The following is a 281,385-nucleotide window of genomic DNA, read 5'->3' as shown; positions in this document are numbered from 1 at the left end:
TCTCTCTTTGGGAGGAAGCCTTGGTCCTCTTGGCATGCGCTGTAGAGGAGCCCCAGAGGTAGGGCTGCCAGCTCTGGGTTGGGAAATACCTGGAGATTTTGGGGACGGAGACTGAGGAGGGTGAGATTTGGGGAAGGGCTTCCATGCCATAGAGTCCGATTGCCAAAGCGGCCATTTTTCTCCAGGGGAACCGATCTCTATCGGCTGCAGATCAGTTGTAATAGCAGGAGGTCTCCCGCTAGTACCTGGAAGTTGGCAACCCAACCCAGAGGTCTATTTCCTCTGAAGGAATGGGGTGGATGATCTTCTTTGGCTGAAAATTGTGGGTGTCCCACTTAACTTTTCACCTGGGTTTGGCCTCTGTTCCATTATGGGGTCCCTTCCCGAGCCCTGGTGTGTTATGCAGAACTGGGAATTCATACCCTGTCCAAAGGTAGGGTTCCCTGGTCCCTCTTCTCCACCAATGGGAGGTTTTTGGGGCAGAGCCTGAGGAGGGCGGGGTTTGGGGAGGGGAGGGACTTCAATGCCATAGAGTCCAATGGCCAAAGCGGCCCTTTTCTCCAGGGAAACTGATCTCTGTCGGCTGGAGATCAGTCGGAATAGCAGGAGATCTCCAGCTAATACCTGGAGGTTGGCAACCCTATCCAGAGAGCCGCTGGAGCGTCAGCCATAGAAGGATTCAAATTGCAGTCACACCAGGTGGCGTCCACGATTCCTGTTTTTTGATTTCTCAGGGGAACTGTTATGTCTCGTGGTGTCAGGACCTTGGCTGGTTCTGTGCCTTGTTTATGTCGGGTCGCCAGTCTTCCTGTCCTCATAGGAACTTCCCCTTCCGGTTAATCCCCGTCATTTTTCATCACTTCGGCCTGGCCTTGGCTTCGCCTTCTGATGCTTCCCCTGCGGCCCGCTTCTCTTCTTCCACCTGCTTGGACTGCAGCCAGGTTGAGGTCTTTTTTTTCTCCCCTGGGCTAACGGTAGGTTTGGCAAGCCTTCTGGTTAGGGCCCTTGCTGGGAGGCCGGGAATGACCGATGACCAAGGTTGCTAACGCCAGCTCCAGGTTGAGAAATACCTGGAGATTTTGGAGGTGGAGTCTGAGGAGGGCGGGGTTTGGAGAAGGGAAGGACTTCAATGCCATAGAGTCTAATTGCCAAAGTGGCCATTTTTCTCCAGGGGAACTGATTTCTATCACCTGGAGATCAGTTGTAATAGCGGGAGACCTCCAGCCACCACCTTAGGGTTGCCAGGTCCCTCTTCGCCACCGCCAGGAGGTTTTTGGGGTGGAGCCTGAGGAGGGCGGGGTTTGGGGAGGGGAGGGACTTCAGTGCCATAGTGTCCAATGGCCAGAGCAGCCCTTTTCTCCAGGGGAACTGATCTCTATCGGCAGGAGATCAGTTGGAATAGCAGGAGAGCTCCAGCTAATACCTGGAGGTTTGTGGGGAAAAGGCACCTCTGTGCTAGTACCTGAGTTTGGAAATGAGCATAGATGTGAAAAGATTAAACAAAGTGCAAAAAACGTTATGGTGCTACACACTTATACAAACCACAAAGGTGATAACAATGGATGAAAACATGATAAACATGAACAACAACAATGTAACTGAACAAAGAAGAACATACAAAGGGTTTGCCTTTGGATTGTGTATGAACTGCTTTTGTGTGTTCTGCTTTTGTATGTTCTTCTTTGTTCAGTTACATTCTTGTTGTTCACGTTTATCATGTTTTCATCCATTGTATCACCTTTGTGGTTTTCCCCTTCAGTTTATATCTTCCCTACTTGGCAACCTTCGAGGGACCATTAGGAAACACGAGCACTCACCTTATTAAGGATTGTTGACTTTTTCTTCTCAAAAGGCTTCTGCCTTTGGATTGTACATGTTATGAATTACTTACCTTACTAAGGACTGTTGACTTCCATTTTTCAAAAGGCATTTGCCTTTGGATTGTGTATGAACTGCTTTTGTATGTTCTGCTGTTGTACGTTCTGCTTTGTTCAATACCTGGAGGTTGGCAACCCTAGCGACGACCTCAGTGTGGAAGCAGAGGTGTGGGCTGAGCACAGAGCGGATTCTTCAGATTTCCTCATAGGACAGTTTTGTCTTGCTCTTCAGCGGGACGTATTGGCCCCCAACTATTGTGGTGTTCAGGAAGACCAAGCTCTTGGGGAAGATCCTGGCTCTTCTCTGGACCAGACAGGAGCGATCCAGGAAGTCTGCAATGTATGCCCTATTGAACAAGATGGGGATTGCAGAAGGAAGGAGAGAGGTAAGGGGATTCGCAAATGAAGGACCGGCGGTGGGGTGGGGGGAGCGGGAGACGCTTAGGTCTGTTTAGCTTGGAAAGAAGGCGGTTAAGGGGAGACATGATAGAGGTCTATAAAAGTATGCATGATATGGAGAGAGTGGACAGGGAGAAGTTTTTCTCCCTCTCCCATAATACTAGAACTTGGGGGGGGGGGTCATCTGCTGAAGCTGGAGGGTGAGAGATTCAAAACTGATAAAAGGAAGTATTTCTTCACACGACACATAGTTACATTGTGGAACTCCCTGCCCCAGGATGTGGCGTTGGATGCCAACTTGGAAGGGTTTAAGAGGGGAGTGGGCATGTTCATGGAGGAGAGGGCTATCCATGGCTACTAGTCCAAATGGATACTAGTCATGATGCATACCTATTATCTCCAGGATCAGAGGAGCATGCCTATTGTATTAGGTGCGGTGGAACCCAGGCAGGATAAATGCTGCTGCAGCCGTCTTGTTTGGGGGCTTCCTAGAGGCACCTGGTTGACCACTGTGTGAACAGACTGCTGGACTTGATGGGCCTGGTTCTCTGATCCAGCAGGGCCTTTCTTATGTTCTTATGTTCAGGCAGCAACGTGAGGCTGGGGTAATCTTGAAAGGGTGAGGTGGTTCCAGGCATAGCGGGCGTTGCAGGGGGATAGAATTGGAGTTTGGCAGTAGCTGAGTTTATATTCTCACTGGAGCACATGATTAATAATAATAAAAAAAGACATTCCGTTGAAGTGGAAAACAAGTTCCGGTTGTTCTTCGGCGGGAGCAGCAGGCAGCCCCAAAGCTACTGAAAGAACCAGGTTCGGATAGAACATGAGCATGCATGTCGTGCTCATGTTAAAATGATGCGGTGGAAACTGGTTGGGAGTCCACCTCGAATCCCCTCTTTTCTTTTTTTAAAGAGAAGGGCTCCTAATTTCTTGCTTCCAGAAAGTCCGCGGAGTGCGGTGTTTATGAATGGTAGGCTTGGAATGCCAAAGGGGTGATGCAGAAGTTTTGGAGCGCTGCAAGGGGCGGAAGATCGGTCTGCCGTGGAGGCCTGGCAGGGGGGTGGGGGTGGATTCTTACGGGGAAACGGACGCCCATTAGGGCTTATCTCAGCTGGGAAATTTTGTTCTCTCCCTCCGCTCAGGCTCTGGCTGCCCCCGGGATTCATAAAGCTGCCACCGATGGGTCTTCGGAAGTTTCTGTGTTCGACTCCCTACGCTGCTGAAACTTGATCTCAGGGTTGGATCCCCCCCCCCACTTCTAGGGAGGAGTGAACATCTGTAACGGGGCCCACCTTCTGTCCCAAGTACTTCCCCCCACCTCTGTTGTTCACATCCACCATGGTGTGGTGTTCCTGCTTCCTATCAGAAGAAGAGAAAACCGCCATCGCCATCGATAAAGAGATCAACCGGCTTCTTCAAGAGCAAAAGAAGCGTGAGCGATGGGAGCTGAAGTTACTTTTGTTGGGTGAGTATTTTTACTCCTGAGTATTTTACTCCCCGTTCCTGAAGAGGAGAAGACTGAGAGGTGGTATGAGGACCATCTTCAAGTACTTGAAGGGCTGTCACATAGAGGAAGGTGCCGAGTTGTTTTCTGTTGCCCCAGAAGGTCGGACCAGAACCAACGGGTTGAAATTAAATCAAAAGAGTTTCCGTCTAGACATTAGGAAGAATTTTCTAACAGTTAAAGCGGTTCCTCAGTGGAACAGGCTTCCTCGGGAGGTGGTAAGTGCTCCTTCCCTGGAGGTTTTGAAGCAGAGGCTAGATGGCCATCTGTCAGCAATGCTTTCTATGACCTTAGGCAGATCATGAGAGGGAGGGCATCTTGACCACCTTCTGGGCATGGAGTAGGGGTCATTGGGGGTGTGGGGGGTTAGGTAGTTGTGAATTTCCTGCATTGTGCAGGGGGTTGGACTAGATGACCCTTCCAACTCTATGATTCTATGATTCCTGAGCAAGACGAGGAGGTCGCAGCTGAGTGGTAGAGTCCAGGTTCGATCCCCGCCATCTCCAGTTAAAACTCTCTCAAGCAGTGGATGTTGGGAAGGGACTTTGCCTCAGACAGCCGTTGCCAGTCAGAGTAGACAACGTTAACTGGATGGACTGGAGGCAGCGCCGCATCTTCATAAGAGAGAAAATCCTGGCAAAGAGACACGAAGACATGAAGCTGCGTTATACTGAATCAGACCCTCGGTCCATCAAAGTCAGTATTGTCTACTCAGACTGGCAGCAGCTCTCCCGGATCTCAGGCTGAGATCTTTCCCATCACCTACCGCCTGGTCCTTTTTAATTGGAGATGCCGTGGATTGAACCTGGGACCTCCTGCGCGCAAAGCAGAGGCTCTTCCACTGAGCCACAGCCCCTGCCACCCAAGAGTGATGTGGTAGTTGTCATAGTCACCAAGAATTAGGGATGCCAGCCTCCAGGTGGGACCTGGGGATGCCCTGGGATTACAGCTCATCTCCAGACTACAGAGATCAGTTCCCCTTAGGAAAATGGATGCATTGGAGGGTGGACTTTATGGCATTGTGCTCCACTGAGGTCCCCGCCCTCCCCAGGCTCCATCCCCAAATCCACAGGTGTTTCCCAACCTTGATCTGGTAACGCTACCCCTCATCCCCCGCTGGTGGCCAGGGGAGACCTGGCAACCCTACCGAGAATACCTGGCTAAATCGATGTCTCCTGTTGCCTGTCAGGTCCCCCTGGTTTCTGTTGGCTGTGTCGTGTGGTTAACCTCTGGATAGTCCCCGTATCGTTACAGAAATCGGTTAAGTGCTCTTTCAAAATCTTAAACAAGGGCAGACCTGTGTAATTGGGTTGATACGATTTAAAAAAAAACCCAAAACACCTGTGTAATCCCGGCCTGCCAGCATGGTGTAGTGGTTAAGAGCGGTGGACTGATCTGGAGAACCGGGTTTGATTCCCTGCTCCTCCACATGAGCGGCGGCGGCTAATCTGGTGAACCGGGTTGGTTTCCCCAGTCCTCCATACAAAGCCAGCTGGGTGACCTTGGGCTAGTCACAGCTCTCTCAGCCCCACCTCCCTCCCAGGGTGTCTGTTGTGGGGAGGGGGAGGGAAGGTGATTGTAAGCCGGTTTGATTCTTCCTTAAGTGGTAGAGAAAGTCAGCATATAAAAACCAACTCTCTTCTTCTCCTTCTTCTTTTTCTCCTTCCCCTTGCTTCTAGTCTGTCCAGTAAAAGAGGGCAAAACTTCTCCTGTTCCAGGGGGAAAGGCCACATTTAATGGGGCTTGAAATTCCAGGAGGGCGGGTTTCTTGCCAACATCAGGGGAAACCACCTAATGAGGAGAGCAGTTTGACAAGGGGACCCGTTCCCTAGTGGCTGGCGGGCTTTCCTCTGCTTAGAGGCCTTCACGGAGAGCCTTTGCTGCACTGACTGGTGGTTTGGTTCATAAGAAGAAGAAGAGTTGGTTTTTATCTGCCGACTTTCTCTACCACTTAAGGGAGACTCAAACCGGCTTACAATCACCTTCCCTCTCCCTCCCCACAACAGACACCCTGTGAGGTAGGTGGGGCTGAGAGAGCTCTAAGAGGGCTGTGACTAGCCCAAGGTCACCCAGCTGGCTTCGTGTGCAGGAGTGGGGAAACCAACCCAGTTCATCAGATTAGCCTCCGCCGCTCATGTAGAGGAGTGGGGAATTGAACCCAGATTCTCCAGATCAGAGTCCACCGCTCCAAACCACCGCTTAAAAAAATAATAATCAATTTTTGGGGATACAGAAGGAAAAAAGGGAGAAAGGAGAAAAAGGTATTCAGGAAAAATACATCATTTTTTGTGTCCCATGCAACCCACCACCCTCTTATACAACTCAATAATCTGAACTAAATATTAAATTTAACGTACTAATTCTTCTTTCTTGCAAATTTTACTAAAGCACTAAGTCATAATACCAAACCTGATTACCCTTTGGCCTATATATTTTCTAAATATGCTAATATGCAAATATACTATTCAGTCCTCAACATGCTGATTCTCTTTAATTAATCATCTATTTAATAAGCAATCATGTTTATTCAATCTTTTTAGATTTAGGAGCCAACCTCTCATGTATATCTGTCATAAAATGGTTGCCATCTTTGTTACGTTCATCTACAGATGATAGACAAACCACCGCTCTTAACCGCTACACAAGCCACCTTCTAATACTGGGACTCTCTAACTTTCCACCAATTTACCAGGAACAGGCATTTAGCTAACCAGCCTGTAATTTCTTGGTTCTCCCAGGATCCCCTTTTTAAAAAATCAGTGGTGGTGTTCCTATATTCAGTCTTACTCCTGAAGTGGCTGAGTTAGTATAGTTCCACACCTAGGTTTGGTCAAACCCCCCCCCCCACTTTGACTATTCTTTTTTTTTAAAGCAGTGTTTAATTTCTCAAGGACCGTAACTCAAAACACATCTAGCTATGTTTATTCTGTGGATGGGTGGTGAAGGGGCAGAGGGTGGAGCAGGGAGCCGTGGGTTTTGTGTTTAGACAGCCAAGGAATCAACTTGGCCGCCGTCCAGAACTGGGCACGTGATTTGGTAGGGGGGAGGATTTGGCCATCCTGGCTGACTCAGTTGGCCAATTATGTTTTTTTTTGCCTTGGATTTGCCGCTCTCTAGATGCACATTTTCCCCATCCGAATTCTCAAAACTCTGCATGGGGGCTTATTGTTGAGTTTTGAGAATTCAGATGGGGAAAATGTGCATCTAGAGAGTGGCAAATCCAAGGCAAAACCCCCCATGCATAATTGGCCAGTAAGGTTTCTGTACTAAAGCCAGATTCGGGGCTGGATTTAGGGATCGACGACTGAGGAAATCACTTGGGCACAAGATAGGAAGGCAGTGTTGTGTAGCAGTGAGTGTAGGAGGGCTTGGGTTCCAATCCCCACACTGCCATTAAGTTCACTGTTTATTAAGTACCTTCATCAATTAAAAGCACCTTCATCAATTGGGCTAAAACTAATAAAATGCATTTCAACAGAGATAAATGTAAAGTTCTGCACTTAGGTAGGAAAAATCAAATGCATAATTATAGGATGGGGAGACTTGTCTGAGCAGTAGTGTGTGCGAAAAGGATCTTGGGGTCTTAGTAGACCAAACACTGAACATGAGTCAGCAGTGTGATGCGGTAGCTAAAAAGTCTTGGGCTGCATCAACAGAAGTATAGTGTCCAGATCACGTGAAGTGATGGTATCGCTTTGCTCTGGTTAGAGCTCACCTGGAGTACTCTGTTCAGTTTCGGGCACCGCAATTTAAGAAAGATGTAAACAAGACAAGCTGGACCGTGTCCAGAGGAGGACAATGAAGATGGTGATGGGTCTGGAGACCAAGTCCTATGAGGAAAGGTTGAAGGAGCTGGGTACGTTTAGCCTGAAGAGGAGAAGATTGAGAGGGGATATGATAACCATCTTCAAGCACTTGAAGGGCTGTCACATAGAGGAGGGTGCCGAGTTATTTTCTGTTGCCCCAGAAGGTCGGACCAGAACCAACAGGTTGAAACTGAATCAAAAGGGTTTCTGTCTAGACATTAGGAAGAATTTTCTAACAGTTGGAGCGGTTCCTCAGTGGAACAGGCTTCCTCAGGAGGTGGTGAGCTCTCCTTCCCTGGAGGTTTTTAAGAAGAGGCTTGATGGCCATCTGTCAGCAATGCTGTTTCTATGACCTTAGGCAGATGATGAGAGGGAGGGTATCTTGGCCATCTTCTGGGCATGGAGTAGGGGTTTTAATCCATTGTTTTAATAGAAAAAATTAAATATTTCAAATTCAATTCAAGACCTTTATTGGCAAGCGTGTGTGGGTGAAGCATACAATACAATAAATGATCCATACAAATGATGAATAGCTATAGGGAAATAAGGAATATTGGACACCACCAGTCATTAACCTTATCCAATCTGTTTTTGATTACTGAACTTAAAAAAACAGCTACTTTTTTCAGTTATTTCGCTTGACAAGTCATTAAGAAGACAATAAACTTTCAGGGCCTCCGAGTGTCCTGACATATTAGTTAAAATAGGATCGAGTAGATTGTAACTAATGACATCAAACTGAGGACAATAAAGAAGGATATGGGAAACCGACTCAATTGAATTCGAGTTGCAGGGACATGGCCTCACCGAATGTCTGGTTTGGTTATATCTTCCAAAGGTAACAGCTGACGGGAAAGCATTGCACCTAGCAAGTGCAAATGCTCTACGCATTTGCGGGGCATGTAGGGCAGACAAATAAGGAGCCAGTCGACCGGTAGTTAGGGGAATTTCAAAACTCAAAGGGGAGCAAAATTTTTTGGCAAGACTATCAAGGGTTTGTAATTTGATGTCCAGAATTCTACGTTTAACCATTTGATATGCATTTAAGAAGGGAAGTGTAAACAGAGAATCAATGGAAAGACCCATTCGATTTATTTTACTCATTATACTAATGTACCAATTAGAGATGTTGAATTCAGACAGCATATGATGTAAAAAGCTCCTGGGATCGGCTTGGAAGTGTATCCGCAGCCAATACTTGATTGACATAAGCCAGTCTCTTGTTTCTACCATGGCAAGGCCAGTTTCTAATCATAGGGCTGCATGAGGGACACAACATGGGAAACCCATGATTTTCCAGACAAACTTGGATTGTACCCTTTCAACAGAAATATCAAAGGCATTAATCCATACTGGAATGGCATACAGTAATTGTGGAATTACTTTGGCCATAAAAACTTTCAACGCAGTTGGAACAAATTGGTTGCCCCTGCTGGAAAAAAAAGCGTGACATAGCCAGTGCACCAGTGGTGGCAATATTAACTGCTGATTTACGTTGACTTGACCAAGACATATTATAGGCAAAATAGAGACCTAGTTATTTGAATTGCTTTACCTGCTCAATTTCTTTTCCCGCAAATATCCACTTTGGGATTTTGCAGGACTTGGCAAATACTAGTATTTTGGATTTCTCTTAATTCAGTTGTAGTTTATTAGTAGAGAAATAATTTAGGCATCTATTCATCAAACGTCTGAGGCCCACCCTTGTGCGAGAAAGTAACACTGCATCATCCGCGTAAAGTAAAATGGATACATGGGTGGTGCCAAGTTTAGGGGATTGACAGTCTTCTAATGCTAAGAAAGGAGCTAAATCGTTAAGAAAGAGATTAAATAAAAAAGGGGCAAGAATACATCCTTGCTTGACTCCTCTGGTAAAGGGGATTTTAGGTGTTATTTCTCCTGAGATTGGACATTTGATTTGGCAGGTAGTAAAAGAGTATAGTGAGACAATTAATTTAAGTAACCTCTTGTCCATACCCAACTGACGCAGTTTTGCCCACAATAGTTCTCTGTCAATTGAGTCAAATGCACCTTTGAGATCAAGAAAGGCTGCGTAAAGTTTAGATTTCCCAGATTTAGTATACTTTTCAGCCAAGTGCGCTAAGGTAATGCAATGATCTAAAGTGGATTTGCCCTTACAGAACCCAAGTTGTTCAGGGCCTAGGATATTTTTTCCTGACATCCACAGAGTTAATTTAAGGAGTAGGTGTTTGGCATATAATTTGCCTAAGATAGATAGGAGGCTGATTGGCTGGTAATTGTTAGAGTGATCGCCCTTCTTATAAATCGGGACCATAACTCTATTCCGCCAGGCGTCTGGAATAAGTCCCGTTCGATCAATCATAGTAAAAAAAGGAAGCAAGAGGGGCTGCCCAACCTTCCTTATCCAACTTTAAGAGCTCAGCAGGGATCAAATCAGGACCAGGGGCTTTTCCAGACTTTATTTGGCCAATTAGATCCATTATTTCATCAGGGGTTACTGGGGGCCATTCGGACAGGCCGTCTTCATCAAAGTCGATTGAATTAACAGGATTATCTCGGTTCTGCTGGAATAAGGTGAAAAAGTAATGAAACCAGTCCTGGGGGGAGATAGTAACCGTGGAAAAAAACTCCTCCTGGAAGAAACCTGAAACTATGCCCCAAAATTTCTTTGAGTAGGGGTCACTGGGGGTGGGGGGTGGGTGGGCGGTAGTTGTGAATTTCCTGCATTGTGCAGGGGGTTGGACTAGATGACTCTGGGGGTCCCTTCCAACTCTGTGATTCTATGAAGTTTACCTAGGACCTGGCCCACTCTTCACCCACTCTTCCTGCTCTAGACACTACTGGCCAAAGATCTCAGCGATAAGTATGGGGACTCCAGCGCACAGCGCACGAAAGGCAGAAAAAGCAGCAGTAGATGCCAGGAAATGGGGACTGCCCCTGGCAAATAGGGCTTCCCTGGAGCCCGCTTGTGTATATTTTCCTATGTGATTTCCACTAGGCACCGGAGAGAGTGGGAAAAGCACCTTCATCAAGCAGATGCGGATAATCCACGGCGTGGGCTTTTCGGAAGAGGACCGAAAAGGTTTTGCCAAGGTCGTCTATCAGAACATCTTCTCGTCCGTCCAGGCTATGATCCAGGCTATGGAGACCCTCCAGATCTCTTACGCTCAGTCGGAGAATGTGGTAAGTCAGGGCGGCTGTGCTGGAACCTGACCAAAAGGTAGGGTCATCCCCTGAAGCCGGAGGGCGAGAGATTCAAAACAGACAAAAGGAAGTCTTTCTTCACACAACGCATAGTTAAATTGTGGGTCTCCCCCAGGATGTGGTGGTGGCTGCCGACTTGGAAGGCTTGAAGAGGGGAGTGGACATGTTCACGGAGGAGAGGGCTATTCATGGCTACTAGCCAAAATGGATACTAGTCATGATGCATACACCTATTCTCTCCAGAAGAGCAGTCCTGTTATTATAATAGGCTGAGGAACGCAGGCAGGATGGTGCTGCTGCAGCCGTCTTTCTTGTGGGCTTCCTAGAGGCACCTGGTTGGCCATTGTGTGAACAGACTGCTGGACTTGATGGGCCTGGGTCTGATCCAGCAGGACTTTCCTTAAGTCCTTCTATCAGGATGTGACGTCACCCCATGGGTCAGTAATGACCTGGTGCTTGCACAGGGGACTACCAACCTTTGAAGCAAGGCAGTGATAGACCCTGAGCTAGAGGGAACTTCCAACTCTGGACTTCCAGGCACCCTCCAACTAGCCTCAATAACCCGATGCTTATTTCTATCATCATGGGGACTAGGATCTTGGGGAGCTAACTACTTCTGAAAGAACTGGCAGTCGAGCAAATGGGAAGTTTCTTGAGCCCTTGGAGGGATCTGTTCTGATTGGGTCGTGGACAGGCCTTCCTTCTCCACACAAAGTCTCTGAGATCTGTCTCTCTACCCACACACCCTTGCTTCTAGCGCAACGCTCAGCTGCTCATGGAGGTGGATGCCTACAAAGTGACCACTCTGGGGGCGCACCACGCAAGGATGCTCGAAAGCCTGTGGAGGGACTCCGGGATCCGAACCTGCTACCAGAGGCGTAGGGAATACCACTTGCTGGATTCTACTTTTTAGTAAGCGTGCTGCTCTCTCGTCTCCAGGGCTGGCCTGCTGCACTTCCCCAGAGAAACCGATCTAGCGTCGCGTAGTAGCTAAGGAGCTGAGGAAGTCGCAGATTCAAATCTTGCCTCAGCCCCAAACACCCAAGGTTATCATAGCAGCAAATTATTTTCCTCTAAGGCTGAATCCTCCACCTGCAGAGGACGGTTATTACTTCTTGCCTATCTTACAGAGCATTCTCTGCCTTTGCTGAACAGCTTATGGGTGTGTATGCAACTTCAATAATTCTGTGGCGAAGTAAAGGTCAGGGGTCCCCAACTTTATCAAGCCTCCGGGCATGTTTGGAATTATGACACAGGGTTGTGGGTGCAACCACAACACTGGCTGCTGCAGGAGGCAGCTCCGAACATAAAATGTCAGGGAGTGAGGTTAAGCATAACTCTAAGGTCATTTATGCATGGGGGGTTTTACCTGAGGTTCGTTGCTGGCTGGACCCACACTATTCTGTTGGGAAACTCTGCACCAGCAATCTCCCAGCTCAAATTAAGTCCCCTTTAAATGCTGCTTTGTAATTGGCTTACTTCGCAGTGGTCACTTTGAGAGAAAATTCGCCCCTCAAAAAACCCTATTGACACATAAAAAAGCATTTTAAGAACAAAAAGACAAAAACCAGAGCAATTTGAAAGGGGGGGGGAAGGAGAAATCCAAGCCTCAGTTTTAAAAAGTCTTTCTTTTGCCCAGAAAAAGCCCCCAGGAAGCAGAAAGCATTTGAATCCCCGCCTCTTTACACGCTGCTTTGTGATTGGCTGTGAGAGAAACCAAGCTTCCGTGTCCCGTGCTTTGCCTTATGCACAGGGATTTCACCCGGGCTGAGCTCAGGGGAGAAAGAAGAATCGAGTTAACAGAGGAATGGGAAGACCCGGACATTGCGAGGGCTGGCAGGAAGGTCATTTTTAATGGACGGAAAACTCATGCAGAATTCCAAGGAACAACTGAGTCAAACGGGGCGAATGTGAGTCCAAGTACCCATGCATAAATGACCTAAGTAACTCTCCAACATTTCAGGCAGGAGCTCTATTTAGCAGGATGCCCTTTAAAGTGAACATATTTTGGGGGGGAAATGATTTGGAGCATACACAGAGTAACGCAGTAAAGATCCTTGTGTTGTGGTGGCAGCTATAGTGGAAGCAACTTTTAAAAACACTGTACAGCCTGTAAGTTGTCCAATGGCCCCTTCTGGGCAAAAGTCCCACCTGGCCCCACCCTACCTTCTAGAAACACTTGGGCCATTAATGCAGGGTCGATTTTGATGCTCGCTCAAAACTCCTTTTTTAAATTCGACCTTCAAAATGACTATTCATGGTCCCGATGCAAGAGGAGAAAGTCAAACAAATTCCATCGCCCCCCCCACTCGCCTGCTCCTTCATTCCTTCGTTTGCATAGCCATTACCAATTGTCGTTTGCATAGCTAAACCTTGGCTGGGATTTTTCTTGGTTCCTTCAGTAAATGCTTCCATGCGGGGGCGGACCAAATACAAAAGGTCATGTTAAAGGGGCTCTTAAGAAATGCGAAGCAGATACGTGCCCGGCTTCGCAGTGACAGCTGGACCCCCATTCTAGGAGGTAGGGCAATGATTAAACATTTTATTTGTGGCTTTGCTGTGTTTTCCAGTTTCCTGTCCAATCTGGACCGGATTGCAGCAGCAGGGTATGTTCCCAGCGCTCAGGACATTCTGCGGACCCGCGTGCCAACTACTGGTATTAATGAGTACTGCTTTTTGGTGCAAAAGGTAACATTACGGTGAGTGCCATTTACAAAAAGGCCAGCATCCAGTCTGTCCAGACCTGTCTCAAGGTTGAGCGGAACATGGTCAGCAACAGCCCTGAACATATTTGTCTGTTTAGTGCTTTGCCTTCTTGCCTTTTTAAAGAGAACACCTTACATGCTGAAAACTAGCTCTTCTCCCTGGTGTGCTAGTTTTCTGCATGCGTGACATTTTCTTAAAAGGATCAGAGTATTCATAGACTCGTAGAATCGGAAGGGGCCAGACAGGGCATCTAGTCCAACCCCCTGCACAATGCAGGATCAGCCTAGAGCTTCCCTGACAGGTGCTTCTCCAGCCTCTGCTTGAAGACTGCCAGTGAGGGGGAGCCTCACCAACACCCGAGGCAGCCGATTCCAATGTCAAACAACTCTTACTGTAAAAAACTTTTTCTTAATATCTAGCTGTTATCTCTCTGCCTGCAATTTAAACCCATTCTTGCTAGTCCTCGGCTGCCAACAGGAACAGCTCCCTGCCCTCCTCTAAGTGACAGCCCTTCAAATGCTTCAAGAGAGCGATCCTCAACCTCCTCTTCTCCAGAATGTGCATTCCCAACTTCTTCTGCCTTTGCTCATAGGGTTCGGGCTCCAGGCCCCTGATCCTCCTTGTCTCTCTCCTCTGCACCCGCTCGATTCTGTCCCCATCCTTTTTGAAGCGAGGCCTCCAGAACTGCACACAATACTCCAGGTGCGGCCTGACTAATGCCATGTACAACGGGACTATGACATCTTGCGATTTGGATGTTATGCAGACTCTGTTGATGCACTCCAAGATCACATTAGCTTTTTTTTTTTTTTGCCACTTCCAACATGCTGTCTTTCCCCACAACAGCTATCTGTGGCAAAGTTACAGAAAGCCTGTCTCACGTGATTTTCTCAAATCATGATTTTCTCAAACCCCTAACCTCCCCGCTGTGGTTATATCTTTCCATTTTTTTATTCAATCTGTATTTATTCCATCCGCTCACCATAATGAAGTTTGTGTTTTGTGCTACACCTTAGAGGCGCCCTTAGGTAAATTAGGATGATATTTATATGGCTTTATAGGGCTATTTTAAAATGTTTTAAAGTTTTCACTGATCTAATGGGATATTTATTTTCGTAAGACGCTCTGAGCCCGGTTTTGGCCGCGGAGAACGGGATAATAAGTGGAAATAATCAATCAATCAATCAATAAATGTGAACTTTCAGATTCATCCACACAGAAGGTTTTCACTACGCTCTGGTTCTAAAGGTGGGCAAAAGACAGGTGGAACAAAGGTATTGTGGCAGATCAATACTGGCTGGGAGATTCCCTGCATGAATAGTGTCGGCACACTGATGTGATCTCATACCTTTTCTGTGCAGGATAGTGGATGTTGGTGGGCAGAAGTCGGAGCGCCGGAAGTGGATCCACTGTTTCGAAAATGTGATGGCCTTGATCTACCTGGCATCCCTGAGCGAATACGACCAGTGTCTGGAGGAGAATGCCCGTGAGGTGAGGAGGCAGCCATGCGGGACTTCCAGGCCTTGCACAAAACCCTGGTTGGTTTTGACCGCGGTCAATTTGTGGTCCTGGGATTTCGCTCACTGATGATCATTCCAACCCTGGTTGGCCTCCACAAATGCCTGTTTGTCTCCTCCTCCACTGAGAACATAAGAACGCCCTGCTGGATCAGACCCAGGCCCATCAGGCCCAGTAGTCTGTTCACACAGCGGCCAACCAGGTGCCTCTAGGAAGCCCACAAACAAGACGACTGCAGCAGCACCATCCTGCCTGTGTTCCACAGCATCTCAAATATTTGGCATGCTCCTCTGAGACTGGAGAGAATGGGGATGCATCATGACTAGCATCCATTTTTACTAGTAACCATGAATGCCCCTCTCCTCCATGAACATATCCACTTCCTTCTTAAGGACTTTCCAGTGGACAGCCATCACCACCACATCCTGGGGCAGGGAGTTCCACAATTTAACTATGCGTGGTGTGAAGAAATACTTCCTTTTATCCATACCATGCATAATTTTATAGACCTCTGTCATGTCTTCCCTTAACCGCCTTCTTTCTAAGCTAAACAGCCCTTAGTGTTTTAACCGCTCCTCATAGGGCAGTTGCTGTAGCCCCCCTGATTATTTTGGTTGCTCTTTTCTGTTGTAGCCGAAAAGTGCTTGGCTTTCCCTACCCCCCCAAAGTCCTGCCTCAGCTCCAGCGTGTTCTTAACTGTTTCCTAAAGCGTTCTGTTCCTCATGACTCCCTTTCCTGTGTAGAACCGAATGAGAGAGAGCCTCGACCTCTTCCGGACGATCCTGGAGCTCCCTTGGTTCCAGGGCACCTCCATCATCCTCTTCCTCAACAAAGTGGACATCTTGGAGGAGAAGATCACAAGCTCTGATCTGGCCAATTATTTCCCCAGTTTCCCAGGTAATGCAAACCAGCATGTGTGCCGACTGGCAAGTCCTGGCCTTGATTCAAGACGCAAACAATCACACCCATTGTTGTGTTGTTGATGGGTTGTGGCACACCCATTTGTTTTAAAACCACCCACAGCTTTTCATGATATTAATATGGGATCCTACGCTACAGGTGGAGGGCACGGCGGGTAAAGGTATGGCTTGCACCAGGATGGGGAGTCCTACAAGGAAACCTCTTAGCCTGAAGAGGAGAAGACTGAGAGGGGACGTGATCACCATCTTCAAGTGCCTGAAGGGCTGTCATAGAGAGGAGGGTGCTGAGTTGTTTTCTGTTGCCCGAGAAGGTCGGACCAGAACCAACGGGTTGAAATTAAATCAAAAGAGTATTCATCTAGACATTAGGAAGGATTTTCTTACAGTCAGAGTGGTTCCTCAGTGGAACAGGCTTCCTCGGGAGGTGGTGGGCTTTCCTTCCCTGGAGGTTTTTAAGAAGAGGCTAGATGGCCATCTGTCAGCAATGCTGATTCTATGACTTTAGGCAGCTGATGAGAGGGAGGGCACCTTGGCCATCTTCTGGGCATGGAGTAGGGGCCACTGGGGGTGTCAGGGGGAGGTAGTTGTGAATTTCCTGCATTGTGCAGGGGGTCGGACTAGATGATCCTGGTGGTGCTTTCCAACTCCATGGTGCCTTGAGTTCCATGTTGGACAAGAGGCAGGAATATAAATATACTAAATAAAATGAATAATGCTAAGGTTTGTTTACCCTACTGTGCAGTTTTAAGGATTACAGCGAGATAAGGCCCACTTCACATTTCTATATGAATGCCAGGTATTAAGAAGAACCTGAAATGTACATCTCTCTATTAGTGCAGAAGAAGAAGAGTTGGTTATTATTTGCCGACTTTCTCTGCCACTTAAGGGAGACTCAAACTGGCATACAATCACCTTCCCTTCCCCTCCCCACCACAGACACCCTGTGGGGTGGGTGAGGCTGAGAGAGCTGTGACTTGCCCAAGGTCACCCATCTGGGTTCGTGTGGAGGAGCGGGGAAACAAATCCAGTTCACCAGATTAGCCTCCGCTGCTCACGTGGAGGAGTGGGGAATCGAGCCCGGTTCCCCAGATCAGAGTCCGCCACTCCAAACCACCGCTCTTAACCACTGCACCACGCTGGAACACACGGGTCGTAACTTGCAATGTGCTTTCTTTGTTTCCAGGCCCTAAGCAAGATGCTCATGCAGCCAAGGAGTTCATCCAAGGAATGTACATGGATGCCTACCTACGTTTCTCGACCCCTGACCCCAGCTCCGGTGTGCCGCTTTCCAAAGGCGTCAGCCGGCCCAGGATCCTGTACCCTCACTATACCTGCGCCACAGACACCCAGAACATCTGCACGGTTTTTGAGGACATCCAGGACGTGGTCTTGGCTACCTACCTGGATGAATTCAACTTGTCCTAAAGGATCCGTGGCCAGAGGTGTGTGGGGCAGAGGAGGATAAACTGGTGGCGCTGAACTCCTTATCGAATTGTTTCTAGTGCCCCTGTTTGCCCCCACTGCTGCTCCCCTTGAGAAGCCTAGTGGTGGGGTGGAGACCTGTGGACAGAGGAAGACCCCAAGGGCTGAGATCCTCTTAACCCCAGAGCCTATTTCCTTCATTCCAGCGTCCCTGAATGTCCAGAGACCTGTGCCGCTCTGTCTCTTGGCCACAACTGCCTTGATGTGAAATGAGAAACTGTGAAATGGCAGACTGCATCCGGTGTCACCTGCATGAACACATGAAGCTGCCTTATACTGAATCAGACTCTTGGTCCATCAAAGTCAGTCTAGTCTACTCAGACCGGCAGCGGCTCTCCAGGGTCTCAGGCAGGGGTCTTTCACAGCACCTACTTGCCTAGTCCCTTTAACTGGAGATGCTGGAGATGGAACCTGGGACCTTCTGCAGGCCAAGCAGATGCTCCACCACTGAGCCACAGCCTGAAGAAGAAGAAGAGTAGTTCATTTTTATAGGCCGACTTTCTCTGCCACTTAAGGGAGAATCCAACCGGCTTACAATCACCTTCCCTTCCCCTCCCCACAACAGACACCCTGTGAGGTAGGCGGGGCTGAGAGAGTTCTAAGAGAGCTGTGACTAGCCCAAGGTCACCCAGCAGGCTTCATGTGTAGAAGGGGGGAAACAAATCCAGTTCACCAGATTAGCCTCCGCTGCTCATGTGGGGGAATCAAATCCGGCTCTCCAGATCAGAGTCCACTGCTCCAAACTACCGCTCTTAACCACTACACCACGCTGGCTCTGCTTTGTGGCTCCTTTCTGTGTTGTATCTGGCCGGAGGCGGCGACCAGAAGAATGGGCTTCAGGCTCCCTGTGTCACCTACGGCTTCCTTTCCCTCTGAACCGGACCGCCTCTGCTGGGAGCCGAGCCCTCCAGCAACCGGTACTCGAGAGGCCAAATTTCTTGGGCGCACCTCCACGGCGGCCAGTTACTTTGTCAAAGGAAGCTGGGGCAGAAAAAAGCACACGTCCCACTTAGGCAAGGGAGAAGTTGATATATATATTTGTATGGTGCTAATTTTTGTCTTGTGTAGGAGTTTTTGGCTTCTAGGTTAATTCTTGGGTGTCAGAATTGTAGGCCTGCAGCAGTGATAACTAGTGGCTGGAGGATTTTGTGTGTGGGTGTGTAGGGGGGTGGGAATTTGGCTTGTGCACCACATCCCCAGCTGTGCTTAAGAGAGCTTGACCAAGACCAGCCCAGGCAGAGCCTCTTTGCATCAATAAATTCGAGCACTGCAGCCAAGAGTGCATTATACCAGGGGTCTCCAATCTTTCTGAGCCTGCGGGCACCTTTGGAATTTTAACACAGGGTGGTAGGCATTACCTAGGGTTGCCAGGTCCCTCTTCGCCACCAGCGGGAGGTTTTTGGGGCAGAGCCTGAGGAGGGAGGGGTTTGGGGAGTGGAGGGACTTCAATGCCATAGAGTCCATTTGCAAAAGCGGCCGTTTTCTCCAGGTGAACTGATCTCTATTGGCCGGAGATCAGTTTTAGTAGCAGGAGATCTCCAGCCGGTACCTGGGGGTTGGCAACCCTATCACAACCACAAAATGGCCACTGCAGGAGGTGGAGCCAACAGCAAAATTTCAGGGAGTGAGGCCATGCATAAACTATTAAGCCGACGACATTTCTGGCAGAAGCTCCGGGTAACAGGGTGCCTTTTCAGATGAACACTTGGTTGAAAAAATATTTTCTTGTGCACACCTAAAGTAAATACGTATATATTGAGTGAGTTAGAAACTGTCATCCTCCAACGTGACCCATGGATTGTGTGTGTGTGTAAAGTGCCATCACGTCGCAGCCGGCTTATGGCGACCCCTTTTTGGGGTTTTCATGGCAAGAGACTAACAGAGGTGGTTTGCCAGTGCCTTCCTCTGCACAGCAACCCAGGACTTCCTTGGTGGTCTCCCATCCAAATACTAACCAGGGCTGACCCTGCTTAGCTTCTGAGATCTGAACTCCTGTTTTAATTAAACTACCTGCCACCGCAACAGGTGATAAAATAGTCCCCTTTTTGCTGGTGGATAGAGATCCAAGTATAACGTTGGCAGCGGCCAAGTATTCCTCCACCATATTTTCCTTAAAGAAATAGAAAACAAACCTCCCCATTAAATGCTCAAGACCTGTGGGTCCTGGGCGGGGTTGCCAATCTCCAGAAGGTTATCCAGATAGAGCCAGCGTGCCGTTGTTCCCTGTAGTCTATCTAGATCAGCATAGGTTTTTTGTTTTCTTCTAACCTCCAGGTACTAGCTGGAGATTTCCTGCTATTACAACTGATCTCCAGCCGATAGAGATCAGTTCACCTGGAGAAAACGTCCTCTTGGGCAATGGGACTCTATGGCATTGAAGCCCCTCCCCTCCCCAAACCCCGCCCTCCTCAGGCTCCGCCCCAAAAACCTCCCACCGGTGGCAAAGAGGGACCTGGCAACCCTAGTCATGGGAGCTTGGAAGGAAAGGAAGAAACTGTCATCTGGCAGTATCTGACTTCATTTTTCAGGTGTCTGACCTGGCTATCCTCTGCACATGAGCTGGGCAAAAGCCACGCCTGCCCCCCCTCCCACTTTCTAAAAAGGCTTGGTGGACACCAGGAAAGGTGGTGGTGGGTGGCGTGGCACCCACAGGCACCACGTGGGGGACCCTTTCCACATACGTTTCTATGGTTGGGATTCCTTTCTTGCCTTGGCAAGCAGGAACCCTGCCTTTTCTAGATGCGTTCTGTGCCGCCTTTCCCCCTCTCTCCCCTCTCAGTGTGTAAGAGCAGAATCTGAACGAGATGAAGAGGTAACGAGGCCCCGAAAAGCTGCATCCTGGAAGCTCTAGATGTTGTCAGAACAGTGCTGGTTCCTAATAAAAGTGGGCTTTAATCGCATGGGTGGATTTTGTCCTAATGGACTGATCCTGCTATTTCATTAAGTCATAGAGTTGGAAGGGACCACCAGAGTCATCTAGTCCAACCCCCTGCACAATGCAGGAAATTCACAACTACCTCCCCCGCCCACATCCCCAGTGACCCCTACTCCGTGCCCAGAAGATGGCCAAGGCGCCCCCCCTCTCATCATCTTCCTAAAGTCACAGAATCAAGCATTGCTGACAGATGGCCATCTAGCCTCTTCTTAAAAACCTCCAGGGAAGGAGAGCTCACCACCTCCCGAGGAAGCCTGTTCCGCTGGGGAACAGCTCTAACTGTCAGGAAGTTCTTCCTAATGTCTAGATGGACATTGATTTTGCTTGGATTGCTACGCCTTCACTCCCATAGTTCTTAAAATCTGGCAAAATTAATGCCCTGTGTGGGACCCTAACATGGTTGGCAAAGTGACCAGGTACCACTGTGAAGCCCACAAGTGAGTCACGATGGCAACCTGGTTATGCTGACATTCCAGGATACTGTGTCTGAACATGGAGGTACCATTTGACTTAACAACCATTGATGATGGGGTTCCCCCACAGACGTGTCCAATTCCTTTTCAAAGCCCTATAAGCTTCTGCCTGCTGCTACAGCCTGTGGCAGTGAGTCCCACAAGTTAACTGGGCATCATGTGAAGGAAGTTCTTCTGTGCTAGAATTTGAGGAAGGGGGAGGAAGTTCTTTTTTGCTTTATGGCAGGTATAAGGGGCAGCAAGTGAAAGTGCAGGAGAAGAAGACTTCTGAGTTCCTGTAGTGAACATTCAGGACAGGAGAAATACATTCTCCCTCTCTCCTAATACCAGGACGCGGGGTCATCTGCTGAAGCTAGAGGGTGAGAGATTCAAAACTGATAAAAGGAAGTATTTCTTCACACAGTGCATAGTTAAATTGTGGAACTCCCTGCCCCAGGATATGGGGATGGCTGCCAACCTGGAAGGCTTTAAGAGGGGAGTGGACATGTTCATGGAGGAGAGGGCTATCCATGGCTACTAGTCGAAATGGATGCTAGTCATGATGCAGACCTATTCTCTATAGGATCAGAGGAGCATGCCGAATATATTACGTGCTGTGGAGCACAGGCAGGATGGTGCTGCTGCAGTCGTCTTGTATGGGGGCTTCCTAGAGGCACCTGGTTGGCCACTGTGTGAACAGACTGCTGGACTTGATGGGCCCTGGGTCTGATCCAGCAGGGCCTTTCTTATGTTCTTAAGGATGGGAAATTTGCTCATAATGCAGAAGGGGGTGTGGTTACTCAAGAAAATGACTACAAATCCCAAAGATTCTTTTAATTTCTGTAATTTTGGCTGCATCAGTTGGGGAAGAAGAGGCGAAGAACGCAAGCCATACATGCTGCTAAGGGAAGAGGAGGTCTAGAAAAGGAGGGGAGGGAACAGCAGAGAGGAGGTTTCTTCTCACAGGTTGGATTCCATGGTTTCCTTGATCCAGGGAAGGTAGTTGGCAATTCGGGTATACACCCCAGGAGGGAAATGATTGCCGAAGGACACGATTCCTTGCACCACGCCCTGGCATACCATGGGCCCGCCAGAATCTCCCTGCGGAAGGAGAGAGGACAGAAATGGCATTGCAGAGAATGTCTGGAACCCCCCCGGGTTGGGAACTTGTGAGCTCAAGTCAGCAAATCTGGATGATTTTGAATTTCTCTTGCCTGCTGGGACCTGCAAGATTCTACTTTTGATTTATCCTTCTCCCTTGAAGAAGAAGAAGAGTTCGTTTTTATATGCCAACTTTCTCTACCACTTAAGGGAGACTCAAACCGGCTCACAACCATCTTCCCCTCCCCACAACAGACACCCTGTGAGGTAGGTGGGGCTGAGAAAGAGTGACTAGCCCAAGGTCACCCAGCTGGCTTTGTGTGGAGGAGTGGGGAAACCAACCCGGTTCACCAGATTAGCCTCCGCCACTCATGTGGAGGAGTGGGGAATCGAACCCGGTTCTCCAGATCGGAGTCCACTGCTCCAAACCACCACTCTTAACCACTACACCACACCGGCTCTCATACCCAAGATGAATCTTGCACTTTCCTGTTTCTTCTCGCCAAGCTGTACCCATAAAAGGTATGCATTTTGCGACATATTTTTTGTCAATATGCATCATTATGCACACCAGTTATGTTCCTTGTACATGTTAAGTTCATACAAAATATGTGCATGAGGCAAAGGAATGGACAAAGCCAGAAGAAGAAAGTGAAGAGCCAAGACCCTAGAAAAAGAAAGGAATTCCTGTTTTCTTTGGCATGAAGGATGTGGTTTGTGTCTCCTATGGCTGCCAAAGAAACATTTTAAAAATCTGCACAGCCAATCAACTCTCCAGTGGTCAATCAGACATTAGGAAGAATTTTCTAATAGTTAGAGCGGTTCCTTGGTGGAACAGGCTTCCTCGGGAGGTGGTGGGCTCTCCTTTCCTGGAAGTTTTGAAGCTGAGGCTAGATGGCCATCTGTCAGCAATGCTGATTCTGCGACCTTAAGCAGATGATGAGAGGGCGGGCATCTTGGCCATCGTGTGGGCATGGAGTAGGGGTCACTGGGGTGTGTGGGGGGAGGAGGTAGTTGTGAATTTCCTGCATTGTGCAGGGGGTTGGACTAGATGACCCTGGTGGCCCCTTCCAAGTCTATGATTCTATGATTCTAAGCCTTGCTGGGAAAAAGCCCCACCTGACCCTGTCCACTTTCTAAAAACACCTTGTGGGTGCCAGGAAAGGTGCCAGCAGGTGCCTTGGCACCCATGGGCACCACATTGGCTATTCCGTCCACAGTTGTCTTGTTGATGGAAATGATTTTAATCATCTCCGTTTCCACATCAAATCCCTGGCTTTCTTTAATGCCAAGATCTGCCCTTCCCACCACCAACCTGACTTGTATCCCGCATCTGATTGTGGCTGCCAGCGCAAATCATCCCGTCGTTGAGTTCTGGGTAAAACCGCATGCATTTCTTGCGGCTGACGATGGTGATGTTGGTCTCGAAGAGTTTTTCGGTGAGCTGATCTTTGTCAATCAGGCCCCACCCCGCCAAGCTGCATGGCGTCCCAGCGGGGAGGTCACTGGGGGACTTCGGCATGGGCACTGGTTGGACGTACTTGTTGAGGATGGCTTTGGACGTCAGCTGGGGAAAGAAGCAAGGAGGCGTTAACGGTCTACTCGTGGTAAAGCCCATGAGAGATCTGGAAACGCGTGCAAAAATGTGGGTTTGGGTAGAACCCAGGTTTGATTTTTAGAAAGAAGGTCTCTAGTCCTCAAGGTAGTAGGAAGGTTTGTGCCTGTCTGCAGAGCGATGGGTGTACCATAGGGCTGCCAATCTCTAGGTTGTCAACAACAAAAAAATACATGTAGTCACTCAACAACCAGCACAGAGGCCAAGGAAAAACCCAGAGAAATGAAGTCAAGTGAATTAAAAAGGTAAAGGTCCCCTGTGCAAGCACCAGGTCATTCCTGACCCATGGGGTGACATCACATCCCGACGTTTCCTAGTAAGACTTGTGTTTACGGGGTGGTTTGCCAGTGCCTTCCCCAGTCATCTTCCCTTTACCCCCAGCAAGCCGGGTACGCATTTGACCAACCTCGGAAGGACGGGAGGCTGAGTCAACCTTGAGCCGGCTACCTGAAACCGACTTCCGTCGGGATCGAACTCAGGTCGTGAGCAGAGCTTGGACTGCAGTACTGCAGCTGACCACTCTGCGCCACGGGGCAACAACAAATATAATAGAGTCAATCGGCCTCTCATAAGACTAATCGCAAGTGTTGTACTGTGATAACCATTACACAGTGAAATATGGTCAGTCCTCAAGGCAGTAGAAAGATGTGTCTGCCTGCAGAGCCCATAGGGTTGCCAACCTCCAGATGGCGGCTAGGGTGACAACTGACCTCCAGGCAACAGAGATGAGTTCCCCTGGAGAAAATGGCTCTGTGGCATTATACCCCATTGAAGTCCCTCCCCTTCCCAAACCGCGTCCTCCCCAGGTTCCACCTGCAAAATCTCCTACATTTCCCAGCCCCAGAGCCGGCAACCCTACCCACCGGGGGTCACTCAGGAAGCCACGTCTGTTTGGGAAAGGTGAGATTGCGCGCCAGGCTTTATATCTGGGGACAGCCTTCGGCTTTGGGATCGTCAAGCAACAGAAGATTTGGAAGACTCTACCTTCAGGAGAAGGATATCGTTCGAAACGCTGAACGGATCATATTCTGGGTGCATGTGGTAAGATTCGACCCCGAGCACCTGCTGAGACTTTTCCATGTCATAAAGACTGTGTGCTCCCAAGATAACCGTCATATCGCTAGAATGGAAGACCGGTACATAGCTGTTAGAATCCAGTGGTAAATCTGCCCATTTCCTCCCTCCTCTCTGTGTGTGGATTAAGTGGATCGTTCCCATGGGTGCAGAGAAGTGTGAAAACGACTTCTTCCTGGAACCACGTGTACTTTTGTTAGTGGCTCCTACTTTGGAGCCTGGGGATTGGTCTACAGGTGGCAGCCAAGTCTGCCATGATTATTTTCAACCAGGTGGGAGGAAAAAAATAGCTTTTAAAAGCCCTGTGGATCACGTTCTATTAGGGTTGCCAACTGCCAGGTAGTTGCAGAAGGTCTCCTGCTTATTCAACTGATCTCCAGCCGATAGAGATCACCTGGAGAAAATGGCCGCTTAGGCCATTGGACTCTATGGCATTGAAGTCCCTCCCCTCCCCAAACCCCGCCCTCCTCAGGCTCTGCCCCCCAAAACCTCTTGCCGATAGCGAAGAGGGACCTGGCAACCCTACGCTATATGCCCTTTGGATGAAGGGCATAGTCTTGAAGGAATATAACTGCATTTGAAGAATGCATTTGAAGAATGCATTTGAAGAATGCATAACTGCATTCCTTCAAGACTGAAGAGTCTTGAAGGAATACAACTGCATTTCATTTGATGAAAGTTTTTTCCCCTCCATTTCAGAATCCTTCACTTCATCTGGAACCGTTCTTAATTTGCCACCTGTATATATTTATCTGGGTGTGTTAAGTGCTGTTAAGTTGCTTCTGACTTATGGTGACCCTATAAATGATAAATGTCTTACGCTTTAGTTTTATGGTAGCAGTTCTGACTTTGACTTGGGGGAGGGGGGAGAGAAAATTTAGAAAGAAAAACCCACTGACAACATTCCCAGAGCCAGAGATGCTAATCTGGAGGCAAAAGTCATAGAATCATAGAGTTGGAGGGGACCACCAGGCTCATCTAGTCCAACCCCCTGCACAGTGCAGGAAATCCACAACTACCTCCCTCCCCACACCCCCAGTGACCCCCTACTCCATGCCCAGAAGATGGCCAAGGTGCCCTCCCTCTCATGATCTGCCCAAAGTCGTAGAATCAGCATTGCTGACAGATGGCCATCTAGCCTCTGCTTCAAAACCTCCAGGGAAGAAGAGCGTCCCTGCGTACCCCAAAACTACCGCTCAACAATGACATTCCCCCAATTTATTACTTTATTGAAACCTATTTGTCTCCCCTCACCCAACTTTCCATCCCCTACGGAAATCACCAGGAAATCACCATATAAACAAAACATCAAGATGGAAATTTAAAACTGCAAATATTATCAGCAAAATGATACTGAACAGAGTTGCCAAGACTGGATTGGGAAGATCTTGGAAATTTGTGAGGGGAGCCTGGCGAGAGAATTTTTTTTTTTTTTAGGGGGGGGAAGACTTCAGGGGGCAACACACCATATAGTCCATCTCCAGTGCAACCACTCTCTCCAGGGGAAGTGGTCTCTGGAGTCTTGAGAGAAGTTGTAATTCTGCATTCGTCAGGCTGCACCTGGAGTATTGTGTGCAGTTCTGGAGGCCTCAATTCAAAAAGGATGTGGACAGAAGGGAGCTGGTGCAGAGGAGAGCGATGAGGATGATCGGGGGCCTGGAGACCTATTCTCTCTAGTATCAGAGGAGCATGCCTATTATTTTGGGTGCTGTGGAACACAGGCAGGATAATGCTGCTGCAGCCGTCTTGTTTGTGGGCTTCCTAGAGGCACCTGGTTGGCCACTGTGTGAACAGACTGCTGGACTTGATGGGCCTGGGTCTGATCCAGCAGGGCCGTTCTTATGTTCTTATGAGACCAAGCCCTACGAGGAAAGGCTGAGGGAGTTGGGAACGTTCAGTCTGGAGAAGAGGAGGTTGAGGGGGGACAGGATTGCTTTCTTGAAGTCTTTGAAGGGCTGTCACTTAGAGGAGGGCAGGGAGCTGTTCCTGTTGGCAGCAGAGGACAGGACTCGCAATACTGGGTTTCAATTGCGGGCGGAGAGGTACCGGCTGGATATTAGGGGGGAAATATTTACAGTAAGAGTTGTTTGACAGTGGAATCAGTTACCTAGGGAGGTGGTGAGCTCCCCCTCCCTGGCAGTCTTTAAGCAGAGGCTGCACCTGTCAGGGATGCTCTAGGCTGATCCTGCATTGAGCAGGGGGTTGGACTAGATGGCCTCTATGACCTTTCCAACTCTATGATTCTATAGGCTATCCTGGAGATTGGTAACGCCAGCTTGAAATAAGGCTCACATACCCTGATAGGAGAACAGCACAAAGCTGGCTTGAAAGGGTTTTCTGTTCCAGGAGACACTACCGGGGGGAACAACTGGAAAGGCGGCCTCCCTCAGTGGGGTGCCCCCCACTCCGGAGCTCTGCAGCTTTCCTTGAGTGGCACAGGACACCCTGGGAGGAATGGACAGGACTTACCCCATGCAGTGCGCTGCAGTCATGACCCATTGGGGCGCCACCAGAAACCCACCGCAGCCAAACCGAGCTCCCACTTTCAAGGCAGCTATGTAAGGCCTGGAGTGTGGCTTGGCTTCCTGGCCACCGATGATCAGGCTTCGCAAAGGACCTGCGGGAATCGCAAGAAGAATTACTGGCTCTCTCTTCGCTCCAGAATCATAGGGTTGGGACCTCCAGGGTCATCTAGTCCAACCCCCTGCACAATGCAAGACATTCACAACTACCTCCCCACACACACACCCAGTGACCCCTATTCCATGCCCAGAAGATGGCCAAGGTGCCCTCCCTCTCATCATCTGCCCAAGCATTGCTGACAGGTGGCCATCTCTCTCAGCCTAACCTACTTCATTGCTTTGGGCCAGTCATATACTTTCAGCCTAGCCTACCTCGCAGGGTTCTTGTGAGGATAAAATGGAGGAGAGGAAATGGATGTAAACCACTTTGGATCTCCACTGGGGAGAAAGGTGGGCTATAGAATAGAATCATAGAGTTGGGAGGGACCACCAGGGTCATCTAGTCCAACCGCCTGCACAAGGCAGGAAATTCACAACTACCTCCTCCCCCACACCCCTACTGACCCCTACTCCATGCCCAGAGGATGGGAAAAGAAACCCTCCAGGATCCCTGGCCAATCTGGACTGGAGGGAAATTACCACTCTGGGGTCAGGAAACAATCAGCTTTACCCAGAGTATGTAAGAAAGAGCCACAAGGGCCAAACAGTGATGCAACCCTTCCTGTCCTCCCTCTCATGATCTGCCTAAGGTCATAGAATCACCATTGCTGACAGGTGGCCACCTAGCCTCTGCTCCAAAACCTCCAGGGAAGGAGAGCCCACCACCTCCCGAGGAAGCCTCTGTTCCACTGAGGAACCGCTCTAACTGTTAGAAAGTTCTTCCTAGTGTCTAGACAGAAACTCTTTTGATTTCATTTCAACCCGCTGGTTCTGGTCCGACCTTCTGGGGCAACAGAAAACAACTCGGCACCCTCCTCTCTATGACAGCCTTTCAGGCACTTGAAGATGGTTATCAGATCCCCTCTCAGTCTTCTCCTCTTCGGGTTAAACATACCCTAAACATCTCCACTCCTCTCTTGATGTACAGGTAGAACCGGGCGCCCACTTTCCCATTCCTTACCAGGTTTGACTAAGCCGCAGCAGAGCAGAAGCAGGAGAAGATGCCGGTGGAAGTTCTTCATCTTGGCGTCCAGCTTTCCCGGGTGAACTGCCAACTTCAGATGGCAGCTGCTCGGTCGAGCTGGTTTTATAGCTGCCCGCTGGGTTGGTTCCTCTAGGAAGGAAGCGACCACAGCTCGGTTTGTGATCAAAGCAGGAGATTCCAGCCCACCTCCTGGCTCTCATCTCTAACGTCCATCTTTTCCACGTTGGTGAAACGGCCATCTGATAGCATCAGGCTGCGGGAGATCTGGCTGGAGAACAGCGGCGGTGTTCTCACCAGGGATTGTCACGGGTGCCGTTCCTTGAGGCTGTAGAATTTAGCACAGTGCCAGAGCACCTGTGTCGAATGCAAAAGGTCCCAGGTTCAATCCCAGCCAGGTCCAGTTGAAGGATCTTCGGGAGCGCAAGGGGACACCCCCCCCCCAAAAGAGCGGCAGCCAAAAGTGAGGCAGATGGACAAATGGCTTGTCTCTGCATAAGGCAGTGGATTGTGAATGGCCAGAGCTTGGTATACAATGGAAGTCCAGTGGCACATTACATAAGAACATAGGGACATAAGACTAGTAGCCATTGATAGCCCTCTCCTCCATAAGAACATAAGAAAGGCCCTGCTGGATCAGACCCAGGCCCATCAAGTCCAGCAGTCTGCTCACACAGTGGCCGACCAGGTGTCTCTAGGAAGGCCACAAACAAGACGGCTGCAGCAGCGCCATCCTGCCTGTGCTCCACAGCACCTAATATAATAGTCCTGCTCCCCTGATCCTGGAGAGAATAGGTGTGCATCATGACTGGTATCCATTTGGACTAGTAGCCATGAATAGCTTTTTCCTCCGCTCCCCTCTTCAAGCCTTCCAAATTGGCAGCCATCACGACATCCTGAGGCAGGGATAGGGTTGCCAACCTCCAGGTACTAGCTGAAGATCTCCTGCTATTATAGCTGATCTCCAGCCAATAGAGATCAGCTCACCTGGAGAAAATGGCCGTTTTGCCAATTGGACTCTACAGCCTTGAAGTCCCTCCCCTCTCCAAACCCCGCCTTCCTCAGGCTCCTCAGGCTCCATCCCCAAAAACCTCCCGCTGGTGGTGAAGAGGGACCTGGCAACCCTAGAGGTAGGTGAGGCTGAGCGAGTTCAGAGAAAACTGCGACTGGCCCGAGGTCGCCCAGCAGACTTCATGCGGAGGAGTGGGGAATCAAACCCGGTCCACCAGATTAGACTCCGCCGCTCTTAACCACTACACCATGCTGACTGAAGGTAAGCTCCTTATGTTGTTCTGGCAGCTGATGCCAAAACAAATTTTTTAAAAATCTGCACAGCCGATTAGATTTCCAATGGCCAGTCACGAACGCTACTGGGCAAAAGCCCCATCTACTTTCTCCAAAACATTTGATCAGTTAGCGGGCACCACACTGGGGTAAAAGTAAAGGTAAAGGTCCCCTGTGCAAGCACCGGGTCATTCCTGACCTATGGGGTGACGTCACATCCCAACGTTTACTAGGCAGACTTGATTTTACGGGGTGGTTTGCCAGGGCCTTCCCCAGTCGTCTCCCCTTTACCCCCTGCAAGCTGGGTACTCGTTTCACCGACCTCGGAAGGATGGGAGGCTGAGTCGACCTTGAGCCGGCTACCCGAAACGACTTCCGTCGGGATCGAACTCAGGTCGTGAGCAGAGCTTGGACTGCAGGACTGCAGCTGACCACTCTGCGCCACGGGGCTCCTAACCACACCGGGGAGCCCTGCCTTCAAGACTAACATTTATTTCAATGGGAGCTTTCATGAGTCACAGCCTGCTTCTTGGGATATGTGGAGATCAGGCAGGGAAGCTTACTTAAGGGAGAAGATTATGGGGTGGAGGGGACAGAGGAATTAAGGCAAAGAATTAATTCTGTCGTGAACCTTTCAAGTGTAAATCCTCGGGAAGGAGACAAAAGGTAGATTTGCGCTTAAAAGATTCACGATGGAAATTCACTCTGTGCCTTAATCCCCCTCCGATAATCTCCCCCTTAAATAAGATTCCTGGTGCGATTTCCACATATCTGAAGAAGTGAGCTATGACTCATGAAAGCTCATATTGGAATCAGTTCTGTTAGCATTTACTGGACTCCTCTTATTTTGCTAAAACAGACTAGCACATTTGCCATAATTAGAAGTTGATGTCCAAGTGCTGATTTTGCATGCCCAAAGGGTGGCCAATTCTAGTTTGGTAAATTCCTGGAAATTTTGGGGGCAGTGTCTGGAGAAGGTAGAGTTTAGCATGGGGAGTAGGTTTGCCAGGTCCCTCTTCGCTACTGGCGGGAGGTTTTTGGGGCAGAGCCTGAGGAGGGCAGGGTTTGGGGAGGGGAGGGACTCCAATGCCATAGAGCCCAATGGTCAAAGTGGCCATTTTCTCCAGGGGAACTGATCTCTATCAGCTGGAGATCAGTCGTAATAGCAGGAGATCTCCAGCTAGTACCTGGAGGTTGGCAACCCTAGTTGATTCCCACATTCCCCCGCTGTAGCCCCGATCAACTATTTATTTGTTTGCTTCGTTTATATCCCACCTTTCTCCCCAGTGGAGATCCCAAGTGGCTTACATCCATCCCCTCTCCTCCATTTTATCCTCACAAGAACCCTTGTGAGGTAGGCCAGGCTGAAAGTGTATGATTGGCCCAAAGCAATGAAGTAGGTTAGGCTGAGAGTGTGTGATTGGTCCAAGGTCACCCAGCAAGATTCCATAAGATTCCATAAGCTGGATCAGACCCAGGCCCATCAAGTCCAGCAGTCTCTTCACACAGCGGCCAACCAGGTGCCTCTAGGAAGCCCCGAAACAAGACGACTGCAGCAGCATTGCCCTGCCTGTGTTCCATGGGACCTGATATATTCAGCATGCTCCTCTGATCCTGGAGAGAACAGGTATGCATCATGACTAGTATCCATTTTGACTAGTAGCCATGAATACCTCTCTCCTCCATGAACATGTGCACTCCCCTCTTCAAGCCTTCCAAGTTGGCAGCCATCACCACATCCTGCGGCAGGGAGTTCTACAACTTAACTACGTGTTGTGTGAAGCAATACTTCCTTTTATCAGTTTTGAATCTCTCACCCTCCAGCTTCGGCAGATGACCCCACCTTCTAGTATTATGAGAGAGGGAGAAAAGCTTCTCCCCATCCACTCTCTCCACACCATGCATAATTTTATGGACCTCTATTACGTCTCCCCTTAACCGCCTTCTTTCCAAGCTAAACATCCCTAAGTGTTTTAACTGCTCCTCCAGCCCCCTGATCATTTTGGTTGCTCTTTTCTGCACCTTCTCAAGCTCTGCAATATCCTTTTTTTGGTGTGGCCAGAATTGTACATGGTATTCCAAAAGTGGTCTCACCATAGTATGTACAAGGGCAGTATGATAGCAGCCGTTTTATTCTCTATTCTTCGTCTAATTATGGCCAGCATGGAATTTGCCTTTTTTTTACAGCAGCTGCACACTGGGTTGACATCTTCATCGAGCGACCCACTACCACCCCAAGATCCCTTTCTAGAGTGGAAGGGCTGTGGCTCAGTTTATAGAGCCTCTGGTTGGCATGCAGAAGGTCCCAGGTTCAATCCCCAGGGGCATCTCCAGTTAAAGGGACTGGGCAAGGAGGTGATGTGAAAGACCTCCACCTGAGACCTTGGAGAGTCGCTGCCGGTCTGAGTAGACAATACTGACTGATGGACTGAGGGTCTGATTCAGTATAAGGCAGCTTCATGTGTTCATGTGTAGAGTGGTGATTTGAACCTGGGTATCCAGATCCTAGTGTGACATTTTAACCTCTGCACCATGCTGGCTCTCTACTTATCAGTTTATTTGCAGCCATCAGTTCATTTAAAAGATTTGCAAGATCTCCTTTCTCTCCAAATTAGGGTCTGATTTAAAAAAGAAAATGTGCTAGAGATCCATTCATAGCCTTTCCTGGACCTTGTCCAGTTGGAAGGAATTGATTTAAAAAAAAAACTTTGTTCCAGTTGAATTTTGTGTCTAACGGCTGCCGAGCTGACTCGAGCCACGTGCCATCCGGAGAACAATTCTGCGCAGCGCTGATAAGGGGGCTGGAGCGATGACCTTAACTGTTCTGGAGGAAAAGCAGCCCCTTGTCGGAACTGAGTTCAGAAGATAATGACTTGTTACAGATAACCTTTCGCAAATATTTTCCCGTTGATCGTTGCTGCCTCCCTCGTATCAGATCCCCTCTCCTCCCAAAAACCAGACGCACTAGATATCGGGCCCCTTAACGGTTGACTTAGCCCCGATTGTTGAAAGTCACAAGGAAAGCTTCTGCTTTGTTTGGGGGCCCAGATTCAAAGATTCAGGGGTGGTGGTGGGGGTCCTGTGTCGAACCGATAATTCTTAAGCTCAGAAGAGGCAGGCAGGAGGAGTGGGCCAGGCTCGGGTTTGGAAGGACCAGCTTGAAATTCCTGCTCAGCTTTTCAGCTTGGGGGAACTCGGGCTCACACAAACAGTGCAGAGGGGGCAGCGGCCGTGGGTTGGTGGAAGAGCCCCTGTTGGGCTTGCAGAAGGTCCCCGGTTAAATCCCCAGTGGCATCTCCAGTTAAAGGGACCGGGCAAGTAGGTGATGGGAAAGACCTCTGCCTGAGACCCTGGAGAGCCATGGAGATAGGCTGTGGCTCAGTGGTAGAGCCTCTGCTTGGCATGCAGAAGGTCCCAGGTTCAATCCCCAGCATCTCCAGTTAAAGGGACTGGGCAAGTAGGGGATGTGAAAGACCTCCACCTGAGACCTTGGAGAGCTGCTGGACCAAGGGTCTCGTGTGGATAGGGTTGCCAGTTCCGGATTGGGAAGTACCTGGAGATTTTGAGGGTGGAGCCTGAAGAGTTTCGGAAGGACTTCAGTGGGGTAAAGTGCCATAGACTCCACCTTCCAAGATGGCCATTTTCTCCAGGGGAACTGATCTCTGCTGCTTGGAGATCAGCTGTAATAGCGAGAGATCTCCAGCCACCGCCTGGAGGTTGGCAGCCCTACGTGTGGATAGGCCTTCAGTTGCGCTGGTGAGAGCGATCCACCTTCACGTAGATGGGGCAATGCTTCTCTGTCAGCCCATCAGGACACACACAGCTCCCCCCCCCCTTCGTGTGACAAATAAGGCCCCCAGGCCATTTGGAACTGAGAGAGGGTTGCCAGGTCCCCCCCCCTGCCCACAAGCGAGGGATGGGGGGGGAGTAGGGTTGCCAGATCCAGGTTGCAAAACTCCTGGAGATTTGGGGCTGGAGCCTGGGGTGGACAGGGACCTCAGTGGGGCCCAATGCCCCATATATAGTCCGCCCCCCCCCCAAAGCATCCATTTTCTCCAGGGGAGCGGATCTCTGTAGTCTGGAGATGAGCTGTAATCCTGGGGGATTACATCCTGGAGGCTGGCATCCCTAAACGGAGAAGATGGTGCAGGGAGAAAGCTGAATCCTTTTCTCCCCACCCGTGCTGTGGTTCTGATCCAAATTGGGACTCTTTGCACATAAGAGATTACCTGCTCCTGACATCAAGTTGCAATCTGTAGTTCAGGCCTCTTCCAAGATCCTGGGCGTTCGGTTGGATCTAACCCTTCTGCTCAAAAAGAGGTAAACCAAAAGTGCCTTAGACTCTACTATCTTGGCTGTGCTAGTCGGCGCTACACTAACCTTGAGACGGGACTACTGTAACATGCTGTACATGGAGCTGCCCTTGAAGACAACACAAAAGCTATGGTAGTTGGTGCAGAATGTAGTAAGACAGTTACACCGGCTGCCAGTTTGCTCCCTGCTCAGTTAAAGCTGCTGGTGTTTAACCTTTAAAGTCCGTCGTGACCTCCTCTCTGTAGGACCGCTTCCATCTATATGTGGCCACAAGCTAGTTGTGATCACATGACCATAGATTTCTTAATCACTCAGATCAGCGGGAGCTAGGGTTGCCAACCTCCAGGTACTAGCTGGAGATCTCCTGCTATTACAACTGACCTCCAGCCGATAGAGATCAGTTCCCCTGGAGAAAAATGGCCGCGTTGGCAATTGGACTCTATGGCATTGAAGTCCCTCCCCGAATCCTGCCCTCCTCTGGCTCCGCCCCAAAAACCTCCCACTGGTGGCGAAGAGGGACCTGGCAACCTTAGATCTCCTGGAGTCACAACCATCTCCTGAGTACAGAAGTCGGTTCCCCTGGAGAAAACGGGTGCATTGGAGGGTGGACTTTATGCCCTTATGCCCTACTGAGGTCCCTCTCTGCCTCAAATCCCACCATCCCCAAACCCCACAACCAAATCTCCAGGAATTTCCCAACCCAGAGTAGGTGACCCTATTTGGGGGCCTTGCATGCGACGTGTGTGTGTTTTGCTTTACGTGTTCACCTTTTGAGAGCCAGCGTTGTGTAGTGGTTAAGAGCGTGTGGTTTGGAGCAGTGGACTTTAATCTGGAGAACTAAGTTTGATTCCCCTCTCCTCCACATGAACGGCAGACGGTAATCTGGTGAACCGGAATGGTTTCCCCACTCCTCCCCATGAAGCCAGCTGGGCCAGTCACACTCTCTCAGCCCCACCTACCTCACAGGGTGTCTGCTGTGGGAAGATGTAAGCCGGGAAGGGAAGGTGTAAGCCGGTTTGATTGCGAGCCGGTTTGATTCTCCCTTAAGTGGTGGAGAAAGTCGGCATATGTGCATGTGAAACTGATTTCTACAGGAACAGGGAAGTTAAAACAAACAAACAGCTAAAAGGAAGATTTATTATATTTTAGACTCCCCCAAAATGTTGTATAATACATTTTCCTTAGGCCCCCATCAAACTACCACAAAATAACGAGCTTCTGAGTTTCACAGAACTCTTCACGGGGCTGGATGTTTAGTACAAAACCACAAAGGAAGGGCGAGGAGAGAATAGGCAAGACGTTTTGGGCACAGCGGCTGCACTGTTAACGTAAAATACAGGATGTGTTGCAGACGAAATTCAGTCATGCCGTGAAAAACAAGTTACAAAACAAGTTTCACGGACCAGTGGGACAGAGACACAAAAACAGCAAAAGGCTTTGCTCCCATTGAGAACGTAAAAGGTTTTCACTGTCGCCTCACTCCGTGAGTTAGCTGACGAAGGGAGCTGTGATTTCTTCACACAACGCATAGTCAAATGGTGGGACTCCCTGCCCCAGGGTGTGGCGATGGCTGCCAACTTGGAAGGCTTGAAGAGGGGAGTGGACATGTTCATGGAGGGCTATCCATGGCTACTAGTCCAAATGGATACTAGTCAAGATGCATCCTTATTCTCTCCAGTCTCAGAGGAGCAGGCCTATTATCTTTGGTGCTGTGGAACGCAGGCAGGATGGTGCTGCTGCAGCCGCCTTGCTTGTGGGCTTCCTAGAGGACTCAAACCAGCTTCCCTTCCTCTCCCCACAACAGATACCTTGGGAGGTAGGTGGAGCTGAGAGAGTTTGAAGAGAACTGTGACTAGCCCAAGGTCAACCAACAGGCTTCATGTGGAGGAGTGGGGAATCGAATCCGGTTCTCCAGATTAGAGCCCACCGCTCATGTGAAGGAGTGGGGAATTGAACCCGGTTGTCCAGATTAGAGCCCGCTGCTCATGTGGAGGAGTGGGGAACCGAACCCAGTTCTCCAGATTAGAGTCCGCTGCTTTTAACCCCACACAATCTAGATTCCACCCATCCCCAGTGGAACCTGGAACCAAATACCCCAATTCACTTGTCCCTGTGGCAAAATGCTCTTAAATCACCTGCCCTGAGTCTAACACTTATTCATCAAAAGACTCTTTTTCGGGTATATGGGTATCCTGCTAAATTCAGCTACCTTGGTCTTTCTGAGAGTGACGTCTCTTGGTGCTGCCAAATACAAAGAGCCAGTGTGGTCCACTTGTTCTGGGGTGTGTGTGTGTGCACCAAAATTGCACACTTCTGGTAACATGATCTATCTCGGATTAATCTTAACATTCTCGACCAAACTGTGCCTCACAGCCAGTAATCAAATCCTAGGTTATATACGATCTCTGTGGGCACTTCCCAAACATTACATGTTATGCCTTGGTTGCCGAGTGACTTCTTGAACTGCACTGGGAATCTCATATTCCTTCTTTGGTAGATGATTAGGTCAATGGCAGATCAGGAGAGGGAGGGCAGGAAGGGTTGCGTCGGTGCTTGGCTCTTTCTTGCATGCCCAGGGTAAAGTCAATTGCTACTTTGGGGGTTAGGAAGCAACTTTCCTCCAGCCCAGATTGGCCAGGGATCCTGGAGGGTCCCCCCCCCATCTTCTGGGCATGGAGCAGGGGTCACTGGGGGTGTGGGGAGGTAGGGTGTTGTGAATTTCCTGCATTGTGTAGGGGGTTGGACTAGATGACCCTGGTGGTCCCTTCCAACTCTATTATTCTACCGTTCTATGTTAGATCTCTGCACCAGGGAGAAAGTCTCATACAACAGCTGAGAAGCTGGCAAGGTTTCCTGTATTTCCTTGAGGGGTGATGCCTCACCTTCTCCACTTCTTGTTTCGCTGGATCCACATTGCTGCCTCTCACATCCTCCTCCTTCTCACTCTCCCTTTAAAAAAATGTCAACTCTTAGCTGCCTCTGTGTGTGTGTGCATGTAGCCTTTTCTTCTCTTGTGAATGGGCTATGTTGGGAAAGAGGGTTGGGGTCGAGTTACATGGAGTTTGTTATTAAAAAAAATTAAATCATAAGAAAAAAATGGGAAAAGGCCAGCCATGGACACTGTTTGGTGGAAGGAGCATGGTGCAGTGATTAATCTGGAGAACCGGGTTTTATTCCCCACACCTCCGCATGAGTGTTGAACTTTAGTCTGAAGAACCGGACTTGATTCCCCACACCTCCGCATGAGTGGCGGACTCTAATCTGGAGAACCGGGTTCATTCCCCCACTCCTCCACATGAAGCCTGCTTGGTGACCTTGGGCCAGTCACAGTTTTCTCCGAACTCTCTCATCCCCACCTACCTCACAGGGTGCCTGCTGTGGGGAGGGGAAAGGAAGCAGATTGTAAGCCGCGTTGAGACTCCTTAAAGGTAGAGAAAAGTGGGGTATGAAAACCAACTCTTCTTCTGTCTCTGACCTTTGGAAAACATCAGGCTAGTAGGATCAGTGGGGCAGCGGGGACACCATAACAAAGATGCAGGTTTGAAATGCAAGGGTGGTTTATTTCATGAATTGTTCAGCAAAAGGGACGCAAAGCCAGTTCACTCCGGCCAGAGGAGCGCATAGTGTACATGCACAAAGGTACGGGGGTGGGGGGAGAAAGTGACCTCTGATTACCCCTCCACACACACACACACTTTATATCTGGTGCAACCTGGGTCGTTTGCACTCTGGTGGGCATCACTGATCAAAGGGCATGTTAAAGAAACTGGCCCAGAGGAAAAGACAAGCTGGGGCAAAGTGAAGACAGACATAATAGTTGTAGGGCAGTGCAGGGCTACTTTGGAGGTGCTCCCATGCCATTCGTACAAATGCGGTTTTCTCTAGGATGGCGCTACTGGGAGAGGGGGATTCTGAAAACTGGTACCCAAAGCCAGTTGTGGAAGGTACTGATTAGCTAGCATCTGGATGTCAACAAGGTAGTCCTGACCCCCCCAACCCCACAATCCCCAGAATAAGAACTGGCCCTGTCTCTTGCTCAGATATCATGTCTGTCTGGCTGAATCAGGCTGGCCTAACTCTCTCCAACGGGGGACACGAAGCAGGTCTGCAGAAGCTGGGAATGGCGTGAAGGCGGTTCAGAAGGCGGGTGGTTCTGGCCTTTCCTGGCCTTGCCCCATGACCTTTCTGATCCAAGGAAGGTACTCAGCGACACGGACGTAAACTGACGGTGGCACTTGGAAGCTGAAGGAGGCAATCCCATGGGCGGCTCCATTGCACACCAGGGCGCTTCCGGAATCCCCCTGAGAAAATATCAGGCAAACAAAAACACCTTAGTTTGACGGAAGAAGAAATTTCGCAAGTTGCGGTCCCTAAATCTAGACACTTGCAAAATTTTGTCTATGCTGTTTGTGTGCCACAAACGTAAGATTATGTAATCAGTGGCTCATGCGACCCCAAGGGATCTGCCTCGATAGGAGGCTTTCCTTGAGGGGTGATGCCTCACCTTCTCCATTTCTTGTTTAGCTGGATCCACATTTCTGCCTCTCACATCCTCCCCCTTCTCACTCTCCCTTAAAAAAAAATGTCAACTCTTCGCTGCCACTGTGTGTGTGTGCATGTAGACTTTTCTTCTTTTGTGGATGGGCTATGTTGGGAAAGAGGGTTGGGGTCAAGTTACATTGAGAAAATTAAAAGTATCAGGCAAGCAAAAACGTCTTAGTTTGACAGAAGAAGAAATTTCGGAAGCTAAAGTCCCAATGTCCAAAGCATACATTTCCTCCACGGGAACTGATCTCCATTGGCTGCAGCTCAGTTCTAATAGCAGGAGATCTCCAGCCACCACCTGGGGATTGGTGACCCTAGTTAAGAAGAGGCCAAAGGGCCGATTTAACTAACCAGCACATCTTGAAATCTCCCAAGGACTTGGGAAGCTTGACATTTGGGGGGGGGAACCAAGATGGTGGCACTCACGTTGCTGACATCACAGAGCTTGGAGCGGCTCCCTGCGCAAACCATCCCGTCGGTGAGTTCTGGGAAGAACTGCAGGCACTTCCTGCGGCCAGGGAAGGTGACGTTGGTCATAAAAAGCTTGGACGAAGCTTCATACCGGTCGTCGATGCGTCCCCAGCCCGCGACGACACATTCTGTGTTTTTGGGGAGATCGTTTTCGGTCTGTGGTAAAGGAATGACTTGGACGTATTTGTTGAGCTTGGCTTCGCGATCCAGCTGTCGGCAAGGAAACAGAAGGGAGAACGTTTGTGCTGAAAAATTACCTGCCCTCAGTAGCCCACCTTCTTAGGAGCCGCTGACAGAGTGGTCTTTTTGAGCTAAACAATGGAAAAGAGCTGAGATATGAGGGTTGCCAACGTCCAGGTAGGTCCTGGAGCTCTCCCGGAATTACAGCGGATCTCCAGAAATCAGTTTCCCAGGAGAAAACAGCAGCTTTGGCAATTGGACTCTATGGCATTATGCCCCGCGCAGGCCTGTCCCCGAGCTCCACCCCCAAATCTCCAGGAAATTTCCATGCCATAATTGGTAACCCTATGTGACATGCAGGAAACAACAGGTGACCTAATGACAGGAACATGAGTTGTGATTCTGTAATGGGAATAACTGGAAGACAAAACCACGGCTGAAGTTGAGAAGCAGGAGAAACAGAAGCTGGTTGGAAAGAAATTTCAGCAAAGTGTCTCAGTCAGGGAGATGGTGAGCAACCTCCTTTTGGTGTTGCTACTAGGGCTCTGCATATCGATAAACCCGAACCAAAAAAATACTGAAAAAATGCCATGTCAGTAAATTTCCCCCTAAAACTGGGGAAGATGGCAAAGTTGGATTTGCAAACCCCGAAAAAGCAGGATAAATATCTGCCTTTTTCAGGAACGGCTCTCCTCAGCTCCTGGGGTGGCATTTTTGCAGGTAGAGTCCCCATCTTTTCAGCGTGGCTCCAAGGGGCTCTCCCTGCAAGAACCCCCAAGTTTGGTTAAGATTGTGTCAGGGGGTCCGGAGTTATGGGGTCTGGAAGGGGTCGCCCCCATCCTCCTCCATAGAAAGAAATAGCAAAGTGGCTGTATTCAGATTCTTTAGTGGGAACTTCGCTATGTATCTCTATGGAGGAGCCGGGCGAACTTTCCCATGGTTTAAAGCCCGGCTCCTCCATAGAGATACACAGCGAAGTTCCCACTAAAGAATCTGAATACAGCCACTTCGCTATTTCTTTTCTATGGAGGAGGATGGGGGCAACCCCTTCCAGACCCCATAACTCCGGACCCCCTGACCCAATCTTCACCAAACTTGGGGGTTCTTGCAAGGAGAGTCCCTTGGAGCCACGCTGAATATTTGGGGGCGCTACCTGCAAAAATGCTCCCCAGGAACCGCAGAAAGCCCCATAGGCTTCATTGGAACCGAATTTTTCGGGAAAACTTGGGGAAAAGCTGAACTCCTATATTTACTGGTATGGGAATTTGGCTTATTTCAGGTTCCCTCCCCTAAAAAAAAACAAATCGGGTCCGATAAGCCCAAATCCTAAATTTACTGGATTATTATTATTTTTTTGCACAGCCCTAGTTGGTACTTAAGACAAGCACTTCTCCTGGCAAGCTGCCAGTTCCTTTGTGATGCCCCAGATGATGACCAGAGTCAATGATTTCTTCAGCAGTCTCTCCTTGCAAGAGAACTGGGCTGGCCCTGCAAAGGATCCCTGGCGCTCCTGGCCACTGAGGGAGGAGGAAGAAGAAGAAGAAGAGAATGGGGATTTTGTACCCCAATTTTCTCCATCTTTAAGGAGTCTCAAACCAACTAAAAATCACCTTCCTCTCCCCACAACAGACACCTTGCAAGGTAGGTGGGGCTGAAAGAGTTCAGAGAGAGCTGTGACTGGCCCACAGTCATCCAGCTGGCTTCATGAGGAAGAGTGGGGAATCCAACCCGTTCCCCAGATTAGAGTCTGCCACTCCTAACCACTACACCACGCTGAAGAATGCTGTGTGTGTGTGCGTGTGTGAGTGCCACCTGAAGACCTTTCCTCTTACCTTCAGGAGAAGAATGTCATTGTACGGCGTTCCACCATATATCTTGTAGTCGGGATGTTCATGAGTACTTTCCACACCAAACACTTGCTGGGTGTCTTCTACAGCGTCCAGATCGTGAGCTCCCAGAATGACAAGGATGTCTCTTGGGAAAAGAAAAGGAAGACAAAAAGCCAATTGGGGTCAAATGTACCAGCTGTGGCTCACGACCTGCTGATGCCTGAGACACAACCCCTACGCATCCTGGAACTCAGAGCCATCCCCACACAGCCTCTCCCGGCCCCTTCCCCTCCACCGGCTACCGCCTGATGGACCTCCTGGACTCCACCAGAGGACTCACCCGTTGCAGTGGGCTGCAGACATCACCCACTGAGGGGCCACCAGGAAGCCCCCGCAGCCAAAATATCCGTTTCTTTTTAGAGCTGCTGCATAAGGTCGAGAGTGTGGGGGGGCTTCGTGCCCTCCGACGATCTGGCTGCGTAGAGTGCCTGAAATACACCAAAACTGGATGTGAGTTTGCCTTGCTTGGAAACAGATGGAGTTTTGGTCGGAGTGAGACCCGTTGGTTAGGAACACAGGACTTCTTGTGCTGGATCAGACTAAAGCCATTCAAATCTATCTAATGCCTTTTTAATCCTACCCTTCCTTCAAGAAACTCAGAGTAACATACATGGTTCTCTGCTCCTCTTAGTTTTATCCTCCAAACAACCCTGTGAGGGAGCTGAGGCCAAGACTTGCTGAAGATCATCCAGTGAACTTCATAGCAGAGTGGGATTTTGAACCCGGTTCTCCCAAATCTTTGTCCAGTAATCTAACCCCACTACTCCAGCGTTCAACCATGGCCAGACAAAAGCCTTGGAAAATTCCCAGCCAAGGCATTTGGTTCCGGCAACTGGAGGCAGACTGCTTCCAACAAATGAGGCTCCATTTGGCGTTTCTTCAATTTGTCTTCTGAAAATAGCTTGCATGAATGCATTTTAACTCCAGATGAGTTAAAGAATTCCATAAATAAAATTTGCATTGTGTCTTAAAAAATCTGGCTCCAAAAATGTGTGGGGTTTATCCCTGTGTGAAATGGTTTGGCTCGTCCCAGTGTGGTGTAGTGGTTAAGAGCAGTGGATTCTAATCTGGAGAACGGGGTTTGATTCCCCACTCCTCCACATGAGCGGCAAACGCTAATCTGGCGAACCGGGTTGGTTTCCCCGCTCCTCCACATGAAGCCAGCTGGGTGACCTTGGGCTAGTCACAGTTCTCTCTGAACTCTCTCAGCCTCACCTACCTCACAAAGTGTCTATTGTGAGAGAGGAAGCCAGTAGGTTGTGTCTGCCCACTGAGATACTTTTGCGTAGTTTCTATGAATTGGCCCTTACACAGATAAATAATGCTGTTTGGAAATCAGTGTACCTTGTGATAAATAATTCCCCCAAATAAACAATGTGCTGTACATAGAACAACACAGGGTCAAAATGGGAGACAGTTCGGATTCTCCCCAATAAGCAGATTAACCACAGCCCAGGAATGTGCTACTCACCACCAAAGGCCACATGGGCAGCTAAGGAGGCCAGGAGGAAGAAGCCCAGACTCGGGGAGCGCTCCATTTCGGACTCCTTCCCTGGGGTGTTCTTCTAACACTGTGGCAACTTGATCTGTCTGGCTCTTATCGTATTTTATCGACCGGCTAGTGACGGTTGAAGCCACGAGGGGATACCATCAGATCTTTCCGCCTGTTGTATCTGTCATCTCTGCAGTTACAAACAAAGTTGATCAGTTTGAGGTCTGGTCTTTGGGGAGGAGACAAGAGAAATAATGTGGATGAGAGATTGTTGCAAAGAAAGCTGTTTATATTGTGCATTCGGGATGATTGGTACCCTCTTGAGTCCTCTTTGGGATGATAAGAACATAAGCATGTAAGAAAAGCCCTGCTGGATCAGACCCGTCAAGTCCAGCAGTCTGTTCACACAGCGGCCAACCAGATGCCTCTAAGAATCCCACAAGCAAGACGGCTGCAGCAGCATTATCCTGCCTGCGTTCCACAGCACCTAATAGAATAGGCCTGCTCCTCTGATACTGGAGAGAGTAGGTATGCATCATGACTAGTTTCTGTTTTGACTAGTAGCCATGGATAGCCCTCTCCTCCATGAACATGTCCACTCCCCTCTTAAAGCCTTCCAAGTTGGCAGCCAACTGCACATCCTGGGGCAGGGAGTTCCACATTTTAACTATGCGTTGTGTGAAGAAATAGTTCCTTTTGTCTGTTTTGAATCGCTCACCCTCCATCTTCAGCAGATGACCCCGCATTATGGTATTATGAGAGAGGGAGAAACCTGGTGGAACCATTGCTGCCCATTGGGTCCTTCATCTGACCCTGAACCATCTCCTCACCTTTGCACATCAGGGAGTCATTTGGAGAAGCAGATTAGATGGGTGTCTCGATTCTTCAGCTGTACTACTGGGCTAAATTCCATCCTGAAAGTCACACCAAACTAAATAGCTGTTGATACTAACAAGGGGTTACAGAGCAGTAGGACTTTTATGGGGCACGATCCAAACAGCATCTCGGCCGGGTATTCGCACTGCCAGCTTCTGATATCTACCCATCCTCTAGTTTGCAAACCCTTCTTATGTAACAGCTGAGATACCAAGGCATTGGGGGAGGGGGGTTAATATAGGTGCAGGCTGAATTCCTACATGCTACTTGGTAATATTCCTCCTTCTTTTGTAGATGATTAGGTCAATGGCAGGTCATGAGAGAGAGGGCAGGAAGGGTTGGGTCAGGGATTGGCTCTCGTGGCCCTTTCTTGCATGCCCAGGGGAATGCCGATCGCCACTTGGGGGTCAGGAAGCAACTTTCCTCTAGGCCAGATTGGCCAGGGTTCTTGGAGGGTTTTTGTTGCCATCTTCTGGACACTACTGCCATCTTCAAGTACTTGAAGAGCTGTCATATAGAGGATGGTGCCGAGTTGTTTTCTGTTGCCTCAGAAGGTCAGACCAGAACCAACGGGTTGAAATTAAATCAAAAGAGTTTCCGTCTAGACGTTAGGAAGAATTTTCTAACAGTTACAGTGGTTCCTCAATAGAACAGGCTTCCTCGGGAGGTGGTAAGCACTCCTTCCCTGGAGGTTTCTAAGCAGAGGCTAGATGGCCATCTGTCAGCGATGCTGATTCTATGATCTTAGGCAGATCATGAGAGGGAGGGCACCTTGGCCATCTTCTGGGCATGGAGTATGGGGTCATTGGGTGTGTGTGGGGGGAGGTAGTTGTGAATGTCCTGCGTTGTGCAGGGGGTTGGACTAGATGACCCTGGAGGTCCCTTCCAGTTCTATGAGTCTACGGTCATTTATGCTTAGCGAGACTTGCAGGATTGCCCTGCAGCTAATTTTGAATTTTACATGATTTTCCTGTCCTTCAGCACTCAATTCGCACCCGATGTGCATTTTCTGTGCATTTCTAGGAACCTGTTTTATACCAAATCTGTGGTTTGCTTTCATCTCATTCGAAGTTACTGGAGCAGTAAATCATTAATAACTCTTAATTCAGACCTACGACTTCCTTCCCTTCCTGCCCACTGTTGTCTCTCCTCCCGCTGTCCACCGTTTCTCCTATCCATCACTCTCACCCCACGAATGCCATTTTTTTAAAAAATGCCCCAACTCCATTCTGTGCCGTTCCCCCCCCTTCCAGAAATGATATTATATCATTAAATCGCTAATGAAATGTTTCAGGGCTAGGCATTGTGAGAATTGACAAACAGATCGGGGGGTCATGGCGAGTCCTCATAATTCCTCAACGCGCGGCTCTTCTTGCTCCCCCCTTTCCAAGCAAATTTCCTTTTTCCAAAAAATGGGGATAAATGCGGCACGGATACTTCCGAAACTGGTGGAATGGGAACAAAGTGGCAGATTCGGCTGTGGTTCGCATTTCATTTACTTACTTTAATGATATTGTTCACATGGCCAATTCGGCCCTGAACAATACACATTTCATTTAATCGTTATTTTGCAGAAAAGACAAACTGCTAAGTAAAATAAATAAGGGGAGGGGGTCTTTTGGATTGCAGTATAAGTGGCCAACTGTGTTTATGCCCAGACATTTCCTTTTGTAGAGTGTCCAAAACATCCGGGATAGAAAATTAAAAAGCAGAAATGTGTGAGAAATCAGGGAAGGACGCACAGCAAGACGGCGGCCACAGAGAGAAAAGAATAGCCTTTGTTTTTGCTGAAGTAATCTTTCATAAAAGCACGCTCCCCCGATCAATGATGATCTTCCGGCATTATCTTATTGCTATAGCGATATCTCACTGAATTTATATTAAAATTAAGGAGGAGGGGGAGCTTCTTGCCTATTGCACGGCTTGAAGTGACGAGGAGCACTATAAAGACCACAAATTATGAAATATCTGCTGGGTCAAGCGTTGAAAGGCTCCTGCCAGGGAGCGGGTGGTCCCCGTGACTTCATGTTTTGATTTTTCAAAATTTCGCTGAATTAGAACCTTTAATTTAGAAGAAAGAAAAAAAGGGGGGGCTCATTTCGCCTGATGCCAGAACTGCTCGGGCAGGTCGGAATAGTGACGTTTTTATCCTGTGTTCTAACCAGCCGATGAAATGCTTGGGGCTTCCATGGGGGAGGGACCGCGACGCTCCACGTTTTCTCTTTGGGCTTCTTCATTGTGGGGAAATACTCCTGAATGCCGTCAGGTATGGTGGGGCAAAGCCCCCCCATGCATAGTGATTGGAAACCTCTCAGAAGACAACTGTGCACCAAGAGAGCGGCAAACCAAGAGAAAATTTCCCCTGCATGCAAGGCCTATGAGTAGGGGCCACGGTGTGTGTGTGTGTGTGTGTGTGTGTGTGTGTGTGTGTGTGTGTGTGTGTGTGTGTGTGTGTGTGTGTGGATAGTTGTGAATTTCCTGCATTGTACAGGGGGGTGTTGAACTATATGACCCTTGGGGTCCCTTCCAGATCCATGAGTCTATGTTAGATCTCTACACTAGGGAGAAAGTCTCATACAACAGCTGGAAAGCGGGCAAGATTTCCTGTATTTCTTTGAGGGGTGATTCTTCACCTTCTCCATTTCTTGTTTAGCTGGATTCATATGGCTGCCTCTCCCACCCTCTGCCTTCTCGCTCTCTCTTTCAAACTCCTAGATGCCTCTGTTTGTGTGTGCATGCAGCCTTTTCTTCTCTTGTTGACAGGGTACGTTGGGGGAGAGGGCGTGGGGGCTTGAGTTACATTCAGTTTGTTGCTATTTTAAAAAATTAAATTTTAAGGGAAAAAATGGGGAAGGGCCAGCCGTATGCTCTGCTCTGTGATCCTTGGGGGAAGGGCATACTTTAAGTGTCTGACCTTTGAAAAACATTAGGCTAGTAGGATCAGCTGGGCGGCGGGGACACCATAACAAAGACGCAGGTTTGAAATGCAAGGGTGGTTTATTTCATGAATCGTTCAGCAAAAGGGACGCAAAGCCAGTTCACTCCGGCCAGAGGAGCTCATAGTGTACATGCACAAAGGTACGGGGGGTGGGGGGAGAAAGTGACCTCTGATTACCCCTCCACACACACACACACACACACTTTATATCTGGTGCAACCTGGGTCATTTGCACTCTGGTGGGCATCACTGATCAAAGGGCATGTTAAAGAAACTGGCCCAGAGGAAAACACAAGCTGGCGCAAAGTGAAGACAGACATAATAGTTGTAGGGCAGTGCAGGGCTACTTCGGAGGTGCTCCTGTGCCATTCGTACAAATGCGGTTTTCTCTAGCACGGGCTACTGGGAGAGGGGGATTCTGAAAACTGGTACCGAAAGCCAGTTGTGGAAGGTACTGATTGGCTAGCATCTGGATGTCAACAAGGTAGTCCTGACCCCCCACCCCCACAATCCCCAGAATAAGAACTGGCCCTGTCTCTTGCTCAGACATCATGTCTGTCTTGCTGAATCAGGCTGGCCTAACTCTCCCCAACGGGGGACACGAAGCAGGTCTGCAGAAGCTGGGAATGGCGTGAAGGCGGTTCAGAAGGCGGGTGGTTCTGGCCTTTCCTGGCCTTGCCCCATGACCTTTCTGATCCAAGGAAGGTACTCAGCGACACGGGTGTAAACTGACGGTGGCACATGGAAGCCGAAGGAGACAACCCCGTGAGCGGCTCCGTTGCACACCAGAGCGCTTCCGGAATCCCCCTGAGAAAATTAAACATATCAGGCAAACAAAAACACCTTAGTTTGATGGAAGAAGAAATTTCCCAAGTTGCGGTCCCTAAATCTAGACACTTGCAAAATTTTGTCTATGCTGTTTGTGTGCCACAAACGTAAGATTATGTAATCAGTGGCTCATGCGACCCCAAGGGATCTGCCTCGATAGGAGGCTTTCCTTGAGGGGTGATGCTTCACCTTCTCCACTTCTTGTTTAGCTGGATCCACATTACTGCCTCTCACATCCTCCCCCTTCTCACTCTCCCTTTAAAAAAAATGTCAACTCTTCGCTGCCTCTCTGTGTGTGTGCATGTAGACTTTTCTTCTCTTGTGGATGGGCTATGTTGGGAAAGAGGGCTGGGGTCGAGTTACATTGAGAAAATTAAAAATATCAGACAAGCAAAAACATCATAGTTTGACAGAAGAAGAAATTTCAGAAGCTAAAGTGCCAGTGTCCAAAGCAGCCATTTCCTCCACGGGAACTGATCTCTATTGGCTGCAGATCAGTTCTAATAGCAGAAGATCTCCAGCCACCACCTAGGGATTGGTGACCCTAGTTAAGAAGAGGCCAAAGGGCCGATTAACTAACCAGCACATCTTGAAATCTCCCAAGGACTTGGAAAGCTTGACATTTTTTGGGGGGGGGGGGGAACCAAGATGGCGGCACTCACGTTGCTGACATCACAGAGCTTGGAGCGGCTCCCTGCGCAAACCATCCCGTCGGTGAGTTCTGGGAAGAACTGCAGGCACTTCCTGCGGCCAGGGAAGGTGACGTTGGTCATAAAAAGCTTGGACGTGCCTCCATACCGGTCGTCGATGCGTCCCCAGCCCGCGACGACACATTCTGTGTTTTTGGGGAGATCGCTTTCGGTCTGTGGTAAAGGAATGACTTGGATGTATTTGTTGAGCTTGGCTTCGCGATCCAGCTGTTGGCAAGGAAACAGAAGGGAGAACGTTTGTGCTGAAAAATTACCTGCCCTCAGTAGCCCACCTTCTTAGGAGCCGCAGACAGAGTGGTCTTTTTGAGCTAAACAAGGGAAAAGAGCTGAGATATGAGGGTTGCCAACGTCCAGGTAGGTCCTGGAGCTCTCCCGGAATTACAGCGGATCTCCAGAAATCAGTTCCCCAGGAGAAAACAGCAGCTTTGGCAATTGGACTCTATGGCATTATGCCCCGCGCAGGCCTGTCCCCGAGCTCCACCCCCAAATCTCCAGGAAATTTCCATGCCATAATTGGTAACCCTATGTGACATGCAGGAAACAACAGGTGACCTAATGACAGGAACATGTGTTGTGATTCTGTAATGGGAATAACTGGAAGACAAAACCACGGCTGAAGTTGAGAAGCAGGAGAAACAGAAGCTGGTTGGAAAGAAATTTCAGCAAAGTGTCTCAGTCAGGGAGATGGTGAGCAACCTCCTTTTGGTGTTGCTACTAGGGCTCTGCATATCGATAAACGCGAACCCAAAAAATACTGAAAAAATGCCATGTCAGTAAATTTCCCCCTAAAACTGGGGAAGATGGCAAAGTTGAATTTGCAAACCCCGAAAAAGCAGGATAAATATCTGCCTTTTTCAGGAACGGCTCTCCTCAGCTCCTGGGGTGGCATTTGTGCAGGTAGAGTCCCCATCTTTTCAGCGTGGCTCCAAGGGGCTCTCCCTGCAAGAACCCCCAAGTTTGGTTAAGATTGTGTCAGGGGGTCCGGAGTTATGGGGTCTGGAAGGGGTCGCCCCCATCCTCCTCCATAGAAAGTAATAGCAAAGTGGCTGTATTCAGATTCTTTAGTGGGAACTTTGCTATGTATCTCTATGGAGGAGCCGGGCGAACTTTCCCATGGTTTAAAGCCCGGCTCCTCCATAGAGATACACAGTGAAGTTCCCACTAAAGAATCTGAATACAGCCACTTCGCTATTTCTTTTCTATGGAGGAGGATGGGGGCGACCCCTTCCAGACCCCATAACTCCGGACCCCCTGACCCAATCTTCACCAAACTTGGGGGTTCTTGCAAGGAGAGTCCCTTGGAGCCACGCTGAATATTTGGGGGCGCTACCTGCAAAAATGCTCCCCAGGAGCCGCCGAAAGCCCCATAGGCTTCATTGGAACCGAATTTTTCAGGAAAACTTGGGGAAAAGCTGAACTCCTATATTTACTGGTATGGGAATTTGGCTTATTTCAGGTTCCCTCCCCTAAAAAAAACAAATCGGGTCCGATAAGCCCAAATCCTAAATTTACCGGATTATTATTATTTTTTTGCACAGCCCTAGTTGGTACTTAAGACAAGCACTTCTCCTGGCAAGCTGCCAGTTCTTTTGTGATGCCCCAGATGATGACCAGAGTCAATGATTTCTTCAGCAGTTTCTCCTTGTAAGAGAACTGGGCTGGCCCTGCAAAGGATCCCTGGCGTTCCTGGCCACTGAGGGAGGAGGAAGAAGAAGAAGAAGAGAAGGGGGATTTTGTACCCCAATTTTCTCCATCTTTAAGGAGTCTCAAACCAACTAAAAATCACCTTCCTCTCCCCACAACAGACACCTTGCAAGGTAGGTGGGGCTGAAAGAGTTCAGAGAGAGCTGTGACTGGCTCACAGTCATCCAGCTGGCTTCATGAGGAGGAGTGGGGAATCCAACCCGTTCCCCAGATTAGAGTCTGCCACTCCTAACCACTACACCACGCTGAAGAATGCTGCGTGTGTGCGTGTGTGAGTGCCACCTGAAGACCTTTCCTCTTACCTTCAGGAGAAGAATGTCATTGTACGGCGTTCCACCATATAGCTTGTAGTCGGGATGTTCATGAGCACTTTCCACACTGAACACTTGCTGGGTGTCTTCTACAGCATCCAGATCGTGAGCTCCCAGAATGACAAGGATGTCTCTTGGGAAAAGAAAAGGAAGACAAAAAGCCGATTGGGGTCAAATGTACCAGCTGTGGCTCACGACCTGCTGATGCCTGAGACACAACCCCTACACATCCTGGAACTCAGACCCGTCCCCACACAGCCTCTCCCGGCCCCTTCCCCTCCACCGGCTACCGCCTGATGGACCTCCTGGACTCCACCAGAGGACTCACCCGTTGCAGTGGGCTGCAGACATCACCCACTGAGGGGCCACCAGGAAGCCCCCGCAGCCAAAATATCCGTTTCTTTTTAGAGCTGCTGCATAAGGTCGAGAGTGTGGGGGGGCTTCGTGCCCTCCGACGATCTGGCTGCGTAGAGTGCCTGAAATACACCAAAACTGGATGTGAGTTTGCCTTGCTTGGAAACAGATGGAGTTTTGGTCGGAGTGAGACCCGTTGGTTAGGAACACAGGACTTCTTGTGCTGGATCAGACTAAAGCCATTCAAATCTATCTAATGCCTTTTTAATCCTACCCTTCCTTCAAGAAACTCAGAGTAACATACATGGTTCTCTGCTCCTCTTAGTTTTATCCTCCAAACAACCCTGTGAGGGAGCTGAGGCCAAGACTTGCTGAAGATCATCCAGTGAACTTCATAGCAGAGTGGGATTTTGAACCCGGTTCTCCCAAATCTTTGTCCAGTAATCTAACCCCACTACTCCAGCGTTCAACCATGGCCAGACAAAAGCCTTGGAAAATTCCCAGCCAAGGCATTTGGTTCCGGCAACTGGAGGCAGACTGCTTCCAACAAATGAGGCTCCATTTGGCGTTTCTTCAATTTGTCTTCTGAAAATAGCTTGCATGAATGCATTTTAACTCCAGATGAGTTAAAGAATTCCATAAATAAAATTTGCATTGTGTCTCAAAAAATCTGGCTCCAAAAATGTGTGGGGTTTATCCCTGTGTGAAATGGTTTGGCTCGTCCCAGTGTGGTGTAGTGGTTAAGAGCAGTGGATTCTAATCTGGAGAACGGGGTTTGATTCCCCACTCCTCCACATGAGTGGCAAACGCTAATCTGGCAAACCGGGTTGGTTTCCCCGCTCCTCCACATGAAGCCAGCTGGGTGACCGTGGGCTAGTCACAGTTCTCTCTGAACTCTCTCAGCCCCACCTACCTCACAAGGTGTCTATTGTGAGAGAGGAAGCCAGTAGGTTGTGTCTGCCCACTGAGATACTTTTGCGTAGTTTCTATGAATTGGCCCTTACACAGATAAATAATGCTGTTTGGAAATCAGTGTACCTTGTGATAAATAATTCCCCCAAATAAACAATGTGCTGTACGTAGAACAACACAGGGTCAAAATGGGAGACAGTTCGGATTCTCCCCAATAACCAGATTAACCACAGCCCAGGAATGTGCTACTCACCACCAAAGGCCACATGGGCAGCTAAGTAGGCCAGGAGGAAGAAGCCCAGACTCGGGGAGCTCTCCATTTCGGACTCCTTCCCTGGGGTGTTCTTCTAACACTGTGGCAACTTGATCTGTCTGGCTCTTATCGTATTTTATCGACCGGCTAGTGACGGTTGAAGCCACGAGGGGATACCATCAGATCTTTCCGCCTGTTGTATCTGTCATCTCTGCAGTTACAAACAAAGTTGATCAGTTTGAGGTCTGGTCTTTGGGGAGGAGACAAGAGAAATAATGTGGATGAGAGATTGTTTCAAAGAAAGTTGTTTATATTGTGCATTCGGGATGATTGGTACCCTCCTGAGTCCTCTTTGGAATGATAAGAACATAAGCATGTAAGAAAAGCCCTGCTGGATCAGACCCGTCAAGTCCAGCAGTCTGTTCACACAGCGGCCAACCAGATGCCTCTAAGAATCCCACAAGCAAGACGGCTGCAGCAGCATTATCCTGCCTGCGTTCCACAGCACCTAATAGAATAGGCCTGCTCCTCTGATACTGGAGAGAGTAGGTATGCATCATGACTAGTTTCTGTTTTGACTAGTAGCCATGGATAGCCCTCTCCTCCATGAACATGTCCACTCCCCTCTTAAAGCCTTCCAAGTTGGCAGCCAACTGCACATCCTGGGGCAGGGAGTTCCACATTTTAACTATGCGTTGTGTGAAGAAATAGTTCCTTTTGTCTGTTTTGAATCACTCACCCTCCATCTTCAGCAGATGACCCCGCATTATGGTATTATGAGAGAGGGAGAAATCTCGTGGAACCATTGCTGCCCATTGGGTCCTTCATCTGACCCTGAACCATCTCCTCACCTTTGCACATCAGGGAGTCATTTGGAGAAGCAGATTAGATGGGTGTCTCGATTCTTCAGCTGTACTACTGGGCTAAATTCCATCCTGAAAGTCACACCAAACTAAATAGCTGTTGATACTAACAAGGGGTTACAGAGCAGTAGGACTTTTATGGGGCACGATCCAAACAGCATCCCGGCCGGGTATTCGCACTGCCAGCTTCTGATATCTACCCATCCACTAGTTTGCAAACCCTTCTTATGTAACAGCTGAGATACCAAGGCATTGGGGGAGGGGGGTTAATATAGGTGCAGGCTGAATTCCTACATGCTACTTGGTAATATTCCTCCTTCTTTTGTAGATGATTAGGTCAATGGCAGGTCATGAGAGAGAGGGCAGGAAGGTTTGGTCAGGTATTGGCTCTCGTGGCCCTTTCTTGCATGCCCAGGGGAATGCCGATCGCCACTTGGGGGTCAGGAAGCAACTTTCCTCTAGGCCAGATTGGCCAGGGTTCCTGGAGGGTTTTTGTTGCCATCTTCTGGACACTACTGCCATCTTCAAGTACTTGAAGAGCTGTCATATAGAGGATGGTGCCGAGTTGTTTTCTGTTGCCTCAGAAGGTCAGACCAGAACCAACGGGTTGAAATTAAATCAAAAGAGTTTCCATCTAGACGTTAGGAAGAATTTTCTAACAGTTACAGTGGTTCCTCAATGGAACAGGCTTCCTCGGGAGGTGGTAAGCACTCCTTCCCTGGAGGTTTCTAAGCAGAGGCTAGATGGCCATCTGTCAGCGATGCTGATTCTATGATCTTAAGCAGAAGATGAGAGGGGAGGGCATCTTGGCCATCTTCTGGGCATGGAGTATGGGGCCATTGGGTGTGTGTGGGGGGCGGTAGTTGTGAATGTCCTGCGTTGTGCAGGGGGTTGGACTAGATGACCCTGTAGGTCCCTTCCAGTTCTATGAGTCTACGGTCATTTATGCTTAGCGAGACTTGCAGGATTGCCCTGCAGCTAATTTTGAATTTTACATGATTTTCCTGTCCTTCAGCACTCAGTTCGCACCTGATGTGCATTTTCTGTGCATTTCTAGGAACCTGTTTTATACCAAATCTGTGGTTTGCTTTCATCTCATTCGAAGTTACTGGAGCAGTAAATCATTAATAACTCTTAATTCAGACCTACGACTTCCTTCCCTTCCTGCCCACCGTTGTCTCTCCTCCCGCTGTCCACCGTTTCTCCTATCCATCACTCTCACCCCGCGAATGCCATTTTTTAAAAAAATGCCCCAACTCCATTCTGTGCCGTTTCCCCCCCCCCCACCCCGTCCAGAAATGATATTATATCACTAAATCGCTAATGAAATGTTTCAGGGCTAGGCATTGTGAGAATTGACGAACAGATCGGGGGGTCATGGCGAGTCCTCATAATTCCTCAACGCGCGACGCTTCTTGCTCCCCCCTTTCCAAGCAAATTTCCTTTTTCCAAAAAATGGGGATAAATGCGGCACGGATACTTCCGAAACTGGTGGAATGGGAACAAAGTGGCAGATTCTTTAATCGGCTGTGGTTCGCATTTCATTTACTTACTTTAATGATATTGTTCACATGGCCAATTCGGCCCTGAACAATACACATTTCATTTAATCGTTATTTTGCAGAAAAGACAAACTGCTAAGTAAAATAAATAAGGGGAGGGGGTCTTTTGGATTGCAGTGTAAGTGGCCAACTGTGTTTATGCCCAGACATTTCCTTTTGTAGAGTGTCCAAAACATCCGGGATAGAAAATTAAAAAGCAGAAATGTGTGAGAAATCAGGGAAGGACGCACAGCAAGACGGCGGCCACAGAGAGAAAAGAATAGCCTTTGTTTTTGCTGAAGTAATCTTTCATAAAAGCACGCTCCCCCGATCAATGATGATCTTCCGGCATTATCTTATTGCTATAGCGATATCTCACTGAATTTATATTAAAATTAAAGAGGAGGGGGAGCTTCTTGCCTATTGCACGGCGGGAAGTGACGAGGAGCACTATAAAGACCACAAATTATGAAATATCTGCTGGGTCAAGCGTTGAAAGGCTCCTGCCAGGGAGCGGGTGGTCCCCGTGACTTCATGTTTTGATTTTTCAAAATTTCGCTGAATTAGAACCTTTAATTTAGAAGAAAGAAAAAAGGGGGGGGCTCATTTCGCCTGATGCCAGAACTGCTCGGGCAGGTCGGAATAGTGACGTTTTTATCCTGTGTTCTAACCAGCCGATGAAATGCTTGGGGCTTCCATGGGGGAGGGACCGCGACGCTCCACGTTTTCTCTTTGGGCTTCTTCATTGTGGGGAAATACTCCTGAATGCCGTCAGGTATGGTGGGGCAAAGCCCCCCCATGCATAGTGATTGGAAACCTCTCAGAAGACAACTGTGCACCAAGAGAGCGGCAAACCAAGAGAAAATTTCCCCTGCATGCAAGGCCTATGAGTAGGGGCCACGGTGTGTGTGTGTGTGTGTGTGTGTGTGTGTGTGGATAGTTGTGAATTTCCTGCATTGTACAGGGGGGTGTTGAACTATATGACCCTTGGGGTCCCTTCCAGATCCATGAGTCTATGTTAGATCTCTACACTAGGGAGAAAGTCTCATACAACAGCTGGAAAGCGGGCAAGATTTCCTGTATTTCTTTGAGGGGTGATTCTTCACCTTCTCCATTTCTTGTTTAGCTGGATTCATATGGCTGCCTCTCCCACCCTCTGCCTTCTCGCTCTCCCTTTCAAACTCCTAGATGCCTCTGTTTGTGTGTGCATGCAGCCTTTTCTTCTCTTGTTGACAGGGTACGTTGGGGGAGAGGGCGTGGGGGCTTGAGTTACATTCAGTTTATTGCTATTTTAAAAAATTAAATTTTAAGGGAAAAAATGGGGAAGGGCCAGCCGTATGCTCTGCTCTGTGATCCTTGGGGGAAGGGCATACTTTAAGTGTCTGACCTTTGAAAAACATTAGGCTAGTAGGATCAGCTGGGCGGCAGGGACACCATAACAAAGACGGAGATTTGAAATGCAAGGGTGGTTTATTTCATGAATCGTTCAGCAAAAGGGACGCAAAGCCAGTTCACTCCAGCCAGAGGAGCGCATAGTGTACATGCACAAAGGTACGGGGGGTGGGGGGAGAAAGTGACCTCTGATTACCCCTCCACACACACACACACACACACACACACACTTTATATCTGGTGCAACCTGGGTCGTTTGCACTCTGGTGGGCCTCACTGATCAAAGGGCATGTTAAAGAAACTGGCCCAGAGGAAAACACAAGTTGGCGCAAAGTGAAGACAGACATAATAGTTGTAGGGCAGTGCAGGGCTACTTCGGAGGTGCTCCTGTGCCATTCGTACAAATGCGGTTTTCTCTAGCACGGCGCTACTGGGAGAGGGGGATTCTGAAAACTGGTACCAAAAGCCGGTTGTGGAAGGTACTGATTGGCTAGCATCTGGATGTCAACAAGGTTGTCCTGACCCCCCCACCCCTATCCCCAGAATAAGAACTGGCCCTGTCTCTTGCTCAGATATCGTGTCTGTCTTGCTGAATCAGGCTGGCCTAACTCTCTCCAACGGGGGACACGAAGCAGGTCTGCAGAAGCTGGGAATGGCGTGAAGGCGGTTCAGAAGGCGGGTGGTTCTGGCCTTTCCTGGCCTTGCCCCATGACCTTTCTGATCCAAGGAAGGTACTCAGCGACACGGGTGTAAACTGACGGTGGCACATGGAAGCCGAAGGAGACAACCCCGTGGGCGGCTCCATTGCACACCAGAGCGCTTCCGGAATCCCCCTGAGAAAATTAAACATATCAGGCAAACAAAAACACCTTAGTTTGACGGAAGAAGAAATTTCCCAAGTTGCGGTCCCTAAATCTAGACACTTGCAAAATTCTGTCTATGCTGTTTGTGTGCCACAAAAGTAAGATTATGTAATCAGTGGCTCTTGCGACCCCAAGGGATCTGCCTCGAGAGGAGGCTTTCCTTGAGGGGTGATGCCTCACCTTCTCCACTTCTTGTTTAGCTGGATCCACATTACTGCCTCTCACATCCTCCCCCTTCCCACTCTCCCTTTAAACAAAATGTCAACTCTTTGATGCCTCTGTGTGTGTGTGCATGTAGACTTTTCTTCTTTTGTGGATGGGCTATGTTGGGAAAGAGGGTTGGGGTCGAGTTACATTGAGAAAATTAAAAATATCAAACAAGCAAAAACATCATAGTTTGACAGAAGAAGAAATTTCAGAAGCTAAAGTCCCAGTGTCCAAAGCAGCCATTTCCTCCACGGGAACTGATCTATATTGGCTGCAGATCAGTTCTAATAGCAGAAGATCTCCAGCCACCACCTGGGGATTGGTGACCCTAGTTAAGAAGAGGCCAAAGGGCCGATTAACTAACCAGCACATCTTGAAATCTCCCAAGGACTTGGGAAGCTTGACATTTTTTGGGGGGGGGGAACCAAGATGGCGGCACTCACGTTGCTGACATCACAGAGCTTGGAGCGGCTCCCTGCGCAAACCATCCCGTCGGTGAGTTCTGGGAAGAACTGCAGGCACTTCCTGCGGCCAGGGAAGGTGACGTTGGTCATAAAAAGCTTGGACGTGCCTCCATACCGGTCGTCGATGCGTCCCCAGCCTGCGACAACACATTCTGTGTTTTTGGGGAGATCGCTTTCGGTCTGTGGTAAAGGAATGACTTGGACGTATTTGTTGAGCTTGGCTTCGCGATCCAGCTGTCGGCAAGGAAACAGAAGGGAGAATGTTTGTGCCAAAAAATTACCTGCCCTCAGTAGCCCACCTTCTTAGGAGCCGCTGACAGAGTGGTCTTTTTGAGCTAAACAAGGGGAAAGAGCTGAGATATGAGGGTTGCCAATGTCCAGGTAGGTCCTGGAGCTCTCCTGGAATTACAGCGGATCTCCAGACTACAGAAATCAGTTCCCCAGGAGAAAACGGCAGCTTTGGCAATTGGACTCTATGGCATTATGCCCCGTGCAGGTCCGTCCCCGAGCGCCACCCCCAACTCTCCAGGAAATTTCCATGCCATAATTGGTAACCTTATGTGACAAGCAGGAAACAACAGGTGACCTAATGACAGGAACATGAGTTGTGATTCTGTAATGGGAATAACTGGAAGACAAAACCACGGCTGAAGTTGAGAAGCAGGAGAAACAGAAGCTGGTTGGAAAGAAATTTCAGCAAAGTGTCTCAGTCAGGGAGACGGTGAGCAACCTCCTCTTGGTGTTGCTACTAGGGCTCTGCATATCGATAAACGCGAACCCAAAAAATACTGAAAAAATGCCATGTCAGTAAATTTCGGGTTTGGGGAAGATGGCGAAGCCGAATTTGCAAACCCCGAAAAAGCAGGATAAATATCTGCCTTTTTCAGGAACGGCTCTCCTCAGCTCCTGGGGTGGCATTTTTGCAGGTAGAGTCCCCATCTTTTCAGCATGGTTCCAAGGGGCTCTCCTTGCATGATTCCCAAGTTTGGTGAAGATTAGGTCAGGGGGTCTGGAGTTATGGGGTCTGGAAGGGGTTGCCCCCATCCTCCTCCATAGAAAAGAAATAGCGAAGTGGCTGTATTCCGATTCTTTAGTGGGAACTTCGCTATGTATCTCTATGGAGGAGCCGGGCGAACTTTCCCATGGTTTAAAGCCCGGCTCCTCCATAGAGATACACAGCGAAGTTCCCACTAAAGAATCGGAATACAGCCACTTCGCTATTTCTTTTCTATGGAGGAGGATGGGGGCGACCCCTTCCAGACCCCATAACTCCGGACCCCCTGACCCAATCTTCACCAAACTTGGGGGTTCTTGCAAGGAGAGTCCCTTGGAGCCACGCTGAATATTTGGGGGCTCTACCTGCAAAAATGCTCCCCAGGAACCGCGGAAAGCCCCATAGGCTTCATTGGACCCGAATTTTTCGGGAAAACTTGGGGAAAAGCTGAACTCCTATATTTACTGGTATGGGAATTTGGCTTATTTCAGGTTCCCCCCCTATAAAAAACAAATCTGGTCCAATAAGCCCAAATCCTAAATTTACCGGATTATTATTATTTTTTTGCACAGCCCTAGTTGGTACTTCAGACAAGCACTTCTCCTGGCAAGCTGCCAGTTCCTTTGTGATGCCCCAGACGGTGACCAGAGTGAAGAACAGAAAAGATGATGGATCATTTCTGGAATTCATAAAGGGCTTCATGAATCCCCTGAGAATATCTAGCCTATTGTGTGGCTACATTTCCACCCTTGCGTTTTCCAGTTGAAGCTGACAAGGTTTACCCCCACCCCAATCCTTTTCACAAATAAAATTAATTTCTCTTGAACTCTAATACTCTGCTCCCCCAATCTGAGTTTTTGCAAGTAAACCAGTATTGTATGAAGTTATGATTTCTTCAGCAGTCTCTCCTTGCAAGAGAACTGGCGCTCCCGGCCACTGAGGGAGGAGGAAGAAGAAGAAGAGAAGGGGGATTTTGTACCCCAATTTTCTCCATCTTTAAGGAGTCCCAAACCAACTAAAAATCACCTTCCTCTCCCCACAACAGACACCTTGCAAGGTAGGTGGGGCTGAAAGTGTTCAGAGAGAGCTGTGACTGGCCCAAGGTCATCCAGCTGGCTTCATGAGGAGGAGTGGGGAATCCAACCTGTTCCCCAGATTACAGTCCGCCACTCCTAACCACTACACCATGCTGAAGAATGCTGTGTGTGTGAGTGCCACCTGAAAACCTTTCCTCTTACCTTCAGGAGAAGAATGTCATTGTATGGCATTCCACCATATGGCTTGTAGTCTGGATGTTCATGAGCACTTTCCACACCGAACACTTGCTGGGTGTCTTCTACAGCGTTCAGATCGTGAGCTCCCAGAATGACAAGGATGTCTCTTGGGAAAACAAAAGGAAGACAAAAAGCCAATTTGGATCAAATGTACCAGCTGTGGCTCATGACCTGCTGACGCCTGAGACACAACCCTTACACATCCTGGAACTCAGACCCGTCCCCACACAGCCTCTCCCGGCCCCTTCCCCTCCACCAGCTACCGCCTGATGGACCTTCTGGACTCCACCAGAGGACTCACCCGTTGCAGTGGGCTGCAGACATCACCCACTGAGGGGCCACCAGGAAGCCCCCGCAGCCAAAATTTCCACCTATTTTCAGAGCTGCTACATAAGGTCGAGAGTGTGGGGGGGCTTCGTGCCCTCCGACGATCTGGCTGCGTAGAGTGCCTGAAATACACCAAAACTGGATGTGGGTTTGCCTTGCTTGGAAACAGATGGAGTTTCGGTCGGAGTGAGACCCGTTGATTAGGAACACAGGACTTCTTGTGCTGGATCAGACTAAAGCCATTCAATTCTATCTAATGCCTTTTTAATCCTACCCTTCCTTCAAGAAACTCAGAGTAGCATACATGGTTCTCTGCTCCTCTTAATTTTACCCTCTAAACAACCCTGTGAGGGAGTTGAGGCCAAGACTTGCTGAAGATCATCCAGTGAACTTCATAGCAGAGTGGGATTTTTAACCCGGTTCTCCCAAATCTTTGTCCAGTAATCTAACCCCACTACTCCAGCATTCAACCATGGCCAGACAAAAGCCTTGGAAAACTCCCAGCCAAGGCATTTGGTTCCGGCAACTGGAGGCAGACTGCTTCCAACAAATGAGGCTCCATTTGGCGTTTCTTCAATTTGTCTTCTGAAAATAGCTTGCATGAATGCAATTTAACTCCAGATGAGTTAAAGAATTCCATAAATAAAATTTGCATTGTGTCTCAAAATATCTGGCTCCAAAAATGTGTGGGGTTTATCCCTGTGCAAAATGGTTTGGCTCGTCCCAGTGTGGTATAGTGGTTAAGAGCAGTGGATTCTAATCTGGAGAAAGGGGTTTGATTCCCCTTTCCTCCACATGAGCGGTGAACGCTAATCTGGCGAACCGGGTTGGTTTCCCCATTCCTCCACATGAAGCCAGCTGGGTGACCGTGGGCTAGTCACAGTTCTCTCTGAACTCTCTCAGCCCCACCTACCTCACAAGGTGTCTATTGTGAGAGAGGAAGCCAGTAGGTTGTCTCTGCCCACTGAGATACTTTTGTGTAGTTTTTATGAATTGGCCCTTACACAGATAAATAATGCTGTTTGGAAATCAGTGTACCTTGTGATAAATAATTCCCCCAAATAAACAATGTGCTGTACATAGAACAACACAGGGTCAAAATGGGAGACAGTTCGGATTCTCCCCAATAACCAGATTAACCACAGCCCAGGAATGTGCTACTCACCACCAAAGGCCACATGGGCAGCTAAGGAGGCCAGGAGGAAGAAGCCCAGACTCGGGGAGCGCTCCATTTCGGACTCCTTCCCTGGGGTGTTTTTCTAACACTGTGGCAACATGATCTGTCTGGCTCTCATCTTCGTATTTTATCGACTGGCTAGTGACGGTTGAAGCCACGAGGGGATACCATCAGATCTTTCCGCCTGTTGTATCTGCCATCTCTGCAGTTACAGACAAAGATTATCAGTTTGAGGTCTGGCCTTTTGGGAGGGGACAAGAGAAATAATGTGGATGAGAGATTGTTGCAAAGAAAGCTGTTTATAGTGTGCATTCGGGATGATTGGTACCCTCTTGAGTCCTCTTTGGGATGATAAGAATATAAGCATGTAATAAAAGCCCTGCTGGATCAGACCCAGGCCCGTCAAGTCCAGCAGTCTGTTCACACAGCGGCCAACCAGATGCCTCTAAGAATCCCACAAGCAAGACGGCTGCAGCAGCATTATCCTGCCTGCGTTCCACAGCACCTAATAGAAAGGCCTGCTCCTCTGATACTGGAGAGAGTAGGTTTGCATCATGACTAGTTTCCGTTTTGACTAGTAGCCATGGATAGCCCTCTCCTCCATGAATATGTCTTTCCCCCTCTTAAAGCCTTCCAACGTGGCAGCCATCACCACATCCTGGGACAAGGAGTTCCACAATTTAACTATGTGTTGTGTGAAGAAATAGTTCCTTTTGTCTGTTTTGAATCGCTCACCCTCCAGCTTCAGCAGATGACCCCGCATTATGGTATTATGAGAGAGGGAGAAACCTGGTGGAACCATTGCTGCCCATTGGGTCCTTCATCTGACCCTGAACCATCTCCTCACCTTTGCACATCAGGGAGTCATTTGGAGAAGCAGATTAGATGGGTGTCTCGATTCTTCAGCTGTACTACTGGGCTAAATTCCATCCTGAAAGTCACACCAAACTAAATAGCTGTTGATACTAACTAAATAGCTGTTGATACAGAGTGGTAGGACTTTTATGGGGCACAATCCAAACAGCACCCCTTTCCAAGCAAATTTCCTTTTTGAAAAAATGGGGATAAATGTGGCACGGATACTTCCGAAACTGGTGGAATGGGAACAGAGTGGCAGATTCTTTAATTGGCTGTGGTTTGCATTTCATTTACTTACTTTAATGATATTGTTCACATGGCCAATTCGGCCCTGTACAATACACATTTCATTTAATCGTTATTTTGCAGAAAAGACAAACTGCTAAGTAAAATAAATAAGGGGAGGGGGTCTTTTGGATTGCAGTATAAGTGGCCAACTGTGTTTATGCCCAGACATTTCCTTTTGTAGAGTGTCCAAAACATCCGGGATAGAAAATTAAAAAGCAGAAATGTGTGAGAAATCAGGGAAGGACGCACAGCAAGACAGCGGCCACAGAGAGAAAAGAATAGCCTTTGTTTTTGCTGAAGTAATCTTTCATAAAAGCACGCTCCCCCGATCAATGATGATCTTCCGGCATTATCTTATTGCTATAGCGATATCTCACTGAATTTATATTAAAATTAAAGAGGAGGGGGAGCTTCTTGCCTATTGCACGGCTGGAAGTGACGAGGAGCACTATAAAGACCACAAATTATGAAATATCTGCTGGGTCAAGCGTTGAAAGGCTCCTGCCAGGGAGCGGGTGGTCCCCGTGCCTTCATGTTTTGATTTTTCAAAATTTCGCTGAATTAGAACCTTTAATTTAGAAGAAGAAAAAAAAAGGGGGGGGCTCATTTCGCCTGCTCGGGCAGGTCGGAATAGTGACGTTTTTTATCCTGTGTTCTAACCAGCCGATGAAATACTTGGGGCTTCCGTGGGGGAGGGACCGCGACGCTCCACATTTTCTCTTTGGACTTCTTCATTGTGGGGAAATACTCCTGAATGCCGTCAGGTATGGTGGGGCAAAGCCCCCCCCTGCATAGTGATTGGAAACCTCGCAGAAGACAACTGTGCACCAAGAGAGCGGCAAACCAAGAGAAAATTTCCCCTGCATGCAAGGCCTATGAGTAGGGGCCACGGTGTGTGTGTGTGTGGGGGGGGATAGTTGTGAATTTCCTGCATTGTACAGGGGGGTGTTGAACTATATGACCCTTGGGGTCCCTTCCAGCTCTATGAGTCTATGTTAGATCTCTACACTAGGGAGAAAGTCTCATACAACAGCTGGAAAGCGGGCAAGATTTCCTGTATTTCCTTGAGGGGTGATGCCTCACCTTCTCCATTTCTTGTTTAGCTGGATTCATATGGCTGCCTCTCCCACCCTCTGCCTTCTCGCTCTCCCTTTCAAACTCCTAGATGCCTCTGTTTGTGTGTGCATGCAGCCTTTTCTTCTCTTGTTGACAGGGTACGTTGGGGGAGAGGGCGTGGGGGCTTGAGTTACATTCAATTTGTTGCTTTTTTAAAAAAATTAAATTTTAAGGGAAAAAATGGGGAAGGGCCAGCCGTTTGCTCTGCTCTGTGATCCTTGGGGGAAGGGCATACTTTAAGTGTCTGACCTTTGAAAAACATTAGGCTACACTTCCAGGTCGGACGGCCCCCCCGCCACAAGCGCGGAGCCGCGCTCTTGCTGCCTCGCTGTCGCGGGGCGATTATCTCGCCACTTGAAGATCCGGCAAGCGGCTCCCCTCGGAGTAAGAGGGGATGCAGAATCGGGTGCCGGTGGCTGACCTGTCATTGGAGCGATAGCCGCCACGAAATCGGCGGCAGTCGCTCAGACGGGACTCCGCTGTATGGCCGGCGTCATCTTAAAGGCACAGCAAGAATAAGCGAGGTGGGATTCGATTTACTTTTAAACTTGGAACAAAGAATTTTTTCTTATATTTAAAATATCAACTTGGGGTGTGTGGCAGTATTGTTTATAAAAGACTCAACTTAGAACCATCTATTTTGTGACTTTTGGCTGTTTGCCAGCTGTGTGACGCACTGCAAAAAGTTTCTTATTAAGCAAGAACTTGGAAATAAAAGAAAGGAGTTGGAGAACAATCAAGTGACATGGAATAAAATCATTTGAGATGTCATAGTGATTGCTTTCTTTGAACTGGATTCTTTCATCTGAAATAACTTTTGTGTAAGGATCTAAAAGAAAGTTTTGCCCCCCCCATTTCCCTCTTTTTTCTGGATTACAATTGCCAGCTGTTTTGTCTTCAGCTTGTACAGCTTACAAATGGGAGAAAAAGAGAAACACACCAAGGATATTCTTAAGGATACAAAGTTGGTGGTACAGCTTCCTCAGAGAAGGCCCTCTGTGACTCAAATTGCAACTAAACAGACAACTTCTCCAGGTGCACCAACATCTGTTACTACCAAGATGACCCCAAAAGCAAAGCCTGAAGTAACATTGACCTCTGTATTTGAACTTTTAACCAAGACTCATCAAGATGTTGCTGAAATGAAGCAGGAGTTATCCCAGAATACAGCTACTACATCCCAAAATTCTGCTGCAATAGCTACTCTGCAAGATACAATCTCATCTCTGACTATCAGGCAAGATAGGGTTGAAACCAAGTTAAAGAAAAATACACAGGAAATCAAAGAAACTAAGAAGAAGGTGGACACCCTTGAGATGGCAATAGCATCCTCATCTGATAGAGACGAGAAACAACAAGACCAGATGGCGATGATGGAGCTTAAGATAAAGGAATCTTCGTTACGTATACGTGGATTGAAAGAAAAAGTTGAAAATCGGGATTTACGTGGATATTTGGCAGTTCTTTTGGCAGACTTTTTACAAGAATCTGAAGAAGTTATTGCAGGGATGATTGTGACAGCTTACAGAATGAATTCTGCATATGCAACCAGAAACAAAGTACCTAGGGATTGCCTGCTTCAATTATTTTCGAGGAGTCACTGGGACTTGATACTTAACACTCATTACAAGACACCACTAAAAGTTGAAGATGAGTATTTGAGATTGATGAAGGAAATACCGGCAAGATTGCTGAGGAAAAGGAAAGATTTTATGGAGATTGTTCAATGTTTAAGGCTCAATGGAATCCAATATAGATGGGAATATCCTCAGGGCATCTCCTTCACTTTTAAAGCAAAAAGGTTCAAGTATACAGAAGTGGACAAGGCCGAGCAGTTCTTAAGAAGATATGATGCAGAATTGGTGAAACCTACTAAATCAACTAAGCAAGTTCCAACCAGAGAATCTAGGGAAGAAGAAAAGGCATCTGAGGCATCTGGAGGGGGAGATTTGCCAATAGACTCTCCAGAGGACTCTCCAATTGATGAAGCTGAAGACTAAAGAATGGGGGGAAGGGGGGCAATAAGAAATACGGTTGTTAATGTTGTGTGTGGAAGAGTATGGGATCTAACTGATTTTTGATATGTTACAGGTTCTATCTTGGAACATTAACGGACTGAACTCTCCTAATAAAAGGAGGAAAATATTCCACCAGCTACATAAAAGTAATGCTAATATTATTTGTTTACAGGAAACTCATATACTCCCAAAGGACATATTTAGGTTGGAACATTCAAGGTTGGGTACACTTTTCATGGCATGTAATAATGGTAGAAAAATTAATGGAATAGCTATGTATATACCTATTTCATTGGAACCAAAAGTTGTTTTCCAAGATATGGAGGGAAGAGTTTTGTTAGTTGAAATAACATGTGGTTTTCAGAAGATAATGCTTGTGGGAATATATGCGCCTAACATAAATCAAAAAGTTTTTTATGATAAATTAGCAATATTACTAGCTGAATATGCCACAGAAAAAATGATATGGATGGGGGATTTTAATGGTGTTAAAGTACCTTAGATAGACAGATCTGGGAAAAAGAAGAAAGCAACTAATGAAGGAAAATTACCAGGGGTCTTTGATGCTCTTACTGATCAATAGAATATGTTTGATGTCTGGAGATTGGCACATGGTAATAAGAAAGGATATACTTTTTTCCCCCAAAGACACCTTACATATTCCAGGATAGATATGTTGTGGTTATCGAAGGGCCTAATAGAGAAATCAGAAGACTCAGAGATTTTACCTAGGGTTCTGTCAGACCATAATGCAGTTTCAGTTAAAATCCAAATGGGAGACAGAGGATACAAACCCTGGAGAATTAATGATTTCCTCTTAAAAAATACTAAAATAGTCATCAAATTGAAGATGGATATACAGAATTATTTTAAAGAAAATACAGATAAGGGTACCCGTGAAGATATAGTTTGGGATGCTGGTAAGGCAGTAATTAGAGGATTGTTAATCCAACAAAATACAAGGTGGTACAGGGAAAGGGAGAAAAAGAGAAAACATATATTAGATGAAATAAGACAAGGTGAAAGATATTTAAGTAGGTTGCCAGATAAAGCAGCTAAGCAGGAACAGCAGGTTAAGATTAGAAATTGGCAACAACAATATGAATTTTTAATTGCAGAAGAAATTGAAAGTAATCTTATGTATAACAAACAAAGATTTTTTGAACATGCAAATAAGCCGGGTAAAATGTTAGCTTGGCAACTCAAGCAGAAAGAAGAAGAAAAAACCAATAACCCAAATGGCAAGATTACAAGAATAAAAGAGGAGATATTAGAAATATTTGTAGAATTTTATACAAATTTGTACAGAAAAAATGTAGTCTCAGAGGTAGAAATGGATAAGTATCTTATTAAAGGGGACTGGGGGAAAATAACACAGGAAAATAAAGATTTTTTGTATTCTTTAATAACTAAAGAGGAGTTGGAAGAAGCAATAAAGAAAAGTAAATTAAATAAATCTCCCGGCCCAGATGGATTTAATGTATCTTATTATAAAACATTTAAAGATCAGTTAATTCCTTATTTATTGGAAGTAATGAATTTAGCATTGAAAGAAGGAATTATTCCTCAAACTTGGAAACAAGCAAATATAACATTAATACCAAAGGTAAATTCTGACATATTGGAAGTTAAAATTTTTAGGCCAATTTCATTGTTAAATGCCGATTACAAATTATTTGTAGCAATTTTAGCTACTAGATTAAAAAGAGTATTAAATCAAGTAATACATGAAGATCAAGCTGGTTTTTTACCTGGAAGGTTGATGAGTCAGTCTGTGAGGGTGGTAATTGATCTTTTAGAATATGCAGAACAAGATACAACACCAATAGCTTTGATATTTTTGGATGCTGAAAAAGCTTTTGACAATGTCAATTGGCAGTTTATGTTTAAGATATTAGATTTTATGGATTTTGGTGTGAATTTTAAAACAGCTATAAAAGGAATATATACACAACAAACTGCCAATTTGATTATAAATGGGTCACTATCACCAAATATTGAAATACAAAGGGGAACGAGACAGGGATGTCCTCTTTCCCCTTTACTGTTTATTTTAGTATTAGAACTTTTACAGTATAATTTTAGAATAAATGATGATGTAGTTGGTGTACGAATAGGTAGAAATCATTATAAACTTAAAGCATATGCGGATGATTTAGTTTGTTTTTTGATTGATCCGATTGAACAAATTGACAGATGGAATAAAATTTTGGAGGTTTATGGAAAGCTTTCAGGTTTTAAAATTAATAAAACTAAAACCAAGATTTTAACTAAGAATATGACTCTTTCACAACAACAAATATTAACAAAAAAGACGGGGTTTATTATTGAAAATAAAGTTAAATATTTAGGTATATGGATATCAAATAATAATCTTAATTTATTTCAAGATAATTATGTGAATCAATGGCAACAGATAAAAAAGGATTTGATAAGCTGGGAAAAACTGCCATTATCATTGTGGGGAAGAATTTCGGTAGTTAAAATGATGATATTACCTAAAATGCTTTTTTTGTTTCAAAACCTCCCAATAGTTAAGGGTGTACAGATATTTGATGTCTGGAAAAAATATATTATGAGATTTCTCTGGGGTAAAGAAAGACACAGGATTGCATATAATAATTTAATTGAACTGAAGGATACGGGAGGATTTGGTCTACCAGATTTGAAAATGTATTATCAAGCAGCATGTTTCACCTGGATCAAACATTGGATTCTCTTAGAGAACCCGAAATTATTAGAATTAGAAGGATTTAAGTTGAGATTTGGGTGGCATGCTTACTTGTGGTATGAAAAGGAGAAAGTAAATAAAGAATTTAATTCTCATATTATTAGGAAAAATCTATTAAAAATATGGAATAAATATAAGGATGTTTTTGAAAGCAAAACTCCCGGCTGGATTAATCCTGTAGAAGCATTTTTGAGAAGGGGTATACATTTAAATTTGGATGGTAATAATTATAGAGAAATGATAGAATATAAAGATGGTACATGGGTATTGAAATTAAAAGAAGAACTTCAGATTAAAGACTGGTTTATGTATTATAAATTAAGAGATGTTTTTAATAAAGATAACAAGTTGGGTTTTAATCAAACCAAATCGAAATTTGAGATTATACTATCTAAGGGCAATAAAGGATTGATGGGGAGGGTATATAAATTACTTATAGAAATAAATTTAGAACAAGAAAAGATTAAGCCGGTGATGTTGAAATGGATGAGAGATTTAGGTTATAATATAGATTTGGAAATATGGGAAAATTTATGGAAAAAGGAATTTAAGTTTACCATTTCAAATGAAATAAGAGAGAATTTGTATAAAATGTTTTATAGATGGCATATAACCCCAGTATTGTTAGGTAAAATGAAGAAAGAAGATGAAGCTTTATGTTGGAAATGTGGTATGGAAATAGGTACATTTATGCATGTTTGGTGGTTTTGTAAAAAAATAAGGAGGTTTTGGAGATTAGTTTTGAATGAAACTAATAATCTGATTAAATTAATAATCAAGAGCGATCCCGCCTTTTGCTTATTGGGTATTTCAAAAAAAGATTTAGATAAAGGTGATAGAGTCATATCTCAATATAGTTTTGCAGCAGCAAGAATTATAATTGCAAAAAAATGGCAGCAAACAAATAAACCTTCAATTAAAGAGTGGAGAGAAAAATTATGGATGTATATGCGGATGGCCAAAATTACAGCTTCTTTACATGGTAAAGATATGGAGGAATTTAAATCTACATGGTCAAAGGCCACCGCATATTGGGATAAAGTGGCAAAAACGGATTTTAAAAGTATAGTTAACGAACTATAGTATAATATGATTTTAAATATGATATAATTATAGATATTTTATTTTGTAATGTCATAACACTCCATCGGAAGTCCAATGGTGAAGGGCACTGTGGTGGGGGGGTGGGATTTGGATTCAGGGCACGATGGAATTTAGTGAATTGAATATTGTATTAGTGGATAAGTAGTGCGCTGAACATGTGTTTTTCTTTTCTTTTTATATGTATTATTTTTTTGTTTTTTTAATTTTTTTATTTTTTTTGTTTGTTTTATTATAAAAATAATAAAAAATATATATATATATAAAAAGAAAAACATTAGGCTAGTAGGATCAGCTGGGCTGCGGGGACACCATAACAAAGACGCAGGTTTGAAATGCAAGGGTGGTTTATTTCATGAATCGTTCAGCAAAAGGGACGCAAAGCCAGTTCACTCCAGCCAGAGGAGCGCATAGTGTACATGCACAAAGGTACAGGGGGTGGGGGGAGAAAGTTACCTCTGATTACCCCTCCACACACACACACACTTTATATCTGGTGCAACCTGGGTCGTTTGCACTCTGGTGGGCCTCACTGATCAAAGGGCATGTTAAAGAAACTGGCCCAGAGGAAAAGACAAGCTGGGGCAAAGTGAAGACAGACATAATAGTTGTAGGGCAGTGCAGGGCTACTTTGGAGGTGCTCCCATGCCATTTGTGCAAATGCGGTTTTCTCTAGGATGGCGCTACTGGGAGAGGGGGATTCTGAAAACTGGTACCGAAAGCCAGTTGTGGAAGGTACTGATTGGCTAGCATCTGGAGGTCAACCAGGTAGTCCTGACCCCCCCACCCCCACAATCCCCAGAATAAGAACTGGCCCTGTCTCTTGCTCAGAGATCATGTCTGTCTTGCTGAATCAGGCTGGCCTAACTCTCCCCAACGGGGGACACGAAGCAGGTCTGCTGAAGCTGGGAATGGCGTGAAGGCGGTTCAGAAGGCGGGTGGTTCTGGCCTTTCCTGGCCTTGCCCCATGACCTTTCTGATCCAAGGAAGGTAGTCAGCGACACGGGTGTAAACTGACGGTGGCACTTGGAAGCCGAAGGAGACAACCCCGTGAGCGGCTCCATTGCACACCAGAGCGCTTCCGGAATCCCCCTGAGAAAATTAAACATATCAGGCAAACAAAAACACCTTAGTTTGACGGAAGAAGAAATTTCCCAAGTTGCGGTCCCTAAATCTAGACACTTGCAAAATTCTGTCTATGCTGTTTGTGTGCCACAAACATAAGATTATGTAATCAGTGGCTCTTGCGACCCCAAGGGATCTGCCTCGATAGGAGGCTTTCCTTGAGGGGTGATGCCTCACCTTCTCCATTTCTTGTTTAGCTGGATCCACATTACTGCCTCTCACATCCTCCCCCTTCTCACTCTCCCTTTAAAAAAAATGTCAACTCTTTGCTGCCTCTGTGTGTGTGTGCATGTAGACTTTTCTTCTTTTGTGGATGGGCTATGTTGGGAAAGAGGGTTGGGGTCGAGTTACATTGAGAAAATTAAAAATATCAAACAAGCAAAAACGTCTTAGTTTGACAGAAGAAGAAATTTCGGAAGCTAAAGTCCCAATGTCCAAAGCAGCCATTTCCTCCACAGGAACTGATCTCCATTGGCTGCAGATCAGTTCTAATAGAAGGAGATCTCCAGCCACCACGTGGGGATTGGTGACCCTAGTTAAGAGGAGGCCAAAGGGCCGATTTAACTAACCAGCACATCTTGAAACCTCCCAAGGACTTGGGAAGCTTGACATTTTTTTGGGGGGGGGGAAACCAAGATGGCGGCACTCACGTTGCTGACATCACAGAGCTTGGAGCGGCCCCCTGCGCAAACCATGCCGTCGGTGAGTTCTGGGAAGAACTGCAGGCACTTCCTGCGGCCAGGGAAGGTGACGTTGGTCATAAAAAGCTTGGATGTGCCTTCATACCGGTCGTCGATGCGTCCCCAGCCCGCGACAACACATTCTGTGTTTTTGGGGAGATCGTTTTCGGTCTGTGGTAAAGGAATGACTTGGACGTATTTGTTGAGCTTGGCTTCGCGATCCAGCTGTCGGCAAGGAAACAGAAGGGAGAACGTTAGTGCTGAAAAATTACCTGCCCTCAGTAGCCCACCTTCTTAGGAGCCGCTGACAGAGTGGTCTTTTTGAGCTAAACAAGGGAAAAGAGCTGAGATATGAGGGTTGCCAAGTCCAGGTAGGTCCTGGAGCTCTCCCGGAATTACAGCGGATCTCCAGACTACAGAAATCAGTTCCCCAGGAGAAAACAGCAGCTTTGGCAATTGGACTCTATGGCATTATGCCCCGTGCAGGTCCGTCCCCGAGCTCCACCCCCCAAATCTCCAGGAAATTTCCATGCCATAATTGGTAACCTTATGTGACATGCAGGAAACAACAGGTGACCTAATGACAGGAACATGAGTTGTGATTCTGTAATGGGAATAACTGGAAGACAAAACCACAGCTGAAGTTGAGAAGCAGGAGAAACAGAAGCTGGTTGGAAAGAAATTTCAGCAAAGTGTCTCAGTCAGGGAGACGGTGAGCAACCTCCTCTTGGTGTTGCTACTAGGGCTCTGCATATCGATAAACGCGAACCCAAAAAATACTGAAAAAATGCCATGTCAGTAAATTTCGGGTTTGGGGAAGATGGCGAAGCCGAATTTGCAAACCCCGAAAAAGCAGGATAAATATCTGCCTTTTTCAGGAACGGCTCTCCACAGCTCCTGGGGTGGCATTTTTGCAGGTAGAGTCCCCATCTTTTCAGCATGGTTCCAAGGGGCTCTCCTTGCATGATTCCCAAGTTTGGTGAAGATTAGGTCAGGGGGTCTGGAGTTATGGGGTCTGGAAGGGGTCGCCCCTATCCTCCTCCATAGAAAAGAAATAGCGAAGTGGCTGTATTCCGATTCTTTAGTGGGAACTTCGCTATGTATCTCTATGGAGGAGCCGGGCAAACTTTCCCATGGTTTAAAGCCCGGCTCCTCCATAGAGATACACAGCGAAGTTCCCACTAAAGAATCTGAATACAGCCACTTCGCTATTTCTTTTCTATGGAGGAGGATGGGGGCGACCCCTTCCAGACCCCATAACTCCGGACCCCCTGACCCAATCTTCACCAAACTTGGGGGTTCTTGCAAGGAGAGTCCCTTGGAGCCATGCTGAATATTTGGGGGCTCTACCTGCAAAAATGCTCCCCAGGAACCGCGGAAAGCCCCATAGGCTTCATTGGACCCGAATTTTTCGGGAAAACTTGGGGAAAAGCTGAACTCCTATATTTACTGGTATGGGAATTTGGCTTATTTCAGGTTCCCCCCCTAAAAAAAACGAATCTGGTCCAATAAACCCAAATCCTAAATTTACCGGATTATTATTATTTTTTTGCACAGCCCTAGTTGGTACTTCAGACAAGCACTTCTCCTGGCAAGCTGCCAGTTCCTTTGTGATGCCCCAGACGGTGACCAGAGTGAAGAACAGAAAAGATGATGGATCATTTCTGGAATTCATAAATGGCTTCATGAATCCCCTGAGAATATCTAGCCTGTTGTGTGGCTACATTTCCACCCTTGTGTTTTCCAGTTGAAGCTGACAAGGTTTACCCCCCCCCAAATCCTTTTCACAAATAAAATTAATTTCTCTTGAACTCTAATACTCTGCTCCCCCAATCTGAGTTTTTGCAAGTAAACCAGTATTGTATGAAGTTATGATTTCTTCAGCAGTCTCTACTTGCAAGAGAACTGGGCTGGCCCTGCAAAGTATCCCTGGCGCTCCCGGCCACTAAGGGAGGAGGAAGAAGAAGAAGAGAAGGGGGATTTTGTACCCCAATTTTCTCCATCTTTAAGGAGTCTCAAACCAACTAAAAATCACCTTCCTCTCCCCACAACAGACACCTTGCAAGGTAGGTGGGGCTGAAAGTGTTCAGAGAGAGCTGTGACTGGCCCAAGGTCATCCAACTGGCTTCATGAGGAGGAGTGGGGAATCCAACCTGTTCCCCAGATTACAGTCCGCCACTCCTAACCACTGTGTGTGTGTGTGTGTGTGAGTGCCACCTGAAGACCTTTCCTCTTACCTTCAGGAGAAGAATGTCATTGTATGGCGTTCCACCATATAGCTTGTAGTCTGGATGTTCATGAGCACTTTCCACACCGAACACTTGCTGGGTGTCTTCTACAGCGTTCAGATCATGAGCTCCCAGAATGACAAGGATGTCTCTTGGGAAAAGAAAAGGAAGACAAAAAGCCAATTTGGATCAAATGTACCAGCTGTGGTTCACGACCTGTTGACGCCTGGGACACAACCCCTACACATCCTGGAACTCAGACCCGTCCCCACACAGCCTCTCCCGGCCCCTTCCCCTCCACCGGCTACCGCCTGATGGACCTTCTGGACTCCACCAGAGGACTCACCCGTTGCAGTGGGCTGCAGACATCACCCACTGAGGGGCCACCAGGAAGCCCCCGCAGCCAAAATTTCCACCTATTTTCAGAGCTGCTACATAAGGTCGAGAGTGTGGGGGGGCTTCGTGCCCTCCGACGATCTGGCTGCGTAGAGTGCCTGAAATACACCAAAACTGGATGTGGGTTTGCCTTGCTTGGAAACAGATGGAGTTTCGGTCGGAGTGAGACCCGTTGATTAGGAACACAGGACTTCTTGTGCTGGATCAGACTAAAGCCATTCAAATCTATCTAATGCCTTTTTAATCCTACCCTTCCTTCAAGAAACTCAAAGTAACATACATGGTTCTCTGCTCCTCTTAGTTTCATCCTCCAAACAACCCTGTGAGGGAGCTGAGGCTAAGACTTGCTGAAGATCATCCAGTGAACTTCATAGCAGAGTGGGATTTTGAACCCGGTTCTCCCAAATCTTTGTCCAGTAATCTAACCCCACTACTCCAGCGTTCAACCATGGCCAGACAAAAGCCTTGGGAAATTCCCAGGCAAGTCATTTGGTTCCGGCAACTGGAGGCAGACTGCTTCCAACAAATGAGGCTCCATTTGGCGTTTCTTCAATTTGTCTTCTGAAAATAGCTTGCATGAATGCATTTTAACTCCAGATGAGTTAAAGAATTCCATAAATAAAATTTGCATTGTGTCTCAAAATATCTGGCTCCAAAAATGTGTGGGGTTTATCCCTGTGCAAAATGGTTTGGCTCGTCCCAGTGTGGTGTAGTGGTTAAGAGCAGTGGATTCTAATCTGGAGAACGGGGTTTGATTCCCCTTTCCTCCACATGAGCAGCGAACGCTAATCTGGCGAACCGGGTTGGTTTCTCCATTCCTCCACATGAAGCCAGCTGGGTGACCTTGGGCTAGTCACAGTTCTCTCTGAACTCTCTCAGCCCCACCTACCTCACAAGGTGTCTATTGTGAGAGAGGAAGCCAGTAGGTTGTCTCTGCCCACTGAGATACTTTTGCGTAGTTTACACAGATAAATAATGCTGTTGGGAAATCAGTGTACCTTGTGATAAATAATTCCCCCAAATAAACAATGTGCTGTACGTAGAACAACACAGGGTCAAAATGGGAGACAGTTGGGATTCTCCCCAATAAGCAGATTAACCACAGAGCAGGAATGTGCTACTTACCACCAAAGGCCACATGGGCAGCTAAGGAGGCCAGAAGGAAGAAACCCAGACTCGGGTAGTGCTCCATTTCGGACTCCTTCCCTGGGGTGTTCTTCTAACACTGTGGCAACTTGATCTGTCTGGCTCTCATCTTCGTATTTTATCGACCGGCTAGTGACGGTTGAAGCCACGAGGGGATACCATCAGATCTTTCCGCCTGTTGTATCTGCCATCTCTGCAGTTACAGACAAAGATGATCAGTTTGAGGTCTGGTCTTTGGGGAGGGGACAAGAGAAATAATGTGGATGAGAGATTGTTGCAAAGAAAGCTGTTTATATTGTGCATTCGGGATGATTGGTACCCTCTTGAGTCCTCTTTGGGATGATAAGAACATACGCATGTAAGAAGAGCCCTGCTGGATCAGACCCAGGCCCATCAAGTCCAGCAGTCTGTTCACACAGTGGCCAACGAGGTGCCTCCAGGAAGCCCCGAAGCAAGACGGCTGCAGCAGCATTATCCTGCCTGCGTTCCACAGCACCTAATAGAATAGGCCTGCTCCTCTAATACTGGAGAGAATAGGTATGCATCATGACTAGTATCCATTTGGATCACTAACCATGGATAGCCCTCTCCTCCATAAACATGTCCACTCCCCTCTTCAAGCCTTCCAAGTTGGCAGCCAACAGCACATCCTGGGGCAGGGAGTTCCACAATTTAACTATGTGTTGTGTGATGAAATATTTCCTTTTGTCTGTTTTGAATCGCTCACCCTCCAGCTTCAGCAGATGACCCCACGTTCTGGCATTATGAGAGGGAAAAATCTGGTGGAACCATTCCTGCCCTTTAGGTCCTTCATATGGTCCTGATCCATCTCCTCACACTTGCACATTTGAAGAAGCAGTAGACAGGTGTTTCAGTTCTTCTGTTCCATCCTGAACATCACACCAAACTAAATAGCTGTCGATACTAACAAGGGCTTACAGAGCTGTAGGACTTTTATGGGGAATGATCCAAACAGCGTCCTGGGTATTCGCACTGCCAGCTTCTAATCTCTAACCATGCACTCCTCTAACTAATTTGCAAACCCTTCTTATGTGACAGATGAGATACCAAGGCAATGGGGGAGGGGAGGGTAAGATGGACAGAGGCAGAATTTCTACCCACTGCCAGACCAGAACACACAGTTTACCAGTCAGCAAAACACAGTGCGGTTGTCAAAGCATGAATAGGTCAGAGCATGACCTATAGGTCAAAGCATGAATAGGTCAGCATGGCAAAGGGATGGCTCAGAACATAGACAACATCCTGCTGGATCACACCGAACGTCCAGCATCCCGCTTCATCCAGGGGCCAACCGTATGCCTATGGAAAGACAAAAAGGAAGGCATGGAGCCCACAGTCTCCCCAATTTTGCTGCCTCCATCAAGGGGTATTCAGAGGTACAATGCCCCTGGACATGGAGGTTACATCATGGCTAAGATCCACTAATTGATCTTTCTTCCATGAATCAGTCTGATTCCCCTTGAGAACTATCTCAGGGTTTTTCCACACGCTCGACTTACTCCTGCCTTGATTGGCAGTCAATCCGCAAGCATTGGAATCGGTTTGGGCATGATTCTTCCACGTGTCGGGCCCCCCTCTGCATTTTCACACTTGTGGAATCAATTTATGTCCTTCTGCGTGTGCCTTTGATAACCAGGATCTTCAAGGGAGGGTGCTGTCAACATTGTTGGCAATCACAGCAACCCTCCCCACGTTTATTTTCTTGTGCATGCTTATATTGATATCATGGCTGTATTTTTTAAAAGGCACTAAAATAACGAAATACCAGTATACCATTGTAAAGATAGGTTAAACAGGTTCTCTGAATTCCCAGCTTTCATTTAAAAAATTAAGTCTCTGTCCCCTCCCTTTGCAGAGATATAAGGGGCAAGGCATACCTCCTCAAGGGAAGAGGCTAGAGATTTACTTAAAAAAAAAAGAAAGCTGGGAATTCAGAAGACTTTCTCGACCTATTAGTACAACGGCTATATTGATATATAGATATTTCAGAGACGTTTTTTGAACAAAATCAAAAACTAAGCCACTCATCTTCAGAGCCGGTGGGGGGGAAGTGCGCGTGGTTTGACTAGGGTGACAATCTTAATAATTGAGAAGTGGGTCAGAGGTGGGTGAGGGTGGGTGGAACAAAGAAAACCGACGGAAACATTGCTCACAAGGAAAGAGGCAACTCAAAAGCAGCTTCCAGAAAAAGATTGTGGTATAAGTGGTCTCAAAAGAACCGGGAAAATCCAGGAAACAAAAACCTCAAGAAAACCGAAGTGAAAACTAAAGGCACAAAAATGTGTGCAGAAATCAGGGGATGAACAGAAGCAGTCTGGGGCCAGAAGTGACAAAAAATGCAATTCTCCTCTCCTCCATTTTATGCAGATTAAAAGTGGACAGGAGTCTAAAATAGTCCCAGAAAAGGCCCTCCTCTTGCCTTTTACTGACAGAAAAAAAGTTTGAAGACTGGCAATATTTTTGTGATTGCCTAGCAGTTCTCACAATGCCAATGAAATCTTTTTCTTAAATATACAAGTGCAGCTTCTGTTATTTTGGGGGTATTTTTACCCCCTTCCCCATTGTATTTTATTAAATTTCAGCTGTTTCTGCAAACCTGGGGCTTTCCTCGGGTTTGTAGAAAGATCTGTTTTGTCGGTTTGTGGTCTCAGTCTCCAGATTTAAGTATCCACAGATGGAGCTGTGTTGAGAATTTTTATATCTATACACACACACACAATATTATATTCCCAATTCTCCCTTTAGTATCTGTGGGAAGAGAGTGTAAGATGACGTGAGTGGAAATCTAAAGATACCCTCAGATAAAATAGAAACAGATTCGTGATGTAGAAATTATGCATTTTACTTCATTTATTTTCATTTCATTTATTTCACTTACTTGATTTCCCCCCAGTGGGGACCCAAAGTCACCATTCTCCTCTCCTCTATTTTATCCTCACAATAACCCTGTGAGGTAGGTAAGGCTGAGAGTGTGCGGCTGGCCCAAGGTCATCCAACGAGCTTCCATGGAAGAGTGGGGATTCAAACCGGGGTTGATCCAGATGGAATCCAACACTCCTGACCACTGCACCACACTTGCTCTGAGGAGAAAGAAAATGCATGGTAACTATAGAGAGGTGACCTGGCCATAGGCTAGGAAGGCAGAAGCTGAAAGCTGGATGATCCTTGTAAAGGATCCTTGTAAAGGGGAAGAACACACTGTCCCACTAGGGTTGCCAACCTCCAGGTAATAGCTGAAGATCTCCCGCTATTACAACTGACCTCCAGCGGATAGAGATCTGTTCCCCTGGAGAAAATGGCCACTTTGGCAACTGGACTCCATGGCGTAGAAGTCCCTCCCCAAACCCTGCCCTCCTCAGGTTCCTCCCCCCAAAATCTCCAGGTATGTCCCAACCCGGAGCTGGCAACCCTACGCAGCACCCATTTGAAGGCCTATGAGATGGTACAGATAGCAGCAAAGATGAAGGGGTCTGGAGACCAAGTCCTATGAGGAAAGGCTGAAGGAGCTGGGTGTGTTTAGCCTGAAGAGGAGAAGACTGAGAGGGATAGGAGAACCATCTTCAAGTACTTGAGGGACTGTCACATAGAGAGGATGGTGCCAAGTTGTTCTCTGTTGCCCCAGAAGGTCGGACCAGAACCAACGGGTTGAAGTTAAATCAAAAGAGTTTCCGTCTAGACATTAGGAATAACTTCCTGACAGTGAGAGCGGTTCCTCAGTGGAACAGCTCCTTTCCTGGAGGTTAGTGGAGCTCTCCTTCCCTGGAGGTTAGATGGCCATCTGCCAGCAATGCTGTTTCTATGACCTTAGGCAGATCAAGAGAAGGAGGGCATCTTGGCCATCTTCTGGGCATGGAGTAGGGGTCACTGGGGTATGTTGGGGAGGTAGTTGTGAATTTCCTGCATTGTGCAGGGGGTTGGACTAGATGACCCTGGTGATCCCGTCCAACTCTATGATCCTATGATTTACTCCTCAGGTTTTTAAAAGATAAGGTGAATGAATAGGGTTGCCAGCTCCAGGTTGGAAAATTCCTGGAGATTCTGGGGGTGGAGTCTGGGGAGGGAAGGGACTTCAGCATGGTATAATGCCATAGAGCCCAATTGCCAAAGCAGCCATTTTCTCCAGGAGAACTGATCTCTGTCATCTGGAGATCAGTTGTAATTCCAGGAGATCTCCAGCCACCACCTGGGTGAATTATACAAATGTAGCCTTCAGTAATTAAAATAATTAAGCTAAATAGTGTAGGGTAGGATCAAGACCGATCGCTGACTTGGCGCTGCTGACGATAGAGTTGTCATCCGTTGCGCAACTTGCGAGGCTAAGAGGAAGCCCGATTCAAACATCCAACGAAGAAGCTACCATGTTTTCAAACTTAAACCTCATGCGTCTCCACCCTTCCTGGTCTACAAACCACACTTTATCAAAAATCAGGTAAGCAGGAAACTGAAGATGGTTCAAGTCCTAGCTCAGCATTCTCTACTTTCTGCCCTCTTCATGTAGTTTTGTTGATCCAATGGAGGAAGTTTGCAATGTGGCATAAGCTGATGGTGGAATCTGGAAGATGTGAGAGTCTATCCCACGGGCACACCAGAGTGCTTCACCAATCCCTAAGAGAAATTTAAAAAAAAGAAAAGAAAACTTGGGTTTGGGGATGATGGAAATTTCTCAAGCGAAGGGAACCCGTTTCTCCCCAAAAGTTCTGCCTTTGGTGTCTGCCACAAAATATAAACGGAATATACAACTTCACGTATGCACTGATGGGATCTGTGCTGATAGTGACAGATCAAGAAAGGGATCTTGGGGCAGTAGTGGATAGCTCGATGAAGATGTCAACCCAGTGTGCGGCTGCTGTGAAAACAGCAAATTCCATGCTGGCCACAATTAGACGAGGAATAGACAATAAAACTGCTGGTATCATACTTCCTTTGTACAAATCTATGGTGAGACCACTCTTGGAATACCATGTACAGTTCTGGCCACCACACCTAAAAAAGGATATTGAAGAGCTTGAGAAGGTGCAGAAAAGAGCAACCAAAATGATTATGTTGCCAGCTCTGGGTTGTGAAATTCCTGGAGGTTTGGGGTTGGGGGAAGGTGGGATTTGGGGATGGGAGGGGACCCTTCACAGTGTAATAATGCCACAGAGTTCACTCTTCAAAGCAGCCATTTTCTCAAGGGGGATTAGTTGCTGTAGTGTGGAGATTAGTCTGGAAGAACTCCAAAAGCCTCACCTGGAGGTTGGGAGCCATAATATACACTCGCTGAATAATTAAAGGCTCCTGTGAGCACCGAAGCACTAACCCAGAGAAGAGGCTACCTACAGTGTCTCTGCATGAATCAGTGCTGTTGGCTTGAGACCATTACCTTTTTTTTTTGTGGTCATAATGTTTATTCACTGGTGAATGTTTTTACATCCTCAAGGGAGACACTTTGCACATGGAAAGTGTAAGTTATGCAAGGAGAAAGCCAGTCGGCAGGTATACTACTTGCCCACGATTTTACAATTACGGTCTTATGCTTAACCCACAAATACAAAGAGGATATTGGCCTAAGTCCTGCCACTTCACTCAACCAAGCCTGAAGACTTCCCCCGGCCTAAAGAGCTTTCCTCTGATGGAAGCAGCTCTTCATCTAACAGACGTTTCCCCCTTCAGATTTCGCTGAGTCAAGTGGTGAGATACAGGCCATTCATTTCTGTTAAAGAATATGGCTCCCGGGTGGACTGCATGAGAAGCAGGTTATCAGCATTTAAAGTGTCTAATAGTTTAAAATATTTCAGCAGCAGTGCTTGGTAATAGTTTGCAAAATAAGGTACAATAGGCTCAAAAAGATCTCAGCAAGAATGTATACTATTGCTCTGTCATCTTCAAAAGACTTGTGTGTGCGCGCGCCATCAATACGGTTGCCAGCTCTGGGTGGGGAAATACCTGGAGATTTTGGGGGCAGAGCCTGAGGAGGGTCGGGGTTTGGGGAGGGGAGGGACTTCAGTGCCATAGAGTCCAATTGCCAAAGCGGCCATTTTCTCCAGGGGAACTGATTACTACTGCCTGGAGATCAGTTGTAATAGCGAGAGATCTCCAGCCACCACCTGGAGGTGGGCTACCCTAGCCATCAAGTTGCAGGTGATTGGCGACCCCAGCAAGAGGCTTTCAAGGCAAATGAGGCAGAGGCAAGGCTGACGGTAATGGACTGAGGGTCTCATTCAGTATAAGTAGGGTTGCCAACCTCCAGGTACTAGCTGGAGATCTCCTGTTATTACAACTGATCTCCAGCCGATAGAGATCAGTTCCCCTGGAGAAAAGGACCGCTTTGGCAACTGGACTCTATGGCACTGAAGTCCCTCCCCTCCCCAAACCCCTCCCTCCTCAGTCTTTGCCCCAAAAACCTCCCACCGGTGGCAAAAAGGGACCTGGCAACCTTTAAGGGAGCTTTGTGTGTGCTCCTCTGTGATTGCTCGGCACAAGCTCTCTCGTGAAGCAGCATGCAGTCTGCCATGGCAAAGGAGATAATGAGGTCATGATAATGATTAGAAATCCATCAAGAACAGAAGAGTAAAGGTCATGGCAGTAGGGCTGTTGATTCGGTTCGGCCCTAACTGAAAATCAGCGAATTTCCCCTGATTCGGTGGTTTTTAGTTCGGGAGGAACCGAACTCAAAACTGGCGGGCAACCGGGGGGGGGCCGAATTCAGCGAGTTCGGGAGTTCGCGAATAAATCCGGCAAATTCAGGGCCATCAGTAAGCAGCATAACCGTCAGTAAGCAGCATTCTTCTCCCCCGGCCAATCGGTGGCCAAGCTGGGTCTTCTTCTGGCCAATCAGTCAGGATTGAGTACTGGAGGAATCAGCTGATGTGCGCCCGGCCAGGGAGAGAGAGAGAGAGAGCGAAATCCTCGTGTGTGTGGGGTGGTGGTGCTTGTGCACATTTGCTCCTTTCTGTGGCTGCAGGGGGCGTATTTTTTGGGGTACAGACACAAAACTTTCAGTGGAGCTTCAGATGAAGCTTCTTAAGATACACCACAAGTTTTGTAAACATTGGGTCAGGGGGTCTCGAGATATGGGCTCTCCCCCTTTTCCCTCCCCCCCTTTTCCATTTATGTGGCTGCAGGGGGCGCTTTTTTGGGGATATAGCCCCCAAATTTTCAGCATAGCTTCAGACAATTATTCTTAAGATACCACCCAAGTTTTGTAAAGATGGGTTCAGTGGGGGCAGAAATATTGCCTCCCCTCTTTTCTCTTTCCGTGGCTGCAGGGGGCGCATTTTTGGGGGTGCAGATCCCAAACTTTGAGCGGAGTTTCAGACAAGTGTTCTTAAGAGACCACCCAAGTTTTGTGAACATTGGGTCGGGGGGTCTCGAGATATGGGCTTTCCCCTTTCCCCTATTGGGATGAATGGATCAGCCGATCCTGTGTGTGCATCTCCAGAGCAAAATGTCCCGTGCCTAATTGGAATCATCTTGGATTACAAGTCCTCCCCAGCCCCTCCTGATGGAACAGAAGACAGCCACAGTAAGACCCCTTTGGGGGCTTTAATCTATAATTTTTCTCCTGTGTATGTGTGTGTGTGGGGGGGGGGGGAAGCAGAGTCTGTGTGTGTGTGGGGAGGGAGCAGTTTCTGTGGGTGGGGGGGAAGCCAAAGGGGGCTTTTGTCGGTTCTGCCTGGGGTGTGTGTTCCCCCTCGAGTCTCTCGCTCCCTGGTTTGAGGGGGGAGGTTTCAGTTGTGTGTCTTCTGGTTTTCCCTGTTGCAAAGGTGTTGTTTTACAAGGTTGTGTTGCTTTGCAGTTGCTTTGCAAACTGTTGTCAGGGCTGGGAGCTTTGTGCGTGGGCGGCAAGCTCTGCTGAGAGATGCACATTAAGGGTGGGGGGAACCCCTTTCAGGGCCCATATCTCAGCCCCCCCTGACCCAATCTTTACAAAACTTGGGAAGTCTTTCAATAAACGTCCTTTGAAGCTCTGCTGAAAGTTTGGGACCTCTAACCCCAAAAATGCCCCCCCCAGAGCCGCGGAAAGGCGCGATTGTGTTTTTAATGGCTTTATTCGGCCGAATTTTTTCCCCGAACTTTGAATTCCCGCCGAATTGAACGGACCCGAAGTGGGGGAGTTCGGACTTCGGCATATCCCGAATCTAAACGGGCCGAATTCTGCCGAATCCGAACTATACCGAATTTTTTTTAATTCAACAGCCCTACATGGCAGGTCAGTCCTGGAGGTCACAATCATGTCACAATCTCAAAAGTGGTTTCATAGGCCTAAATGTGCATTTTCTATACCTGAGCAAGCTACAGCCCAAACCGTTTACATTCACATCTTCGGTTACCTCTAAAGGGCTGCACCACACAATATGTTCAGAACAATGTAGCTTTAGATACTAGTCTTCCCTGCTTACTCAGGTGTGTATTGCTAAATAAGTCAATATTGCAAGACTCCTAGCAAGACAACTGACTCACTAATAACCCCCCCGATGCTGTTTCTGCACAGGAAAATGGCTGGGGAGGAGACAGGAATGCTCCCACCCTGTGGAAGCATTCCAAGTCTGTTTGGGCTCCCTTTAAGAAATCATTCCCTGCAGCTTTTGCACAGCTGTGGGGAACCCAAATTGGGTCCGGACCTGAAGTACAAACGGGTTGGCCTGGACCCAGCTCATTAAAAACCTGAACATGGAGCTTGGCCATCAAGCATTCTGTATTCAGGATGCCGGCGGCAGCATTGAGCCTCCATCGTTTTCTAGGTGCATTCTGCAGCTTCCAGATCATAGAACAAGCGGTCCCTTTGAGCCACGAAAACACACACACACACAAAAGGAACAACCGGCTTGGATCGTCTCTGGCTTAGAACAAAGGCAAGGGGCCGAGGCTCAATGGTAGAGCCTCTGCTTGGCATGCAGAAGGTCCCAGGTTCAATCCTCGGCATCTCCAGTTAAAGGGACTAGGCAAGTAGGTGGTGTGAAAGACCCCTGCCTGAGACCCTGGAGAGCTACTGCCGGTCTGAGTAGACAATACTGACTTTGATGGACCAAAGATCTGATTCAGTATAAGGCAGCTTCATGTGTTCATGTGACCATGGGGGGGGGGCTGTGCCTCAGTGGCAGAGCATCTGCTTGGCATGCAGAAGGTCCCAGGTTCAATCCCTGGCATCTCCAGTTAAAGGGACTAGGCAGGTAGGTGATGGGAAAGACCTCAGTCTGAGACCCTGGAGAGCTGCTGCCGATCTGAGTAGACAATACTGACTTTGATGGACCAAAGGTCTGATTCAGTATAAGGCAGTTTCATGTGTTCATGTGTTCAAGCGTGTGCACCAAACGGCAGGACTGTGATGCACATTCAACCTGAGCAACGTTCTCCACGATCCTGAGTATTACTCAGTAAAACTGAAAGGCCTCTTTACTAGCTGCAGGTTTGATACGGCTTGAGAAGCATGGGGTTACCGCTTTTCTTCATCATATCGTTCTTCCTTTTAGGATCCTAACTGCACAATAACCAAATCATAAGGAGCTAGGGGTCTGGCTGAAAAGAGAAAAGCAGTCACTAACGCCTTCCCTGAGCACAGGGAAAGGAAACCAATTAAGTATCTCATTCAGGAATGAGTACAAGTAAACAAGCGGACAGGAAGTAGTGAATTAAGCAAAGACTAGGAAGTTATTAGTCAAGCATGCAGATGCAGCAGCATCTGTGGACCAAAAGAGAGAGAGAGGAAATTAACAGCTTAAATGAGATGATTGCAGAGTGAAGTAGAATGGGACGTTTGGGGATGGGCCTCGATGGTTATTTACAGCCATGTGAGGGGTTGTATGGACCCCCCCTGCTGCAATTCTGCTTGCAGCTGGCTATGGATTCTTCAACAGTAGGAGAAAGGTGACCACGTGGAATCAACTTGGGGCTTTTCCTTTGGAGAGTGAGCCCTTCAACAATGAAGGGGGTGGTGGTTAGAACTGTGCCTGCCGGATGCAAATGTTAGAGACGCGCTTGATCACAAGAGAAATTTGGGGAAATCTCTGGCCCCACGCATGTGATCCAGCTCTTCTCTGCATTTTCAACAACAACAACAACATAATGTACCACTTGCCCTCTGTGTATTGCAAAACAATTTCTAATATCCATTGGCTCAGGGAAGCGTGTTTCCCCTCGCCCAATTTGAGAAGGAACCCACAGGATTTGGGGGGAAAGGGGAGTCCGAGGGGGGCCCCTCTCCCTCCCCGAAGACTTGAGCGGCTCTAGCCAGCGGTGCTGGCCGTTTCCTTCCCCCTCCCCTTACCCGTTTGGGTGGGGTCCATCCTGTAAAATGTGGTTTTACAGCTCACTGTGTGTGTAGCAACGGCTCCTTCCTCTTGTCTGCTAGGTAGGGGAAACGCCGCTGACAAAACCAGGCAGCCACATGGGCACTTGGCCAGTCAATCACTGTTTGGAGCAGAGAGCAGGAGTGGCATCCGTCTGAGCAGGTGAGTCAAGATGGGATGAGGAGGAGGATGCGGGCCTTAATCCAGCAGCTCCATCCGTTCCTAGATACATCCACCTGTCCCCCTTTCAATCCAGCTTTTCCCCTTTACTGTCAATCTCCGTAATCCCCCCTTTCACATCTTCTACTGAACCATCTTCAGCCTTTCACCTCAGCCTGGAGCATGGAACCATTTCACTTGTCCCTCATTCCCCTTTGCTCTCTTTGCGTCATGGAGGGGCCTACAGTTTAGACCCTTCCCAATATGTAATTCAGGCACAAAATGCAGACTGAAAAGGTGGGTCTTATCTCTTCCCCCCTTATTCTGTTTTCCAGATTGAAAATCCCTCCTCCTGTAGCTGCTTTAAGCCCTGCTTGGGGGAAAAAGACAGGCACTGATTTCAGGCCTGTCTTTTTTTATTTTTTCCTGCCAGCGCAGCCCAAAGCAGCTGCAAGAGGGACGGGAAACTGTGCCAGAGTTAAACCTCTTCCCCAGAACTGGGTCCCTGATCCATACCAGTCGCAAACACCCCACACCCAGCTTTTTGCAACTACATCAGATGCCAGGGCTTCATTGATCCTTGATGCCACATGCAGCTTTTCATGGAGAGATTCCTGCATAGTTTTTATCTTTCTTTAACCACCCCACATGATTTTTTTCACCTTAATATATATATTTGAAAGGAATATGGCAATACCACTCCAGTGCGCTCAGAGCATGCCCTGTTTATGCCTCCCACACTGGGGTCATACAGCATTTATCTCTAACCTTCTCAAGTTCAACCTTTAACCCTACAGCGGTATCTGTTTGTCTCCTTCTTGTGGTACTTCAAACTTTTGATCTTCCCACATTGAGCGCTCTGCCAGGATCCTCTGCACACTTGCTGCAGAATTATGCTTTGCCAAGAATTATGGGCTGTGCTCTAGGGTGCATCCATCTTGCATAGGGTCCTGGGGGAGGGGGCTGCCTTGAGAGTGCCCCAAAGCTCACCCCCCTCCCCAGCCATGTAGTGCAGGGGGAAATCAGCAGCTACCTTGCAGGGGACTATGACTGCCGTTACTGGGGAATCCCCAATAAGCTTTGGAGGAACGGCAGAGCAGTTTGGAAATGATTGCTCTCGAGTGACAAGCAGCAGCCGCATCTCTGACGGTTGTGTTGAAGGGGGGAGTTTGATCAATGCACCTTGTCCCACAAGGAAGGGAAAAGCTGCACCAGCCAAATCCCCTCTTCTGCATGCAAACTATATGAGGCCTTTCTTGCTCTGCATCTGTGCCCCTGCCCTTTTTCTCCTCTTTCACACAGGGTGCTTTCACACATGCCGAACAATGCACTTCAATCCGCTTTCAGTGCACTTTGCAGCTGGATTTTGCTGTGTGAAAGGGCAAAACCCCCTTGCAAACAATCATTAAAGTGCATTGAAAGTGGATTGAAAGTGGATTATTCAGTGTGCTTGAAAGCGCAGACTGTCTTTTGCTTTCTCTTAAACCTCCTACCTGAAAGGGGGGGGGGGTGTTGCCAGTGGCGCAAACCCCCTAGAGTGGGGTTGTGTGCCACCCATTCGTTGGTCACAACCCCCCCCCCCACAGTGGAAGAGCAACGCTCTGAAGATAAAGTTTGTGAGTTGTTCAGGATGAAGTGGAGTGGCAAAATTGAGGCTGTGTTGCTGGTCGCCTCTGGGGGGAGGGGGTTAAAAGGACCCCCTTTGCCTGTGTTTCAGAGGAAATGACTATACTATCAAAATTTGGTTTCTGCAAGAGCACATCTTGCTGGTCACGTGATGAGAGAGGCTCGCCAGAAGGTCCTTGGGATCTTATAATCCTGTTTTTGGAGAAAGGGGTTAATCTAGAAGGTCTCGGGGGTGGGGGAATCCTTCACGAGTTTGTTATTTTACAAAATGCTCTGTATTTTAAACCAACATGTCCCGAATCAGGAAGGCAACTAGTTTCTATGTGCAAATAATAATAATAAGTTTTAAATTTACCCTGAGGGGTATGCTTATAGAAGCATAGAATCATAGAGTTGGGACTACCAGGGTCATCTAGTCCAACCCCCTGCACAATGCAGGAAATTCACAACTACCTCCCCTTACACACATCCAGTGACCCCTACTCCATGTCCAGAAGATGGCCAAGATGCCCTCCCCTCTCATCATCTGCTTAAGGTCATAGAATCAGCATTGCTGACAGATGGCCATGTAGCCTCTGCTTAAAAACCTCCAGGGAAGGAGAGCTCACCACCTCCCAAGGAAGCCTGTTCCACTGAGGAACCTCTCTCACTGTTAGAAAATTCTTCCTAACGTCTAGACAGAAACTCTTTTGATTTAATTTCAACCCGTTGGTTCTGGTCCAACTTAAGATAATGTGTTGGAACCAGCAATGCACAAGAGGAAAGGGGAATATACTTAGTGCAGTACAGAAATCGTGCAGCGGATAAGTAAACGACAGGTTGCAAACAACTCAATCCAGACAGATTTCCAGTGTCCCGACAGGGATGTGTGGGGGCTAAACGGCCCTTTAAACAGCCAGTTCCCAAGTCACCTAAGTGGTTGGAATGTGCTCAAGCCCATTTCCAGATGAGTGAAACAACCCGGAATCTCAAAATGTGTTGGGCGTATGAAAGAGCAGGTTCTGCAGAACCTGGTGCCTATCTGTTACCTTGCAGAAAATTACTCTCCCCCCACCCTCGTCCTTGCTGTTGAGGGCAAATAGCCCTCCCACCTGAGGGGCCGTGGCTCAGTGGTAGAGCATCTGCTTGGCATGCAGAAGGTCTCAGGTTCAATCCCCAGGGGCATCTCCAGTTAAAGGGACCAGGCAGGTAGGTGATGTGAAAAGACCCCTGCCTGAGACCCTGGAGAGCTGCTGCCGGTCTGAGCAGACAATACCGACTTTGATGGATCGAGGGGGGTCTGATTCAGTAGAAGGCAGCTTCATGTGTTCATGTGTGTTCACCTCCCCCCATGCACTGATTTGGAGAAGACTCAGAACCGTAAATCAGCTGCATTTTACTACGAATTTCTGGCACCCACCTTAAAAAACAACACACACACACACACACACACAGAGGCATTGGTAGAGGTGATGTCACTAGCTGGAGGAAATCTTCAACAACAGGAAACCGTGCCCTCCGGTAACCTCTTATCATTTTGAGAACCTCCCTTGTTTACCTGTTTTCTTCACTATCTTTTGTAGAACTGTGAGCGACTGCGGGAGAGCTTCGTGCCACCGTCTTTCCAGGGGGGCTGTGACCTGCTTGACACTGATTCTGCTGCAAATGGTGCAAGGAATTCTGGTCTTCACCCCGCTGGTTCTCTTTCTCCAGGTGCACATCCATTAACCTCTGGTCCTTACACCATCTCCCTCATCACCCACGACGATTGCCTCCTCTACTGCAAGCTCGAATGCCATTTTGCATCCGCTGCTGTAACACTTACGGCAGTGGGCGCTGGATTTCTTTGGTCGGAGGCTGAGGCAGTCACTGCCCTGACCTTCACTTTTGCTCAGACATCTGCCCTTCATGCAATAATAAATTGATTCCATTCGGATCCCTCGGACGGTTTAGTTTTCAGGGAGATGCCTGGCGGGGGGCGTATCTGGGAGTCTTCCTCCTCCCCGCCTTCGACACTTCCCACAGAGCTCCTGGAGGCCCAGCTCGGTTTGGTCCGTGGCACGGACCTCTGCCTTCACTATGCCACCGCAGATAACAGCAAACTCATCCTGCACCACTACAACCTCACCGGGAGAATGGATGGGCGGCGACCCCGGCAAGACAACATGGGTACTCTTAAGGTGGTCTTTCTCACTGCCGGCTGCCTCATCATCCTGGTGAACTTGCTGGTGCTCACGGCCCTCGTTCGAAAATTGCGAGCCCGCCGGTGGGTCTACTCGTGCATCGCCAGCATCACGCTCAGTGACCTCTTGACTGGGGTGGCCTATATGGCCAATCTCTGCCTGTCCGGCAGCAGGACCTTCCACCTGTCACCCACGATGTGGTTCCTCCGGGAGGGGGTCCTCTTTGTCGCCCTGGCAGCCTCCACCTTCAGCCTGTTAGTGACCGCGATCGAGCGCTACAGCACCATGGTGAGGTCCATTGCCGAGAACGAGGCCAGCAAGAAGGCCCGCCTGAGAGGTCTCTTATGCTTCTGCTGGGTCCTGGCTGTCATCATTGGCTTGCTCCCTTTATTAGGCTGGAACTGCGTTTGCGATTTGCCCAGCTGCTCCACGCTGCTGCCCCTCTACTCCAAGAACTACATTAACTTCTCGGTGGTCATGTTCATGATTATCTTGGCAAGCATAGTGGTACTGTATGTCTCCATCTATCGCCAGGTCCAAAGAAGCACCTGGCAAGTGACATCGAAGTCTGGCCGCAAGAGGTCGCTACGGCTGCTGACGACAGTGTTGATAATCCTTTTTGCTTTTATTTGTTGCTGGTTCCCCCTCTTCATCCTCCTACTGATGGACATCTTTCCTGAGACGAGGAGCTGGAAGCTTCACAAACACTTGGACTGGGCTTTGACCTTGGCGGTGGCCAACTCATTCATCAATCCCATCATCTACTCCTTCAGAAGCAAGGAAGTGAGGAGAGCGGTCGTGAGCTTACTCTGCTGCTGCTGCCCTGGAAAATGCCGTACTGTCACTGATATCCCGTCAGGCTCTTCCACAGGCACGGAAAGCTCCTTGAAACCCCAAGACAGTTTCCGAAATTCCAAGGGGCTCAATGCGAGGAAGGCCAGAGAGACTCTTTCCAGTAATTCCAGTGCAATGACCTCCATGCCAACAGAAGACATGTCAGAGTGGCAGCTGGATAGAGGAGAGGAAAGCTGCATAAGTTGTGCTGGATTCCTAGAAGGAGGGCTGGATAAAAACCTGATAGGCACTGTGAACTGGAATCTTGACTCTCCTGGACATGAGGAGCAAGATTCGCAATTCAGCTTAAAAAGCTATTAGTCTAGGAATGTGTGTTCCAACAGGTGACTGAGAAGACAACTAGGAGATTCAGCCAATAGCAGGGACATTCCCATTCTTGTGGCATCTTCCTTGGACTTGCTTGTGTGTGTCGCTTTCATGTATTCAATCAGTTTTCAAATTCAGTACATACAATCCTGAACAACAGGATATTCCAGTTTTCACTGATACATCATGCTAAACCAGGGTCAAGGAACCTTGAACTAAGGTTAGTGAGACCTCCAGATTGAGAGACATCGGCGAGTTACGCTTGGCTGGCTAATCAGAATCATAGACCAAACCGTGGGCTTGTAAACCATGGTCTGTGCTAACTAAGGTTTGGTGCAACGTGCACATCAACAAGCTGCTGTGACAGCTACTGTGCCATCTCCCGAGGTCTCTGGAGAGCTGAAGAGACGGGAATTGACAGCAGCTCTTAACCATGGCTTGCCTAACCATACAAAACCTCAAACTGGGAGATGGATTTTCCAACTGTAATTAGCATAAAAGCATGGCATAACTCAGTATCTAATTTGAGCCATAAATTTGGTTCAGAGGCCGCACCAAACCAGGGTTAGTAGGACCATCCAAATCAGACCACTCCACTGACTATGGCCAGGGAGGATACATCAAGCAAGAAACTGAAACCACGGTTTGAAGTCGGCTGGTTAAATACAGTCGATCTTAACTGTAGCTCCACACGACATGCAAATTCTGGTTCAATCCCAGCTTGTTCCCTGCCTGGTAACAACGGCAATCACGGGTGGGGCGTGGGAGGCAACAATGGTGATGAAACCAGCACTTGTCAAGGATCTGCAAGATGAATTCTGGTTTTAAAAACTGACTATAGTTAAACGAGGGCTGCCCGGTTGCCAGGACCAAGCCACTGAGTTTGGGACGTTGGGTTTTTAAAAATTAGGATACACTCATGATAACAATTGAATGTGTTCTATATTGCAATGCCCTTTCAGCGAGGGGTGGGGGGAAAGGCCTGCTCTGTTACCGACCCATGTTAATGGTCCACTAAAACAGAATGGTTCCAGTTTTATTACCACTTGGGTCACAGCTGGTCGCCTGCTGATCATGATCAGTGAGAGAGAAACTGGCACAGATATTGCTAAGCTTGGCCACTCGATTACTCTGAGCGGTTTCACCCAACAGTATTTAATCCAAGCATGTTACTTTTTTTAAAAAAATGACTGAATATTTTCCTGAGTAGACATTTTACATAGACACTGTGAGAGTTCTGCAGGCACAAGTAACAACAGACTCTTTAGAACTGGAAAAGAGAGAGCTGGAACCAAAAATTCTTCTCTCAGGAATCAGGATAGGACATTCCATTGGGAGATGTGCTGCCTGCTTGAAGGAGTGCCTATGTCCTACTTGTATGCTTGTAAATAAAGCAAAGATTACAAATTGTCTCCAGGGCTCACTGTCTCTCTCCTGCCTTGGTCACCCAACTACTTCGGGGCTTCGTTTTGATTATGCTTGCATTTTCTGACCTTCAAAAGTCACCTCACGCTCCCCGTGCATTTTTCAGGACGCTGTTTTACCCCGAGTTTAAGGACTGCGTCGAGCCCGATTCAACGGCTAATCCTGTGCATAGGCTTGCTTTGGGGTTTAGCTCCCCATGCCCATCCTCACTTCAACCCCTCCCCCTATAAGCCATCTTTTTTGTTTGTTTGTTTGTTATCGCAGGAGAGGATTCTGAAACAGTCACAAAAACCATCTAGGAGGCTGCATATTTAGTCAAGTTCACAGTGAGTGTTGGTCAGTTTCAGATTTAGACCGATCCAACAGTTTTTGTTTTTTTGTTTTGTTTGCGAGTGCAGGATTATCAAGAGGATGCTGAAATAGTCACAAATGATCTATGAGGCTGCTCATTTGTCAGTTCCACAACGAATGATAGTCAGTTTCAGGCCTTGGCAGGATCGAACAGAGCCGGGCTGATTTGCTGCCCTCCCCTTTTAAGTGTGGAAGACCCCTGCATTGAGATAGCCAGAAACAAATGGGTCGGGGGGCGGGTTTGTCCAGACCCTTCTCTGCTTTGGCTGTAAAATGGCCACTCGGTTCAGATCAAATGAAAGAATCCTGCTGTGAGGCTGGTGGGGGCTGGTGAAGTATTTTTTAAAAATACATTACAGCAAATTACAAAGCAGCGTTTATTGGGGGAGTAACTCCCGCGTGGCTCAGAAGCTCTGCATTTTCCCTGGGGTTGCATAATTGATCACGAGGTACTCCTGGAATTTTGCCGGGGGGAAAGGTTTCTGTGCATAGTGTTTTCAGGATTCGACTGCATATAGTGCAGTTAGAGAGTAGCAGATCCAATGGAAACACACCATGCCTAAAAGGCCTCTGTCTCTGACTATTTGGACATTAAAACTGCAGCATCTCAGCTCAATAAAGTTGGCAGCTCTGTAATTTTTCTCCTCCAAGTTTTTCACCCAGGCGAAAAGGCTGTGTGATATAGGCCAAACGTGTCAGATCTCGGAAGCTATCCATGGTAGGTACTTGGAAGGGAGACCACTAAGGAAAACTCTGCAGAGAAAGGCAATGGCAAACCACCGCTGCTTCTCACTTACCTTGAAAGCCCCTTGCTGGGGTTGCCATAAGTCGGCTGCAACTTGATGGCAGTTATGTACATAAGGTTCTCCCCAGTTTCCAGAGTTTCATTTCCTTGGTCTTTTTTCTTTCTTTTCGAAAGCAGAAAAAATATATTAGAAATCCTTAGAATCATAGAGTTGGAAGGGGCCACCAGGGTCATCTAGTCCAACCCCTGCACAAGACAGGAAATTCACAACTACCTCCCCCCTCACACACACCCAGTGACCCCCCTACTCCATGCCCAGAAGATGGCCAAGGTGCCCTCCCTCTCACGATCTGCCTAAGGTCATAGATTCAGCCTTGCTGACAGATGGCCATCTAGCCTCTGCTTAAATACCTCCAGGGAAGGAGAGCTCACCACCTCCCGAGGAAGCCTGTTTGATAAAAGGTAAAGGTAAAGGTCCCCTGTGCAAGCACCGGGTCATTCCTGACCCATGGGGTGACGTCACATCCCGACGTTTACAAGGCAGACTTTGTTTGCCAGTGCCTTCCCCTGTCATCTTCCCTTTACCCCCAGCAAGCTGGGTACTCATTTAACTGACCTCGGAAGGATGGAAGGCTTGGAAGGCTGAGTCAACCTTGAGCCGGCTACCTGAAACCAACTTCTGTCAGGATCGAACTCAGGTTCGAGCTTTTGACTGCAGAGCTTTTGACTGCAGTACTGCAGCTTAACACTCTGCGCCACGGGGCTCCTGTATGTTTGATGGTAGTGCTCTATACACATGCCCGTTAGTACGGGGAGGGGAGAGAAAGATGCAAATGAATCAAAACCCATGGCCGAATTTGGAAGAAACAAGGGAACGGAATTGGGGATTGGTGTGTGTGTGTGTGGCCCTGCAATTAATAGATTTGTGGTTCTATATGTTGTGCACTGGAATGCGATTCAGGAGGGCCAGGCCTTTCCGTAATTGGCAGGTTTGGTTTTCTTCTCACCTCGAGCGTGGAGAACGTAGAGTACCGGCTGTTGCAAAACTGCCTACCGGGCAATCCTTGTACTGATTGGGCAATGCTTTGCTGCCTGTGCAGAGGTCGAACTGCTCCAGTATGCAAACAGAGAGAAAAGGGGAGGGGAAGAATTGCTCCACTGATGTCACAACAGCCTTTTTCATTCTACTTTTTGGAAGGTGATGGAACAAATACAGCCCCGATTGCTACATCTATTAGGTTTCTTAAAAAAGGAAGGAGGGGAGCACACGTTTCCAGAGAAATCTTGATATGTAAAAAAAACTCCAGAAAAATCCAGATATGTAAAAAAACCCTCCAAAAAGTCAATAACGATATTATACATGCAAAGTACATGCAAAGACACATACCCTTGCCACATATCATGGAGTTCAGGTGATATTTTCAGTTGCTGTAGCAGCTTACAATGGCATCTGAAGGATGACGAGGCAGCAACGGGGGGGGGGGGTGGGGGACAAGCCAGAACTGGGGGGGGGGGGAATGAGAGCCAGTGTGGTGTAGCGGTTAAGAGCAGTGGTTTAGAGCAGTGGACTTTAATCAGAAGAACCAGGTTTGATTCCCCACCCCTCCACATGTGTGGCTGACGCTAATCTGGTGAACTGGGTTGGTTTCCCCACATGAAGCCAGCTGGGTGACCTTGGGCTAGTCACACTCTCTCAGCCCCACCTACCTCACAGGGTGTCTGTTGTGGGGAGGGGAAAGGTGATTGTAAGCCGGTTTGATTCTTCCTTAAGTGGTAGAGAAAATCGGAATATAAAAATCAACACTTCTCCTCCTCCTCCTCCATGAATCCTCATGGGTCCCCTTCTTGTACAATTCTTACTATTTAATCCATATCAATCTAGCACATTTTTTTTACCTCGCCCTTCCTAAAAGGAGTTCAGTGTGGTTCATGGTTCCTTCCCCCTCCTTCATTTTGTCCTTGTCTCTATCCCCATTTTGGAGAACTCTTGGGTATCTAGAAGTTAATCTCTGAGTGACGGACAGATGGGAGCACGCGCATTTTGAATGCAGCGCACATACCTTCGTGCATATTGGACTGCAATGCCATACCACCTCTCCAGCTCTTCCCCCCATGGCTATTTATTTAGAATCTTGTTAAACCCATGGGTGCTTGTGGACTCTTGAGAACGTGTAGTGGGGTCCCACCACCAAACGGCTGCCATGCACCGTCGAGCTCAGTCCCCAAATAGCTGTTGCAGGGACTCAGTCCAATCGCACAATGTGGGGAGGTTCTGAGCCAACCATACTCCCACGATGGAGGTATCGTATTGGCTTACCACTTGCCTGCCTGCGGCATAGGGCTGCCAGTTCCGGGTTAGGAATCACCCGGGGTGGCGCTTGAGGAGGGCAGGATTTGGGGAGGGGGACTTCAATGGAGGAAGAAGCAGAAGAGTTAGTTTTTTATGTGCCGACTTTCTCTACCACTTAAAATCATAGAGTTGGAAGGGACCACCAGAGGTCATCTAGTCCAACCCCCTGCACAATGCAGGAAACGCACAACTACCTCCCCCCCTCCCACACCCCTAGTGACCAGAAGATGGCTAATCAACCCGGCTTCCAATCTCCTTCTCTTCTCCTCCCCACTACAGGCACCCTGTGAGGTCGGTGGGGCTGAGAGAGCTGTGACTAGCCCAAGGTCACCCAGCTGGCTTCACGTGGAGGAGCGGGGAATCGAACCCGGTTCTCCAGATCACTGCTCCAAAGCGCCAGCTGCTCCAAAGTGGGGTGCCCCCCAAGACAAATGCACAGACAAACACTAGGGGTCCAGCTGCACCTCCAAACCAATCCTTGGGCTGTGGGAGCAGGGGGGCGGACTTCATTTCCCGGCGTGCCTGGCGTCTACCTCCACTTCCCAGCGTCCCTTGGGGCAGGGCAGCCTCGCCGAGGCGGAGCTGACCGTTTGACAGTTTCTCAAGCACCGCCCCCCCTCTTTCCCCCGTCGTCCATTGCGGGAAGGGGGAGGAAAACCGCCTCCAAGTCCCAACATGCCTTGCGCGCCAGGTCTGTGGGAGCAGGGGCGGACTCCATTTCCCGGCGTCCCTTGAGACAGGACAGCCGAGGTGGGGCTGACCGTTTGACAGTTCCTAAGGCACCGCCTCCTTCCCCCCCCCCTCTTCCACCTCCCAGCATGCCTTGCGCGCCAGGGCTGTGGGAGTAGGGGCAGACTCCACTTCCCAGCGTCTCTTGGGGCAGGGCAGCCTCGCCGAGGCGGGGCTGACCGTTTGGCAGTCGTCCCTTGCGGGAAGGGGAGCGCAGGACCGCCTCCAACTCCCGACATGCCCTTCGCGCTGTGGGAGCGGGAGGCGGGCTGCATTTCCCAGCGTCCCTAGCGGCAGGGGGAGCCTCGCCGAGGCGGGGCTGGCCGTTTGGCAGTTTCCGTTTCCCCCGTCGTCCCTTGCGGGGAGGGGGAGGGGAAGCAGCCTCCAACTCCCAAGATGCCTCGCGCGCCAGGGCCGTGGGAGCGGGAGGCGGACTCCATTTCCCGGCGTGCCTGGCGGGCGGGCGGGCAGCCTGGCGCTGGCTGAGGCGACGGCGTGAGGGGAGCGAGGGTTGCCCCGCCGCGGCCTTCCCCTTCCCCCGGTGCCGCCGCCGCCGCCATGCTGGAGGAGGCGGGCGAGGAGGTGCTGGGCTCGGTGCTGCTGAAGGCCTCGTGCCTGCCGCTCAGCTTCCTGCTGGTGCTGCCCGCCGTGCTGCTGCTGCTGCTGGGCCCGCCGCCCGCCTCGGCCGCCCACGAGTTCACCGTCTACCGCATGCAGCAGTACGAGCTGGGCGGGCAGCCCTACGGTGAGGCCGGCCGCGGGGTGGTGATGGTGGGGGTGGGTGCAGCGAAGCGGGCCGGTCAAAGGGGAGCGCCCATTTGCATGCATGAATAAATGAGGCGAGTGACTTTGTTCGCCCCTCCCCCCCGGCCCGGACAGGGTGGGTTGGGTGGGCGAGCAGGGGCATCAGCTTGGAAACTGAGGCAGATCACGAGAGGGAAGAAGGGTTGCATCAGTGCTTGGCTCTCGTGGCCCTTTCTTGCCCCCCCCCACCGCCACTGTTGGGGTCAGGAAGGGGTTTCCCTCCAGCCCAGATTGGGCCTGGAGTCCTGGGGGGACTTTCTCCCCCCCCCATATCTTCTGGGCCTGGAGTCAGTGGGGCTTAGAGGCGGTTGTGAATTTCCTGCATTGTGCAGGGGGGTTGGACTAGATGACCCTGGGTGTCCCTTCCAGCTCTGTGAGATCTGGGGGTGGAGTAGGGCTGCCAGCCAGGTAGTAGCTGGAGGATCTCCTGCTGTTACAACTGATCTCCAGCCGGTAGAGATCAGTTCCCCTGGAGAAAAGGGCCGTTTTGGCCATTGGACTCTATGGCATTCAAGTCCCTCCCCAAACCCTGCCCTCCTCAGGCTCCGCCCCAAATACCTCCAGGTATTTCCCAAACCGGAGCTGGCAACCTCGTGCATGGTGCCTTTTGCGTCCTGACTCTTTTCTTTGCAGCACCCCTCCCACCTTCAGATTGGGGGATAAGGACTCGGAGATCTCCATTGCGACTTGTATCTGACGAAGGGAGCTTCGACTCTCCAAAACCCATACCCCGAAAATTGTGCTGGTCTCGAAGGTGCTTAGGACTGCCAACCTTCAGGTGGTGGTTGGAGATCTCTTGCTGTTACAACTTCTCTCCAGCCGATAGAGATCAGTCCACCTGGAGAAAATGGCCGCTTTGGCAATTGGACTCTATGGCATTGAAGTCCCTCCCCAAACCCCGCCCTCCTCAGGCTCCGCCTCCAAAACCTCCCGCCAATGGCGAAGAGGGACCTGGCAACCATAGCCTTTGGCCCTTTTGCTGCGTCTGTCGACGCGTCTGGCAATTTCTCGGTAGCAGAGTTCAAGGTGCTGTACTCAAGCATACCCTCCACCCCCTTTTTTGTCTTTGCAACAGCCCTGTGAGGTAGGCTAGGCTGAGCGTCAGTGCCTGGCCTCAAAGTCAGGCAGTGAGTTTTGTGGCAGGGGTTGGATTTGAATTCTTGACAATCTGCACCTCCCTCCCCCAGCTTGAGGGCAAGAATAAATCATGTTACCGTAATTTGCTGAACTCTTGTTTAAATGCTTGCTTGCATCGTCCCCAGTTGATGGTTCCAGAAGAGTCAGGTTTTTGCAGGTTTTTTTTTCTTTTTCTAACTTTTTTTGGTGTTCTTTTTAATTGTGAACCGCAAAATGTTTATTGGCAAAAAGAAAATGGCATTGTGAATGTACTTGATAAAGAAAGGAATGGGGAGCTCCTAGTGCAATCCTAAATACAGTTATGCCCTTCTAAGCCCGTCAAGCAGGTTCAATTCCCCACTCCTCCACATGTACAGCAGACTCTAACCTGGAGAACGGGGTTCAATTCCCCACTTCTCTTCATGCAGCCTGCTGGTTGACCCTGGGCCAATCACAGTTCTCTCCAAACTCTCTTAGTCCATGCAGAGGAAGGCAATGGCAAACAACCTCACAATGCCTCTTGCCTTGAAAACACTATGGGGTTGCCATAAGTCAGCTGTGATTTGACAGCGCTTTACACCACCAAGCCTGTTTGAGCCCTGACCTGGCTGGCCCGGGCTAGCCTGATCTCATTAGATCTCAGAAGCTAAGCAGGGTCGGTCCAGGCTAGTACTTGGCTGGGAGACCACCAAGGAAGTCCATGTTTACTGCGCAGAGGCAAGGAATGGCAAACCACCTCTGTAAGTCTCTTGCCTTTGAAAACCCCACGGGGTTGCCGTAAGTCAGCTGTGACCAGACAGCACTTTTGACGCACTTGTTGAAGTCAGTGGGCTTAGAAGGGTGTAACTTTGCTTAAGGTTGGAATGCCAGTGTAGTTACTACTGTTAACATGACTGTGCATTAGCAGCTGCCCGGTTAACTAAAGAGAGCTTGCCGTGCAGTTCTCTGTGTGTTTACTTGGAAGTAAATCACCCGGAGTGTAACAGCTAGCTCCCAACCAAACATGCCGAGGGCTGCCGTCTTAGTCAGTTATGATCTAATCAATCAAAGCTTGCAAATAAAACATAAAAAGCAAAGCATGCTTTATGATTTTTTAAAAAATGTGTGCATGCTATGGCAGGCCCCATCTTGGAAGAGGCATTTCCAGGGCTGAGAGTGAGGAATGGTGTTTCTAAGATGGTGCCTAGCTGCCCACACTCTTTGTAAGCGAGCATATGCAAAATAATATAGGAAAGGAATCTGCTGATTGACAGATCGGAGGCATCTTTTCAAATGCCTTTTAATCATTCGATCTACCTGGTTAGCAAACTAAACGCTGCAACATTTCTGTGTAGCAATAAATGACTCGCGTCAGTCTCCCACGAGTTGTGTTTCTCTCCCTCCCCGCAAGAGGTGACGGTTATGCACCCTATCTAAATGGCTTTTAACTACCTATTTGTAACCCCGAAGGGGGTGTGTGGAGGATATGCAGGAGCTGCTCTGCCGGTCTTACCAGTTCCTTGCTTAAGAGGCTGGGGAGGGGTGTGTGGCAAGTGAAACGTGCGTCGTGTTGCAACTTCGTGGGGATATTTCCAGGAACTCCTCTGCAGCCCACATCCTTTGGGGTAAGAAGAGGACAAGCAGTGTATGGAAGTGAGCAAGAGAGGCTGACTGATTGAAAACTCTAGGCTTGGGAACAGTCATAGAATCACAGCGTTGGAAGGGACCACCAGGGTCATCTAGTCCAACCCCCTGCACAATGCAGGAAATTCACAACTACCTCCCCCCACCCTCCAGTGACCCCTACTTCATGCCCAGAAGATGCCCAAGATGCCCTCCCTCTCATGAACTGCCTAAGGTCATAGAATCAGCATTGCTGAAAGATGGCCATCTAGCCTCTGCTTAGAAACCTCCAGGGAAGGAGAGCTTACCACCTCCCGAGGAAGCCTGTTCCACTGGGGAACTGCTCTAACTGTTAGAAAGTTCTTCCTAATGTCTAGATGGAAACTCTTTTGATTGAGTATGAAGGCCCACCTGCCCCCACCCACTCAGAACTTCTGTATCTATTGCATTTTTATTTTGCCCTTCTTCCACGTGGTTCTCTCTGCCTCCACTTTATCCTCGCTACGGCCTTGTGAAGGATGTTCAGCAGAGAGTGTATGACTGGTCCCGGGTCAAACAGTGAGCTTCCCAGCTGAGTGGGAATATGAGCCTGGGTCTTCCAAATCCTAGACTAACACCCTAGCCTAGGGGTCCCTGACCTTTTTGAGCCTGTGGGCACCTTTGGAATTCTGGCACTGTGTGGTGGGCGCAGCCACAAAATATCTGCTGCTGCTTAGCTTCAGTCACAGCAAAGATCCTTGTGCTGTGGTGGCAGCTACTGCCAAAGCGACATTTTAAAAAAATCCGCACAGGCTATCAAATGTCCACTGGCCCATCAGAAGCCTTTCTGGAGAGAACCCCAACTGGCCCTACCATGTTGGGCATTCATGCTCGAGCCCTTTTCCATCCCATCTTTCACCTCCTTTTGAGAAGGGAAGCAAGTATAAAAAGTCCTCTGGCAGTCAGAGGTCCTGCCCATATCGGTTATGCCTTTTTGTACTCTGCACCATATCAGCTTGATTCAGACCAAAGTCCTCGTTCGAGAGCCCCGTACCTGGGAATACTGGTGGAACTAAGACGAACATAAGAAAGGCTCTGCTGGATCAGACCAAGGTCCATCAAGTCCAGCAGTCTGTTCACACAGTGGCCAAGCAGGTGCCTCTAGGAAGCCCACAAACAAGACGACTGCAGTATTGTCCTGCCTGTGTTCCACAGCACCTAATATGATAGGCCTGCTCCTCTGATCCTGGAGAGAATAGGTACGCATCATGACTAGTGTCCATTTTGACTAGTAGCCCTGAATAGCCCTCCTCCACGAACATGTCCACTCCCCTCTTAAAGCCTTCCGAGTTGGCAGTCATCACCACATCCTAGGGCAGGGAGTTCCACAATTTAATTATGCTTTGTGTGAAGAAATACTTTTATCTGTTTCGATAATGAACGAGGCTCTGTGAGGGGGGAGACTTCTCTGGCGTCTGGAAGGTGGGGGGCTGCCTGTGGCTTCTGAGCATCGTCGGGGCTGCTTAAGAGGTCCTTTCCTCTGCTCCCACCAGGCACAAGGAACGCTGTGCTGAACACCGAGGCGCGCACGGTGGAAGCGGATGTGCTGAGTCGGCGCTGCGTGATGATGAGGCTAATGGACTTCTCCTACGAGCAATACCAGAAGGCCCTCCGCCAGTCAGCCGGCGCCGTGGTGATCATCCTGCCGCAGAGCATGTCATCGGTGCCTCAGGATGTTATCCGGGTAAGTGGGTTGTCTTACCGGTAGGCATCTGGCCCGCCTGCCGCCTTCTGAGTCTGGCAGAGTAGATCTGGGACGAGGAGCGTTTGCATCAGCAGGGTTCTTGGCGAGAAGTTGGGTATTCTGTTACTCAAAACCCTGATTCCTAATGGAAAGGAGTCCTACAATATCTGCATGAAGTTTGAGCTGTTTTTTTGTTGAGTCATTTATTTCAAACAGTAAACATCTTTACAAACCATACTTCAAGCTTCCAAGTTTTCTACCTTTTTATAAACAACTTTACTTAACATTATTTCAACTTAATTGATATTTACCTTATTGTATTGATGTTTTGAAGCTGCCTGTTATATGCTGTTTTGTTCTTGATAAAACGCTCTATTAATGTGTTATGTCTAGGAGCTTCTCATAATGTCCTGTTATTAATTAGGTATCCAGCTGCTTGGTAGTGTTTAAGAGTGTCTTTGGGCTCAACGGTTTCTCTCGGTTTGACACTTTTTGGGGAGGGGCATCTACCAGGTTCAATCCCCGGCAGCATCTCCAGTTAAAGGGACTCGGCAGGTAGGTGGTGGGAAAGACCCCTGCCTGAGACCCTGGAGAGCCGTTGCCGGTCTGAGCAGACAATACTGACCCTGATGGACCAAGGGTCTGATTCAGTATAAAGCAGCATCATGTGTTCATGGCTTTACTTATAGGGAGGGGCTGTGGCTCAGTGGTCAAGCAGCTGCTTGGCATGCGGAAGGTCCCAGGTTCAATCCCTGGCATCTCCAGTTAAAGGGGCTAGGCAAGTAGGTGATGTGAAAGAGCTCAGCCTGAGACCCTGGAGAACCGCTACCAGTCTGAGTAGACAATACTGACTTTGATGGATCAAGGGTTTGATTCAGTATAAGGCAGCTTCATGTTTTCATGTGACATGTCTTGTTTGCATCATACAGTGCTTCCAATGTATTATTTAGTATTAGCCATTGTGCTGATTATTTGGTTTAAATGTGAAGTTTGAGCTGACCAGTTAGCTAGCTGAATCAAGTGGTTGCACTTGTGGGGAGCCATAAGGTCCCACAGGAAAAAGGTCTGTATGGGCTGGCCATACTGTTCCCTGAAAGATAGCCGAGTCACCATTTTCCATCTCCTGCAGTGCTTAGCTACAAGGGAGAATAGAACGGGCTCTACTCTTGGGCCCTGCGCTCCAGTTGTGACTCAGTATGGCCTGACTGATTCTGGGTTTCCAGAATACTCCTGAGAAGCTTCTTGGCTGACCAGCGAATATGGAAAGAGTTTGCTGAGAGTATAAAGTTTGAAATCTGCTGGGTTAGAAGCCGACTGTTTGTGCTGGTGGTTGGCCCAAGTAGCACCAGTTCTGCAGGTGACCAGTGTTCTCAGGCAGGTGAGGTTAGTGCTGGAAGATCCTGCTCCGTTTTACTCCTGTTCTGGGATGCTTTGGAAAGGCAGTGAGAATGCTGGAGCTCTTTCTGTCTTGTAATTGGCCTGTAAAGGTACAGATGCTTGCCTTTAAATCGTGCTTCGGAGTGTTCAGGCTGCTTCACATAAACATCCTGCAAGCAAGACTCCCTGTTTCGGAGAGTCGGTGTCTTGTCTGTTTGCCATCTGCTGAGTCTGGCAGAGGGAAGATCTAGAACCGATCTAAGGGAGGGGCTGTGGCTCAGTGGTAGAGCCTCTGCTTGGCATGCAGAAGGTCCCAGGTTCAATCCCCGGCATCTCCAGTTAAAGGGGCCAGGCAAGTAGGTGACGTGAAAGATCTCTGCCTGAGACCCTGGGGAGCCGCTGCCAATCTGAGTAGACAATACTGACTTTGATGGACCAAGGCTCTGATTCGGTATGAGGCAGCTTCATGTATTCTGGGGAAGGGCCGTAGCTCAGTGGTAGAGCATCTGCTTGGCATGCAGAAGGTCTCAGGTTCAATCCCTGGCATCTCCAGTTAAAGCGACTAAGCAAGTAGGTGATGAGAAAGACCCTTCTCTACCTGAGACCCTGGAGAGCTGCTGCCAATCGGAGTAGACAATACTCTGATCAATGGACCAAGGGTCTGATTCAGTAGAAGACAGCTTCATGTATTCAACAGGGACAGCAAGTTTGTAGGGCTTAGCCACCATACTGCGGAGCATCCTTTCTAAGGCGGCACCTCCCATTCCTCGAGGCACAGAAGAATAGCACAGGTGCTGTTTGTCAGCCTGGCAGTAAAGCAGAGGGGAACGACGACAGAAGCAGAAGAGGCTGTGCAAATGTCATGCAAGCGTTTTGTTGCTTCAGTTGAATGCAAAGTGGTTTTGCAAAGGCGCGAGCTGTGACACAGCCAGTGCATCTGTTGGCTTTTCGTCGGAGCAGTCTGTTTTTTTTCCCCTCTGACCCCCGGCACATCTTACTGTGTCCTCAGCAATTCATGGAGACAGAGCCTGAAATGCTGGCCATGGAGACCATCGTGCCGGTCTACTTCGCCGAGGAAGACGACGAGCTGCTCTCCATCTACGACCAAACACAGGCGGCTTCTGCATCGCAAGGCTTGGCCTCTGCTGCTGAAGGTAGGCACCTTGGAGACGTGTGGGTTTCCTCAGGAACGTATGCGCCTGAGTGCTTTGCGTGCCTGTTACCACCTGTGTGTTTTTAATATAAAGGAACTTAGCGTAACAAAGGCTAAAACACTGCCGTTTAAAATGCACACCTAACTGGCTCGGATTCTGCGTCCCAACTCATTGTCAAAGGGGCCTTGAGCACTTGGATTGTCCCATAGAATCACAGAATCATAGAGCTGGAAGGGGCCAGAGTGTCCAACCCCCTCCTTAATGCAGGATCAGCCTAGAGCAGTGGTTCCCAAACTTTTCGGGCCACCACCCTCTTGGTCCCACAGACTCACCCCCAGCACCCCCTTACCCTAGCCTATAAAAAGCATTTCAAAATAGGGATTGGCATGTCGCACTAAAGAAGATAATAACAATAAAATTTCAAAACAGTAAAGTCTGGAAAAAAATCTGATAGTTTCCACCAAATTTGCCAGCAGGGTGCCATAGCTTGATCTATTATAAATTAGTGAACAACACAGTTGAAGGGGCCCCACCTCTGGCGCCCCCTGCTGCCCCCTTGCCTCTTATTGCCCCCCTAGGTAATCCCACCGCCCTCAGGGGGTGGTAATGCCCACTTTGGGAACCACTGGCCTAGAGCATCCCTGACAAGTGTTTGTCCAGCCTCTGCTTGAAGACTGCCAGTGAGGGGGAGTTCACCACCTCCCTGGGTAGCTGATTTCAACTGTTGAACAACTCTTACTGTACAATAATTTTCCTGATATCCAACTGGTACCTTTTCACCTGCAATTTCAACCCATTATTGCGAGTCCAATCATCTGCTGCCAACAGGAACAGCTCCCTGCCGTCCTCTAAGTGACAGCCCTTCAAATACTTAAAGAGAGCAATCATGCCCCCCCTCAACGTCCTCTTCTCTAGACTGAACATTCCCAGGTCCCTCAGCCTTTCATAGAATCATAGAACCACAGAGTTGGAAGGGGCCATACAGGCCACCTAGTCCAACCCCCTGCTCAATGCAGGATCAGCCTAGAGCATCCCTGACAAGTGCTTGTCCAGCCTCTGTTTAAAGACTGCCAGTGAGGGGGAGCTCAACATCTCCCTAGGTAGCCGATTCCACTGCCAAATAACTCTTACTGTAAAATAATTTTCCCAATATCCAGCCGGTACCTTTCCACCTACAATTTCAACCCATTCTTGCGAGTCCTACGATCCTCTGCTGCCGACAGGAACAGCTCCCTGCCCTCCTCTAAGTGACAGCCCTTCAAATACTTAAAGAGAGCAGCCATGTCCCCGCTCAACCTCCTCTTCTCCAGACTGAACATTCCCAGGTCCCTCAGTCTCTTCCTTCTGTGCTCCGGTGCCTTTGCGCTGACTGCACAGGAGGAAGGCCACGTGGGGCTGTGTGATGAACAGGCCTGCCAGGCACCTGCATGCTCTTGGCCTCGGAGCAGGACTGCTGTCTCGCTGAGAACGTGGCGGGGGACAAACGTCTGTTATATCAGCCGAACAGTAGAATGTTGGATTCAGATTGGGGAAGGCTCGTATTCAGAATCCCTGCTCAGCTGTGAAGCTCACTGGGTGACCTTGGGCTCGTCCCTCCATCAACCTGACCTCCCTCACAGGGTTGCTGTGAGGATGAGATGCAGAAGGGGAGAACCTTGCGCAGGGCCTTGGGAGAGGGAGTGCGGAATAAAAAATGTGATAGAGATGTTGTCTCCGTCATACTAAACGAACAGTTAACCAGAAGAAATAAAACCAGAAGAAATAAAACCAGACAACCAGTTCACTGTCCCTCTTGGCTCCCCCACCTGCCGGCTTTGTCCCTGGCCTTAATTTAATTATGTTCTCCCTGACGATTATCTATCAAGCGAAGTGATGGTATCGCTTTACTCTGCACTGGTTAGACCTCATCTAGAGTACTGTGTTCAGTTTTGGGCACCGCAATTTAAGAAAGATGTAGACAAGCTGGAATGTGTCCAGAGGAGGGCAACAGAGATGTTGAGGGGTCGAGACCAAGTCCAATGAGGAATGGCTGAAGGAGCTAGGTATGTTTAGCCTGAAGAGGAGAAGACTGAGAGGGGATACGATAACCATCTTCAAGTACTTGAAGGGCTGTCACATAGAGGATGGTGCCGAGTTGTTTTCTTTCGCCCCAGAAGGTCGGACCAGAACCAACGGGTTGAAGTTAAATCCAAAGAGTTTCCGTCTAGACATTGGGAAGGATTTTCTAACAGTCAGAGCGGTTCCTCAGTGGGCTTCCTCAGGAGGTGGTGAGCTCTCCTTCCCTGGAGGTTTTCAAGAAGAGGCTAGAGGGCCATCTGTCAGCAATGCTGATTCTATGACCTTAGGCAGTTCATGAGAAGGAGGGCACCTTCGTCATTTTTTGGGCATGGAGTAGGGGGTCACTGGGGAGGGCTAGGGGGGAGGTAGTTGTGAATTTTCTGCATTGTGCAGGGGGTTGGACTAGATGACCCTGGTGGTCCCTTCCAACTCTGATTCTATTATTCTAATTACATTTTAAACCCACCCTTCCTGCAGGGAGCTTGGGGGGCTTCTCCTTTCCTCTTTCTTGCCCCCACAGGGAGGTAGGGGAGGGTCTGCCCACCATGTTGCTTCTTGGATGACTCAAACCATGATGCCCCACCGGCACTTTTACTGGGGACTTCAGTTTCTTTCTCCTGACCCTTTGGGACTATGGGTATTCATTGTAGGACTGAACACCAACTGTGTGTGTCTCTCTCCCCGCCCCACCTCAGTCCTCTTGCACACAGCCACTGCCAACGGCTTCCAGATGGTGACCAGCGGTGCCCAGAGCAAAGCCATCAGTGACTGGCAGATCACCAGCGTGGAGGTGAGTTCGAGAGAGTCTGTGTGGTGTGGCCCGCTCCGCATGGGTGTTCTCTTTAATATTTCCTTATTATAAAAGCATATCCCCCCCACCTTTCATAAAAAATGGCAGCTATACAAATGCACAAAACCCATACGCTGCAAACGCTACAACAAGTCAGGGCCAGGCATCCTTAGCAACTGAACCGACCGTGCGTGTAGAAATCAGAAGGGAGACGGAGTGTTCCTCTGTTACCAGCTGTGCCCAGGTGCCTCATGAAAGTGGGTGTTTTTGTCCGGGCCTTGTGAAACTTGGAAGCAAAGGAGCCCAGGCAGACATCCTGGGTGGAAGAGTTCCTGAGGCCTGGTGCTGCCCCCCAAAAAGGCCCTGCCAGATGTGCCCATCTGCCAAACATCATGGGGTGGGTGGGAGGCTGGGCAGGGGCACTCCTGAGCAGGCGGGTGGATTTCACGGTGGAGGAACCGGGCCCTGCCAGCCTAATGAAAGCCAGGGGCTCCTGGGGTCTGCATGGCCCTGTTGCTCATGAGCTGGACTGTCTCTCAGGGAAAGGATGCGCTGGGCTGGTTTTGCTTTATAGCGATGTGCATGTTCCTTGATCGCCCTTCTGTTGCTTTCATTAGGGGCGGTTGACCGGCCTGGGAGGAGAGGACCTGCCTACGATCGTGATAGTGGCCCATTACGATTCTTTCGGTGTTGCCCCGGTACGTCGGCCTTGGCAAGTTCCCCTGGTCTGTTGGCGTTTTCCCCAAAAGTCCCTTCCGCCCACTTTCCTGAAATCACCTGGATTGCACGTGATGTTTGGACAGGCCAACGAGTTTTGTGAGAAGTTCTCTGTGGGAGTCCTTCCTGGGCTGCAGAGCCCCCCGGGCCGGTTGGCGGTAGTTTAATCTTGGGGAGTTTGGAAGACGCCAAGCAAGCGGCACTTTTTAAACTTCTAAACGCATCCTGCAGGGGAGGAACCCATTAATTAAGATGGTTGTTTCTCCTCTTCCTCCCTGTGGCTTAGAGTGGTAAGCTGCAGTCCAAGCTCTGCTCACGACCTGAGTTCCTCACGACCTGAGTTCGATCCCGACGGGAGTCGGTTTCAGGTAGCCTGCTCAAGGTTGACTCAGCCTTCCATCATAAGAACATAAGAAAAGCCCTGCTGGATCAGACCAAGGCCCATCAAGTCCAGCAATTTGTTCACACACTGGCCATCCTTTCGAGGTTGTTAAAATGAGTACCCAGCTTGCTGGGGGTAAAGGGAAGACGACTGGGGAAGGCACTGGCAAACCACCCCGTAAAAACAAAGTCTTCCTCGTAAACGTCGGGATGTCACCCCATGGGTCAGGAATGACACGGTGCTTGCACAGGGGACCTTTACCTTTCCTCCTCTTCTCTCTCTGTGTTCCTTTGGGTGTCTTCCTGCTCTCCCTTTTCCACATCTTTCACCTCCTTTTGAGAAGGGAAGCGAGTATAAGAAGTCCTCTAGCAGGCAGAGGTCCTGCTGGTGCAGCCAGCTGGAGGTCCCGGGCTGCATGAGCCGCCTGGCATGCCTCTGATCCTTTGGGAGTCTGGGCGTGTGTTTGCCATTCTGCCCTAATGGACTTTGAGGGTCAGCCCCCCTCGGTCCATTTAACAAACATGAAACTGGCTCTCTGGGTGCCTCTGAGAAGCTCACCAGGCAGGGCATAAAGGCATAATGATGTTTGTGTCCGGCATCTGAGACTGCCTCTGATGCGACTCCTGCTAATCATGGCTGACAGCCATCTTCTGTTGATGTGTAAAAGAGGCCTTCTTCTGATTGTGTTGCTTGGCTGCTCCTGTCTGCTGTGGCTAGGATTCTGGCTGGCAGCCAGGGGGGACCTTTTGCGCAGGGAGATACACATGGACACACATGCAGCCGCCTTATACTGAATCATACCCTTGGTACATCAAAGTCAGTATTGTCTACTCAGACTGGCAGCAACTCTCCAGGGTCCTAGATGGAGATCTTTCACATCACCTCCTGCCGGATATTTTAACTGGAGATGCCAGGGATTGAACCTGGGACCTTTTGCATGCTAAGCAAAGGCTTTTCCACTGATACAGCTTGGCCCATGTTGAGTCCCCGCCCTGCCCTTCAGCGCCTTTCACTCCCAAGTCTGACCCTGTGAGCCTTACGTTCCGCTTTCTTCCCCCCCAGTGGCTCTCCCATGGCGCCGACTCCAACGGCAGTGGAGTCGCGATGCTCTTAGAACTGGCCAGGCTGTTTTCTCGCCTCTACACCTACAAACGGACCCATGCCGGGTAAGAAAGGGCCCGCTTTTCTCATTCTGGAGGCCGGCAGGGGCATGCATTTGCCAGTCTGACCCTCCAGCGTGGTGTAGTGGTTAAGAGCAGTAGTTTGGAGTGGTGGACTCTGATCTAGAGAACCAGGTTTGATTCCCCACCCCTCCACATGAGCGGTGGGGGCTAATCTGGTGAACTGGATTTGTTTTCCCACTCCTCCACACGAAGCCAGCTGGGTGACCTTGGGCTAGTCACAGCTCTCTTCAAGCTCTCTCAGCCCCACCTACCTCACAATGTGTCTGTTGTGGGGAAGGGAAGGGGATTGTAAGCCAGTTTGATACTTCCTTAAGTGGTAGAGAAAGTCGTCCTATAAAAACCAACTCTTCTTCTCCCGCACGCATGCAGGTATAATTTGCTGTTCTTTGCATCCGGAGGTGGCAAGTTCAACTACCAAGGGACAAAGAGGTGGTTGGAAGACAACTTGGATCACACAGGTGCAGCAGGCTTGGTTTTATGCCCTCTCCGTTGGGGAGGGGATGCCAGGTGGGGAGAAGGAGCGCAGCAGGAGGGGCTGGCAGGCGAGCTGCCGCAAGAGCCCGTAACGGCTGCTGCTCTGCCAGCTGGTATGGGCCACCAGGAGCCTCGCTGCCAGACCCAGGGAAACAGCTGGCTGCTTGAACTTGGCCGTAGCTCCCAGGTGTGTTCCAGGGGCTGCTCTTCTCCATGCCTCCTCTTGGGCCCCCGGGGCCGTGGTAGTTTCACGTCTCTGGCTGCTTCTGTTTTCAGATTCCAGCTTGCTGCAGGACAACGTGGCTTTTGTCCTCTGCTTGGACACTTTGGGCCGAGGGAACAGTCTCCACCTGCACGTCTCAAAACCTCCTAAGGAGGGGACCCTTCAGCATGCTTTCCTGAAGGAGCTGGAACTGGTAAGGACATAAGAAAGGCCCTGCTGGATCAGACCAAGGCCTGTCAAGTCCAGCAGTCTGTCCACCCAGTGGCCATCCAGGTGCCTTTAGGAAGCCCACAAACAAGACGACTGCAGCAGCACCATCCTGCCTGTGCTCCACAGCATCTAAGATAATAGGCATGTTCCTCTGATCCCGGATGCATCGTGACTAGTATCCATTTTGACTAGTAGCTATGGATAGCCCTCTCCTTAAGAATATACGAAAAGCCCTGCTGGATCAGACACAGGCCCATCAAGTCCAGTAGTCTGTTCACACAGTGGCCAACCGGGTGCCTCCGGGAAGCCCACAAAGAAGGCGACTGCAGCAGCATTGTCCTGCCTGTGTTCTACCTAATATAATAAGCATGCTCCTCTGGTCCTGGTGAGGATAGGTACGCATCATGACTAGTATCCATTTTGACTAGTAGCCATGGATAGCCTTCTCCTCCATGGACATGTCCACTACCCTCTTCAAGCCTTCCAAGTTGGCAGCCAACACCACATCCTGGGGCAGGGAGTTCCACAATTTAACTATGTGTAAGGGGAGTTTGGCGCCAGCTTTCTGTTTCGAAGCTGTCAGTGGGCGGCTCGGCTCTTGCACGCAAAGCAGCCGGACTCTTGTCTGGCGCTGCATTCTGGGACACAGGGGTGGGGGGCGGGGGGACCGAAGGACGGTGCCTTTTTGTAAGCAGTTAGGCAAAGCGGTGGTGCCACCTGCTGGTGGTTCAGTCGCCACAAGAGTACTGGTGCATCAGTGCATGAACGCTTCGATACCCTGACCCGGAGGGCCCAGGCCAATCACCGTTTCATCAGATCTCAGAAGTGAAGCAGGGCTGGCCCGGGCTAGTATTTGGATGGAAGCCCTCTGAGGAATACCAGAGTTGCTACACCGAGGCAGGCAAAGGCAAACCACCTCTGAACGTCTTTTGCCTCGAAAATCCTACAGAAGGGGTGTCGAAGTCAATAGTTACAAGGGCTGGATATGACATAAACGTCACTTGGTTGGGCCAGGCCATGCCTCGCCAGCCCAGATCGAGAAGGGGGGGTGGCTGGCTCGCGGGCCAGATAAGAGTTTTCAAGGGACCGGATTCGGCCCCCCAGGCCTTATGTTTGATACCCCTGCCCTACAAGGTCGCCATAAGTCGGCTACGATTTGATGCCCCCCACACACACCTACACACGCTTTGATGCCTCCATGTTTGTACAGACTCGTGAGCTTTCTAAACATTCCTCTGTGTTGAAACCCACTTAGACAAAAGGGTGGCTGATGAGACGTCAAATGCAGTTGCTGAATGGGTAGTCGTGCAGAAGAGGAAGGCACGGCGCAGAGGGAGGCTTCTTGTCGAGTCAGAGTAAGGGGAGGAAGGTCCTCTGGGGTGCCCCTGTTTTCAAATTGCCTCCTCTCCCTCCACTCTGGAACTACAAAAGACACCCAGTGCCTGGAAGAGCAGAGGACACACGTTCAGCTAGAAGGTGGATTTAAAAGCCTGAAAGCAGTTTGTAGCTTGTATGTGTGTGAGGGTGAAAGAGAATATGTTTAACGTAGCACTTTGTGTGTTCAGTATTGGTAGTGTGAGTGTCTGTGTGTGGGGGACACACAACAGGAACTAGGGTGCCTTCATGAAGGTCCCCCTCTGACCCCCAGCAGGGTCCCTGTTCCCAAGGACTCAGTGCCTTTTAGAAGTCAGCCATGTGACACCACGCAAGAAGCTGGGGGCTGTTTTTGAATTCCACCTTGATTTGGGCGTTCTGGGTTGTGGAAGCCAAGGTGCATGGAGGAGGCAGACTCAGATGTTAGATGGCCATCTGGCAGCAAGGCTGATTCTGTGACCTTAGGCAGATCATGAGAGGGAGGGCAGGAAGGGTTGCATCAGTGTTTGGCTCTCATGGCCCTTTCTTGCATGCCCAGGGTAATGCCAATTGCCGCTTTGGGGTCAGGAAGCAATTTTCCTCCAGACCAGATTGGCCTAGGGATCCTGGGGGTTCCCCCCCCCCTCCGCCCATCTTCTGGGCATGGAGTAGGGGTCGCTGGGGGTGTGGTGTGGAGATAGTTGTGAATTTCCTGCCTCATGCCGGGGGTTGGACTAGATGACCCTGGTGGTCCCTTCCAACTTGATGATTCTATGATTCAATTGATGCTCACACTGGAGAGGAAGGTGTTAAAGGACCCTCAGTCCGAGTTTTGGCTTGCAGGAGGAAGGGTGGGTCAGTGGGTAGAGCCGGGACTGTCAGCCCTTCCTTCCTCAGCCAGCGCAAAATAAAACCCCTGTCTTGTTTACATTATTTACTTTACCATATTTACCTCCGGCCTGTCTGCCATCACTTGTACCGTGGGGGGGGGGGGGGCAGCAGAGATGGGCTGGCGGCTGCCGTAACTCTTGTGGCTGCCCTCCTCCTCTCCAGGTAGTTGCCAGCCAGTTCCCCGAAGTGAAGTTCTCCATGGTACACAAGAAGATCAACCTGGCCGAAGACATGCTGGCCTGGGAGCACGAGCGCTTCGCCATCCGCCGACTGCCGGCCTTCACGGTCTCCCTCCTGGAGAGCCACCGAGACGGCCCGCGCAACAGCATCATGGACGTGAGGTCAGCCGCTGGGTGAGAAGGCTGCGCGGAGAGCTGAGGGGGGTCGGGCGTAGGCGTGCGGGGGAGGGGGGGACACCTTAGTTTTGCCCTGACAGCCAATTTGTCCCTCGGGGCCCTTGGAAGAGCGCAGGGGCGGAGCTTGGGCTTCGGAGCCCTGAACCGGCTGCCCTAGCTGCTCTAGAGGGCTTTGTCCTTGGGCTACTGTGTGTGTGAAGTGCCGTCAAGTCGCTTCCAACTCGTGGCGACCCTATGAATCAAAGTCCTCCAAAATGTCCTATCTTTGACAGCCTTGCTCAGATCTTGCAAACTGAGGGCCGTGGCTTCCTTTATTGACTCCATCCATCTCTTCTTGGGTCTTTCTCTTTTCCTGCTGCCCTCAACCTTTCCTAGCATGACTGTCTTTTCCAGTGACTCTTGTCTTCTCATAATGTGACCAACATATGATAGCCTCAGTTTAGTCATTTTAGCATCTAGGGTCAGTTCAGGCTTGATTTGATCTAGAACCCACTGATTTGTTTTTTTTGGCAGTTCACGGTATCCATAACCCTCTCCTCCAACACCACATTTCAAAGGAATCTACTTTCTTCCTACCAGTTTTCTTCAATGTCCAGCTTTCACACCCATACATAGTAATAGGGAGTACGATGGCATGAATTAACCTAATCTTGGTGACCAGCAACACATCCTTACACTCAAGAATCTTTTCCAGCTCTTTCATGGCTGCCCTTCCCAGTCTCAGTCTCCTTGTGAAATCTTGGCTGCAGTCTCCCTTTTGGTTGATGATGGAGCCAAGAAATAGAAAGTCTTCAAAAATTTCCTAGCTACTGTAGGGAGCTAAAGACAGGCTGGCTGGATCACAACCGGGTGTCAGGACTTCAGTACCTCGTTGCATATCAGTAATAATAAACTTCACTCCAGACGGTGCAGCGAGTTAAAAGTTTTATTAAGAAGGCAAAACGAGTTCAGTAGGTCAATACAAACTTAAGGTCAGAATACAGATGGGGGAAATACTGGTCATCTTTATAGGGAACATACAATAGAATTGATTACACGTAATGGCGGAACACAAAAGGATGAGATACAGCAGAGCTGTCCTGAATGGGAAAGGATACAAGTTTACAATAAGGAAGTATTTGCCGGTGATTACCCATTACGAGACATACTGGTGAAATTGACTAGTAAACGACCGGACGATCTCTCGGGCTCCCAGGCATAGTCCTGCGGCTCCAGCTAGCTCACAGCGGAATGAGCGCGGGGGGTGGGGGGGAAGGGAAGAGAACGGAGCTTGCTTATCCGGGGCCCAAATGGAAGCCCTTGCTGACACCGGGCTAGTATTCTGATGCCAGCAAGGGCCGGCCGGCTGCCTTGGGAAACTGACCAGCTAGGGGCAAACTCACTGCCTGCCACTTGACAAACACTGTCCCTGGCAATAGAGTCTTGGAGCCTGGAGGCTCCACTGAGCCTAGTGGTTGGTTGGTTGGTCGGTCAGTCAATCTCAATCTCTGCTTCATGTGTTCATGGTGGGCCCTTCAGCCCCTTCCTCCCTGGGCAGGGAGCTCACTTTGGGTCCCCGGAGCCAGGGTGCCGTTCTGCCTCCAGTGTGTAACTCGGGGCTTTTTGTGCAGCAGTACAGTGAGAGGTCCGATGTTGCCTTGACCCAACGGTGCGGAAAGAGGTGGCAACCGTGGGATGGACCCGCTCACAGGGATGCTGCTTTCCTTTGGGGGGAGGTGCCTTGTGCAGGAGGAAAAAATGTCACCACAAATGAAATAAATCTCGAATCTGTTCCAGTCTGTAGACTGGGGATTTGAGAGGGAAGCAGAAACCTCCCTCTGGCAAGCCAGCATGGTGTAGTGGTTAAGAGTGGTGATTTGGAGTGGTGGACTCTGATCTGGAGAACCGGGTTTGATTCCCCACTCCTCCACATGAGCAGTGGAGGGTAATCTGGTGAACCGGGTTGGTTTCCCCAGACCTACACATGAAGCCTACTGGGTGACCTTGGGCTAGTCACAGCTCTCTTAGAGCTCTCTCAGCCCCACCTACCTCACAGGGTGTCTGTTGTGGGGAGGGGGAGGGATGGTGGTTGAAAGCTGGTTTGATGTTTCCTCAAGTGGTAGAGAAAGTCTGCGTATAAAACCCAACTCTTCTTTTTCTTCTCTCGGCCCTGCTCTGTGGGAGATGGGCGCCCCCAACGAAAGCAGGTTCTGACGCAGCTGTCTGTCTTGCAGGGCACGGGTAGACTCCAGAGTCCTCACCCGCAACACCCGGATCGTGGTCGAGGCCCTGACAAGGGTGATCTACAACCTCACAGAAAAGGTCAGGCCCTCCCCTCTCCTTCCTAGCGCTCGGCCCTGGCCCCACCAGCTCCTCCCCATCACACCTTTTTTCTCTCCCTCTTTCACCAGGGGGTTCCTGCCGACCTCCAAGTCTTCACAGAGCAGATGGTAAGCAAGCGCAACCCCCCTGGGCGTGGGGCGGGGAGGTGCCCAGTTTTGGGGGGAGAGAGGGGCTGAGCGGGCGCTAGCCTGCAGTACGGCCAACAGCGCATCCTCCTCCTCTGCTCCCCTCTGCGCTCCGGCAGCAGATCCAGCAGGAGCAGATGGTGTCGGTGATGGCCTGGCTCACCAGCCAGCCGAGGGCCGCCCAGCTGGTTGACAAGGAGAGCACCTTCATTAGCACCCTGGAATACTACCTGAGCCGATACTTGAAAGACGTCAAGCAGCACCACGTCAAGGCTGACAAGCGGTGAGTGGTGAACGGCTGGGGCCGGGGACCAGCATCCAGGACCCCGCCTCTCGTCGTCCAATTTCTCTCAGCCCAGCCTACCTACCAGGGATGTTGTGAGGATGAAGTGGAAGGAGGGCTGCCAAGAGCTCCTTGCAAGGAAGAGAATCATAGAGTGAGAAGGGACCACCAGGGTCATCTGGTCTAACCCCCTGCACAAGGCAGGAAATTCACAACTACCTCCCCCCCAACACCGCCAGTGACCCCTACTCCACGCCCAGAAGATGGACCCACCAGGGTCATCTAGTCCAACCCACTTCACAATGCAGGAAATTAACAACTACCTCCCCCACACACACACACACACCTGGTGACCCTACTTCATGCCCAGATATTGATTAATGTTGATTGATTAACGTTGTTGCTGTTATCTATAAATGTTGCCAACAAGTAGTGAAAAGAGAGAGTGTGCCCTCAAGGTAGACAGATAGGATGTGAAAGTTGAAGATCCTTTTTCCTTGTTAGGACCCACAGTATTCTTCCCCCCCCCTTTGCTTTTTCCCCCTCCCCCTTGTTGCTCAAACTGGAGATGGGATGCTGGGTGATAACATAACAGAGGCCCAGAAGCAGGCAAAGTCTCTGAACAGCTCTTTAATAGCTCCCTGCCAATTGGACTGGGCACAAATTAAAACTGTTTAAAATTTAAATGTTTGGGCTCTGCCCTCTCTCATACAACAGGGACCCAGAGTTCGTGTTCTACGACCAGCTCAAGCAAGTGATGAACGCATACAGGTAAGAGACTGCGATCTTGGCCTTTCGCCCTCACGGCCACTCATACCGTAGGGCTGATTGGCTTCAGGGTTCTTCTGTCTTGATTGGGCGGAAAGATCTGTGGATCTTATGGTGTGGACCAGAAGAAGGCCGAGGACGTGTGTCACACAAACTCCCTGGATCAGTCTGACCCCTGGAAGTGGCTAGTCCAGAGGTTTGAGTAGTTCTCCTCTGTGCGTTGGGAGGAGCCCTTCAGCTGGGAAGAAAGGGGAGCTGGGTTAGGGCTGGTGAGGAAGGGTCTCTCCAGAGTCCTACTGAAAGGCTGAGGGAGTTGGGAATGTTTAGTCTGGAGAAGAGGAGGGTGAGAGGGGACATGGTTGCTCTCTTTAAGTAAGGGCTGTCACTTAGAGGAGGGCAGGAAGCTGCTCCTGTTGGCAGCAGAGGATCACAGGACTCGCAATAATGGGTTTAAATTGTGGACAGAAAGGTACTGGCTGGATATTAGGAAAAAGATTTTTACAGTAAGAGTTGTGCGATAGTGGAATCCTCTGCCTAGGGAGATGGTGGGTTCTCCACCTCACTGGCAGTCTTCAAGCAGAGGCTGGACAAGCACTTGCCAGGGATGCTCTGAGCTGATCCTGCATTGAACAGGGGGTTGGACTAAAAGGCCTCTATGGCCCCTTCCGATTCTACGATTCTTTCTGGCCCACGAGCCGGCCTCATCTGGTGACTCTCAGGTTGCCTGGGTGGGGCCAGCCTGTCTTAAAGAAGCCGGTGTGCTTTTGGGGGGGCTGCAGACCTCCGCTTGGGAACCCGAATCCGTTCTGATCAGAGAAAAGGATCTTTCCTTTCCGGAAGAGGAACTGTGATCCAAACGGGAGACTCTAGGAAGGGTCAGCTGGTCTACCTGCCATTAGACTCGGTGGAGGGAGATCCGGCCTCCAGCTGGCCGGTCTCCCTCAGCTGTAGCTGGCCTGGGAAACCGCTCAGAGCTACAGACTCCTCTTCAGAGGGGAGTTTGAACTCAGATTCCTTCGCTTCGCTCCCGTCTCCGGGGTAACAGAGCTGGAGGCTGTGCTGCAGGTGACGTAATCCCACGTGAATCCAGGTGATGCTGTTGTTTCAGGGTCAAGCCTGCCATCTTTGACCTTCTCCTGGCTCTCTGCATAGCAGCCTACCTCGGCGTGGCCTACGTTGCAGTCCAGGTGAGCAAAATGGGCGTCCCCTGCGCTTGGGGACAGAGATGGGAAAATGTATGTGTGTGTGGGGGGGGGGGAGGGGGGCTCCAGTGGTTAGAGCATCTGCTTGGCATGCAGAAGATCCCAGGTTCAATCCCCGGCATCTCCAGTTAAAGGGACCAGGCAAGTAGGTGATGTGAAAAACCTCCGCCTGAGACCCTGGAGAGCTGCTGCCGGTCAGAATAGACAATACTGTCACACTGCTGATATCATACTGCCCTTGTACAAATCTATGGTGAGACCACACTTGGAATACCGTGTGCGCTTCTGGTCACCACACTTCAAAAGGGATGTTGCAGAGTTTGAGAAGGTGCAGAAAAGAGCAACCAAGATGATCACGGGCCTAGAGCAACTGCCCTATGAGGAGCAGTTAAACACTTAGGGCTGTTTAGCTTGGAAAGAAGGCAGGTAAAGGGAGACATGATAGAGGTCTATAAAATTATGCATGGTACGGAGAGAGTGGATAGGGAGAAGCTTTTCTCCCTCTCATAATACTAGAATGCGGGGTCATCTGCCGAAGCTGGAGGGTAAGAGATTCAAACCAGACAAAAGGAAGTATTTCTTCACACAACACATAGTTAAATTGTGGAACTCCCTGCCCCAGGATGTGGTGATGGCTGCCAACTTGGAAGGCTTTAAGAGGGGAGTGGAGGATATATAGGGCTATCCATGGCTACTAGTCATGATGCATACCTATTATCTACAGTAACAGAGGAGCATGCCCATTATATTAGGTGCTGTGAAGTACAGGCAGGATGCTGCTGCAGTCGTCTTGTTTGTGGGCTTCCTAGAGGCACCTGATTGGCCCCTGTGTGAACATACAGCTGGATGGACCTAGGTCTGATCCAGCATGGCTTTCTGATGTTCTTAGGATGCATGCCTATTCTCTCCAGTATCAGAGGAGCATGCCCATTATATTAGGTGCTGTGAAATACAGGCAGGACAATGCTGCTGCAGTCGTTTTGTTTGTGGGCTTCCTAGAGGCACCTGGCTGGCCCCTGTGTGAACAGACTGCTGGACTTAATGGGCCTCGGTCTGATCCAGCATGGCCTTTCTTATGTTCTCATCTGAGGTTTGCACTCACCGGCTCTGTCTCGTTTGGCGTCTAGCATTTTGGCCTCCTTTACAAGCTGGTGCAGAGGCTGTCCCTCAAGTCCAAGCAGCAGTGACTGGACCTTTCCTCCCTTCGAAGCCGAGCCATCGGAGGGAGCCCCTCACGCCCGTCGTCTCCCTCGTCGGACGCTGCCGCCTCCTCCTCCGGTTCTTTTCCCCCCCTTCCCTCCGCCACACTGGAACGGGAGAAGAGGCTTGGATCCAGAACGCTCTTCCACTCTTCGCATCCTGCAGACCTGCATTTTCTCCTCGCCCCTGTCCGGGGCCGCCTGCAGATACGTTGCCACTCTTCCCAGACTGACCAAGCATGGGGAAGCTCTCCTCCCCCTTGGGAATCTTTTCCGTGAACAAAGACAGTTCCGTATTTGTGAAAGCTGAACTACGAGGGAACCGTTTCATATCTCCCAGCTTGTGGGGGCAGAAACCTGGGGGTCCAGGTTTTGTGGCCCACCTGTCAGAAGAGAGGACTCGGAAGGGAGCGGTGGGGGGGGGCATTGTGTTTGGGTTTTTTTTAAGTGCACATGTAAATTAAAGGACTACTAAGAGGTTTCTTCCTTCAGCACGCTGACTAATTTCATAACTTGCATTGTGTGAATGATGTTGAGAATTTTTTCTTCAAAGAAGAGTTGGTTTTTATACCCCAATTCAGCAGTTCCCAAACTTTTTGAGTCATGGAGCACTTTTCAGGAGAGAAATTCATCACGGAGCACTAATTTTCACCTAGCATCTATATACTAAACCGAATGACAGTAGTATTTTTCTTTCCTGTCTCTTTACTGAGCACTAGAAGATGTTTCACGGAGCACAGTTTGGGAACCACTGTCCCAATTTATACCACAATTTTCCCCTTCCTATCCCCACAACAGACACCTTGTGAGGTATGTGGGGCTGAGAGAGTTCGGAGAGAACTGTGACTAGCCCAAGGTCACCCAGCCGGCTTCCCTATGGAGGAGAGGGCAAAAACCAAACCCAGTTCACCAGATTAGAGTCCACTGCTCTTAACCACTATACCGTGCTGCCTTTCAACGATTCTACTCTGTGAGGACAGCTTTTCTTGCAGATCAGAGCAAGCGGGGAGGGTGCATCGATCCTCTGCTGCTACTGTGTGCTGTTAGGATGGTTTCCTTTTAGGTTGGCTCATGGGGAGCAATTCCTGACCCGGATAGCCCCAGGCTGGCCTGGTCTCAGTGAAGCAGGGTCGGCCCTGGTTAGAATTAGATGGGCCACCTCCAAGGAATGGGGAGAAACCTCTGACAGAAGACAGGAAAAAAATGTGCAAAGCGACTGAGGTCACAAGGCATTCATCAAATAACTTGTAGCTACTCTAAAATATTGTCTCATCATAGGGTTTTCAAGGTAAAGGTTGGTCAGAAGTGGCCTGCACAGTACTAATCAGGGTTAGCTGTAGCGGCATTGCTGTGGTCTATGAAAGATCCTCCGCCAGCGTCACCTTCCACTACTGTTGCTGCCCAGTAGCTAATCTTCAAGGATTCCTCTGCCCCCATCCCCACTGGAACTGCCTGGTCTCTGCTGATGTGGCCATTGATCCCTTAAGGGGGTGGTGGATGCATCTTGGTCTGGTGTCTCAGCTTAGACCATTCCGTCTTGAGTGACTCTGCAGGGAGTCTAGTCTCTTGTCAGAGTCTAGACCCCATACGCGTATTGCTCCCAGCTTCGCTGAAACACACAACCCCCCCTCACCATGTTAAGGTGTGCATCCAAAACCAACCATCGCTTTCAGTGAGCCACACAGTCAAAAGCTTTGCTGCCATCTATGAAACACAAGCTGATTTTCTTCTGAAATTCTCTCGTACGCTCCACTAACCAACGTAAGCCTGCAATACAATCTCTAGTGCCTCTTCCTCTTCTGAATCCAGCTTGAACATCAGGCATTCCTCATTCCATATATGGTAAGTGTCTTTGTTGTAAGATTTTGAGAAAAAGGCACTTAACACACACACAACCCCAAAATATAACAAAATAGTAGTAACAGCAAAGGTTAAAATCGCAAAGCATGTATTACCTTTGGGCTGTAGCTATCATCAAAAATGAGGTAATTATCCTTTATGATACATAGGTAATATGAGATAATGAAGCCACAAATTCAATTAACATTTGCAGTGTAGATGGCTATGGGCTGAAGGATATAGAAACAGGATACTAGCCGACCTATCACTGTTGAGGTTCTGAGTTACGTTCTCAACCCTTTTGCTCATATTGTGATTCTGACCCTTTTGGTTTTTGCGTTTGCTCATTATTTGTGTAGTGTAATACACGTTTTGCAATTTATTTGAACCAGAGTGGTAAGCTGCAGTCCAAGCTCTGCTCACTACCTGAGTTCGATCCCGATGGAAAGTTGGTTCCAGGTAGCCGGCTCAAGGTTGACTCAGCCTTCCATCCTGAGGTCGGTAAAATGAGTACCCAGCTTGCTGGGGGTAAAGAGAAGACGACTGGGGAAGGCAATGGCAAAACCACTCCGTAAACAAAGTCTACCTAAGAAAACGTCGGGATGTGACATCACCCCATGGGTCAGGAATGACCCGGTGCTTGCACAGGGGCCCTTTACCTGTTACTACTATTTTGTAAAACTTTGGAGTAGCTACAAGTTAATTGAACGCCTTGTAATCTCTGGTGCTTTGCACATTTTTTTCTGATCTCCAAGGAATACCAGGGTCTTGACACGGAGGCAGGCAATGGCAAACCACCTCCCAACATCTCTTGCCTTGAAAGCCCTACGGGGTTGCCATAAGTCAGCTGTGATTTGATGGCATGTACACACACGTGGACCAAAACAACCCCTCTACCTATCTTGCTTTATATTGCATTTGTAACATGGTTTTTGTTGTCCACAGCACAAGGCAAAATCCCAAGCCCCCCACCCCCGGGAAGTGAGAAATCTCAGAGTAGGGGGAGGAAGGCACATCCCCTGTGGTCTGTTAGCGGGAAATCAAGGGCCGTGGCTGTGCTGATGCTCTTCTCTGGGCTCAGACTCCAAGCCTGGGCAAGCGAGGTGGCGATTGCACGAATATTGCTTAGGGAATCACACAAGCACCGCAAGCATCCTCAGGAATTAACGCTCAAAAGGAAATAAAACAGCCACCCTACGAAAACAACGGGGCAGAGTGGGAATAATAACCTATTATCTATGGTATCTGAGGAGCATGCCTATTACCTTAGGTGCTGGGGAACGCAGGCAGGACAATGCTGCTGCAGGCGTCTTGTTTGTGGGCTTAAAGGCACCTGGTTGTGTGAACAGACTGCTGTATTTGATAGGCTTTTGGTCTGACCCAGCAGGGCTTTTCTTATGCTCTTATGTTCTGAGGCTTTAAGAAGGAAGTAGACATGTTCATAGAGGATAGGGCTATCCATGTCTACTAGTCCAAATGGATACTGGTCATGATGTATACCTATTCTCTCCAATATCAGAGGAGCATGCCTGTTAGGTGCTGTGGGTAATGCTGCTGCAGTCATCTTCTTTGTGGGCTTCCCAGAGGCACCTGGTTGGCCACTCTGTGAACAGACTGCTGGACTTGATGGGCCTCCAGCAGGGCTTTTCTTATGGAGGAGAGGGCTATCCATGGCTACTAGTCAAAATGGATACTAGTCATGATGCATACCTGTTGTCTCCAGGATCAGAGGAGCAGGCCTATTCTATGAAGTGCTGTGGAACACAGGCAGGATAAATGCTGCTGCAGTCTTGTTTGGGGGCTTCCTAGAGGCACCTGGTTGGCCACTGTATGAACAGACTGCTGGACTTAATGGGCCTGGGTCTGATCCAGCAGGGCCTTTCTTATGTTCTTAGTCATGATGCATCCCTATTCTCTCCAGGATCAGAGGAGCATGCCTATTTTATTAGGTGCTGTGGAACACAGGCAGGATAAATGCTGCTGCCGTCGTTTTGTTTGTGGGCTTCCTGGAGGCACGTGGTTGGCTGCTGTGTGAACAGACTGCTGGACTTGATGGACCTTGCTCTGATCCAGCATGGCTTTTCTTATGTTCTTCTGAATCTTCCATAGGGGGTACAGTGAAAAGCAGTGCTTCAAAAGCTAGTCACTGTCTGCTCAAAGTACTGGGTGGGAGACCTTTTTGGAAGGCCATGAAATGTGTTACATAAAGGAAAAAAGAGGGGGTGTCAATGTAATGAATGTATTTGCAGGAGTTAGGCAGGAACCTTGTCAATTTTTAGCACTCACAATTCTGCACAACCCGTCAAAACGGGTTGATGTTTCACACCTATGCCAAACTCCTGAGAATGTGTTTGAAAGGAACCTCTCTGTTTACTTGGGATTTTTGGCGTGTTCCCCAGCTATGTTTTTTTTAAAAATGAAGAAGTGTGATGCTTCTTGGGAAGGCTTCCAGCTTGGAACGTGGAAGGCCTAACAAAATAACTTGCCCAAACAGGCTTATATGTGGGCTGCAAATCCACGTGAATTTAAAGGTACTGAATGCAGTATTCCATTTCTTCTAACTCCCAGTTTAAGAAAAATAGATAAAATCTGTTGTCTCTTGTCTTGTCCAGCTGTGCCTGAAATTATGTGGAAATCCAAAAGTCTAGCTGGCCCAGATTTCCACTGGGAGAGGACTGTGTGGGACAAATGGTTTTGTTATCAGCTTGTCATTAGCAAAGGAATAAATTATGCAAAATGCTAAAAGCTGGGAACTGCCGTTGAAAAAGTTTTCCTTGGGCGGGATCCAGGACCTGCTGGACTATGAAGTTAATTGGGTAACTTTGGGGCAATTATTCTTGCTCAGCCTAGCCTCCCTCACAGGAACGTTGTGAGGGTAAAGAGGGATGAATGCAGCCCTGAGTTTGGAGGAATGGTGGAATAAAACATTTCCTAAATAAAGAGTACAGTACATTAGTTTAGTTGGACTATTTCCTGACTTTAAAAACTCCTGCCCAAATCTTTGTTTGATCAGGTCTCCTTAACACAGTGGATGGTAAATGCCTGGCCTTCACACCCTTATGATGTGTGTTTGTGTGGTGTTGGGAGAAGAAGGATGGATGACACATGAACACATGAAGCTGCCTTATACTCAGACCCTTGGTCCAACAAAGTCAGTATTGTCTACTCAGACCGGCAGTGGCTCTCCAGGGTCTCAGGCAGGGGTCTTTCACATCACCTGCATGCCTGGTCCCTTTAACTGGAGATGCCGGGGATTGAACCTGGGACCTTCTGCATGCCAAGCAGATGCTCTGCCACTGAGCACAGCCCCCTCCCCTAACATGACATCAGTCCTTCATTTCCCAACTCCTTCCTTACACTGCAAAGGATTGCCTGTGGATTACAGAGCCAAACTTGCCTCTCATTTGCCTCCTTGGTAGTTTCCTGCTTCCTGCTGGTTGTCTGGCTACTAAATGTCAGCCTCCCTATACAGACTAGGCTTCTCCCTGCTCCTGCCCCCAAATCGTTAGTCAGGGGGATAAGAAAATCATTCCTGTACCATCCATTGTTACCCATACCATAAGTTGGACTGTGTTGGCCTTGCTTGGTGGGGCATGGTAAATGGAACCTCCATGTGTAGAAGCAGTGCAGCCAGCGTTGAGTAGTGGTTAAGAGTGGTGGTGTGGAGCTGTGGACTCTAATCTGAAGAACCGGGTTTGATTCCCCACTCCTCCAAATGAGCGGCGGACGCTAATCTGGTGAACCGGGTTGGTTTCCCCATTCCTATGCATGAAGCCAACTGGGTGACCTTGGACTAGTCACAGCTCTGTTAGAGCTCTCTCAGCCCCACCCTCCTCACAGGGTGTCTGTTGTGGGAAGAGGAAGGGAAGGTAATTGTAAGCCAGTTTGATTCTTCCTTAAGTGGTAGAGAAAGTTGGCATTTAAAAACCAGCTCCTTCTCCTCCTCCTCTTGCGTATTTAGGGCCAATGGGGCAAAGGCCCTGCTGGTTGACGTCTGTGAGGAAATCGACTAGAACATATAATATTGGTTTGCTTGCTGGAGGTAAAGGGAAGACGACTGGGGAAGGCCGTGGCAAACCACCCCTAAACATAGTCTGCCTAGTAAACGTCGGGATGTGACGTCACCCCATGGGTCAGGAATGACCCGGTGCTTGCAGAGGGGGCTGTGTGTGTGTGTTAAGTGCCGTCAAGTCGCTTCCGACTCATGGCGACCCTATGAATGAAAGTCCTCCAAAATGTCCTATCTTTGACAGCCTTGCTCAGATCTTGCAAATTGAAGGCTGTGGCTTCCTTTATTGAGTCAATCCATCTCTTGTTGGGTCTTCCTCTTTTCCTCTGCCCTCAACTTTTCCTATCATGACGGTCTTTTCCAGTGACTCTTGTCGTCTCATGACGTGACCAAAATACGACAGCCTCAGTTTAGTCATTTTAGCTTCTAGGGTCAGTTCAGGCTTGATTTGATCTATAACCCACTGGGCTACCTTTACCTTTACCATCTGACCTAGCAAGGCACCCCCGACTACGCTTATCAGGATCTGAAGCCTCTCCCTCTTTTCTTTGGGCTGCACAGTCATCCTTGTCTTGGGACGTGCGTTTTCTCCTCCCCTCCTCCCACCCCACCCCACCCCGAAATCCCAGAGCTGCTCCCCCCACCCGCCACGCATCCTTCTCCCCCCCTTCCCAAACACCGTGCACTTCAAGCCTCGTCCAGCAGGCGCCGCTGCAGAGCGCCCGCCTTTTGTGGTCCTGATGCTGCAGCCGCCAGCCCGCCTCGCCATCCTCCTGCATCCTCTCCCCGCAGCATCTCCGTCCGCCCAGCCCGCGCCGGGGCTCGGGGAATGGCCAGACTCCCCGCGAGCGAGCCCAGGCGGCAGGCGCAGCCCCAGCAGCCGCCCCGCGCCTCCCCCATGAGCAGCGGCGGCAGCAGCTCTGAGCCCGAGGGCATGAAGGACCTGGACGCCATCAAGCTGTTTGTGGGCCAGATCCCCCGGAACCTGGAGGAGAAGGACCTGAAGCCCCTTTTCGAGCAGTTCGGGCAGATCTACGAGCTCACGGTGCTCAAGGACCGCTACACCGGCATGCACAAGGGTGAGATTCCGGCGGCCGGGCATCTTCTGCACACCCCGTTCCTCTCTGGTCCCCCCTCTCTCCGTTTCCTCCCCACTTGCTCGTTCCATTTTCCTCTCTCCATCCTTCTAGCTGTTCTCGTTCCTTTCCCTCTGCGCCCCCTCAATTGCATTGCCATCCATCTGCCCCCCTCCCACAAGATTTCTTTCTCTCATGCTTGCTTAAAATTATTCCTCTTAAAATTTTGTCGCCCCTTTCCCTCCCTGTGTGGCTTCTCCAGCCATCCTTTGCCATTTCCTCTCCCCCCTTCTTTTTTTTTAATCTCCACTTTCCCCGCCCATCCTTTCCAATTTTTCTCTTCAGCCATCAAAATAGCTAGATTCTCCCTCTTCCTTTTCCCTTCCCCACGCCCTCCCTTTCATTGCAAAACTGCCCCCCTTTTTTTCTCTCTGGGGCTGTGTGGCTGGGTTTCTGCTGGGGTCCCCCAGATTGGCCAAGGAGCCGGTGGTCGTCTTGCCTCGCATGGTTTCCCCAAGATGGTTGAAGGCAATGTGAGAGCCTCTGTTTGTGTCAGAGGCAGCTTGAGACACCCCCCCTTGCAGGTGTTATGGGGGGGGGCTGAATCACCTCCACCCCCACGTCTTCACACTCTTCTGCTTCTGTTCCTTCTCATCCCCATTTCTGCTTTCCTGGTTCAATCTCATCCTCCTTTTCCTTCTCTCTCCCGCCCCCCCCCCCCAACAGCTACATCCCTGTTCTTATTTTTCTGTGTCTGGCAGCTTTTTCTTCTTTAAGCTTTTGACAGAGGCAGCCGTGGGAACTTTAAATCCGCTGGATGCAATTGCATTTTGATAAAGGGAGGGGGGAGGAGAGGGAGAGAATCTGCCCGGGTTATGCACGATTGCTTTTGACTTGCCTCCCTGGCCAGTCCTAGAAAGGGAGTGTAATTGCTTTGAAAGGTTTAATTTCCTGACAGAGGTGATGCGCTTTGGAGTCGCATCTGCCTGCGCAGCCCTTCTGTGGGGGGGGGGTGCTCTGGCCTCAACATCATGAGTGGCAAGGGGGGGACACTAGTCTGTTGGGGTTAGTGGCGGGGTGGAGGGGAGCTGGGCTGTGGAGTCTTCATGGTCCCGTCTCTCCTAAAACGGGCCTTGTGGCTGCTGAAAGGTTCCTGATGGCCTCCAGGAGGCTAAATTGCTGTCTGCTGACGTTGATTCCCTAACTGGGCTGAGAAACAGCAGCTGTTGAAAAATCAGAGAGAGGAGTCAAAGACAGACACGCCTCCATGCTTCTATTTTTGCTTTAAATCAAATTTCTTGTAATTATAATATCTGATTGTTAAAATACACAAGGAGAGGAACATGTGGTAAGGTCCCCTCCCCCCCCCCAGCGTTCTGTGATGCTCTCATAGGTGCAACGAACCAGCTATGAGAACTTCTGAAGCACAGCTTAGACTCCTCTGAGATGAAATTAGGGCCTCTGAGCATGTACAGATCACACCTTTATCCCACCCTGATTCCAAGGAGCTCAGAGTGGCATGTATGGTTCTCTGTGCTCACAGCAACCTTGTGAGGTAGGCTAGGCTGACAGCTGCTCTGTCTCCTCCAGGACTTCCCTTCCTTCCTTTAGGCCCATTCTGCAAGAGAATTTAACATAGTTAAATTGTGGCACTCCTTGCCGCAGGATGTGGTGATGGCTGCCAACTTGGAAGGCTTGAAGAAGGGAGTGGACATGTTCATGGAGGAGAGGGCTATTCATGGCTACGAGTCAAAATGGATACTAGTCATGATGCATGCCTATTCTCTCCAGGATTAGAGGAGCATGCCGAATATATTAGGTACTGGGGAACACAGGCAGGATAAATGCTGCTGCAGTAGTCATGTTTGTGGGCTTCCTAGAGGCACCTGGTTGGCCCCTGTGTGAACAGACTGCTGGACTTGATGGGCTTTGGCCTGATCCTGCATGGCCTTTCTTGTGTTCTTTTCACAGTGGAAGTCCCAGAGAAATTAGTGCAGTACACTAGGACCAGGGAGGATCCGGGTTCAGCTCCTGAGTTCAAGCAGGCTTGAGGAAGATACACAAGTTGCAGGTTCCTGCAGCCTCAGTTTGTCTTGTACCATGCGGCTTAACTACTCAAAAACAGGCACCTTGCTTTGCTGTTGTTTTTAAAGGAGCCGAACCTGAGTCTCTATGGCCATTTATGCATGGGAGGTTTTGCCTTGGATTTGCCACTCTTTAAATGCACATTTCCCCCATCCAGATTCTCAAAACTCAACAATAAGCCCCCATGCAGAGTTGTGAGAATCCGGATGGGAAAAACGAGCATCTAGAGAGCGGCAAATCCAAGGCAAAACCTCCCATGAATAAATGGCCTATGGCACAAAGCTCAAATGCCCCTCATGGAAAATTAAGGGGAGGAGCTAATAGGGAACCGACTAAACAAAGCGCTGGACTTTGGGATACCCCTCCCCATTTCTGAGTTGCTTTCTGTTAACCCTCTGCAAGCTTGACCAGAACTATGATTTGTAATACAGGAGCCAGCATGGTGTAGTGGTTAAAGTGTCGGACTAGTACCTGGGAGACACAGGTTCGAATCCCCACTTGTTCCATGGAAGCTTAGAATCCTAGAATCATAGAGTTGGAAGGGACCACCAGGGTCATCTAGTCCAACCCCTTGCACAATGCAGGAAATTCACAACTACCTCCCCCCAACACACACCTTCAGTGACCTCCCTACTCCATGCCCAGAAGATGGCCAAGGTGCCCTCCCTCTCATCATCTGCCTAAGATCATAGAATGAGCATTGCTGACAGATGGCCATCCAGCCTCTGCTTAAAAACCTCCAGGGAAGGAGAGCTTACCACCTCCCGAGGAAGCCTGTTCCAATGAGGAACTGCTCTGTTAGGAAATTCTTCCTAATGTCTAGACGGAAACTCTACAATGTCATTGCTGCCTTTGGTGTCCTCTGCTGGCAGGAAATCTTGTCTAGTGATGGTCCTCCCCACCTAGGGTTGCCAACCTCCAGGTGGTGGCCGGAGATCTCCTGCTATTACATATGATCTCCAGGCGATAGAGATCAGTTCCCCTGGAGAAAATGGCTGCTTTGGCAGTTGGGCTCTATGGCATTTACCCCATTGACATCCCTCCCCTCCCAAACCCTGCCCTCCTCAGGCTCCACCCCAAAAATCTCCGGGTATTTCCCAAACCGGAGCTGGCAACCCTGTCCCCACCCCTGAATAGAGCAACCTACCCTACCCCTGAAACGTGGCTCTGTTAGGGGCTGGATGGGAACCATTTTTTCCTCTCCCAAGTGGTGCCAATGAATATCACAGCAAACCCTTGCCTGGTCCTCCTTTCCCCTGAATCCGAGGCAGGAGATTTGAGCTACCTGCATCGATGCAACTCTGGATTCTAAGTTGGCAATGCAGAGCATTGGGGTCAGTGGAAACCCCTCCAAATGCCTTTGAGGTTGGCCCTCTGGCCTGCCCCCCCACTTCTCTGCAAAGGACTTCTGCCTGGCTCGGTTTCTCTCCACCAGCACCCTGTGTGTGTTCCCTGCAAAACAAGCTTGCCACCGGGCCCGGAGAAAACGTGCGAGCGGATCATGCTTGGCAAATGCGTTCCAAGAGGCATGTTTAAATTTAGGCTGTTCCTGTAGGCGGAGGGCAAACCCACAGCAGGCTCCGAGCGGCTTCTGCAGCGGCAGAGAAGCGGGCTGGCTAGAGCCTCTGCAGTCTTCAGAGGAACAGCAGCTCTGAGATCTAGGAGTCTCCCCGTTGTGTTTTGGGGCGCAGGGTTGCCAACTCCAAGTGGGGGAAATTCCTGGAGATTTTGGGGGTGGAGCCTGGGGAGGGTGGAGTTTGGGGAGAGACTTCAGCAGGGTGTAATGCTATACCCCTCCAAAGCATCCATTTTCTCCAGGGGGATTGTCATATGGAGATCAGTTGTAATTCTGGGAAATCGCCAGGACCCACCTGGAGGTTGGTAAACCTATTTGGAGGGGGTGTAGGGGGAGGGTGTTGGCTACGGTAAGGGTGCTTCATGTCGTGTGCCCCAAATCCGCTGTGATTAGGGTCGCCAACTCTGGCTTGGGAAATACCTGGAAATTTTGGGGGGCGGAGCCTGAGGAGGGCAAGGTTTGGGGAGGGGAGAGACTTTGATGGGGTATAACACCATAGAGTCCACCTTCCAAAGCAGCCATTTTCTCTGGGGGGTAGGGTTGTCAACCTCCAGGTACTAGCTGGAGATCTCCTGCTATTACAGCTGATCTCCAGCCCATAGTTCCCCTGAAGAAAATGGCCGCTTTGGCAATTGGACTCTATGGCATTGAAGTCCCTCCCCTCCCCAAACCCCACCCTCCTCGGGCTCCACCCCAAAAATTTCCCACCGATGGCAAAGAGGGACCTGGCAACCCTACCAGGCGGAGGAGGGGGGAGATTGATCTCTGTCGCCTGGAGATCAGATGTAATAGCGGGAGATCTCCAGCCACCACCTGGAGGTTGGCAACCCTAGCTGCGGTGGACGGTGCTGAGGAAATGCCTGATGGAACTGGTGGTGGATTCAGAGGCAAAAATGGTCCCAGAAAGAGTCCCCGGACCAGGTGGGAGGGAGAATTGGGGTTTCCCCAGAGGTCTTAATGTCCAGTCCTCCCCAGGTGGAATCTTGTAGTCAGGGTAGCAGGGAGAGAGAAATGGGCGGCACCTAGCAAAGGCAGGTGCAGTGCCCCTGGGGAGGGCCGTCAGCAGAGATGGTTTTAAAAAAGGGTTGGGAAGATTCACGGAGGAGAGGTCAATTCCCCTGGAGAAAATGGCTGGTTTGGGATGTAGGCTGTATGGCACTGTACCCTGTCCTCCCTGGGTACCATCCCCCAAGCCTCCAGGAATTCCCCAACCTGCAGTTGGCAACCTGATGAAAAGCGGCTACTAGCCATGGTGACCATCTACAGATAGGGATGCCAGCCTCCAGGTGGGACCTGGGGATCCCCCGGAGTTACGGCTCATCTCCAGACTACAGAGATCAGCTCCCCTGGAGAAAATGGCAGCTTCAAAGTTTGGACTCTCTGTCCTCCCCAGGCTCCATCCCCAAATCTCCAGGAGTTTCCCATCCTGGATCTAACAACCCTACCTCCCCCCCAACCCTTGCCAATGGCCAGGAGGGTCCTGGCAACCCTATCTACAGGGCAACAAACCTCTGAATCCCAGGGCTGGGAGTAGGGTTGCCAGGTCCCTCTTCGCCACCGGCTGGAGGGTTTTGGGGGCGGAGCCTGAGGAGTGCGGGGTTTGGGGAGGGACTTCAATGCCATAGAGTCCAATGGCCAAAGCGGCCATTTTCTCCAGGTGAACTGATCTCTATCAGCTGGAGATCAGTTGTAATAGCAGGAGATCGCCAGCTAGTGCCTGGAGGTTGTGGCTCGGTGGTAGAGCATCTGCTTGGCATGCAGAAGGTCCCAGGTTCAGTCCCCAGCATCTCCGGTTAAAGGGACTAGGCAGGTAGGTGATGTGAAAGGCCTCTGCCTGAGATAGGGTTTGCCACTGGCAGGAGGTTTTTGTGGCGGAGCCTGAGGAGGGCAGGGTTTGGGAAGGGGGGGACTTCAATACCAAAGAGTCCAATTGCCAAAGTGGCCATTTTCTCCAGGGGAACTAATTTGTATTGGCTGGAGATCAGTTGTAATAGCAGGAGATCTCCAGCTAGTACCTGGAGGTTGGCAACCCTAGCCTGAGACCCTGGAGAGCCGCTGCCGGTCTGAGTAGACAATACTGACTTTGATGGACCAAGGTTCATGGGTTCTTCCTTTGCACCCAGTGTGTTCATGGGTTTATTGGTCCTTCCAGGTACAGTGATTGTCTGGTGTGTAAAACAGGATGCTGGACTAGATGGACCACTGGTCTAATTCAGCAGGGATGATAGGCCTAATTTTGGCCTTAAGGGAAGTGAGAACACCCGGCTTGAGGCCTTCCACAGTTCTGACTTGTCATCCTGAACAAAGGTGGGGTGGGGGGAAGGGGGACAGGCTTGCTTCCTTCCTCCCCACCCCCACCCCCGTTTTTCTCCCCATTTCCTTCCCTTCTTTTTGAAGCTTCTCCATGGGTTGCTTGTTCCAGCTGGTGAGTGGGTTGAAGGTGTCTGCAGATGGTGCTTGATTGCATGGAAGGCCCCCCCCCCTAGAAATCTGTTCCGTTTTTCATGTCCCCAAATTGTCCCTGTTAAGGAGATGTGGATAAGCAAGAAGAGCTGCAGGAGAAGAAGATGGAGGTTTGGAAAGATCCGTGTCTTTGGGAGGAGGCGATGGGGGGGGGGGGGAAATGTCTTAGAGATGATGTTGATGCAGGTCAACCGATTTTGATGCGGAAGGTCAACCAGACACCCATGTTCTACGGCTGCACCTCTAGTGTGGCCACCCTCCAGGTTCTAGCTGGAGATCTCCCACTATTACAACTGATCTCCAGCTGATAGAGATAATTTCCCCTGGAGAAAATGCCTGCTTTGGCAATTAGACTCTATGGCATTGAAGCCCCTCTCCTTCCCAAACCCCACTCTCCTCAGGCTTTACCCCACAAGCCTCCTGCCGGTTGCAAAGAGGAACCTGTCAACCCTATGCGCCTCCCAAGCAGTTGTATGTGTGTGTGTGTGGGGGTAAATATTGATCCTCCCTGATTGGAGTTGCCAACTCTGGGTTGAGAAATTCCTGGAGATTTGGAGGTGGAGCCCTGGGAAGGGAGGATTTGGGTAGGAGAGATATCTCAGCAGGACATAAGGCCATAGACTCCAGAGCAGCCGTTTTCTCCAAGGGGAACTGATCTCTGTCATCTAGCGGTCGGCTGTAATTCTGGGGGATCTCCAGGCGCCACCTGGAGGATGGCGACCCTATGACCCCAGTGGCTTTTCTCTGACCAAATTTGCCTCCTGGGATGCTTTTCACCCCAGTAGGGAAAAGGCAGGCAGAGAGGGGAAGACCAGTTTTGGTTGAGTCTGCCACGGTTTCAAAATTTCTGGTGATTTTATATTTTGAAGAGGTTGTCTTGCCAGCCCCCACATGGGGCCTGGAGATCCCCTGGAATTAAATGTGATCTCCAGAGATCACATGCAGAGATCAGTTCCCCTGGAGAAAATGGCTGCCTCGGAGGGTGGACTTTATGGCATGATGCCCCACAGAAGTCTGTCCCCAGCACACACACCCTCCCCAATTCTCCTGGAATTGGCCAACCTGGAGTTTGCAACCCTATGAAGAAGGGTGGTGTGTGAGTGGCAGGCCTGTCTGTTTCATGTTTCTGCTCTGTTTCTGAAGGTAGAGGGGTTTAATTTTATCTTCTCTTTTGGCGAACTTTCGGAAGTGAATTTAAAAATACATGAAGATCTCCCCCCCTGTCCCAGCTCATTCCAGTACTATAAAATACAAGTCTAATCCATTCTATTTACATTATATGGTGTGATCTGGTGGTGGACTGTGAGAGAATAAACACTGAAATGGTGCTTGGGGGATTCTCTGATGCCGCTCATCCGTGCGCTTCTTTCAAGAATAAATTCAGACCTGAAACGTGGACGCAAACTGCAAACATGGCGGCTGTCGTTGGGCCGAGTGAATGTTATTTTCTTATTTACTCATCTGCTTTTATATAAACTTTATATAAAGTGTTTTAGTCCTAAATGGATGAAGGGAGAGAGAGGAGCGGATCCAATCATCCCTAAGCAAACGTTTCCCCTCATTCGGCTCCGCTTCCTGCAGCCCCACCTCACACCTGGAAAGATAATTCTTGGGGTCGTGGGATCCGTGCAAAGGAAGAGCCTGGCAGGTTGTTGGGCTGGAGTGGGGAGGTGCAGCAGGGATGAGGAAGAGGAGCAATTAGGATTGCCAACCTCCAGGTACTAGCTGGAGATCTCCCACTATTACAACTGATCTCCAGCCAATAGAGATCAGTTCCCCTGGAGAAAATGGCCGCTTTGGCCATTGGACTCTATGGCTTTGAAGTCCCTCCCCTTTCCAAACCCCAACCTCCTCAGGCTCCGCCCAAAAAAAACCTCCCGCCAGTGGCGAAGAGGGACCTGGCAACCCTAGGAGCAGTTTCACTTGCCTGGTCCTCCGGGGGGCCCTGGAGATCTCCTGGAATCACAAGTGATCTTTGGACTACAGAGATCAGTTGCCTGCAGAGAAAATGGCTGCTTGGGAGGGGGGCTCCACCCACAAATCTCCAGGCATGTCTCCACCTGGAGTTGGCAACCGTACAAGTTTGAGATTTGTTGTGACGCTACAAGAGAGGGCCAGCAAGTTGTGCTGGAAGAGTTTGATCGCTTGGGGCAAAGAAGTAGAACTTGCTGCGATCCCCTCTTTGTTTCTCACCAGCTTGTTAAGAGTAGAAGTCTTCAGGGCTTGGTCATGTCCTCTTCTCCACCCACCACTTTCTCTGGCTTTCTTGGTTTCATTATGCACAGCAGCCCGCGGTGGAGACTCCAGTCTTTTCGCCTTGAAAGAGACCTGGTGGTGGCTGGAGATCTCCCACTTGTACAACTGTTCTCCAGGCAACAGAGATCAGTTCCCCTGGAGAAAATGGCCGCTTGGGCAATTGGACTCTATGGCATTGAAGCCCCTCCCTAAACCCCACCCTCCTCAGGCTCCATCCCCCAAAATCTCCAGGTATTTCCCAGCCCTACCACTGGGATTCATTGCCCTTCCCTGAACCCGTTCCCATTTGTCTCCATCCTTCCTCAACTGTGGTGCCCAGAACAGACCCAGGACTTCAGAGGAGGTCTCTCTCAAACACTCAGGTTTGAGCGGAGTTATTTTGGCTCATGATCTGGACACCGGGCTTCTATTAATGCGGCTTCTGATGGCAATAGCCATTCTTTGCTGCCGCGTGAAACGGCCAACTCAGGTTCAGCTCGCGGCTGACCACAATCCTGCAACGGGGTGTGCATTTCTCCAGCGGTATATATTGCAATGCAAAAAAAAATGTACAGAAAACCTATGAAAGAGAACAGCATGCAGAACCTGAGAATGCGATTAGGCGGCGCAAACAAAGGAAGGCTATCAGATATACCTGATAGTAAGCTAACTGTGTGTGTTAAGTGCCGTCAAGTCGTTTCCGACTCCTGGCGACCCTATGAATCAAAGTCCTCCAAAATGTCCTATCTTTGACAGCCTTGCTCAGGTCTTGCAAATTGAGGGCTGTGGCTTCCTTTACAGAGTCAATCCAACTCTTGTTGGGTCTTCCTCTTTTCCTGCTGCCCTCAACCTTTCCTAGCATGACTGTCTTTTCCAGTGACTCTTGTCTTCTCATAGTGGGACCAAAATACGATAGCCTCAGTTTAGTCATTTTAGCATCTAGGGTCAGTTCTGGCTTGATTTTATCTATAACCCACTGATTTGTGGGGGTTTTTTGGCAGTCCAGGGTATCCGTACCACTCTCCTCCAACACCACATTTCAAAGGAATCTACTTTCTTCCCATCAGCTTTCTTCATTGTCCAGCTTTCACACCCATACATAGTAATAGGGAATACGATGGCATGAATTAACTTGATCTTAGAGGCCAGTGACACATCCTTACACTCCAGAATCTTTTCTAGCTCCTTCACGGCTGCCCTTCCCAGTCTCAACCTCCTTCTGATTTCCTGGCTGCAGCCTCCCTTTTGGTTGAGGATGGAGCCAAGGAACAGAAAGTGTTCAACAATTTCAATTTCCTCATTGTCAACCTTAAAGTTGTGTAAGTCTCCTGTAGTAAGCTCGCTACCGAGGTGATAAATGGGAGAGGAATACGAAGGAGAAATTACTAAAGAAAATAAGGCTGTGTGTGGGACTTGGCATCAGGGTTCGGCCTGCTTGGGCATCCGCCGGGGCCACCACCCCGCAGCCTGCCCTCAGGAACTTCTGTAGTGACCTATTTCCTGGGAGAAGAGCAGAGTCCTGACTCCTCCTTATCTCTGCGGGTGCCCTTAAGGCTAAAAAGAACATGTGGGGGAAACTGCTCAGGCCTCCAGCATAGCCAAAAGGGAAGGGGGGGAGATGCAATGAAGAACCCCTGTGCCCACCTACCCATAAAGAACTGCAGCTTGTTCCAAGTTTTGATTTGGAATATGGACCTGAGATTGGTTTGGGGGTTGTTGTTTTTTTGCTGTCAAGTAGGGGTGCCAGCTCCGGGTTGGGAAATACCCAGAGATTTTGGGGGTGGAGCTTGAGGAAGGTGGGGTTTGGGGAGGGGCTTCAACGCCATAGAGTCCAGTTGCCAAAGTGGCCGTTTTCTCCAGGTGAACTGATCTCTATTGGCTGGAGATCAGTTGTAATAGCAGATCTCCAGCTAGTACCTGGAGGTTGGCAACCCCACCCAGGAAGCTTCCATCGCACAAGTGGGGAGGTAGTATGGAATTTCCTGCATTGTGCAGGGGGTTGGACTAGATGGCCCTGGTGGTCCCTTCCAATTCTATGATTCTGTGATTCGAACCTGGGTTTCCCAGGTCCTAGTCTGACGCGTTAACCCCTACACCACTCTGGCTCTCAATGAGATTGTTGCCCTCCATTAAATGCCAGTGAGAAGTGCTTAAAAATGGCTCATTGTCACCTTTGACACCCTGGAATCTGGCGCAAATACACCCCTGCACATCCTGGAATGCTGTCAGTGTGGCTTAAAAAAGATTTATATCGGAGTTAGAGCTCACGCTGGCTCTGAGATCCAGAGAGCCCCAGAGGCAAAGTGTCTTGAGTTAAGCAACTGGGAGAGGATGCCAGAACACCCCAGACTCTTTTGCGCTTCATCAGATAACTCCGCAGTTCCAAATAAACACCTCATCTTTAAGTTAAAAAGCATTAAAAAGATGAAACCAGTGATGATGGTAGAAAACCAGCTTGGGGGAGGGGAATGGGAGCTATGCGTAGAGTGGGGTTTGTATGACTGTCTCCCCGACAGGCGTCGGGGACGGGCTGTGGCTCATTGGAAGAGCTTCTGGTTTGCATGCAGAAGGTCCCAGGTTCAATCCCTGGCATCCCCAGTTGAAAGGATCAGGAAGGTAGGTGATGTGAAAGACTTCCGCCTGAGACCCTGGAGAGCTGCTGCCAGTCTGAGTAGACAATACCCGCCTTGATGTACCAAGGGTCCAAAGGCAGTTTCACGGATGTTCATGTGTGTGCTTGGTCGAGGAGGCAACTGACTCTTGGGGAACAAGTTTGCCTGCTTAAGGTTCAGGAAGCCGAGAAGGGCAAAGAAGAAGAAGAGTTGGTTTTTATATACCAACTTTCTCTACCAGTTAAGGAAGACTCAAACCGGCTTACAATCTCCTTCCCTTCCCTCCCCACAACAGACCGCCTGTGAGGTAAGTGGGGCTGAGAGAGCTCTAAGGGAGCTGTGACTAGCCCAAGGTCACCCAGCTGGCTTCATGTGCAGGCGCGAGGAAACAAATCCAGTTCACCGGATGAGCGCCTGCCGCTCATGTGTAGGAGTGGGGAATCAAACCCAGCTCTCCAGGTTAGAGTCCGCCGCTCCAAACCACGGCTCTTAACCACTACACCAGGGTACGTAGATGAGCTCTTCAGATATTAGCTCGAAGTGTCTTTCTTCCATGGTGGGGCAGAGTGATGGTCTTGGGATGGACGGGGGGTGTCAGGCTGAGGAAGGGGGAAATAATCCCTTCCAAGGAACCCCTTCCCCGGACGGCGAACCAGTCTCCTCTAGCGCCAAGGATACTCGGGGACATGATAAGACAAGTCTAGGGCACGGGGTTTGATCATAGGGTTGACGGCTGCGGGCCTTACGTGCTGCCTAGATAGTTAATGTGGGTAAATTGTACATGTTGGTATCTCTGGTGTTGGGAATTGTGTTTGTGCAGTCCTGAGAGGAAAGAGGGCTGTTTTGGGTGATGTTGGTGTGATGCTTTTGGCTAACTTGATTACTATTGTTTATGGGACTTAATTTTTTCCCATAGGGTTGCCAACCTCTAGGTGGGACCTGGAAATCTCCTGGTATCGCAACTGGTTTACAGAGCCTGGGGGAAAATAGCTGCTTTGGAGGATAGACTCCATAGCATGATATCCCACTGAGGTCCCTTCCCTCCGCAAACTCCACCTTCCTCAGGCTCCACCCCAAAATCTCCAGGAATCTCCCAATTTTGGGATTCAATTGACTGAACATGTAGAAGGCCAGTGTTGTCGATAAGTAATTTAAATTCTGACTTTCTTCCACCATGAATCTCAAAGTGGCGCATACAACATCTGCTGGTATTTTTTGTCTGGGCGTGGACTCGACCCAGACCTGTTTTGCTTCAGCAGGGTACTGTTCCTTGGGTCTAAATGACATAGTGGAATTTATTGCTTGCCGTGTTCTTTGCTGTAATGTCTTTTGTGTGTGCCCCAATACGACGCTGGATGGACGGGCGCAGAATTGGAGCGTATGCTGAGAATTGCAGTTGTTTTCCCTCGGTGGATGAGATTTTGGGGTGGGGTTGCTCCAAAACATCCATTTTCTCCAGGGAAACTGTGCTCTGTACTCTGGAGATGAGCTGTAATTCCAGGGGGGTCTCCAGGTCCCACCTGGAGGCTGGCATCCCTATCAGGGGGCCCAAACCACCTGCATCAATTCTTCACCCTCCATGGTAGAAGAAGGAATCTATGGTTAGGGTTGCCAGGTCCCTCTTCGCCACCGGCAGGAGGTTTTTGGGGTGGAGCCTGCAGAGGGCGGGGTTTGGGGAGGGGAGGGACGTCACTGCCATAGAGTCCAATTGCCAAGGCGGCCATTTTCTCCAGGGGAACTGATCTCTATAGGGCTGGAGATCAGTTGTAATAGCAGGAGATCTCCATCTAGTACCTGGAGGTTGACAAACCTATCTATGGTGCCTATTCAGCCAGCTAATGTCCAGTCTTATCACCCTTGTTTGGTTATTTCCAGTGAAAGGTTGCTGGATTGTGAATGCAGTTTTTTTGGGGGGTGGGTGGGGAGTCTTTCATTGCTTCCTATTCTTTGCAAGCGTGCCTGTACGTGTTTCCCCTTTGCGAAAAACTAAAAATAAGCACAGGAGTGAAGTGATGGGTTCCTCCCTTCCTCCACCTCCCCATGTGGTTGCAAATGAAAATAAATAGTACGCCAGGTCCAAAGGATCACCAGATTGGTTCCAGATTGGTTCCTGGGGGCCTTTTAATTAGAATTAAAAATTTAAAGCTGAGTGCTGCGGGCCTCTCTGTGGTGCGGAGGCGAAATGGATGGCTACGGACAAGAAGGGTTTCAGACGAGCCCTCTTACCGTCAGTCTTTTATACATGGCTGTTCCCCTTGCCGTCACCCCTCCTACGAGTTCGGGTCTTTGTTTGGATTGTGCATGCCGTTTCCGACTGTCAGAGGTCGCCTTCGCTTTCCCCGCTGCGTTTTGCCCACGTTTTAACATTCAAGATAAAACAGGTCCTGCAAAACATGCGGAAACGCAGGTGGAGGGGGAGCGAGGCGAACGGCATGCACAATCCAAACAAAGACCCGCAGTCATCAGAGGGGTGACAGCGAGTGAAACAGCCATGCATAAAAGACCATTGTCTTGGCTGCTGTTAGTGCATTCCAAGGTCTGCGGCAGTTAAAACAGAACCTCCATGTTCAGAGGCAATATACCTCTGATTACTGGGAACAGGCAGCAGGGATATTCTTTTTTTCCCCCCAACAAGTCATGAGAATCCAGTGACTGCTTTTATCTTTTTACCTATCTAGCACATTCATTTTTACCCTTCTTTTCCTCTGAGGAGCTATTACTGATAGTGTTCCGTGTTTCTTTGGGTGTCCCATAGGGTTGCAAGCTCTGGGTTGGGTAATACCTGGAGATTTTGGGGGGGTGGGGCCTGAGGAGGGCGGGGTTTGGAGAAGGGAGGGACTTCGTTGGGTTATGATGCCACAGAGTCCACCCTCCAAAGCGGCGTTTTCTCCAGGGGAAAATTGCTCTGTCACCTGGAGATCAGTTGTAATCGTGGGAGATCTCCAGCTGCCACCTGGTGGTTTGGACCTTTCTTCCAAGTATAGTCCAAAAAGGACCTATAAAGGTAAGTTACCTTTATAGGTCCTTTTTGGACTATACTTGGAAGAAAGGTCCAATGGACTATTGAAGAAATTGTATGACTTCTGTTGTGTTATATAATATTCTTGTATAGTTGTTTGTATGTCTTTGTAATTTGGTTGTATGTTTATTTTGCACCGTTACACTGCACACTGTTGTATGTACAGAGAGAGTTTTTTCAGTATATACATGATTGTTGATAGAGCCTTGTACTGGTATTTTTTGCTGACTTATACTTTACCGTATTGGTGATCTTTTTGGTTGGTTACCACCTAGTGGTTGGCAACCCTAAATGTGGCACAATAAAGTCCACCCTACCAACCTTCCATTTCCAACAGTGGCATTGATCCCTGTAGTTTGGGGAGGGGTCATAATCCCAGGACAACACCGATCAGGTCCCACCTGGTGTCTGGCTAGGGTTGCCAGCTCCAGGTTGGGAAATACCTGGAGATTTTGGGGGCGGAGCCTGAGGAGGGCAGGGCTTGGGGGAGGGGAGGGACTTCAATGCCATAGAGCCCAGTTGCCAAAGCGGCCATTTTCTCCAGGGGAACTGATCTCTGTCGGCTGGAGATCAGTTGTAATAGCAGGAGATCTCCAGCTAGAACCTGGAGGTTACAATCCAAAATAACAAGGGCCCTCCGTGCTAATACCAATTGGTTAGAAAAAACTGCAACGGAGTCTTCAAATACAAAAATAGCAAAAATCTTATTAGTGCTTACACATATATGACATAACCAAAGTGAAAAACATAGACAAGAACTAAGGAAATATATACAATATATACTCGGCTGCACTTTGGAGTATCCTTCGGGGAACTGTGAACAGAGTGAAATACATAATAATTGAGTTTATTTTTGGAAACATAACTTTGATTGGGGCTGAAGAAAAGACCTTGAAATGGCCGTCCCCCAAGATTTCCCAAAAAGTGACTCTTTTGGGATTTTTGTACCTATTATTGGACCTATTGAAGAAAAGAAAGACATATATACCTAGAAGATAGTTTTGCTATGTTGCATAGAGACTGCACCAAAACCTATGCTGTATATATTGTATATATTTCCTTAGTTCTTGTCTATGTTTTTCACTTTGGTTATGTCATATATGTGTAAGCACTAATAAGATTTTTTCTACTTTTGTATTTGAAGACTCCGTTGCAGAACCTGGAGGTTGGCAAGCCTATGTTTTGCAGCTCTAGGTTGCTCATCCCCCTTAAGATTCAGTTCACCCTTAAAAAGTATTTTCTAGTCACCCCCACCCTCTCCCTTTGCATACTTCTGCTTTTTTCCTCTCACACAAGTTTACAGAGAATGCGAGACAAACGCTGTGAACTCTTTGCTTGTCTGAATACTTTGCAAGGAAACCATAAAGGGGGGATTTGGCGAGGAGAGGGCTCTGCAGGGAGTTAAGGCAGGTTGAGGGTCCGTATCGGAATCGCAGAAAGCAAAAACTCTGCCTTGCGCGTGGACTGACTCCGTGTGCTCTCGTTCCCGTTGCAGGGTGCGCCTTCCTCACCTACTGCGCCCGAGATTCCGCTATCAAAGCCCAAACAGCGCTGCATGAACAGAAGACCCTCCCTGGGGTAAGTCCGGACGTTCTCCAGGTTTTGGTAACTCCCAAGTTAGGTCGTTTATGCACGGGAGTTTTCCCTGAGGTTCGTTGCTCGCTGGACCCACACTTACCGGTTGCAAAACTATGCACCAGCAGTCTCCAAGCTCAAATCAAGAAGCATTGGAGTGCCCTCCCCTTGAAACCCTGCTTTGAAATTGGCTGTAGTGCTTACTGTGTGAGAAAAGCCCCCCCACCCCCCGCAGAAACCCAAGTGCGGAGAAAAAAAGCATTTTAAAAAATGGAGCTCTCTAAAAGGATTTGGGGCGGGGGGGGAGAAACCCAAGCCTCGTTTTTTTAAATCTTCTGCTCAGAGGAAGCAGGAAGCATTTGGATCCCCGCCCCTTGACACGCTGCTTTGTAATTGGCTGTAGTGCTTTCTGTGAGAGAAATGTCACTCCCCCAAGCTTCCTTTGCCTTACGCATGGGGATTTCACCTGGGCTGTTCTCAGGGGAGATCGAAGAACTGGGTTATTACAGGAGCAGGATGACCTGGGATTTGCGAGGGCCGGCCACGAGGTCCTCTCTAATGGAGGGAAAACTCATGCATAACTCCAAGGAACAACCGGGACAGACTGGGGGTGAACGTGAGTGAAAGTACCCATGCATAAACGACCTGAGACTGTTTCCGACTGTCCCTTGCGAGGGAAAGCCTTTGGAAATGTCAAACATTCTGGAAAGAGGGGGCCAGATTGGCCCTTCCAGAACGAAACTTTCTTTACTGATGGTTTTTTTCTCTAGTGCTGGTTTTGGCCTTTTAATCCCTGCAGTGGGGCACCCCGGGAACCGCTCGTGCCCCCATGAACTTCCTTGTGTTTTAAGATCATCTGCTGAAGTCCTGGTTCTGCTGGACGTGCACAGGCATCCCGTGGCCCTGAGGATCCAGAGCAGGCCAAGTGGGGTGCTGTTAGGGTTGCCAACCTCCAGGTACTACCTGGAGATCTCCTGCCTGTCTGTGTTGGATTTGAATTCAACCTCCAGGTAATAGCTGGAGATCTCCCGCTATTACAACTGATCTCCCGCTGATAGAGATCAGTTCCCCTGGAGAAAATGGCCGCTTTGGCAACTGGACTCTATGGCATTGAAGTCCCTCCCCTCCCAAACCCCGCCAACCTCAGGCTCCCCCCAAAAAACCTCCCGCCGGTGGCGAAGAGGGACCTGGCAACTCTAGGTGCTGTGTTCCTTCAGAGGAGGTACCAGCGTTGCATCGACTGGCTTGGCTGCCAATGGGCGGTGGCTTTGTGGTCCGAAGGTGGAGTTGGGAGAAATCCTAGAGGCATAAAAATGAATTTGGGAAATCTGTTGATCTCTGCCTAATCTGTACCCTGGTCTTGCTTCTAGCACTTCCTCCTCCCTTCCCAAAATTGATATGGTGAGTGGGGTCAGCTGTAGTTGATGGTACATGCTGTAAACTTGGTAGTGCGTGAGGGCTGCAGAATCTTTCCACATCCAAGGTGAGTGGTAGGAGGGGGACAAGACCTTCTCAGTGGTGGTCCCTTAGGGTCACCAACCTCCAGGTACTTACAGGAAATATGACACCACTGTGTTCCTACTGTAATTAAACTCAAATCCAACACAGACAGGCAATGATACCTATTGACTCTATATTGTTACAAAACCCACATCTAGCATATTAATTTCACATGAAAGAATACAAACATGCAATTGGTTCTCGTAGGTTATCCAGGCTGTGTGACCGTGGTCTTGGTATTTTCTTTCCTGACTTTTCGCCAGCAGCTGTGGCCGGCATCTTCAGAGGAGTAACACTGAAGGACAGTGTCTCTGTCCTTCAGTGTTACTCTGTCCTTCAGAGACACTGTCCTTCAGTGTTACTCCTCTGAAGATGCCGGCCACAGCTGCTGGCGAAACGTCAGGAAAGAAAATACCAAGACCACAGTTACACAGCCCGGATAACCTACGAGAACCATTGAACTCTGACCGTGAAAGCCTTCGACAATATTTCAAACATGAAATGTTCCACCAAACGAAAATTATACATCAGTATGAGCTTTTCGTTTGGTGGAACATTTCATGTTTGGATTCTTTCATGTGAAATTAATATGCTAGATGTGGGTTTTGTAACAATATAGAGTCAATAGGTATCATTGCCTGTCTGTGTTGGATTTGAATTCAGCCTCCAGGTAATAGCTGGAGATCTCCTGCTATTACAACTGATCTCCAGCTGATAGAGATTAGTTCCCCTGGAGAAAATGGCCGCTTTGGCAATTGGACTCTATGGCACTGAAGTCCCTCCCCTCCCAAACCCCACCCACCTCAGGCTCCACCCCAAAAACCTCCTGCCGGTGGCGAAGAGGGACCTGGCAACCCTATGGTCCCTACACAAGGTTGCCAGCTCTAAGTGTGGAAATACTTGGTGATTTGGGGAGTGGCGCCTGAGGAAAGTGGGGTTTGGGGAGGGGAGGGACCTCAGCAGGGTATAATGCCATATCGTACCTTCCAAGGCAGCCATTTTCTCCAGGAGAACGGATCTCTTTCGCCTGGAGATCAGTTGTAATCCCAGGAGATCTCCACCCACCTCCTAGAGCAGGGGTGGGGAACCATTTTTCCGCCAAGGGCCATTTGGATATTTATAGCATCATTCGCGGGCCATACAAAACTATCAACTTAAAAATTAGCCGACCAAGCCCCAAGTAGCTGCTGCCCCAGATGATCCCCCCCATGCAGGCAAGCAGGCAGGCATCCAACTGGTGGTACAGGATGGTCGGTTGCACCAGCTGGGTGCCCCCCCCGCACATTCTCCCCCCCCCGCACATTCTGGCCCTGCCCCCTTTAACCCCTCCATTGTTGCCACTTCTGCCCCCAGCCCTCTTGTAGTACAGAGGGAATACGTTTCTCCACGGCCCGGGTGGGAAAGGGTTAACACAGTTTCTTGGGTGGTCCTAGCAGCTCCATAGCTAACGACTCTTCTGCAAGGGGGGGAAAAGGTTCCTTTTCTCAGCAAAACAAACTGACATCCGCCTTGAATAGAGGTTATTCCTGTCTGCGGGAGGGGATGGATCGCCAGTCTTAGATCCTTCTGAGCTAAAGATCTGCCAGGACCCATGAAGGGCCAGACCAAATGATTTCACAGGCCTTAAACAGCCCCCGGGCCTGATGTTCCCCACCCCTGTTCTAGAGGTTAGGAACCTTGTCCCTATACGGCAGAATGCTTTCCCCAGGCACATCTCTCCAGTGCCTCTTCTGTTTCCCGGTCAGCCTCTGTTTACAGATCAGCTTATTTAATTCCATTTTACAGTCCGTCGATTTCTCTCTGCGCTGTTTGTATTGGTTGCTGCAGCTATCATTTTCTCCTCTTTTCTTGGAGAAATCTTCGCTGTGCTTTTATTGCAATTGATTGTGCAGGCCTGAGGGGGCCTTAAATGGTAAGAAGATTGTGTCCAAACGTTTTAAATAAACAGATGAAATTAAAAAATACATCTCAGCCGTTTGGAGACGTGTTAGCTCCAACTTTGCAAGATGCAGGCCGAGAGATATAAAATTATGTGAACTGGCCTGAAAGAGAAGAAGGGAAAAAACATAATAATGGGGTAGCAGATCTATACATAAGTTTCAATAAAAGATTTCCAAATATCTAAAAATACGTCTGTACAATTGTTGTCTATGCTCCATGTGTTCAAATACTGATAAAATTGTAAAGTCCTCAATCCATTGATTTACAGGAGGTGAGCATTTATCTTCTCGGTGTAGTAATATGAGTTTTAGCTGAAGCAAGTGCACACAGGGTTCGTTTCCATTGACCATCAGTTAGCCTCTAAGAGACAGGCGGGGAGCTTAAAAGTTCTCTGGTTTCTCTTCAGATTGTATAAATATTTTGCCCGATGTAGTAAAGATGGAATAAGACTTTTCTTTAAACATGAACCATTATGCGTGTGTTAAGTGCCATCAAGTCGCTTCCTACTCATGGTGACCCTATGAATCAATGTCCTCCAAAATGTTCTATCTTTGACAGCCTTGCTCAGGTCTTGCAAACTGAGGGCCCTGGCTTCCTTTATTGAGTCCATCCATCTCTTGTTGGGTCTTCCTCTTTCCTGCTGCCCTCAACTTTTCCTATCATGATGGTCTTCTCCAGTGACTCTTGTCTTCTCATAATGTGACCAAAATACGATAGCCTCAGTTGAGTCATTTTAGCTTCTAGGGTCAGTCCAGGCTTGATTTGATCTATAACCCACTGATTTGTGTTTTTTGGCAGTCCAGGGTATCCGTAACCCTCTCCTCCAACACCACATTTCAAAAGAATCTACTTTCTTCCTATCAGCCTTCTTCAATGTCCTGCTTTCACACCCATTCATAGTAATAGGGAATACGATGGCCTGAATTAACTTGATCTTGGTGGCCAATGACACAGATGTCTATGATGACACAATCCAAAATGAACCTGTATACTGGGGCCAAATTCCACCCTCAAGCAGATACTGGTTAAAAAAAAAAAAAAAAGTCCAAAAACTCAAATACTGGATACTTTTAATTCCTAAACTAAAATGTGTGTGAGAGGGGGTGGGAGGTCTAATTTTCTCCTCCTGGTTGGCATCAAAGATAGTGGTAAGGATGCCCTTAGAGGCCGTCTTTTCTTGCTTGCCTCTGGTGTATACTGAAGGCACAACTTGTGATTGTTCCAGCCATGGATACAGGGAAACAGCACCACCACAACCAGGTCCTAGCTGCTCTTGTGGGGAAACACTGGTCTCACCAGTGGCGTAGGGATAAGAGCTAGGGTTGCCAGGTCCCTCTTCGCAACCGGTGGGAGATTTTGGGGACGGAGCCTGAAGAGGGCAGGGTTTGGGGAGGGGAGGGACTTCGATGCCAAAGAGTCCAATGGCCAAAGCGGCCAATTTCTCCAGGGGAACTGATCTCTATCGGCTGGAGATCAGTTGAATTAGCAGGAGATCTCCTGCTACTACCTGGCAGTTGGCAACCCTAATGAGAGCCCATGTTGGGGTTGCCAACCTCCAGGTACTACCTGGAGATCTCCTGCTATTACAACTGATCTACAGCCGATAGAGGAGCCCCGTGGTGCAGAGGGGTAAGCTGCAGTACTGCAGTCAAAAGCTCTGCTCACAACCTGAGTTCGATCCCGACGGAAGTCGGTTCCAGGTAGCCGGCTCAAGGTTGACTCAGCCTTCCATCCTTCCGAGGTCGGTAAAATGAGTACCCAGATTGCTGGGGGTAAAGGGAAGATGACTGGGGAAGGCACTGGCAAACCACCCTGCAAACACAAGTCTGCCTTGGAAACGTTGGGATGTGACGTCACCCCATGGGTCAGGAATGACCCGGTGCTTGCACGGGGGACCTTTACCTTTTTTTTATACAGCCAATAGAGATCAGTTCACCTGGAGAAAATGGCCGCTTTGGCCATTGGACTCTGTGGCATCGGAGTCCCTCCCCTCCCCAAACCCTGCCCTCCTCAGGCTGCGCCCCAAAAACCTCCTGCCAGTGGCTAAGAGGGACCCACTAGGCTTATTAGTTGAACATAGGGTTGTCAGCTCTGGGTTGGGAAATACCTGGAGATTTTGGAGGTCCAGCCTGAGGAAGGTGGGGTTTGGGGAGGGGAGGGACTTCAATAGGGAATAATGGTATAGAATCCCACTTTCCAAAAGAGCCATTTTCTCCAGGTGAACTGATCTCTGTGATTCCCTTTGCATTCCCAGCAGTACTGAGGATGCACCACAGGCAGTACGATCTCCATGTGGAAGTAGACCTTGTTTAGGCTGCCCCCACCACCAAAATTAGATACGCAAACTAGGGTTGCCAACCTCCAGGCATTAGCTGGCGATCTCCTGCTGTTACAACCTAGCACCAGTGCTGATTTCTTTTCTTTTATGTTTAGAGGCCTGGTGATTCCCATTTCCTAACAAATCACTACTTATCTGTTGCGTAATGCGCTAATGGATTTAAGCCCTACATTTAAACCTCTGTTTTGCTACCTTTTACCATTATTACAGATACTTGGTTTTATAGTCATGCCAGAAACGGGAGGCATTTATCAGTGCCTATAGGGGGGAAAACTCGATATAGATAGCTCAGGCTTGTCTGATCTCGTGCGATTTCAAAAGCTAAGCAGGGTCAGTCCCGGTTAGTACTTGGATGGGAGACAGGGTTGCCAACCTCCAGGTACTAGCTGGATAGGGTTGCCAGGTCCCTCTTCGCAACCAGCGGGAGATTTTGGGGGCGGAGCCTGAAGAGGGTGGGGTTTGGGGAATGGGAGGGACTTCAATGCCATAGAGTCCAGTTGCCAAAGCTGCCACTTTTCTCCAGGGGAACTGATTTCTATCGGCTGGAGATCAGTTGAATTAGCAGGAGATCTCCTGCTACTACCTGGCAGTTGGCAACCCTATAGCTGGAGATCTCCCGCTATTACAACCAATCTCCGGCCGATAGAGATCAGTTCCCCTGGAGAAAAGTGGCAGCTTTGGCATTGGACTCTATGGCATTGAAGTCCCTCCCCTCCCCAAACCCTGCCCTCCTCAGGCTCCGCCCCAAGAACGTCCCGCTGTTGTTGAAGAGGGATCTGGCAACCATAATAGGAGACCTCCAAGGAAGTCCACAATCCCTTTGCAGAGGCAGGCAATGGCCAACTAGCTGGGAACATCTCTTGCCTTGAAAACCCGGAGCTGACAACCCTTGAGGTGCGCATTCCCACCTCTGAATGCTTCCTGAATTCCATTTGGCAACCTTTCCTCCTTAAAAAAAAAAAATCCTACCTAGGAATAAAAGCACCAACCCAACATTTAAGGGTTTTTTTTGGCAAAAAGAATGAACTCCGCATCTTCTCTCCTCCTCCCCCTCCCCCTCCTCCCCTTCTTTCCCCATTCTTCTCCTCTCCCCCCCCCCCCCGAGTAATTTCATGTTATTTGCAAGTGTTTGGGAGCGCATGAAAGGAGATGCAGCGCATCCCTCTGAAATATTGAAAAGCATCATTCTCTTCCCCTGCCCCGCCTTCAAATCTCACTTAGCAAGAGGTTTTTAACTTGCCTACGTGATGTGTGATCACGGCTGGCTGCTAATAACCCTCTTGAACAATGGCTTGTTACAGGCAGCAGCTATTGAGGGCTGCCGTTGCTAATGCTTATGGACAGTAGGGTAGAGTGGTCACGGCAACGGCATGGGGCAGGAGGAAAGAGATGGGGCAGTCTGGGTTACACCTCAGGGTGAAGAAGGACCTGGCAACCCTTTACTAGCTGGAGATCTCCTGCTATTACAGCTAATCTCCAGCCGAATCTTCACTTTTTATTTATTTTTTTGAATTTATAGCCCTCCCTCATCCCCAGCATGCCAGCCTCAGGGCAGGTAACAATAATTAAAATACATTAAATCATCGTATCATTAAAACATCAACAATAAAACCTCAACAAAACCTCATAATACACTCATAAACAGGTGGCCTTAAATTTACCTAGGGGCCACTTTTTTTTTACGAGGATCAGTCCTGGTTTTCTGCCTTTCGGCCCTCACAAATCATCATCCCTGTCAAGCTTAAAAAATCAAAATTGTGCCTGTTACTCTTTCGGCTGGAGATTAGCTGTAATAGCAGGAGATCTCCAGCTAGTATAGGGTTGCCAGGTCCTTCTTCACCACTGGTGGGAGGTTTTTTGGGGTAGAGCCTGAGGAGGGTGGGGGGTTTGGAGAGGGGAGGGACTTCAAGGCCATAGAGTCCAGTTGCCAAAGCCTTGGGAGAGCAGCCGAGCAGCGCAGAGAGAGTGGTGATAATTTCTAAAAAGTTTTTTTCCATCCTTATTCTAACATCAGAAAGGAGTGTACATGAGGCTTAAGGCGAACGGCTGAAGAAGCTGCTTTTGCAGTAGCGAAAACGCGACGTTCATCCGGGCCGCGTTCCTCGTCTCTTGTTTGCTTTGTTGTTTGATTATCAACAAGTTGGAGTCAATGTTGACTGATTGGAAGAAGTTCGCGATATTATTGTATAGTACTGAGCAGCCCGTAGGAGCTGTATTATATGTGGTGTTGTTCCGTTTATAATTGTTTGTATTCACATTTTTTGCACCAATTTCTTATATGAATAGAGCAGTGGTTCCCAACCTTTTTTTGACCAGGGACCACTAGGACTTTTTTGTTCGGTGCAGGGACCCCAAGGTTCAAAATAAAAATTCTGAGAATTGGAAAATAAACTTTAATCATAACTGTTAGTTATACATTAAACTTAGAATAATATTTGAATATATATTTTTATAATAGAGAACTTTTAATTGAAAATATTAATTTATTATGGGTTTATAACTTTGTTTCGCGGACCTTAATTTAGTTCTCGCGGACCCCTGGGGGTCCACGGACCCCCGGTTGGGAACGGATGGAATAGAGTATCATTTGCAATACAGAGCCCAGTACTATTTATTTTCTTGGTACTTGTGCATATTTCTCCAGGCAGTACCTGGTGGTTGGCAACCCCGCCCCCAGCGCGTCCTTTCAACTGAACGAACATATGGCATCTTGCATGCGTGGCGTCCTCGTGTCCCCTGCGAGCCAACGTGCGCGCACACCCGAGCAGGGTGTCCTCTCTTGCGCCAGAACAACTAGCAGAGTGTGCAGCGGAGGCTGTTTCAGAGACTCCGGGAGTGAGCCGGTTCTCTGCAGCCCCCCGGGTCTCCATCGAGAGAGGGGGCGCTGGTGGAGAAGGGCCCCACCCGTGGCCTAATGGCAGTCCTTTGCTGACGGATGGGTCTCTGCTAATTGCATGTTCTTTTGTCGCCCAGGGACGGGGGGCTGGAGCTCCGGCGGTGATGGGGAGGCCTCTCTCCGGCTTGGCTCCGGCAGCGTGTAAGCCTTAATTAACTGCGCGGTTCCCATGGCAACCCCGGGCACATTCTGACAAGCCGGGGCTGACTGCGCGTCTCTTTTGGAGCTCCCCAAACCTGCTCTGTACTATGGGACACACACACACACACACACCTTTCTTGGCAAAATGAAACGGCGGGGGCATCGCAACTAGCTTTTGGGTACCACCTGGAAAAAGATGCTCGGGTGCCATTCTCACCTTGCGCTCAGCGCCAGAAGCGATGCGCCGGCCTAGGGTGTGCTTCCCCTGCCAGCCTTTGACTGGCTTAAACTGGATTTGCCGCTTGGAGGATGCCGGCCGAATCAAAATATCCAGGCAAGCCGTGGGTGGTATAGGCAGGTGCTGGAGATGATAGTTAAATGGTGGAACTCCCTGCCCCAGGATGTGGTGACGGCTGCCAACTTGGAAGGCTTGAAGAGGGGAGTGGACATGTTTGTGGAGGAGAGGGCTATCCGTGGCTACTAGTTAAAATGGATACTAGTCGTGATGCATCCCTATTCTCTCCAGTCTTAGAGGAGCATGTCGAATATATTAGGTGCTGCGGAACACAGGCAGGAGAATGCTGCTGCAGTCGTCTTGCTTGGGGGCTTCCTAGAGGTACCAGGTTGGCCACTATGTGAACAAACTGCTGGACTTCACATGCCTTGGTCTGATCCAGCAGGACTTTTCTTATGTTCTTATGATCCACTAAGATCGGGGTTGTCAGCTCTAAGTTGAGAAATACCTGGAGATATTGGGGGTGGAGCCTCAGGAGGGCAGGGTTTGGGGAGGGACTTCAACAGGGTATAATGCCATAGAGTGCACTCTCCAAAGCAGCCATTTTCTCCAGGGGAACTCATCTCTGTTGCCTGGAGATCAGCTGTAATAGCAGGAGATCTCCAGCTACCACCTGGAGGTTGGCAACCCTAAGATGCCATTTTTGGGGGGTGGTTGTAGCATACCGCCCATGCACATGCTTGGGGAAAGTTGCATGTTGCGTTGTGCAGGTGGCTGGAGCCATTTTGCAGAGGGCGTTTGTCACCCTGGCAGGCACGGGTTTTAGGTTCCCAGGTGGGAGGCAAGAGAGCCATCCTGGCCAGAGCCAAACCTCTCTTCCCTTAGCTGACTGATTCTTTACCATTTATCCTTCTCCAAGTAGCGCGGCATCCCAGAGAGCACAGCACACCCTAGGCAAGTAACCTAAGTCTGATATATGCAGGGCATCAGATTCCACAATGTATCCAAACATGTAAAAAAGTGTGCCCTTCACAACTCCCTCTGCTCATCCCTTACTGGAGAGAGGGCAACTTAGTCTAGAGGCTAGGATTGCCAGCTCCGAGTTGAACACATGAAGAACACATTAAGCTGCCGTATACTGAATCAGACCCTCGGTCCATCAAAGTCCATATTGTCTGCTCTGACCGGCAGCGGCTCTCCAGGGTCTCAGGCAGAAAAGGGTCTTTCACATCACCTACCTGCCTAGTCCCTTTAACTGGAGATGCCGGGGATTGAACCTGGGGCCTTCTGCATGCCAAGCAGATGCTCTACCAGGAGATTTGGGGCAGGGCCTGAGGAGGGCAGGGTTTGGGGAGGGACTTCAATGCCATAGAGTCCAATTACCAAAGGAGCCATTTTCTCCAGGTGAACGGATTTCTGTCGCCTGGAGATCAGTTGTCATAGCAGGAGATCTCCAACCACCACCTGAAGGTTGACAATCCTAACAAGGTGGGAGATGCTATAGAAAAGGAAGGGACACTAGCAGATGCTCAGCAGACCACCTTAAATTGAGGGGAGGGAACCAGAAGGTAGCATCCAGAATACTTGGTATATGGAAACACATGGGGAGAGACTGAGGAGGGGTGGTTTGGGGAGGGGAGGAACTTCAATGCCATAGAGTCCAATTGCCCAAGCTGCCATTTTCTCCAGGCGAACTGATTTCTGTCGGCTGGAGGTCAGTTGTAATAGCAGGAGATCTCCCGCTACTACCTGGAGGTTGGCAACCCTACTAGAGGCACATGCAGGGATACAACAGGCACCCTCCTCTGCTGTCTGACTGCAAAAGAGAGACGGAATGATTCAAACATTTCCAGTACAGAGATGGGTTAAAATTACTGACTGGATTGAAGTGAGGCCAGAGCACTGACTCATGGAGAGATACAATGGGTAGGCTCATACAAGGGGCAGTAGTTCTGTTGCATATCCACCCTCGGAGTGATTAGATTATCCAATCATACCCAGTGCAAAGATAAGATTTGAATTCCAAGTCTTCAGGGAGTGACTGGAAAGGAGACAGCCAATACAAAATCATTCAGAGTCAACAGAAGTCTAGTGTCCAGATCATGCAAAGTGATGGTATCACTTTACTCTGCTCGGGTTAGACCTCACCTGGAGTACTGTGCTCAGTTTGGGGCACCCCAATTTAAGAAGGATGTAGACAAGCTGGAACGTGTCCAGAGGAGGGCAACGAAGATCGTGAGGTGTCTGGAGACCAAGTCCTATGAGGAAAGGCTGAAGGAGCTTTAAGAGAGGAGTGGACATGTTCATGGAGGAGGGGGCTATCCATGGCTACTAGTTAAAATGCATACTAGTCATGATGCATTCCTATTCTCTCCAGTCTCAGAGGAGCAGGCCTGTTATATGAGGTACTGTGGAACACAGGCAGGATGGTGCTGCTGCAGTCGTCTTGCTTGTGGGCTTCCTGGAGGCACCTGGTTGGCCACTGTGGGAACAGACTGCTGGACTTGATGGGCCTGGGTCTGATCCAGCAGGGCTTTTCTTATATGAGCTGGGGTATGTTTAGCTTGAAGAGGAGAAGACTGAGAGGGAATATGATAAGCATCTACAAGTACTTGAAGGGCTGTCATATAGAGGATGGCGCCGAGTTGTTTTCTGTTGTCCCAGGAGGTCGGACCAGAACCAACAGGTTGAAATTAAATCCAAAGAGTTTCCGTCTAGACATTAGGAAGGATTTAGAGTGGTTCCTCAGTGGAACAGGCTTCCTCGGGAGGTGGTGAGCTCTCCTTCCCTGGAGATTTTTAAGCAGAGGCTAGATGGCCATCTGTCAGCAATGCTGATTCTGTGACCTTAGGCAGATGATGAGAGGGAGGGCGTCTTCTGGGCATGGAGTAGGGGTCACTGGGGGGGGTCTGGGGGAGGTAGTTGTGAATTTCCTGCATTGTGCAGGGGGTTGGATTAGATGACCCTGGTGGTCCCTTCCAACTCTATGATTCTATGATTCTGTTGTTAGTTCTGCTGTCTTCTGATCTGAATTCCTAGTCTTCAGGGAGGTTGACTGGAAAGGAGGCACAGCCAGTACAAAATCATTCAGAGTCACGACAGGCACCCTCCTCTGCAGCTTGTGCTCATAGAAGCTGTCCATTATTTCATTAAGGTATTTCTAGTGGTAGGGGATTTATAGCCTCTGTAGCGGAAGAGAGAACAGAGTGTGCGAGAGAAAAGTCAGTTTAGCGCACAACCGGCCTCTTGATGCTCACAGCCCCCGGGGCAGGAAATCAAGGCAATGAGGAAGGACGCTTGTGGGGCCAGGAGGGCCTGCAAAACGCCCCTTCAGAGAGGCTTCTTCCTGGTGGGTGTCCACCCAAGACTTCTCTACACACAGCGTCCCTGTAATCGCTCTGATGGATCGGGTCTGCCCCCGCCTTGTGTGGCTGTGTGATTTTAATGCGGTGTAATGGCCCTGTCTTTGCGGAGAGCTGCGCGTCTCTGAAGGCGATCGTCTTGGGGCAGCTTTGGCCGTGGAGCAGAGATGATGCTTCTCTGCTCGTGACTGACCCGTAACAGTGATGGGCCTTTGCTGGCCGTCCCTCACTCTGCTAGAACAACCACAAAAAGGGGAGAAGAAACCTCAACCAAAGTTGTAGAGAGAGCTTCAAAGTTTGAGCTACAAACTATAGCAAAATAATGACATTTATTGCTAGGCGCACATTATAAAATTGTTAAAAACACAGGGCCTGGAATACAGGCTGCATATAAAAATACCAGTTATAACATTTTTATACACAGTTGATTAGGGTTGCCAGGTCCCCCCTCTCCTCCAGCAGGAGGTTTTTGGGGCTGAGTTGGGGGGAAAATTGTGCGTGCGCGGCCGAGCCAAAGCGATCGCGTCACCGGTTTGAGTGGTAAAAGGCCCATAGCAATGCAGCGCTTCCAGGTGTAAACAGAAAGTGATGTGGCGCGGTGGGCAGGTGCACGTGCACGCGTTGCACGCTGACCCTCAGCTGGTCGAGGGGCTGCCAGGTGGATTAGCGGGGGTTTACCCGCCACCACCTGGAACCTGGCAACCCTACAGTTGATATACAATCAATGAATGACCAGTACTAGACCAGGCACGTTTCGGCCTGGACAGGCCTTCCTCAGTGGTCATAAACGTAATTATTCTGGTATAGTTTGTAGCTCATCTCTCACTCTGCCCCTGACAAGGACTCCTTTCCGCACCTCTGCTGATTCTTGGTCCTTATCTCCTGCAGATAGGATGACCATGAGATACACAAGCCACGACCTTCCTGCTTTCTGTTAAAGCCGACACAGTTGTGGTTCCCCATACATTCTCCCTCTGATAGTCTCCAGATGTGCAACTGTTTGCCAGACGTGCGCTCGGATATTTGATGACTGCAACCAACTTTGATTTCAAAATATGACAGGTGGCTTAAAAAAAAAAATTAAGAAATGATATATAATATTTGCCTGTCCTGAATGGCCCAGGCTTACCTGAGAGATCTTGTCTGCTAAGCAGGATTGGCCCTTGCTAGTACATGGATGGGAGACCACCGAGGAAGTCCAGGGTTGCTATTCAAAAGCATGCAATGGCAAACCACCTCTGAATGTCTCTTGCCTTGAAATCCCCACGGGGTCAGCGTAAGTCAGTTCCAATGGCCCCATGTTTGGCAATATATAACTGGTGCAATCCTAAGTATAGTTATGTCCTTCTACATCCGCTGAAGTCGGTGTAACTGTTTAAGATGGCCCTGGAACAGTATCAGAAGAAACATGCTGGATTTTTTCTTTTTTGGGTGTCTTCCAAAGAATCCTCTGTTGTTGCAGGTATACTGCTTCTGAACATGGAGGCTAAAATTTGCTTACCATGTCTAATAGCCATGAATTTTATCCATGACTGTACCTTTGGAAGCCACTGAAGCTAATGGCCATTGCTACATCTTGGTGGCCGTGAATTCCGTACCTGAATTGCATTTCTTTTGTCTATCCTGAATCTTATAAGCCATCCTTTTATTTAGGTGCCCACAAGATTTAGTGTTATTTAATTTATTTTACAAAATTCATACCCTGGCCTTTCTGCCCGCATGCACGCCACCACGGCGGCTATTGTGGGAGAAGAAGAAAACGTTTGTGCCATCTGCTTTCTCTGTTCCATGCATAATTTTATGAACATCTGTTTTGCCTCCAAAGAAACTACGGCTGTCAGAAGAACCCTACTGGATCAGACCAGCTGTCCGTCCGGTCCGTTCTCCCACAGTGGCCAGCCAGCTCCTCTGGAGGTCCAACCACAGGGCATAGAGGCCAAGGAGATCCCCTGACTTTCCCTCCTGGCACTAATATTCAGAGGTTGACTGAACCTCAAGGTTTCCTTTAGTTTGGAGCGGTGGACTCTGATCTAGAGAACCGGGTTCGATTCCCCCACTCCTCCACATGAGCGGCGGAGGCTAATCTGGTGAACTGGATTTGTTTCCCTGCTCCTACACGTGAAGCCAGCTGAGGGACCTTGGGCTAGTCACAGCTCTCTGGTCCCCACCTACCTCACAGGGTGTCTCTCGTGGGGAGGGGAAGGGAAGGTGATCGGAAGCCGGTATGAGTCTCCCTTAAGTGATAGAGAAAGTCAGCATGTAAAAACCAACTCTTCTTCTTCTTCTAGTCACCATGGTTAGTAGCCACTGATAGACCTACCCTCCGTGTATCTGATGAATCCCTTTTTAAAACTGTCTCTGCCTCTGGCAAGATCCAGCGCGGTGTAGTGGTTAAGGTGTTGGACTAGGGCCTGGGAAACCCAGGTTCGAATCCCCACTCTGCCATGGAAGCTTGCTGGGTGACCTTGGGCCAGTCACACGCTCTCAGCCCTGACCCTGGTTAGTATTTGGATGGGAGGCCTCTCCAAGGAATACCAGGGGCGTGACACGGAGGCAGGCAAGGGCAATCCACCTCCCAACGTCTCTTGCCTTGAAAACCCTACGGGGTCACCATAAGTCAGCTGTGACTTGACGGGGGGGGGGGGAACAGTGCCTATGGCCATCGCTACATCCTCTGAAAGTGAATCTCACATTTTAGTCCCTCTCTGTGTAAAGAAATATTTCCTTTTGTCCATCCTAAATCTACTGCCCATCAGCTATACTGGATGCCCTCAAGCTCTAGCATTCTGGGACAGGTCTGTCCACACTAGGGTTGCCAGGTCCCTCTTCACCACCGGCAGGAGGTTTTTGGGACGGTGCCTGAGGAGGGTGGGGTTTGGGGAGGGGAGGGGCTTCAACGCCATAGAGTCCAGTTGCCAAATCAGCCATTTTCTCTAGGTGGGCTGATCTCTGTCAGCTGGAGATCAGTTGTAATAGCGGGAGATCTCCAGCTAGTACCTGGCAACCCTAGTCCACTCTCTCCACCGTGGCCTGTGATTGGGATCACTTGATTCCCAGAACCAAGAGGATTCTGGGTGGTGAACTGATCATCTTGCCTTGAAATGCCCCCATCCAGGGAGGTTCAGGGGTGTCCTTGTTCTGCGAGGGCCATTGGCTGACTCAGTTTCACCTCCGGATCCACTTTCGCTGCATGCCTAATGGTTAGGGGCAGGCAATAAAGCGGAGGCATTGGGTTTGCAAAGCGTTGCCAATGCTCTTCTTGGGAAGCAGAGGTGATTGCAAACCCTTTCCATGATTGCCTTCCAAAAGGAAAAGGTAAGGTAAAGGTCCCCTGTGCAAGCACCAGATCATTCCTGACCCATGGGGTGATGTCACAGCCCGACGTTTACCAGGCAGACTTTGTTTACGGGGTGGTTTGCCAGTGCCTTCCCCAGTCATCTTCCCTTTACCCCCAGCATGCTGGGTACTCATTTTACCGACCTCGGAAAGATGGAAGGCTGAGTCGACCTTGAGCCGGCTACCTGGAACCAACTTTCCATCGGGATCGAACTCAGGTCGTGAGCAGAGCTTGGACTGCAGTACTGCAGCTTAACACTCTGCGCCACTCCAAAAGAACCCGGCTGCTTAATCTTTCATGCTCATTTCAATAATTTACGGTCACCACCAGCGTAGCTTCATAAATCATTAGCACCCACCTTTGCGTTGTGGCAGAACTAGATGTCTTCTAGAATTAGCAGGTGTGGCTGCAAGCATGTAGGGTTGTGCATCCTTCTTGTGGGCTAGGCTGGGCGTTCCTGAATTTGTGCACGTGCGTGTTTTGTGTGCGCACCCATGGCTTCCAAGCTGTCTTTCACGGAGCCCCGGAATGCCCTGGAAGCTCACCAGTGGAATGATCCGCCACGACAGATGATCTCCCCTGAAAGGCAGCTTGACTTTGTGCTCTCCCAGTGTGTATGCAGGGGAGGATAGGGTACATCTCAGGCAGCATGCGCGGTCCCCGTGGTCAGGCCCGACTGACTTGGCCAGCCACAAAATGAACGCCAGCTCTCAAACACACCTGGGAAAGTGTGCAGGGATTCTGTGGCATGCAAATTTACTTCAGCCAGCGTGGTGTAGTGGTTAAGAGTGGTGGTTTGGAGTGGTGGAGTCTAATCTGGAGAACTGGGTTTGATTCCCCACTCCTCCACATGAGCGGCGGAGGCTAATCTGGTGAACCGGGTTGGTTTCCCCGCTCCTACACACGAAGCCTGCTGGGTGACCATGGGCTAGTCACAGCTCTCTTAGAGCTCTCTCAGCCCCACCTACCTCACAAGGTGTCTGTTAGGGGGAAGGGAAGGTGATCGCAAGCCAATTTGAGTCTTCCTTAAGTGGTGGAGCAAGTCTGCATATAAAAGCCAACTCTTCTTCTTCTTAGGAGAGAAATGGCTGGTGGAATCAGTGGCGGCCCTACATTTTTGGGACCCTGAAGCTTGAACTGTTATGGGGGCCCCTTCGCCACCAGCAACAATAGACAACATCCAGCAAGGTCCAAACGGCCTTGCTGCCCTTGCAAGGACCTCGAGGCCCAAATGGCGGCAAACGGGGTGGTGGGGTGGAGTCCTTGAAAGTGGGCCATACGGTGAGCCCCTTACCATTAGCAATGAGGTCTGGGTAACCGTTGTCATCTTTTTCAGTGGGGTTGTTCTATTGCAGGTGTATTGGTTCATTATTCTCTAATAGAGAGGTAGAAGGTCATCAGAGGGGGCTCATTAGGAGAAAGAGGTGAAAATCTGATTTTGTTGTTAAAATGCACAAGCGAGACGAGTGCAGCCTGAATGGAGAATTCAGGTGTCTTTTTATGGTTTTATGATTGGCTCTAGACTAAGGGCTGAGCTATAGAACTATTAAGCCACTGGGGGTGTGGGGGGGGGAGGTAGTTGTGAATTTCCTGCATTGTGCAGGGGGTTGGACTAGATGACCCTGGAGGTCCCTTCCAACTTTATGATTCTATGTCCACCCAGACACAACTGACTATGTAGCCAAGTCCTTGCAGCAAGCAATGAGGATCCGTGAATGCTGTTGGGAACAGGCACAGGTGAACTTCGTTGAGTGAAACTGTGCAATTACCTTCTCGGCGGATGGGGTTGATGCCAATAAAGGTTTCGACATTGGATGTCGCTTAGCAATTTCCATTGTCCCACTTCAACACAATACTAGGCATGTCCTAAGTGATAACTACGGAGAGTCACTGTATATATAGCGACAAAGAAATCAGCCTTGCTTTTTTTGGCAACGGGCCCCCAAAGCTAAAAAAACACACACGCACAACCCAAAACGAAAAGGGGAAATGGACCAGATTTGGCCGGCGACTCTGAAAACGCTCCCCTCCGCATGCACACAAATCTTCCTGGGAAGACCCCCTTGGAACAGCTAATATCCTCTCTTCCCATCACCTTCCCCCCCCAAAAAAAAGCCAAGGGAAAGGCCCCAAGAGCCAGTTGCCATGGAAACCACAAATGTCAAGTTCCGAGTGGCGCACGGCCGTTACCATGGCGACATGCCTTTTTTTTTTTTTTTTTAACCCGAGAGGAGTGACAAGCCTACTGGGGAAGGAGAAGTGGGGGGGGGGAGAGAAAGAGAGACGGAGCGCCGAGGGGATTGGGTTTAGGGCAACGTTTGTGCAAATTCCCAGACAGCCCACGTCCTGGCCAAGGATGCCCTCTGTTTTCTGGTACCTGTGCATGTTTTCCTTTTTTGGAAGAGTGGCCTTTAAAAAAAAAAAATGCATTAGATAGATGCGTTGCAAAGCCTTCCCCAGTTGCTCTAGAAGTGAAATCTCTAAAGGGCAGGGGGGAACCCTGTACATTTTGGGCTCCGTGCACACATGCGCATGCACGGATGCAACATTCCCACACGCAGTTCCCTCTCCCTCTTTCACCTCTCTGGTAGCTGATGCCGCCGTCACTGAATGCCATTGCAGGCAAGGTGGTTTACAATTCAAACTCCATAAGCGCAGGTGAAGTGAGATGATAGCCGGCCACAGCATTTTCCAGTGTCCAAAGCACTTCCGGAGGGTTCTCTCACTGTTGTCCTCTCAACAGCCTTACAAGGTAGGCCAGGATTATTGTCTCCATATTGCAAACGAAAGAAGTGAGCGAGGGCAGATCACCCAACACCTCCGTGGGGCAGGGACATTTGCACCTGTTGGAGAGGGGCTGTGGGTCAGTGGTAGAGCTTCTGCTTAGCATGCAGAAGGTCCCAGGTTCAATCACCGGCATCTCCAGTTAAAGGGACCAGGCAAGTAGGTGATGGGAAAGACCTCAGCCTGAGACCCTGGAGAGCCACTGCCGGCCTGAGTAGACAATACTGACTTAGATGGACCAAGGGTCTGATTCAGAACAAGGCAGATAGGAAGGGGCTGTGGCTCAGTGGTAGAGTATCTGCTTGGCATGCAGAAGGTCCCAGGTTCAATCCCCGGCATCTCCAGTTGAAGGGACCAGGCAAGTAGGTGATGTGAAAGACCCCTGCCTGAGACCCTGGAGAGCTGCTGCTGGTCTGAGTAGACAATACTGATTTTGATGGACTGAGGGGGGTCTGATTCAGTAGAAGGCAGCTTCATGTGTGACTTTTCAGAGGCCGGCCACCGATCTGTAAATGGCAGCACAAACAAGGGCATGAATCTACCTAGTGTGTTTTCCCCCTGCCTTTCTTCCAAGGGTGTCCTTTCTTTGATTTGATCCTCACAACAACCCTGTGAGGAAGGTTGGGCTGAGGGAGGGAGTGACTGGCCCAGACTCAAGCAGTCCTCTCCATGACCAGGTGGAGATTTGAACCAGATTCTAGCTCAGCGCTCTAACCACTACACCACGCTGTCTCCCAGAAGGCAAAGAAGCTTCCAAATTGTGTGGTCTGAACTGGCATTAGAAGACGGCATCCTTGGTGCCTACTGGAACCTTCTCAGGGGCTATTGCAGTGGACTGTCTTGTGACATCCACTTGCTAGAATTGCCAGCTCCAGATTGGAAAATTCATGGAAATTTGGAGCCAGGAGAGGGCAAGTTTTAGAATCATAGAGTTGGAAGGGACCACCAGGTTCATCTAGTCCAACCTCCTGCGCAATGCAGGAAATTCACAACTACCTCCCCACACACACCTCCAGTGACCCCTACTCCATGCCCAGAAGATGGCCAAGATGCCCTCCCTTTCATCATATGCTTAAGGCCATAGAATCAGCATTGCTGACAGATGGCCATCTAGCCTCTGCTTAAAAACCTCCACGGAAGGAGAGCCCACCACCTCCCGAGGAAGCCTGTTCCACTGAGGAACCGCCCTAACTGTTAGAAAATCCTTCCTAATGTCTAGATGGAAACTCTTTGGATTTAATTTCCACCCGTTGGTTCTGGTCCGACCTTCTGGGGCAACAGAAAACAACTGTGCACCATCCTCTACATGACAGCCCTTCAAGTACTTGAAGATGGTTATCATATCCCCTCTCAGTCTTCTCCTCTCCAGGCTAAACATACCCAGCTCCTTGAACCTTTCCTCATAGGACTTGGTCTCCAGACCCCTTACCATCTTTGTTGCCCTCCTCTGGACACTTTCCAGCTTGTCTACTTCTTAAATTGCGGTGCTCAAAACTGAACACAATACTCTAGCTGAGGTCTAACCAGAGCAGAGTAAAGCGATACCATCTGAGCCTGAGGAGGGCGGGGTTTGGGGAGGGGAGGGACTCCAATGCCATAGAGTCCAACTGCCAAAGTGGTGATCACCATTTATCTGGGCATGTGAGAAAGGGCCGCGAGAGCCAAACACTGACGCAACCCTTCCTGCCCTCTTTGAAAGGGTCAACTTTGAGGCGCGTGCTCTTGATTTCACATGCAGTGGTGCTACTGGTGCTGAATGAATGAAAGTTGAACGTGAAGAAGCTCAGTTGTCAGTGACTAGATCGATAAGATGTATACCTTGCTGAAAGGTATGGTTCCTTGGCAGAAATAGTTTACTCAAAGTAAAGAGGCAATCTTATTGAATCTTTGAGATTCTTTTTATTGCTAACTTCAGAAATATTAAAAGCAAGTCTCAAAGAATAAGAAGAGTATAACAGAATATAGGCAAAGTCACAACAGACTAGTTTACGTGATTTGCACAGAGTACACAGAGCATAACATTCACAGGGCAAAGTTTCTATACATACCAACGCACCGTCCGGGAAGTCTAAGAAAGACCTCCAATGTTTTACACTTTTCTGTCCCTTATATACCTTTTTTCATGGGAATCTTTCATGGAAATCTTAATTTGATACTTTTTGCAGGACAATGATTCAGCTCAACCCCCCTCCCCTTTCTGACTATATATTACTCTTCCTACACACTTGACACTGAGAGACACTGTCCTTCAGTGTTACTCCTCTAAAGATGCCGGCCACAGGTGCTGGCAAAACGTCAGGAAAGAAAATACCAAGACCACGGTCACACAACCCGGATAACCTACTAGAACCAAATCTTAATCTGTGTTTATGCATCACAATCTTTACATTACATCTTTTCGAGGGTCTGAAAACTATCCCATAACTAACTTTATCCTTCACATCTATCAGGAAGGTTTCTAGCAAGGTTTTCTGATATAGATATGCATAGATAGATAATCAAGGAGCCCCGTGGCGCAGAGTGGGAAGCTGCAGTACAGCAGTCAAAAGCTCTGCTCACGACCTGAGTTCAGTCCCAACTGAAGTCGGTTTCAGGTTGCCGGCTCAAGGTTGACTCAGCCTTCCATCCTTCCGAGGTCGGTAAAATGAGTCCCCAGCTTGCTGGGGGTAAAGGGAAGATGACTGGGGAAGGCACTGGCAAACCACCCCATAAACAAAGTCTGCCTAGGAAACGTCGGGATATGACATCACCCCATGGGTCAGGAATGACCCGGTGCTTGCACAGGGGACCTTTACCTTTTTTAGACAGATAATCAGATCTTCAATGTCAAGCCAATTGAGTATAATATGATGAGAAAGTTACAGAAAGGATGCTTGAGGCACATAGAATAAAGCAACAGTGGATTCAGATTACCCCCCCCCCCCCGACCAGGATTCAAAGAGGAGAACATTTTTCCGTTTCTATCTATGTTTACACTTAACGAAGGTCTTGGCAGCGCGCCTAAAAGCATCTTACTCTCATCGAACTGCTAGCTAGCAATGAAGCTAAAGCATGGAGTTTTCATACTTGCCAATCTCCTGGCAGGAGATTAACTTTAATTAACATACATTGCATGAATATATATATATATATATATATATATATATATTTAAGGCTATATGTGTCTAACGCTGCTGCAAACGGATGCGCCTGAGTGATGCGGCCTGTCTTTTTAACATCTCTCTCTCTCTCTCTGTCTCTCTGCAGATGGCCCGGCCAATCCAGGTGAAGCCTGCAGACAGCGAAAGCCGTGGAGGTAGTTGTCTTCTGTCCTTGTTTGTGCCGTTACTGTAACCCCTCCTCCTGCCACTGAGATTAGGCATGGTGTAGTGGTCAGAGTGTCACAGTAGGATCTGGGAGACCCAGGTTCGAGTCCCCGCTCTGCCAGGGAAGTTTGCTGGGTGGTCTTGGGCCAGTCGCACACTGCCATTCTAGCCTGCCTCACAGGATTGTTGTGAGGGTAAAATGGACAAGAGAAGGATGTACGCCGCTCTGGGTCCCCACTGGGGAGAAAAGAGGGGTATCCATGGAGAAAGTAAAATGAAATAAATAGGTCTGCCGTTTCGGTTTAATAAAATGACTAGCCTTTGGGTGTGGCCACGGGGAACTGGGGAGGGCCCTAGGGTTGCCAGTAGGGTTAGGGTTTGGCAATTGGACTCTATGGCATTGAAGTCCCTTCCCTCCCCAAAACCTGCCCTCCTTAGGCTCCACCTCTTTAGGCTCTGCTCCAAAAACTTCTCCCTCTCCCTCCTCCCCAAAAGCCTCCCTTTAGTGGGAGGTTTTTGGGGTGAAGCCTAAGGAGGGTGGGGTTTGGGGAGGGGAAGGGAAGGGACTTCAATGCCATAGAGTCCGATGGCCAATGCGGCCAATTTCTCCAGGGGAACTGATCTCTGTCGGCTGGAGATCAGTTGTAATAGCAGGAGATCTCCAGCTAGTACCTGGAGGTTGTCAACCCTAGCTAGGGTTGACAGCTCCTTCTTTGCCACCAGCAGGAGGTTTTGGGGCCTGAGGAGGGCAGGGTTTGGGGAGGGGAGGGACTTCAATGCCATAGAGTCCAATGGCCAAAGCGGCTATTTTCTCCAGGTGAACTGATCTCTATCTGCTGGAGATCAGTTGAAATAGCAGGATATCTCCAGATGCTACCTGGAGGTTGGCAGCCTTAACCCTAGCTGGGAAATACCTGGAGATTTTGGGGGCGGAGCCTGAGGAGGGCGGGGTTTGGGGAGGGGAGAGACTTCAATGCCCTGGAGTCCAATTGCCATTTTCTCCAGGGGAACTGATCTGCATTGGCTGGAGGTCAGTTGCAATAGCGGGAGATCTCCAGCTCCTACCTGGCGGTCGGCAACCCTAATAAGAGCCCCAAGGCGGCAGCCGAAATCTGGATTTCAGTGGCTTTCCTGTCCCCAGTGAAAACATGGCTGTGATGGTCAGAGATTGCAGAAATGAGGAAATATCCTCTCCCTGCCCTCCCCTCCGCCTGCTTTTCTCTCTCTGCCTGATTGTTGGAGTAGGGTTTCTATGGAAACCTCTCATTTCCCAGAGGCTGCTATAACTTAACGGCCAGATGGGCAGGTTGGGTGGGGAGGGAGCAAAGGATGAGGAGAAGGGGCGGGGGGAGCCGAACCACAGCCCGTTTGATAAAAAAAGGAACTGGCCGCGATGTAAATAAATCACAATAATGAGAGGCCGGGATTCTCCGGGAAGCCCCACCGTTTCCTCCGGGGTCTTCGGGCTGACTGCCTGATCTCCATCCTTACAACCGAGCGGAAGGACGGGTTTAATCCTGCCTGGCCTTGGCTACCCTCTCCGTTGGTCGTCTGGTTCCCCACCAACTCTGAGGGCAACCAACCGCCAGGCGGGGCTGTGGCTCGGTGGCAGAGCCTCTGCTTGGCATGCAGAAGGTCCCAGGTTCAATCCCTGGCATCTCCAGTTAAAGGGACTAGGCAAGGAGGTGATGGGAAAGACCCCTGCCTGAGACCCTGGAGAGCGGGTCTGAGCAGACAATATTGACTTTGATGGACCAAGGGTCTGATTCAGTAGAAGGCAGCTTCATGTGTTCATGGGAGGGGCTCAGTGGTAAAGCACATGCTAGGCATGCAGAAGGTCCCAGGTTCAATCCCTGGCATCTCCAGTTAAAGGGACTAGGCAAGTAGGTGATGTGAAAGACCTCCGCCTGAGACCCTGGAGAGCCGCTGCCAGTCTGAGTAGACAATACTGACTTTGATGGACCCAGGGTCTGATTCAGGATAAAGCAGCTTCATGTGTGTGCTCAGACTGGCAGAAGCTCTCCAGGGCCTCAGGTGGAGGTCTTTCCCATCACCTACTTGCCTGGTCCCTTTAGCTGGAGATGCCGGGGATTGAACCTGGGACCTTCTGCATGCCGAAGAGATGATCTACCACTGAGCCATGGTCCCTCTCCTTGGCTCTCCAGGGTCTCAGGCAGGGGTCTTTCACATCACCTACTGCCTGGTCCTTTTTAACTGGAGATGCCAGGAGTTGAACCGGGGACCTTCTGCAGGCCAAGCAGATGCTCTACCACTGAGCCACTGCACCTTCCCTGACCATCTTGAAAAGATTAAGCTGCCTTGTACTGAATTGAACCATCAGTCCCCCCAAGTCAGTATTGTCCATTCGGACTGGCAGAGGCTCTCCAGGGTCTCAGGCTGAGGACTTTTCACATCACCTACTGCCTGGTCCTTTTTAACTGGAGATGCTGGGAATTGAACCTGGGGCCCTCTGCATGCAAAGCAGAGGTTCTGCCACTGAGCCATGGCCCCTCCCTAAGTCACAACTGATCTCCAGACTACAGAGGTCAGTTCCCCTGGAGAAAGAGGCTGCTTTTATGGTGGACGTGACGGGATTAAACCCAACTTAGATCCCTCCCCGCCCCAAACCCTGCCCTTCTCTTCCCAGACTCGACCCCCAGATCTCCTGTAATTTCCCAACCCAGAATTGGCAACCTCAGCTGTTGTACTGCACATAGGGTTGCCAGCCTCCAGGTAGTAGAAGTTAAAACTTGGAGAATTCTATCTCTCTCAGCTACACCGAATGAAAAAGTATCCGTTAAATTCGCCATCGTGTCACATAAATGGTAATAGAAAAGAGAGACACCACTGTACTGATACTATATAGTTAGGAAATGAGCACAGGAGCGACACAACAATGTAGTTACAAAATGCAAAAAGATTCTGTTGGAAAAGTTATACATAGTAAGCAACAACAATGCAAAAACAATGGGTCTAACAAGATCCTATATCTATAACAGTAAAGTCCAATAATCACTGATGAATGTATTTGTACTACAGCACTGAATGTATCCTAAGTGGAACGTGGTGACTATCTTGTATCTTTAACTGCAGTCAAAAATGATATGAATCAAGTTTTCTTGATGGTTGGGGATTGATGAAGAATTGTTTTGAAGAAATTTGAAACGGCCGTATCCCCGTGTCATCTTTGGAAAACAATATTTCTTCTGCTGAACTATCTTGAAAATACATACATCAGTGGCTATTGGACCTTTGCAACCCTATTGGATATTGCAACCCTAGCTCTATGGCATTATGCCCGGCTGAGGTCCCTCCCCTCTAGGTTTGCCAACCTCCAGGTACTGATGATACAAATAAAACAGTAGTAGGCAAAAGTAATAAAGCAATAGGCAAAAGATAGCAAGCAGCAAAAACAGCAAAGCTGTCACTGTATTGCAATAAACATAAATAGGCAAACCAAGCTAGGCAACCGAGGTTACAAAGCGAAGACGTAGCAAAGGCGATAAGAATCAGCTAAGTGCTGATAATAAGTGCAAAAAAGTTCATGTAAGGCGTGGAGTGATTTTCTAGTCAATTTCAATGTACCTTCGTTGAATTTCAATGAATTCTGAATTCTCAAGATAGCAGCCCGTTAGGGAGCTCCAAATTAATCCTAGGAATAGTAAGATTAAGCCTTTGTGGCTGATGAAGCTACTTTTGTAGCGAAAACGCTGGAATACGTCCGGAGCCGTGTTACCATCTACATCTCCGTCGCCTGAAGATACATTGAAATTGACTAGAAAATCACTCCATGCCTTACATGAACTTTTTTGCACTTATTATCAGCACTTAGCTGATTCTTATCGCCTTTGCTACGTCTTCGCTTTGTAACCTCGGTTGCCTAGCTTGGTTTGCCTATTTATGTTTATTGCAATACAGTGACAGCTTTGCTGTTTGTGCTGCTTGCTATCTTTTGCCTATTGCTTTATTGCTTTTGCCTACTACTGTTTTATTTGTATCAACACTACTTACAGTAGAGTGAGTTATTTGTACAACCTCCAGGTACTAGCTGGGGATCTCCTGCTATTACAACTGATCTCCAGCCGATAGAGATCAATTCACCTGGCAATTGGACTCTATGGCATTGAAATCCCTCTCCTCCCCAAACCCCACCCTCCTCAGGCTCCACCCCCAGACTCTCCTGGTATTTTCCAACCCGGAGATGGCAACCCTAGCCTGTCCTGCTCTGTTCTCACATGCTTTTTAAAAATCCCTAAATCCTAGCATGATTGTCTTTTCCAGTGACTCTTGTAATCTCATAATGTGACCAAATGGCGTACAGATCCCTAAATACTTGAGAGGCAGTATTGTGTAATGGTTAGCTTGTTGGCCTTTTTATAAATGTATTATTATGATTATTACTCTCTACAGAGTGTCCTGAGCAAAGGAGACAGATTTCCAGCCCAGAGGAGTTGCAGCCTAAAGATCAGACTAAATGTTATGGCGTGTCTGGGGGTGCCTGTCACAAACCATAACAGCCTGCTTGAGGCAGTCACCCCCAGTCAGTCTAGCCTACCTCATAGGGGTGTTGTGAGGCTAAAATATGGGGGGAGCGCATAACCAGGAATCTGAGTTTCTTTGCATAGAACTTACATGGTTTTTTTTTCTGGTTTAAGCCATTGATTTTGTTCCTTGTAATGGCCTTACTTTTCACTACTGATATTTATTTGTGTGGTTTTATAGCTGATTTTTATGTCCTTGTGTTTTACAATGTGGTTTCTTAGCTGCCTCAAGGGCTCCATGAAGAAAAGTGGGGCATTTATTTGGTTATTTGATTTTTTATCCCACCATCCCTCTGCAGAGCTTCCAGCTGTGTCTGTGGGTTCCTTCCCCCTTCCTCAGTCGATCCTTTCAACAATCCTGTGAGCTGGGCTAGGCTGCAAGAGAGCAATCCCCTCAGCAGCATCTGAAAAGCTTCACAATGGAGTGGGGATTTGAACCCAGGTCTCCCCCCCAAACACACACACCAATAAAATCCATTGTGTGCAGGCTAATGGCTTCGGCTGGATTCCGCTCTGCGAATCCCCAGTCCTACAAAGACGTGCAGGTAGTAGCTAAGGGCCACTCCCCACAACTTACTTCAATTGCATAAACTGGCAGCGTCGTCCTAAATGGAGCTGCATCCTTCTAAGCCTACTGATGTCAGTGGATTTAGAAAAGTGTAACTTCGCTTGGGATTGCACTGTTCAGAATTTACTCTATTACGTGCAAGTTCTCATGGCCCTCTTTAAAAACTGGAATCTTACACACACACACACTCCAGCGACGAAAAAGCTAACGTGATCTTGGGGAGCATCAACAGAGGCATAACATCCAAAATCCAAGATGAACACCTGAAGCTGCCTTATACTGAATCAAACCCTCAGTCCATCAAAGTTGGTATTGTCTTCTCAGACCAGCAACGGCTCTCCAGGGTCTCAGGCAGAGGTCTTTTCACATCACCTACCTGCCTAGTCCCTTTAACTGGAGATGCCGGAGATTGAACCTGGGACCTTCTGCATGCCAAGCAGAGGCTCTGCCACTGAGCCACAGCTCATCCGCTGTAGTCCCGCTGTACACCGCATTGGTCAGCCCGCACAGTTCTGGAGGCCTCCCTTCAAAAAAGATGTGGACAGAATCGAGCGGGTGCAGAGGAGAGCAACGAGGATGATCAGAGGCCTGGAAACCAAGCCCTACAAGGAAAGGCTGAGGGACTTGGGAATGTTTAGTCTGGAGAAAAGGAGGTTGAGGGGGGACATAATTGCTTTCTTTATTTGAAGGGCTGTCACTTAGAGGAGGGCAGGGAGCCTTTTCTGTTGGCAGCAGATGATTGGACTCACAATAATGGGTTTAAAGTGCAGGCAGAAAGGTACCAGCTGGATATTAGGATTTTTTTTTTACAGTAAGAGTTGTTCAACAGTGGACTCAGCTGCCTCGGGTGGTGGTGAGCTCCCCCTCACTGGCGGTCTTCAAGCAGAGGCTGGACAAGCACTTGTCAGGGATGCTCTAGGCTGATCCTGCATTGAGCAGGGGGTTGGACTAGATGGCCTCTATGGCCACCTTCCAACTCTATGATTCTATGAGTCTATGATTTAATTGGTTTAATGAGTCTATGATTTAATGATTCTATGAGTGTATGATTTAATTGGAACCATGTTTAAAAGGCCCTGCCCTGGATGGCCCAGACTAGCCCAATTTCATCAGATTTCAGAATCTCTTTCCAGCGAGTCACTGGCAAAAAAAAAAAAAAAAAAGGATTCCTAATTCCAAGGAGTTCCAAGATCTAAAGACCAAATGACTGGGGTAATTAGTAGGGTTGCCAGGTCCCTCTTCTCAACCGGCGGGAGATTTTGGGGGTGGAGCCTAAGGAGGGCGGCGTTTGGGGAGGGGAGAGACTTCAATGCCATAGAGTTCAATTGCCAAAGCGGCCATTTTTCTCCAGGTGATCTGATCTCTATCGGCTGGAGATCAGTTGAATGAATAGGAGATCTCCTGCTACTACCTGGCGGTTGGCAACCCTAGTAATTAGATTTGTGAGGGCCAAGTCCCACCCCAGTGGTATTCCGCCGATGATCCTCTTTGTTTCCTCACTGAATGAATGCCACTTACCTAGGGTTGCCAACCTCCAGGTAATGTTTGTAGGAAATAGACACCACTGTACTAGCACCACAGGTTTGGAAATCAGCACAGATGCGAAAGCTATTAGTAAAGTGCAAACGTTTATATCAATAGCTACACAAATACAACATTGAGCATAAACTAGCCTATTATATACAACCCATGAACTATCCTAATAAACATGGATACACACATAAACATACAATCAAAGTTTTTATACAGTCATCCAATTTTCATGTAAGAAATCCAAAATAGTCCAAGTTTCATGTAAGGAGTGGTTCCGCAAAGGATCCCACAAAGTGGAGCCACAGAGAAGCGGGGATACTGCCGTTTCGGTTTCTTTTCTCAATTTCTTCCTCAGTCCCCCCTTAATATACGAAAAATTACATACAGTAATATTTATCCATAAAATAGTCCTCAAAATTATACTTACATTTATACCACTTATACTTACAATATTCATTCACTTTTATAAGCTCACTACTTCCATATTTCGACTTCTATTTTTAATGCTGTTATCGGAATCTGGATAGTCAGAAAGTTCCACGTAGGTATACATGTTTATTAGGATAGTTCATGGGTTGTATATAACAGGCTAGTTTATACTCAATGTTGTATTTGTGTAGCTATTTATATAAATGTTTGCACTTTACTAATAGCTTTCGCATCTGTGCTGATTTCCAAACCTCCAGGTAATAGCAGAAGATCTCCTGCTATTACAACTGATCTCCAGCCGATAGAGATCAGTTCCCCTGGAGAAAACATCCGCTTTGGCCTTTGGACTCTATGGCATTGAAGTCTCTCCCCTCCCCAAACCCTGTCCTCCTTAGCCGCCTCCCCAAAACTCTCCCGCTGGTGGCAAAGAGGAATCTGGCAACCCTATTGCCAACCTCCAGTAGGGTTCCCAGGTCTCTCTTCACCACCTGTGGGAGGTTTTGGGGACGGAGTCTGAGGAGGGCGGGGTTCAGAGATTAGAGATTTAGATATTACAAGATGTGGGGAAATGTGTCATGTCTCTGACGAAGTTCCATCTGTTTCTTGCCATCCTTGTCATGATGAAAAGATATGAAATCTGTTTTTAAAAATGGAATTAAGGAATTAAAATAGTTTTTTTGCCCTTGCTATATTCAATCGCAGTCCTTTTGGAACACTGAACGCCCTTACTTGCAATAGTTAAATAAATAGTATTAGCTGATGCAAGAAGAAGATGCCTTAATCATAGAATCATAGAGTTGGAAGGGACCACCAGGGTCATCTAGTCCAACCCCCTGCACAATGCAGGAAATTTACAACTACCTTCCCCACACACACACCCAGTGACCCTCACTACATGCCCAGAAGATGGCTAAGATGCCCTCCCTCTCATCATCTGCTCATATAAAGCCTAATCCTAGCTATGCTTACTTGGAAGTAGATCCCAGCAGTCTATGGTTTTCTTCAGGGTGAGCATGCTTATGAATGCAGTCTTGGAAATTAGCAAATCGGTTTACTCGAGAGTTTGTCGCACTAAGTTCAGTGCTACCTATGCGTAGGACGGTAGTCCTAGTGGCTGGTAACTTCATCTGGTCTTTTTAGGGTTTTTTTTTCCTTTTAATGATTAGTGCCATTTTTTCCAGGGGAACTGATCTCTATCAGCTGGAGGTAATAGCTGGAGATCTCCAGCTAGTACCTGGAGGTTGTAGGAGAAGGCAGCACGAGGCTCACTATACTAAGACAAAAAGCGTGAATAAGACAAGGCTTATCAGTTATCAAGAATTAATTTACTATACTATCAAGAGCAAACAAAAATGAATTAGAAAACAAGTGCATGTTAATGCACACGGAACGCCTCGCAGGGCTTAAACCGAAAGTAACCAACCTGGTTAACACAAACCAACTGCCCACTCGGGCTTAAACAAAAGTCGCTGAGGACTGAAATATCTCAATGGTGGCAATCCGCACTAACATTTGAATTAAAAAATATGTGCTTCCCCCATGCAAATTACAGAGAGCGAAAATACAAGTCCATAGCTGAGGTTCAAGATAAGGGTCCAGAACAAGGACGCGTTTCGAGAATCTTCTTCAGCTTGCCGACCCAGTAACTGGTTAAAGGACCATAGTGGTGTTCAACATCAATTTCTAAAAACAGACAGAAATAACGTGGCAGAACATTCCTAAGTAAAGCAAAACTTATGCTATTTAACAATGTAGGATAGCTTACCCACGGAATCAACATTGGAAAGTACAACTGCAATGCTTCATAGTTTCAGGCTGTTTCTAGAGCGTAATAAACAATGTTACAAAGTGCTATGATTTCAAAAAAAGATATAACTAAAGATCTATCTGAAGTTGTCGAAGCAGGATGAAATTGACAAGGTATAAAGGAGCTTACCCATACTGACATGAAAGACACCAAACAGGTTTCCAAACTCTTCAGAAAGAGGTCTAGAGACCATTCTAAAATACATACAGCTGCATGTTCAAGATGAGAGGCAAGTTACTGAGCTTAAAGAGACAGTATAGAATTATAAAAAACAAGAAAGATCGAATTCAGTGTTGAGCCCGCTAGGGGCCAGAGTTTTAAACATAAAGATGAAGCGTCTTTCTTGATAGTTCAAATTTTTTGGGACATCCTGGGCTTGGAAAATCCTGGGTTGGTACTGCCAAAGTACGAAAAATTTCAAATCACGATCACTGTGGCCATGGCTAAGGAAGTTGTTGACGACCAGCGCGTCCTTCGTTTGGGCCCTCATTCTTGTGCGATGTTCCCCAATGCGCAGTCTTACTTGTCGGACTGTGCAACCCACGTACATTTTTGGGGGTGCACACGAACAAATTAGGGCATATACAACATAAGCTGAAGCACAATTGGAAAAGTGCTTGAGTGTGTAAGTGAACTTGCCATCGGTGGATGTGACCTGTTTGACTGGCACGCTAAATGGACAAGCGGCACAGCCGTGACATTTAAAGTGCCCGCATGCGGAAATGCGTTGTTCAGGAGATGTAATGTCGGTTTTGATGAGTTGGTCCCTGAGGGAGCAAGTTTTTCTTAGACCCAAAATCGGAGGTGTATTGCAGCCAGGAATGTGGTCAATAACATGCCAATGACACTGTAGAATTTTCTTTATGTCATATGTCAAGTGTGTATAGTTGATCAGTTCACCTGGAGGAAATTTCTGCTTTGGCAATTGGACTCTATGGCATTGAAGTCCCTCCCCTCTCCAAACGCTGCCCTCCTCAGGCTCCACCCCTGGCGACCCTACACTTACCCCTGTGAGGGAGAGTCACCTGCTGACCACAGCCCCCAATGCTGGGTGGTCTCCTCCCCCCATTATGGAGTGGGATCTTGCTAGTGAGGCAGTGTCCTCCCCCCCCCCCATGTAGAAGAGCTTGGCACCCCCGGGGGTCTTCGCAACACAGAGGCCTTGCTTTCCTGCCTGTCACAACGACGAACGTTTTGCTCCGTCAGGAATTGCTCATAAAGAGACAAGGCTTGGCGAAGGAGGAAGGGAGACAGACGCGCGTGCTCTACTGTGTTTTGTGGGCGTGTGGCTTGCCACGGTGTCTCTCCTCGTGAGGAGCTTGGCCGTCAAGGCCTGCCACGCTAATTGGAGCAGGCAGGCCATCCGCTCAGGCAGACCCATGTGAGGAACAAGATCCCAAAGGAGGGGTACCACCCTTGCGTTTTTGTTCTGGCACACTAAGCCCGTGGGAGCCGGGGAAAACTGCCCTCCCATCCTCTGGCCCCTTGTTGCCACGGGTCATTGGGAACTGCCCTGTTTCGAACCATCTTTCCCTCTGTCCCAGGGAAGATACTGGAGCAGATTTTGAAGGGATCAATCTGCGAGCATCTGGAGGACAGCTGGGTGATCCGGGGAAGTCAGCATGGATTTGTCCCCAACAGGTCCCGCCAGATCAATCTTGTTTCCTTCTTTGACTGAGTGACGAGCTTACTGGATTGTAGGCACGCCATCAACATAGAACCATAGAGTTGGAAGGGACCACCAGGGTCATCTAGTCTAACCCCCTGCACAATGCAGGAAATTCCAAATTACCCACCACCACCACCACCACCACCCCCCCCCCCGAGATTGTAAGTCGGTTTGATTCTCCTTAAAAGTTAGAGAAAGTCGGGGTATAAAAACCAACTCTTCCTCTTCCTCTACATGTCTGCACTGGGGCTGATTTGAATCCTACCCATTGCAGAGTTGCAGCGGCTGGATTGACAGGAAGCGAGGACAGAGCAGTGAGTCATGCAGATACACGACGGGTGGCCTCTTTTGAGGCCAGGTGACTAATTCCGCTGTGTGTCTGCACTGGGGATGGTTGAATCCCATTAGCACAGTGATGCAGCAGACCGATTGAAAAGAGGCAAGGACAAAAGCGGCAAATCATGCAGAGATGCAGCGGGCAACCTTCTTGGTGGGCTTCCTGCGGCTATCAAAGGTGTGCTCCTTGTGGCAGGCGAGACGGATTCATTCCCTCGTGGTGGTTTGGGAATGACTGCCCTCAGAGGAGCCCGTTCGCAGTGTTTCTGCACGCCCAGAGCAGTAACTCACGCACAGATCCAACAGACAGATGCATTTGTCGCTTCCCTTGAAGTTCTTTGCGAAATATATATATATATATATTTCCAGGTCAGTGCATCCGCCAACAGATAGCGCCCCCTGCGCTATTTCTCCTGACACACGTCATGTTAAATCGGTTTCTGCTTGAAGCTGGCCCCTCTGATTCTGTCGCATGCAATAAGGGAGCTTCTTGTGCGGTTCCGGAGAAGCTATCCCTCCACACGTCCTCTCCTCGGTCCCCGCGTCCCCTCCGTCCCCAGCGATCCTCAGATGATTCCCACTATCGGCCTGTCACGTCTTAATTGTTTTGCTGAGACGGCCCCCTCCGTTTGAAAGGAAGGCTGGGTATGTTTTGTGTGGTGGGGGGATACCACATCCCCCTATTTAGAGGTGTGCGTATTAAAAGCAACCCGGTTGGACCAGAAACCTTCCCAAAATCTGGGGATGCTTCGCTGATCTCCAGCCTAGTCATTTCCGGCTGCGCCTTCTTTTCTGAAATCTAAATAACAGACCGAAAAGCATACAAAGAAGAAGAGTTGGCTTTTATATGCTGACTTTCTCTACCACTTAAGGAAGAAACAAACTGGCTTACAATCACCTTCCCTTCCCCTCCCCACAACAGACACCCTGTGAGGTAGGTGGAGCTAAGAGAGCCGTGATTAGCCCATGGTTACCCTACTGGCTTCATTTGGAGGAGTGGGGAACCAGCCCGGTTCACCAGATTAGCCTCCGCCGCTCATGTAGAGGAGTGGGGAATCTCTGCTGAGGTCCCTCCCCTGCTGAAAACCCCACCCACCCTAGGCTTCACCCCAAAATCTCCAAAAAATTTCCATACCTGGTACCTTGAGTTGCCATTTCCCTCTGCGCCATCAGTGGGAGGTTTTGGGGGTGGAGCCTGAGGAGGGCAGGGTTTGGGGAGGGGAAAGGACTTCAGTGCCATAGAGTCCAATTGCCAAAGTGGCCATTTTCTCCAGGGGAACTTATCTCTGTCGCCTGGAGATCAGTTGTAATAGTGGGAGATCTCCAGCTAGTGTCTGGAGGTTGGCAACCCTACTGGTACCCACCAATCCCTCTCATACACCACACACACACACACTTGGGAAGGTTATTCTCTGCAGAGTGCTGATAAGGCTTTTAAAAAGCACCTGTCTGTACAGTCTGTTCCAAAACACATAAAGATTCCACAACAAGGCAACCAAAAGTCTACGGGCAGGAAAGCTGAATTCTTTCAAACGACCTGCATGAATCATAGAAACTAAGCACATCTGCATGGGTAGTCTGATTTCACCACTATTTATTCTACGATGTTTGCATCATTATATTCCGTGCATCCCACCCGTCGCTCTGAACTTTGTTCCAGCTCCCCTGCAGATTGTCAGATTTCGCATGGTGGGGGTCGCGTACTTTCAAGAAGAGTGAGGCTGACAAACGCGATTGTTTCACACCCATGATTACTAGGAACTTTTTTGGCCAGTGTTTAGGGTTGCCAACCTCCAGGCACTAGCTGGAGATCTCCTGCGATTACAACTGATCTCCAGCCGATAGAGATCAGTTCACCTGGAGAAAATGCCCGCTTTGGCAATTTGGCAATTGGCCACTTTGGCAATTGGAGGTTGGCAATCCTACATACAACCTATGTACTTGGTACAAATGAACCAAGAGGAAAGGTGGGATATAAATGTTTTGCTAATAATACGAATAACAAGAATAAGAATAAATGATCTACAAAGAAAAAGCTAAATAATAATTTTAAAAAAAGAACTCCTGCCCCCTCCTAGATCACTGTTCTTTGAGAAATACCCCTGTTCCCTGCTTTTTTGGTTTCTCTAAAATCCTGAGAACCCTCCCAGAAAGTTGATGGTTCTGTGTTTTGCTTCTAGGGGACAGGAAACTCTTTGTGGGCATGCTGAATAAGCAGCAGTCGGAGGAAGACATTCTGCGGCTTTTCGAACCATTTGGAGTAATCGACGAATGTACGGTGCTCAGAGGTCCGGATGGGAACAGCAAAGGTCTGTCTGATATCCTCTGGCTTTCAGTCCAGTCGGGAACTGGGGGCCTGCCCACACTACAAAATGCAATCTGGATTCAAAACAGTTTCCCAGAGGGTCCCTCCCAAAAAATTCCGGGACTTTAGGTTTGCTAAGACTGTTGCCAATTCTTTGAAAGTTTACTAATATTATGCTGCTCAAGATTTGCAAATCAATAGGGTTGCCAACCTCCAGGTACTAGCTGGAGATCCCCTGCTATTACAACTGATCTCCAGCTGATAGAGATCAGTTCCCCTGGAGAAAATGGCCACTTTGGCCATTGGACTCTATGGCATTGAAGTCCATCTCTTCCCCAAACCCTGCCCTCCTCAGGCTCCGCCCCAAAAACCTCCGTGAAGAGGGACCTGGCAACCCTACTAATCTGGCTACTTTAGCAAAGCTGCAGTTCTTGGTATTTGTTTTTGGCTTCTGGGCTGATTTCAGATTGCTCCTTCCTCCCGTTTCAGCCGGAGAAATCCCTGTTCTGATTTGCCTTCTTCCTCGTGCAAATCAAACCTGCGATTCTTTATTTTCAGCATGTCCTGTTTTTCTCTCTCCAAATGTTCCCTGTAAAATGTACTCATTTTGCAAATGTATAAATGACACACATTATAGCTATAAACGCCATGTAAATTGTATGTAAAATCTGCACAATGATGCAAATGCGTCTATAAAGCCAACAGTGAGAAGCAGAGAACCAAAACTGCTGATAAATAATTCACATAAAAATAAATGAAATAGGGAACAGTTTCTCACGTCTGCCTTTCGACTCTTCTGAAACCAGTTTGAATGTGTATCGGTGATATGTCTCTCCTTTTCAGCCATGAGGACTAGTAACCTGTGGGTTGTATTTTTAAAACAACTGAGTATTTCAATTGCATTGGCAGAAATGTCTTTTAATCTCTTTTAAGGAATATCTTTTAAGAACATTTTTGGTGGGATCTCCTAAATTATCAGTTTAAAATGTTATCAGGACTGCAGCAACATTATCGACAGGTTGTGATTGTATCGATTATATGCTAATAACGTGGTTGATTTTGGGGAGCAATTATTTTGTATAGTGTTTTTTTTTAAGCGAAGGGTTTTGTGCTTTCGGTATGCGCTGCGAGTGCTACGTAGACCCATCGTAATTTTAAAGAGCAGGACTCCGTGCCTAAAGGCAGTGAAGTAGTGAGAGGGGCTTTTTGGTGAAACCAGGTGTGTGTGTGGCCGTTTATGCTTGGTAATTAGCAGGCTGAAGCACCTCGCATATTTTTTTTAATTTCTTCACGGGGAACCTTCATTCCAGTCACTGCGAAGAAGCCAGAAGCCGGGAGCATACCTGCTTCGCATTTCTTAAGAGCCCCTTTAACGCGACCTTTTGTATTTGCTCTGCCCCCACACCGAAGCATGCATTGAAGGAAGCGTGCAGAATCCCAGCTTAGCTATGCAAATGGCTATTGCTAATGGCTATGCAAACGAAGGAACGAAGGAGCAGGCGAGTGTGTGGAGGGGTGGAATTTGTTTGACTTTCTCCTCTTGCATCGGGACGGTGAATAGTCATTGTAAAGGTCGGATTTAAAAAATCAGCATTGAGGGAGGAGCAGAATCGACCCTGCATAAATGGCCTCTGTATGTGTGTGTGTGTGCATTGGGGGCATATGGGCTGCCTTTATAAAGCCTTGTGCTAAGAGCCATGCAGGATAGGCTCCTTCCCTCCCTTTGTAAAGCGGAGCAAAGCTCCTTAGACTCTCTACTTTGCTCTCACTTGCTGTTTTTCTTCCTGCCCTTCTCTCTGTCTCTCTTATTTTCTCTTCCCCAACTATGCTGTTCTCCAGGCTGTGCCTTCGTTAAATTCTCCTCTCACACGGAGGCTCAAGCGGCGATCCACGCCCTCCACGGCAGCCAAACTATGCCTGTGAGTAAGAGTCTGAGGGGCCGCTATCTTGCTGGCGGCCTTTCTCCAGGGTTCTATGCGGCGTCGCAATTTGCTGCTCACCTGGGGCGAGCAGAGGCCAGCCAGGGGTGAGCAACCAAGTGGCGGGCTAAGCAGCACTAGGGGGGCTGCGTCGGTCCCGGTTCTCTCTTTTCCCGCAGCGCTAGTGCCCTTTCCCCTGTGTTCTGTTGAATCAATCTGCCACACACCTGAGGTGAGCAGAAACCAGCCAGAGGCAAACAACCATAGTTGTTAAGCATAGTTAAACTGTGGAACTCCCTGCCCCAGGATGTGGTGATGGCTGCCAACTTGGAAGGCTTGAAGAAGGGAGTGGACATGTTCGTGGAGGAGAGGGCTATCCATGGCTACTAGTCAAAATGGATATTGGTCATGATGCATTCCTATTCTCTCCAGGATCGGAGGAGCATGCCTATTCTATTAGGTGCTATGGAAAGTAGGCAGGATGGTGCTGCTGCAGTTGTCTTGCCTGTGGGCTTCCTGGAGGCACCTGGTTGGCCACTGCATGAACGGACTGCTGGACTTGATGGGCCTGGGTCTGATCCAGCAGGGCTTTCCTTATGTTCTTAACCAAGTGGTAGACAGAAGCAGCACTAGGGTGGCTACATCGGCACAGTTCTCTCTCATCCCACGCTGCTCGGGGCCTTTCACCTGTGTTCTTTTCACTGAATCAACCTGCCACTCACGAGAGGTGAGCAGAAATCAGCCAGAGGCAAACCGCCCTGAAGGGAGGTAAGGCAGAGAAGCCAGGCTGTGTGTTCAGCCGCATTAGTGCTGCCCTTGTGGTAAGAACCTTAAGGTCACAGAGCCATGTATTTGAGACTGGGGATCTTTAGATGGCCAGGAGGAGGGGTGCAGAGGAAGCAGCCCTCTGTACATGCTCAGAGAGAAACTGCTCTTTGAGATTCCTTTACATAGCTCCTCCTTTTAAATTTCTCTGCGACCACATAAGAACATCAGAAAGGCCCTGCTGGATCAGACCAAGTCCCACCGAGTCCAGCAGTCTGTTCACACAGCGGCCAACCAGGTGCCTCTAGGAAGCCCACAAACAAGACGACTGCAGCAGCAGCCTGCCTGTGCTCCACAGCACCTAATATAACAGGCATGCTCCTCTGATCCTGGAGAGAATAGGTATGCATCATGACTAGTCTCCATTTTTACTTAGTAGCCATGAATACAGCTTCAGCAGATGACCCCCACGGTTCTAGTATTACGAGAGAGGGAGAAAAGCTGGATCAGACCCAGGCCCATCAAGTCCAGCAGTCTGTTCACACAGTGGCCAACCAGGTGCCTCTAGGAAGCCCCACAAACCAGACGACTGCAGCAGCACCATCCTGCCTGGGTTCCATGGCACCTAATAGGCATGCTCCTCTGATCCTGGAGAACCACCTCTCATGGCTTCTGGAGATCACCCTAAGGAAACCAATGTTTTTTCTGAAATAGAAAAAAAAGGGGGGCGGATGGAAAGCAATTCTAATTAGAAACCTGAAAGGCAAAACTGGTGCAGGAAAGAAATGACTGAGGAGCAGGGAATGGCTTTAAATTCCCCAGAATTCTGACTGTCCCAATAATCTACGATGCTCATCTGGTGGGCACCCAAGAGGGCCTTTTCGGTGGCAGCCCCACAATTATGGAATAACCTCCCCAGGGAGTTGCGCCGGGGCCCCTCACTCCCCGTCTTCAGGAGGCCGTTTTATTCAGGACAGCATGTGACCGATTTAGGTTTTATTTATTGGCAGTCCTAATTGGAGTTTTTTAATTGGTGCCTTTGAATGGGTTTTTATCATTGTTGTTTTTATTGTTTTTAAAGGATGTTTTCGTTATGTTGTAAATTGCCTTGAGTTCTTCTGCAAGGGAGAAAGGTGGCTAATAAATGTTTTCAATAAATAAATAAAGGCCGCTCTTCCTCTGCTGCCCTCTGACACTGGGTTTTGGGGTAAGGGGCTTCTCTCTCAATGGGCACCCTCGGTGCGAGGGCCTCCAAGGGTCTGCATCAGTTGAACACATGAAGCTGCCTTCTATTGAATCAGACCCTGGGGCCATCAGAGTCAGTATTGTCTGCTCAGACCGGCAGCGGCTCTCCAGGGTCTCAGGCAGGGGTCTTTCCCATCACCGACTTGCCTGGTCCCTTTAAGTGGAGATGCTGGGGATTGAACCTGGGACCTTCTGCATGCCAAGCAGAGGCTCTTCCCCTGAGCCACGGCCCCTCCCCTCCATCATGAACTCATGAAGCTGCCTTATACTGAATCAGACCCTGGGTCCATCAGAGTCAGTATTGTCTGCTCAGACAGGCAGCGGCTCTCCAGGGTCTCAGGCAGGGGTCTTTCCCATCACCGACTTGCCTGGTCCCTTTAAGTGGAGATGCTGGGGATTGAACCTGGGACCTTCTGCATGCCAAGCAGAGGCTCTTCCCCTGAGCCACGGCCCCTCCCCTCCATCATGAACTCATGAAGCTGCCTTATACTGAATCAGACCCTGGGTCCATCAGAGTCAGTATTGTCTGCTCAGACAGGCAGCGGCTCTCCAGGGTCTCAGGCAGGGGTCTTTCCCATCACCGACTTGCCTGGTCCCTTTAAGTGGAGATGCCGGGGATTGAACCTGGGACCTTCTGCATGCCAGGCAGAGACTCTACCACTGAGCTATGGCCCTTCCCCAGAACACATGAACACATGAAGCTGCCTTATACTGAATCAGACCCTTGGTCCATCAAAGTCAGTATTGTCTACTCAGACTGGCAGCGGCTCTCCAGGGTCTCAAGCAGAGGTCTTTCACATCACTTACTTGCCTAGGCCCTTTAGCTGGAGATGCTGGGGATTGAACCTGGGACCTTCTGCATGCCAAGAAGAGGCTCTACCACTGAGCTATGGCCCTTCCCCATCCTCTTGCCCACCCCTCTTCCTCTTCCATCTGTACTCCTTCACTTGCTCATCATTGCCAGCAAACGGGCAGTGACGGCGAAGAAAACAGTGGCATGTCTGGAGACCTCGCAGACCCTGTCGATCCTATTATTATTATTATTTTATTAGATTTATAACCCGCTGTCCTCCCGGCCAAAACCGGGCTCAGAGCGGCTAACGTTGGCCCTGCCTCTCTCCGAGTTGCCCCTCTTCTCCAACCGCTCTCCTTCTTCTCTGTCCCTTCAGGGCGCTTCCTCCAGCCTCGTGGTGAAATTTGCGGACACTGACAAGGAGCGGACGTTGCGCCGGATGCAGCAGATGGTGGGGCAGTTGGGGATCCTGACGCCGTCGCTGGCTTTGCCGTTCAGCCCGTACAGCGCCTACGCACAGGCCGTGTGTATTTGCTAGAGGATGGGATGGCCTTAGGGTCGTCGGGTCCCTCTTCGCCACCGGCGGGAGGTTTTTGGGGTGGAGCCTGAGGAGGGCATGGTTTGTGGTGGGGAAGGACCTCAATGCCATAGAGTCCAGTGGCCAAAGCGGCCATTTTCTCCAGGGGAACTGATCTCTGTCGGATGGAGATCAGTTGCAAGAGCAGAGATTGCCAGCTACTTCCTAGAGGTTGGCAACCCAAGATGGCCTTACCATGCAGCTTAGCATTGCCAGCTATGGGTTGGGAAATACCTGGAGGTTTTTGGGGCGGAGCCTGAGGAGGGCAGAGTTTGAGAAGGTGAGGGACCTTAATGCCATAGAGTTCCATCTAGACATTAGGAAGAATTTCCTAACAGTTAAAGCAGTTTCTCAGTAGAACAGGCTTCCTCAGAAGTTTTGAAGCAGAGGCTAGATGGCCATCTGTCAGCAATGATGCTCCTATGACCAGAGGCAGTTCATGAGAGGGAGGGCATCTTGGCCATCTTCTGGGCATGGAGTAGGGGGTCACTGGGTGTGTGTATGGGAGGTAGTTGTGAATTTCCTGCATTGTGCTGGGGGTTGGACTAGATGACCCTGGTGGTCCCTTCCAACTCTATGATTCTATGGATTGCCAAAGTGACCCTTTTCTCCAGGTGAACTTGATCTCTTTCGGCTGGACATCAGTTGTAACAGCCAAAGATCTCCTCCCACACCCTGGAGGTTGGCAACTCTTTCCACCTTTGGGGTTGCCTATTGTTGAGCCCCGGTGTTGTAAACTGGTTGCGAGGCTGAATCTCGCGGGTTCCAGGGCTCAGAAGAAGCCCTGTTTAAGAAGTGTACTCTTTGTTAAAGCTGCCTTGCTAGCAAATCCCTCCCTCCTTTAAAAAAATAACATTGTCTGGTCTTCTCCTGTTCCTTAAAAAATTTCACACCATTTCCCTGTGTGACATTCTTGATTGTGAGAAGTGACAGAGGCAATGGGGGGGGGGCGATTAGGGCTTTGGTTTGGGGAGGGAGGAGAAGGAAAGGGAGAAGGAGAACGGGGAGAGGCCGCTAAGGAAATTTTCTTTTTTCCTCTCTTTTTTTTTTGCCTCCAACAAACCTCTGTTGTTGTGCAGAGTCAGAACTGTGTAATTGAATGTCACACTTGAGAGCATTGGCCAATTTTTTTTTTTTTGCCACAGGCTGTGTGTGTGTGTTTGCGCGCGTGCGGACACACACGAGGAATTAATTTCCCCTCTCTGAAATATTATTTTTGAGGAGCTTCATTGTCGGCTTAGAGCCGCAGCCAAAAAAACCTTTTCGCTTGGACTCCGGGAAGGGCACTGGAGAGCTTCAGCGAGATTTCCTTGTGTGGGTGTGTACGCCAGAGAGAGACCTTGCAATTCATTCCCAACAGTTGCTTCTTACACTAGCTAAAATAGCTTTTAAAGAAGAGACTGGACAAATTCAGGGAGGATATTGTAATACATCCTTCGTCCCTCATGCCCGTTTCCCGTGCGCCTCTCTTAAAGAAGGCAAATAACTCAACAGGGGGCTCGGTTGAATTTGGGAGAAATCCCTCCACGCATCCATGCACCCTCCACCTGAAGCAAACCTGGAGCTTCCTTGGTTGGTATTGCCCCATTCAAACACACTCTTGTCTTGTAAGACGATGTCTAGGGCCGCCAAATCCCTCTTCGCCACTGGCGGGTTTTTTTTGGGGTGGAGCCTGAGGAGGGCAGGGTTTGGGGAGGGACTTCAATGCCATAGAGTCCAAGGGCCAAAGCAGCCATTTTCTCCAGGGGAACTGATCTCTATTGGCTGAAGATCAGTTGTAATAGCAGGAGATCTCCAGCTACTACCTGGAGGCTGGCAACCCTGATGAGGTCTGTCTGTAGTACCTGTGTGCAAGTTTCTTTGCAAGGTTGATGGCTTTCCATTCTGTATGGCTAAGTGGGGTGCCTTCCATGGTGATAGATCCCGATGGGTAGCCGTGTTAGTCCGTCTCTAGCAGTAGAAAAGAGCAAGAGAAAGGAGAAGACTGAGAGGGGATATGATAACCATCTTCAAGTACTTGAAGGGCTGTCATAGAGAGGAGGGTGCCGAGTTGTTTTCTGTTGCCCCAGAAGGTCGGACCAGAACCAATGGGATGAAATTAAATCAAGAGTTTCCGTCTAGACATTAGGAAGAATTTTCTAACAGTCAGAGTGGTTCCTTGGTGGAAGAGGCTTCCTCTGGAGGTGGTGGGCTCTCCTTCCGTGGAGGTTTTTAAGCAGAGGCTAGATGGCCATCTGTCAGCAATGCTGATTCTATGGCCTTAAGCAGATGATGAAAGGGAGGGCATCTTGGCCATCTTCTGGGCGTGGAGTAGGGGTCACTGGTGGTGTGAGGAGGAGGTAGCTGTGAATTTCCTGCATTGTGCAGGGGGTGGACTAGATGACCCTGGTGGTCCCTTCCAACTCTATGATTCTATGAGTCCAGGATCACCGTAAAGACTAACAAAAATTCTGGCAGGGGATGGAGCTTCCATGAGGCACAGCTCACTTCTTCAGATACAGCTAGAAAGTGAGTCTATCTGTCCTTGAGTAGAGAACAAGGAATTCTCTCATGTCTAGTTCGGCAAAGATCATGGAAAGGGAAATGAACACCACCAAAGGGTTACTTGCAAACAGCTGCCTCCCTGACTTGTCTCTGGTCTCTACACATTTATTCACTTCTTTTTAAAAAAATAATATTTTATTATTTTTAATAATAAACTTAATAATAAACATACAACTTACACTCCTCTTACAATACTTCGTACTGAGAACAAGAACCCCTTCAGGTTCTGGATATGAACAGACATATTTCAGACTATATAATTTAATTTTAGTCTTTGATTCTGCCCATACGGATGTTTCTTTGATTAGTCACTGATTTAAACATTTATTCTAAAATCTTCATCCAGCCTATATATTTCTAAGCTTGTTTAGTATAATTATACATTCATATATTAATACTGGGAGGGGCCGTGGCTCAGTGGTAGAGCCTCTGGCATGCAGAAGGTCCCAGGTTCAATCCCCAGTGGCATCTCCAGTTAAAGGGACTAGGCAAGTAGGTGATGTGAAAGACCCCTGCCTGAGACCCTGGAGAGCCCCTGCCGGTCTGAGTAGACAATACCGACCTTGCTGGACCAAGGGTCTGATTCAGCACAAAGCAGATAGGAAGGGGCTGCGGCTCAGTGGTAGAGCATCTGCTTGGCATGCAGAAGGTCCCAGGTTCAATCCCCGGCATCTCCAGTTGAAGGGACCAGGCAAGTAGGTGATGTGAAAGACCTCTGCCTGAGACCCTGGAAAGCCGCTGCTGGCCTGAATAGACAATACTGACTTTGATGGGCCAAGAATCTGATGCAGTATAAGGCAGCTTCATGTGTTCATGTGTACTCAATTCGGGGTATTAATTCTAAACCTATCAATCGATATTTCTTAACTATTAATAATAATACCTTATGTTTCTTATTAACCAATCAGATACCTTATATCTATTACTTTATTAATCAATTAATATCTACTTTATTCGCTTCTTTATCATTCCTTTCGCAGCTGATGCAGCAACAGACGGTCCTCTCGGCTTCCCACGGCGGCTTCGTGAGCCCCGGCCTCACCTTCTCCCCCTGCCACATCCAACAGATCGGCACAGTCAGCTTAAACGGCCTGCCGGCCACTCCTATTGCACAAACCTCAGGTACGCATCTGCGTGTGAAGGTAATGGGGGGGGGGGGAGAGAGCTCAAGGAATGTCACCGTTCCAGTTTCAGATCACGATCTGAGTTCGGATCTTGGCCATGAAGCTCACTCTCTCTGTGTCTCTCTCTCTCTCAGCCTAATCTACCTGGCAGGGTTGACTCGGCGGAAGTGACTCCAGATCGCCTCCTTTGCTCTTAAAATGTAACCTCTTGTCATCACGCTTGCTTTTCTCTCCCTCCGGTCTGCAGGGTTACAGTCTCCTCCCCTCTTGGGAACGACCGCCGTCCCGGGGCTGGTCACACCGATCGGCAACAGCTTCACCGGCGTGGTGCCTATCCCCAGCGGCCACCCGACCCTGGAGGCGGTTTATGCCAACGGGCTCATGCCCTGCACAGGTGAGACGGCGCAGGAGAAAGGGCAGTCCCCTGGGCGAAGGGGACTTGTGTCCTGGGAGACAGCCTGGCAGGGGTGCCGGTCTTTGCGGACTGTCTTAGGGGTTGCGTTTCTAGCCCTCGGTCTGCCAGCTGGGGAGACCGAGGAGCTCACAACAGGCCTGGCGCAGCCTGCCCTGTCCCTTCACTGGTGGAAATGGAGAGCAGGAGCTTTTCATGGCATGAAGGGAAATAGCAGCAACCGGGTAAATAGCATCCCATCCCAGGGAGGGGCTGTGGCTCAGTGGTAGAGCCTCTGCTTGGCATGCAGAAGGTCCCAGGTTCAACCCCCGGCATCTCCAGTTAAAGGGACTAGGCAAGCAGGTGGAACCCGCAGATAGCCATGTAGCCTCTGTGTAAAAACCTCCAAAGAAGGAGAGCCCACCACCTCCCAAGGAAGCCCGTTCCAGTGAGGAACTGCTTGAACTGTCAGGAGGTTCTTCCTAATGGGAGGGTTAAAAAAAAAAAAAAACTAGACAGCATCTGGCATTTAAATGCCAGCTCTATTCGCCATCTCCGGGGCTAATTTTGAACACTGGTGTGAAATTTTAGTTTTCGTTCCAAACTAATTTTAGAACTTCCGGCTCTTCCAAGTCAGGCCCGTTTCCCCTTTCTTCTCAAGCCCTTCATTTTTCCCCCCTTAAATCTCTCCTTTTTCAGCCCAGAACCCTTCGGTAGCAGAGACTCTGCATCCAGCGTTCACCGGAGTACAGCAGTATGCAGGTACCAACGTCGAGTCGATGCTCCTCCTTGGCTTTGTAGTCTTCATGATAGTTGAAGTCCTTGAAGTCCCTCTCAACTCTTGGCCCCCTTCCCAATTCTCTCTCCCGCTCACTCCGCCTCTCCCGTCTCGCCCCGCACAGCGGTGTACCCGGCGGCGACCATCACCCCGGTAGCTCAGGCGATTCCGCAGCCACTGCCGATACTTCAGCACCAGCAACGAGAAGGTGAGTCTCCTCTGAGTGTGGTGTAATGGTTAAGAGCGGTGGTTTGGAGCGGTGGTCTCTGATCTGGAGAATCCGGGTTCGATTCCCCACTCCTCCATGTGAGCGGCGAAGGCTAATCTGGTGAACTGGATTGGTTTCCCCACTCCTATACCTGAAGCCAGTTGGGTGACCTTGGGCTAGTCACACTCTCTCAGCCCCACCTACATCACAGGGTGTCTGCTGTAGGGAGGGGAAGGTGATTGTAAGCCGGTTTGAGTCTCCCTTAAGTGGGAGAGAAAGCCGGCATATAAAAACCAACTCTTCTTCTGCTGCTGCTCAAATTGTGGGGGGCTGGAGAGTTCCAGGGCAAGATGGAGCATGCCGGGGAGACTCGGCAGTCCTTTGTTAAGGGGTGCGATGAGGGCCCTCCGCCCACTGTCTCTGCAATTGCAGTCCTGAGTCTGGTGCGTGTGTCTGCTTGTGCTTAACGGCGGATCGTCTTTCCCTCTTCCTGCTCGGGCGGGGTTTTGCTCCCCCAACGACCCCCCGGATCCCGACGGCAGGACCCGAAGGCTGCAACCTCTTCATCTATCACCTCCCTCAAGAGTTTGGGGACAACGAACTCATGCAAATGTTTCTTCCTTTCGGGAACATCATCTCTTCCAAAGTGTTCATGGACCGGGCCACGAACCAGAGCAAATGTTTTGGTAAGCCAGGGAAAGTGAGGGGGGGGAGTTGTTTTGTGTCAACTGTGTGCAGTTCTGGCCACCACACCTGAAAAAAGGATATTGCAGAGCTTGAGAAGAAAAGAGCAACCAAAATGATCAAGGGGCTAGAGCAGTGGTCGGCAAACCGCGGCTCCCGAGCCGTATGCGGCTCTTTGGCCCCTTGGGTGCGGCTCTGGCGGAGAGATGGTCCAGGGCCCTGTTCCCAGGATGGCCGCAGTGGTCGCACTCATCCCATCGCCTGGGAGGCGGCGTCGCGGGACGGGGAGGAGGCGGCGGCGGCGCTCCTGCTGCTGACGACTTTGGCGGCACTGCGGGCCCCGGCGAGGAGGCCAGGAAGGGATCTGCCGGGGGTGTCACCCGGGGAGACCCGGCCGGGGCGGACAGGAGCAAGGCGGGCTCTCGGTCAGTCGGTCGGAGCGACGGTCGGCCGGGCTTGGTGGCGGTTGGGGATTCGAGGGGTGGCACGAAAGAGAGAGACTGGGGAGCGCCCCCTCCGCCTATCCCGGCGGCAGCTCTGTCTCTCTTGTTTTTCTCGCATGCCCACTCCCCTCCCTGGGCCTTGCTGTGGTGGCAGCAGCGGAGGGTGTTCGGACAGCGGGAGGGGAGGCCGGGTTGGGTTGGGGGGGGGAGTTGGACAGGCCGAATTGGGGACTGGGGGGGGAGAGAGGGGCCTGGATGCTGGGGGAGGTTACTTCCAGGCTGCCTTCCCCTTTTTTGCTCGGGAGTGGGGGGCGTCCCGAGCTCTTCCTCCACCGCCACCATTGTTCGAGACTGCGGAGGAGGGGACGGGCCGGCGGGGAGAAGGAGAAGCCTGGTCGAGCTGGGGAGGAGGCTTGAGTAGCCGGGAAGCCTATCATCCCTCCCCTGTTTGGGACTGGATCCTTCTCGGCTCGAACCGGGCTTCTTCCCTCCTTCTTACGTGGGGGGGGGATCGGGCTGCGAGGGTTGTGCGCGGATGGGAGGCCGGGCTTCCCCGCCCCCGCCATTGAGTTCGGGGAATTGGGTGGGAGGGAAGTTGTTGAGTATGATGTCAAGTTTTGTTCAGTGTGCCTGTGGTTTGGTTGAGACTTGAAACTTTGGTTAAAGTTTGTTAGGTTAATAAACAGTGTACCTACCTATGTATTTTGAGTTTGGGAGAATTGGCTCTCAGGGGAGGTCTTGATCATTGTGCTGTTGATATTTGGCTCTGTTGACTGATGAGTTTGCCGACCACTGAGCAACTGGCCTATGAGGAGCGGTTAAAACACTTAGGGCTGTTTAACCTGGAAAGAAGGCGGTTAAGGGGAGACATGATAGAGGTCTATAAAATTATGCATAAGAGATGACAGAGGTCTATAAAATTATGCATGGTGTGGAGAGGGTGGACAGGGAGAAGCTTTTCTTCCTCTCTCCTAATACCAGAACACGAGGTCATCTGCTAAAGCTGGAGGGTGAGATATTCAAAACTGATTAAAGGAAGTATTTGTTCACACAACACATAGTTACATTGTGGAACTCCCTGCCCCAGGATGTGGTGATGGCTGCCAGCTTGGAGGGCTTTAAGAGGGGAGTGGACATATTCATGGAGGAGAGGGGTATTCATGGCTGTAAGTTAGAATGGATACTAGTCATGCTGCATACCTATTCTCTCTAGTATCAGAGGAGCATGCCTATTATTTTGGGTGCGCTGGAACACAGGCAGGATGGTGCTGCTGCAGTCGTCTTGTTTGTGGCTTCCTGGTTGGCCACTGTGTGAGAAGACTGCTGGACTTGATGGGCCTGGGTCTGATTCAGCAGGGCTTTTCTTAGGTTCTTATGACATGTTGCCTAAGTGACCATCATGAAAGAGTTCCCCCCCATTGGGGGGGGCTCCATTTGCACAGGTAGGGTACTCCAAGGTGTCCCCATTGGGGTGAATATTACCAGCCTGGGGTCGTTGCAGGTTGGCAAAACAGTGGGACGGGAAGGAACCAGCCTCCTTATTCCAGGGTGCTGATTCAAAGCAGGCCCCTAGGACTAAGCACCCCACAGTTCACAATACACATTGGATTGTGTGGGATCCAGGGAGGACTCAGGGAAAGAGTAGTGTGGTGGTTAAGAGCAGTGGACTCTAATCTGAACAACCGGGTTCGAATCCCCACTCCTCCACATGAAGAGTGCTGGGTAGCCTTAGGCTAGTCACAGTTCTCTCCAAACTCTCTCAGCCCCACCTACCTCACAGGGTGTCTGTTGTGGGGAGGGGAAGGGAAGGGGATTGTAAACTGCTCTGAGACTCCTTAAAGGTAGAGAAAAGCGTGGTATGAAAACCAGCTCTTCTTCTTGATAATATTCTGTTCTAGTGCATTGAACACCCACAGGAATTCAAACCCCATGTATATGAGGATGGCCAAATTAACGGAATTCCTACATGGAAAAGATATGGAAGAGTTTAAACAAACATGGTTTAAGGCCGCCACATATTGGGATAAATGGTCAAAAACGGATTTTATAGCTTTAATTAACGAGTTATAGAAATTATAGTAATTTTATATCTTTGTGTTATTAAAATAACAAAACTGTTTAGAAACTTCTTCGGAAGTCAGGGGAAGGGTCACTTTTTGGGTGGGTGGAGGGGGAAGGGGTATCTTTTTGAACTTTGGAATTTAGTAATTAAGATTGTATTAGCTAAGGTATATAGATGCTCCTCTGTATTTTGCATTTTGCATTTTATTTTATTTTTTGTTTGTATTTTCTTTTATGTTATGTTTGTAATTTTTTATTATGTTAATTTCATTGTATCTATTTTTGTTTATTTTTTGATTTAAAAAAATCAACAAAATTTTATATATTTTAAAAAAAGGGAATTCAAACCCCACAATTCTTATTTCCAAACTTTCCAGTGTCTACAGACCATTTTGCTCCTGGGATTACCTGGAGCAGGAATGAGCAGTTCCTGGCCAGAATTTACAGTAGATTCACCAAAGGTGTTTTCACCAGTGAGTCTTTGATCCCTTCTGCAAATACTTTTGCCCCTAAAGTGGGACTTGCAGGAATATTTCCATTGAGGATTAACGGCAGCAACAGAGAGGTTGTTACTGAATCGGAATTCCTCCATTCCATCCCGGCGTTTAGGTTTTGTGAGTTTTGACAATCCGTCCAGTGCCCAAACGGCTATCCAGGCCATGAACGGTTTCCAGATTGGCATGAAGAGGTTGAAGGTGCAGCTGAAACGGCCGAAGGATGCCAGCCACCCCTACTGATGGGGGGGAGGGTCTGCGTTTGCGATGGACTCTCTGCCCCCACAGGTAAGACAAGAACGTCCTCTTTTCCTTGTGAGCTCCTTCCAGACCCCTTCTCTTGGGAAGCGGAGAACACAGACCAGTTGCTACTTGAAAGTGATTTCCTACCACACCCTCTCTAGTGGGTGTTTTCCACGCCCTTTACATCCAGCAGTTCCCCCCACCACCACCATGGGGAAGATTTTCCACAATATTTTTTTCAAAAGAGGCACGGCAGAATAGAGAAATGACCGCTGCAGCTTGCCTTCTTCGCTCACATAGTGCAGATCCTTGTGCTGCCAATGCGGAGTTTTGAAAAATTGGCACAGCCAAGCAAAACTCCAGTGGCCTATCAGAAGCCTTGCCGGGCAAAACGCCCACCTGGCCCCACCCACTTTCTGAAAACACTTGGCAGGTCCCAGGAAAGGTGGGGTAGGGGCCGTGGCTCAGTGGTAGAGCATCTGCTTGGCATGCAGAAGGTCCCAGGTTCAATGCCTGGCCTGGAGAGCCGCGGCCGGTCTGAGTAGACAATACTGACTTTGATGGACCAAGGGTCTGGTTCAGTGTAAGGCAGCTTCATGTGTTCATGTGTTGGCTGGTGCTGTGGCACCCAACGGTATCCAGCATGGCCTTCCTTATGTTATTTTGTTCTTATGTCCATGTTGGGGACCCCTGGTATATGGCAACCAACTGGATCTCCAAGGTCTCAGGCACACAGAGATCTTCCCTCCCCTGCTGCCTGAGAACCAGTTTTCAGTGGTGCTAAGCACTGATCCCATACATGATATCGCTCTTGCTTTATCGCTGAGCCACCATGCCCTCCTTGTAACGCCGCCCAACCTGCTGGGTTGTCGCTATTTGTAAGGAGAAGCACACACACACACACACACATTTTTGGAACACGAACTGCGAACTGTTTTAACCTCTCTTCTCTTTACCATCTAGGTGAAGGTAACCTTCCTCTTCCACTTAATTTATTTCGTTTTAAAGAAGAGACCCAAGAACTTTTATTCCCCCACCTTTTTCAGGGGGGGCAGGGGGAAGAAAAAAAAACTCCGTCCACTGGGAAAGGTGCTGCCGTTAGTGGAACAAAACCCCCCCCCATGGGCCTTTCAGGACCACGGACAGCCCCCCCTGGTTGGGAACGGGGCAAGCGGACCAATCAGACGACTCGGATGCACCTCTCTGCCGCCACCAAACGCTGACTTTTATTTAAAATATATGTATATACATAGAAAGTTCTATATATATAATATTATATATATATATATATATTACAGCCACTCTATTTTTTTTAAAAGTGCAAACAAAACCGCAGGACCAAACTTCTTTCTTCCCTCTTCAGTGGTTGGCTGGGGGTAAGTAGAATCGTGGCCACAGATAGCGCCTGATCCCACGCGGAGAGGCCCGGCCTTAGGACAGATGCCTCGGGCGCCTCGCCCAGGGCTCGCCACGAGAAGAGAAGCATTTTGCCGTCGCCGAGGGCGGAACGAGGCGAAGCAGGGACCCTTGTCCTCCCAGCGGAAACCTTCAGTTGGCGGGCCTGCCGTGGGCGGGAAGTGCCTTCGTAGGACGACGCCGTGGCTATGCCCACAGCTCTGGGGAGCCAAGGGGAAGGGGGGGAGCAGCCCTCTTCCCAGCCCCCCAATTGTCCGGATCTCACGGAGGGCTAACTGCACAAAACCTTAGAGTGTGAGGGACTGACGGACGGACGGAACACAACCTTCTTAGGCTCGCAACACTGCCAAATGGACTCGAACTCTTGTGACTACTCCGCAGCTCGACGGTGCCGACGGGTCCGCTCGAAGGACACCCTCGCCGATGCAAGCAAAGCTGCAGAAGATTTCTCTTCGACGGACTAATCCTCCAGTATGCAACAGATCTCTCTCTCTCTCTCTCTCTCTCTCTCTCCCCCCCCCATCCGTCTGTCGACCGCAAACCGTCGAGACTTGCACAGCCAAAGCCGGCTGGTCCTTTTTGAACTGTTTCTTTGAAATGTCAGCCCCCCACCCTCCTTGCCTCTCTGCCTCCCCTTCCCGCCGACACAACACTGCCTCTCCAAGGTGAGATTTCTACCCTCCCTTTAGAAGAAGAAGAGAGCCAGCGTGGTGCAGTGGTTAAGAGCGGTGGTTTGGAGCGGTGGACTCTGATCTGGAGAACTGGGTTTGATTCCCTGCCTCCTCCACATGAGCGGTGGAGGCTAATTTGGTGAACCGAGTTGGTTTCCCCACTCCTACACACGAAGCCAGCTGGGTGACCTTGGGCTAGTCTCACTCTCTCAGCCCCGCCTACCTCACAGGGTGTCTGTTGTGGGGATGGGAAGGGGAGGTGATTGTAAGCTGGTTTGATTCTGCCTTAAGTGGTAGAGAAAGTCGGCATATAAAAAACAACTCTTCTTCTTCTTCTTCAACACTGCCTTTCCAAGGTGAGATTTCCACCCTCCCTTTGGCTCTTTTGCATCCTTGCTTTCCCTTCTTACCCCCCACCCCCGGCTGCAGAACAAAAGACTGCCCTATTCCAGTCCTCCCTGCTGGGTCAGACCAGCAATGTGTTGCTAGCAAGGGGCAGGCTTCGGGAAGGCGGCTTTCCCCCGTTGCTCCTCCCCAGCCTCTGGGAATGGGGCCTCTACTGCCTCTGTCCATGGAGGTTCCATTTTTCATCTCATTGCCCTCAAGAGAACCCTCCCCCTTTCTCCTGTTCAGCACCAATTAGCCCAGCCCTCTTTAAAAGTCATCAGAACTGGTAGTCCTGACCACCACTTGAGGCTGATCCTGGGACCCGAAGAATTGCTTTGCTGGATGGGACCCGGGGTCCCTGGAGGCTGTTCTCAAAGCAGCCAGCCACGCGCCTCCGGGAAGTTCCCATGCAGGGGAAGTCCTTCAGTAACTCTTAAGTAGAAGAGTCAGCATGATGTAGTGGTTAAGAGCGGTGGTTTGGAACTGTGGACTAATCTGGTGAACCGGGTTGGTTTCCCCACTCCTACTAATGAAGCCAGCTGGGTGACCTTGGGCCAGTCACAGCTCTCTCAACCCACCTACCTTCCAGGGTGTCTCTTGTGGGGAGGGGAAGGTGATTGTAAGCCAGTTTGATTCTTCCTTAAGTGGTAGAGAAAGTCGGCATATAAAAACCAACTCTTCTTCTCCTCCTCCTTCTCTCACTCTTCCTCCTGTCCCTGCACCCCATCACATCTCCTTTTCCTGGGCCAGAGGTTTCCCACCACCCACAAACACACTCTCCCAGCGCTCTCTCAAAGTTCCCTGCCCCATTCTCCTGCTTTCCAAGCTCTGCTGCAAATTGATGGGGCTCACAGTGGAACGCTGTGGGGCGGGCTGGCACCCTGCCATAATGCCTGGATCCTTCCCTAACCCTCGGCCACCCCCACAACCCCTCCCCTCCACTTCTCTTGCTCCTAAGCCCCCCCCCCCCACGTCAAATTTAAAGCACACTCCGCTGCTTCTGTTGTTGGGAACCCAACACGCCAAGGGTAGTCGTTCGACCAAAAGATCTCTTTTTTGCAAAACAATCGCTCGGCGTGGTCTCTCGCTCAGCTTGTTCAAAATATGCCAGGATTTGATTACATACTTAAGACATTCCTGTTGTTGTGTACACGAGTTTGTGTGTGTGTGTGAGCGTGTGTGTGTGTGAGCACAAGCAGTGTTCTGAGCAGCTGCAGTTGAACGTCAGAGGTGAAGCCAGCAGGGCAGCGGTGGGCACTGAAGGCGTGTGAGCTGCCCTCGGTTGCTGGCCTCAGGGCTTCTCCAGGCTGAAAGTAGGGCTTTACTAAACTCATAGAACCATTGAGTTGGAAGGGACCACCGGGGCCATCTAGTCCAACCCCCTGCGCAATGCAGGAAATTCACAACTGTCTCCCCCCCACACCCTCAGTGACCCCTACTCCAGGCCCAGAAGATGGCAACAAAAAACGCTTCCAGGATCCCTGGCCAATCTGGCCTAGAGGAAAATTGCTTCCTGACCCCAAAGTGACGATCAGCATTTCCCTGGGCCTGCAAGTAAGGGCCGTGAAGGCCAAACACTGACTCATCCCTTCCTGTCCTGATAACAAGGCTGATAAGGATAGGACATTTTGGAGGACATTGATTCATAGAGTCACCATGAGTTGGAAGCGACTTGACGGCACTTACCCACACAGTTTGGTGTACACAGCTTTCTGAGGTCCTAGGTTGACCCCTAGGTTGATCCCGATCCTACAATGGGAGTGGCCAGGGATTGAACCTAGAGCCTTATGCATCCAACAAACGTCTTCTAACATGGAACTATCCATGGGCTGAGGTCAGGTGGCCGGATTCGTCTCTTCCTCTGGGCTAGTTGTCAGCATGGATGGTTATAAAACCAGGGGGTGGGGGAATTAGGGAGGTCTTCATTTTCCATTGTCCTTTCCCAGTTATTCTTAGGGTGCAATTAAAAAAGAAAAGGGGCCTTGTACCCTGAGAAATCTCTGTCTGAGAGCCAGCATGGTGTAGTGGTTAAGAGCAGTGGTTTGGTAGGCACTAATCTGGTGAACCGGGTTGGTTTCCACACTCCTCTACATGAGTGGCAGACTCTAATCTAGAGAGCCAGGTTGGATTCCCCAACCCTCCACATGAAGCCAGCTGGGTGACCTTGGGCCAGTCACACTCTCTCAGCCCCACCTACCTCACAGGGTGTCTGTTGTGGGGAGGGGAAAGGAAGGTGATTGTAAGCCAGTTTGATTCTGCCTTAAGTGGTAGAGAAAGTCAGCATATAAAAACCAACTCTTCTTCTATATATCCAGCCAGCTTCCTTAAAAATTTCAGCTGCTCAGCTTAAAAAAAGACGTGCCAATTAACAGATGGCGGGTGGGAAGGATGCATTTAAAATGGGAGATTTCTACTCTCCCCCCACCCAGTTCCATTTTAGCACCAGCCTTATAAAAATGGCAACTCTTCAAAAAGATTTGTGAGGAGTTTTTAAAATTGTGCAGGCATAAACCTGACCACCACCATCCCTCCACTGTGTGCATGCCACCATTCTATGAAACACTGGTACTGGCTGCACACTGTGGCTTCCTGCGAATATCAGGGTTTTTTGTGGGGTTTTTTGTAAGGAGTTAATTTTCTAGCCCTTACGGGCATGAAGATGGGCATTGCCCATGGCCTATAAAAATAGGAAATGACAGACCACCTCCCTGAATAGATTTCCAATGTTTGATTTGGGAGAGGGGGTCTTTCATTGCCTTTTATAGCTTCGCACTGCTCTCTACGAGCAGCAAAGTAAATTATGCAAAGTTGCTTCATTTGCATAATTTATCCAGGTTGCTGAATGCTGCAGGAGTTGGGTCATCTTAGTGTGGATTTTTTTTTTTTTTACAGAGGTCCCCATTTAGACCCAGTGGGTTACCTGCTCCTAAAGGCATTATGAATTGGGGCCCAGTGCTTCCTGCTGTTTCACTGCAATGATTTATTCTCCACTTTTCCAAATTATAAGAGCTAGATTCGAGTCCAGTAGCACTGTAGAGGCCAACAAGATTTTGGGGATATAAGCTTTCTCAAAAGTTCACACCCCCAAAAATCTTGTTGGTCATGAAGGCGCTGCTGGACTTGAATCCATTTCTTCTAAATGGCTGTGCTCCTGGAACTACGGTGATTTGCTCAAAGTGGCAAACAAATTAAAACAGAAACCCAATTCAAAGCAGTTGTTCTAATCTTCTTGGAAAGATGGCAGGTAAATATATACTCCGTAGACAGGTTGGATTCGGAATCCCCGTAGGGCATCACTGAAATCAGCAGCAGAGAAAGCACTCAACAACACAACCCAGCCGTGACAGGAGAGGAGAGTTTTACTCGCTGCCATATCCAGTGACCTGATCTGGAATTTGTGACTTTGTTTCTTTGAATGGCAGGATACCTGCTCCCCAGGTGAGAAGCTGGCCTTGATGACTTCCCTTCGGCTTCAGTAGTAGTATAGCAAAGGGGGCCGGGCTGCTGTTTTGGAAACGTCAAGGCTAGAAGCACACCAAGAAAGCAGCCCCGTTCTTTGGGTCTCGGCCCCTTTGGCCCGCCGTTAAAAGAGGGATGCAGAAGTTCCACTCTGGCCTTGGCCATGAATGCACCAAAACCATTGCTCTGCTTGCTCCATCTGCAGCTGGCATGATCACGTGGTGGCAGCGGTGGGAAGTGCCGTCAAGTCACAGCTGATGTATGGCGACCTCGTGGGGTTTTCAAGGTAAGAGATGTTCAGAGGTGGTTTGCCATTGCCTGGACTTCCTGGGTGGTCTCCCACCCAAGTACTAACCAGGGGTGATTCTACTTAGCTTCTGAAATCTGACAAGATCAGACCAGCCTGGGCCATCCAGGTCAGGGCAAGAGATGAACATCATTTGCCATTGCCTGCCTCTGCGTAGCAACCCTGGACTTCTTTGGTGGCCTCCCATCCAAGTACTAGCCAGGGCTGACCCTGCTTAGCTTCCAAGATCTGACAAGATCAGACCAGCCTGGGCCATCCAGGTCAGGGTGTTGCTCTCATAGCTCTTCCAGCTGCATGTGCAGCTATCTTTTACTGAGGTCTTCTCAGAGGGGTGACAATTCTCCAGGATCTTTGGCCGAGAAGAGCTGGGGTCTTAATATTGCATTATTTTGCAGAACACACAAGGAATACTGATCACACCCAAAATATCCTGAATGCACAAAAAGCCCTATTTAAATACTAAAAGTTTTAAAAGCAGAAAGAAGACCAGTTAGCCCTTATGGGGGGAGGGAGGCATTCAAAACAGATCTGCTCCCCCTGGTTCCCTTCAGCTATTGCCCATGCTGTTTGGAGCAGAGGGGATACAGGGGAGGGGCAGCTGCCAGCCCGGTGGGAGAGAGCAAAGAGGAGAATGAATGACAGGGTGTGAATGGGTTGTGAGTTTTCTAAAGTCCACGTTTACAGCTGTAAATATGAATTTTTTTTTACACTTCCTGTTGATTCCGTATGTGATTTGTACAATGTCGTTCTATTTCTTCTATGGAGTAAATTTCATGACGGCTGAACCTTAATTTTGAACTTTAAAAAGGAAATCTAGATAAATATACCTGTAACCTGTTTCCCCTCACTTTCCTTCCAGTTGCGAAAAGGACATTTGAAATATTGAGCAGACCTAAGAGGAATGGTCATTGAGCACAGTTGATAAGGCAACCCCCTCCCCTCCCTCCCCCTCCCAACCACAATTATTGCTGCAACTGTTTAAACTGTTTTCAGGTGAAATATACCAAGACATCTGTGTCCAGCTCTTTGTTCTGGTCTGAAAAAAGAAAACTTTACGTCTTTTATTAAATAAATTTGAATTTATTTGAATACATCGGGACTGAGCTACAGTCCTAACTGAATTCCTTTGTTTGAAAATGCTCCCAGCCTAAAACAGTATTGAATTTTGGGTGTTTTTCTTTCTGTCCTGTCTTTCCTCCAACAGAGAGGTTCACTGAAGGCAATGTAGAACTGGGGGGGGGGTTGTCCTCAGCCTTTTGGAGCCTGTGGGCACCTTTGGGATTTTGATCCAGGGGGGTGGGCACAGCCACAAAATGGCTGCCACAAGAGGCGGAGCCAACCACAAAGTGGTCGGGGAGTGAGGTCATGCATAACTCGTAGTAGCTCTTCAAAATCTCAGGCAGAAGCTCTGCTTAAAAGGATACCTTTTAAAACAAACGTTATTATTTAAAAATATTTCCTTGCATACACACATCTTGCCAGCGTGGTGTAGTGGTTAAGAGCTGTGGTTTGGAGTGGTGGACTCTGATCTGGAGAACCGAGTTTGATTCTCCACTCCTCCACATGAGCGGCAGCGGCTAATCTGGTGAACTGGATTTGTTTCCCCACTCCTACGCATGAAGCCAACTGGGTGACCTTGGGAAAGTCACAGCTCTCTCTCCCCAGTTCAAATCAATAACATGTTTGCTTTGCCAGCTATATATAGCATTTCAATTTTTATTTTATATGTGGAGGGGTTTAGGACTATTTTCCATCAAAATGAAGATTAATCAATATGAGGTCATCGTCCACAATTTCTTTCCCTGGGATGAGCTAGATTCAAGTCCAGCAGCGCCTTAGAGACCCTCAAGGTTTTTGGGGTGTGAGCTTTGACTCTCGAAAGCTCACATCCCAAAAACCTTGTCGGTCTAAGGCGGCCAAGGGGAGACATGATAGAGGTCTACAAAATTATGCATAGTTTGAAGAGAGTGGACAGGGAGAAGCTTTTCTCCCTCATAATCCTAGAATGCGGGGTCATCTGCTGAAGCTGGAGGGTGATTCAAAACTGATAAAAGGAAGTATTTCTTCATGCAACGCATAGTTAAATGGCGGAACTCCCTGCCCCAGGATGTGGTGATGGCTACCAACCTGGAAGGCTTTGAGGGGAGTGGACATGTTCATGGAGGAGAGGGCTATCCATGGCTACTAGTCAAAATGGATACTAGTCATGATGCATACCTAGGGTTGCCAGGTCCCTCTTCGCCACCGGCAGGAGATTTTTGGGGCAGAGCCTAAGGAGGGCAGGGTTTGGGGAGGGGAGGGACTTCAATGCCATAGAGTTCAATTGCCAAAGTGGCCATTTTTCTCCAGGTGATCTGATCTCTATCGGCTGGAGATCAGTTGAATTAGCAGGAGATCTCCTGCTACTACCTGGCAGTTCAGCAAATTAGAAACAGCACTTCACAAAGCTAGACACAATGATTATATAGTAGTGGTATTTAATAACATATCCACCACCGATAGTGTGTAGGCAAAAACATGTGTTGTTAATTATTGCCTTAAAAGTAACGCCGAAAAGAGGACTATGCCTTGTTACAAACACATTATAGGTAAGTCCATGAAAGGGGGTGCCAACCCCCCTTTCTTCCACAGATATGCTTCTTGAGAGTAGTAATTCAGTAGTACAAGCCCGTACAGTACAGTACAGTAGTAGAAGCCCGGTGATCTTTCTGTTTCGGCGATTGATGCCTTCTTCAGGGATCAACGCTGGCTGTTATTAACAATCTCTGTGTTGGCCAAGGCAGAGATTGTTAATAACAGCCAGCCTTGGTCCCTGAAGAAGGCGTCAATCGCCGAAAGATCACCGGGCTTCTGTTGAGAACAACTGTACTACTGAATTACTACTCTCAAGAAGCATATCTGTGGAAGAAAGGGAGGTTGGCACCCCCTTTCATGGACTTACCTATAATGTTGTTATTTGTTTGTAACAAGGCATAGTCCTCTTTTCAGCATTACTTTTCAGGCAATAATTAACAACACATGTTTTTGCCTACACACTATCAGTGGTGGATATGTTATTAAATACCACTACTATATAATCATTGTGTCTAGCTTCGTGAAGTGCTGTTTCTAGTTTGCTGAGTATCCCACAGCACGCTAACCTTTGTTTACCACACTACCTGGCAGTTGGCAACCCTATGCATACCTATTCTCTCCAGTGTCAGAGGAGCCATACCTATTATATGAGGTGCTGTGGAATGCAGGTAGGATGCTGCTGCTGCAGTCGCCTTGTTTGTGGGCTTCCTAGAGGCACCCGGTTGGCCACTGTGTGAACAGACTGCTGGGCCTGACGGGCCTTGGTCTGATCCAGCAGGGCTTTCCTTATGTTCTTCTAAAGGACGGAGCTATCCGTGGCTACTAGTCAAAATGGCTACTAGTCATGATGCATATCTCCAGGATCAGAGGAGCATGCCTATTGTATTAGGTGCCGTGGAGTACAGGCAGGATATTGCTGCTGCAGTCGTCTTGTTTGTGGACTTCCTAGAGGCACCTGGTTGGCCCCTGTGTGAACAGACTGTTGTTCTTGATGGGCCTTGGTCTGATCCAGCAGGGCTTTACTTATGTGCTCTAAGGCGTGGCCAGATTTGAATCTAGCTCTTCTGGTGTGGGCCAACAAGGCCGCCCACCTGAAACTAGTGTGACTTGCTCAAAGCTATCCTGGGATGACAGTCAGAATGCAGAATGGATTTAGTAAAACAGTTGAGCATCCCAGCAAAATATAAACTGTGTGTGTTTGCATCCCGGTTACAAGAAACGCCCAATATTGGACCCCTGCAGACCTTTCGATACTATGATCTCTTAGGCTGCTCTGTGGGTCTGTCAGAACTTGGCAGGGGGTGGGTAAGAGGGAACAGGACTGCTGAAGCAGCTCTCTAAACTACATCTGGGCAGAGCTGATGACAATCTGGTTCTAGCAACAAGAAAAAGGGGGGGAACCCTTAACCCTATAAAAGTAGAATAAGGTACCCAAACGGTAAGGAGTCAGCATGAAACCGTGGGCTAATTTTGATTACAAGTGATTTTGTGAATAATATATAATAAATTTAATACAAACACAAAATTAATATAAACAACTTGTATGTAGCCCTGTTCTAGCCTCCATGTATCTGTGCTGAACATGCCAAATGAACATAAGTACACAAAATTACAACAGTGTGACAATATACCCAAACTATCACAGCTCAGAGTCACACTGTTGTAATTTTGTGTTTTTATGCTTATTTGGCATGTTCAGCACAGATACATGGAGGCTAGAACAGGGCTACATACAAGTTGTTTATATTTATATTAATTTTGTGTTTGTATTAAATTTACTATATATTATTTCTCAGAGTAAATCTACACATCCCCGGGGCCCCAAGGCAACATTTCAACAAGTGGACTCCCCCCACAACTGAACACCCTTTGAGGAGTGCAGAATCTGGGCGTGCACAGGGGTTCCCAACAGGAAGTCATTTCCCTTCACAAAGGCACTATTCTCAGTGGCACTTGAGGGTAGATGCCAGGAGTTTTGAACACATTTAAAAAAAACGTGGCTAGCCAAGAAGAGGTCTTTCCAGTTGTACGGAGTGTTGCCAAACTACCCAGAAATTCAGCATGGAGATACTGAGACTAAGGTAGAGGTGGCAGGAAGTCCCCATTCCATAGTAGCAAGAACCAATCAGCTGCTGACTGCAAGTCACTTGACCGAGGAGGCTCCGGGAAGGACCTTGAGAGTTGGCACCCATCTGGTGGATCAGCCGGTTAAGAACAGGCTTTACAATCCCTGCAGAGGTCCAAGTTCTAATCATACCATCCGCGAAGGCTGGTCTTTTCTCTGTTCAGACGTGCTGGTTCCACAAGAACTTTAGCATACAGGTAATATCCCACCCCCTCCCACCCCGTCAAAGCCACACAGCTTTAGAAAAAAAATTGCCCAAATCCATTTAATTTATTAAACGAGAACACGACACAATGGGGTAAACAATCTGAACAGCTGACATGGGTGGGAGAATATTAGGGGAGGGGAGAGAGACACGCTGTACAAAATGTACAGACACATTTACAGGCGTCAGAACAGAAATATACACCTTTTGTTTTGCAGTGAATATCATTCCAAGCGGATTACCCCACACTGAATTATCCTCGCCCCCTTTTCCACACACACATAGGCAAGACTGGAATCCAGCATCCACACAAAGCTCTGGTTATTGCTCCAGTGTTTAAATGCTGAAAGTATTTGGGTGTGAGCCCCCGGTAACAACCTCCCCGCCAAGCTCACTTCAGCTCTGCACACCTGAGCAGGGCTGGATGTTCTCGGCTCTAGAAGGAAGAGTGGCAAATAAAACATCCAACGCTTTAGCGAGAAATGCTGGGAAAGCCAGGGACTTTTCTGCGTCTCCTTGCCTAACAGAAACTGTTCTCCAGAAATGACTCCGTTCCATCAAGGCAGTGAAGCTCCATGCTCCTTGTTAGAAAGCCCATTCAGACACCCCTTCATATTGGGGAGGGGAGGAGCCAAAGACAGAGAGCCCCAGGGGCCCTAGCAAACTGGTGGCAGCGGTGGGATGTGAACTGATGACCTTCTGAACCACAGTGTACGCTTTTCCCTACATTAGTTTCTCAATCATGCCACAAGTCAACTACTGTGGAATTGTAAACACCAAGAGAAATGATACCCACACACTCCGACAGAGAAGGCCACAGGTTTCAAGATTTGGGAGGGGGGGTCAAAACTTGCTCCTCGGCTGTCGTAAGGCCCTGATCTGTCCCTGTCTGGTTAACATACAGTGCACAATGCGGCTTTTCCCAAAGAGAAGCTCCATAAAATAAGCGCTCGCGGAAAAAATGAAGCCATCCTTCACTCGGTGAACATTGGTTGGATGAGTCCATTCTGGTTTTTTTATTATTTATTTTTTTTAAGAACTCAATGCATACAGCATGAAGTCCGCCTTTTATACTGTGGGTTTTGTGGTTCCAAGTTGACTCTGGCTAAGGGAGGGGAAGCCGCACGATTAGCAGAGACTCTTGGCTAAAGGGGTGGAAGGAACTTCTCACCCTTCCACTTTAGGAGGTGGGGCTTGCATGAGCTCAGTGGTGCGGCACTGTCCTCGTCGAGAAGCCCTCGACTGTCAGCACCAAATGGGAAGGAGGAGGCAGAGGAGAAGCCCAGGCAGTAAAAGGGTTGTGGTTCGTCCCAGCTGGGGCCTCCTGCCCCCTGAACTAGCAGCCCTGGAGGCGGGGGGCAACTGCAGCCTGCTGGGGTACAGCGCTTTCATATCCTCCAGAGCTCCATAGGCGGCCATGGAGAACTCGGAATCCCCTGTGGTCAGTAAGTCAAAGACACAAGACTGGAAGTACATGTCCTCCACCGGCAAAAGGTGACTGCACTCCTCGGTGGCAGACTCCACCGTGTAGGCCTGCCGGGAGCTTGGCCAGGGCGGGACGGCGCTTGCCAGGTTCAGCTGGTGTTCCTGGATCCGCTCGTTCTGGGGGCAGCCATGGAGGCAAAGCTGAAGGTCAGCGCTGTGCTCGGAAGGGCCCAGAATGTCCTCTGGCACACGGATCGCGAAGGTGAGATAGCGGCCCACCTGCCGGATAATGACAGTGCTGCCAATGTGGTGGGCCTGAATCTCCACCTGCCTCACATCTGGCTTCTCCAGGATCCGCAGGCTGCTGGAGCCTTCCTGCAGCCCTCCGTCCCTTGTACCATCGGTGAAAGCCAGAGGCAAATCTTCGGTGGTCGCCTGATACACCCTCTGCTCAGAACAACCTGGGAAGCTCTTGAAAATCAGTGTGATCTGTAAGAGGGAAAACAGGGTTGTTACTTTGAGAACGAGGGTGTCGTTGAACTCATGACGCTGCCTTGTACTGAATCAGACTATCAGTCCATCAAGGTTGCTATTGTGACTGGCAGCGGCTCTCAGAGGTCTTCCTCTGAGTTTCTTTGGCCACAGATAAAAAAAACGACGGGCTTGTTTTATGCCAGCATGGCACAGTGGTTAAGAGTGGTGGACTCTAATCTGGAGAACCAGGTTTGATTCCCTGCTCCTCCACATGCAGCCTGCTAGGTGACCTTGGGCTAGTCACAGCTCTCTCAGAACCCTCTCAGCCCTACCTACCTCACAAGGTGCCTGTTGTGGAGCGGGGGGGAGAGAGAAGGGAAGGCGATTGTAAGCTGCTTTGAGACTCCTTAGAGAAAAAGTGGGGTATAAAACAGAATTCTTCTTGATGACGGCTCTTATGCTCCTGGTGGTTTTATTGCCAGTCTTAATGCTGGTTATCAGTGGCTTTTGCGCTTTCTAATTTTGAACTGATTCACCCGGTTAGCTCGTCTCTGCAGAGGCGGCCTACGCGCATTCTAAATAAAAATTAAATAAATCAGCACTGTTTCACTTTGCCGATATGGCTTCATTTAACAATTGCTTGCGTATCTTTAATGATCAATTCTTGCTACGGTGTCAGAAGCTCAGAGACCTCGTTAGTTGAATCGAGCAACTGGATTTTTGAATGAGAAAACTGCTGTTTGATTGTTGGAGAAATGCTCACAACAGAGGGTGCCGTGTGTGTGAGCGATGCACAAAACCTGACGGGATGCAACCCACATGCAGAAATAAGAACCAAGAGCATAGGGTTCAACATTTGGCTACAGCATCTCTCAGCTGCCTGGAATCGTAGGCGGGACTCTTGGGAGTTCTCCTGTTCAGCTACTGGCCAAATCCAGACTTGTTTGCTTCAGCAAGCTGCTGTCTCATGCGCTGTTCAACCACAGAGGGACCTGGGGTAGGCGACCATGCTCTTAAGTGCATTTGGTCAAGGCCGTCGGCTTGCAATGCGCTACAAGTTAATGCCACTATGGCCAATCACCACAAGGTGGCAGCAGATAACCATTGCTGTACAACACTCCTCCAAAGAAGCTTCTAGAACATCAGTGCAGAGAAACCCTTCCATGGTGATTTGTTGCCTGGGGAAAACAGCCCCCCCCCCCTGCACTGCAAAGGATTCTGGGGCATATTAGAAAGAGCATGTTCAGTACTCCAGCTCACCACATGTGAACAGAGAACACACAGAGCATGGCCCTGCAAAACTGAACCCCACTGGAGTTTGCACACCGAACAGTATGGGAAGTTTTACGCTGACCCCATCGGCCACCAGTTTTTCCAAGTTAAAATTGCACCTAGAATTATAGAGTGGGAAGGTACCTCCAAGGTCATCTAGTCCAACCCCCTGCACAATGCAGGAAATTCACAACTACTTCCCCACCACCACACACACACACACCTCCAGTGACCGACTCCATGCCCAGAAGATGGGAGGGGGACCCCTCCAGGATCCCTGGCCAATCTGGTCTGGAGGGAAATTGCTTCTTGACCCCAAAGTGGCGGTCAGCAGCCTCTGCTGTTCATGTGGAGGAGTGGGGAATAAAACCCCATTCTCCAGATCAGAGCCCAGCGCTACAAACCACCGCTCTTAACCACCACACCACTCTGATCTTTAAATGCTGTTCGACAAATAGTCAAGTGTTCAGAAAACAGTCACATGTTTGGGAGCCAAATAACTTCAGAAGACAGCCTGCAAAGATTTGCCTGTGTGACTCCCCTCCACTGGGGGGGGGGGGTAGGGGTTTCCTGAGTAACCCTTGCAGTTTATTCTGGGTTAGAAAGATAGGTGTTGGAGCAGGAGCAGGTTAACTTTCAGTAGAACATAATTTTTGTGTGCTAACTGGTTCATTTATTTGTTTGTTTTCACTTTACTTCATTTATACCCTGCCTTTCTTCCTAATGGAGACCCAAAACGGCTTACATACATGATCTCCACAACAACCCTGAGAGGTAGGTTAGGTTGAGTGTGTGTGACTAGCCCAAGTCTACCCAGCAAGCTTCCATGGCGGAGAGGGGATTCAAACCTAGAGGCCCCCAAATCCTACCTGACACTCTAACCACAGCACCACGCTGGATCCTTTTTTTTTATTTTTAAGGACCACTTTAGTTTAAATCCTTTTTGGAGAAAGGCATACTAAACATATTGTAAATAAATACATTTAAGGCTGGTTAATAATTTTTTAAAAAGCCAAATATAACATTCCTTTGTTCTGAACTTGTGAATGAACTCAAGTTCAGCAATTGTGTGTTGTAATCTCCCCTTGAAGCTTGTCTGTTTGAGAACTGCCAGTCTTGGGTCAGCAATGGAATGCCCCGGAGGATTAAAATGTTCCCCCACTGGTTTTTGAGTGTTGTGGTTTTTAATGTTGGATTTCTGTCCATCTTCTCTTTTGCCTAAGGACTGACCTCTCTGTCTGATGTAGAGAGCAGAAAGGCATTGCTGACATTTGATGCCATATTCGAGTGTCGGGAGAGGAACAAGTGAATGAACCTGAGCTGGTATGGTTGGTGCTGTTAGGTCTGGTGACTGCGTTGTCAGGGTGGATTTGGGCACAGAGTTGGCATCTTGGTTTGTTGCAGGCCCTGATCCCAGAGTCTGTGCCCATGTTTGGGACGTTATATATGCCATCAAATGTCAGCAATGGTTCAGATCAGGTCGGGGGGGGGGAGGGGGAGGCCACCGGCCCACCAGGAAACATCACATGAAGCTGCCTTATACTGAATCAGAGCCTTGGTCCATCAAAGTCAGTATTGTCTATTCAGAGCAGCAGCGGCTGTCCAGGGTCTCAGGCAGAGGTCTTTCACATCACCTACTTGCCTGGTCCCTTTAACTGGAGATGCCGGGGATGGAACCTGGGACCTTCTGCATGCCGAGCAGATGCTCTACCACTGAGCCACAGCCCGTCCCCAAATTTTTATCAGACCCTTGGTCCCTTGAAGTCAGTACTGTCTATTCAGAGCAGCAGCGGCTGTCCAGGGTCTCAGGCAGGGGTCTTTCACATCACCTACTTGCCTAGTCCCTCTAACTGGAGATACCGGGGATGGAACCTGGGACCTTCTGCATGCCAAGCAGGTGCTCTACCACTGAGCCATGGCCCCTCCCAAATACACATGAACACATGAAGCTGCCTTATACTGAATCAGACCCGCTTTGGTCCATCAAAGTCAGTATTGTCTACTCAGGCCGGCAGCAGCTCTCCAGGATCTCAGGCAGAGGTCTTTCCCATCACCTCCTTGCCTAGCCCTTTTAACTGGAGATGCCACCAGGGATTGAACCTGGGACCTTCTGCATGTCAAGCAGAGGCTCTACCACTGAGTCACGGTCCCTCCCGGTGGCCATAATGACAAGCCCATCTCTGAAAACCAGACATGCTTCACTGAGCTGCTTGCAGGCTGAGTGGGGTAAAAATACTTGAGATCCATCATATCCTTTAAAGCAGAAGGTGCTGCACATTGGAATTCTCACCTCTTGTCCTCCCCAAAAGGAGTGTGCATAGAAAAACAACATCCCAGAAAGGGCTAAGCTGACCAAATATTTCTTTTTGACATGTGCTGGCTTTGCAAGGATGATTTTATTTAAGGGAGGGGATCCCTTGATTCCCTCCCCTGCTGGCCTCCAGGAAATGCTTTAACTTGTGGTTTTGCTGAATGTGTTAAATGTCCCAAAGGAAGTTCAAACCAACAGAAAAACTGTAAGAGGATGGCTATATTGGGTGCCACCTTCCTTTTGGATTTAGACTGAAAGGGCTGCATTCCAACCAAAGTATGTTAACTCATGAGGCGATATGATAACCATCTTCAAGTACTTGAAGGGCTGTCACATAGAGGAGGGTGCCGAGTTGTTTTCTGTTGCCCCAGAAGGTCGGACCAGAACCAACGGGTTGAAATTAAATCAAAAGTGTTTCCGTCTAGACATTAGGAATAATTTTCTAACAGTTGGAGGGGTTCCTCAGTGGAACAGGCTTCCTCGGGAGGTGGTGGGCTCTCCTTCCCTGGAGGTTTTTAAGCAGAGGCTAGATGGCCATCTGTCAGCAAGGCTGATTCTATGACTTTGGGCAGATCATGAGAGGGAGGGCATCTTGGCCACCTTCTGAGGGTGGAGTAGGGGTCACTGGGGGTGTATGGGGGAAGATAGTTGTGAATTTCCTGCATTGTGCAGGGGGTTGGACTAGATGATCCAAGTGGTCCCTTCCAACTCTATGACTCTATGATTTTATGATTCATCTAGCCAGCTGTGAAGTGCTCAAACCACCACCAGGTCCCCAGAGAGGTTTTTTAAAAAAAGAAGTGGTTTACCTTGCTGGTTGCTGTGGCACCGGATCCAAGCCCCACAGGGACGTTGGTCACCTGAACCGACAAGTACTGGTTATCAATGAGGGGCCACGCCCCTTCCACTTTGCAGGTCTGGAATTCATCTTTGAATGTCCGCAGGTGAGGATCTCCAAAGAGCCCACAGTGGGCAAATTTGGTCCGGAGACCAGACCGGGCTTGGTAGTCGCACATCTCCGCAACCAGGAGGTCGGCGGCGCCGGGGGCTCTGGCAGAGGAGGTGGGCCCATCGCTGGAGCAGTTGTGCTGCCCAAAGAGTTCTTTGATCCGGAAGACTGCCGAGTGGTACACCAGATCCCCCCGGCACAAGCGGGCCATCTGCCGGGTGCAGAGGGAATAGGTCCGCAAAACGACGCAGTAGTCCGTGTGAGGCAGCGTCTCCTCCGTCACTGGAGAGGTGGCCGCTACGTAGTCGGTGTTGCAGCGCTGGATTCGGCACAGCTGGCAATCTGCTGCGACGAGAGAGAGAAGGAGCAATGAGGGTCGGGGACAGATCCAGCGGTACCGGCAGGAAAGGTGCTGGAAGCCCCGCCAAGCCTGCCAAGCCCCGCCCACCATACACATGAACACATGAAGCTGCCTTCTACTGAATCAGACCCCCCTTGGTCCATCAAAGTCAGTATTGTCTACTCAGACCAGCAGCGGCTCTCCAGGGTCTCAGACAGACAGGTCTTTCACATCACCTACTTGCCTGGTCCCTTGAACTGGAGATGCCAGGGATTGAACCTGGGACCTTCTGCATGCCAGGCAGATGCTCTGCCACTGAGCCACGCCCGCTCCCCAAATTTTTATCAGGCCCTTGGTCCATCGAAGCCAGTATTGTCTACTCTGACTGGCAGCGACTCTCCAGGGTCTCAGGCAGAGGTCTTTCCCATCACCTACTTGCCTGGTCCCTTTAACTGGAGACGCCGGGGACTAAACCTGGGACCTTCTGCATGCCAAGCAGAGGCTCTACCACTGAGCCACGGCCCCTCCCCTAACACGCTTGCTCCGCCCATAGCAACCTTGCTATCCCTTCCGACAGTTTCTGGCAGTAAGTCTAGTCCTTCGGCCTGGACTAGAACTGTTCAGCGGCAGCCGCAATCCCGCGCATTTTCCCCAGACTCCTGGGTTTCTCCCCATTCTACCTCCAGCTGAAAGAGACAGGAGAACGAAATGCTTAAATGAAAAGTTGCAGTTCCAGCCACGCAACACCCTGACAAGGCAGCCTGCTTTAGTTGCTCTCCCGATGGAAAAGCAAGCCCCGTTGGCCCATGGAGGGGCTGAGGCTCAGTGGTAGAGCCTCTGCTTGTCATGCAGAAGGTCCCAGGTTCAATCCCTGACGTCTCCAGTTAAAGGGACCAGGCAAGTAGGTGATGCGAAAGACCTCTGCCTGAGACCCTGGAGAGCTGCTGCCGGTCTGAGTAGACAATACTGACTTTGATGGATCAAGGGGGGTCTGATTCAGTAGAAGGCAGCTTCATGTGTTCATGTGACAGTCGAGGAGGGCTTAGATTCGCCAAACCAAGCCCTGCTCATGGCTATTGATTTAAATCCACTAAGAAGTGAAAAGTCATTTGCTCATTCTAACTCAGTGGTTCCCAAACCTTTCAGGGCCACCGCCCCCTTGGTTCCACAAACTCAACCCCAGCGCCCCCTACCCTATCCAACAACAGTTGAAGGGGCCTACCACTTGCTGCCCCCCTGATGCCCCCTTGCCTCTTAGTGCCCCCTAGGTAATCTCACCGCCCCCCAGGAGGTGGTACTGCCCACTTTGGGAACCACTGGCCTAAATGAATTTTGTATGCGTTGGTTAAACATTTGAACTACAGCACCATCAATTGCAAGGGGACATAATTCAGCACACGAAGCCACCTTCACAGAATCACAGAGTTGGAAGGGACCGCCGGGGTCATCTAGTACAACCCCCTGCACAATGCAGGAAATTCACAACTACCTCCTCTGCGAATCTGGCCTAGCATTACGGTTCTGTTGCAATCCTTTAAGTTTGTTCTTCCATTATGTCGCGGATATTTCTACAACGATGCAACACCAGTAGATCAGTTATTAAATAAAGCTGTAAATCACCTCTTCAGTATCGGTAGAAAAATAGCAACAAATCATCTTCTGCAGTACTATTAGATCAATACGACGGGTTGCTGGCTCCTATTCCCGTCACTCCTTCAGCGTGGACTAGAACTGCTCCGTGGCAGCCACAATGTCATTAGATGCATCACCGTATGAGGTTTTATATTTGATTATAGACAAATGTGAAGTTCTGATGAAGATCTTTACGAAACGGGATTAGGAGCCGGCAACCCGTCATATTTATCTAGTATTGAAGAAGCTAGCATTAGGGTTGCCAAACTCCAGGTGGGGCCTGAAGATCTCCCAGAAATACAACTGATCTCCAGACTACAGGGATCCTTTCCCCTGGAGAAAATGGCTGCTTGGGAAAGTGGGGCTCTGTGGGATCATGCCCCACTGAGGCCCCTCCCCGAACCCCACTTGGCAGGAGGAAGTATTCAATGAACAATACAATAGGATTAGAGTTGCTCAATCGGAAATCTAAAAACGGAACTGAAGCAAAGCCCAACTCTTAACATGACGCATTAAACGATAACAAAATTTACGCAGTAGGACCCCCAGCTTCAGTAAGCTGAACACAGCAGCGGAGATCACTTAATGAATCATTAGTTCAGTGCAGCTCTGTTGCCTGCCTAGAAAAACCCTCTTGAATAATTCAGTTTTGCCTAGTTTGCAAATGCAAGGAAATAAAGACTTTGCAAGCGCCAACTAAATGGATGCATGCTGAGATCAGCCAGCAGAGACATTTCAAGTGCTTGAGGACGTGGGAATCGGATCCTCGGCCCATCAAGGCCATTTTCGCCTACTCAGACTGGCAGCAGCTCTCCAGGGTCTCTGGGAGAGAAAAGGTCCTTTCAAGTGGAGATGCTGGGGATCGAATGCCAAGCAGAGGCTGTGCTGCTGAGCCACAGCCCTACGCAGCACCCACCTTGAGGGCCCAGCACAGTCCCACCCTGTCTTTGGGGGGGGGGGAAGGGCCCACAGCCCAGCAAGATCCAGGGAAACCAGGCCAGCTTGCCCGCCTGGCTGGCGGGAGGCAGAAAAGGCCCTTTGTGTTCCAGACACATTCGACTTGTTTTCTTTGGCACGGGCCTGGCTCCTCGCTTGCGCTGTAGAAAAACAAACCTCCCCGCTGCGGGATGGTCCACCCCTCGTGTGTTCTCAGAGAGGGGGCCCAGCCGGTGGGAGTGGGGGGAGACGCAGGGCACGACTTTCCCTGTTCCAACCAAGCTTGAGTCAGACCTAGCCCTCTTCCCGCAGCTTGGTTTTCCCTGCCCCTGGCAGGACCATGGTACCTCTGAGATTACACAGAGTGACTATTTTTGTAGATTAGACCAGCGGTCCCCAAACTGTGCTCCATGGAGCACTGGGTGCTCCGCGAAACATCTCCTAGTGCTCCATGAAGAGATGGGAAAGAAAAATACTACCATTCAGTTTAGTATATAGGTCCTAGGTAAAAATTAGTGCCCCATGACGAATTGTTCTCCTAAAAAGTGCTCCATGACTCAAAAAGTTTGGGAACCGCTGGATTAGACCAACACACATGTCACGGTTGCCTGATCAGATTAAGAACCGCTAATGTCCGAGGCTCTTTTTTTTACCGGGCACGGAGGCCTCCGGGGAATCTCGCTAGCCCAACGGCTGCCCTTTAGACCACCAGGGTTTAACAACGCATCTGTCCCATGTTAGTTCTTTTTCATTTAGGCCAGTGGTTCCCAAAGTGGGCAGTACCACCCCCTGGGGGGGAATTATCTAGGGGGGCACTAAGAGGCAAGGGGGCAGCAGGGGGGCGCCTACACGTGGGGCCCCTTCAACTGTGTTGTTCACTAACTTACAATAGATCAAGCTATGGCACCATGCTGGCAAATTTGGTGGAAACTTATCAGAATTCTTTTTCCAGACTTTGAAGAGCTGGTACCGCAGGATCAAGTTCATCAGTTTTGTTGAATATATTCCAACTGAAAAGTTTTAATTTGATTTTGAATAGATGTGCAATTAATTGTTGCTGTTTTGAAATTTTATTGTTATTATCTTCTTTAGTGCGTCATGCCGACCCCTATTTTGAATAGTGCTTTTTATAGGGTAGGGTGGTGGGGTTGAGTTTAAGGAACTGAGGGGGCGGTGGGGGCCCGAGAAGCTTGGGATCCGCTGGTTTAGGCCATTACTCTTCTAGGTGTTTTCCTGGAGTAAATGGCTTGTGCGGTTGCGGCTGCTGATAGAAACATCCCGCAATAAGAACGAAGAAAGTGGCAACAACCAACTGTGTAATGGGCACAAAGAAACAAATTGCCAAACACTGGATGATAAAATAACGTAATTGTGTCTTTAACAACGTAAATACTTCAAAGGTGCACGTCTCAAATCTTCAAGCCGAGTTGCATAAATAGCACAAATGTGAAACCTACACAAATGTGAAACCTACACAAACATGCAAACTGTTAAAGGTTTCAACCTGCAGTCAGAAGATACAAGGTTATATAAAAAAAGTGGAAATTCCTAAAGTTGAATAGGGAAGACAGTTGAAAGACAATCTATCTTCTCGTTTTCATGCATCTTCTTCAAGACTCTCCTCATACAAAATACAGCACTCCCCAACACGCTTGGAGAAAAACTCAGAACCTTCATTTAAACTTTTGGAAAACATTTGGAAAAGTTATGAGGTGGGATTATAGATGTGTTACCCGTCTTGGTTTAATTTTTCAAAGAGGTAGACTTTGGACTCTAAAGTCTACCTCCTTGAAAAATTAAACCAACATGGGTAACACATCTGTAATCCCACCTCATAACTTTTCCAAATGTGCTCGGGAGGAAGATACAAACATCTCAGCAACAGGGATTCCACGTGGTAGGTTTCCCTGCATTTTTCCAGCCCCACTTTAGGGTTGCCAACTCAGGGTTAGGAAATTCCTTGAGATCTGGGGGGGGGTTAGATCGTGGGAGAAGTGGGGTCTGGGGAGGGGAAGGAACTCAGTGGGGTATAAAGCCAGAGTCCACCCTCCAAAGCAGATATTTTCTCCAGGGGAACTAAGCTCTACAGTCTGGAGATCAGTTGTAGTTTCAGGAGATTTCAACCAGTGGGTGGAAATTAAATCAAAAGAGTTTCTGTCTAGACATTAGGAAGAATTTCCTAACAGAGCAGTTCCTCGGTGGAAGAGGCTTCCTCGGGAGGTGGTGACCATAGGCAGATCATGAGAGGGAGGGCATCTTGGCCATCTTCTGGGCATGGAGTAGGGGTCACTGGGGGCGTGGGGGGGAGGTAGTTGTGAATTTCCTGCACTGTGCAGGGAGTTGGACTAGATGACCCTGGTGGTCCCTTCCAACTCTATGATTCTATGAAATTGTCAGATTTCAGAAGCTAAGCAGGGTTGGCCATCATTACTCCTTGGATGGGAGACCCCCAAGAAAGTCCAGGGTTGCTATGCAGAGGCAGGCAATGGCCAAACCACCTGTGAACATCTCTTGCCCTGACCTGGATTGGACAGGATAGGCCAATCCCATAAGATCTTGGAAGCTAAGCAGGGTCGGCCCTGGTCGACCCCCAAGGAACACATGAAGCTGCCTTCTACTGAAGCAGACCCCCTTTGGTCCATCACAGTCAGTATTGTCTACTCAGACCGGCAGCAGCTCTCCAGGGTCTCAGGCAGAGAAAGGTCTTCCACATCACCTCCTTGCCTGGTCCCTTTAACTGGAGATGCCGGGGATCGACCCCCGGGAACTTTCTGCATGCCAAGCAGAGGCTCTACCACTGAGCCACGGCCCTTTCCCAAGGAAGGAAGTCCAGGGTCGCTGTGCAGACGCAGGCAGTGGCTGACCACCTCTGCACGTCTCTTGCCTTCAAAGCCCCAAGGGGGCTCGCCATAAGTCAAATCATGAGTTAAATCAAAAGGGTTTCCGTCTAGACATTAGGAAGAACTTTCTAGCAGTAAGAGTGGTTCCTCAGTGGAACAGGCTTCCTCGGGAGGTGGTGGGCTCTCCTTCCCTGGAGGTTTTGAAGCAGAGGCTGGATGGCCATCTGTCAGCAATGCTGATTCTGTGACCTTAGGCAGAGGATGAGAGGGAGGGCATCTTGGCCATCTTCTGGGCGTGTAGGGGGTCACTGGGGGTGTGGGGGGGAGGTAGTTGTGAGTTTCCTGTAGGGGGTTGGACTAGTTGACGCTGGTGGGCCCATCTTCTGGACATGGAATAGGGGTCACGGGGGGGGGGGGTCTGGGGGAGGTAGTTGTGAATGTCCTGCCTTGTGCAGGGGGTTGGACTAGTTGACACTGGTGGGCCCATCTTCTGGCCATGGAGTAGGGTGTGTGTGTGTGTGGGGGGGGGAGGTAGTTGTGAATGTCCTGCCTTGTGCAGGGGTTGGACTAGTTGACACTGGTGGGGCCATCTTCTGGCCATGGAGTAGGGTGTGTGTGGGGGGGGGGAGGTAGTTGTGAATGTCCTGCCTTGTGCAGGGGGTTGGACTAGATGAGCCTGGTGGGACCATCTTCTGGGCATGGAGTAGGGGTCACGTGGGGGGGGGTCTGGGGGAGGTAGTTGTGAATATCCTGCCTTGTGCAGGGGGTTGGACTAGTTGACACTGGTGGGCCCATCTTCTGGCCATGGAGTAGGGTGTGTGCGCGTGGGGGAGATAGTTGTGAATGTCCTGCCTTGTGCAGGGGGTCGGACTAGATGAGCCTGGTGGTCCCCTCCAACTCTAGGATTCTGTTCTATGATTCTAAGCCGGCTGCGACTTGAGGGCAAAAGAAACGACCCGAAAAGCCAGCGACCTGCCCAGCGACCGGGCGAAACAACCCCCACCCCCGCAACAAGGAGATCAAAGGAGATCAAAGGCGGCCGATCAAAGCCGCGCCACGGAAGTCTCCCGCGGACGTTCCACGCGCGCCGCCTCCGCCCGCCTGCCTACCTGCCTGCCTACCTACCTGCCCAGGGCGCCAGGCAGCACCAGGTGAGCAGCAGCAGCGCCGCCGCCGCCAGCCGCGTCCCCCGCCGCCGCCCTGGAGCCGCCGCCCGGGGGAGGCTGCCCGGCCCCATCGCCACCCAGCCATCGGTCGGCCTCGCCCGGAGCCCCGCCGCTGCCGGCGCCGCCAAGGGGGGACTGCGGCCGCCTCGGCCACCTCGCCCGCCTGCACAATCCGGGCCCTTCGGCCAATGAGGCTCCAGCGAGGACGGCCTGATCTGCATACCTGGGGGAAGCCGGCCAATGGGGCCGCGGGGGGCTTGAAAGGGGAGGGGGCGACAGGGAGCCGCCCCCGGCCGACGCCGCGCAAAGTTTGGGGCCGGCTCCGGCGAATGGGAGAGGAGGGCGACGCTTGATTGGCATAGAGAGTTGGGACGGCCCGCCAGGGTTATCTAGTCCAACGCCCCCCCTGCACAAGGCAGGAAATTCACAACTGCCTCCCCACCCACACACACACCCCAGTGACCCCTACTCCATGCCCAGAAGATGGCCAAGACGCCCTCCCTCTCATCACCTACCTAAACCCATAGAATCAGTGTTGCTGACAGGTGGCCATCTAGCCTCTGCTTCAAAACCTCCAGGGAACGAAGGAGAGCCCACCACCTCCCGAGGAAGCCTGTTCCGCTAGCAGAGGTGGTGCACATGGGGGAAATGCTGCTGTGGGGAATGGGTCCGGAAAACGGTTCTGATACGGGTGGGACCGGGAAGAGCTGGACTTTCCCGTCAACATGGGTACCACCCGGGCTTTACTACAGTCTTTCCCAAAACAAAGTAAGTGCAGGAAGGAATGCAGGAAAGATGGGGGAAACTCAGTAAGGGCACAGAAGAACACAATGCAAATGTCAAGAAGAGTGAAACTTATGGGAACGCTTGCTGTTTGCGCAGCAGGTGTCTGCCCAGGAGGGGCTGCACACTGAAGGGCAGACCCTGCCAGCAGCTGCTCTGCCACCCCCATCACCCCTGCCTTCCGGCTGTCTTCCTCAGGCAGAGGCCTTTCACATCACCTACTTTCCTAGTCCCATTAACTGGAGGGACCTTCTGCATGCCAAGCAGCCACAGCCCTTCTCCATGGCTCTCTAGGGTCTCAGGTACAGGTCTTTCACATCACCTCCTTGCCTGGTCCCTTCAACTGGAGATGTCAAGGATTGAACCTGGGATCTTCTGCCTGCCAAGCAGATGCTCTACCACTGAGCCACAGCCCCTCCCGTTCTATTAGCAGTGGCACTTTCCACAGGCACACGGGGGGGTGGGGGCTTCTTCCCCTGAGGCAGCAAAGAAAGTCTCTGTGTGCTGGAGCTGGTGGGACAAATTTGCAAGATTAAACCCCTTATAACGGGTGGGGAACGTCAGGCCCGGGGGCCATTGAAGGCCCGCAAAGTCATTTGGTCTGGCCCTTCATGGGTCCTGGCAGACCTCCAGCTCAGAAGGATCTAAGACGGGCGATCCACCCTCTCCTGGAGACAGGAATAGCCTCTACTCAAGGCAGATGTGAGTTTGTTTTGCCAAGAAAAGGAACCTTTTTTCCGCCTTGCAGAAGAGTCATTAGCTATGGAGCTGCTAGGACTGCCCAAGAAACTGTGTTAACCCTTTCCCACCCAGGCCACGGAGAAACGTATTCCCTCTGTACTACAAGAGGGGTGGGGGCAGAAGTGGCGACAATGGAGGGGTTAAAGGAGGCAGAGCCAGAATGAGGGGGTGGGGGGCGAGTTCTTAGCCAGTGTGTCCTCATTTCATCCCTGCAGGCAGAGGTAGCAGGAGCCGGCTGTGCAATCCGGCCCTGACCATGCAGAGCAGGAGTAACTCCGGCATGCTGCTGGACAGCTACGCCCGGCTGGTGCAACGGACCATCCTGTGCCACCAGGTGGGCGAGTGCCCCACTGGTTGGATGCCTGCTTGCACGCGCACGGGGTGTGTGTGTCATCTGGGGCAGCTGCCTGCTTGGGGCTTGGTCGGCCAATTTTTAAGTTGATAATTTTGTATGGCCTGCAAATGATGTTATAAATATCCAAATGGCCCTTGGCGGAAAAAATGTTCCCCACCCCTGCCTTATAAGGACTGTTACCTGTCAGGGACAGAGGCCAGCAAATAGAAACAAAATTAAATATATAGGACAGCCAGATTTTCAATTATGTTGGTTTGGAAGCTTCGTCAGCCGACCAGGGCCCTGCAGAATCAATTCTGCTCCACAGCCCTTCGCAGCGGCTCAAGGCAAGAAGCCCCACAGTCAGGGGGGTTTGTTTGGGGGGGGGGTGAGGTGTGGGAAAAGGGCTTGAGAAAAGCTGTGCGGATCTCTGGGGGTTTATTTCTAGCAAAGAAACCAGATTCGGGTGGGATCTATCTTCCAGATGTCCGCCCTCCATTCTCTGCATGCCTACGCTACATGTTTCTTTCCTGCTGTGCTCCATAAAAAAAAAGAGAGAGGTGTCTTTCCGTACAAACCAGCCACATTCTGCAACTAAATGTGCATTTTGAAGCCATTTTTAGCAGAGACCCAGTTAAAGTGGTCATACAGTGGTCAAAGAAAAAACCGCACCTGTGGTTTTTGTGCTACCTAAGAGAGGGTTACTATATGGAATCAGGAGCCGCTGGAGCTTAATCTAGACTACCCTGAAGCCATATGAATCTCAGCACTGAAACTAAACCAAGTTTACATCCTGGCCATGAGAATTTTTGGGTCAGCTACACAAATGGAAAAAATTCCTTTCACTCTGCATCATTTGTTTTGCAGATTTTGTCCCGGTGATGTGCACCATTTCTTCTGCCGTCTCTAGTCCCAGTGAGAGGTCAATAGAACAAGGCATAACTGCTGGAGGTGGGGATTACTTCCTGGGCAAGGAATTTCACAAAGCGTCTGGCACAGACAAAATGTCAAGCCCTAACCACTAAGCGTACAGTCCTACATGGAGTCACTCCACGCTCACGGGTCAGATGGGAGCAACTCTGCACACAACTGCAGCGTCGGTCTCTAAGGTGCTACTGGATTTGAATCTAGCTGTTCTACAGGTTTTTAAACACTCTGAAACCAAGAAGAGCCGGCGTAGTATAGTGGCCAGAGTGTTGGTGTGGGAGACCCAGGTTCGAATCCCCTCCCTGCCATCGAAGATTGCTGGGTGACCTGGGTCCAGCCATACACCCTCTCAGCCTACCTTTACCTTATTGGGTTCTTGTGAGGATAAAATGGAGGAGAGGAGAACCAGGCTAGCTGCTTTGGGTCCCCTTTGGGGAGAAAGGCTCCCTGCCTCAGGATGTGGTGATGGCTGCCAACTTGTAGGGTTGCCAACCTCCAGGTACTAGCTGGAGATCTCCTGCTATTACAACTGATCTCCAGCCGATAGAGATCAGTTCCCCTGGAGAAAATGGCCACTTTTGGCAATTGGACTCTGTGGCATTGAAGTCCTGCCCCTCCCCAACCCCCGCCCTTCACAGGCTCTGCCCCAAAAACCTCCCACCGGTGGCAAAGAGGGACCTAGCAACCCTACCAACTTGGAAGGCTTTAAGAGGGGAGTGGACAATGGAGAGGGCTATTCATGGCTACTAGTCAAAATGAATACTAGTCATGATGCATACCTATTCTCTCCAGGATCAGAAGAGCAGGCCCACTGTATTATATGCTTTGGAACATGGGCAAGATAATGCTACAGTCGTCTTGCTTGTGGGCTTCCTGGAGGCACCTGGTTGGCCACTGTGTGAACAGACTGCTGGACTTGATGGGTTTTTGGTCCGATCCAGCAGGACTTTTCTTATGTTCTTATGCATACCTATTCTCTCCAGGATCAGAGGAGCAGGCCTATTATATTAGGTACTGTGGAACACAGGCAGGAGAATGCTACTGCCGTAGTCTTACTTGTGGTCTTAAAGGCACCTGGTTGGGTGAACAGACTGCTGGACTTGATGGGCCTTGGTCTGATTCAGCATGGCTTTTCTTCTGTTCTTATGTTCTAAGGCTTTAAGAGGGGAGTGGACAGGTTCATGGAGGAGAGGGCTATCCATGGCTACTATTCCAAATGGATGCTAGTCATGGTGCATCCCTATTAACTCCAAGATCAGATATTAGGTGCTATTCTATTATGTGCAGGCCTATTCTATGAGGTGCGGTGGAACACAGGCAGGATGGTGCCGCTGCAGTCGTCTTGTTTGTGGGCTTCCTGGAGGCACCTGGTTGGCCACTGTGTGAACAGACGGCTGGACTTGATGGGCCTGGGTCTGATCCAGCAGGGCTTTCCTTATGTTCTTATGTTCTAAGGCAGGGTGTAAACAGAAATAAAGGAAAGCCTTGGAGCACAATCCTGCCTTAGGGCCAATTTCTGCCCCTCTTCTCCAGAATAACCCCTAGACCCCCGGTAGACAGTCGGGCTCTGTGGCCTTTGGAGAAGCTGGGCTTTTGCAGAGAAATGCTGCAAAATGCCTGCAGCCAGCAAAGAGCGAAATTTGGGCTTTCACCCCCGACTGAAAACAAGCAGGCTTTTGGGGGGAGGGGGTCCAGGAACCGGCTGCTCCAGTATGGAGGTGCTCTGGGAAGTCGCTGGCTTTCTGCAGGGGCCGGAGGCACTGTCGGGCCTGCCAGCCATGAGGGGAGCACAATCCCCCCTTTCAAAGGCGCAGCTGCTGGGGCTCAGCCAGGCTGCCCTGCCCCCAGTCCCCGCCTGGGTTTTTGCAAGGGCTGCAGCTGGCTGGCGTTTTTTTGCACAGACTCAGCAACTTCCCAGCCCCCCCCCCACCCCGCAGTGCTGGAGAAAATGCCTCATTGACGAGGGGCCAGAGGCTCAAAGAGGGGCCTGCAGAGTACCGGGGTGGGGTGGGGGAGATTCCTCCCAGGTGGAATGCCAGGAGTGGGGTTTTTGTTTTTAAAGGGAGGTGGGAGAGACACAAACTTGTAATGGTTCCATTTGCACTGCTGCCAGAGATGCCAACTCCGGGATGGGAAATTCCTGGAGATTTGCAGATGGAGCCGGAGGAGGGACTTCGTTGGGTGCCACGCCGCACAGCCCACCCTCCAAAGCAGCTGTTTTCTGCAGGGAGAACTGATCTCTGGAGCCTGGAGATCTGCTGTCATTCCGGGAGACCCTCCTGGCCCCATGAACACATGAGTTCAGGAACTTTTGGGAACCCGTAAGATTACGGTCTATTTACCATTTGTTTGGTCGACTCTCTGAAGAAGACTCTTGAAACGAGAAGATTACCGGGTCCTTGTTAGTTTCCGTTTGCCCCTATGCTGGGTTTAACGGCATCCCACACGGCTTCTGAAGCAGATGCAGATTGTGCCCCGGGTTATTTCTAGCTTGTATTGACATTGTGCGTACCAACCTATATTTTGTAACTTCAGCCTTAGAAGCTTATATGGTCGCTCGCAAGCACCTGGCTTTTCTCCAGCTCGCCTTGTCTTTCCGTGTAGCAACATTGCTATGTTTTGTGAACACTACGTTGTTTTGTTCTTTTGCAGGCGATTAGTTTGAACTTGTGTATGGGGCAATTTTGATCTTCTTTACATTGTGATTATCAGATACCGGTAATATAAATACATTTTTGGTCCCTTTTGTATTGTATAGTGGTCATAGCTGCTGTGATTTTTGTTCTGCCCCACCTGGAGGCTGGCAACCGTTAAGTCTGGTGAGTTTCTTGCGCCAGAATGCGACAGCTGAACTGCAGGCAGACGCGGGTGCCTCAACGAGGCAAGTAAGGCTGACCATTCACTTGGATGGGAGAAAAGAAAGAGCGCCCCCCAGGCTGGGCATGGGCCAAACTGGGTTGCCAGCTCCAGATTGGGAAATATTTGGGGATTTGGGAGGTGGAGCCTGAGGAAGGCTGAATTTGGGGAGGGGAGGGACTTCAGTGGGGTCGGATGCCATAAAGTCCACCTTCCAAAGTGGCCATTTTCGCCAGGTGAATTGATCTCTATCGCCTGGAGATCAGTTGTAATCCCAGGAGATTATTCTTGCCTCCAGGTGGGAGCTGGGGATCCCCCGGAATTAGGGGAGGGGCCTTGGCTCAGTGGTAGACCATCTGCTTGGCGTGCAGAAGGTCCCAGGTTCAGTCCCCAGCATCTCCAGTTAAAGGGACTAGGCAGGTAGGTGATGTGAAAGACCCTTTGCCTGAGACCCTGGAGAGCTGCTGCCGGTCTGAGTAGACAATACTGACTTTGATGGACCGAGGGGGGTCTGATTCAGTAGAAGGCAACTTCATGTGTTCATGTGTATCGCTCATCTCCAGACTACAGAGATCAGCTCCCCTGGAGGAAACGGATGCTTCGAAGGGTGGACTCCATCCACAAAGGTGGCGAATACATGTTTTAAATAAAAGAAGAAATCGAATTATCTTTGGTGTGGCTTGGAAATTGATTGATGGCTGGCCTCCTCTCACAGCAGTGGTAGGATATGAACTCAGATCTGCTGAGGCAGTTATATATATTAAAAAAAAAAAAAACGTCCGCCCCTTGCTGCTCAGAATCGCTGCCTTTAATGATCTGCAAAAAAAAAAAACACCTCATCACAAGCCCTGTTATGTCATTTTCACAGGAGTGGGAAATACATCCCTGTGTTTGCTTACAGGGTGTGTGTGTGGATGGCATTGGTTTTCGTGGAGCTGGCTTCCAAGGAAATGCTTGAGTCGTGAAAAAGCTGCTGCTGGATCGTGTCCCGCCGGCCGCTCTGCTTTGCAAACTGGCTGCGAGATGTGTGGAGGCCGGATGCTCGGATTTGGGGTGTGTGTGTGTGTGTGTGTGTGGGATAACAAAGAAGCTATTTATTGCTGAGGCGAAAGGGCAGGGAGGAGGAAGGGGTGGGCTCGCAGTGGAGTGGGGCTTAATTGGAAGGATGAATGAGGCGCTCTCTCCGCAGAGCATTTTGTCTGCTCGCAAGGAGGCCGAGAGCTGGGGCGTCTGTTATCGCAAGCGCTGCAGAGACAAAGCAAAGGACTCTGCCCCGAGTCTAGGCTGTAAAACACCGAATACAATAATGTTCCACACCCCTGTTCAATCCTCTCGGCTGTCTCTCCATCTGCTTCTCCCGAACCCTCTTTTCCGCCTTGGATGGGAGAAGCACAGCCTGTGTGGTGGAAATGAGCAACATTTCTCCTGGGAGAAAGCATTAAGCACCCTCCAGACTGCCCAGATCAGCATCACTGCCTCTGAGACATCAGTACCATCCCCTAACCTCGCCTCAGCCCTATTTCATAGAATCATAGAATATAATCATAGAGTTGGAAGGGACCACCAAGGTCATCTAGTCCAACCCCCTGCACAATGCAGGAAATTCACAACTACCTCCCCCCCCCATGCCCCCAGTGGGTTTTTGGGTGACGTCCCGAAGGGTGCTCGGGACAGAAGCAAAAGCAAATACATGCAGTTTGCAGGAGCTGGGGGTAATTGGCGAGGTATCAAATGTTTAAAAACATTTTTAAAAACCAGCGTGGTACACTGTGGTCTGCTGTCAAGAAGGCCCACGGCCAGTCCCAGGTGACCCCCCCCCAGGGGCCTGTTTTGACCCTCCCTCCTCTTTGTGGCTGGGCTGCTGCTTCTTTTTGGGCCGCTCCCTTTTCTTGTGAGCCACCGCTGTTGCTTTGAGCTCCTGGGCGGGGGAGGAAGCATCAGCCCAGAAATGCCAGTTTCTAATAATAATAATATTAATAATAATAATCACAGATTAAATTTGGAGCATGCAGGCAGGGCTCCGCCCGGGAGACCCTTGCTGAATAGCTCGCTTCCATTGAATGCAGCAGACAAGGCTTCTGGGCGTGTGCAGAGCTCCCCCACCCCCACGGGCTGTTTCTGGGGAAGAGGATTGGAAGCACTGGAAAACATGTGGCCTGAGCCAAGTAGGGTTGCCAACTTTCCAACCGGCTACTGCTGTGGGGAGAGGGGAGGTGTCGTGGCTCGGGCAGAGCATGTGCTGGGCATGCAGAAGGTCCCAGGTTCAATCCCCAGCATCTCCAGTTAAAGCAGTGGTTCCCAACCTTTTCTTGACCAGGGACCACTAGGCCTTTTTTGTTCGGCGCAGGGACCCCAAGGTTCAAAATAAAAATTCCGAGGATTTGAAAAATAAACTTTAATCGTAACGGTTAGTTAAACATTAAACTTAGAAGAATATTTGAATATCTATTTTATAATAGAGAACTTTTAATTGGAAAATATTAATTTATTATGGGTTTGTAACTTTGTTGCGCTGACCTTAATTTAGTCCTCGCGGACCCCTGGGGGTCCGCGGACCCCTGGTTGGGAACCAGGGAGTTAAAGGGACCAGGTGAGTAGGTGATGTGAAAGACCCTCTGCCTGAGACCCTGGAGAGCCCCTGCCGGTCTGAGTAGACAATACTGACTTTGATGGACCAAGGGTCCGATTCAGTATAAGGCAGCTTCATGTGACTCAGGGTCCAGTAGTGGGACTCCTTTGTTTCTTCTCCCTCCCCTTGGTTTCCCTTCTGTTTTCTTTCAGACAGCCCCCAACCTGACACCATTATTCACCAGTAAGGTTGGACCACCCAAGAAGCTTTCAGACAAGAAAAAGGACACACAACACTCTCTGGAACCAGGTATGTCCCCGTACCTATCTGAACGATGCTCACATGGGATCCTGCAATACCAGCTGGAGCAGGCAATTCCCAGGGGGTTCTGGGCTGGGGTGCCAGTATTTGGGGGGGTCTCTATCACAGGATATATACATCTCCTACGATGTGATATCACGCCACTGTGTGCCAGCAAACGGCTTGCCATCGTCATGAGCGAAACTGGATTGCATGCGTGCGCAAGAAAACCGCGCAAATAACTGAAACGCTCCAAGCATTCCAGCCGCCCTGAACAGTCAACAGCACACCAAGACCACAGAATTTCAAAAGAAATTGAAGTTTTATTACGACTATGCACATCTGAAAGTATAAAATAAGATCTTTATATTCAAAGTATAGCGTGTGTAGGGGACAGATGATGACGGCTGAACAAGAAATAAATGGGGGAAGTAGGTAGTAGAAAGTGGAGAAATTATCTATAGTAGAGCCAAAGTAGGGATAACAAGTATAACAAAGTGTGGTAATGGCAGATATTGTTCATAGTTTTATAACTTACAGATCTGGTTAATCAGAAGACGGGTACACTTAAAGAGCAAGACGTTTATATGACACGTAGTTTAGAGTAGTTCATCATTAAGTTAAACCTATTGTATGGCTTAAGCGAGTGTTTATTGATCATTTATTGATTCATTTACAATTATTTACCGATTTCCCTGGAAGAACGGTTAGACTGTATGTATGAGTAGGTGTATGTGTTTGTAACTGTTTAAAAATGTTTTAATAAAAATATTTTTAAACACACACACTAACACCACAGTAGAAGAAGTTTGAGGGAAGCCTCCAGAACAGAAATGGCCAGGTCAAAATTCTCATGCCGATTAGACACCATCGAACTTGATCTCCATGTGGCCTTAATATGGTTTTTCCCACAGCAGAAAGGAATCTCACGCCTGTGGGGTCCTTCTCAGCCTTACCTGACTCACAGGGTTGCTGTGAGGAATAAGACAGAGGAGAGGCGAACAATGTAAGTGGCTTTGGCTACTTATTAGGGGAGGAAAATGGGATATAAATTATGCAATAAATGTGAGTCCAGGTTCTATGCACCTGCTGAATGAACATGACACCAACAGAAGGACCCCACAGAAGGACGAATTTTGTGCACAGTCTGAGCTCCTGGACTTATCTTTAAGGGGTGGGGAAAATGCGCTACACAATCCTGTGTCATGCTGTATCCAAAGAAACACACCCAGAACACTGAGATGTCCCAAATTTATTTATTTTTCCTGGCGGCCAAAGAAGTATCTGTGTAGCCTGAAAGCTCCCTTGCCAAAAAAAAAAGCGTTCTGTGTAATCCTTAAACGTGCGCCTGCCATTTTGAGCAAATATGCCCATGCTTTCGGATTTGGGTTTTGTTTTTTTTGGGAATTTGGTAAAAGCGCCTGCTCAGGCATTCCTTTCAACGACATTTCAAGAGGCAAATTCTCGAGCCTCCAGATCTTCGCCCCCTTGCCGCCCCCACCACCCTGTGTCTTCCTTCCATCTGTTCCCCCACCCCTCCTCTCCAAAGAACATTTCGTTGGGTGGGGGGGGAGGGTTCATGTTACACCAGGGGAGAGGGTGTCGAACAGCTGCATTCAAAGCTATTCCCAGCCGTCCCCCCCCACCCCAAAAAACTCCCCTTTCCCACCCCGCTAAGTGAATAATTCCCAAAGCTGTGCTTTGCCCATTAGCCTTTGAACACCCACTGAACTGGAAAATTGGCCCCTGGGAACAAAAAGCCCCCGGGAAGGACCTGCTGGGCGTCTCCCCCCCACCCGCTGACCCCCTCCTCAAAAGCCCTTGGGTATTAGCCCAGACACCAGAGCTGTCAGGGGGCGGCAAGAAAGGTGCTGGGGCCAGAATGGGGGGAGGGAGGAGGGAGCGGGCAGGCCCAGCGCCCAGCTGAACGGCCAGCTTGGTTTTTCCAGCCGACCCAAAGAGTTTTCCTCCCTGCCTTTGTTTGCAAAAAGCAGTTTCGGGCCTTGCAGGGAGGGGGGCTTCACGGGTCACGGCATTACCTTTGTCAACCTGCTTCTCTTGGTTCCCCCCCCACCCCTGCAGTGGAACCCACCACCTTTTCTTTCCCCACCCCCACCCCATTTTGCAAAACATTTGTCCAGTTCTGAAAAGAGGCCTCTTTTTTTAAAAGGAGGAGGGAATTATCAAAGAGAGAAAATTTGGCATTTTTTTTTTATGCCTGTGGAAAGGCCTCGGACGTTGGTTAAGGTGAGGTTTGGAGAGGGGAGGGACTTCAATGCCATAGAGTCCAATGGCCAAAGCAGCCATTTTCTCCAGGGGAAGAGATCTCTGTCGCCTGGACATCAGTTGTAACAGCAGGAGATCTCCAGTTAGTTCCTGGAGGTTGGCAACTTGGTGGTCACTTAAGCAGGAAGGATTTTTGTTTTAAAAAGCACATGGTCGGTTTGTAGGATGATGATGTTGATGATGCATAGGGTTACCAACCTCCAGGTGGTGGCTGGAGATCTCCCGCTATTACAACTGATCTCCAGGCGACAGAGGTCAGTTCACCTGGAGGAAATGGCCACTTTGACAATTGGACTCTATGGCATTATATCTCATTGAAGCCCCTCCCCTCCCAAAACCCCACCCTCCTCAGGCTCCGCCCCCCAAATCTCCAGGTATTTCCCAACCCGGAGCCGGCAACCCTAATGATGCGCCAGCTACCACAAAAAGGATACTGGCAAGATCTTTATTTTTCCAGCGGTGCAGGTTTCCTCCAGGCTTCTCCTCTCAAGCAGCCCAAACCCTAGTCCGCCTCTTAAGCCCACCTCCAGACCAGGGTTGCCAACCTCCAGGTACTTAGCACGGGAAAGTGGTACACAAATGCACATAAACAGGTTGCAGTACCACACTAGTATCCCATTGGGAACCTGTTGACAGTGCTGCTGCAGAATGTTGAATTGAAATGGACATATACGGTATGTAATTGACTTACTATAAAATGAATGATGCAATGTGGGGCTGAAGAAACGAAAGTGAAACGGCCGTCCCCCAGCTTTTGGATTTATATCTACTATTGGATATCTTGCTGAATTATTTTTGAAACTCAGAAGAGGACTTTTTTGCCTCCAGATATACACCAATAGATTGTTTCATACTTACCTGTATATTTGTATATAACCATTCACTTAGTTGCTAAGCTTTCATGTTGTACACCAGTCTGTTCTTTCCATCTTCATTACATATGTGTTTTTTGCAACCTGTTTATGTGCATTTGTGTACCACTTTCCCGTGCTAATTTCCAAGCTAATTTGGTATAGGCACGGAGGTGCCTTCATTTTTGTTTTGCTTAACCTCCAGGTACTAGCAGGAGATCTCCTGCTATTACAACTGATCTCCAGCTGATAGAGATCAGTTCACCTGGACAAAATGGCCGATTTGCCAATTGGACTCTATGGCATTGGAGTCCCTCCCCTCCCCAAACCCCGCCCTCCTCAGGCTCCGCCCCCAAATCTTCAGGAATTTCCCGACCCAACGTTGACAGCCCTAGCAGGATTCTTTGCCTCTTGCATTGGATGAGGGCTCATGATGGAGCAAAGCACCCTCACAAGAAGAATGAATCGTCAGGATCCAGGCCACTGTGAGCTCTAGCCCTGCGGCAAACCATAAACAGATTCCAGCAGACGGCAAATCCACGAAAGCAGTTTTATTGGTTATCATCGACAGGTTTCAGAAGCCATATTCAAAAGGACACTAGTAAGGGGCAAAGGCAAGGTACATGGCATATATGGAAAAGCAAAAGAAGATAACTGGCAACCCAGGCAACCCCCCTCCCAGAGGCAGAAAGGAGTACTTGGCGATTCCCACAGTATGGGAATCTATGAAGACTAAACACGGGGCATGGACTGGCCTTGGACAGAGTAGCCCAACAACACCTGGAAGCACAACCACGAACCGTCCTCATGGCCTGCTCCTGACAGCCACTGGCTTACCCGGAACCAGTTCCAGAAAATCAGGACTGGCCCGCGCGCATATGGCCCGTGGAAGCATCTTCCTCCATAAGGTGCCAGTTGCCCAAAGGCGGGCCCATAAAGTATGCCAGAGTCGTCTGCAAGACCACCCAGGATGAGAGTTTAAACTTGAACCCAAGACCAAACTCTGGAAAGCCCTCCCCCACCCCCCAAAAGGCCCTCTTAGTCCTGAGAAATATTTTTTCCTCCCTAAGGTGTCTTTCAGGATGGGCTGGAGGTGGGATTCCCCCCCACCCTTTTTGAGCGCCTGATGCATGAAACTAATCCCACCCTTTGGAGCTCAAAACGGCACAAATGAACCATAAAGGGATTGCGGGCGTCGCTCGAGGTTACCCCATTGCAGGGCACTGTGGGAGACTTTATGAGCTGGGGTGGGAGGTGGGGATTAGTCCTCTTAATCACCTTCAGGTGTGACTGGCTGCATTCCTGGGCCAAAGGGGAAGGGGGGCTCGTCTAGAGAAGGGGGTGGAAAGGGACCCACGTGCTAAAAGGCAGGCCAGCAATGCAGCCACCGACAGCTGAGTGTCCCGAGAACAGAAAATTATATACATCGGCAATCCCAGCCATGTAAATCTGTAGCAACAAAACAAGCCAGGAGTTCAGCGGGTTCCATAAAGATGAACAGAATTTAGTCTAGCATCGGCTTTCATGGATCAGAGCTCAATTTCTTGGAGCGTCCATCCAAATCAACTAAATCTATACATTTGGAGCTGACAGGCGAGTTGGGGGGCGGATTACCAAGAGATCTCAGCCTGAGAGCCTGACTAGACATTACAAATTGCACAGTCACAATTGCTATACTCAGGGTTGCCAACCTCCAGGGGGTGGCTGGCGATCTCCTGCTATTACAACTCAGATGAGTGAAGCTGTCATGGAGGAGTATAGGAGGAGAGGTGGTCTCACAGAGAGTCCAAGGCTTTGTATGAGATAGCCAATACCTTAAATTAAACATGGTAACCGATGGGCAGCCAATGGAGTTCCTGCAGAATGGGAATAAAATGGGTGATCCATCTTATGGGCTAAGCTGTGTTGGAAGAAAGCCTTTTTTTGCAGCTGCATTAACTTGCTTCTCCAGCAATAATATTGGGTCTAATATAACCCCAAGGCTCTTAACAGAGACAGCAAGGGTCAGCTGAACTTTATCAAAAGTGGAGGCAACACTGTCCTCCAAGATTCAGATTTATATGGAGATGGAGATCAGTTCCAGTGGAGAAAACGGCCACTTCGGCAACTGGCCTCTATGGCATTGACGTCCCTCCCCTCCCCAAACCCAGCCCTCCTCAGGCTCTGCCCCCAAAATCTCCAGGTATTTCCCAACCTGGAGCTGGCAACCCTAGCTATACTGCTCCTGCTCATTCCTGGTGGCAGCTCAGGAGTAAACACACAGCAGAGCTCGATTCAGATCTGGACCGCTGTGCAGGAGAAGGAGGAATTCCTGCCTTCCCCTGGACTCTTCTTGGTGGCTGAAATGGCCGAGAAGCCATGGGGGCGGGAGAGTTTTCTCTCGGCATGTGCAAGCATTCAGCAAATTACCACAGCGAAAGGGAGAGATGTGATTCCCACTCCTCACTTGCATTCCTCGGATTAAGTTACTTCCACACTAGGCAGAAACCTAACACTCGATAGAGAACCCCTAATATCCCAGAAAGTTTAAAAAAAGACACAAGTTTCACATCCAACACTTAAATCCCAAGAAGCGACGTTCGCTTTAGAATCAGGGTCAGCTTTCTGGCACAGACCGGAGCAAGAAGGGCCAAGTGTGCAGGGAGATCCCACTTCCTGGATTCACACCAGAATAAGCCTGGTTGGCCGCCGTGTGAACAGACTGCTGGACTCGATGGGCCTGGGTCTGGTCCAGCAGGGCCTTTCTTGTGTTCTTAAGCCCCGAGGTTTCCTAGGGCAGCTAGGAACCCTTTTCTTCAATGGCTTTTCACAAGAGCATAAGAACCACCACGCTGGAGGAGACCCAAGCCCATCTAGTCCAGCATTCTGTTCACACAGCGGCCGACCAGCTTCCTTTAGGAAGCCCACACGCAGGATGACTGAAGGAGGAGTTGGTTTTCATATGCTGACTTTTTCTACCACTTGAGGAAGAATCAAACTGGGTTACAATCATCTTTCCCTCCCCACAACAGACACCCTGGGAGGTAGGTGAGGCTGAGAGAGCTCTAAGAGAGCTGTGACTAGCCCAAGGTCACCCAGTTGGCTTCATGCGTAGGAGTGGGGAAATCAGCCCAGTTCACCAGATTAGCGCCTGCCGCTCATGTGGAGGAATGGGGAATCAAACCTGATTCACCAGATTAGAGTCCACCGCTCCAAACTACCACTCTTAACCACTACACCTCACTGGCTCTCTGCAACAACATTCTCCTGCCTGAGCTCTAGGGTTGTCAAGTGCCCAGTAGTGGCAGGTAAAATCCCGCCAATCCACCGGGCTGCCCACCTGCCAGCTGATGGCCAGCGTGCACTGCGTGCACACACGCATGCACTCATCACTTTCGGGTAAACCTGAAAGTGATGCGGACACTCTGGCAATCTTGGATAAAGATTGGATAAAGCCGAGATCGCTAGAGCGTCCGCGTCGTTTCCGGGTAAACCCGGAAGTGATGTAGGTGCATTGTGTGGGTTGCTTATGTGTGCATATGTGTGCATATGCATATGTGTGCATATGCATCGCGCCGCAGCCACAGCCCTGGAAAGCTCTCGCCAGCGGAGCTACAAGCCTGGCAAGCCTACCAAGCTCCCTAAAAAAAGGTAACGGTCCCCTGTGCAAGCACTGGGTCATTCCTGACCCATGGGGTGACATCACATCCCGACGTTTACTAGGCAGACTTTGTTTGCAGGGTGTTTTGCCAGTGCCTTGCCCCAGTCAGCTTCCCTTTACCCCCTGCAAGCTGGGGACTCGTTTCACTGACCTTGGAAGGAAGAAGGCTGAGTCAACCTTGAGTGATTTAAGGAAGCATACGGCCTCTGGTTCTGGAGGGAGTAGATGTCCATCATGACTAGTAGCCATTGATAGCCCCCCTCCTCCATGAATTTGTCCACTCTCCTGTTAAAACCTTCCAAGTCGGCAGCCATGGCCACAGCCTGTGGCGACCAGTTCCACAACTTAACCGTGCGCTGAGTGAAGAAGTGCTTCCTTTTGCCTGACGAGTGCTGTGTGCAGCGGAACTATGACATCTTGCGATTTGGGTGATATGCCTCTGTTGTGACATGAGTCACAGCTGTACTCACTTTGTTGTGTTCAAGGTTGACTCGGTGCCAATGAGTCCCAGAATGCACACGGTGACACTCACATCTTTCTTCTGAATGATGAGTTCATTCCGCAAGGACGCAAAGAAGCCCTCCAGGGCGATCTTTGTGGCTGAGCACATGCTTGTAAATGGCATTCCTATTTTCCCTGCAATGAGATTTTCCAGCTTTTTCTTTTTTTAAAACAAACAGACATTTTGCTCTTTTCATTGTATAGCTGGTTTTGGATTGTCTCATCAATTTGATTTAATTAAATCTCTATAAATCTCTGTAGGAAGAAAGCAGACTCCTTTGAAATGTGGTGTCGGAGGTGAGTGTTATGGATACCCTGGACCGCCAAAAAAACAAATCAGTGAGTTTTAGAACAAATCAAGCCTGAACTGACCCTAGAAGCTAAAATGACTAAACTGAGGCTGTTGCACTTTGGTCACATTATGAGAAGGCAAGAGTCACTGGAAAAGACCGTCATGCTAGGAAAAGTTGAAGGCAGCAGGAAAAGAGGAAGACCCAACAAGAGATGGATGGACTCAATAAAGGAAGCCACAGCCCTCAATTTGCAAGACCTGAGCAAGGATGTCAAAGACAGGACATTTTGGAGGACTTTGATTCATAGGGTCGCCATGAGTCAGAAGCGACTTGACGGCACTTAACACAACACACAAATCTCTATAGACCCCTAGTTCAAACGCTATGGAAAGCTTAACATAAATGTTAGCAATAATAATTATCATTAATAATAATAACGCAAGCTGAGAACCCATTTTTTGTTGGTACACTTTTAAGGGAAACAAATGAGTTAAGTCATTCTTGCCAATAGATGGAAAAGAAGGTCAGATGCATTGAAGGCTGCCAGAATCCGGGGCTCAGGCTGACATCCACTGGCCGACGTGGTGCATTGCTCTTTCCAAGCGCATTCAACACCGGCTGGGATTACTCTGGAGCAAAGGTCCTTTGAGCTGTCCAACCCCTGGAGCAGTTTCCTCTGGTTTCCTTAGTAACATTTGGGGAACACAATCCAGTTCAAGGGCCCTCTGCCCGTTGCACAGTCAAACTGATTCTGGGCATGGAGTAGGGGGTCACTGGGGGTGTAGTTGTGAATTTCCTGCATTGTGCAGGGGGTTGGACTAGATGACTCTGGTGGTCCCTTCCAACTCTATGATTCTATGATTCATTTTGCTTCTGGGTTAGGAAGCTACACTGCCTGGAATTCTCTCCTCTGCACAATTATTACAAGGAGTTCTGCACATGTACCAAACCGCATTCAATGCAGGATAGCAGCTGTGAGTATATCCCAGATTTGTTTGGTTTTTAAAAAGCTCTGTGGGGCTGGGGCAAGAAGGGGGGTTGATATTCCTGCACATAAGTCCCCCCCACAACTTGCTGTTTGTCCCCTAAGGGAGAAAAATAGTTACTAGTATTCTTTCCTTTCCCCAAAAAGCCACAGGTACAACCAGTGTCAGACAGCATGGTATGGTAGTTAGAGCGTTGGGCTGAGATCTGGGAGACTGGGTTCAGACCCTGCTCGGCCATGGTGGTTTGCTGGGTGGACTGTGGGCCAGTCACTCCCTCTCAGCCTAACCTACCTAACAGGGTTGTCGTGACCTTACAATGGATGAGATCGGTGGAAGCTGCTTTGGGGTCCTCACTGGGGGGGATAAAGGCGAGATATAAGTGAAGTCAACAAAATAAACTAGCTCTATTTCATCTGTATACATGAACACCCATGAACACATGAAGCTGCCATATACGGAATCAGACCATTGGTCCATCAAAGGCAGTATTGTCTACTCAGACCAGCAGTGGCTCTCCAGGGTCTCCGGAAGGGGTCTTTCACATCACCTGAGTGCCTAGTCCCTTTAACTGGAGATGCCGGGGATTGAACCTGGGACCCTCTGCCTGCCAAGCAGATGCTCTACCACTGAGCCACAGCCCCTCCCAAAAATTTTATCAGGCCCTTGGTCCATCAAAGTCAGTACTGTCTACTCAGACCGGCAGCTACTCTCCAGGGTTCTTTCATATCACCTACTTGCCTAGTCCCTTTAACTGGAGATGCCAGGGACTGAACCTGGGACCTGTCGCAAATACATGCATGTTGTAATATTATGACAGGACAGCTCGTTATAAGGAGCTGTCAGTACATGTCAGATCTAGAGGATCTGGGCTGATGTAAGAGTCTGTAATGGCCTGCAGCAGCAGTGTAAACTGGAAAGAACCAGATATGGCCGGAAAGGTGATGCAATGCTGTGGGTGTTGCAGCAGGTGGTCTGGTGCATATCTGATGTATAATGTGCATATAAGTGTGTAGCCTCTAGGGCTCAGTGTTGGTGAGTTATGGAGGGCTAAGCCGGAGGCTATGTTGGAATGTGTTACTGATTGGAAGTCTATGCTGGAGATTGGATGCACTGTAAATAAACTGAGCACTTTTCTAATAGTCAACGTCTGGTGCAGTGTCTTGGGACAACTGACTAAGCACGCTGAAACTCGCGATAGGACCTTCTGCATGCCAATCAGAGGCTCTACCACTGAGCCTCCCCAAATATGTACAAATATGCAGGCTGTTTTGCCCAAGATGCAAACTTCCTTCGGGCTTCAGATTTTTAACAGTGCTTGCAAAAAAATAAAATAAAACGTAGCCCATAGTAACAAGATAATTTACACACACCCACGCACCAAGCGTGGTCAAGTCAGTCGTAACGTGTGCATCCACATCTTCACGCGTTCGGTAAGTTTGCAAATGCACGGGTCCGCCTTTTCCTAAACTAAGCAGATAACCACCCTTTAGGCCACTGGTTCCCAACCGGGGGTCCATGGACCCCCAGGGATCCGCGAGAACTAAACTAAGGTTTGCGAAACAAAGTTATAAACCCATAATAAATTAATATTTTCAATTAAAAGTTCTCTATTATTATTATATATATATATATATATATATATATATATATATATATATATATATATATATATATATATATATATATATATTCAAATATTATTCTAAGTTTAATGTTTAACTAACAGTTATGATTAAAGTTTATTTTCAAATTGTTGGAAGTTTTATTTTGAACCTTGGGATCCCTGCACCGAACAAAAAAGTCCTAGTGGTCCCTGGTCAAAAAAAGGTTGGGAACCACTGCTTTAGGCAGAAGATTCCTGCAAAAAGCACGCTTGGAGGTCCAGGCATAGAGTTCCAGGGCTAGAGCAAACGTGACTACGAGGGCACGTGATTTCATGCGCGCCGTTCAACCGACCTACGCTGGCCGCCATGACAGTTACCGTGGCAAGATATATCTCGGACGTTTTAAAGCTCCGGAAACGGGCGGGGAGGGGACGGACCCTTTCTCTCAACGACGCGCCTTCGCTTCCCCGCAAGTCCTCCCTCCTTTCCCGGCCCTTCTGCGGATTTAGGCAGAAGGGAGAGATCAGTGCCTCGGTAACAATGGCGGCCGCTGCCTCCTTCGCCCAGCGATCGCGCCAGGGGCTGCCTCGGCGAGTTGCCATGGAGGCCGCAGCTCCCGAAAGGCTTTGCGCGGGGACGGCCCGCTGTTGAAATCGGGGCGGGCGGGCGCCGCGCTGCCCTTGGGCCGGGAGCGGAGATCCCAGGCAGAGATGGCGCGGCGGGTCTGGCCCGTCGCGAAGTGAGTCGGGCGGCTCGGTTAACGACACGGGGAGGGGGAAATGCAAACGGGTGTGGGAGGGAACGGGTCGCCTTCTTGCTCCTTTTCATGCAAATGCACGGAGAGCCTAATATTAAAGCCCCGTTTTTTGCAAATGTGGGCGGCCAGCCATGCACAGGAAGGCCCAGTTTGGAAAAGAAAAAACAACCCACCACCAGCAAGGGTCTGGTTCAGTATAAGGCAGCTTCATGTGTGCAAGGGGTGGGGGTGGTAGATGTGGTTGGAAAGAGTTGCCACCTTGCAAATTTTAAACTTGGGGCCTCCCTGCAATAAATATTGTTAAATGGTGGAACTCCCTGCCCCAGGATGGGGTGATGGCTGCCAGCTTGGAAGGCTTGAAGAGGGGAGTGGGCATGGTCATGGAGGAGAGGGGCTATTAATGGCTACTAGTCAAAATGGATATTAGCTATGATGCATGCCTGCTCTCTCCAGGATCAGGGGAGCAGGCCTGTTAATCTTAGGTGCTGTGGAACACAGGCAGGGCAATGCTGCTGCAGTCGTCTTGCTTGTGGGCTTCCTAGAGGCACCAGGTTGGCCGCTGTGTGAACAGACTGCTGGACTTTGTGGGCCTTGGTCCAATCCAGCAGGACTTTTCTTATGTTCTTAGTCATGATGCATGTCTATTCTGTCCAGGATCAGGGAAGCAGGCTTATTATATCAGGTGCTGTGGAACACAGGCAGGATGGTGCTGCTGCAGTCGTCTTGCTTGTGGTCTTAAAGGCACCTGGTTGGGTGAACAGACTGCTGGACTTGATGGACCTGGGTCTGATCCAGCAGGGCTTTTCTTATGTTCTCTCCAGTATCAGAAGAGCATGCCTCTTATATTAGGTGCATTGGAACACAGGCAGGATAAATGCTGCTGCAGTCGTCTTGTTTCGGGGCTTCCTGGAGGCACCCGGTTGGCCACTGTGTGAACAGACTGCTGGACTTAATGGGCCTGGGTCTGATCCAGCAGGACCTTTCTTAGGTTCTTATGGAGAATAAGGCTATCCATGGCTACAAGTAAAAATGGATACTAGTCATGATGCATATCTACTTTCTCCAAGATCAGAGGAGCAGGCCTACTATATTAGGTGCCGGGGAACACAGGCAGGATGGTGCTGCTGCAGCCGTCTTGCTTGTGGGCTTCCTGGAGGCACCTGGTTGGCCGCTGTGTGAACAGACTGCTGGACTTGGTGGGCCTGGGTCTGATCCAGCAGGGCCTTTCTTTATGTTCTTAACTCATCAATTCCTGAACTCAATTTGGTGGAGAACAGTTCTGACCATGGCTAAGTGTAAGTTCCATGTTCAGAGGCAGTATCCCTTTGAATGTTAGTTGCCAGGAGGCATTGATGAGGGTGGGCATGGCTTTGGGCTCTAGAATCATAGAATCATAGAGTTGGAAGGGACCACCAGGGTCATCTAGTCCAACCCCCTGCACAATGCAGGAAATTACTACCTGTGGGTCTTCTGGGGAGCCTCATTATGGCCACTGTGGGAAACGGGATGCTAGGGGGGAGGTTGGATCTGATTTTTGCCTACTTGCAGCGATGTGCTTTTCTGCCCAGGTTCCTGGTTAAAGGAGGCTTGGTAGGAGGTGCCGTTTACGTAGTTTACGAGCAAGGACTGTTAAGCGGCAGCGAACAGGGGGCTGAAGCGCTCCGGAAAGCCCAGGCGGCTGTGCCCCCAGCCGTGGAGGAATGGACCAAATACTTTGGTTGGCAAGTAAGTGCTGAAACGGAGCTAGTGATCATTTGATGTAACAGAAAATTTTGGGGGACTTTGATTCATAGGGTCGCCATGAGTCGGAAGCGACTTGACCGCACTTAACACACACGCACACAGCAGAAAATGCGTTTACCCCACAGCTCTCAAAAATTCACTCTAAGGATTAAAGGACACCGTTAAGATCCAGTAAGGTAAAAACAGCCGACATGCGACTAACCAAAAAGCAGCAGAACCAATTACATCAAGGACAACCCATGTTAAAAATGGCAACCTCCCTCCTGCAGCATAACAATCATTGCCGCAAAATGCAGACAAAAAGATATTAAAAAATTGGAGTTCTGAAAACCCTTGACAAATGCCTCAGAATGACCAGGAAGGTGATTGTAAGCCACTTTGAGACTCCTTTCGGTTGTGAAAAGTGGGGTATAAAAACCAGCTCTTCTTCTTTTCTTGGCTCTTAAGTGCTCCATAGATGTAGCACTCAGCTGTGGGCAGGTAGTTGCCACAAAAACACACACCCTGTGTTAAGATCTAACAAGACCTGGTACTGGTTTTCCCTCACAACAGCGCTGTGCGATGTATCAGGCTGAGAAAGGGAGAGTCTGGCTCAAAGTTACACAAGGTCATAGCAGAGCGTGAATTTGAACCCAGGTCTTTCTGATCAAGATGCTGAAGCTATGGGAACAGTGGTTTGACTGTAACCAGTTTTGTTTATCAGACTCAGGTCTGGGAGATCTGGTTTCAAATCTCCATTCCTCTGTGAAACCGACCTTGGGTCAGTCAGTCTCTCTCAACTGAACCGACCTTGCAGTGTTGTGAGGGTAAAATGGAGAAGGGAAAACCATGTATTCCATCCTGAGAAGAGGAAGGGTGGGATAAAAAAAACACTGGTAGATAAGTTATTGTTGGGCAAAGACTGGAACCCAGGGCTCCCGCTCTTCATCACAATGCTACATGAGCTCTTGAGATGTAGTTGATTTCCGGCCTGTTTAACCCAGCAATTTTATTCCAAATATGTTTAATTTTGCATCCTGTTTCTAGTCTACTGTGGGTGGCAGAGGGAGGCTTTGGTGTTACTCTTCTAGCTTCGGATCTTGTCCTTACTTATGGTTTTGGTGAGCTCTTGGTGTTACCTGCGAACATAGCTTTAACTTCCTTTTCTGATGTGTTTTCATTTTTGAGGAAATATTATCTATTTTCATTCCTGCAGCTTCCAGCAATCCCAAAAACTGAATTTTCTATTGCCGGTTCCTGGAATGCAGGTAAGAAAGATGGATTTCTCCTATTTTCTCCTTTATGTTTTTATGTCAGACTTTAGTCTGGAGAAGTCTTGGAAGCTTAGTGAGATATGTCTGAGAGGGAGGTCAGAAATGCCCAGGGAGTTTGCTCCAAGGTAGCTCTTCCTGCACAGTGAGCAGTCCCAGGGAAGTGTGTGTGCGCGCCAAAATCCCCTGCTATCCACAGAGCTTCCTCAGTAGTCATCAGAGGGCTGCCGGATCAGCCAAGAGTTCCTCTGGTCCAGAATCCTGTTTTCCCATCGAGGCCAACAAGATGCCCCTATGACAGATCTCCTTTTGGTTTAATTTTTTTTCCCCTCACCAACCACTACACCATGGTGGAGAGCCACCATGGTGTAGTGGTTAAGAGCAGTGGACTCTGATCTGGAGAACTGGTTTTGATTCCCCTCCTCCACATGAGTGGCGGACGCTAATCCGGTGAACTGGGTTGGTTTCCTCACTCCACGTGAAGCCAGCTGGGTGACCTTGGGCTAGTCACAGCTCTCTTGGAGCTCTCTCAGCCCCACCTACCTCACAGGGTGTCTGTTGTGGGGAGGGAAAGGGAAGGTGATTGTAAGCCGGTTTGAGTCTCCCTTAAGTGGTAGAGAAAGTCAGCATATAAAAACCAATTCTTCTTCTTCACTATCACTCTTGCGGATTATGATGTCTCTTGTTTTCTTTCTGTCCCATACTTTTGAATGGGTGAAGGATGCGCCAAAACACTTTATTTATGTATAAGTTAGAACATACAAGTGGGGACCTGCAAGAAATTTGTGGGAGTGGACAGCCCATTCCCCCCACCTGTAATTTCTCCCTTCCCCCTTCTTCTCTCAGTGTCACTCTCTTTCTCTCCCCCACCCTCTTCCCAACAGCTATTCCTGTTGGCAGCAGAGGATAGGACTCGGGATAATGGATTTAAATTGAGGGCGGAAAGGTACCGGCTGGATATTAGGAAAACATTTTCGACAGAGGAATTGGCTACCTAGAGAGGTGTTGAGCTCCCCCTCACTGCCCGTCTTTAAGCAGAGGCTGGACAAGCACTTGTCAGGGATGCTCTAGGCTGATCCTGCATTCAGCAGGAGGGTTGGACTAGATGGCCTCTATGGCACCTTCGAACTTCATGATTCTCCCTCTTACTGTGATTCTCTCCCCCATGTCTGTCATTCCTTCTTTCTGCCCACCCCCGCATGAATCTCTCTCTCTCTCTTTCTGACCCACCACCCCCTCAGTTTTTCTATCCCATCGCTCTTCTGGGCTAATGGATTCATGAATTTATCTAATTCCATTTTTTGAAGTAAAGATACAAAAAGAATGACCCCTATAGTAGAGAAGAGTTGCTCTAATCCTCAGGAAAGAGTCACAGCTGGGTCCTGAAGATCAGGGCCAGCTTTTCATTCCCACCCCTGTTTTTTTTGGGGGGGGAGGGGGAATTGCCAACTGGAGATTCCAGGAAGGGTTTTTCCATGTTGCCTCATCCATTGGACCTTGTTTATATATTAATACATTTTTCAAATAAATAAATAAATCCCGCAATACTCATTCTAGTTATAGGGGCCTTAAAAGAGTCCTGTATTGTTATTTTTTGTCACTACCTCCCTGGTTGGGAGTGGGTAATTTGCACGCCTGCCGCCTTCCTTGGATGCGGGAGCCATTGTCTCAGGCTAGCTCTCTGGAATCAAACCCTGATTCCCGTTACCTGTGGTCACCATGGTAGGCACAGAAAATACTATTGAATGTTGATAGGGCAGACGTTCAAATGCGTTGCTGCCACTGTGGGGACGTGCAGTCGGTCCGAGGTTACCTGGCGTCACCAAAGCCAAAATGCAGCAGTAGCAGAGTTGGAGGAAGAAAGGAATAAATATTGAACCATGGAAATCTTTGTATAAAGTCACCATAGGTAGGTTCTTCCTGAGAGCCAGCGTGGTGTAGTGGTTAAGAGCAGTGGTTTGGAGTGGTGGACTCTAATCCGGTGAACCGGGTTTGATTCCCCACTCCTCCCCCACATGAGCGGCTGATGCTAATCTGGTGAAACAGGTTGGTTTCCCCACTCCTCCACATGAAGCCAGCTGGGTGACCTTGGGCTAGTCACATCTATCTTAGAGCTCTCTCAGCCCCACCTACCTCACAGGGTGTCTGTTGTTTGATTCTCCTTTAGCCGATCTGGAGAACCAGGTTTGATTCCCCACTCCTCCATATGAAGCCAGCTGGGTTACCTTGAGCTAGTCACAGTTCTCTTAGAACTCTCTCAGCCCCACCTCTCTTACATGGTGTCTGTTATGGGGAGGGGAAGGGAAGATGATTGTAAGCCGGTTTGATTCTCCTTAAAAGGTAGAGAAAATTGGCGTATAAAAACCAACTCTTCCTTTTAATCAAACCTATAATTCTCCTTACTCTGTTTATGTGGAGGGTTTTTTAAGGAAGAAGAAAAAGGGATCAATTCACAAACTCCTGGGAAGGTGCAGGTAATTCCTCCTCCCACTCTCCCCCAGGTGGAGAAGTAATCTCTTGTGCTGGTGAGACACCCAGCCGCAAGCTTATTCCTTGGGGAGACACTCAGCCATATCCTCTTTGTTCAGCCTACGGAGTTGCGTTTCTGTCCACCGCTTTTGATAGTTCCTTGAGCCAAAGGCTGAGGCAGACACTGCAAAATAAATCAGAGTTGCTCGGCCAGTTTAATTGGATTTATTTCTCATTTCTCCCCCCCTCTTTTTTTTTTTGCAGGGGTTGAGACAGTGTTTGGTGCTCTCTCTGTAGCCCCGACCAGGGCTTGTGAATACACGCAGCACGGCTGGAAATACCTGAAGGATCTTGTCAAATGAAGCCCTACCAAAGAGCCTCGGCTTTTCTTTTCTTCTTGCTGACTCGGGGAACTCGTGCCCGCAGGGCGGCCCTGGGGCTGGGAATAAAGACCTTGCAACCAACTCCCGTCTCACTGATCTCTCGGCCTCCCTGACAGAGGTCTTAGATGCAAGTTAGATATTTTTGCAGTCCGTACTGCTTTGGATAATACAGTTGGGCATTGACCGTGGCTGTGGAGAGATGGACAAGCTCTTGTCTTAAGGCAAAGACTCAGTAGATTTGCAGGGAAACTGTGTGCCAGTTTGGTTTCTTGTGCCTGGGGAGGAGAGAGGGAGCAGGTGCATTGGTTTCACTTGCCGCCCCATGGAGACGAGGGAGAAGGGAAAGAGGTGCTTATCATTTTCTCCTTGTCCCATAGATGCAGAGAAAGGCAAGTTGAGTTAGGAAAAGGAGGTTAAACTGAGCTGGCATTGTCTTGATGGGAAAACAGTGTGGTGTAGTGGTTTGGAGCGGTGGACTCTCATCTGGAGAACCGTGTTTGATTCCCCACTCCTCCACGTGAGCGGCGGAGGCTAATCTGGTGAACCAGGTAGGCACCGCTACTGTACATGATGCCAGCTAGGTGATCTTGGGCTAGTCACACTCTCTCAGCCCCACCCACCTCACAGGGTGTCTGTTGTGGGGAGGGGAAGGGAAGGTGATTGTAAGCCGGTTTGATTCTTCCTTAAGTTGTAGAGGAAGTTGGCATATAAAAACCAACTCTTCTTGATGAGAATCAGCCCAGGAGTGAGCAGAGGCGACAGGATTGGGGGGGGGGGGCATTGGGTCGGTTCTCTCCCTATCGCCCTGTTCTAGAGAGAGGAGAGGGCAGGTTCTGGAGCAGAGGAAGCCACTGAATGGGGTCAGTGGGGCTAATGAGCACTGTCTTGGAGGGGGATGGCGGGCAGTGCTTGAATGTTGGGGGGCTGTCAATCTACAAGCCCCAAGCTCCTCTCAGAGAGAGAATTCAACTATGATCAACATTTGATTCTACAGTTATAAGTGCAAAAGTGTAATTTGGGGAAACATTCCAGTATGTGGGGGGCTGATTGCGCACAGAAGAAGAAGAGTTGGTTTTTATATGCCGACTTTCTCTACCACTTAAGGGAGAATCAAACCGGCTTAACAATCTGGCATATAAAAACCAGCTCTCCTTCCACCATGGAGACGCCAGGCAATCTTTCTATAGATGCTCCGGTTCTCAAGGTGGGTAACCCTGGCCATAGGGTGCCCAGAATGCCCACTGTGCAGAATAAAAAGGAGCATTTGCTGCACCTCTTCCCTCTGTCAGAAGGTCCCTCTTCTCTGGCGAGGCATGATCAGCAAATTAACACTCCCTTGGTGAACCCAAAGCAATAAAGCATGGGTGGGGAACGTCAGGCCCAGGGGCCGTATAAGGCCCGCGAAATCATTTGGTCTGGCCCTTCGTGGCTCCTGGCAGATCTCTAGCTCAGAAGGATCTAAGACTGGCAATCCGCCCCCTCCCACGGCCAGGAATAGCCTCTATTCAAGGCGGATGTGGGTTTGTTTTGCTGAGAAAAGGAACCTTCTTTCCCCCTTGCAGAAGAGTCATTAGCTATGAAGCTGCTAGGACCACCCAAGAAACTATGTTAACCTTTTCCCACCTGGGCTGTGGAGAAACGTATTTCCTGCTTAAACCGGCCAGTGGTTTCACTTTGCAGCTAACCGTTCAGATGATTCAAAAAATGGTGAGGACAAAGAGGGATGCTGATTCCCACAAGAACTTTCCACAGCTGGGATTTTTTTTACTTTACTTAGAAATACCGTGCATAAATAATTCTGAAAGTGACATTTCTAACCTACCACGCAATCTTTTTGTGGAGGGTAAGTTCTTCCAAAGGTTTTTTAAGTGATTTGACATTGTAGTATTGCAAATATCAGGTAAATTAAATTGTCATGTAAACCTGGTAATAAAATTCAAAAACATTTAAATCAACATTTGTTTTAAATCGGGTGGGGAACCTTTTTTCCGCCAAGGGCTATTTGGATATTTATAACATCATTTGCAGGCCATACAAAATTATCAACTTAGAAATAAGACATCCAGGCCCCAAGCTGGCAGTTGCCCAAGATGACCCCCCCACACACACAGGCAAGCAGGCAGGCAACCAACCGGTGGTGCACTCGCCCACCTGGTGGCACAGGATGGTCTGTTGCACCAGCCGGGCGTAGCCATCCAGCCGCACACCGGAGTTGCTCCTGCTCTGCACGGTCGGGTCTGGATTCTACAGCCGGCTCCTGCTACCTCCGCCTGCAGGGATGAAATGAGGACACACTGGCTAAGAACTCGCCCCCCACCCCCTCATTCTGGCTCTGCCTCCTTTAACCCCTCCATTGTCGCCACTTCTGCCCCCAGCCCTCTTGTAGTACAGAGGGAATACATTTCTCCATGACCCGGGTGGGAAAGGGTTAACAGTTTCTTGGGCGGTCCTAGCAGCTCCATAGCTAACTACTCTTCCGCAAGGGGGAAAATAGGTTCCTTTTCTTGGCAAAACAAACTCACATCCACCTTGAATAGAGACTATTCCTGTCCGTGGGAGGAGGTAGATCGCCAGTCTTCGATCCTTCTGAGCTCGAGTTCTGATTTTGCGGGCCTTAAACGCCCCCTGACGTTCCCCACCCATTTTAAATGATCAGGGAAACTCTGAACACAGTTTAAAATCAGGGTAAGAACTCGATTTCAAAAAGTCTTCCAAAATGGGAAGAAGGAATCTTAGGCTGATGTTGGAAGGTCTTGAGTGAGGGGGGGGGGCGTAATTCCAGGAGGAGGAAATGCCAAAGGCTATGAGCCAAGAACAGTTATTACGATTTGACAACCAGAGGAGGATTGTAAAGCATATTGCTTATGTAAGCACCATCAGAAGAGCCCTGCTGGATCAGACCAGTGGTCCATCTATTCCTGCATCCCGTCTCACACAGTGGCCAACCAGTTCCTCTGGAGGTCCAACAACCGGGCATAGAAGCCAAGACCTTCACTAGAACATCAAAAGAGCCCTGCTGGATCAGACCAGTGAGGGTCCATCTAGTCCAGCATCCTGTCTCACACAGTGGCCAATTGTTCTTCTGGAGGGCCAACAAGGAGGCATAGAGGCCGAGCCCCTCTCCTGGCACTGGTAGTCAGAAATTGGCTGCCTCTATACATGGAGGCTGCCTTTCGTAACCATGGCCAGCAGCCACTGGTAGACTTAGGGTTGCCAGCTTCAGGTTGGGAATTGCTAAAGATTTGGGGGCGCAGCTTAGGGAGGGACCCAAGCAGGATAGATCGCCGTTGATTCTACCCTACAAAGTAGTAGGGGAACTGATGACTGTAGCCTAGGGTTGCCAACTTCCAGGTAATAGCTGGCGATCTCCTGCTATTACAACTGATCTCCAGCTGACAGAGATTAGTTCATCTGGAGAAAATGGCCGCTTTGGCAATTGGACTCTATGGCATGGAAGTCCCTCCCCAAACCCTGCCCTCCCCAGGCTCCGCCCCAAAAACCTCCCACCGGTGGCCAAGAGAGACCTGGCAACCCTACTGTAGCCTGGATACCAGTTGTAACTCTAGATCTCCAGGAGCACCTGGAGGTTGGCAACTCTGTCCATAGAAAAGAGCAAGAGTCCAGTAGCATCTTGAAGACTAACAAAATTCCTGGCAGGGGATGAGCTTTCGTGAGTCACAGCCCACTTCTTCGGACTCATGTGACTCACGAAAGCCCATCCCCTGCCAGGAATTTTGTTAGTCTTTAAGGAGCTACTGGTAGGGTTGCCAACCTCCAGGTACTAGCTGGAGATCTGCTATTAAAGCTGATCTCCAGCCCAAAGAGATCAGTTCCCCTGGTGAAAATGGCCAAAAACCTCCCGCCGGTGGTGAAGAGGGACCTGGCAACCCTAGCTACCGGGCTCTTGCTCTTTTCCGCAGCTGCAGACAGACTAACATGTCTAACAGACTAACCCATCGTGATCCAAACCTATCCGTGAATATCTATTCCTCTTTGAAAGGCATCCGTTTTCTTGTGGCCATCATATCCTCCGGGAGTGAATCCCACACTCATTAATCATTGCTTAAGGAAGGTGTTCCTTTAGTCTGCCCTGGATTTATTTGAAATAAAGGAGAATAAGTGGGAATCAAGAAGGGGAGGGGACCCTCCATCAGGCCTTGGAATGGCTTCTCACAGCATCTCTGGCTGCCGTTCCCGATGTCCGCTGCTGGGGGGCATGAGAGGGAGAGAACTGACCGCAGAGCCAAGCTTGAATCGCCCCTATGTAGGAAATCCGCTCTTCTTCTGGGAAAAGGCTTTCGTTTCCAGAACAAGCTGTGCAGATACGGTAAAACCAAAAGACTCAAGCAGGCTAGGAGAGTCCAGCGGAGTTCCCCAGACGTCCTCCTCCTGTGCAGAAGACAACAACCTACTTGCATCTGGTGAGTCTCTCCCTGCCTTCTCTTCAGCTTTTGGACTTGTTCTCTGAAAGGGGTTAAATAAATATAAGTCTGCAGCGTGATCAGTGTATGCAGATCTTTACAGAGTAAGATACTCCAAGATGCTTCCAGGGCATTTCCAGATTGGGGGTGGGGGGAGCTGCAGGAAAGACGCTGGAATAACAACTGCAGAACCGCCAAATCATGTCAAGAGTTTAGTTCTGGCTTCTTTGCTCCCATCTGTCAAATGTCCCAAGGCAGAGGGCCAGGAAGCAGATCCCCTTCCCTTGAACAGTTGGTGCCATGAGATCCCGGGCAGGGGGCTGTCTGATATGGCTGAGTCAAGACATTTTTTTGCACTGAATGCCAGGAATTAGTTCACTCGTGCTCGTCCTGGAACTTTAGGTTTTCTGCTGTCACCGTATCAAATACTTAGGTAAGGATATACCTGGAATAGCCAGAAATACCTGGCACCCGCATGGAGGCTGGGGCACCAAAGAACCAGCGTGGCATAGTGGTTAAGAGCGGCAGGCTCTAATCTGGAGAACCGGGTTTGATTCCCCCACTCCTCCACATGAGTGGCGGACTCTAATCTGGTGAACCGGGTTGGTTTCTCCACTCCTCCACATGAAGCCAGCTGGGTGACCTTGGGCCAGTCACAGTTCCCTCCGAACTCTCTCACCCTCACCTGCCTCACAAGGTGTCTGTTGTGGGGACAGGATGGGAAGGTGATTGTAAACCTCTTTGAGACTATTGTCGAAGGCTTTCACAGTCAGAGTTCATTGGTTCTTGTAGGTTATCCGGGCTGTGTAACCGTGGTCTTGGTATTTTCTTTCCTGACGTTTCGCCAGCAGCTGTGGCAGGCATCTTCAGAGTAGTAACACTGACGGACAGTGTCTCTCAGTGTCAAGGGTGTAGGAAGAGTAATATATAGTCAGAAAGGGGTTGGGTTTGAGCTGAGTATTGCACATTACTTTTGCAGGACAATACTCAGCTCAAACCCAACCCCTTTCTGACTATATATTACTCTTCCTACACCCTTGACACTGAGAGACACTGTCCGTCAGTGTTACTACTCTGAAGATGCCTGCCACAGCTGCTGGCGAAACGTCAGGAAAGAAAATACCAAGACCACGGTTATACAGCCCAGATAACCTCTTTGAGACTCCTTAAAGATAGAGAACAGCAGGGTATTAAAAACCAATTCTTTTTCTTTGCCATTGAGACAGCAGGGGGAAAGTCTGCTGCTGTACAAGACTGTGTGTTGAGTCAGTGGGGGAAAAGTCATGGTGAATGATAAAGGGGACTGGATGGAACCACTGTGCTCCTGTGCTCCTGACTATGTGAAACTACCAGATAAGCACAAAATATTGGTGTGTCATGTCTTAGCATGGATTAAAGTTCATTCCCCAGTACAATTGGGGCTCAGCCTTTATGCTTGTTAAGGTGGCTGAGCCGCAACTGCAATAAAACTGTTTTCTCGACTAAAGATCTCGGGTCTCTCTCCTCCATGAACCCCCGTTTTGCCGCAACACCATTAATCTTTTCAACAAAAGGACGAAGAAACCAAACTGATAGATGCTTATGTAAGTGATGATCAGAACTTCTGAAATACCCAGGGCAAAGCAGACAAAGATTTATTTTTGGGGGCAGAGAGAGCAGAAGAGAACAAAAAAAAATATATGAGAAAACACACCAAGTTTAGATGTTAAAGAAAACAAGGCACAGTTCTCAAGTGACAACCTCAGAAGTAGCAGTTTTCTGCCTTTCCCTGTATGTTTCCTGGTCATGGCTGAATTCTATTTGAAAACACAGCTGAGAATTTTTGCACGTGTTTAAAGATTCTTTCAGCTGGAATTCTGATCTACGTAAATCTCTCCCCCTGGCGTTGGATATGCACTGGATCCTGATGCTTCCTCTTCTCCTGCCAGCTTGTTCTGCTTCATACAATGACCCCTCTTGGCTCGACAAAGAGGAAGGTAGGAGGATGGAAAAAGGAGATCCACTTCGTTTCTGGGTGGGGAAGGCTGGCATTTTGGTGGCTAATTGTTTTTTGTTTCACTATTCCAAACGCATGCCCAAATTCACTAAACCGCCATGAGGTCTAGCATCTTGCTTCCTGTGGCAACTTGAGTCCCATTCTCCCGAGCACGCCTTAGCCCTTGCTATCAAGGCCGTGGGAAGGCTGGTGTGACCCCAAGAACGCCACCGATTCGGGCATCGCCAGAATTGCTGCTGCTCTTGGGGCAGCACCAGTGTGCAAACAGTTATCTCCACGCATAGGTATATTCAGTGCACTATGGTGCTATCCAATTTACTGTAGTGCATGCTGAACAAACCCCTCGAAACCAGTCCGTTTCCGAGAGTTTGTTCAGAATGCATTATAGTTGATTGGATTGTGCATTGAAATACATGCATGATTTCCACATAGGGCTAGGCTTATGTAGTTATAGAATCATGGAGTTGGAAGGGACCACCAGGGTCATCTAGTCCAACCCCCTGCACAATGCAGGAAATAGTTCTTCTGTTGTGCCTGCTAATGCAGCAGAGGGGCGACAGATTTTTTCACTAGTGATTTAAAACTGTTATATCGATAGATTGTTATACTAAAATATGCATCAGCTTCTCTGAGTTCCCAGATTTTGTTTTTTAAAAAGAGTAAATCTCTATCCCATTTTGTTGTGGAGAGATGTGTGCCCCCACCCCCACCCCCGCATATATCTCTGCAAGGAAAATGGCTACAGACTTACTTGGAAAATGTAGCTGATAATTCAGAGAACCTGATACGTATTTTTGGTATAATGATATATCCCTTGTGCAGGAAATGGGAAACCCAGTGTGTGTGGGTGTGTGCGCGCACACACGCGCATCCGTGCATGCATGAATGCACTACAATGCTGTGGGGAAGCAGGAGCTTCCAAAATCCAGAGGAGGGCAACGAAGATGGCGAAGGGTCTGGAGACCAAGTCCTATGAGGAAAGGTTGAAGGAGCTGGGTGTGTTTAGTCTGAAGAGGAGAAGACTGAGAGGGGATATAAGAACCATCTTCCAGTACTTGAAGGGCTGTCATATAGAGGAGGGTGCCGAGTTGTTTTCTGTTGCTCAAGAAGGTCGAACCAGAACCAACGGGTTGAAATTAAATCAAAAGAGTTTCCATCTAGACATTAGGAAGCATTTCGTAACAGTGAGAGTTGTTCCCCAGTGGAACAGGCTTCCTCGGGAGGTGGCGAGCTCTCCTTCCCTGGAGGTTTTTAAGCAGAGGCTAGATGGCCATCTGTCAGCAATGCTGATTCTGTGACCTTAGGCAGATGATGAGAGGGAGGGCACCTTGGCCATCATCTGGGCATGGAGTAGGGCTCACTGGGGGTGTGGGGGGGAGGTAGTTTGGAATTTCTTGCATTGTGCAGGGGGTTGGACTAGATGACCCTGGTGGTCCCTTCCAACTCTATGATTCTATGATCTGATGAGATCAGGCTAGCTTGGCCCATCCAGGTCAGGGCAGTTACCAATATGGCAGATAGCTAATTTTTGACACAGTACAGAGCCATAGGTCACATATTAACCTTTTTGCCTACTGGGTTTTGTTCTTTTGGGGGTGGGTGGGGACAGCAGGTCTCGTAGCCCAGCAGTATGCCCAGCTAGGGCTTGCCAAAGTGCTTTTGCGGTGCCCCGTGCCCGAAGGTGTCTCTGCGGTGGAATGGCGAGTGAACCACACAGCAGGGCCCATTTGGAAAGCATCGGTGCGAGAAGACGGCAGCCTGGCCTTGTGGAACGTCAGCCTGGCTCAGGAGGCGGAATACAGCTGCCACGATCCCACGACCGGACGGCTGCTGCACAGAGTATATCTGAAGCTGGGCTGTGAGCAAAAAACCCAAAATGATTAGGGGACTAGAGCAACTGCCCTATGAGGAGTGGTTAAAACACTTACGGCTGTTTAGCTTTGAAATAAGCCGGTTAAGGGGAGACATGATAGAGGTCTATAAAATTATGCATGGTTTGGAGAGAGTGGACAGGGAGAAGGGGTGATCTGCTGAAGTGGGAGGGTGAGAGATTCAAAACAGACAAAAGGAAGTCTTTCTTCACACAACACATAGTTAAATGGTGGAACTCTCTGCCCCAGGATGTGGTGATGGCTGCCAATTTGGAGGGGAATGGACATGTTCATGGAGGAGAGGGCTATCCATGGCTGTTAGTTAGAATGGATACTAGTCATGCTGCATCCCTATTCTCTCTAGTATCAGAGGAGCATGCCTATTATTTTGGGTGCGGTGGAACACAGGCAGGGCAATGCTGCTGCAGTCGTCTTGCTTGTGGGCTTCCTGAAGGCACCTGGTTGGCCACTGTGTGAACAGACTGCTGGACTTGATGGGCCTGGGTCTGATCCAGCAGAGCTTTCCTTATGTTCTTAAAACATTGGTGCCCGCTAAGCATACGTTTCAGATCATGTCTCTGTCTCTTGCATCTCTGGCTGGTACTTTATTAATCCGGCCCTTTCTCCAAGGACCTCACGGGGGTTTGTATGGCTCTCTGGGCTTTCCAGGTTACATGTTGCAATGAGCGACCTCCTGCCCCCGCCGTCTCTCCTCTTCTCTCGCCCACTTTCGCAGCCAGAAGGTGATGTAATGGATGTGGCAATGTCACTTCTGGCTGCTGCGTCCCTGACACTCTAGGAATTCCCCCCCTTTCTATGGTCTTTATCATAGAGACTTGGGAGTTCCTAGAGCAGTGGAGGGAACCGGCCATGTCAGCAACAGTCCTCCTCTCCACACTTCACCCTCCCAAAGCTCCCATGGACTGCTAGGGCAGGACTGGCAAGCAACCCTATGGTTCTTCCCTCTCCATTTTCCTATCACAACAACCCTGTAATGTAGCTGAGGCTGACAGACAGAGAGGCACACACCGACCCAGTAAGCGTCATAGCAGGGTGGGGATCGGTAGAGGGTCTTATGGGCAGTCGGCAGAGCTTGATAGCTGAAGGGAGGGGACTCGAAGTTCAGGGCAGCAGCCAGTCTAGATGGGCCGGAGTCTAGTGGCTTTGCACGGGGGCAGAAAATGTACACATGCAATTGTTCCTAACTGCTCTGGAGTGGGGCAGGGGGACATGAAGGCACAATAAACCCGAAAGTAACTTTCCTCTTAGTCTCCGGCTCTTCACTCTTTCCCCAGGAAGGAGGATCAATCCAAACCTGGCAATTTCAGATCAAATCCTAGAAATCCTAGAAGTAAAGGGCTGGGGAGTGGGTGGAGGTCTGCAGAAATCAGTCTTCTGTAACCAAGCAGTCAGCAGAGTCAAAACAGAGACTAAAATGGCCCAGTCCATGTGACCTCCCCTTTTTCGTTCTTTTTTTGGCAGACCCCCCAGAGACACCTTCCATCCGGTGCTTTTCCACCAGCTACGGCAGTCCTATCAATTGCACCTGGAAACAGGAAACAGAGACGCACCTGAACACTTCGTTCCTTTCCACATACAGGTACCAAAAGGACCAATCCCTCATTGCTGTTGGTCTCCTAGCCTTGCCCCTCCTCTGTTTCACTGCACCCATTTATTTGTCTGTCAAGTACATTTCAATCCTGCCCTTCCTTCAAGGTAGCCAGCATGGTATAGTGGTTAACAGAGGTGGTTTGGAGCGGTGGACTCTGATCCGGAGAACTGGGTTTGATTCCCCACTCCTCCACATGAGCCGCGAACGCCAATCTGGTGAACTGGATTTGTTTCCCCACCCTTACACATGAAGCCAGCTGGGTGACCTTGGGCTAGTCACAGCTCTATTAGAGCTCTCTCAGCCCCATCTACCTCACAGGGTGTCTGTTGTGGGGAGGGGAAGGGAAGGTGATTGTAAGCCGGTTTGATTCTTCCTTAAGTGATAGAGGAAGTCGGCATATAAAAACCAACTCGTCTTCTTCTGCTTCTTCTTCGTCTGCTTCTTCTGCAGACATGACTCTCCCTCCCCCATTTTACCTTCACAACAACCCTGTGAGGTAGGTAAGGCTGACTGGCCCAAGGTCCCCCAGCAAGCTCCATGGCTGAGTGGGGATTTGACCCTGGGTCTTCCCTGAGGCTTACACTGTTTCACAACACTGCCCCCCCCCATTCTCCTTCACGTGTGAACCAGGAATCCATCAATCAACATACACAGAGATTCAGTCGCCCACCTCCTAACCTGTATCTCTCACCGAAGACATTGTTAAACCATCTCATTCTCCACACCCTGGCATCACGTTCAAGAGAGAGATTTCTATCTGTCACGAGTCTTGCCTCAGTATGGCCACATCCCTTCTTTAAAGAATACAAGTGTTCCTGAACATGTACAGAGTGCCTTTCCCTCCCCTCTGTGCAACTGTGAAACTGTGTGTTTGTCTTCTCCCTGCTTCTTGCTAAGGCAGCCTGCAGGGTTCCTCCTGGAGTCCCAGCACCTTTCTTTTTCAAAGCCCTTAGAATCATAGAGTTGGAAGGGACCACCAGGGTCATCTAGTCCAACCCCCTGCACAATGCAGGAAATTCACAACTGTCTCCCCCCCCACACACACACACACCAATGACCCCTACTTCATGCCCAAAAGATGGCCAAAAAAACCCTCTCCAGTATCCCTGGCCAACCTGGCCTGGAGGAAAATCGGCTCCCAACCCCAAAGAGAGCCAGCGTGGTGTAGTGGTTAAGAGCGGTGGTTTGGAGCAGTGGATTCTGATCTGGAGAACCGGGTTTGATTCCCCACTCCTCCACGAGAGCGGCCGAGGCTAATCTGGTGAATTGGATTGGTTTCCCCATTCCTACACATGAAGCCACCTGAGTGACCTTGGGCTAGTAACAGCTCTCTTAGAGCTCTTTCAGCCCCACCGACCTCACAGGGTGTCTGTTGTGGGGAGGGGAAGGTGATTGTAAGCCAGTTTGAGTCTCCCTTGGTAGAGAAAGTCAGCATATAAAAACCAGCTCTTCTTCTTCGAAGTGGTGATCAGCACTACCCTGGGCATGCAAGAATGGGCCATGAGAGCCAAACACTGATGCCACCCCTTCCTGCCCTCCCTCTCATGATCTGCCTACGTTCACAGCATTTGGAGAACCTCATCCACAATTTTCTTTTGATGCCGCAACACCTTACGCAGCTCCTCCACGTCCATCAGATATAAGCCAGGTTTCAATCTTCTGAAGGGCTCCCGAAAGAAAAAAAATTGGCAAGTTAATTGTCTGGTTCCAAAAGAGGGCTGCTGCCGTGGACCGATCCACCCAGAGACTACTGCCCTTGGTGATGGCAGGGCCTCAAACAGAGACAAAGAACTTCTGCATGCAAAGCAGAGGAGGAGCCAAGCATAGCTGTAGATAATTACCTGCCTCCAGCAAAGGCTGATGTGAAGTCGATGAGCCAGAACGATGGCTCGTGCAGTGACACAGCAGGCAGCCCCCTCAGGTAATTCTGCTTCATATCTGCGTCAGGAATGATCCCATGAGACTCAATGCAAAGACGGGGTGGAATTACCTGCCCCCAGCAGAAGCTAGTTTGAAGGAGACCAGGCCAGTTCAGAAACTCATTCAGTGATGCGGCAGGCAGCCTCCTCAGCTAATATTGCTTCATGTACGGATCAGGAATCTGCTCCCAAACAGATGTTAAGATCTGGTCTCTCTTTGCACATCAGGCATGGCATGGACGGAGAGGTGCATGAGTGCGTGCAGCCAAGCACAGGAGCCGACAGCTGCTCCATTGCTGACGTGCAGCTGTTCTCCATCGTCCCCTACGTGTTGAACGTGACAGCGGTGAACCCTCTGGGAACCAGGAGCAGCCTTTTCCTCTTCCTCATGAACCAGATCAGTAAGTCTGCACAGGATCGTTACCTCTGTCTTCCCCTCTTGCAATAGCCAAGACCTGCCTTTCCCCCTAGGTTAGAAGAGGGGCTGCTCTCACCACTGAAAAGGTGACTGAAATGCTTTATTTTGAGAGCTGCCTGCTCTCAAGATGCTGCCCATTGTTAGGGTTGCCAGGTCCCTCTTCACCACCAGCCGGAGGTTTTTGGGGCAGAGCCTGAGGAGGGGGGTTTGCGGAGGGGAGGGATTTCAATGCCATAGAGTCCAATTGCCAAAGCAGCCATTTTCTCCAGGGGAACTGATCTCTGTTGGCTAGAGATCAGTTGTAATAGCAGGAGATCTCCAGCTGGTACCTGGAGACTGGCAACCCTAATTCAGCCCCCCAATGCAGCGACCGGGTAGAATCCCATCCCACCCCCAGAGGGCTTCTTATATGTTATGGCTGCCTTGTGTTTGATGCCCATTTCCATCATGGCTTTTTAACAGTCCAGCCAGATCCTCCAGAAGACTTGAAGGTTTCTGCAATCCCGAGGGCAAGTCGGAAGCTGCGTTTGGCCTGGAAGCCTCCCAGTTCCTGGTTGTTTCCAGAGTACTTCCCCCTCAAGTATGTGATCCGTTACTCGATCCGGGATGGGACCAACAGCAGCAAAACGGTGAGAGGGATCAGCTAGCCATACTCCATAAACAGAACCTCTCTCATGCTCTTCTTACATACTTACATTAACCATTAATGAAAAGCCACCCAACCTTCTCCTTCTTCAAACCCTGGCAAGTAGGATTGCCATCCTCCAGGTAGGGTTGCCAACTCTGGGTTGAGGAATAGCTGGAAATTTTGGGGGTGGCGCCTGAAGAGAGCAGGGTTTGGGGAAAGGAAGGGACTTCAGTGGGGTTTAATCCCATAGAGTCCACCTTCTAAAGCGGCCTTTTTCGCCAGGTGAATGGATCTCTGTCGCCTGGAGATCAGTTGTAATAGCGGGAGATTTCCAGCCACCACCTGGAAGTTGGCAGCCACAGTAGCAGGTGATGTGAAAGGCCTCTACCTGATACCTGGTCAGAGTGGGCCATGCCGACGTTGAGAGATGAGTGGTCTGACTCAGAAGAAGGCAGCTTCATGAATTCGACGCCAGGGCTAATGGATAACATCTGTGGCACTGTTTCCTCTTTCAGACCAGGCCTACTGAGCAAACCTCTTTCGTCTTGACTGGGATCCGTCCAGGAGCCACGTACCACGTCCAAGTGGCCGCTAAAGACTGCCTCGATAACGGCAAATACAGTGCCTGGAGTTCCCCAGCATCTGGAACAGCTTGGATGCCAGAGTGATGGGAGTTGAGGGCACCTCAGATCTCAGGGCTTCCATGTCTGTCTGTTCCCGCTGAAGAGCCATGGCCAAGGTTGTTCTGTGATTTTGTCTGCGTGGGATCCTCGCAGAGTATGACCTGAGAAAATCTAAGTTCAGTTTTCACAAAGAAAACTCTTCTTTCTTCTCTCTGTCTTAACAAGTTTCTAGACCCTCTGGTCCCAGAGCTAAATTTTTAAAAACGGACAAACAGTGTTTGGGGGCAACTGCCACATGTGGGACTAATAAACACAGCACCATCTACTACCAAATTGTAATGTATGCAATAAACCTAGAGAGTTAAGTGGGAACAGCAGAAACCCAGCACTGATAGTCCTATTGGATTGCAGTTTGAACCCACCAATTAGAGCATGGGGTGGGGGGAAAGAGTTGGCTATCTGAGGGCATAAAAGTAGGGCGAGGGGTCTTTGTTCTCAGTTCGCCATTACGGGTTCCTGTAATGTTGTACCCTGACTCAGTCTCTCTCATCGTGTTCCGCTCACGCTGCACAATACAAATCATGACTTTTGGAAAAAGGCAATAAAATTGTTTCAGCAGCTTTGAATCAAATGCCCTGGTTTTTCATTTCTGTTTTGGCAAACCTGAGCTCAATGCTTGCAGAACTGTTTATGGGCTTTTTACTGCCTGTATGTGCTCCATTTGCAGAGAAATAGGGTTACCAGGTCCCTCTTCGCATCAGGTGGGCGGAGCCTGAGGAGGGCAGGGTTTGGAGAGGGCAGGGACTTCAATGGCATAGAGTCCAATTGCCAACGCGGCCATTTTCTCCAGGTGATCTGATCTCTATTGGCTGGAGATCAGTTGAATTAGCAGGAGAGCTCCAGCTACTACCTGGCAGTTGGCAACCCTACAGAGAAACACTAACTTTCTTACAAACGCCCTGGCAAATGTGTGTCTCAAATATGCATCTGCTGAGGAAGCATGAACACGTCGGGGGAGCGAGCCCGTCTTAGATTTTTTAAAAAACAAATAGTCTTGGGAGAAGAAACTTAAATATATTGTCGAAGGCTTTCACGGTCAGAGTTCATTGGTTCTTGTAGGTTATCCAGGCTGTGTGACCGTGGTCTTGGTATTTTCTTTCCTGACGTTTCGCCAGCAGCTGTGACAGGCATCTTCAGAGGAGCAACACTGAAGGACAGTGTCTCTCCGTGTCAAGTGTGTAGGAAGAGTAATATATAGTCAGAAAGGGGTTGGGTTTGAGCTGAATCATTGTCCTGCAAGCTCAAACCCAACCCCTTTCTGACTATATATTACTCTTCCTACACACTTGACACTGAGAGACACTGTCCTTCAGTGTTACTCCTCTGAAGATGCCTGCCACAGCCAAGACCACGGTTACACAGCCCGGATAACCCACAAGAACCAATGAACTCTGACCGTGAAAGCCTTCGACAACATTCACTCTGATCAAAAGCTCATTAGGATTATAGAGAGTCTAGATTCTAATGGTTCTTGTAGGTTATCCGGGCTGTGTGACCGCGGTCTTGGTATTTTCTTTCCTGACGTTTCGCCAGCAGCTGTGGCAGGCATCTTCAGAGGAGTAACACTGAAGGACAGCGTCTCTCAGTGTCAAGTGTGTAGGAAGAGTAATATATAGTCAGAAAGGGGTTGGGTTTGAGCTGAATCATTGTCCTGCAAAAAGTAACAAAGGTACTGTGCTAACCATTGTCCTGTAAGTATCCAGATAATGTGCTAATGAGGGTGTGGTATGTTAATATGGAACCATTGCATCCATATTAACATTGTATCCATATTAATATGGATAATCCATATTGTCCATGTATGCTGGTGAAACGTCAGGAAAGAAAATACCAAGACCACGGTCACACAGCCCGGATAACCTACAAGAACCAATAAAGTTAAATATGTTCAGAAGCTATTTTAAATGCTCAGCCCTGAACAAGATTTTTGCCTGCAAAACCGAGCAGGAATTATTAGGAGTGGCTGTATTTTGTAAGTTTCTTCTCCTCCCAAAACTGCCCTTTTCAAAAGGTCTCAGGCTGACAAGCCCAGGGCCCACTTAGACGCCCGCATAATTTTTCAGGCCCGGCGATCTTCTCAGGCGGAACCTTCCTTCCTGAGGGTCGTGCTGCGCTATCGGACCCCTTTTAGCGGGGGACGCACGCGCGGACCGGCATCGCGCTCGGGAAGGCTATGGGGGGGCGGGGTGACGTTTGACAGACAGCGGCCAAAGCCAATAGAGGCGCAGATTTACAACGTGGCAGCCAATAGCGGCTTGAGAGGCGGGGCCACGTAGGCATCTCGGAAGTGCGGAGGGTTCCACGAAGGGGAGTCTGAAGCGCTGTGAAGGGACAAGATGTCGGAGAGAAAAGTGTTAAACGTTAGTAAAGGGGGCAGGAGTGGGGGGCTGGCTGTGGGGGGGAAGGAATGGGGGCTAGCGGTGGGGAGAGAGAAAAGGGGCTGACGGTGGGGGGGAAGGAATGGGATATGTGGGGAGGAAGGTGTGGGGAGGAAGGTGTGGGGGGAAAGGAACGGGGGGCTGACGGTGTGTGTGGGGGGAAGGAATGGGATATGTGGGGAGGAAGGAATGGGGGGTGGGAAAGGAATGGGGGCTGACTATGGGGAGGAAGAAAAGGGGCTGACGGTGGGGGGAAGGACTGGGGGTGTGGAGGAGAAGAACTGGGGGGCTGACGGTGTGTGGGGGAAGGAATGGGGTTGTGGGGGAAAAGGAATGGGGGCAGGCAGTGGGGGGAAGGAATGGGGGGCTGACGGTGTGTGTGGGGGAAGGAATGGGATATGTGGGGAGGAAGGAATGGGGGGCTGACGGTGTGTGGGGGGGAAGGAATGGGATATGTGGGGAGGAAGGAATGGGGGGTGGGGGAAAGGAATGGGGGCAGGCGGTGTGGGGGGAAGGAATGGGGGGCTGGTGGTGGGGAGGAAGAAAAGGGGCTGACGGTGGGGGGGAAGGACTGGGGGTGTGGAGGGGAAGGAATGGGGGACTGACGGTGTGTGGGGGAAGGAATGGGATATGTGGGGAGGAAGGAATGGGGTGTGGGGGGGAAAGAAATGCGGGCAGGCAGTGTGGGGGGAAGGAATGCGGGCTAGCAGTGGGGGGGAGTCCATGGGGTGGGGGCATTGGTAGGGTTGCCACTGTTAGAATCCATATGTGAGCATGTGTGTCGATTAAGCTAAATCAATCAAGAATTGGGAAAGGGGGGGAAACAATGTCACACTTCTATAATTTTGCAGTTACAGGTGATTTTCATTTTCCTGCCCATTCTATAGATTGTACCATTCCATTGTCTGGCCCTTTAGTTTTGTAATCCTGGTTCCTTTTTTCCAATGCATTCTCTAATTTTGAAATCCAGTTCTTACTGCATTTTGTCTTCGTTACATATATATTGTTGCATATCATCCCTATTGTATTTTTTAATACACTTAATTAAAAAAGATAGAGTTGCCAACCTCCAGGTGGGGCGTGAAGATCTCCCGGAATCACAACTGATCTCCAGGTTACAGAGCAAAGCTTCCCTGGAGAAAATGGCTGCTTTGGAGGGGGAGGGAGACTCTCCGGTGCCACGTCCCTGCTGAGCTCCCTCACTTATCCAGTCCCCCTCCCCAGGATCCACCCCCAAATTTCCAGAAATTTTCCAACCTGGAGTTGGCAGCCTTAGATAACCATAATGAAGACTGCTGAAGAGAGAAATTTAAAGGGTTGCTGTGAAGCCATTTTGGTTCTGGTGTTTGGGGAGGCCTGAGAAGCGAGTGCAGGGGCAGAGAGAGAGGATCTTTGGGGCTGGCTCTTAATCATGAGGAAGCTGTTGGGGTTTAACTGGTTAATGCGGGGCCATCGTGGGGCAGGCAGCAGGCTCTGCAGGGAGATATTGGGCTTGTGGGCAGGGGAATGCATCGAGGTCTCACAGGAGTGCCATTGGAGACCCTGACCATTTCTCTCTGGGCTGGCTGCTGCCCTGTGTGCTATAAATTATGTGCCAGTTGGATTTTAGAATTATAACTTAGGGTTTTAATTGTAAATTATTTTTGTATACTAATGTATCTTGACCGATGTATGTAACGATGTTAGCTGCTCTGAGCCCAGGATTGGTCGGGGTATAAATTCAAAAATAAATAAATTGAAGACCAGGAGGTACGGAGTTCACACTGGAGTAAGATTTGGGAAGGTCTGATAAGAATAGGGGTCAAGAGAAGAGCTGAGGGGTTGATTCTCAGTAACAGAAAGCTTTTGTTGGGGACTGAGGTCTAAGGGGCTTGTGTGAAGTGGTGGGTGTATTCTCCTGTGGAGTTCTTTGATTGTGGAGATGGCTAGCGCCTCTTCACCAGGTGCATTGGCTGAGGTGCAGCTATGTAAGCCAGAAGTTGTTGGGGGTTGTGGAAAAGAATTAGGAACGTGTTAAGATTAAATCAAAAGAGTTTCCATCTAGACGTTAGAAAATTCTTCCTAACAGAGTGGTTCCTCAGTGGAACAGGCTTCCTCGGGAGGTGGTAAGCGCTCCTTCCCTGGAGGTTTTTAAGCAGAGGCTAGATGACCCATCTATCAGCAACACTGATTGTATGACCTTGGGCATATCTTGAGAGGGAGGGCATCTTGGCCATCTCCTGGGCATGGAGTAGGGGTCACTGGGGGTGTGTGGGGGAGGTAGTTGTGAAATTCCTTGCATTGTGCAGGGGGTTGGACTAGATGACCCTAGTGGTCCCTTCCAACTCTATGATTCTATTCTATAAGATCTTAGGAACCAGCCGTTGGTTAAGGGGGTGCGTTTGGTGGGCAGGGAAGGTTACAGTGAGGCTAGTAGGGGGGTGACTGTTGGGAGAGGAGTTATATGGAATTGTGAAATAGGCATAACTCAGGGGAGCTAATGCTGGGGTTGTCAGGTAGACCTCTACATATCTTGATACTTGGGTAGAAAAGGAAACATCAGCAACTTGTCATGCACTGGTGAGAACAGCTATTCTTGTGTAAGTTCACTCTCCTACCCTGCAAGAAATCTGCTGCCTTCCTTTGCCAGTCTAAACTTGTTGAGGAGCTAATGTCTGCAGGACTTGCCTTCATTTATGGGAAGATTTTTATGGGGGAAGAGAGGGCTTGAAGTTGGAAGGAGTGTGTGTCTTTCTGTGGGGTTTTCTTTTTAATTTTTTTGGTTCCTGGGTCCTGTCATGACCCAGTAGTCACAGCAAGTAGTCACCACATGACTTTTGTAGCCTGTCTGCAGATGACCCTCTGAATCCCCCACACTCACCTGATGTTTTTTCCCCCCTTTGCCTCCTAGAAATACTACCCTCCGGACTTCGATCCGTCGAAGATCCCCAAGCTTAAACTTCCAAAGGACCGGCAGTATGTGGTTCGGCTGATGGCTCCCTTTAATATGCGGTGAGAGAACGATCTGTTTTCCTTTTGAGACTGTTGGAATATCTTTGATTGCAGGCATCAGGGTCTTATCTGCATTTTGTTAGCATTAGGAAGGTTGAAGGGTTATAATTTTGTTAATTTGCAGAGGCGGGAGAGATTGTAGACTCCCTGGATACCTTTTCTCTGGGAATTTAAATCCTCGAGTTGGGTCTTTACAGATCTCATCTCCTAAATCTTGTAAAGAAGAAGAGTTGGATTTTATACCCCAATTTTCTATACTTTTTTTTTTAAGGAGTCACAAACTGGTTTACAATCTCTCCCTTACTCTCTCCACAACAAGCACCTTGTGAGGTAGGTGGGGCTGAGAGAATTCAGAGAGAACTGTGGCTAGCCCAGATTACCCAGCTGGCTTCATGTGGAGGAACGGAGAATCAAACCCGGCTCTCCAGATTTGAGTCCGGCGTGCTTAACCACTATGCCACGCTGGCTCTTTCACTGGCTGGTTGGTCTTTCATTTCACCATCCCTTTTCTCAGTGCCTTGGTTTTTTTTGTTTTTTGTTTTTTTTAAGTGACAATATTCATATATCAGGTTGCATTGATTTCCACCAATTCCCCCTCCCCAAAGGTGCCAGTACTTAGTACTGGTGAGTACCACCACAAAAGAAAAAAAAATCTGCTTTTGATGCAGGCTTCTAGGGAACAATTTTTTTTCTTTTAAAAGAAACTTGTTTTAACACCGCGTCGAGATCATGGAATAAGGCAGGATGCTCTTCTGCCAATTTCATCACCTTGCTTATCTGTGTGTAACAGCTTCTCCTGTTCTAGTCATTTACACAGAGAACTTGCACTTGAAAATTTCAGGACAGAATTCACACCCACCTCTCTGTCTCATCCCTTGCCCATTCATCTGTGTACATAGAATTCGAGTTTGATTTCCATCTTCCTATCTGAAGGCGTGAGCCGTGACTCACTAAAAGGGGGTTGGACTAGATGACCCTGGTGGTCCCTTCCAACTCTATGATTCTATGATTAAAGCTCATTTTGAAATAGATGTTCTTAGTTTTTAAGGTGTCAACCAGAGCTTCAGAGCTCACGTCGATTTCATTTGAATGTGACTGAAATTGCAAAGGCCACAAAGATACACTGGTATCATTTATTGCTCATGGCTGCAAGGACCACCACCTCTGATGGAGGAGCCAGTGTCGGAGCAGTAAACTAGGGGGGGGCCCATTGGCCTTCAACAGATTCCCTCCGGGCCCACCCCTCACACCACCCAGACTCAACTTGAGCTTTGTGGGAAAGAGATTGCATGACCTTTTCAGCTTCAGGGGTCAGAAAGGCCCCTAGAATTTTGCCACTTTGGCAGCCATGGCTGAGAGATCCTTCATGCTTAAATCCCTGCTTTGATTGCGGCTGTAGCACAGTGGCTAAGAGACTGAGCTGCACAGTGGCTAAGAGACTGAGCTGCACAGTCTGGTGTAATGGGTAGAGAGTCATACTAGGATCAGGGTGACCCCAGTCCAGACCCCGTTATTGCCGTGAATCTTGCTGGGTAACCTCAGGCCAGTCGTTCTCTTTTAAACCCCTCCCTACCTCACAGGGTTGTTGGGATACAAGGGAGGTGGGTTCAGCTCCGTATTGAAGCCTGAGCTGCAAGGAGGGGAGGGCAAGGTGAGGAAATAAATAAGGGTAGCCCTGGTTTGAATCTCGGCTCTGCAGCAAACTGGCTAGATGGCTCCAATCTCTCAGCCTCCTTTTTCCATCTGCAGTGTGGATATGATAACGCTGACCTGCCTTGAGTGTTGTGTTGTGCCATCAAGTCGCTTCTGCCTCGTGGCGACCCTATGAATCAGTGACCTCCAAAACATCCTATCTTTAAGAGCCTTGCTCAGATCTTGCAAACTGAGGGCTGTGGCTTCCTTGATTGAGTCAATCCATCTCTTGTTGGGTCTTCCTCTTTTCCTGCTGCCCTCAGCTTTTCCTAGCATGACTGTCTTTTCCAGTGACTCTCGACTTCTCATGATGTGACCAAAATACGATAGCCTCAGTTTAGTCACTTTAGCTTCTAGGGTCAGTTCAGGCTTGATTCGATCTATAACCCACTGATTTGTTTTTTTGGCCGTCCACGGTATCCGTAACACAGGGGTGGGGAACGTTTTTTCCGCCAAGGGCCATTTGGATATTTATAACATCATTTGCAGGCCATACAAAATTATCAACTTAAAAATTGGCCGACCAAGCCCCAAGCAGGCAGCTGCCCCAGATGACACACACACACACACACCGTGCGCGGGCAAGCAGGCATCCAACCAGTGGTGCACTCGCCCACCTGGTGGCACAGGATGATCTGTTGCACAGCCGGGCGTAGCTGTCCAGCCGCATGCCGGAGTTACTCCTGCTCTGCATGGTCAGGGCCGGATTCTACAGCCGGCTCCTGCTACCTCCGCCTGCAAAGATGAAATGAGGACACACTGGCTAAGAACTCGCCCCCCACCCCCTCATTCTGGCTCTGCCTCATTTAACCCCTCCATTGTCGCCACTTCTGCCCCCACCCCTCTTGTAGTACAGAGGGAATACGTTTCTCCATGGCCCGGGTGGGAAAGGGTTAACAGAGTTTCTTGGGCAGTCCTAGCAGCTCCATAGCTAATGACTCTTCTGCAAGGGGAGGGGGGAAAGGTTCCTTTTCTCGGCAAAACAAACTCACATCTGCCTTGAGTAGAGGCTATTCCTGTTTGCAGGAGGGGGTGGATCACCAGTCTTAGATCCTTCTGAGCTGGAGATCTGCCAGGACCCATGAAGGGCCAGACCAAATGACTTTGCGGGCCTTAAATGGCCCCCGGGCCTGACGTTCCCCACCGCTTCCATAATACTCTCCTCCAACACCACATTTCAGAGGAATCTACTTTCTTCCTGTCAGCTTTCGTCATTGTCCAGCTTTCACACCCATACATAGTAATAGGGAATACGATGGCATGAATTATCTTGATCTGGGCTTTTATAAGGATTAGGATAGGGTGTGGGTTTGTGAAGCCCTTGGAAAGCGCTCTGCAAATATCAGGCCTGATGGTTGCTGTTGCTGTGCTTAGGTGTAAGACGTGTGGCGAATACATCTACAAAGGCAAGAAGTTTAATGCCCGGAAGGAGACGGTCCAGAATGAAGTCTACCTGGGGCTCCCCATCTTCCGGTTTTACATCAAATGCACACGCTGCCTTGCAGAAATCACCTTCAAGGTAAGGATTCTTCCGCTTGCGCACTCCTGTGCTCAACTGGGCACGTCTTGTTTGGCTGGGGCTTCTTTGCGGTGCACTTGGTCCACTCGTTGCTGGAACAGCCATGTAATAAAAGGCTGCGCTGTATGCCGATATGGTGAAGTGGGTGCGGTATTGGAAGCCATATTTCCACTCAGCCACAACATTAATCAAAAGAGTTTCCGTGTAGACATTAGGAAGAACTTTCTGACAGAGCAGTTCTTCAGTGGAACAGGCTTCCTCGGGAGGTGGCAAGCTCTCCTTCCCTGAAGACTTTTAAGCAGAGGCTAGATGGCCATCTGTCAGCAATGCTGATTCTGTGACCTTAGGCAGATCACCTTGACCATCTTCTGGGCATGGAGTGGGAGGTCACTGGGGGTGTGCGGGGGTGGGGGAGGTAGTTTGGAATTTCTTGCATTGTGCAGGGGGTTGGACTAGATGATTTTGGTGGTCCCTTCCAACGCCACGATTCTCTGTTATCTCTCAGCCTATCAGGAAACAACTTGTATGCTGACCTCCATTGAGACGCTTTACCAAAGCTGTCCATATTTAATTGCAAGCTTATAAGCTTCTTTTCCCATAAGGGTTATTGGCACACGGATACATTTGAAGCTTGAAAAAAGAATATGAAATGGGGACTTTACCGGAAGCCCATTGCGGTTTATAACTACTCCGTTGCCTTTGCATACTTACCAGTTGGATGTTTGGACTTTTTGCTTATTATACCTCTATTTACCTTTTAGAGAAATTGTATACTTACATTTACCTTTGGGATATTGTAACTGTGAATATTGATTGGTTTTTGTCTTTTGCTCCTTGAGCACGTATTTATTCTTATCTTTGAGGTTGTTCTTTTGAATAGACCTAATTGCATTCCAGTTTGAGTCTGTGCTTTTATTGTTAGCTGTACAAGTGCATTATTTTGATTCCTTGACCTCCATTCCATGGCAGTATACAGGGGTCCACAAATATTGGTTGCGTTTCCCGCCCAGTTGGTGTTTGCCACCAATTCCTCTCCTCCCAGTCCTCTGGCACCCGGAGAAGATTTTTTTGGGGAGTGGAAGCAGTTGGAATTTGTGCTGAGAGTTGGAAGGAAGGAAGGGGGACAATACCTGTTTCAATGCAAATGACATTCCATAGAGGGGGGCTGTGCATGTGCTGTTGTACATCCTCCCCCACCAGACAACCAGGGAGGCTTGCCATAACTTTGTGGCCAAGTGGCCTTGAGACTACAGATTAGCTGGAGCAGAAGTGACTCCTAACCCTGCCAGTGTAACGCTGAAATGGTTCCCTCCTGTGTCTTGCTCAGACAGACCCCGAGAACACTGACTACGCCATGGAGCACGGGGCCACACGGAACTTCCAAGCGGAAAAGCTACTGGAGGAGGAGGAGAAGCGGTTGCAGAAGGAGAGGGAAGACGAAGAGCTCAACAACCCAATGAAGGTATTCCACAGGGCCTTTCAATCTGTTCGGTCATGTTTTCAGAGTTTTTTGTTCCAGAAGTGAGACTCTCTCCATATCACTAGTAGAGTCAGCATGGTGTAGTGGTTAAAGGGTTGGGTTGGGATCTGGGAGACCCAGGTTTGAATCCCCACTCTGCCATGGTGGAAACTTGCTGGGTGACCTTGGGCCAGCCACACACTCTCCACTTAACTGACCTCACAGGGTTGTTGTGAAAATTAAACGGAGGAGAAGAGAATGATGTAAGTCGCTTTGGGTCCCCGTTGGGGAGAAAGTTGGGATATAAATAAATTATTGCAAACCTATTAGTGATTATTTGCTTTGTCTGATCATTGCAACGACAAAAAGTGGGGGGACCCTTAACCCTGTAAAACTAGAATAAGGAACCCAAAAGGTAAAGAACCAACATGAAATCATGGGCTAATATTGATACAAGTGATTTTGTGAATAATATATAATAAATTTAATACAAACAAAAAATTAACATAAACGAAAACAACTTGTACGTAGCCCTGTTCTAGCCTCTATGTATCAGGGCTGAACATGACAAATAAGCATAAAAACACAAAATTACAACAGTGTGACCATATACCCCAACAATATCACAGCTCAGACTGTACGCTTTTGGCTGTGAAGCATTCTTCAGTGGTCCGAATAATACAATTCTATGCCATTTTGAAAGTGCTTGAATGTATAAGAAAATTGCAGTCCTTAGACTGAGTAAGCTGACATTGTGAAATATAAATGATAAATGTGAGATTACGCACCCTGTCAGTAAGGAGCCCCGTGGCGCAGAGTGGTAAGCTGCAGTCCTTCAGTCCAAGCTCTGCTCATGACCTGAGTTTGATCCCAACGAAAGTTGGTTTCAGGTAGCCGGCTCAAGGTTGACTCAGCCTTCCATCCTTCCGAGGTCGGTCAAATGAGGACCCAGCTTGCTGGGGGTAAAGGGAAGATGGCTGGGGAAGGCACTGGCAAACCCCCCCATAAACAAAGTTTGCCTAGTAAACGGGATGTGACGTCACCCCATGGGTCAGGAATGACCCGGTGCTTGCACGGGACAACCTTTACCTTTACCAGTAAGAATACTTATACTAATGTACAGCTTACATTGTATTAAATTTATTGTATATTATTCACAAAATCACTTGTATCAATATTAGCCCATGATGTCATGTTGCTTGATCATCAGCCACAGTAAAATAATTCTACAGTTGTGAACCTTCTTCATTATAAAACCAGTCTTCCTGAAGTCAGCTTTGGAATAGACCTGGGGTGTCAAATTCATTTGTTACAAGGGCCGGATATGACATAAATGTCACTTTGTCGGACCGGCCCGTGTGTGCCATAAAATTTAATGCTGGGTATGAGTTAAATAAAGTAAGTAAATAAATTATATCCCTAAAGCCATTTTGATGCCAGGCAGAGCGAGTTGTGCAGGTGACGGAAGCCAACCCTCTTGCGCCCCGAGATGCCCTGCGTTGCTTCTTGATTTACCTAGCCCAGCACTTAACTGATGTCTCTGTTTACTCACCAGGTTTTGGAGAACAGAACCAAGGACTCCAAGCTGGAGATGGAGGTTCTGGAGAACCTGCAGGAGCTGAAGGAGCTGAACCAGCGCCAGGCCCAGGTGGACTTCGAATCCATGCTGCAGCAGTACAAGGATTACGAGGAGGAGCAGAAGCGGCTGGCGGTGGAGGAGGACGAGAGGGAGATGAAGTAAGAAGGAACTTCTTTCGGCCAAGCCTTGTGCCCCACCCCCATGTCACTTCTCACCTGTGGTGTAGTGGTTAAGAGCGGAGGTTTGGAGCGGCAGACTAATCTGGTGAACCGGGTTCAATTCCTCACTCCTCCACATGAGAGAGTTTGGAGAGAGCTGTGACTGGCCCAAGTTCTCATAGCAGGCTAGTGTCCACCAGCGAATAAAACCCGGTTCTCCAGATTAGAGTCTGCCACTCTTAACCACTACACCACGCTGGCTCTTCATCTATCTAATATCTGACTTATCTAATATCTATCCATCCATCTACCTATTTATTATCCACATATTTATCCACATATTTATCAAAACATTTATATCCCAGCTTTCCTTGTAGTTCTAGGCGGCTTACAATAATAGTTAAAAACATTTTCAGTTTAACCCCCCCCACACACACACACACAGCCACATATTCATATATTCTGCTGCTTTTTAGAACAAAAGCAGTCTCCCAGAGTGAGACTAAAGAAATGCCTGGTGCTGGTGCCCACAGACCAAAATAATCGTGCCCTGCCTTAAGGCTCCTTTCCTAAGAGATGGAAGGAAAAGAAGGTGGGGACAAAAAGAAAAAGGCAAAGGTGGAAGATCGGTTTGGCAAAGGCTGCCCCAGAGGGGAGCGGGCCAGCTCAGTGGCAGCTCCTGCCCTGCTCACATGTCCTGTCTTGTCCCCTTTCCTGTTGGCAGAGCTATGCTGGAACAGGCCCAGGCCAGGCGACTGCTGGAAGACTCTGATTCCGATGAAGAATCCACTCGGGCCCCTGTGAAGTCGTTACCAACAGCCAAGCCAACAGACATCCTGCAGGAGGTAGGCCACGAGGGCCCCCGGACTTCCCTTGCTATCTTGTGATGGTGGCAGTGAAAGGATTTCTGCTTTGCCAGGGGCAGGGGCTGTCCAGCCACCAGGGGGGCGGGGCTTCCAAGAGTTCTGTTCAGGCCTGGCCTCGGACACAAGCTGTACCCAAACCTGGGATCAAAAACTAGAGGAGAACCAGCAGTGGAGTCGGAAGGGCCTCGGAGATCGCCTAGTTCAGCCTCCTGCTCAGTGTGGAAAACCCAAAGATTGAGCATCTTCAACCTCTGCTTGGAGCCCACCAGAAAGGGAGAGTCCCCTCCCATGGAAATTGGTTCAATTATTGCACTCCCCATTAGTAAGCTCCTAACATTCAGCTGAGATCTCCCTTCTAGTAATGTCAGCCCATTATACCTACTTGCCCTCTGGAGCAGCAAAGAACGCGCTTTTCGCCTCTTTATGGTCCCAGCCCTTCCAGTATTTGAGGAGTGAGGTCATTTCCCCCCCTCAGTCTTCTCCAGGCGAAGAATCCTTGGTTCCTTCAACTTTTCCTATTGGGATTTGTTTTACTGACCCCTGACCATCTCGGGTGCTTTCCTCTGGATCCATTCATAGAATCATAGAGCTGGAAGGGGGCTGTACAGACCATCTAGTCCAACCCCCTGCTCAATGCAGGATCAGCCTAGAGCATCCCTGGCAAGTATTTGTCTGGCCTCTGCTTAAAGACCGCCAGTGAGGGGGAGCTCACCACCTCCCTAGGCAGCGGATTCCACTGTCGAACAACTCTTACTGTAAAAACTTTTCCCCTAATATCCAGCTGGTACCTTTCCGTCTGTAATTTAAACCCATTATTGCGAGTCCTATCCTCTGCTGCCAACAGGAACAGCTCCCTGCCCTCCTCTAAGCGACAGCCCTTCAAATACTTAGAGAGCAATCCTGTCCCCCCTTAACCTCCTCTTCTCCAGACTGAGCATTCCCAACTCCCTCAGCCTTTCGTCGTAGTGCTTAGTCTCCAATATCTCTGCGTCCTGTTTAAAGTGTAGCATCCAGAACTGGACTCAGGACTCCAGATGAAGTCACACGAGGCTGCCTTCTACTGCTTCAGACACTTGGTCCATCAAAGTCAGTATTGTCTACTCAGACTGGAAGCCACTCTCCAGGGTCTCAGGCTGAGGTCTTTCACATCACCTACCTGCCTTGTCCCTTGAACTGGAGATGCTGCCGGGGATTGAACCTGGGACCTTCTGCATGGCAAGCAGAGGCTCTGCCACAAAGCCACGGCCCCTCCCCAACTATCACACAATAGAGTCAGGGGAGAATCCTGGAAGGACACCCTGTGAACTTGATGGCAGAGTGGGGGTTTGAACCCAGGTCTTCCAGATCATAATCTTAGGCTATGACCACTGTGCAATGCTGTGAAAGTATAGGTATAGATATTTGGTTGTTGTGTGTTAAGCTGAGACTCGAACGGTGTCTGACCTGTCTGGCGGGAGCTCTCGAAAGCCTTAGGTGGAAAGTCCCCCTCCTGTCCTGTTTGCTTTCAATGGAGATGCCAGGGATTGAACCTGGTCCCTTCTGCTTGCAAAGCCAACATGGTGTAGTGGTTAAGTGCGGTGATTTAGAGTGGCGGACTCTGATTTGGAGAACCGGGTTTGATTCCCCACTCCTCCACATGAGTGGCGGAGGCTAATCTGGTGAACCGGGTTGGTTTCCTTGCTCCTACACGTGAAGCCAGCTGGGTGACCTTGGGCTAGTCACAATTCTCTTAGAGCTCTCTCAGCCCCCCACCTACCTCCCAGGGTGTCTGTTGTGGGGAAGGAAAGGTGATTGTAAGCTGGTTTGAGTCTCCCTAAAGTGGTAGAGAAAGTCAGCATACAAAAACCAACTCTTCTCTGCTCTCTGCCCTGTTTCCCACTACTGTAAAAATGTCCTTCCTTGTTCAGATCTTTAGCTGCCAATTCATGATATCAAACCTTGCAGAAACCTGGAGCTGGGGGTCTGAAATCTTTCTCTGTCCCTCCCTCCCCCCCAGGACGCAGAGCCCCAGGCCAAGAAGCAGAAGGTGGAATGCTGGGAGAGGAGCGTCGGCAAGCTGTCTGGCAAGACCGCGCTCTCGGGACTGGTGGCGGCAAAGAGGAAGCCGAATCACAGCACCCCCGACGGTGCTGGGGCTCAGAATGGGCCGGGGAACACAGGTGAGGAAGGAAAGGCCGTTTCCTTGATCTTCGGGAGAGAGGAGCAGCTCAGTTCTTAGCAGGCAGACCCCAATGCAGGTCGCAATGCCAAGTTGGCTATTGAATGCATATTTCCAATGACTGCAGTCTAGGAGTTGAGCACGTCCTGAACCCTCCTCCAAAAATCAGCTCAGAGATTTTTTTTTAATGGAAGTTGTTTTGTTGTTTTTTAAATCTCTTGGTTGCCTTGAATCTGGGGCGGGGACGACGACACTCTGAACCAGCCAGAACGTCTTCACTCTCTCTGAACCAGCCAGATGTTGTATTTTAATTTTTTCTTTTTCTTTTTAATTTTCAATTTCTTTGTTTGTAATATTTTTTTAATATATATTGTATGTTTTGTTAAAACTTAATAAAAATTTATATAAAAAAAAACCCAGCCAGAACGTAAGAGCAGCCATGATGGATCATAGGAAACCCCTCCCTCCCTCCCTCCCTCCCTCCCTCCCTCTCTCTCTCTCTCTCTCTCTCTCACACACACACACACACACACACACACGTACCTGTGTATAAGTTATATTGTCCAACTGCTCCCCTCATTTGCTGTGTCTAGACCAGTGAGCAGAAAAGTCTTGCAAGAGAAGGGGTGTTCTCTTTTACACTAGGTCTCAGTCTTATTTTTTGGAGAGGGTTTCCTTTCCAGTTCATGACTGTACCATTCACTTTGGTTTCTAGGTGTTGGGAGTCGGAGTTCAGAGGTTGCTTCACTGCCTTCGGGGTCAAGAATGCCAGTCTCTTCTTCACTTAGCCTCCTGGGAGCCTACTCAGACAGCGAGGACAGTAAGAGCGATTGACTGTCCCCACATTGGCGGCGGAGAGGCTGAGCCTGAGGCCCCAATTTTGCCCCATCCCTTCGTGGTAAACGGAACCAGTCACAGATGTGGGGGGACGACAGAGAATTTTTGGCCATCTGTGCATGGCACGTTTGTTTTTTGCCTTCCATGGATGCTGCGGCTGCTGCCGCCACAAAAATTGGCTGACAATCTTTTTCCAAACTGACCTGCTCCTAAGGCAACTTGTATGCCGCTCACCGGTTGGTACCTTCCGCCCCGCCTCTCCTATCGGTTGCGTTGATACCTGCAGATCCCCAAAGCAGGGAGTGAACCTTTGGACAGAGGGACTGACCGACATCTCGTGGTGAGATTGGCCAAGCTCCCGTCGGCGTTTTGGAAAGAGTGCTGAGTGATCTGCGGTCAAGGGACCTGTGTGGAACCGTCTCCGCCCCAAGCGAGATTGGAGACTCTGGTTGACAAAGTGGGGAAACTGACTTGTCACCGTTAGTAAAACCTTCCGAGCCAGCGGTTGAATCAAACAGCACTAAAGCTCATCTCCCATCAGCTTATTCTTTCAATTGAAAAAATCAGAACAGGATGCTCCAATAGCCACGTGTTGTTTGAGAGGAATTCTGAAGGAAGCAGGGGAAATCGGCACGTTCCCATAAACGGATTTTTAATTCGACCCATCAAAGTCAAGAAGCGTGGGTTGGGGAGACAGAAGGAGGGTGTGCTGCAGGACAGCTGTCCATCTGTGCATACAAGTTTCCACCCCACCCATGCTTGTTCCACCCTTCTCCCTTCGGAGAAGGGATTCCATATGTGAATTTTAACATTCCATATGTGAATTTTAACTCCATATGTGAATTTTAACATTCAAATAAATAGACCAATAGACTCTTTTTCCAGCTCAATCATTTTCTCCCTCACTCCCCTCTTTATCCCCAGGTGTGCAAAATCTATATCATCTTGTGCCAGTTGTGGAAAAGCTTCAGTCCTTGAATTGGTGTAGTGGTTAAGAGCAGAGGACGCCCCTCTTTAAACGCTCACAATTTGCTTCATCTCCAAGGTTGGGCCCCTCACAGGTTACTCCTCGCTTCCAGAGCTTTCCATGGCTGTGAGCTGGCGCACTAATCTCTCTCAGGTCCTGACACATCCCTACTGGAGACCTTTGCTTCTCCAGCTCCGCCACTTTCAAATGTTCCAGTGACTGCCTTATCTCCTTGGGTGGTGCCAGCTCTCTTCCTCCCTTCATGATCGGGGTGGTGGTTGCAGCGTCTACGTATACATGGACACAGATTTCTTCCCCTGTCCCAACTCCACCTTCCTTTGCTTTCTCCCATGTGTCAAATTTTAGAGTGCCCATCAGGAAAGGGCACGTGCGTTCTGTAAAGCAGGGGTCCTCAACATGTTTGAGCCTGTGGACACTTTTGGAATTCTGACACAGTGTGGTGGGCGCAGCCACAAAATGGCTGCTGCAGGAGGCGGAGCCAGCCACAAAATGGCTGCCGCCGCTTACCTTCGGTCACCCAGAAGATTTTTCTGCTGTGGTTAAAAATCTGCACAGCCAATCAAACCTCCAACGGCCAATCAGAAACCTTGCTGTACCCACTTTCTAAAAACACTTGGTGAGTGCCTGGAAAGACGGTGGACGCCATGGTACCCACAAGCACCACATTGGGGACCCCTGCTCAAAAACATCATGCGTGCACATGGCGCTGCGTCCATCCAAAAAGGATCTCACGAGGCAGGGCTGGGAGAGGTTCTTTCTCTCTGGGACCTTGGAGAGTCACGGTCACTCCACCCAGCTAGAAGAAGAGTTGGTTTTTGTATGCCGACTTTCTCTACCCCTTAAGGGAGAATCAAACCGGCTTACAATCACCTTTCCCTCCCCACAACGGGGAGGGGCTGTGGCTCAGTGGTAGAGCATCTGCTTGGCATGCAGAAGGTCCCAGGTTCAATCCCTGGCATCTCCAGTTAAAGGGACCAGGCAAGTTGGTGATGGGAAAGACCCCTGCCTGAGACCCTGGAGAGCCGCTGCTGGTCTGAGTAGACAATACTGACTTCTATGGACCAAGGGGGGTCTGATTCAGTACAAGGCAGCTTCATGGCTTCATGTTCATGTGTTCATCAACCTGAAGGTTGGACCCTGTGGGGTAGGTGAGGCTGAGAGAGCTCTAAAAGAACTGCGACTAGCCCAAGGTCACCCAGCTGGCTTCGTGCAAAGGAGTGGGGAAAGAAAAACAGTTCACCAGATTAGAGTCTGCTGGCGATGAGGAGAAGGAGAATTGAACCCGGTTCTCCAAAGTCCACCGCTCCAAACCACCACTCTTAACCACTGCACCATGCTAGGTGGCCCAAACGTCTGGCTCCAAATAAAGCATCTTTAGACTCAATAAGTGGGCCTTGCCCTTCCTGTGCAGCCCTCGGTTGCATTTTACTGTTCAGTTCCAAACCACGCCGCTCGTTCTTCGCACAGCCTGCTCAGTGTCGTGGCCGGCTGAGGAGAGCCGTCAACAGTGATGGCTGATCACAGCCGGAGAGGCAGAATCCTGGAGGCTAATGGCTTGCCATTCCTAGCGCGCGCCCCCCTTCCTCCTCCCGGTAGGCGCATCCTATTAGGAAAATCAGTGTCCGTTTTAGCAGTGAGACGTTAACAGGCGTCCCAGCCCATCTGTCCGCACGTCAAGCCATCTGCGCTGGTGGCCGTCTTGCCTCTTTGGAAATGCTTCCGTGTGAGTGACACATGGAGGAATTTGAAGGGGGGGGGGAGAGAGAGAGGCCTGGCTGAAAAACAACCAGGTTAGAGAGATGGATGAGCGTGTACGTCTGTGCCCTAAATTATATTTCTAGTGTCCTAAAGGTATGGCATTATGCATTCTTTTATCAGTGAATCTCTTTAGCTCCCCACTAATAACCCAGCCCCTCCCTGCAACGAATTTACAAAATGCACATTAGCATACACACAGGGGTCCACAGTGTTGTGCCCATGGGCAACATGGCACCTGCCTAGACTTTTCCTTGTGCCCGCCAAGCATGGTGTAGTGATTAAGAGTGGCGGACTCTAACCTGGAGAACTGGGTTTGATTCCCCACTCTTCCACATGAGTGACGGACTCTAATCTGGTGAACCGGGTTGGTTTCCCCACTCCTACACACGAAGCCAGCTGGGTGACCTTGGGCTAGTCACAGCTCTCTCTGAACTCCTCAGCCTCACCTACCTCACAAGATGGCTGTTGTGGGGAGAGGAAAGGAAGGCGATTGGGAGCCGGTTTGAGTCTTCTTAAAAAGGCAGAGAAAATCAAGGTATAAAAACCAACTCCTCCTTTCAGGGAGTGGGTGGGGTTTTTACCTAGCAAGGCTTCTGATCAAAAGGCTTCCTGTTTAAACAGAGCTTGTGCCTGAACACATGAACATGTGAAGCTGCCTTCTACTGAATCAGAGCATCAAGGTCCATCAAAGTCAGTATTGTCTGCTCAGACCAGCAGTGGTTCTCCAGGGTCTCAGGCAGAGAAGGTCTTTCACATCACCTACTTGCCTAGTCCCTTGAACTGGAGATGCCGGGAATTGAACCTGGAAACATTTGCATGCCAAGCAGATGCTCTCTCCCTGACCCATGGACATATGAAAGATCAGTATTGCCTACTCAGACTGGCAGCGGCTCTCCAGGGTCTCAGGCAGGGGTCTTTCACATCACCTACTAGCCCGGTCCCTTTAACTGGAGATGCCACTGGGGATTGAACCTGGGACCTTCTGCATGCCAAGCAGATGCTCTACCACTGAGCCATGGCCCCTTCCCTGAAACATGGAAGAGCTACTATTAGAATTACATACAACCTCACTCCCTGATATTTTGTGGTTGGCTCCACCTCCTGCAGCCGCCATTCTGTGACTGTGCTCATCACAGACACCGTGTTGGGGACCCCTGCTCTAGTTGGATGGTGAAGCAATATCGCAGACGGTCTGAGTAGAATATGCATTTTTGGGGGTAATATCTAGCCTGAAGAAGAGTTCTGGTGAGCTGAAAAGCTGGCACGCTGTTTTTGTGTCACTGGTTGGTCCTAATAAAAGGCATTTCGTGGATTGTGTTCTTGCTTTTGGATTTTGACGCACACCTACGCAGCTGTTGACAGCTTTAAGTAAATTTAGCCATGTTTAATCTGTGCACCCAGTTACATTGGTAACAGAAGGCCAGAAGATGCAGATGAATGGAACGCACAGGCACATGGCACATGATCGGATTCTGAAAATAAAGCAACCGATTTTCCTGGTCAAAGTGGAACGAGGGAGTCCTCGAAGCCAGCACAGAGCAAAATTCGAACGCAAGCCAGGAACTGCAGAAACTTGTGTGACCTGTTTCTGTCCCAGTGGCCGTGTTCCGTGGTCAAAGGTAAGGCTCACAGCTAATGTTTCAGAGATTCAAATACAGTTTAATTAAACAGCGCCAAGAACATTCCAAAATCCCTACTTTCAAAACAATGCTTTTAAAAATCTGCACAGCCAGACAGAAGCCTTGCTGGGCAAAAGTCCTAAAAACTTCCTAAAAACACTTGGTGATCGCCAGAAAAGGTGTCGGGCACTGTGGTACCCAGCGGCACCATGTTGTGGACTAGGGTTGCCAACCTCCACGTACTAGCTGGAGTTCTGCTTTTACAACTGATTTCCAGCCAATAGAGATCAGTTCCCCTGGAGAAAATGGCCACTTTGGCCATTGGACTCTATGGCGTTGAAGTCCTTACCCTCCCCAAACCCCGCCTTCCTCAGGCTGTGCCCCAAAAACCTCCCACCGGTGGTGAAGAGGGACCTGGCAACCCTATTGTGCACCCCTGAAATAGACTAGTACTTGTAAGAGGTTCATGTCCCCTATTCTCCAGAGGCTCCTACAATCTTTCACATGAGCTCTGGGAAGTCTATTTAGTCCATTGGTAGGGTTGCCAGGTCCCACCTCACCACCAGCGGAAATTTTGGGGGTGGAGCCTGAGGAGGGTGGGACTTGGAGAGGGGAGGGACTTCAGTGCCATAGAGTCCAATGGCCAAAGCGGCCAATTTTCTCCAGGTGAACTGATCTCTATCAGCTGGAGATGAGCTGTAATAGCAGGCAATCTCCAGCTACTACCTGGAGTGGCAACCCTATCTATTTAGATGAACTGATAGTATTTGGGAAAACATTGGAGAAGCATGGAGAGAGGCTCTTGGAGGTCCTGGCCGGGTTGGAAGCCCCTGGACTAAAAGTATCCCTCAGCAAATGCCAGCTCTGTCTCCTCTGTCCTTTCACTTGCTCTTCCTTAATTGTTTCTTGCTTCCCCTAATCTTAGAATCATGGAATCACAGAGTTGGAAGGGACCACCGGGGTCATCTAGTCCAACCCCCTGCACGTTGCAGGACATTCACAACTACCTCCCCTTCACACACACCCCAGTGACCCCTACTCCATGCCCAGAAGATGGGGGGGGGGAACCTTCTGGGATCTCTGGCCAATCTAGCCTGGAGGGAAATTGCTTCCTGACCCCCAAAGTGGGGATCAGCATTACCCTGGGCACGTAAGAAAGTGTCAAGTCTCAGGCGTCTGCCTCTAGCATCCCTCAAGCATACTCATCCAGACAGGTAGATCTGAAGCAGTAAAACTTTATTAGGAACTAAAAAGCAAATTAAAAGAACTAACCGCGCACAGGCAGGCAAGGTTAGCAATAGAGACCCCTAAGATGTTACTTGCTTAAAAACACTAGTACAGGCGAATAGGATAAACATTGCTGGCAACAGCGAGATAAGCAGTTCTCATGAGTGGAGACAAAACACGCCGCTGCTGTGAGAGTCGGCACAAACGAAAGTGTACACAGGAACTTCCAAACCCTGGAAACCAAGGACTTGACCTGTGGCCAGGACTTGGCCTGAACTCATGTCAAGAGCCTGTCAGGATCTGTCATTCAGATCCTATGAGAGCCAAACACTGACGCAAGCCTTCCTGCCCTCCCTTTCACAATCTGCCTAAGGTCGTAGAATCAGCACTGTGGACAGATGGCCATCTAGCTACTGCTTAAAAACCTCCAAAGGAGGAAAGCCCACCACCTCCCAAGGAAGCCTGTTCCGCATGCTCTTCTTGCCAGCGAGGGGTCGTTGTTAAGAGCGGTGGACTCTAATCTGGAGAACCGGATTCGATTCCCCACTCCTACACATGAAGCCTGCTGGCTGACCTTGGGCTAGTCACAGTTCTCTCCGAATTCTCTCAGCCCCACCTAATGCACAAAGTGTTTGTTGTGGGGAGGGGAAGAGGAGGTGATTGCAAGCCGGTTTGATTCTTCTTAAAAAGTAAAGAAAGTCGGCACATAAAAACCCACTTCTCTTCTTAATTGTTTCTTGCATTGCCTTAATCTCCACTCCCAGTTACAACCTTGCATCTACTTCCAGGCCAGATTTGCCCGGTGAAAAGCGGGATTCAGGGCTTGAAGCCCTGGAAAGGGGCTTCTTCCCATTATACCACCTGCTCATGGAAGGGCCGCCCCATTAATGGCCACCAGTGGGACTCTCTCTCCCACCCTTGGCAGTGAGTTATGGCGAGAGCCGGCGGGCTGCAACGAGGGGAGATGAATCTCCATTAGCGGGGACAGGCCTGTCCCTTTCCTGGGCTCTTCTCCAGCGTTTCCCGAGCCGGGTTCCCGGCAGAGAGGGGGAGGGGGATGCCGCCAGTTGGAGGGCCGCAGCCGCCCAGCCCGGCTCTGTCTCTGCCAGAGCTGGAGGTCAGCGGGTGATGCTGAGATTCATCATGCGCCAAGCCTCCTCTGCGGCAGCTAATGAAGCGTGCAGTCAAGTTTCTCCCAGCCTCGCTTGCTGGCTTTCCTTTCTGTGCTTGCCTGCAAGGAGAGGGAAACCCAGAACATCTTCAAGACAATGCCTGCCACTTGAGATGACTCAGGTGACACCTGGTTAAGAAACCTGCAGTCGATTAATCGGCAAGGGGTGGTTGATTTAATCAGTCCCTGGAATCAGCCCGATGTGAGGAAAAGAAAACAGATCTGAAGCAGAAGATGTGCTTTGCTTTTAGCTGCGGGATGTGGTTGTGGTTGGGTGTGTGAGACACAGCGGGCGCTTTCACACATGCTGAATAAGGCACTTTCAATCTGCTTTCAATGCACTTTGCAGATGGATTTGACTGTGTGAAACAGCAAAATGCACTTGCAAACAATCATTAATGTGAATTGAAAGGGGACTGAAAGTGCATTGTTCGGCATGTGTGTAAGCGCCCACAGAGAGAGAGAGAACAAGCGGTATACTAGAAGAGGCTTTCCCTCCTCCTGTGTGTGGGAAGGCTTCTTCTTATCCATTAAATCTGCAGATGAGTACAATGTGACAAAGAATACATTTTGTTTTTATATGATTCTCCTGTGCTGTGTTGTGCTCCTCTCAGCAGAGTAGACCACAGTCCCCGGTGCTTGTCAGGAGTCTTACGGCGTCAAGACCAACCACACACGAAGAAGAGGACGAGCAAGAGGAGGAGGAGGAGTTGGTTTTTATATGCCGACTTTCTCTACCACTTAAGGAAAGATTCAAACCAGCTTATGATCACCTTCCCCTCCCCACAACAGACACCCTGTGAGGGAGGTGGGGCTGAGAGAGTGTGACTGGCCCAAGGTCACCCAGCTGGCTTCATGTGTAGGAGTGGGGAAACCAACCCAGCGCACAAGATTATAGAGTCCACCACTCATGTGGAGGAGTGGGGAATCAAACCCGGTTCTCCAGATCAGAGTCCACCACTCCAAACCACCTCTCTTAACCCCTACACCACGCTGGCTCACTATGGGTTAGGTGTGCAAGTCAAACTGGTTTGTTAATCGTGACAGTGCCGGCTTCTAGCAAATGGCCTAGTGACGAGCATCAGAACCATGCTGGGAGCTGTGACGCTCAGAAGAGCATACCCCGAAACTCCTGCTGGTCTGACCCCTTTGCCAATTGGAAACCAATTCTCCTTCTCCATACCCTGTCCTAACAGTAGCCTCTTGTCCAGAGTACAGGTTGCGCATCGAAACGATCAGATGTAGTGGCGCACCTGTTTCCTTTAAAACCAGCCATCGCTTCTCATGGCCCACACAGTCAAAAGCTTTGCTGTAATCTAAGAAACACAAGCTGATTTTCTTCTGAAATTCTCTCGTAGGCTCCAATAGCCAGCGTAAATCTGCAATATGGTCCGTGTTTACAGGAAGATGTGTTTCTCTTGCCTTCTCTGAGCAAGAATAAATGCGCAGTTAACAACATCTTCTCCCTGTAACTCTCTCGTCTGCATGCAGTCTGCCCACATCTGTTCAACAAACCGTTTCATGTGTATAGGAGTGAAAAATGGCCTTCAGGAGTTAGTCATTCCAAACCATTCCTGCCCTCTTCTCATGATAACTGACATTGGGGGCTTTTATGCATGGCTGTTATCCTCACAGTCACCCCTCTGATGACTTCGAGTCTTTGTTTGGATTATGCATGCCGTTTCCAACCATCAGAGGTGGCCTCGCTCTTTAGGGTTGCCAGGTCCCTCTTTGCCACCGGCAGGAGGTTTTTGGGATGGAGCCTGAGGAGGGCAGGGTTTGGGGAGGGGTTTCAATGCCATAGAGCCCATTTGCCAATGTGGCCATTTTCTTCAGGGGAACTGATCTCAATTGGCTGGAGATCCGTTGTAATAGCAGATCTCTAGCTAGTACCTGGAGGTTGGCAACCCTATCACTCTCCCCCTGCGTTTCCCCACATTATGGCCGTGTTTTCAAATTGGAGCTAAAACAGGTCTCTGAAAATACGGGCAAAACGTGGGGAAAAGCGGGGGGGAGAGCCAGGCGACCTCTGACGGTTGGAAACGGCATGCATAATCCAAACGAGACCCAAAGTCGTGGGAGGGGGACCGCACGGGAAACAGCCATGCATAAAAGGCCTGGCATGTTGCCTGAAGCAGCAGTTTTAATTCTACTTACTGCTTGAGACAAACACATTCAAACCGAACTCCTGGCTGACTGAACCACAAATATTGTTTAACCTTTCTCTCACTTTCTCCAAGATGTTTAATAGGGGGCTTTTCACCAACCGGCTCTGTTTAGTTTCACTACAACTTTGCAAATTGGCTCAGACTGCAGGCCGGCTTTTAAAATCAGAAATCTTCACTTGGCTGCAAGTTTCCTCTGAGCTGATAATACCTTCGCCAAGTTCTGAATTCAAGCATCGTGGTATAATGGATCAGCTCAGGAGGTAACTTGTATAAGGAATGAACTTTTCCTACATTTGATAGTTTTGTTGCCTTAGACAGCAATTCTTCAATTCCCAGTTCCCCTGCATAATTTTGTTTTATGAAGAGTCTTGCTGTTAGATTGAGTTGTTTTTGTACAAGGGATAAATTTTACCTGCATTGATTGCCTTAGACAGTTTTTATTTCCTTTTGTTGTTTTTCCACTTCTTTGGTCCTGGTTCCGTTATGTTATTTTGCTTCATGAAGAATCTTTGCTGTTAGACTGAATTGTTTTATCATCTTCTGGGCAAAACTTTGATGGTTGACTGAACAGTCAATATCTGTAATCTGCCCAGCCCCACGGGATTATTCTGTTTTACCAGGAATCTGTGCTGTTAGATTCATTTTTTAAAAAACCCTACTTGATAATTTACTTGGCCGTCGACTGAATAGTTCTTATCATATTTCTAATCTCAACACATGAAGCTGCCTTACACTGAAGCAGACCCGTGGTCCATCACAGTCAGTATTGTCTGCTCAGACTGGCAGCGGCTCTCCAGGATCTCAGGCAGGGGTCTTTGACATCACCTACCTGCCTGGTCCCTTTACCTGGAGGTGCTGGGGGTTGAACCTGGGACCTTCTGCATGCCAAGCAGAGGCTCTACAAACTGAGCCACAGCGCCTCTCACTGAGCCTTGCATCCCAGTGAGAAAGGAGGTCAATAAATGAAGCTAGTAACAATGTGTGTGAGAGATGGAGGACTGCCTCTTCCAGCCAGTGCAATTTATTTGCTTTAAAGCTATAGTGTACTAGATGGATAGAAGATGGAACCTCGGATCCCCCGGGGCCTAGATTCTGTAAGGCTTTTTACCTGTCTCTGGCTGCCTCCATCGAGGGTTGCCAACCTCCAGGTACTAGCTGGAGATCTCCTGCTATTACAACTGATCTCCAGCCGGTAGAGATCAGTTCCCCTGGAGAAAATGGCTGCTTTGGAAATTGGACTCTATGGCATTGAAGTCCCTCCCCTCCCCAAACCGTGCCCTCCTCAGGCTCTGCCCCCAAAACCTTCCACCGGTTGCAAAGAGGGACCTGGCAACGCTACCCACCCTGGAGCTGGCAACCCTAGCAGAGATCCCCTCTCCAAGCATTTACGTAGCTGGGGCAAACTCCCTTGGGATTCTGGCACCTTAAGTAATTGCCTGGTTTATTTGGACAGCTGGGTCTTGTTGACTGCGTTCCTTCACATCCTTCTTTTGCCTTTTGGTGAGCGACCCCACAAGAGGGCTGGGTTGGAGACCTTCAGTCGTTGGCTGCTAGCTTGTGAAACATCTGCATTTTGTGTGTGGGCCAGTAGGTGGCAGCAGCTGGCTGCAGTCACATCTGGCCGATTGCATCCAGATGCCGTCAACTCCAGTCCCTAGACTGCCAGGTTTTCCTGGCGCTCTGCCCCTCATCTTCCAGATTTCTCCATGCAGGACTCACAGTACTTTTAAAATTATCCTCTTCCAGCTCCCCCCCACCCCGATTTTGGCATTCCAAATTATCTGATCAAAGTAGAGTCCTCGTGTTAGGACACCCCTTTATTCCCCCCCCCCCAAATTTCATACAGATCAACATCTTCGCATTGCACAGTTTTCAAATCTGTTGTGCATATGTACACATGGACAGGATGGCATGCAAAAGCCATCTTTACATTTCTTTTGTGCGCCGCAATCAGATCCAAGAGCGTTTTTAAAAAAAATCAAGATGCAGCTGCACCTCAATATTGGGGTGGGGGTGGAGGACGAAGGAACTGAGAGCAGAGACCAACTGCGTTTGCTCCCGTTCCAGAATTAATTTTAATTAGTTAATTAATTAATTCTCCTGGTTAAACTGGGCTTCAGGCAGAGCGGAACGCAGCACCGAGAGAAATTCTGCAGCATCAGAAGAGTGGCATGGGGGAAATCTGTTCTTTCATGCCACTCATTCTGTTTTACCCCACTCAGGGGAGATGGACTTTAAAAATAAAAACTTGCCAACTTGGACACAGTTTGCAATGAAGTGGCTTCTCAGTTACAAAACCTCTCTGAAAACAGAATCAGTCCTATTCCCCTGTACCGGGCTCCCCCAGCCTTCTGAGCTGGAATTCTAACACAGGGTGGTGAGTAGGCACAGTCACTAAATGGTCTCCATGGGAGGTAGGGGGAGAGGAGGAGGAGGAGGAGGAGAGTTGGTTTTTATATGCTGACTTTCTCTACCACTTAAAGAAGAATCAAACCGGCTGACTATCGCCTTCCCTTCCCCACAACAGACACCCTGTCAGGTAGGTGGGGCTGAGAGAGCTGTGACTAGCCCAAGGTCACCAAGCTGGCTTCATGTGGAGGAGCGGGGAAACAAAATCCAGTTCACCAGATTAGCCTCCGCCTCTCATGTGGAGGGAGCGGGGAATCCAACCCGGTTCTCCAGATCAGAGTCCACTACTCCAAACCACCGCTCTTAACCACTACAGCTGAGCCAGCTGCAATGTCAAAGGAGGCGCAGCTTTGCATTTCCTGCTTGGAAGACAAACCCTTCCCTGCTGCCCACTGGAATTTCTCACCACTTGGGGATTTGACGGGGGATTTACGATCTTCATCAATACAAACTGCGATTTCCTCTCCCTCTGGTCTGGGCTGTTTTTTACGCATTCATCGATTCCCTCCTCCCAGCGCGGATGGTGGAGCGGGGAAAAGAAATCCAGGCTCATGCCTGGCCTTGCTAAGCCACCGGGTGAAGAGAAAGGGGTCCGGCGCTCCGGCCGTTCATCCAGCCATCCATCTGCTGCAGCTGGGCTGTTTTCCTCCTGTGGGTGGTCAGTGTAATCAGAAGCTGGGTACCCACGGTTGGGTGGGATAGATAAAATATATAGATCATGAAAATATAATTTATTTAAAGCGCTATGTCAAGATAAAAATAATTTTAAAAAAGTTAAAACGGCACAATGGCATTTCCTGAGGTTGATATACTATAACCCCCTGCCAGACACGTTTCAGGCTGTTTGACCTTTCTTAGTGGTCAATTGAAACCCATATAAAAACACACACACACATTTACAGATATATATACATATACAGACCGTATATATCCGACCAGGCATGTATATAGGTTGTATTCTGTATTACCAACTATATAAACATCTGGTAAGATTGTCTCAAGTTGTTATGCTGGGCTGTAAAACATTGTTTTACCAGGTTGATAATTGCACACATTTTATATGGGAGAGACATATACAGCCCAGCATAACAACTTGAGACAATCTTACCAGATGTTTGTATAACTGCTGGACTTGATGGGCCTGGGTCTGCTCCAGCATGGCCTTTCTTATGCTCTAATAGTTTTCGGCCAAACATTAGGCCGATCTAGACAGCTAGCCTGGTCCACAGAGGAACTGCTCTTTCTTGGGAGGTGGTGGATTCTCCTTCTTTGGTGGTTTTGAAGCAGAGGCTAGATGGCCATCTGAAAGCAGTGCTGATTCTGTGAACTTGGGGGGGGGGTAGTTGTGAATTTCATGCATTGTGCAGGAGGTTGGACTAGATGACCCCAGAGGTCCCTGCCAACTCTATGATTCTATGATAAAAATCACATTTTAAATCCATTAAAATCAGCTTCCCTCACAAACACTGCTGGGGGGGAGAAGAGCTGCCAGATTTTGAACCTGGGACTGTGATGTTTAATGCCCACCTGTTGGAGGCAGACAGACACCCTCATTTAGCTGAAATCCAGCGCGATGAATAATTCTGTGTTATCCATAAATGTGCTTCTTTTAAAAAATAAATTTTATTAATTTCCCATATAAATACATAGGAACACGATACAATACAATAAAAACCGTACAATATAAAACACGATACAGTCAAAATCGTACAATGTAAATGTCTCTCAGCTAGTCAGATTACACAGACATTTAGCTGTCATATCATTTCTTTCCATGAGTCAGCCAGACAAGCAGCCTACGGACAGTTAATTCACAAACATAACCGAAACCCATTTCTAAAGACACCCACACAAATTCAATTATACAATGTGAACCTGCATCTCAGTGAGTCAAGCACATTATAAATAATTCCGT

At 49.2% G+C, this 281,385-nt stretch overlaps 12 protein-coding genes across 16 annotated transcripts; 7 read left to right on the top strand and 5 right to left on the bottom strand.

The window, feature by feature from the left end:
- The first annotated feature begins 3,605 nt into the window (after positions 1-3,605).
- On the top strand, positions 3,606-17,341 carry LOC130493867 (guanine nucleotide-binding protein subunit alpha-15-like). Its single transcript, XM_056867477.1, has 7 exons — positions 3,606-3,741; positions 10,567-10,751; positions 11,530-11,684; positions 13,343-13,471; positions 14,840-14,969; positions 15,740-15,893; positions 17,100-17,341. Exons 1-7 carry the CDS (start codon positions 3,615-3,617, stop codon positions 17,339-17,341), a joined length of 1,122 nt encoding a protein of 373 aa, XP_056723455.1. The 5' UTR covers positions 3,606-3,614.
- Positions 17,342-21,727: 4,386 nt separating this feature from the next.
- Positions 21,728-42,459, bottom strand: LOC130493980 (transmembrane protease serine 9-like). The gene is made up of 10 exons (XM_056867611.1): positions 42,393-42,459; positions 41,202-41,349; positions 40,865-41,006; positions 38,808-39,062; positions 38,005-38,137; positions 28,218-28,370; positions 27,045-27,192; positions 24,486-24,621; positions 23,202-23,453; positions 21,728-21,886 (listed from the first exon to the last, which is right to left on the bottom strand). Exons 1-10 carry the CDS (start codon positions 42,457-42,459, stop codon positions 21,746-21,748), a joined length of 1,575 nt encoding a protein of 524 aa, XP_056723589.1. The 3' UTR covers positions 21,728-21,745.
- A 4,410-nt stretch (positions 42,460-46,869) lies between these two features.
- Positions 46,870-51,366, bottom strand: LOC130473815 (mast cell protease 2-like). The gene is made up of 5 exons (XM_056845428.1): positions 51,300-51,366; positions 50,109-50,256; positions 49,772-49,913; positions 47,718-47,972; positions 46,870-47,034 (listed from the first exon to the last, which is right to left on the bottom strand). Exons 1-5 carry the CDS (start codon positions 51,364-51,366, stop codon positions 46,870-46,872), a joined length of 777 nt encoding a protein of 258 aa, XP_056701406.1.
- A 4,397-nt stretch (positions 51,367-55,763) lies between these two features.
- Positions 55,764-60,456, bottom strand: LOC130473812 (mast cell protease 2-like). Its single transcript, XM_056845425.1, has 5 exons — positions 60,390-60,456; positions 59,199-59,346; positions 58,862-59,003; positions 56,609-56,863; positions 55,764-55,928 (listed from the first exon to the last, which is right to left on the bottom strand). Exons 1-5 carry the CDS (start codon positions 60,454-60,456, stop codon positions 55,764-55,766), a joined length of 777 nt encoding a protein of 258 aa, XP_056701403.1.
- Positions 60,457-69,440: 8,984 nt separating this feature from the next.
- Positions 69,441-74,134, bottom strand: LOC130473834 (mast cell protease 2-like). The gene is made up of 5 exons (XM_056845446.1): positions 74,068-74,134; positions 72,893-73,040; positions 72,556-72,697; positions 70,289-70,543; positions 69,441-69,605 (listed from the first exon to the last, which is right to left on the bottom strand). The coding sequence occupies exons 1-5, from the start codon at positions 74,132-74,134 to the stop codon at positions 69,441-69,443; spliced, it is 777 nt and encodes a 258-aa protein (XP_056701424.1).
- A 13,971-nt stretch (positions 74,135-88,105) lies between these two features.
- Positions 88,106-89,479, top strand: S1PR4 (sphingosine-1-phosphate receptor 4). The gene has a single exon (XM_056867610.1). The coding sequence runs from the start codon at positions 88,106-88,108 to the stop codon at positions 89,477-89,479; it is 1,374 nt and encodes a 457-aa protein (XP_056723588.1).
- A 6,147-nt stretch (positions 89,480-95,626) lies between these two features.
- Positions 95,627-117,394, top strand: NCLN (nicalin). 4 transcript variants are annotated; one of them, XM_056867481.1, is made up of 15 exons: positions 95,627-95,830; positions 100,140-100,330; positions 102,717-102,861; positions 105,615-105,709; positions 106,327-106,407; positions 107,871-107,974; positions 108,362-108,450; positions 108,743-108,882; positions 111,306-111,484; positions 113,713-113,800; positions 113,890-113,928; positions 114,069-114,229; positions 114,947-115,000; positions 116,106-116,184; positions 117,327-117,394. In XM_056867481.1, the coding sequence occupies exons 1-15, from the start codon at positions 95,644-95,646 to the stop codon at positions 117,384-117,386; spliced, it is 1,692 nt and encodes a 563-aa protein (XP_056723459.1). In that variant the 5' UTR covers positions 95,627-95,643; the 3' UTR covers positions 117,387-117,394. The 4 variants fall into 4 exon arrangements, with proteins under 4 accessions (XP_056723459.1, XP_056723458.1, XP_056723457.1 ...); XM_056867480.1 differs by having other exon boundaries at positions 114,066-114,229; XM_056867479.1 differs by having other exon boundaries at positions 111,306-111,496.
- A 6,650-nt stretch (positions 117,395-124,044) lies between these two features.
- Positions 124,045-189,183, top strand: CELF5 (CUGBP Elav-like family member 5). 2 transcript variants are annotated; one of them, XM_056867483.1, is made up of 12 exons: positions 124,045-124,325; positions 139,808-139,890; positions 161,668-161,716; positions 174,790-174,918; positions 176,754-176,833; positions 180,013-180,159; positions 183,738-183,879; positions 184,129-184,275; positions 184,972-185,034; positions 185,175-185,258; positions 185,801-185,944; positions 189,056-189,183. In XM_056867483.1, exons 1-12 carry the CDS (start codon positions 124,076-124,078, stop codon positions 189,181-189,183), a joined length of 1,446 nt encoding a protein of 481 aa, XP_056723461.1. In that variant the 5' UTR covers positions 124,045-124,075. The 2 variants fall into 2 exon arrangements, with proteins under 2 accessions (XP_056723461.1, XP_056723462.1); XM_056867484.1 differs by having other exon boundaries at positions 161,668-161,719.
- Positions 189,184-190,495: 1,312 nt separating this feature from the next.
- On the bottom strand, positions 190,496-207,031 carry LOC130493977 (repulsive guidance molecule B-like). Its single transcript, XM_056867606.1, has 4 exons — positions 206,619-207,031; positions 201,649-202,241; positions 193,344-193,406; positions 190,496-190,799 (listed from the first exon to the last, which is right to left on the bottom strand). Exons 1-4 carry the CDS (start codon positions 206,967-206,969, stop codon positions 190,496-190,498), a joined length of 1,311 nt encoding a protein of 436 aa, XP_056723584.1. The 5' UTR covers positions 206,970-207,031.
- A 26,022-nt stretch (positions 207,032-233,053) lies between these two features.
- Positions 233,054-238,963, top strand: MICOS13 (mitochondrial contact site and cristae organizing system subunit 13). The gene is made up of 4 exons (XM_056867600.1): positions 233,054-233,082; positions 234,669-234,825; positions 236,039-236,090; positions 238,827-238,963. The coding sequence occupies exons 1-4, from the start codon at positions 233,054-233,056 to the stop codon at positions 238,922-238,924; spliced, it is 336 nt and encodes a 111-aa protein (XP_056723578.1). The 3' UTR covers positions 238,925-238,963.
- Positions 238,964-245,257: 6,294 nt separating this feature from the next.
- On the top strand, positions 245,258-252,478 carry EBI3 (Epstein-Barr virus induced 3). The gene is made up of 6 exons (XM_056845550.1): positions 245,258-245,342; positions 246,975-247,220; positions 248,716-248,833; positions 250,993-251,165; positions 251,645-251,811; positions 252,326-252,478. The coding sequence occupies exons 1-6, from the start codon at positions 245,258-245,260 to the stop codon at positions 252,476-252,478; spliced, it is 942 nt and encodes a 313-aa protein (XP_056701528.1).
- Positions 252,479-254,796: 2,318 nt separating this feature from the next.
- YJU2 (YJU2 splicing factor homolog) lies at positions 254,797-268,127 on the top strand. The gene is made up of 8 exons (XM_056867502.1): positions 254,797-254,853; positions 257,762-257,862; positions 260,929-261,073; positions 262,401-262,535; positions 264,088-264,269; positions 264,994-265,114; positions 267,132-267,294; positions 268,009-268,127. The coding sequence occupies exons 1-8, from the start codon at positions 254,830-254,832 to the stop codon at positions 268,125-268,127; spliced, it is 990 nt and encodes a 329-aa protein (XP_056723480.1). The 5' UTR covers positions 254,797-254,829.
- The last annotated feature ends 13,258 nt before the right edge of the window (positions 268,128-281,385 follow it).

The sequence above is a fragment of the Euleptes europaea genome, chromosome 2 (genome assembly GCF_029931775.1).
Source record: "Euleptes europaea isolate rEulEur1 chromosome 2, rEulEur1.hap1, whole genome shotgun sequence".
In the NCBI taxonomy this organism is placed as follows: Eukaryota; Metazoa; Chordata; class Lepidosauria; order Squamata; family Sphaerodactylidae; genus Euleptes; species Euleptes europaea.
The sequence above is the reverse complement of the archived record's forward strand: the minus strand, read 5'-3'. Positions and strand labels throughout refer to the sequence as shown.

Coding starts and splice junctions, on each gene's coding strand:
- CELF5 (XM_056867484.1), top strand. CDS start 124,076: ATGGCCAGACTCCCCGCGAGCGAGCCCAGGCGGCAGGCGCAGCCCCAG. Junction 174,919..176,753: donor TCCGGATGGGAACAGCAAAG/GTCTGTCTGATA, acceptor GCTGTTCTCCAG/GCTGTGCCTTCGTTAAATTC. Junction 184,276..184,971: donor CGGGCTCATGCCCTGCACAG/GTGAGACGGCGC, acceptor CTCCTTTTTCAG/CCCAGAACCCTTCGGTAGCA.
- LOC130473812 (XM_056845425.1), bottom strand. CDS start 60,456: ATGGAGCGCTCCCCGAGTCTGGGCTTCTTCCTCCTGGCCTCCTTAGCT. Junction 56,864..58,861: donor ATGACATTCTTCTCCTGAAG/GTAAGAGGAAAG, acceptor CCTTGCCGACAG/CTGGATCGCGAAGCCAAGCT. Junction 55,929..56,608: donor AGCTCTGTGATGTCAGCAAC/GTGAGTGCCGCC, acceptor TAATTTTCTCAG/GGGGATTCCGGAAGCGCTCT.
- EBI3 (XM_056845550.1), top strand. CDS start 245,258: ATGCACTGGATCCTGATGCTTCCTCTTCTCCTGCCAGCTTGTTCTGCT. Junction 247,221..248,715: donor AGTATATCTGAAGCTGGGCT/GTGAGCAAAAAA, acceptor TTTTTTTGGCAG/ACCCCCCAGAGACACCTTCC. Junction 251,166..251,644: donor CTTCCTCATGAACCAGATCA/GTAAGTCTGCAC, acceptor GCTTTTTAACAG/TCCAGCCAGATCCTCCAGAA.
- LOC130493867 (XM_056867477.1), top strand. CDS start 3,615: ATGGTGTGGTGTTCCTGCTTCCTATCAGAAGAAGAGAAAACCGCCATC. Junction 14,970..15,739: donor TGGAGGAGAATGCCCGTGAG/GTGAGGAGGCAG, acceptor TTTCCTGTGTAG/AACCGAATGAGAGAGAGCCT. Junction 15,894..17,099: donor TTATTTCCCCAGTTTCCCAG/GTAATGCAAACC, acceptor CTTTGTTTCCAG/GCCCTAAGCAAGATGCTCAT.
- LOC130493977 (XM_056867606.1), bottom strand. CDS start 206,969: ATGGCCCGCTTGTGCCGGGGGGATCTGGTGTACCACTCGGCAGTCTTC. Junction 202,242..206,618: donor GTGCCACAGCAACCAGCAAG/GTAAACCACTTC, acceptor TCCCTCTTACAG/ATCACACTGATTTTCAAGAG. Junction 193,407..201,648: donor GCTAGTTCAGGGGGCAGGAG/GCCCCAGCTGGG, acceptor CTCCCATTGTAG/GATCGGGATCAACCTAGGGG.
- YJU2 (XM_056867502.1), top strand. CDS start 254,830: ATGTCGGAGAGAAAAGTGTTAAAC. Junction 254,854..257,761: donor CGGAGAGAAAAGTGTTAAAC/GTTAGTAAAGGG, acceptor TTTGCCTCCTAG/AAATACTACCCTCCGGACTT. Junction 257,863..260,928: donor ATGGCTCCCTTTAATATGCG/GTGAGAGAACGA, acceptor TGCTGTGCTTAG/GTGTAAGACGTGTGGCGAAT.
- MICOS13 (XM_056867600.1), top strand. CDS start 233,054: ATGGCGCGGCGGGTCTGGCCCGTCGCGAA. Junction 233,083..234,668: donor CGGGTCTGGCCCGTCGCGAA/GTGAGTCGGGCG, acceptor TTTTCTGCCCAG/GTTCCTGGTTAAAGGAGGCT. Junction 234,826..236,038: donor CCAAATACTTTGGTTGGCAA/GTAAGTGCTGAA, acceptor TCATTCCTGCAG/CTTCCAGCAATCCCAAAAAC.
- S1PR4 (XM_056867610.1), top strand. CDS start 88,106: ATGCCTGGCGGGGGGCGTATCTGGGAGTCTTCCTCCTCCCCGCCTTCG.
- NCLN (XM_056867478.1), top strand. CDS start 95,644: ATGCTGGAGGAGGCGGGCGAGGAGGTGCTGGGCTCGGTGCTGCTGAAG. Junction 108,451..108,742: donor AGACAACTTGGATCACACAG/GTGCAGCAGGCT, acceptor TTCTGTTTTCAG/ATTCCAGCTTGCTGCAGGAC. Junction 113,929..114,065: donor AAGTCTTCACAGAGCAGATG/GTAAGCAAGCGC, acceptor GCGCTCCGGCAG/CAGATCCAGCAGGAGCAGAT.
- LOC130473815 (XM_056845428.1), bottom strand. CDS start 51,366: ATGGAGAGCTCCCCGAGTCTGGGCTTCTTCCTCCTGGCCTACTTAGCT. Junction 49,914..50,108: donor TCTGCAGCCCACTGCAACGG/GTGAGTCCTCTG, acceptor TCTTTTCCCAAG/AGACATCCTTGTCATTCTGG. Junction 47,973..49,771: donor ATGACATTCTTCTCCTGAAG/GTAAGAGGAAAG, acceptor CCTTGCCAACAG/CTGGATCGCGAAGCCAAGCT.
- LOC130473834 (XM_056845446.1), bottom strand. CDS start 74,134: ATGGAGCACTACCCGAGTCTGGGTTTCTTCCTTCTGGCCTCCTTAGCT. Junction 72,698..72,892: donor TCTGCAGCCCACTGCAACGG/GTGAGTCCTCTG, acceptor TCTTTTCCCAAG/AGACATCCTTGTCATTCTGG. Junction 70,544..72,555: donor ATGACATTCTTCTCCTGAAG/GTAAGAGGAAAG, acceptor CCTTGCCGACAG/CTGGATCGCGAAGCCAAGCT.
- LOC130493980 (XM_056867611.1), bottom strand. CDS start 42,459: ATGGAGCGCTCCCCGAGTCTGGGCTTCTTCCTCCTGGCCTCCTTAGCT. Junction 28,371..38,004: donor CAGAAAGGTCATGGGGCAAG/GCCAGGAAAGGC, acceptor CTTCCTTCCTAG/AGGAACCAACCCAGCGGGCA. Junction 23,454..24,485: donor ACGATATCCTTCTCCTGAAG/GTAGAGTCTTCC, acceptor TTCTTTCCCCAG/CTGACGTCCAAAGCCATCCT.